Source organism: Camelus ferus, chromosome 6 (genome assembly GCF_009834535.1).
Source record: "Camelus ferus isolate YT-003-E chromosome 6, BCGSAC_Cfer_1.0, whole genome shotgun sequence".
Taxonomy (NCBI): domain Eukaryota; kingdom Metazoa; phylum Chordata; class Mammalia; order Artiodactyla; family Camelidae; genus Camelus; species Camelus ferus.
In genome coordinates this window covers 84156570-84444927 of record NC_045701.1, presented here as the reverse complement: position 1 = coordinate 84444927, position 288358 = coordinate 84156570, and the positions used below count along the sequence as shown (strand labels likewise).

Sequence of the window (288358 nt, the reverse complement as noted above, 5' to 3'; positions counted from 1 at the left end):
ATCTGTTAGATACTTGGGTTACATGCACCTTTCAGCAATTGTAAATAATGCTGTTAGGAACATTAGCACACATGTATGTGTTTGCGTGCCTGCTTTCAAATCCTTTGAGTTCATTCTTATTTTTTAAAGAAATAAAATTCTATGTTAACAGCTTTTTTTTCCCTCTGTGCTTTTAAGGTCTTATTCCATTTTCCTTTGGGTCTCTAATGTTTCTGATGAGTAGTCAGGCTTGATATGTTGTTCCCCTGTATGTGATATGTCATTTTTGCATGGCTGCTTTTAAGACTTTTGTCCTTATCTTTGGTTCTCAGAGTTTTGACTATGATGTTTCTAGGTGTGCTTTTCTAATGTTTGCTGAGCTTCTTGGGCCATTGATTGGTGATTTTCATCAAATTTGGGAATTTTTAATCATTATTTCTTCAAATACTTTTCCACCCTACTTTCTCTCTCCATGTCTTCTGGGACTTTAAATACATTTGTGGTACTCAGAGGTCACTGAGGTATTGTGCTTTTTTTTTAAATCTTTTTTTCCCCTTCTCTGTTCTTTAGATAGGATTTCTGTGAACTGTCTTCAAGTTCATAGATTCTCGTCTGATGTTAAACCCATCCAGTGAATGTTTCATTTCACTTCATATTGTATTTTCCAGTTCTAAAACATCCATATGGTTCTTTTGTTTCCATTTCTCTCTGAGATTCCTCCTCTGTTTACTCAATCAGAATATATTTTCCTTTAAGTCCTTGAAAATATTTATAGGAGCTTCTTTAATGTTCTTGTATGCTAATTCTAACATCTGGGTCATCTCTGGATCTGTTCCTACTGACTTCTTTTTTCTTAATTATTGGACGCATGAGGGTGCAAATCCTATCTCCTCTACTTTTTACCTGTGCGACTTTGGGAAGATTAACATCTCTTGAAGTATTTCCCCTTCTATCTACTAGGAATAATAGCAGTTGTTTTGCAGGATCATCAAAAGATCAAACAAGATAATGTATGTGAAGAGACTGGCACACAGTATTTAATGAAAGATGGTGATTATCGGCCTTCAAGATTAGTCTCATGAGACACCTCTCCCTCAAGAAGCTCCTTCTGATAACTCCATCTGGACTTGGTTGCCCCTTCTCTGTGCCCCTCAGTATCTTGGGTTTACCTCTCAACTGCACATTATTGTACTATCTGCTCACCCCCATCTCTTCTGCTAGACTATGATTCTTCCACAATAGGGACAGGTTGTATTCAGTCAGCTCTGTGTCCCTGGATCACAGTCGATCCCCAATGCACATTTGTTCCACCCATCCAAAGTAGCTCTTTTCTAAGAAGCCAGGAGCAGTTTCACAGGCAGCACAATTTATTACAGTCTATAACATGGTAAAGAGTTGCAGTGGTTCAGAGACTCCCCTTGGGCCAGCAAACCTGGGGTCCCCTGTGCCTTCAGCTCTGTAAAACTATAATCGAAACTCACGCTGCATTAGGCATTGCTTGTATTAGGCCTCATGGGAGTGCAGTTGCTCTTTGCTTCTAATATGCTACTGACATTTCATTTTTATAGCATCAACGTCTCATTATTACTCACTGCTTCTGCCACGAGACCATAAATGCCTGGTACATGCATTAGGCTTTTCTCCCCACGTGACACCCTCATATCTGAAATTGTTCCCAATCCTCCCCCACCCCTCTAACTCAGACACCTGATTCCTGGATCATTGTTCTTTCCAGTAAACTTGCGAGGCAGGTATCGGTGATGAGGAGGAGGATGATGAGCAGAATGATGAAGACTGAAGCTAATGAGCTGAGGGATCACCATGTTCCAGGCACTGTGCATGTTATCCCACTCAATCCTTATCAGCTCTGAGAGATGGTTGTCACTATTCTCATTTAACATAGGGGGACTCTGGAGGCTTAGGAAGATGATGACTTGCCCAAGGTCACATGAATAGTAAGAGAAAGTCCAATCTTGCTGACTCTTTGTCCAGTGCCCTTTTCTGCTGACTGTTCATGGTGCTCAGCAATTCCTGACTCCGTGGACAGGTGCATATGCCCAACCCCACCAGTCACACCAAGATGCTCATGGCCCTGAAAGGTCTAGGCAATGGTGTTTTTAAAAGGGATGTGACTATCTGTGATGAATAAGGTGCATGGGGTGCCTAGGAGATCTGGAGAGGGTGAGGGCTGGTCCGTACAACAATTGTGACGACAGATGTCACTTGCTGAGGACCCATTGGAGCCAGAGCACACACTGGGCAACTGACTTACATTCTCTCTCTTCAGTCCTCACAACAATCCTGTAGGGTAACTATTATTCCCATTTCACAGATGATGGAACTGAGGCTTGGAGAGATGCAGTAACTTGCAGTGCCCCAGTGGACCCACTCTCCCCTATCTCCAGGCCTGTGTCCATCCTCTGCCTCCTTCACCTCTGGTCACCATTTGGTTGGGCTGAGATGTCACCTTCTTGGCCTGCAGCTTCCCCAGGCTGGGTCGGGGCTCTCCTGGCCCCATAGCAACCTTGCCCTTCACCTCATCATGAAGCTTCACACGCTGCACTGTTCTTGCCCATTTTCTGCCCTGAAATCTAAACTGTGAGCAACTCATATCTTAACTTGGCTCCTTGAGTTTAAGTGAGTTACTAAACACAAAATGCCTGGCACAGCCCCTGGTGCATAGTAAGGGCTCAATAAATGCTGTTCCTTTTATTGTCCTTATTGCTCAATATAATAATGCCAGGCACATGGCAGACTAATATTAAGGAATGAATGGCTACCTACAGCTATACGTTCACAGAGCCAGGGGTATGATTCCTTCTATCCCCGACATCCACACGTGGCCTCCATCGCCCACCCATCTGGGATGCTTCCCGTACACCTGTTGCTGACATGCCTTGACCTCCAGGCAGCAGCCTTGATCCTGACCCATCAGCAGAGGCAGACGCCCACCCTGGAGCTGCGCTGTCTGCCACAGAGCTCACAGAGGCCCCGGGTCATGCAGCCACCTCTAGCGCCAGCCTGAGACCACTGCCAAAAACATCTTGGGAATAAGGGGTCCAAGATCTGTCCTTTACAGGGCTAGCAGAGGGTAAGGGAACTCTCTCCAATTTTTCTTGGCGCTCTCCAACATAAAACGCTGACCCTCCTCTTCTGAAAAGAACAGAGTTTTAAGGTTGGATTTGTTAATTGACCTTCACTGGTCATCTAAGCAAGCTCCTTCCTCTTTTTTTTTTTTTTTTCAATTTTGTTTGTTTGTTTGTTTATTTGTTTGTTTGTTTGAAAGCTCCCTCCTCTGGCTTCCTCCACTGGGAAACCTTCATTTTGGTCCAGGCCTTACTCTCTGTCCATCCTCCATGCCCACAGCCTCTACCATCCTGAGGCAGCCCTTTCTCAGATGTAAATTCCAGGCTCCTTTGTTTCTGTCTAATCCGTTCTAACGACGCATGCCCCACAGCCTACAGTGCAGCCCAAGGGCGGGCCTGCTACCACTGCCCAAACACTCACTTGTCCATAAAAGGGCGCTGCACCCACTAGATCCTCAGCCAGCCCTGACAGAGGCACACCCACCAGCAGGTGGGGGCTATGACTGCTTTTCTTGTTCGAGTTGTGAATTGTGTGCTCCAGGCCTGTGCCATGGACCTGGGGGCCCCCTGGGCTTCCTCCCTCAACCTCATTTCTTTGGTCAGGTCTCTTCTTCCTCCTCTCTTGTGTAATCATCATCATCACCACCACCACCACCACCACCATCATTGCTCACTCTTATTAAGGACTTACAATACGTCAGGCACTGTCCTGAACACTTACACAGGTAAACATCATTTCATGTGACTAGGCCCCTACACTACTCTGGACAACTAGGGTCCACTTGGTGGAGGCCTGAGACCTCCTCGTCAGGTAACCATCACGGACAGAATGCCTGGGACTTCATCCAACCAACTTCCAGAACAGAGGCTGCTGATTTGCCAGGTCCACCCACCAGACTGAATTCTCTTGGGCACTGGACTAGCCCACATCGGGTCCAGGTGCATTCTAATACGTCGATGCTGGATGTGGGTTGAGGGATATGCCGTTGGGCCCGGTGCAGCTTTGGCTTCCTCCCCTTCCCCAAGTCACGCCTGAGTTCCCAGCCTGCCTCGTGGCCAAGTCCACCAAGTTTAGGACATGAATTCTCCACTTGACCACCCACAGTGACCAAGTCCACCCAATAAATGATTAACTACCTACTTTAATTGGCTTGGTAACTGCCACCGTCCTGAGCTGCCTCCCTAATTCTTTTCCTCCCACCATCCTGTCAGCTTTTATAAAAGGCAGAACTGTATGGAAACATCATGAGTGTGACTCTTGTTGAGGTTGAAAAAGTCCACATAGTGACATGATTGTCTTGTTAAAGCCACAAGAGAGAAAACCTACCCCCTTCTGGAGCAAAGTCATCCATGGAGAGGATGGTGTTCCAGTTACTATAGCTGCAAATCGAAGCATAGTGGCATAAAACAGCACCTTGTTATGCTCATGGATTCCGTGCGCCAGGAATTTGAGTAGGGCTCAGCTGGGCATTTCTTGCTTGGAGTCTCTAATGAAGGTGCAGTCAGATGCTGATTGGGGCTGCAGTCATCTGAAGGCTCGACTGGGGCTGGAGGAGCCACTTCTAGGTGGCTGGCACCTGGATGGCAAGTCGGCACTGGCTGTTGGCTGGGAGCCTCTGTTTCTCTCCACGTTGGCCTCTCCATGATGCTGCCTGAGTGCTCTCATGGCATGGCAGCTGGCTTCCTCCAGAGTGAGATATCCAAGAGGCCAAGATGGAAGCTGCAATACCTTTTACGACCTAGTCTTAGAAGTCACACGCTTTTTTGTGTGTGTGCAATAACACCTTTTAATGCAACACTGTACAAACCACAGGCAGTTACTATCTTAATCTACACACTTTCTTTCTATGAGTTTTCCCTCCTTAGGAAAATCGAGAACACAAAAGCACTCCTTATTGCTGCTGCCAAATAACCCATTGAAGTTGTAACCATTAACTGATGGAATTAAACTGGATCCACTGGTTTACATCGCAGACTTTAAAAGGTGAATTGTTGCAGTAGATGTGATAGCTGAATTCTTCTAAAGGCGATTTGGGGTCGGCTGCAGCAAACTGGGCAATGTCCTCAATTTCTTTCCCACTTCAATGTCAATTTCCTTTAATTCTTCAACACTGGCAAGATTTCTGTTCATCATCCTAAGCTTGAGAAGCATGATAGGGTCACTCTTCTTACTTCATGCATTTCTTCTTGTGTACAACAGCTGACTCCAGGATCACTCACGCTGTGTCCTGAGTGTTTCACCAAATTCTACAGGTGACACAGGCCAGCCAGGACTCAGTGGAGAAGAAGTCTCTGCGTGTACAAATACCAGGAGGCAATAATCATTGGGACCATCTTGGAGGCTGGCTGCTATAAACGTCATTCCCAAGAAAGAAGCAGGTCCCCCAGGTGGAAATGGAATTGGGGGCCAAAGAGAAGATGCCACATTCCTCCTTGGGGTCTGCATTCAGAGGTGTCAAGCTACCTAGCCATGCTGTCCTAAAGCGTGGGGACCACAATGCTGTCCACCACATGAAATAAGACTAAGGAGGAGACTAAAAGCCCCTGGAGTGGAACCCAAACTGGAAATGAGTAAATGTCACCAACGCTTTTGGTGCCTGCCCTACATCCCCTCAGTCACCTCTGATGCCAGCTGTAGCCAAGATGGGCAGTTCTGGGCACACTGCAGAGTCCCATCTGCACAGTACCAGTCACATTTGCTCCTCTGCCTGGTGCTTGCCTGGCGCCCACACAGATCAGCCCAGAAAAGCAGAGAGGTCAACAACCCCGACCAACAGGGCTTGGGAGTCAGTGCATACAAGCCCCCATCTCCCTTCCCTTCCCAGAAACAATTCTGAGGCTCGTTTTATTGAGTTCCCTGCAGGTCCCCAGGGGAACTGAGCTCCAGTTACCCACACCAGTGCAATAGAGCACGCATTATTGCTTGTTCCTCCCCTGTTCTCTCCCCTTCAGAATAAACTCCCTTCACCCAAACCAAGGGGACCCAAACTAAGAACACTTCACCTTGTGTTCTTTGTGGGTCCCGTTTCCTAAATTCATAATATTGTCTGATGGTCCTTTTATTCAGCAGATGCTTTTTGAGCACTTGATCTACGCCAGACACTGGGATGCAAAGGTACCAGACATGATCTCAGTCCTCGAAGACCTCAGCCTCACCCAGGCAGACCTAGACGAGACATGGACTAATAGAGCACATGGATGAGGGCAAGGACCAGGATGTGGAAGGAGCCCAGGAGAGGGGTCTCTAAATCAGACAGGGGTCTGGAAGTCTTCTCAAGGTAAATGATGCTTGAGCTGAGAGGTACAAAGGATGGAAAGTTGTTAATGAGACAAAGTGTGGGGTGAGGTTGGTCTGGGCCAAGGGAAATAAAAGGAAACAACATTGTCAAGGAACTGCTGCTAAGGCTCTCTGTTGTTTTTTTAACACTTCCGGAGAGCTCTCCCAAGTGCCCAGATGGATGATGTCCTGTAATCCTCGTGACAATTTTGTGCATAATTACCCCCACTTTATAGATGACAAAACGGAGGTCAGAGTTAAATAATTTGCCCCTGGCTAGCCACCAAATATAAGTGGCAGAACCATGATTTAGACGTAGGTCAATCTGATTCCAGATGCCAAGGCCTTGGCTCTAGGAATGCACCTGCTTCTACGATCAGAGGTGTGTGTGGAGAGTGGTGGGGACGGAGCTGGCAGGGTATGCAGGGGCTAGCTCACAGAGAGTTTAATGAAGGGAGTGGCAAGGTCACGTTTGGTTATTTTCCGAAGATAATTCTGGGCATTGTTAGAACATTCTCTTCCATGTTCCAGAGGATGAGAGAAAGTTTCCTGTCCATACTGGGCCCACAGGGGTGCAGGGCCAGCAGCACCCCTGTGAGGCTAGAGTCGGGTGGCAGCAGTGATAAATCCTCCTCCCAAGCAAAGGTGACTTTCTTCCAGCAAAGCTCAGCAGTCCCTCCCCCCTCAGGAAATTGCCCTTCAATACTAACCTCCCAAAGTCTGGGATTTTATTAAGGAAAGTGGCTTTTTCTTCAGGTTTATCCCTCTTGGAAAGTGTAATAAGCATCGCCTAATGAGCAGCAAGGGCCTCCAGGGTGCAGTGCTGTACACATGACTATATTTGACTTTCCCTGCTTTTTTTCCAGAACAATCTTAATTAAGTGGAAGGTGCCAGCAGCTCTAAAAGAATTTACCAACTGCCTCTCAAAGTAACTCTGATTAATAGCAGAGGCACAAATGTGTCGCCATAACCAGGTCACATGACATAATACAAATGACTGTCTGTTGCTATTTTTAAGTAATGTTTATTAGAATCCCTTGGCGCGTAATAAATTTAATTTACAGCCGCTTGCAGCCCAACTTACACATGGCCTCCTGTGGCTTAGCTCGTTAACACACTCGGGGAAGAAATGAGTTTTCTCTTTAATTCTCCCATTCCATTTCTCCTTTCTAATGAGGCCAGATTGCAAAACTCTTCAGGAGAGAATGTCTCCACCTTCTCCAGTAAAAGTCATTCTTAAATGCTCACATTTTTAAATGATCACAGAGGCACACAGCACAAATCCATGTTAGCGAGCTTGGGGTGGAGCCAGAGGAAGAAACAGTAGATCATCCATGCTCACATGGGTGGGTGCGAGCCAGAGTGGAGGACAGAAAGGAGGAGGCCTGGGGTACCAAGAACATTCCAGTTGGAGATTTGGAGGCCTTTAAACAAATCCAACCATCGTTTATCAGCCTCTCTAGCTAACAGGTGAAGAGCTCTGGGCTACAAGACCAGAGACCTGGGCTCTTATTCTGCTTCTGAGGTAGGATGAGAAGACCTCTGAGGCCCTTTCAAGCTCTTAACAGTCTGATCCTTTCCATTTCTTGGCCTGAGGACCAAATTCAAAGACCAAACATCTCAATCAAACTATCCTATTGAACAGGAGTGGGCAAACTTGTTCTGTAAAGAGCCAGAGAGTAAGGATTTTAGGCTTTGCAGGCCAAGAGGCAAAAATCAAGGATACTTACATCATAAGAACAAATTTCCACAAGTTACTATGGACGAAATTCAAACTATAATAATTAAGTACAAAGTTTGTAATGTAAGTCTACTAACAAGAAGAATGGAATTTCTTCTTATGGGAGAGCATTTGTTTAGTTGAGGTTTGAAGTTAGTGTTCTTGATCGTCAAATAGACTGACAAGGTCCATCTGTAATAACCATTCTCAGCTCCTGCGCTGTACAAAGAGAGGCGTCGGAATGGATTTGGCCTGCAGGCCATAGTTTGCCAACAACCAGAACAGAAGAGCATCTGAGAGTGTGGGATCTGCATGGTCCGTACCTGGGTTCAACTCCTGGCTGCACCAATGATCATCTGGGAAGTGACACAATCTCCTGTGCCAGCCACTTAGTGTCACCCTAACGCTGCTCAGCCTCAGTGGTGCACAACAAGAGTACCAGCTTAGCCCCTGGATCTGGGGCCGCTCTTCACCTGGGTGGGCGCTGCTGATCTGCGTGGGTTTCCTCGTCCACCTGGAGTCACTTGCAGACTGGCTAAACGGCTTTGCTGTTCTCGGCTGGGCTCATCCACAGGTCTGAGGTTCAGTTGGCTATTGACTGATCGAGGGTGGCCTTAGCTGGGAAAAGCCTGACTCTGTTCCACGTGTCTTTCACCTTCTGGCAGGCTGGCCAGGGCGCCATGTGGCCATGGGAAGAGAAGCAAAGGAGGAAAACCTAGTTACACTGCCCCCTCCAAGCCTCCGCTTGCATCACACTCTCCAGCGTCCCGTGGGTCCAAAGCAGGTCACAGAAGCCCAGAGTCAGTGGGAGGGCAGTAATAAGTCATATGGCACGGGGGTGGATGCAGCAAGGGGCACACACTGGAACTGCTGATGCAGACTCACCAATCTTTGTCTGTTTCCTTACCTATAAAATGGTGACAAGTATAGTAGCTACTTTATAAGGTTGCCGCGAGGATGTAAGGAGTTAACACTGTAATATCTTTGGAACAGAGCCTGGCATTTAGTAAACAGCCAGGAAATGTTAGTCATTCTTACTGCCCAGTTTACCTACTCTGGTTACCAGCATCTTAATTCAAATAGCTTGGTACGATCTATGCATGCTAAGGATCGAAAGATAAAAGCACCTAGAAAGAATTATTCACTCTGGGGCTCTTTTAAAGATTTCTCTATGCTCAGTTAGGTACGGACCATGGATGCCAGCCTCCTGCTCTCAGCCTCCTGCTCCACCCATTAAGGAAGTGCACAGAGGCTGGGAGAGGGAATCTGGGCTTCCAGGGCGACAGCTCTGTGCGTTTTAGGTTGTGTGGTCCAGTGCGATCAGCATGGCCTGGCTGCCTCTCGTTTGGAGCTCTCTTTCACTCTCCCAAAGCTCAAAACTTTGCCTCCCTCTCAATGGTCCACCCAGCCAGTGCTGCCGTGGGGCCCTCAGCCCCCTGCCCCTCTGACCTGAGCTCCATGAGGATGTTCTCTGTCCTGCTCACTATGGTTGCATCAACACAACAGGCTGCTCAAGCCTCCCCTAAGCAGATAGGTGTCACTTTCTGCTTGGAGTATGACCTCCAAAAAGGGTCCCCATTACTGGGGGAAAAAGGATACCTTTGAACCTCTTATGTAACATAATTAAGCACCTTTCCTGCAACACTGCCTCTGAGGTTGCTGTTTATCATCCAATGTCCTATAGGAGATAAACATTTCATTTTTAAGAAATTCAGCATATTAAGCTCCACAATGCAAATCGTTAAAAAGATGTAAAAGAAATTGTTGGTTTTCTAGCTGTCCCCCACTATCAAAATCTCTCTTATTCACTGGTAATGGCATCTATGATTTTAAGCTGGGCACATAGCTGCTCTGAAATGTTTTTCTTAGCTTCCCTCACAGCTAGATGTTGTCATGTGATTGTGCCCAGGTCTGTAGGATGTAAGCAGAAATGTCATTTGATCTTCCAGAAAGTGCTCTTAAAGAGAGGAACACACCCTTCTTTTTCTCTTCCTTTTTCCTGCTGGTTGGAATGTGGATCTGATGTCTGGAGTTCAAGCAGCCATTTTGGACCATGAGGTGAAAAGAAACTTATGTACTAAGAATAACTGATCAACAAACTAGAAAAAGCCTGGACATTGCACTGTGGAGCACCATATTAGCACCAGGCTTCCTTTTGCCAGAAATAAATTCCTCCCATGTTTAAAGCCCCTTCTGATAACTGATCGTGTCTAATATTTGCACAATATTTTAGAGTTGATAAAACTCATTCCCATTTATGTTCTCTTATGATCTTCCCAGGCAAAGAAAGTAATATAACTATTCCCATTTTACAGATAAGACAACTGAGGCTCAGAGAGTGTAAATGATTCCCACACAGCTAAGTAAAGGCTGCTATTCAAACGTAGACTGGTGACTCTAAGTTCAGGCTCTCAGCCAGTACTACGCTTGCCCACCTTCCATCTGCCCACTCCCTCACCCAAATCCCTCTTCCCCACAATGCCAGCACAGTCTTTATAAACCACAAATGTACAATGCCGTTCTCTTGCTTAAAACTGGTCAGTGCTTCCCCACTGTTCCCCAAATGAATTCCAAATGTCTTAACATAGCTCACGAGGCCCACCATGGTCAAGTTTTTCCCTCCTGCAGCCTCATTCCTTGTGCTTTCCCACTGTCTCCTCCAGCCCTGCCCAAGAACACATAGCCAGGAAGCAGCAGTACTGAGATTCAAACCCAGCTCTGTTCGGTATCGGAGTCAATATGTTTTTCTCACAAATCGTGATCCCCTCCCCCAATCCCATCAATTACTCATTACTCACACAAGAGGGTAAAAAGAACAGCTATACAAGCTCCTAAGAGGCAGGCTACAGTCAGCACAAGACGGGATGAACTCAGTGGGGTGTTGGGGCAAGGGCGGTAATGTTTCCTGGGCAAAGTGATGTAAGCTAAGCTCTGAAGGATGACTAGGATTTTGCCAGGAAGACAGAGGGGAAGCATTGCAGGCAGAGAAAACTGTCCATGCAAAGGCAGGGAGTTGTAAACAGCAAAGGTGTGCAGAAAAATCACAATTTGGTTAATCTAAAGCAGAAAATACAACTGTGCCGAGATGCTGAAAGCACTCGGTTCTTCCCGCAAGTCTGCAGCCTGTGCTCACCTCTATCACAGCCCTTCTCACACCATATTTATAATCATTTCTTCTCTTCTCTGTCTCCCCCACCAGCTAGGAGCTCCTGGAGGGAGGGCAGGGATCCTGTCTCAGGCAATTCTGATCCCCAGGGCCCAAGTCTGGCAAGTAATCTGTATTCTATAAATGTTGAATGCCTAAATAAGCATGGATTATCTCAATTATTTCAGGGACAAACATACCAAAGTAATCCCTCTCATTATACTCCGAGAGAGGCGTGCTCTTTGAAAAGTTCTGACAAATAGCTGAGTGCTGCACTGGTCAACGCGGGTCTTAGCGGGAGATCTTCAAGCTCCTGGATGCTTCTGACATTTCTGACTAAAGTAAATGGCAAAATCCTCATTCCCTGAAAAATCTACAAAGCTCAGAGACAGATAGTTTCCCGGGCAAAAGTTATTCCATGAAAATCCTAGTGTAAACAAGAAGAAACAAGGTTTAGCAAGTTCTCCCAATGATTAAAAAAAAAAAGTCACCCAAATATTCCATCAAAAAGCAAGACACAAAATGTAAAACTCTGTAAACTGTCTCTCCTTCCATTCATTCCTTCCACAAATATTTACTGGACCATCATAGGTCAAACTCTAGGCTTGGAGTATGGTGGTCTCTTGGTTTGAGTTCTCCCAAAAGCAGAGCATGAGACTAGAACTCATGCAGGTGATCTATCTGGGAGAAGCCCAGAAGGAGGAGGGAGGAGCCAATTAAGGTTGTGTTAATGGCGACAATTACCCTAGCAGGCAAAAGGGCCTCAGTCCATTGGAGGCCCCCAAGGAACCGTAAGAATGAGCCTCAGAAGTTTTTAAAGAAAGGGAGGCTGGGGCACATGTCACAACCTCGCCCCATTGTTCAGGGCCTTCTGAAGGCCTCACTCTCTGCACTTTGGTTTTTTCCTGCTCATTGGACTTTCCTTGGCTCTCAGGCAGCAAAGCAGAGAGATGTAACTTGGTAGGGAGGTGAGGAGTGAGAGGACCCCGGGGTGCAGAGGAGCTGTCCAACACCGCTGTGCTGAAATCAGAGGTGGATTGAGGGGATGTGGTTCAGGACACAAGAAGTGTCCCTCTGGGCTATAAACAGGAGCCCAAACCTCCCACCCTCATGGAGCTTACATTCCAGTGAGAGAAGACACGTACTAACCACAGGAAGCAAGTTTTAAAAGTGTGTATTAGAAAGCAGTAAGTACTAGCGAGAAAAATAAAAGAATTCAGGAGAATGGGGAGCGCCAGCAGGCATGGATTATCATTTTAAATAGGGTGGTCACAATGGGTCTGGTTAGAAAAGCGACACTCGAGCAAAGACTTGAAAGACGTGAGGAAGTGGGCCCTGCTGATACATGGGAAGGGCGTTCCCGGCAAAGAGAACAGCCAGGCCGAGGCCCTGAGACAGTCTTGGGCCTGAGTGTTTAAACGGCAAGGAGGCTGGATGAGGGGTACTGGGAGACACTGACAGGGGACGTTGGAGAGGTGAAGGGGACCCTTTCACAGAGGTCTGGGGCACTTGGTTTGTACAGTCACCCTCACATATTTACAGAGCTCCTGTTAGATGTGGGGTGCTGCCAGGGGCCTGAACTCAAAGATGAATAAATCAGAGCCCCTGCCCCCAGGGAGAGGAGACAAACTTGCAGTTAGACAAAACGGACAGGGCTTCTTGTGGACCTGCGCGGTGAAGGCAGTGGGATCAAAGCCCTGCAGGTATTATTTCCCTATTCTTCTCCACCGCAGCCCAGCAAAGTGAGTACCAGCATCCTTGTCTTGTAGTCAGGGAAGCTGAGGCTCAGAGCGGTGAAGGGAACTTTGCAGATTCCACCCACATTCCAATGACACCAAAACCAAAGTTCTTTCCATGAAGTCCATGCCCTGCCGCATCCCTGACTGCGCACATCCTGATAATTAGAGTGCCATGATGAAGAAATGTGTGAGACCGAGAGAAGGGAGACAGGGGTGACTGTATGGGAATTAGCCGAGCTGACAAGAGGAGAAGGGATTCTCAGTGCAGGAAACGGCATGAGCAGGGCAGGGAGATGTGAAACAGTGGAGCAGCAGAAGCACCAAGTACAAAGGGGTGAATGGTGGGGAGGGCAGCACGGGTCGGGTGCCTGGGTGCTGTGGGAGAGCATCTTCTGGGGAGTTTAAAGCAGAGAAGAGAAATGGCCCTATTTGCAGCTTAGGGATCACGTGCGTTTCTCTTCCCTCAACTAGAATGTGAGATCGTGGAGAGAAGGAGCCCTCTCTTTCATCCTGTTGGCTTCTGCTTGGCTCAGCACATGGAAGTAAAGAGACGGAGCTGGCTCTCCTGGCTGGGCTCATGTTTGGAATTGACTGGCTAGGCCAGGAGGGTGGCCCACCAAGTAATTCCAATCAAATGTTCTCTTGGGTCATATCAGTTTGGACTCTCCTGTGATGTAGGAAAACGTGCCACCCAGCATGCCCAGTCCTGAAAAATTTTCCCAAAGTTTTGGTCCTTTTAGGATTTCAGAAAGGGTGACAAAGGAGGGAAGGAACAGGTGGTTTTAAATAAAAGTTTAAAATCTGGGCTTCCTCCTGGCTCTCCTCCCTATCCAAACATCTGGCTGCAAGGGATTTGGAACAAAATGTTCTTGGGGAAAGAGCTATCTCAGAGCTGGGGGCAAGGTGGATCTGCCCACACAACCCTCGTAATGGATCCTGCTCACCTCTTAGATTACCAGTCAGAGTGTAGGGCCAACTTCAGAAAGACAAGTGAGGTCTGGGACAAAGTCTAGAAGACCCTTGGGTTTCCCCTCCTCCATACGGGCTCAATCAGGAACACGTCCTTTCTGGACAGGGTCACAGCTGACCTATAAAATGTGACACTGACAATCACATATTTAATTCAAGCTGAGGTAATAGACAATTTGGATAATACCAATGTCTTTTTCGATAACTATATGTTTATTTGTGGCATTTCAAAACATAATGAGCCTGCATCATTTCATGATGCAATGTTGAGTGCTCCTTTCCTGGTTATAAAGCATTTCTGTTGTTTCCCTGTGTTTTGTTCAAAAAGATCCCTGATGCCAATTAGTACTCTTGCAAAAGAGGAGCACTTTTTCCCCTCTATCCTTCAAAATAATTAGAGATGCCTATTTTTTTTTTAAAAAAAAGCAGTTACTATGTGCCAGGCTAAGTGTTTATATATGAATGATCTCAGTTAATCCTTCTAAGATCTCTGTGATCTAACTCTATCTAAATACTCATAATTCTTGATAGACAAAGGAAAGGAGGCCAGCTTTAAAGGTTAGGAAATTCCCCAAAGATTCCACAACTCATGAGATCACGATAATTAAGCAGTTTGGCCCAAGAGTTGGTGTTCTTGACACATGAGACACTCTTCCCACCTGGAACCTGCCTGGATGCACAGGAGTGGAGGCCTGAGGAAGGACATCTGGATGCTTAAGGAACCACCCCTTTCAAATGGCTGCAGTCCTGCAGATGTTGCAGATATGAAACATCCTGGTTGCTGCGGTATCCCACTTCATTTTTCACATCTGGACACAGCCTCTAGAGCCCATGAAGCCTCCAAGAACTTGTCTAAGCCTAAATTCCCCAGGAAAGGGAACTGGAAGAAAAGCAGAAGTAATAACACATTTTTGTGTCTGGGACGGGTGCATTTCCAGGTCAGAAAGATTGAGGGGAACAGGCAGAGAGGCAGGGAAAGGAAAGCAAAAGAAATGTGGGGCTCAGGTCACTGAGCTTTGTCAGGGACCACAGCCAACAGCTCGGTCACACAAGACAGATTCCAATAGGCCTGTGGAACCACGGATGGAAAAGGGGAGAACGACCATCTACCAGATCTTTCAGACCCTTGTCTCTCCTTGATCAAAGTTCATATCATAGGGAGTTAACTCTCTACACTTTCCAGGTCGGGTTTCTTGGCCCCTGTGGACAGCTGCTGGGAGTCAGATCCCACCTACCACAGCGTGTGGCTCCATGAGTCTGGTCAGGCTGGCCTTGGCCCCATTGCCGCTGGGGCCCCTCCCGCAGTGGGCGTGATGGAACCCACACTGAAGCTCAGCTCTACCCTGGGGGAAGCTGAGGCTAAGACAGCCTCAGTGTTAGGAGATGGGATGATGGTGGTGATGGCTGCCCTCTCCATTGAGCAGAGGGAGGAGGTAGGTGGAGCCAAACAAATCTAGGTGCATAAATGGGGTCCAGCACAGTCCACCCCTTGCATTATTCAGAACTCTTCACATCCTCATATGATATTTGTATCTAACTTAAGAAAAAGCTGCCATTAACTTGAGAGTGAAGGTACGAGTCCAATTTTTGAAGTGGCCAAGTTTTGTAACTCCCTAACAAGACGCAAAAGCATTAGCAAGCCAAGCTCCATAGCCCCGCTGCCACAGCTGGTCCTGGGGCCATAAATGACATCCGTCATCTTCCCCCGCCCACACCTCCCATCCTAGGTTTCTAAGGCCAGCTCTTCAACTGGTCTGAGGTTCTTACTTGGAGGGTCTTTGGATGTCATAATTGCCCATTCATGTTACCTCTGAGCAGAGAAGCCCCAGTGAATCCCAGAGTATCAGCTTGAGCTGTCATAACCAAATACCACAGGCTGGGTGGCTTGAACAACAGAAATTCATTTCCTCCCAGTGCTGCAGGGTGGAGTCCCAGACAAAGGTCCAGCAGAGTCGGGTTCTGGTGCGAGCTCTCTTCCTGGCTTGCAGATGGCTGTCTTGTCTCACACGGCCTTTCCTCTGAGCGCACACAGAGAGGAGCACCCTCATCTCTCTTCCTCTTTTTATAAGGACACCAATCCTATTGGATTAAGGTCCTACCTTTATGACATCATTTCACCTTCATTTCCTCCTAAAGACCATTTCTCCAAATACAGTCATATTGGGGAGCTGTGGCTGCAACATATGAATGGCGTGGGGGGACACAATTCAGTCCACAGCACTAGACATGCTCTTCCCTGTGCCTACCGTCTAACAGAAAGCCCAGCTCCCCATGGTAATCAGGGACGACCACCCCACTGGCATAGCAACTCCTTCTGCCTGCTGGTCCACTGGCAAGAGAAGCCCAAGGTGCCCAGGTAGTAGTTACAGCTTCCAGCCTAGAGCAGCCCTTACTGTGTTCATTGGTGGGAGCTTCACCTTCTAGGAGCCGAGACCACTAACCCTTCAGAGTCTACATTCGCAGGAACAAGAGGCACAGAGTCTGCAGGTCTCTCACTGACAGCTGGGCTCAGTGGGGCCAATCCTACTTCACTCCTTTAAAACTATATGCCTGATACGACCTGCTTACCTTCAGTAACGGGGCTCCTATTACTTCCAAGTAGATGGGAAATCCAGCTCCAACATCCCATCCTGGAGATTTGCTTTCTCGGTCACTTGTGGTACCAATTGTCCCTGGTTCCTTAGGAGACAGAGCATAAAGAAATGCTTGCTTGTTAACACATAATTGAGGACTATAATCCTAGGGCAAGACAAATAAAGGGTAAAAGGAAGTGAAGGAAGGAAGGAGGGCAGAAATACAAGGTTGTGTGTTATCGAGCTGGTTACATCTTTGGAAGAAAACCTTGCCAGTTACTCAGTCATGCCCACTGGACATCTCCTGACAGGCTAAATGGAACAACTACAATCCATATGCTGGGTCCCTCCCATCTCCTGTCTTTCATTGGTCAAAATTTGCTCCAGGGTTTAACTCCCCACTTGTCTGAGTAGAGTTACCTGGCTCCAGTAGGCAGATCCCAGGTACCATGGTGTGGGTTGTCATATGAGTCCAGAGGGGTGAGAGGAGCCAGAGCCTCGCTGGCTGCTGCTATAGCACAAGAGGGCCTTGACAGAGCGTGGTCTTCACCCTAAAGAAGGTTGTGACATTCCATGGTGTTAGGAGGACCAGGAGGATGTGGAGCCAGGTGACACTCAAGAGGTACACAGACTGGGTCCAGTACAGGAATACTGAAGACCAGGGGGGATAATGCAGGCTTTCCAACATGCATAACCTGCCTAGGTTCTCCCGAAATATTGAACCTCTGGTTGAGGGTCAGTACTTCTGAATCGCAGGTGAACAGCTGGGTGATCCTGGGGAAGTCATGTCTCTCAAGTTGTCAAATGGACCAATTATATTTACTTCACAGAGCGGTGAGAAATGAATTAAAATGTGATTTAAGAACATTTTTAAGTAGCAATGAGCTCCATGTATAAACCTCAGGGGCTGATGTCATATCTACAGACTGAAGTCATGTACTGAACAAGATACCCTGGCTGGCTCAAGTAGAAAGGTGTCAGAATACTCGGTGTTGTTTTGACCTCAGCTGACCAATGGGGATCATTCTGGGCCTCATTCTCCTGCTTCAAACCAATAGTGAAAGAAAGTCATCTAGGAACCCCCTCCCCACCAATACCAATGTTTCCTTCCATCCCTTCTGGCTCCATGGTGAATCCATTAAGGGCAGCAACAAGATCTGATCGTTCACTGTTGTACACCCAGCATCAAATGCTCTATCTGGCGCTTAGCAGGTGTTCTCTGACACTATGTATGGAGTGAAAGAACAAATGAACAATTATCTCCACTTTTTTGCCCAAGGAGGTCCCATGCTTGAGATACTCCCCCACTCCCGGCAGGCCACCCAATTGTGGAAGCATTTACTGACGGAGGGTCCCTCCAGTCTTCATGGCTCTGTTGTCCCCTTCAGTTGAGGTCCTTTTGTCACACCACACCTGACAGTGGAATGCCAGCGGACAGTGGAATGGCTAGTTTTATTATCTGTCTCCCAGATCAGACCTCAAGCTCTTAGAGGGAAGGGACAGGGCCTCATTCATGTTGGTGTCCAAGAATCTCGCTGGTTCAGATATGGTTCTATACAGTTGATACGGAGAAAAGCCCTGGGTCAGCATTCTGCATGAAAGAGGTCACTAGGAAATCGGTCTGAAAGCTGGTTTGCAGAGCAGTTTATACTCAGAGTGTGTGTTTATATGGGGTGACTTAAGGGTGCCAAGAGAGACTAGGGAAAGGAACTGAGTGAATATTTCCTCAAAGAATGAGCTAATGTGTCTGATTCTCCGCTCTCTGTCTCGAGCTTCTGGTTCCTTCACCCAATCTAAAAATAGGATTCTCCATGCCTTGGAGGGGGGGGGGCTATGGAAGGTCACCCTATTAACCAAAGCTCTTGCCAAGCGCTTCCACCGAATTATCAGAGCAGCTGCGCATACCTGTGCTGTGGCCTGGGGCGGGGGAGCTTGCTTGAGAGAAACGTTAAGGAGCTACTTCGCCACCGACTTGTTGATAATCTCGCCTCAAACAGAGGAGTTTAGATGACTGAGGGAAAGCAGTGGTGGAGAGGTCCTTGGCAAGTCCTTCCAAGATGCAGCCCGGTGGCTGGAGAGGTACCTCCCTCCCGGACTACTGAAGGGAGAACACAGCACTCGGCTCTGGGAGGGGCGGCCTGGACCTAGAGCCGAGGCAACCGGGGCGTCTTCGCCCCCTCCGAAATGGGCGGGGGCGGGGAGAGAGTCTGCAGGGACAGGGCGCAAAGGTGGTCTCCACGAGTCAGTCCTTACCCACTTCCCGCCGCCTCGGAGAAACTTGCCGAGGGGGGAAGGCAGGCAAGGAGCAAGACCCTTAGGACCCTCGGGAGCTAGGAGTCCTTTACCTCGCGGGTGGATAAATAAATTATTAAGCGCCCAATACACAATAGCCTCGCTAGATGGAGACGAGGAATCACTGCAGCGGCGCTGGCGGCGGCGGCGGGGAGCGCGGGCGGGAGCGCAGCTCCGGGCGGGAGGCGGGCGAGGCTCTGGCTCCGCTCACGTCTGTTTTCCTTTTTCGTGCATTATTTATTTCGCCTCCGCCCGCGACCCTGAGGCCCGAGCGGGCGCTCCTGGCCAGCGACTCTAGCCGCTGCTTCCCGCGGGCCGGCGTGACGGGCGGGGAGAGCTCGGGCACCCCCGCGCCCCGGGCAGCCGCGCGGCGCCACCGGGAAGGGCGGGGACCCGGGGAGGGCACGCGCTGCCGGCTCCAGGCGGCTCGGAGGAGACTTTCCCCGCCCTCCGCCTCCGCCACGGCAGCCCGCCCCGGCCCTGGGCGCGGGGTGCCGCCCCTCCCGCCCCGCGCGCGGCCGGGTGAAGCCGGCGCCACCGTGCCCTGCGCCCCATGCTAGCGCGCCCTGCTCGGGGCCCCGGCTCAGCCGCCCCGGAGGCCCAAGCCGCGCGCAAACTTTTGCTTCAGTGCCCGGCGCTCCTCCCCGGCATGTGAAGCCCCCGGGCGCCCGCGCAGTCGCCAGGGTGAGGACCGAGGCTCCGCCTAGAGGGCGGGGGACTGGGGAGGCGGTTGGCTTTAAATGGGGGCCGTCTGGCGACTCGGGAACAGATTCTGCCGCGGGGGGAGTGAGGACCTCCCTTCCCCGCGCCGAGAATCGGCTGGGGCAGCCACTAAGCAAGGTGGCGTGAGGCACTGGAGGGGTGCGGGCGGAGATGGAGACGTAGGGAAAGCTCGCGCCCTGAGGCAGGAGGCCAGGGCTCGGCAGAGCGCGCGAGGGCAAGCGGGGTGCGCGCGAGGGCAAACGGGGTGCGCACGGAGGTGCATATGTTGCAGTGTGCGCAGTGAGGGCCGGCGGGGCAGAGAGGGTGCACGCAGCGTGTGATTTCATTGTGCTGGGCATGCAGGGTCAGCGAGTGTGGGGACAGGGGTCCGTGGGTGTGCATGGCTATTTCTGTGGGTGTGCACTTAGGGTGAGTGGTGCCCGCCGGGTTTGAAGTGTGCTCACAGTGGAATAGAGTTTGCATGGCCGTTTCCGGCGAGGTGCACGGGGCTCGGGAAGTGTGCTTGGATGTTTCTGGAGGTGTGCCTGGGGCCACGATATGCACGCAGGATTCTGGGAGTGTGCACCACGACGGAGTGTGAGTTCTAGGATGCCGGCCTCTGTGATTGTCCATGAAGAGTCAGCGAGTGTGCAAGCTGGAGTGAAGGGCCAGGCTTGGTTTGCGAGGGTACCCCAGGGTGTGAGCGGTGCCAGCCCCACCAGGACTGCTACGTGTGCGGGTGCGCGACCGGGATGATGCCAGCGGCGCCCGCCTGACCCAAGCTTTGCTCCCCTGACAGTTCGCCCCGGGAGCGGGTGCCGCGAGCCAAGATGCTCCTCCGGGACCTGGTGCTGCGCCGTGGCTGCTGCTGGCCCTCACTGCTGCTGCACTGCGCGCTCCACCCGCTCTGGGGCTTCGTGCAGGTGAGCCGTGGCGCGGGCGGCGCGGGCTGCAGGACCTCCTGGGCAGGACCGGGTACGGGGTAGGGGTAGTTGTCACTTCACTCCCAGGATCCTGACTTCTTGCAGTCGCCCCTTTAATTGGTCCAGGGAAGAGTTTAGGAGAAGAAAAGACGCTAGGTCTCCCCATACTCTGGCCCTGAAAATATAAGAAACTCCTGAAGGAGGCATCAGCCCTGGCCTGCTGAGGCCTACCGGACAGGTCCTTGGAACAGAAAGGGCTTAGGGGATGCTTTCTTCATGATGCTGTTCTATTGCAGAAATGCAGACAAAGAAACCCTAGAGCTTGTACAAACTTAAAAATTATCCCAAGACTATCCATTCTTTATATCCCACCAGAGCCGCTAGTAAACTTCATATGAGCCTTCTTAAATTGGACTTCAACACAGAAGGGGTTGTATTTCTTGTAGGTAGTGGAATTGGGGATGTGGACAGATTTTGTGCGGTGGCCACTAGTGGGGGTATGTAAGAAGGAGCTGTCCATCTGTGAGGATTACCTGGTGATGGAGTCCTCACCCTGAGCCCCCCAGCCCCCAGGCAGGGGCCAGGTAGCCACCAACTCAAGTGACCTTTGTTTGGGTGAGAGAGATGGTTAGATGGGATAGTCCCTAGTCCCTCCCAAAACATACACAGTCAGGGGTATGGTGAGTGGAATGGTAGAGAGGTGAGCTTTGAAGCCAGCTCTGAATTTTGAGCCCCAGCTCTGCCCCTTTTCAGACTGGGGAACTTTAGGCAATGCACTTAACCTCTCTGATCCCTGCTTTCTTCTTCTTAATTGTGCTATTGTAAGTACTTGATGAGATAAAGATTACTTAGCACAGTGCCTGGACCATAATAAACAGTAAATGGTAGCTGTTGCTGCCACAGTTGATATTAGTAATAGTAATGTCACTCTTCTATCTGGCTAGTCAGGTACCCTTTTGATCACTACATAGTCTGATCAACATTTTTGAATTGCTAATTGTTTGGCAGGCTCTGAAGGACATTTTTCCATTTCAGTCATTGAAATACCTACTCTGGGGTAGGTGTCACTTCATGTTCTCCTGGTGGCATTTTGGAGATTGGGGATTATTCAGATAGTTGCCCTGAGTAGGAGGTGCAGCCTGAAGAAGGGATGCTGAGGTTCATGAACTGTCCCAAGTGATGGGGCCCTGCTGGAACCAGCTAGGTCAGCCCCGCTTGGATGGTAGCCTGGGTGACCACTGGGAGAGAACCTGGGGCTCTCATGCCAGAACCAGCCAGCTGGGTGGGGAGCTTGAGTGGACAGGTCTGCTAGAGTAGGGGAGGGGTACACCCTCCACCCCCAGCATCAGGCTGTCTTCTGCTCTTTTCTCTGGCTTGCCTCAGTCTCACTCACAATTGTTTTCCGTTCGGAATTGACAGCTTTGTCTAGTGTGTGAAACAGCAGTTATTAAACTCAGCTGTGCCTCCTTGGGATTCAGAATTTTGTCACTTCTAAACACGTGGGCGGTTTGGGACCAGCTTTTCTTGTTCAACTTTGAGCTGAACCTCAGATGTTCAGCTCACTTCGTTTTTCTATTCATTTGTTTACAGTCTTCCCTCTTCTGTGAGACCTTCTCAGCTAGTACGGAGAGCAACATGGTGATGTTGTCAGTCTCCAGGAACTAGATCTGCTGTGGGAACTAGCAGGATAGAAACAGCAGACCACCCCCCCTACCCCCACCAAAAGAAGTAACTGGGTGAAGTAGCTCTGTTTTGTGTGTGTGTTTTCTTTTTTTTTTTTTTTTTTAACAGCGTCCTTCAGCCAGGCAGTATTTACACAAGCAGATGTGTGTGTTTGTGAGTGTGTGTTTGTGTAGTTCAGGTGCTGCTACTCAATACAAATCAATTTTTGTGAAAATCAATGAGAAAAGAAATGCTCCAGACAAGTAAGATGGGTAAAATCTTGGCTGAAGGTGCTGGAAAAATTAACCTACAAATGACAAGGACTGAGAAGCCAAGGAAAAGGGGGCTTTGGAATGAATGGATCTGGTTTTTGAGCAAAAGAGCTGAATCCAGAAGAGAAGAGGGGAAGAGGAAAAGTCAAAGTGCTCAAAGCTTGTGTTTTCCTTTAAGTAGAGAGATTGTGTATATAATTTGTCATGTCATAGGAGTTTCTTGAATATAGAGAAATCTATCTGTGCTTTCATGAGCTTTTTGCCAGAAGAATCCCCCTAAGTCGTAAACATTTGGGAGGGTGAAACTGACATAAAGTCCTGTACTTAATAGGATAATTGGTGAAGCAAGAGTTTTGTGGTCCCTCAAAGTACCAGGTCGCAACCTTGAGATCAGCCCCAAGCCTCCGGCTGCTGCCTAGATGATAAGAAACTTAATTATTAAAGTCAGATGATGTTTAACAGCCACAAGGTTGGTGGGGGCACTCCTTAGCCTCTTTCCTTTTTTCCTTAATGTGTCTGGAATTGAGATTTTGAGGTTTTGTGATTTAGGATTCTTCCAAGTTCACTTCCAGATGATTTTTTTTTTTTTTTTTGCAAGTGAAGAGGATGACAGGCTGGCGAATTTATTAGGTGTGACAGGAGTGTATCTCATCAAGTTACTGTGGTGCTGGCCTGTCTCCATAAAAGATACCAGAAGCCATCATCCTTGTGGGCGCCCTCCTGAAGCATTCGTCCCAGAGGCAGGCTCTGATCCAGGCCTGTGGGTCTCTGTGTGCTGGTGAGGAGCCGTCCCAGACCCCAGCGATGCTGACCCCTGCCCCGTGGTCGGTCATCACAGCTTTGTGGATTTAGTCAGCAGCACTTTTTGGACATCTGCTGTTTGCCAGGCCCTATGTTAAGTGCAAGGGACCTGGGGGGTCTCTGCTCTCGTGGCATTGACAGTCTAGCACTGGAGAGATCGCTGAGCACGTCACTATAGGCAAGAGTGCTCAGCAGGAGCGAATAGTTTGGGATGAGACCTGGTGCAGGAGCCTTAGAAGCCTTGCAGATGTAGTGCTTCAGCTGAAACACGAACAAGGAGAAGTCAGGAGTCAGGATGCAAGTGTGAGTTAAGAGTCCAGGCAAAGGGAACAGCCCCGAGGCCGGAGGAGAGGACAGAGCACTGGAGGAACCCCGGGGAGGGCACCTGCAGTTGAGGCCTCTGTGATAGGCCACTAACATCACGTCTTGCAGTTTGGACTTCATCCTGAGGCCTCTGGGGACAGTGGGAAGTTTTAACAAAGGAGTGATGCAATCTCAGACTGGCATTTTAGAAATCTCAGTCCAACTCCAGTTCAAGGTTTGGATTCAGGGAGAAGGCGAGGCAAGAGGGAAAGAGGCTGGTGGGGTGAGGTAGGGTTGCTGGATTTAGCAAATAAAAATACAGGCTGTCCAGTTAAATTTTCAGATAAGAAACTTTACAGGGTATCCCATGTTTTATCTGGCAACCCGCAGTGAGGGTCAAGGGCTACACAGGGGAGCTGTGACGGTGTCCTGGTTTAGGGCTGTAGTTGTGGGAAGGGATGGATTCAAGGACTATTTAGGAGGACCAGACCAGACCAGAGAGCTGCACCGATTGGCCAGGAGTGGGAACTGGCTGCCACGGAGCACCGTGGCCCCCAGACCATAATGACTAGAACCAAATCCAGGCCACTTCAGGACCTACCTGTGCGTCAGGATTCTGGCCCCCAGAGAATGCTACAAAGCGGGGTAGGAAGGCAGGCGACGGCCAGACTGTAATAAAAAGTGGTTACAGGCAGTCATGATACCAGCTTTAGGCAGGTCATTGACCGTTCCAGGCCTCTGCTCCTTAGTCAAGTCCAGCCAAGCTCAGGTGACTTCAGGGGCAAGTTTCTTCTCCTTGTGAGACTCCCCAGGATATAAGCCAACCAAGTCAGGTGTTGGGACCAGCTCATGGTACTGAGGTTTCCTATCTGCTGGTCTAAACACAACCTCACTGATCTGCAGAACCTCAAAGTGGACGCAATGCTGGGGAACAGGGCAGATCCCACGTTTCTCTGCTGCTGGGCATCCCCAGACATGTTTTCACTGAGCACCAACTGAATGCCAGGCCCTGTGCAACTTTGGCGCGTAACTTAGCCTTGCCGAGCCGGCCCTCCCAGCCTGTATGTGTGTAATAATAGCTACCTCTCTCCATCATCCTCGTAGTGAAGTGAGCACCTGTTTCCCATGACTGACGCACAGTAGGGCTCAGGGAGTCACACTTGGTCAGGATTTGTAAAGCACAAACCCACGTACCTTTCTGCTCCAAGATGCTCACAACTTGGTGTGCGGTGACAGACATTACGGAACAGTGAGGAAAGTGCCCCAAAAAGGAGGATTTACAAGGTGAAGAGGCAGCACTGGGCAGGTGGGTCTAATTCGGGGGGCCATGGGATGCGTTCAGGATGTCTTGCCTGGGAAGACTATGCAAGAGCTAGGTTTAAAGGATGAAGAGAAATTGGCAAGTGGATAAAGGGCCTGAGTAACCAACTGTCAGTCAAGGGAGGCTCAGTGGCCACAGTCTCGCACTGGACCAAACGCCGGTGAGGGGCCCAAGCCTCGGGGAGAAGGACAGCCAGCCCAGGCTGGGTACCTGTGTGATGATGGTTGGTTAAGCAGTGGTGCCCTCTCCCATTTCAGTGAGACTGTTATATGAGAGACCACAGATCTGTAAAATGCAGTGTGCGCCTTCTCCCCCCACCCCTTCAGCCTTGAAACTTGGCCCGATTTCCCTGCCTGTAATTTCATCACATTGAGCGCTCTTATACATCTGAGCCCTGAAATCCTCTCACAAAAATAGGTCATTGTGTTGGGCCAGGTTAAGCAAACGTGCTCCTCTTGAACTCTCTCGCATAAATTGCACTTTGGAGAGTGGGAAAGTAATTGCTTTGGCAATGGCATTGCTCGAAGTTCGCACAAACTCGGTAGAGTTCGGTGGAGAAGCGATCTCAGAGGCCAGCCGCTGGGAGAAGGGAGCTTTCGAGCATTCCCCGTGGTCTTAGAAGATCTGAAATCCAGAGGACCGTCTCGATGATGGGGATGGGAGGGCTGACAACTGCACTGGTGGAGAAGGCAGTGGATTAGCCATGACCTCTAAGGAATTACTCTTCTCTGTAAAATAATTGAGGAAAAGTTTACCATCTGAGGATAGGCTTTTCCCAGTGGGAGATAAGATTGCCTTCCAGAGTTTGAAATGCAGTCCATGGTCCTTTAAAAACACTAGAAGGTGGTGAGGCGGAGCTTCTTGGCCTCATAGATGTGAAGTCAGGGCTGTAAATCAATCCACCTCCTACTGCCATCCGGGTGGCTAGATCCCTCCTGTTCACATCTGCCAAGTGGGGAGGGAGCAAGCTGAGCCCTGCCGGCTCTCTCTGCGGGGCTGGGAGGCATGCAGCAAAGGGTCTGCATTAACCTCTGAAGGCAGCCACACGTGGCTGTTTGCGGGGAAATTGGGGTTAGGTGTCTCCTCACTGGAGTCTAGGCATCACTGAGGTAGAGGGTGACCACCAACTCTTTCCTTTCTGCCTTTAAACCAGCTGTTCCCTGGGACAGGCAGAAAATGCTAGATGCAAGGATTTATGGCACTCTGTCATAGGGAGGGATGCTGGCAGTTGGTCTAAACCAGCCATTTTCTCACTGGCTGTACATTAGAAGTTTAACCTAGGGTGTTTAGACAACATACACACGCCCAGCTCCACCTGCAGAAACTCTGACTTAACTGGCGTGGGAAAGGCTCAGCGTGAGCATTTTTTAAAGCTGCCTGGGAGATTCTGATGTGCAGTCAGGGCTGGGAACCGCTGGTTGAGCACAGCCCACTTTGCTCCCCTTGTTAGTTTACAGATGGGGAAACTAGGACTGATGTCAAAGGAACACCAGACCAGGATTCAGGAGGCATGGATTCTGGGGAACTCCAGGCACGCCCTTACGGGTTATGATGGCAAGAGAGAAAAAAATAAAAGGCCTGGCCCCTGGCCCTATGGACTTTATAGTCCAATGGTAAATAGGGGGTTGAACCAGGTAAACAGCGCAGTGGAGATTTGCTGCCCCTGATGCCAAGAGAACCTGTAAAATGGAGATGTGACCTGGTCAGGGGTGGGTTGGAGATGCTTCCCTGAGGAGGGGACAGCCAAGCTGAGTAACCGGCATCGCAGCAGGGAAAAGGTGTGGGAGAACATTCCAGGCCATTGGAGCAGCATTCGCAAAGGGAGAGAGCGTGGCCAGCGGTCAGGGATTGGAAGGAAGGCCTCGAGGGCAGAGCAGAGGATGAGAGAATGAGGGAGCTGGGGCTGGAGGCATTGCTGGGGGCCTCCTGATGGGGCCCTGTGGCCTCGTGATCCCCTGAGCTGTGAACGGGCATTTGGGGGCCATGGCAAGGTGCGGGCGGTTTTTTTCCCCACAAGACCACTCAGGGGCCTCTTGGATAATGTTGGGGAGGTTGCTCTGCTCCCCTTGGTCTCATGGGCCACCAGAGCAGAGGCCTAGCTGGGTTAGGTTGCTCCCTCAGGGTGGGGGGACCTTGGCCCAGAGTGGACACAGGCAGGCTGTCAGGAGCTGTGACCAGAGAGGAGGCAAGGGCTTGGTCTTGCCCTGCCGCAGGGAAGAGTGGAGGAGTGGTTGGGTCAGGTTACTGAGGAGGTAAAATCAGTATCCTGTCACCGGCTGAGTTTGAGAACCTGGGGCAGTCACGTCTCCGGCCTGGGCCTCAGTTTCCTCATGGGTTCGACGAGGAGATTGTAGGAGTTAACCTTCAAGTTCTCGTCGGCCTCTCACTAATGCCCAGGCCGACTGCCACGTTCCCATAGCTGGCTCCTGGCAGAGCTGGAAATAAAACTTGGTCTCTGGTCCTACCAGGCCAGCCTCCCATGACGTTGTTCCGTTTGAGCCAATCCAGCTTCTGTCTCTTCTTCCTGCCTAGGTCTAAGGGGCAGATGGGAGGGGGTCCCATTTCGGCTCCCAGGTGACTTACTGTCTTCTCTTGGGCACCTGTGCCCATTTCTGCAGGTGACGCACGGTGAGCCCCAGAAGTCCTGCTCCAAGGTGACCGACAGCTGTCAACACATCTGCCAGTGCCGGCCCCCTCCCCCGCTGCCCCCGCCACCCCCGCCCCCGCCGCCCCCCAGACTCCTCTCTGCCCCAGGTAAGTGAAGGCTGGCTCCAATCCTGGGTTTCTCTCTGTGTTTTCTGGGGCCCAGGAAGAACCTGTGAGTGTAGCAGAGGACAGCCTTGCTTCCTTTGTAATTTTCCACTGGCCGAGCAGGAGGGAAGCCAAGGCCCAACTTTTCCCTGCAGTCTGCAAAACGCCTTTCCCACAGAAGGTTTCTGGGAGATGGAGAAGGATGTTTCTCCATCGGTTAATCAGATAAAAGTCAATCTCCATTTGATAAGTGACTCGGCCTGGATTGTTCGGGCCAGGCCTTTCAGGGAGGCAGCCCTGGGCACTGGTCTGAAATACCCCTCCCCTGAGAGTGGTTTCATTTTTGCTTTTCATTCACACGTAAGGAAGCAATTAGTACAGAGCTGAAGTGGCAGCTCTGGGAGCAAAGTTACACAGATGCCTTTCAGCCATTGCAGCAAATTCTGCGAAAACCCCCTCCCTTCACTTGTTGGCTTTGATTTCATCTATGAACAATTTGATTGCAAACAAAGGAGGGTTTCTTTAGCCAGAAATAGCCTCAGTTCTGACCCATGGGGGTTAAGTTCCCTGCTTACAATTGCTAGTTGATAAGGTCGCTAACAAGAGATTCTGTATCTGGGATTGATCACTCAAATTGTGGCCTGGAGAATGCCCGAGCTTATATGTGGATCTACCTCATTAAACACATCTCCGCTGAGTTATTTGGGGCATATTTTAAATAACCTTGACGAGGCTTGTTCTCTGGGAAGCTGTGATTTCAGACTCTCAGTGTCCAGGCAAGGAATGCAGTGTTCCGGGGAAGTTTTGCAGTTTGGGGGCATTTCTGTGTTTTGTCTGCCAGGCCCCTACCTGTCTCCATTCTCACCTGACTCCTGTGGCCCAGTTCTTCTCAGAGTGTGGCCTTCAGCCTCACCTGAAGCATTCTTTTTTTTTAAAAAAAAAATTTTTTTAATTTATAGATACTTTTTTTAAAAAATGGAGGTACTGGGGATTGAGCCCAGGACCTCATGCTTGCTAAGCACACACTTTACCACTGAGCCATCCCTCACCCCCAAAAGCATTCATTTTAAAGTGCAGGTTCGCAGGCCCACTTCAAACACCGAGTCAGAGCCTTGAGCGTGGGGCTTAGGAACTGGCATCATAGCAAGTTCTGAGGTGATTCAAATGCAAGTCGAAATCAAGAACCTCAGCCTACCAGGTCCTCTGTTCCAGGCCTCTGCAGCATCCTTCCAAGCCAGGTGCTCACCCTCCTCCTCTCTCCTGAAGGAATCCCCGGGCGGTACTGTGGGGTCTGACCTTAGGCCCCTGGCCCTGGAGATCACGCCCTTCCCTTCCTTTTGAATTCCTTCTCCCTCCGCTATTTGGGCTCCAGGTGCACTTGTACTGGATGACTCCACAGGCTCTCGTTACAGTCTGTTCCATTCATCCTGTGTTCACTGAGCATCTGTGCCAGACACAGACCTGAAAGTCCATTCTGGTCTCTGGGATCTCTCAGCCTCAAGGAAGGCCCTTCTGCCAGGAACCCTCAAAAAGTGGCCCGAGAGAGCTCACTGGTTTCCCGGTGTGCTGGAAATCCTTGAGTAGCTGGGCCAAACTACAACCACAGTCAACAGTAGCATTGACCGGGGCCCTTAAATAATAAATGGAATTGTTCTCAGTTGATAAAGGGGTTGTGGGAAAAGGGCATCCAGGCAGAAGGAACAACGAGGTGAAGGCTTGGAGCTCTGACTCTGGCAGACTGATCTGGAGAGTTGCAAGAGCCTCAGTGGGTTTGAAGGATTGGTCGAGGGGCGAAGTGAGAAGGGCCTTATGTGCCTGGCTGAGTAGATCACATTTCAACCTGTGAATCGTTGTTGCCAAACATTCACCGTATCCAAATGCCTCCTGTTGTTTGCCTTATTTTTTTCTTTAAATAGACTCACTTTTGAGTTTATACAAATTAATTTTCAAAGAAAACTTTATGTAAGTGCTATTAATAAAAAAAGAGAATCACTTGCATAAATAGGTGACCCCAAAAACAAATGCCATGAAAACAAACCAATGTTTTAACATTGTAGCCTGCCGTGGAAGTTTCTGAGCAGGAGGCCTTCTCTCTGGCAAAAAGGGAGAAAGCAGGTGGCAGAGAGGCGTCAGAGCTGTGGTAGCACCGTGCAGAGGTTCTTCTCTGGAATGAAATTAGGAAGTTTGTGAGAGAATCAGAAGCGGGCTTAGTTTCTTGTTCTCTGTTTTTGTGGGTCTGAGGCCGGGTCCATGCACCATCTAGAGCCAGCTCCCTTAACTGCAGGGACAGGCGCCCCATCCTTTAGGAAACCCTGCTCTGGGCAGCGATGAGCCCATGTAGGTGTTGGGCAGGGAAGGAACACAATCCCCACATGGCCTGCTTCAGAAAGGTCAGCTTTCCTGACACCGTGGAGGGTGGATTGGGGTAAGCTGCCGGACTGGGGTCAAGTGAGGACCTTTGAGATACTTCAGGCCCCAGACCACCCGCAAGGGGCTGAAGCCAGACCAGGGGGAGGCGGGTGGGGGCTGCAGAGAAGGGGAGGTGGGTGGGGGCTGCCTGGTGTGAGGGGACAGAGGCCTCATGTTGAGCTTGGGGCCTGAAGGCACTTCTGGGTGCGAGGACAGCAGGTGTGGATTGATAATATGGCAGGACTTTTTCAGTTACAAGTGGCAGAAACCCATCTTGAAGTGGCTTAAGTGATACAAAAACTAGAGAGAGAGATGTTTGTTTTTTGGCCCAAGTATCAGGATATTCCAGCAGCAGGTCTTATGTGATGATGGTGGTGGATTTCTGCCTTCATCTCTCTCTTCTGGTTTCTCTTTGTTTGGCTTTTCTCTCAGGCTGGCCTGGTCCCTATGGCTCCAGGGTCCAGAATTCCATACACCTTAGTAATCTCCCTACAAGGAGAACTTCTCTTCCTCAATCATTCAACTGAAGTCCTGGGGCTGACTTTCACTGGACCAGCTTGGGTCACATGTCCATCCTTGGACCAATCATGGCGGTCTATGGGATGGAATGTGCTGATTGGTCAGGCCTGGGCCATGTGACCACCCTTGGCAGTTGAGGTGTATGGATGGAGGTTAAGTAGGGGTGGTGGCTTCTCAGAGGAAAATCCAGGTAGAGGGGTTACAACCCGAGGATGCGGACATGGACTCTGGGCAAGAGGACAGCAGAGTACCTCACAGCCATGGCGTGCCTGGCAGATTAGACCAGTGACAGAGAATATGTTGTGTACATTCTCTTGGTCCTCACTGAGCACAGCCCAGAATCCCACTCGTGAGTAGTGCCCAGTATGCCAGACAGAGTGTGGCCGTGGCCACTTCCACAACTTCTGCCTGTTCGGCAATCCCCAAGGAATTAGCCTCTCCCACAGAGCACAGGGCTCTGGTGCTGTGAAGCCTCTGTGGTCTCAGCAGGTGTGCACGAAGGTCCCCAGGTGCTGGCACTGTGCCAGGGGCTAGGACAGCAACAGTGAGCAAGAGAGGGGCAGCTCCTGCTCACATGGAGCTCCCGGTCCAGTGGCCCATCACCTGCAGAGGGGGTCTGTGGGAGTATCCTTTCCTGCCATCTTTCTGGGTATGCTGGCTCCAGGCACATGCCAGCCCTTGCTTCTTTGGTCATCAGATGTGTCTGCATCCCTGCCGCTCACAAGGGCCTCTCCTTCACCTGGCGAACGTTCGCCGAGCATCTGCTCTCTGTTCAGCCCTGTGATGGCCACACTGGAGGCCCACAGAGGTGCACAGGGACTTGTCCTCACTGGCAGGGCTCGGGGAATGAGAAGACTGACACAGCATAAGAGGCTGAGGCCCTGAGCCTAGGCTGGCGTGGTAGCCCTGCCTCTTCCTCTGCACAGTTTTAAGAGGCCTGGTTAACTTAATCGTGAGTTTTAGGTGTGAGGATTTCCCCTCCACCACCGGGTTGACAGGAGGATTCCCGTAAGTGGCAAGTACTTTTGAAAACTGGACAGGTATCCGTTGCTGCTAATCATTCTGTGAAAGTCATTCTGATAAAGAGCAGCCTGAGTGTTGGGCTTGAGGAATTCAAAGGTGCTTTGGGGAAGGATACTTAATTCCAAAGGGGGCAAGAAGAGAGGATCTGGGACAACATGGGAGAATTCCCAGGTAGACCTCGGGTAGGCAGGAGCAGAGGGAGGCCGGACAGTCCCTGGAGTGGCTGAAGCAATGGCCCAGAGTTAGGAGCCCGAGGGTCGGGCAGGAGTCGCCCTGCTGAAGGAATGAACTCCTGCAGGAGTGTGGGCTTCGGAGCATGTGTCTGGCGTAGAGGGAGAAAGGATACAGGGAAACCTGTGCACCTACTCACGCAGACCAGTAAAGTCTCCCGCGGCAGGAAGGGCCAGAAACGTTTGCCGGAGTTGTTGGGTGTCCTCCCGTGGCCAGGCAGGCCTCCCTCCTCAGCGAAACAGCACCTGCTGCTGCCCTGCTGCTCAGGTGACCAGTGTGTCCCAGGTTCTCCGGGACTCTCCTGGCTTTAGTCTTGAAAGCCCTGCCTTGCAGGAAACCCTTTAGTACTGGGCAAACTGTGATGGTTGGTCACCTACTGCCAGGCTGTGCTTTTGACAGCGACAGCATGGTTTTTCTATTATTTTTTGTTGTTTTTGGTGTGCTTGTTTTGTTTTGTTTTACCATGAGACTTTCAAGAGTACTGGCTCCCCCAACCCCTTTTGAGAACTTACCAATCGTGAGGACAGCTCAGCGCCACATTCCTCCATGAGGTCCCAGCTGGGTCACCCTTCCTGGCAGCCCTGGGAAGTCTACTGAGGCAGCCCTGCCCTGAGTCCTGCCTGCCGTCGAGAACGAGCATGGAAAGGATGTGGATCTTGTGATGTGGAAGATCCTCGGCCAGCCCAGCGTCTCCACCAACGCCCTTCGTTTCCTAAGCTCTGCCTGTGACGCTTCAAACTGAAGGTGGTGGCAGCCTAGGGCAGCTGCACTTTGTAAACTTCTGCAAACTGTGGGAAGCACTAGACCAGGGATTCTCAAATGTGAGTGTGGTCAGGGTTCCCCAGAGCGCTTGTTTAAACACAGGTTGTTGGAGCCCATCCGTGGAATTCCTGGGGTGGGGCCCTAGGATTTGTGTCCCTGATACATTCTCAGGCGATGCTGATGCTGCCGGCCCAGGGCGCACACTTTGAGAGCCAGCATCCCAGAGAATGGTAATCGGGTCAGGGGACTTTGGGGTCAGATGCAGCTCTTCCCCTCCTAGCTCTGGGACCCCGGACACATCACATCCCTCTCAGCTTCAGTTTCCTTATCTGTAAAATGGAGTTCATGACACTTACCTGGGGAGAGATTGCAGTGAAGACTGGAAATTATACAACCTGTACTTGGCAGAAACTACACGCTTAAAAGTGGTGTTACAGCACAGTGGTTCACAGCCTGGCTTTCCTGCCCTCAAGACCTGGGTCCACCCTTGTTCATGAGCTAAGTGATTTGGGTCATGTATCCTTAACTGCTTGGGGCCTCAGTTTCCACATCTGTAAAATGGGACTCCCCCCCCCCACATATGGGTAGTTGTGAGAATTTTTTGCTGTAAAATTGACACAATGCAGAGCCTGGAATCCAAGAAACATTCAATAAATGGCAGCTAATAAGTAGTACTAATGATAATAATATTAGTAATAATAATAATTAATAATAGTAGGGCACCAACCTTCAGGTTGGGAGTTGCTTAAACATGGTTCTGGCACCTCTCTGCTGATAAAGGAGCACCGATTGGAAACTTGAGAAGGAACTGGGTGCTTTAAGGATGTGTAGACACCCTAGTTATTGAACAGAAAAGAGAAGGTTTCCCGAGAGTTCCACCCACGCCCCGTCAGGGGCAGCCCGCGCCAGGCTTGTGATCCCAGCGTCAGCCGGAGTCCCCGGGTGAAGGTATTTCTGGAAGGCGTGGGCAGGAGTGAACCCTGGCAAAGCAAAGGGAAAGGCGTGCTCGAGGGCTTGACCGAAAATCCCACGGCAGCCACCGGGGTTCAGGACCCGGCCGACTTTGTAAATGTCAGCGATGGCCCACTCGTCCCCACATGTGACTCAGACGGCTGAGGCCGTGGAAGGAGACGTGTGCCAGCCCTCAAGGAAGAGCACGTACACCCCCTCTGCGAGACCTGCTTCTTAGGCTGATGGGGCCAAAAATAGCTATGGCAGAACAGAGGCGTGAGCCTGCATTCACATAGTGCCGATCTTTAAGGCGCTCAGAGCACTGAGATTGATTTGATTTTTTTTGCATTTATTTTATTCTTAGAAAACTCAGAGGAAAGGTTGACTCCCAAAGGTCACTCAGCAGTGGTGGAGCTGGGAATGGAGTGGCCCGGCTCCCCTCCTATGTGCCAGGGGTCACGTTTTAACAGAGAGAAACAAAGGGGACTGTGGAAGTCCTAGAATGCTTTTTTTAACTCACTCAGAACACTAGGAGGAAACCGACACTCTGTTCCCGGTGCTGAGGTGCAAGCTCTCTGTTCCTCATCCCATTTAATCCTCACACGCTCCTTTGTAGGAGGTGGTATCAGCCCCAATGTCTATGAGGAGCCTGGGGCTCAGAGAGGGTGCCTTGTCATCTGGCTGATAAGGAGGGGAAATAATTCCAGGCCATTTGATTAATGCACCTGCTGCCTAACTGTCCCCCTCCGTCACGGAGGGTCAGCTTCAGGGTCCCCCTTCCTTTCCTTGAGTGGGCTTTGCTCCTTCCTGTCTCGGAGCCTCTCGTGTAGACTAGTCCTTGTGCCCACCGGGCGTCTCCTCAAAGTAGTTCACCTCAACCCATGCAGATCTCAGCGCCAATGTCCTCCAGGAAAGCCTTCCCCGACTTCCATAAAGGTCACTCCGTTCCCTGTAAGGCTCTCTGAGGCTAGGGAATCAGTCACCCTGAAAGTTAGTGGTTTTAAAAACAACACAAATGTACTGTCCTTTTGTCTCACAGCTATGAGAGGGGACGGGGCTCCACCAGGAGGGTCTCACTTGGGGTCTTTCGCATGTTTGTAATCAGTTGTCTGGGGCTAGAGCCATCTCAAAGGCTTCCTGGCTCATGTCTGGTGGTTGGTGCTGGCTATTGGTCCTCAGCTGGTCCTGCTCACCGGGGCATCTACATGATGCCTCCTTACGACCTGGGCTTCCTCGTGCCATGGCGGCTGGGTTCCAGGCTTGAGAAGCAGGTGGTGAGAAGCAGGTGGAAGCTGTACCCCTTTTGATGACGCAGCTGAGAAAGTCATGTAGCATCGCTTTCGCCGCATTCCGTTCCTCGGAATCAAGTGGAAAAGGCTGTTCACAGTCGAGGAGCAGGGAATGAGATTCTGCCTCATGGTAGAGGAGTGTCAGAGAATTTGGGTACATTTTAAAACCACACACATATATGCACACACTCTTTGAACTTTTCTTTTTCCTTTATAGCAGTCACCCCACCCTTTAAATATCTAATTCGTTACTTGACTAATGCCTAAGGCTTTGCTGGGTATAGATCATTGCCATCAGTCTGCTATGTCCACTTGTAGCCTCAGCTCCTTAGCACATACCTGGCACATCACAGGTCCTCAGTAGCTACTAATTCATTTCTTTTGTGAAGATTTTTATGCTCTACTGTATGCCAGGCACTGTGCTAGGTTCTGGGAATGCAGTGGTGAACAGGACAGAAGGGTCCCTGTGTGTATGTGCAGGTAGGACAGGGGAGAGGTGCTAGAACACAAAATAAACAAGCCAAAAATATCACCAGAAAAATAGATGATGATTAAAATAGAAGGTAATTAAAAACCACAAGGTCTGATAGGGAGCGACTGGGCGGTCACTTAGGTTGCGTGGTCTGGGGACAGAAGATGACATTTCATTGAAGGGAAGTCGTGGGTGAGGAAGATCCGGGGCAAGCGCATTCTCAGCAGAGGGAACAGCCGTGCGTGCGAGCTCCTCACAGGCCTCGGGTGCGCGAAGGGCCGGTGTGGATGCTGGATGCTGGCTGCTGGCTTCTGGGCAAAGCAAGACTGGAGGAGGCAAGGCCCAGAGGGAGGGCCTGGATGCTGGGGGAGGGGGTGGGGTTTTGTCTTAAGTGTAACCAGAAGCTTCTAGAGGATTTTGAGCAGGGGGGTGGTGTGGCCGCATTTATACTTTACAGAGACCGGCGCCCAGCGAGGAGGCTGTCACTCGGGGCCAGGTGAGAGATAGTGGTGTGGGAGCCAGTGCGGTGGCCTGGATGCGGGCCAGGGCCGGCGCGGTGGTGTCAAGCCCTGGTCTGATTTAAGATGGTCCTGGAGGCAGGTGTGATCAGACTCCACGATGGCTGTGGTTGTCAGGAGGGAGGGGAGGCAAGGATGCTGTTAGGTTTTGAGAGATGAATGAGCGGAGGGAGCCTCAGGACGTCACTCACAGTGCTCCTGTTCTTGGTCCTGTCGTCTGTTTGTCAATCTCACCAGTGGGATAACGAAGCAGACTCGTGCGGGGCCTGGAAGGGATGAGCATATGATGAGGGACTCTGGGCACCAAACATGGGCCGTGTCACTTGAAACGTTTCTTGTTACATAAGCCGTGTTGCTGCCAAGCTGTTTTGGACCTTGGAGTGTTGGATGTTCATTCTTGGCGGGAGGCAGGGTTTCTGTTCTGTTATCTTTGAGCCACTTGCATGGTCTGCAAGTAGGAGGACCTGGAGGCTGGGCCCGACGCTGGCTCTTTCCAGCCGCGTGCCGGTGCCTCAACCTCTCTGAGCTTCCATGTCCACATCTGCAGAAGGGGGATCATGATGCCATCCTCCCAAGGGGGTTGTAGGAGTATGAATAATATGTGGGCCTCATCCAGCACCCACTACATTTCCACTCCCAGTAAATGGGCTCTCTTGTCAATATAATCCTTGCTTGAGCAACTTCCTTATCCAGTCTCACCGCTCCCACCCATAAAAAGGGCTGGCTCTGCCCTGTGTTCCCCTGGACACTGAGCACCACGCACTTGTGAGCATGATTTCTGCACCCAGGCTTGAGTGTCTCATATCCAGGACAGCTTTCATCACTGCTGGCTCTTTTTCAAAAGTACCGGGTTTTCCTTCTCCAATCCAATACGTGGAATTGTGTGTCTTTCATTTATTTACCCGTATCCAGCAAATAAAAGATTACAAGTTGAAGTGGACTTCAGTTTACTCAACAAACCTATATTTGTTGATTTATGGAACAAACGTTTGCCAAAGGCTGTGCGGTGGCAGGTCCTGGGGCTGCAGAGATGAGCTGTGCACTGCCCTGCCCTCGGGAAGCCTGCCTCTGGCTGGATGTCTGAGCTCGGCTGCCTGTTGGTATCACCTGGGAGCTTTGGAAATGACTGATGCCCCGGTCCACCCTCAAGGGAGGTGTTCTTGCCTGAGTCAAGGTTGAGACCCTCAGCTGTCACCAGAGTCACCAGACAGGAAGGGATCTGTGCCAAAAGAGAGGCAGAGGTGAGGTTTGTGATGAAACTTGGGGCGAAAAGGCTGGTGAGATGCACATAATGTGTGACCTCCACGGGCTCTGGAATGATCCCAGAATTGGGGCCAACTGGCTCCTACCCTCCAGGAATTCAGAATCTCGTGAGGAGTCTGGATTCAACCCTGAGGTGGAAATAGGGAAACACATCTCGGCCAGAGCACACATCCGTGCTGACTTGTGCCTCCTGGTGCTCTAAATTCACATGACATAAAATTCACCATTTTAACCATTTTAAAGTATTTTTTTAAGTATAAGTGGTTTTTAGTATATTCACAATATACTAAACCATTACCACCCTCTAGTTCCTGAGCATTTTTGTCACTGCAAAAAGAAACCCCATACCTCCCAGTACAGCCGTCTCCCCAAGTCCTTGGCAACCACTAATCTACTTCCCGTCTCTATGGATTTGCTGTATACCTGGGCACTATGAACCTCAGTTTCCTCACTTCCCAGTGGGGATGTGGCCTCCTTCCTCAGTGTTATTGTGAGGCGTGATTCAGGGGGCCATGGGTAGGGTCTGCCCACCACCTGACACAGGGCAGAGTGGCTGTGGTCCCCATAATGCAAGGGGATCCTGCTAGGTGAGGGGCATGATCCTGGCTAAGGGGCTCCCCTGTTGCATTGGGATCGAGGGCTGGTTCTGACACCCTGGAACTCTGACCTCGTGTGGACCTCATCTTCCTCATAAGGCTGTTGAGAGGTCCCATGAGTTTGAAGGTGACAGTGCTTAAAAAAGTGCCAGCCCAGGGTGATCACCCTGTCAGTGTTAGTGATTTCATAATTATTGCAGAATTCACCTAGGATGTCCCACCTATGTCCGGGTCAAAGCAGCCAGCCTGACCCATTAAATTTCTGATCCAATCCCTGAGACTGGGGACTGTTGACTTGTCTTTGTCCCCAGAGACAGCTCAGAGCTTGACATGGAAAGTGCACATTGAACATTTGGATATAGGAATGCATGCGTGACTAAGTGATGAAGACAGAAGATAAACTGTCCAGGAGAAGGGGGTACAGAGGGGACTGACATTTTTAAAGAGTCTGCCATTTGCCAGGGAGCATCTGGGACCATGTCTTATTTGGGACTCAATGCTGGGGGAGTGGGGGTCAGCTCCCCCAGGCAGAGATGTAGCCCTGGCAGTTGGGAGCCCAGCCAGCAAGCCTAGGAAGGACACCAGTCACATCTGATCATCTTCCACTGTGACTGCCTGAGTGACAACGCCCCTGGTCAGATCCCCCAGATGGATCTTGCCTTCTAGCTAGGAATCCAAACCTCTCTTTACCACTAAGGAAAGCATATCAGTGTTCAAGCAAGTGTTCTCAATTCATAAGGATACCTCATTTATATGTTTAAAGAGCAGTACCTCACTCATAGACATTTACTCAGTCAACAGATATGTGGAGAGCTCTCCACTGAGGTCACAGACTGAGGATGACGGAGTGGATAAGACAGGGCGAACCCAGGGCAGGTTCAGTGGGGGAAGATCAGGTTCTGTTTTTTCTCACATGGAGTTTGGGATGCCTGTGGACAGCCAAGGGAGGCAGAACACACAGGAATTGTAGGCTAAACAGAGCAGCAAGAGTCCCCAGACACGAGCTGAGAGCAGAGTCTATCTTAGAGCAGGTGTCCTGCAGGAGGCGCTGGCTGAGCTAAGAGAGGGACGATTCCCCAGGTGAGGCTTGGGAGTGGAGGTGAGGTAAGGGACGTGCTCTGGGCAGAGGGAACTGCAGGGGCAAAGGACAGGAGGCCACAGAGATCCGGTCCCACCCAGGATTGTAAGTGATGGGTGGCATGGTGAGAGAAGAGTGAGGGCGTGGCAAACCCTGACAGTGTGCAGGGAACCCTGGACTCACTTCCGGACAGTGTGGAGCCCTGGAGGGTCTAAGTGGAGAGTTACCACCTAAGCTGCCTTTATTTACTTACTTATTTACTTAATTTATTTATTTATTTAATTGAAGTACAGCCAGTTACAATGTGTACATTTCTGTTGTACAGCACAATGTCCCAGTCATGCATATACATGCATATATTCATTTTCATATTCCTTTTCATTAAGAGTTATTACAAGATATTGAATATAGTTCCTTGTGTTAAACAGAAGAAATTTATTTTTTTAAATCTATTTTTATATATAGTGGCTAACATTTGCAAATCTCAAATTCCCGAATTTATCCCTTCCCACCCCCTTTCCCTGGTAACCATTTGATTGTTTACTATGTCTGAGAGTCTGTTTCCATTTTGTAGATGAATTCATAGTGTCCTTTTTTTTTTTTTTTTTAGATTCCACATATGAATGATATCATATAGTATTTTTACTTTCCAGGCTTACTTCACTTAGAATGACAATCTCTAGGTCCATCCATGTTGCTGCAAATTGCATTGTTTTATTCTTTTTATGGCTGAGTAGTATTCCATTGTATAAATATACCACAACTTCTTTATCCAGTCATCTGTTGATGGACATTTAGGTTTCTTCCATGTCTTGGCTATTGTATATAGTGCTGCTATGAACATTAGGGTGCATGTATCTTTTTTGAATTAGAGTTCCCTCTGGATATATACGTAGGAGTGGGATTGCTGGATCATATGGTAAGTCTCTTTTTAGTTTTTTGAAGAATCTCCATACCATTTTCCACAATGGCTGCACCAAACTACATTCCACCAACAGTGTAGGAAGGTTCCCTTTTCTCCACATCCTCTCCAGCATTTATCGTTTGTGGAATTTTGAATGATGGCCATTCTGACTGGTGTGAAGTGATACCTCATTGTAGTTTTGATTTGCATTTCTCTGATAATTAATGATGTTAAGCATTTTTTCATGTGCCTATTGGCCATTTGTATGTGTTCATTGGAGATTTTCTTGTTTAAGTCTTCTGCCCATTTTTGGATTTGGTTGTTTGGGTGTTTTTGTTGTTAAGTTGTATGAGCTGTTTATATATCCTCAAAATTAAGCTTTTGTCAGTCTCAACATTTGCAAGTATTTTCTCCCATTCTGTAGGTTGTCGTTTTGTTTTGCTTATGGTTTCCTTTGTTGTGCAGAAGCTTGTAAGTTTAACTATAATTTTTGCTTTTATTTCTATTGCCTGGGTAGACTGCCCTAGGAGAACATTGCTAAGATTTATGTCAGAGGATGTTTTGCCTATGTTTTCTTCTAGGAAGTTTGTCGTGTTTTGTCTTATATTTAAGTCTTTAAGCCATTTTAAGTTTATTTTTGTGCATGGTGTGAGGGAGTGTTCTAACTTCATCGATTTACATGCTGCTGTCCAGTTTTCCCAACACCACTTGCTGAAGAGACTGTCTTTTCTCTATTGTATATTCTTGGCTCCTTTGTCGAAGATTAATTGACCATAGGTCTGTGGGTTTATTTCTGGGCTCTCTATTCTGTTCCATTGATCCATATGTCTGTTTTTATTAAGCTGCCTTTAGACAGCCCTGGCTGGGAGCAAAGTGGGAGGCTGAAGGCAGCAGGCAGGGAGGAGGTGGTGGCCTGGGCCAGGCAGTGGCTGTGGGCAAGAGGGGAAAGGAAGACTCCTTGTGATGGCGTCTGACCAGATCCCCCTTGTGAAGACAGGGCATGGCGGGAGAGGGATGGCCTCAGGAGCTCCAGGCTGTCACATGGCATTGGAGGTGGCACGGGACAGTGGGGGAGGCAGTCAGCTGGAGGTTTTGGAGTTGAGGGCAGAGGCCTGAGCTGGCCCTAAGGATGGGGTGGGAGCATCAGTGGCAGTGGGGCCAAAGCCACTGGAGACCAGTCACCCAGGGAGAGTGTGGGGAAGATGAGCCTGGGGTTCGGGAGGAAGAGGAGACTGAAAAAGGGCAGCCAGAGGGGAAGGAGAAAAACCAGGAGAGGTGAGCTGGGAGGAGATGAGGAGCTGAGGGCTGGGGAGAGCTCACAGGATTTGTAACCGGACACTGGCATCCACTCTCCTGTATCCATTTACCTGCCCCTCCAGACTGGAGAAGAATGAAGGAGGAGGAAGTTTAAGAATTGAAACAAATGCATGGCTCCCACTTAGGGACCACTGGTAGTCAGTTGGTGATAAAGCTAGTCTAATCTGGGGAGGCTTCAGGGAGGAGGTGAGCTCCTGGAAGGTGTCATTTACCTCAGGAAGGTTTAGCTGGCCTTGCAGAGTAAGAAAGGGCATAAGCAAGGTAGGGGAGCTCGTGTGGGCATATCTGGGAGCAACCAGGGGCCCCCAGTGGAAGATCTGGTCAGCGTTGTCATGGGCCTGTGCACTGAAGGGGGTTCAGGGGCAGAGTCCCGAGGATGCTGGGAGCTGAGGCCAGGGGAAGCAATGGAACAGCCAGGAGATCTTTATTCATTCAAACATTTCCTGAGTATTTCTATGTTCCAGGAGCTTGCGCTACACCTTGGAACAAAGTAGAGGCAGAGCTGACATTCTGGCAGGGGAGGGAGAGCAGAAGATGCTACACCTGACAAAACTGTGAGCGGTAGAGTGTGCTAGAAACGGGAGTGCTGAGGGGAAAAGTGAATGGGAGCGAGCTGGGGTCGGGCCACGTGGCAGCCGAAGGGAAGATGGCGTTGGAGCAAAGACTTGGCAGGGAGGGAGCAAGGCTGGCTGGTACCTGGGGAGACTGTCCCTGGTCGAGAGGACAGCCGGGCTGAGGCCTGGGGTGGCTGAGGAGCAGCCAGGGGCTAGCGTGGCTGGAGCGGAGTTAGGGGTTGGGGGTGGGGGCTGAGAATGGGGAGAGGCAGACCCATAGGGCCTGACACTCCCCCTGAGAGGGCATCACCTGTACTTGCTGTCCAGGGGGAGCCTGTGCAGCACTTAGGGCTGATGGCTCATGCCTGATAGCATCACTCTGATTGCTGTATTGAAATTAGACCAGGCCATGGGGGTCGGGGTGGAAGCAGGGAGTTAGGAGGCTGTTGCAGTAATCTAGGCAGGAGGTGAGGACCACTGGGACCAGGTGGCACCAGCAGGATGAGGAGAATGGTCAGATTCCAGATGAGACATTTCTTATTAAGCCAGTGTTCTAGGGGTCCCGGACAGGAAGCAGAGAGGGGCAGTTGGACCCTGCAGTTGCTCCAAGGTGAGGGCCCCTTGCACCAGTGGGATCTGCCCCAAAGCAGCCCTAGAGAAGGTGGGGCTGGGCTGTTCTGGAATCAGGACAGAATGAGCCATTGGTTTCAGGTCCTAGCCAGCCCCTCAGTGATGGTTCCCAATTGAACAAAGCTCAGATGAAGGGCTTTGAAAGTGGGCCAATATTGGTGTAATTAAAAGGGGGAAATGATTTATGCATCTTCCAGGGATGAAGCCAGAGTCCTTCATCACTATCCTAGCACTGGGATTGGCTGTGCATCCTGGGTCCACCCCACCAGCATCCTCCCAGGGCCCCAGGACTGGCATTCCCAAAGCTGCCTCTTGGGCCACCATCCTGGACCCCAGCCTGGCCCAGAGCAGAGGCCTATGGTAGAGGAATCATCATGGGAGGTCTTTTCTGTGGATACAGGAAGAGAGTTGAACTCAGTGCCAACAAATGAAAAATAACAGTAAAGAGGCTAAATACACTCAGAAGCAAGAAGCCACTTCTTTTTTAACTGAAGTCTAGTTGATGTACAATATTATGTAAATTACATAATTTACATACAGTATAGGGATTCACAATTTTTAAAAGTTGTACTCCATTTATAGTTACTATAAAATATTGGCTATATTCCCCATGTTGCACAATAGATCCTTGTAGCTTATTTTATATAATAATTTGTACTTCTTAATCCCAGACCCCTATCTTGCCCCTCCCCCCTTCCCTCTCCCCACTGGCAACCACTCATTTGTTCTCTATATCTGTGAGTCGGCTTTTTTGTTATATTCACTAATTTGTTATATTTTTTCGATTCCAAATATAAGTGATATACAGTATTTGTCTTTCTCTGACATATTTCACTTAGCATAATGCCCGCCAAGTTCATCCATGTTGTTGCAAATGGCAAAATTTCATTCTGTGTTATGGCTGAGTAGTAGTCCATTGTATATATAACACATCTTCTTTATCCAGTCATCTGTTGATGGACATGGGTTGTTTCCATATCTTGGCTATTGTAAACAGTGCTGCTATGAACACTGGGGTGCATGTAGCTTTTTTGATTTAATGTCTTTGTTTTTTTCAGATACATATCCAGGAGTGGGATTGCTGGGTCAAATGGTAGTTCTGTTTATAGTTTTTTGAGAAACCACCATCAAGAAGCCATTCTTGATTTGTGCTAAAAAAATGAAAAACAAACAAAAAAAACCTGACAACCCAAAACTCTTCCAACTTTATTAGTCAAAACCAAATAAAACTAAACCCAGATGCCCAGTGGGAGATCATTGCAGATATTCAAGAGGTCTGTACACTCACTCATTCAGTCATTCAGCAAACATCTGCCGAGCTCTTGCTCTGGGCTGGATACTGTGGCAGGAGCTGGGGATATAGTGGTGATTACAGGGCAGAAATGGAGGCTACAGGGAGGACCGCCTGCCTTGATGAGAGTGGCCAGGGTAGGTCTCTCCGAGCTGTCTGATATGTGAAGGAGAAGGAACTAGCCTTGTGAAGACTAGCAGAAAGCATTTCAAGCAGAGGGAACAGCATGTACAAAGGCCCTGCGGTGGGAACAACTGTCGGGGTTGTGCTGGGCATGGGGACCAAGGGGGAGAATTGTTTAAAATGACATTAGGGAGTTAGTACCAAATTACACAGGGCCTCATAAACCATAGTTTACATACTACAGAGTTGGATTTTTTTTTTTTCCAAAGTGCTATGGGAAGCCATTAAAGAAGTTTGGACCATGGAGGTGACAGTAACAGATTTACTTTTTTTTTTTTTCCTTTTTCAGTTTTATTAGGTAGAATGATTACAGTTCAACTGCACATACACATTATATTGCATGTAAATACATATATACAGTATACTGCACAGTTTTTCTAGTTTACATATATGTAGTGATCATTGTTTCTAAGAACAGATTAGAGCTTTAGCTTTTTAAACATACATAGTTATCAAAGGAATAAAGCCAACTACAAAATAAAAATCAACAGAATGCCGTAATCCAATCATAAAGGACAGTCAAATGTGCTTACACATAGTCAAGAAATCAATGATCTTAGTTATAAATAATAAGTAGTTCATTTGTGTCCTCTTTTTTTTATATAATAGATTTACTTTAGAAGACAATCATTGGCAGCCAAGGGGAGAGTGGGCCGGAGGGGCAAGGGAAGACCAGTCAGGAAGCTACGGCTGTCGTCCTGGTGATGGAAGATGGTGGCCTGGACTGGGGCAGCAGCCAAGGGGAAGGAGAGGGGGACAGATAGGTCCCAGATGCAGTGTGGAGAGAGAGCCAGCAGGATGGGGTGGAAGAGCATGGGGAAGGAAAGGAAGGAGTCTAAGGGAGGAGATTCAAAGCCAAGAAGCTGATGCCAACCAGTATCTGCCAAGAGTCTGGTGGCCCTGGGATCATCTGCTGAGTAAGGATGCTGATTCACTCAGCTAATGTGTACCGAACACCTCCTATGCACTTACTGGGTGCTGGGTCAAGCTCACCGCCTGGGGGAGGAGGAATAAAAAACTATCATCCGACACAGAGTGCAATGGATGTAGAGTGCTGCAGAGCACTGAGGCAGGTGCTCTGAGCCTCGGGTGGCTGCTTGGAGGAGGTGGCACTGAACTGCGACTCAGGAAGCAGTTAGGATTTTGAAGAGCAGGCGTGGGGAGGGGTATGAGGGTTGATGGAAGAGGGGCTCCAAGTGAAAGAAATGGCATAAGAAAGGTGGGGAATCAGGAGTCCCAGGGCCTTTTGGGAGCCTGGGTGTGGTCCCATTTGGGAGTGTTGGATACAAGGGAAGGGTGATGGGAGAGGGAGCTGTCTCAGGATGGACAGGCTGAGGAGTTTGGATGTGATTCTGGAAGAGCTAAAGCTTTTGAGTAGCTATATTAAACTAATCTGGTGGTGTTGGAAGACTGTTAATCTCACAGAGAAGGATGAAGGCCAAGTCCACTGCACATTTGTGTGTCTGCGTTCGGTTCCTGGCCGTGACAATCGTCTCTTTCTAAGATTGTGCCAAGATGTTGGCTTTGTTTTGTTCCCCTTCACAGCCCAGTTTATGGGGACTTGATTTATGCTGCCTCTCCATACCATTCCTCTCTCTAAATATGGTTAGGTTGCAAATGGGGATGGTGTCTGTTAGTCCTGCAGCGGGCCTTCCTTCAGTTTGTTGAGACTGGCTGGGAACCAGCAGTGGTCGGCCTCTGTGCTGCCCTTTGGCCCCTGGAAAAGGAACCCAGCATCGGTTCAAGGTGTCTTAGACCAGCCTGTCTGGGAAACCTCCAGACCGTGATGTTCACACTGGGGCTTCTGCTAACACCCAGAGCTGGTGGTGACAAATCCTTTTTCTTGGTCACTCCTCTTCCAGGAAGGCCTCCTGTCCTCCAGGTCTGGAAGTTGGGATTACGAATGGGTTGCTCCAGCTGGCTTGTTGGGCTGCCGAGGGCAGAGCTGTTTTTCCTTTCTCACTCTGCCAGGAGAATTGCTGGATTTAAGAGATTCTAAACTCAGATTATGCTGGAAATGCAAAGTTACCTTGAATACTCAGAGTATTTTGATTCTTTGTAACAGGCACTTTTTCTCTTTCCCCTCCCCTCCCTTTCAAACCCTTTCCCTCATACTCCAAGTTCATACTTTTTCAAGTTCAGATGAATCTCCTTCACCCAAAACACACACACACACACACACACTCAGAGGCAATGCTTTTCCTCTGTCACCTAGAGCTGACTTTGATCTTACCTCTAATTCTCAGTGGGAGGTGGAGGTAAAATCAGCCCCCTAGAGTCCATTTAGAGGACATGGAGGTCTTCAAGTTTCGGTTGCCACAGTGACTTGTGGTGGGGTGAGTGCTTACTGGCATTTGATGGTCCGGGGCCAGGAATGATAAATGTCTTGCTGGGGACAATTTACACAACAAAGCCCCTCCCCATAATACTAACGGGGACCCTGCTGAGAAACTGCTTGGCCACCAAGCCTTGTTCTGAAGCAGCCAGATTGCAAACCCTAACCCGGAGTCCCGAGGAGAGTTAATTCTTTCCATTTTTGGAAAATTCAGTGACCCGCACTGCTAGGGTGGAAGGCCGTTACTGTCTCTTTCGATGATTCTGTTCCGCTTTGTATGATAGCTCGAGGCTAGTCCACATTTATCAGCCATTTCCAAAACATCTTGCCCAGAACGGAGAGACACGGGACAGGCAAGAACATTGCTGAGTGACCCTAGTGCTCTTTGGTGACCCCACCCACAGTCCCCCGGAAGGCAGCGGATGGGTCCCCTTCACCCCTGTGTCTGCCCCACAGAGCCCGCTACACAGCGCCCTGTCACAGACACTCAGCGGCTCTGTGCATGTTGGACTGGCCCTGGGACGCCGGTCGTGGCTGGGGACTTTCTGGTTGGTGGGAGGACAGGGCTCTCGTTCTCCTCTGCGCCGTCAGTGCTGATATATGAACCTGAACTTTGACTTGATCGTGTGTGGCCAAGTGCTTGTACTAGGCTGTCTTCATGGGCATCATGTTTTTCTTGACTTTCGTTGATCATCTTGTCTTATATCAGATGCCCTAGGGGCAGAGCTCGAGTGGGGTTCCAGGGTGTGTTATCACTGAAGGAGATGCTCAGGAGGAAGCAGGACGGAACAGAGGGAAGCAGGACCAGAAAGGGAGGGAGCCGATCCAGGGCATGGTTTCAGGGGAACCCGTTGAGAGCTCGGGATGTGAACCGCTCCCACGAGGAGGCTGTGAAGTGGGCGAGGTGGGGGACAGACTTTTCTGCCTCCAAATCAGTGAGTCATTGACCACCAACTGCCACAGTGATCTGTGGGGGAGCCCAACAGCATCCCCTCCATTCCTCTTAGAAGCCAGGAGCATCTCCATCAAGCCGGGTACCGCACAACATGCCCCCAGTTTCTTGGCCCAAATCTGGCAGAATCCATTTCTATAAAGTCTTACTCAATTTTGTCTTACTACCTTTGAGATTTTTAAATGTTTCCCTCAGCATCTCCCTACTTTTGCTCCTTTCATTCCCTTTGTCCCCCATTTTCACTGGTCTTCTGTTCCCATCAAGATACAGCCCAGCGCCCTGAAGCACCCAGCTCACGTCGGAGACTTGGGGGGCCTGTGGGGCTGCACACGCGGCGGGTATCAACCCTAAACCACAGAGCCCCAGTCCCTTGGGCCCGCCCCCCGGCCAGAACCCTGCCTTCCTTCACAGTCAGAAAGACACAAAGGATTTTTGTCTCATTTCTGAGAACATTCTGGGCCTTATAGCCAGCAGAGCAGTTTATCTCCTTATTCAACTCTAAGATGCTTTCTGCGGGCCCCTTAAAGCCTTGTGGGATTATGGGCTCTGCCGTTTCCACCAAACAGCTCCTGGTTCCGAGAGAGGCCACAGAAGTGTGAGCGGGAGATGGTGGCGGCCGCTGACGGTTATTAAGTGCTGCTGTCTCTGAGGTGCAGCCATTAAGTAATACGGCTAATTCCTTTCTCGCTTGCTTGTTTTTGTTTTTTTTTTTTTTTTTTTTAATGCACATCCCACAACTTATCCATCCTCCCCACCTTGGAAGTTATCCCACTATGTGCTGGCCCTGGCGGTTCTGTCACTGCCCAGAAAGTTTCTAGATTCTTCCCTACAAGGGTTTGAACCTGTGTGGCCAAAATGGGGAGCAAAATTTAGCAAAGATGGTGATAAAAAGATGGGTTCTTATTCTACATTGGGTAGGAAAACTTAGAAGGGTATTGAACAGAAGAGTAATAGGATGTGATTTACATCTTACAAGGACAGTTCTGGCCTCAGTGTGGAGAATGGATGGGGGAAGGGAGAGACCATTAGGAGGCTCCTATAAAGGGGGCAGGTGAGGGTGGAAGGGACAGAGGCCAAACTCGAAGGAACAACTGATGAGACCTGCTGTTGGGTTGAATTGAAGGCACGGGGTGGGGGGTTCAGGAAGGAGCCCCACGTGTCTGAATTAAGCAGCTGGGTGAATGGACGATTAGGGGAGAAAGAGGTTGAGGGGTGAAAATGATGAGTTCAGTTTGGGACGTGGACAGTGTGCACTGGCCTGTGGACCATCCAAGTGGAGATACTGAGTCAGGAGCTTGCGGAAGATGCTGGGGCTAAAGTGTAAATGTAAGAGTTGCTGGCATCTGGCTGGTGTCTGAACCCTGAGGCTGGAGAGGTTTGCTGGGGAGGGAGTGTGGACAGACTGGGTAAGAAGCCCGGGTTGGCCAGGAAGAGGCTGGCCCAGCCCAAAACCGGAGAACGCTGTAGTCACTTTTCTGTCCATTTTTCAAGATGACAGCTTCCTTTCCCTCCTTTACTCCCAGACTTAGATTAAAGCTGATCTATCACTAAGACCATTGCCCGGGTCACCAGCCCCAGAAGGACGGGGATGACCGTCATAGCAGATGCCACACTCATGGGCCTCACAGGCCAAACTCAGTGTTTAAAAAGAGAAAGAAGGAAACAAGATGTAACAATCAAAGATACTCCACATTTAAAAAATCCTGATTTCTGTATTCTCTTAAAAATCAGCATTTTGGGAGGCGTGAGCCAGGCCCAGAGTGGAGTCCTTGGGGTGACAAGGGGAGTTTGAGGCAGTGCAGGGTCAGGAGGGGAGGAAAAGAGAGAGGAAGTAGCTGCAGGTGGCAGGAAGGACCTTGGGGTCGGGTGCAGGGTGGCCTGGAGGGACGGGAGTGAGCCTCTGTTCTCTGGTAAGCTTGGTGAGGCCTTCCTGCCTCTAGGAAATCTTCAGTAAGTGCTTGTTCCTCATTGCTGCCTGGGGATTGGCTCGAGGAGGGAGGCGTGGGTAGGAGAGATGCTGAGTTGGCCTCAGGGTGGATTTGGGACAGGAGTCAAGGCCACAGGAGCCCATCGCGTCTGGTTTACCAGGCCTCCATCTAACAGAAGTACTGGAAAAGCTCCATATCCCTTATCTGAAACTTGAGGCTGGGTGGGAAATCGGAATGCTTTGGATTTTAGGAAAGCAAACTGTGGGTTAAGTAACACCCCCAGGGCGCCCAGCAGCCAGGACATTTGTGCAGTGAAAGGTGAGTATTCACACTGAGATGAATCACAACCATAAAGAAACCCAGTTCCCTGCAGCTCAGGTTTTGCTACTAAATTAGTTTTGGCAACAAATGACAAGGAGTTGAGGTCCTGCATTTGAAAAGCAGCCTCTCCTGAACTGGTTGAATAAATCATGGTCCATCGAAGACTGGTGGCTTATAAACAACAGGCATTTAATTCTCACAGTTCCGGAGGCTGGAAGTCCAAGATCAAGTTGCTGGTAGATTTGGTGTTTGGTGAGAGCCCCTTTCCTGGTTCTTCAAAGATGCCCTCTTCCTCTGTCCTCACGCGGCAGAAGGCATGAGAGATCCCTCTAGGGGTTCTTTTCTAAGGGCACTAATCCCACTCGTGAGGGCTCCACCCTCATGACCTAATCACCTCTCAGAGACCCCACCGCCTAACACCAGCACCTTGGGGGTTAGGATCCCACCATGAATTTGGGAGACACGCAAACATGCTGTCCATAAAGAGTGCTCTCACTTAGAATCGATATAAATACTACAGAGCTGCTGTCTCAAGGGGTACGTAAGAAATTGGGGGTGGGGGGAACTGGATACTGGGGCTAATCCGTAGGCTGCCACGGCGTTTGTTTGTGATAACTTTGGTTTTCCAAAGCAGGCAAATGCAGCTGGTTCCTGAAGTGTCACCCTGTCTGTATGAGGCAGCCCTCACCTCGAGGCCCCATTAATGTCCCTGTCAAGGGCAGATGAAGGGACAGCGGATATGGTGACCTGTGTGGCCAGCTGTCACAAAAATTAAAGAACAGGTAGCCGTGGCTGGGTTCTTGAGATGCTCAATGTCTGTTGGATTTTGAAACAGTGTGTCCAGGGAGCTTGTGGCAGTAAGGGATTAAAGAGAGTTACTCTCTGATCTCTCCCGTGCTGAGAATTTTCTTTCTTTTTTCCATCACCCCTGGAGCCCAGGGTGGGCAAGAAGCAAACTGTGTTTCCAGTTCTGGTGCACTTTGCAGACTCCAGTTGAGTAAGTCCTGCCTTCCACCCTTAAAAGGAGTAAGTAAAGGGCTGGAGAAGGCCAGGAGCATGGCCAGCAACACTCCTCACAGAAACCCCTCGTCTCGGGTGGAGGCCTCCCCAGGCAGTGTACAGTCCATTCCTCCAGCCGGGCCAAGGTGCCCTGCTGCTAAAACCCAGTAACAATGGTCTTTGCCTGATTGGCAACAGGATGTGGTAGAAAAAAGATGGACCTTGACATCAGATTGTCTTGAAATCCTGGCTTCTCTGTTGACCTCTCCTCACAGAGCTTCTGTAATTGGAGACCATGACACTCACATCTCCTGCTGGATTGGGGACCTCAATCAGATGATAAGCACGCACACAGTATGGCTTAACAAGTACTCAGTGGGTTTGGGAGAAGGCTGCTATTATTATTATGTTTTATTAAGCTCCTTGAAGTATTTTTAAGATATAAAAGTATTCTTCCATAACATTTTCTGAAACCTTGGACATTTGTTCGTCTGCCAGCAGATGACAAATAGGAAACACCGGTGAAGGCTCTGACACAGCCTAGCAGGCGCAGTCTAGAGGTCTGGCGTTGTGTGTGGACGTAGGTGATCGTGGCCATGACTTTGTGTACATGGTGATCGTAGCACCTTTGTATAATGGGCAAGTTGTCCCTAGTCCCTTTGTGGGATTTAATGCATCCTGGGCTTTGGCCTCCCGCACTCGACTCTGAGCTGCTCTGCCTGGGACTGGACAGAGAAGCCCTGCCCCACCACGCCTTCCACTCATCAAGGGAGTCCTGTTTGAAAAGAGGGCTGCACCATCTTTCCAGTTAGGCAAGGGACGGTCTCCAGTAGCTTTTGAGAAAAACCGCTATTGTTGGGCCTCCCCGCTCCCTGCCCCTCTGGGAAAGATGACGATGTCCTGCCTGGTGGGTCAGGGAGGAACGTCCGTTAGTTTCTGTCTCCTTCCTCCACCAAAGAAACACAAGACAATATGAGCAGTGCCTACTCCCAGCTCCCGTTTCTGTGTCACCCTTGCCAGCAATCAGAGAAGGCCAAAGGCCACTGCTTCCTGGAAGAGACATTGGCCTGCCCCCTGCCCCTCCAGAGAGTGAATGGGCTCCTTGTTCTCAGATTTAGAATGAACTGGACCGTGGGTGGCAAAGGCGCATTGTCCCCTGCCTTGGCAGAGAGAATTATGGATGCTTTGGAAAAGAATGCCTTCGCCTCTTCTTGGACACTGTTACAGGCAGTTCCGCTGCGCAGCCTCTCAGTGGCTGGGGGTCATCGTGGAGGCGACTGGCTCGGAATCTTAGGTTCCAGCTGGAAGGCCATCAGGCCTAACTCCTTCCGCCGGCTGGGGCCGCGCTCTGGGAGGCGAGTCAGGGCCGTGCTGTCGGCCGTGCCCACGCCAGAGGCATGCGTCTCTGCGCCGAGTGTGGGAGCCAGGGAAGAGCGCTGGAGGCCTTCCAGTACCCTGGTTTTCAACCCAGAGATTGTGTTCCGCAGGGAACATGTGGCCGTCACAGCTGGGAGAGGGGTGCTACTGGCATCTAGTGGCTAGAGGCCAGCATCCAGGGTGCCCAGAACACAGGACAGCCCCAGAGCAAAGAAGGAGCCGGCCCAGCAGGTCAGCAGTGTTGAGGCAGAGGGACCCTGCTCTAGGCCAAGGTCACCACTCCGGTCTGGCAGATGGGAAGTGTGAAGTCCAGACTGATCACGACTTTCAAAAGTTCCAGGGGTTTCTAGGCAACGCCACCAGGTTGTGTGGCCTTGAAATTTCAAATGAGTTGCTGGTCCAGAAAGAGAACAGAGTTTGCAGGCAGGAGCCGGTTGCCAAGATGAGACCTTCCACCCAATGTCAGCATGCCCCATCCTTCAGACAGACCAGCGTCACAGAAGTAGTGCACAGATAGTGTGGTGGTGGGGTTCTCGCGGGCCTTGGGCCCGGCCCCATTTCCCTGCAGTGAAACACTGCACAGTTGCTCATCACGGAGAACAGAGCCACTGGGCAGCCTTCTGCTTTAGTATCTCAAAGACATAGTGGCCACTATTTAGGTGACAAGTGTTCCACTCACGGGGCCACGAGGCTGTGAAGAGTGTGCCTGTCAGGTGTGGTGGTGGGATATGCCCCGGCACAGTTATGGCTCACCAGAGAGCTGGATTGTGGGGCCTCCCCTGCCCTCCTTGTCCTGGAACGTCCCAGCAGCGGCTACAGAAGCGTTACAGCTCAGAAGCTCCGACTCTTGTCGCTTTACCAGGAGCTCTGTGGCTTTACCTCTTTGGTCCTTAGGAATCATTAGTTGCCTGACCTATGAAATGCTGCTCATAATTCCTGCCTTGGCCTATTTGTATGGGAGGGGACATGAGAATAAAATAAAAGAATCTAAATAAAAAGGTGTTTTGAAAATAGCACTGTCAGTATATATGTGGCTATCTTATTTTGCTTTCCATGAGGTATGAAAACTACTCTTGGCTGCCTTTTCGGAAAGCGAACCAGAGCACCTCACCTCTCATCACCCTGGACCAGAGCCACCCAATAAACTTTTTGCAATGATGTAAATGATCTGTATCTGCACTGTCTAATCTGGCAGCCATTAGCCATTAGTGTGTGGCTGTTAAGCACTTAAAATATGGCTAGCACAGGTGAGGAACTGAATTTTAAATTTAGTCTAATTATATTAAATTTAGGTAGTCACATGTGGCTAGTGGCTACTGTATCAGAGCACAACCACGGGCCATCAGTATGGGTTTCCTTTCTCCTTAATACTCTGTTTTTGTTCCAGAGTCACAGACATTGCAGGTTTCTTCCTTTTTTAGCAAAGACCAACTGAGCAGCATTGATCTTTCTCAGCTGTGTCTCTTTGTAGTCACAACCCGGACAAAAACCAACCTTAGCTTAACCTGATGAGGACCTTTTAACAGGACTTAGGCTTAGTCCAGAGAACTAGAACTTTCTCCCTTCTGGGGAGGAATCATCTAGAACAGAGTGAGCTCACATGAATCTCGCTGGGATGTAATTTCATCTATTGGAAGCGGTGGAAGGCAGGCTGGGATCTTTCAGCACCTCGGAGACCTCATGTCGGAGGTTCCTGATGTGGCCCCTGCCCTCAGGCTGGAGACAAGGGTTCTTAAGGGAGGGGTTCCCAGGGGAGACAGGAAGGTACCAGAGGAGATGGGAGAGGGGGAGAAAGCCAAGCAAGAGTCCAGAGGCCTGAGCCTGATCCCGCAGGGGGCTCTGCAGGGTTATGATGCTTTCCCATTGTCCCTTACGAGGTCCAAACTCGTTCTGCTCGCCGCACAACAGGCCAATAAATTGGGAAATGAAGTGTTGGGGCAAGGAATAGCAACTTTATTCAGAAAGCTGGCAGACTGAGAAGATGGGAGACTAATGTCCTGGAGAACCATCTTCCCCCAGTCAGAATTCAGGCTCCTTTTATACTAACAAGGGGAAGGGGTGTGGTTGGTTGTTGCAGACTTTTTGGTGTCTGAATCCTTGGTTCTTGCAGCTGTCCTCGTGGGTCAGGTCATGGTGTCCTTGTAAACTTCCAACAAGACAAATGTTCTTTTCTATTCTGCAACGTTTTCTTTTCATATGAATGGGAAAGTGTTAATACCCGTAGAGGTCAGAGCCTTGAGAATAGGCTCTTCCGTCTATTTCAGACTCTAGGCAACATTCTTTTACAAAAGATGCAGAACCAGCCCCGGAAACAAAGCACAGAAACAGATCTAATATGGAGTCAGATTTGTGCTTTTCTATTACATCCCCAGCTGGTGGCAGGGGTGGACTGTCCCACTCGACACCTGTCCCTGGTTGAGGACTCTGGGCTATGGGAGAGTAAACTCCCGGGCTCTCCGACTGTGTTCAGCACTCCAGCAGCCCTAGGGCAGTCTTCCAAGGAAGGGCTATAGGTGCCGAGGGAAGTCAGTGTAGTTGCTTGTCCCCTGCACCCCCGCGCAGGTGAGAAGCAGCTTCTGCCTTATATCACACTGAAGCACTTAAAATACGGCTAGTACAAGTCTTCAGGGCCAAGACTGGGCCAGGTGGCTGCAGCAGCTGACGTCTGCATACCCAGCAAACAAAAAGACCCCAAGATGTGCCCAGAGGGGCCAGTGGGAGGGAGGAGGGGCCAGCGGCTCTTGTGTGCTTAAAACCGTCAGATGAGAAATGGAACAGAGCTGCCTGTGCCACTGCGAAGCCGAGGCTCAGCCTTTCATCAGACTGGGAGCCAGAAGGAGCCTGACACCAACGTGGTAAGCTGTCCCAGCCTTAGGCACCAGCCTGTGCCACTAAAGGACAGTTAGTGTAGGCAGCTCCTGGAGATGTCAGTGCTAAACCTGCCCCAATCCCTCAGCTCACAATCCCTAGACCTGCTTTTGGAGAACCGCCAAACATGTTATGGTAGTTGCCCTGCCTCCCCCCCTTTCTTTGCCTCTGCAGCAGGGCCCTGGACGATACTTGGCAAATTACCATCTATCCTCCCCACCAAGCTTCCAGGGAACGTCGACACCCCAGCAGCTGGTCCCTTAGCAGGTGTGGTGTGGCCAAGCCAAGACTGCCCCTGTTAAAACTCCCAGACAGAACACAGCCCCCATGTCACAAGTCTAGACACCTCCCACCAGGACATTGGTGTGACATTTGGAACAAAGGGCTTTTCTAAAAACTAAAATGGAAGGAGTGGAATGTTTACTGGTAAAATGCAAATTTAGGGTGTAATTTCAGGGGACTCTCAGATCAGTTTTCTAAGCTTATGTAAGAATCTCAGATGGAGACCCCTCGAAGTCAGGGAGGGTAGACACGCTTTTTCTGTAAAGAGCCAGAGAATCAGTAGCGCAGGCCATGCAGTCCCTGTTGCAGCTACTCAACTCTGCTGACACAGCAAATAAGCAGCCATGAAAAGATGTAAACAAATAGGTGTGTGTGTGTTTCATTAAAGCTTTATTTACAGAAACAGGAGGTGGGCCGGATTTGGCCTTGGGGGCCAGGGTTTGTCAACCACTGGTCTGAGTTGATCCTGAACCCCTCTTCACAATGATTGCAGCTGTTTAGACAGAGCAGAGTCTGCCTGATGGAGTCATGAGACCCCATCGTCTGAGTGCCCTCTGGAAGGGGAATAAGTGAACCAGCAGGTACTGAGTATCAGCGAGGTACTGGGGCTCTGCTGCACAGTTAACATAAACCATCAGCATTTTCCTGTCCCAAAGCCATGAGCTTCTCACAGAGATGAGCTCATTGTTCTCAGTCAACCTATGTTGGCTCTTTGTGTTCAGGGAATTCTTATATTTTGTTCTGTAGTCTTCTGCTGTTTGTACCTAAGGCACACACATAGTTAAGTACCCCGGGGAGGCAGGAATCACAGTATGCCTTTAGCTGGTGATTACCGAATTAGGGTCTGTTCTCCAGCAGACTGTGTCACAAGGGCAGGGTCCCTTGTCTGTTTTAACCCACCTTCGTGTTCCCGGCGCCAAGCACACTGCAGGGCCGTAGGAGACCCTTAGCAGATAGGTGTTGAGCGGGTGAGTGGATCTGCACTCAAAGGCTGAGGAGTCAAGGCAAGGAGGTGGGCTCAAGGAGCCCCCAGCACTTCCCTCCTGTGGCAGCGTCTCCTCCCTTCTGGACAGCACTGTCCCGTTCTCAAGCTGGTGAACGCAGCCCTTCTGGGCAGCTGCGCATCTGCGGTCCTGGCTGGGAACTGAAAGCAGATCTGGGGGTGGGGGGAGGTCCCCAGGGCAGGGCACAGAGAAAGGGTGGCCTGCAGCTCCTAAAAGAGCAGTGCTGCTGAGCACAAGTCCTGGCCTTGAGGAGCCTCACAGAGAGGACTGTTTGGATGAAGAACAAGGGGGACGTGTTCTGCAGTCGCCACCAGAAGCATAATTAATTGCACCAGGCAGCGGCCTGCTGTTCTCGGCTCCCGCCCCAGCCTCCACCCAGACCTCTTCCTGGCATAGGGAAGAGCTTCGGCTGCCCCCACCATACAGACTCAAACCCAATTCATGATTTTCCTTTCCTAATTAGGCATGGGAATGCTAGAGACAATTATTAATAATGTATTGGGCTTTTTAAAGCTACCCCCTCAGGAGCTGAGGCTGAGAACTGTGTCCTTTGTGATACACAGCCACACTGCCACCACGTTGGGCTCCATGCCCGGGACGTCGGGCAGAAATAAATAAATCAGAGGAGTGAGTGTTCCGTGGAGCTCAGGCACCCGGCTGGGACTCACAGATGGAAGGGCCTGGAGCCCCTCACCAGGGCGTTAGCAGGGAGGTCCCAGCACCAGCAGGAGAAGCAGAGGCTTGAGGCGCCAGCCGCCCATTCCCCATTCCTTCCCTTGCTAGCCTAGGCCAGTCCAGATATGAGATTCCCATAGGGCTGTCTCCTTTCCCCACCCTGCAGGGCTCAGCCAGAATGTCACCTCCTCAGAGAGGCTTCCCCAAAGCCCAAGGTGACACCGATTTCCCCTTTCCGTACATGGCATTGTTCACTCTGGATTTGCTTGCTCACTTGTTTTTGGTCTGTGTAGGGGTTACAGGTGGCCCTGGAGCCAGATATCCAGGTTCAAATCCCAGCTCCACAGCCCACCCAAGTGATTTTGGGCGCCTTCCCGTGACGTCCGTGTGCCTCAGTCTCTGCCTCTGGTCCAGCACTGTCTTCACTCCCAGGTGCACCCCAGCCCCCTCACCCTGCCCTCCCCTCACCACACCCGCTGAGCAAAGTTAGCTGCCCCATGGCGGCTGAAGGCGGCTGGGCAGAATGGCCAGCCTTGAACTAGACTTTATTCCACTTCACTAGCCCTTCAGATTCCTCCCTTTCCCAGTCCAGTCACTCACCTGCCCTCCTAGAAAAGCAGCTCACACCTTTTCTGCTCCTCTCGAACGCCCCCCGCCACTCTCACCTGCTGACCTGGCTCCCTCTTCGCTGAAACACTTGGCACCATCCGAAGGCGGCTTCCACTGACCCCCACCTGTCGCCCGCCCGCATCCCTCCCCCACCTTCCCCCTCCCCCCACCCGACAGCGCAGCTCTCCCCACCTGTGCCCGAGCCGCCCCCTCTCCACCAGCACACAGCCATCTCCCATCTTAGAATCCTCCTCTCGTTTTGTCCGCCCCTTGGCCACATCATACTGGCCACATTGGCCTGCTTGCTCCTCCTCGGGCACGCCAGGCCTGCCCTGAACTCAGGGCCCGGGAGCTGACCCTGGCTGCCCCATTTCACATTGCTATCCACCCATCCTGTGCCCCGGCACCCTTAGTACTCCCCAAAGCTGCTCTGTAGGGGGGTGGGGAGAAGGACCTGGCATGTCCACCAGGAAGAGCGGCCTGCCTGTTTCCATGCCTCTCCTTTAACAGCCAGGAAGTGCCCAGCAGACAGTCGCCTCCTGTCATTGGCCAGAGCGGCATGACGTGCCCACATCTGACCCAATGGGAGGCAGAAGGGCTGGAACAACCAGGCCTGGCTGAGACCACCGAAAACCCTCCTCCTGGGCTGGACCCGCCTCCCCAAAGCCTGGGCCCTGTGTGGGTGGGGACACAGGAGGAGAACTGGGGCTCTGCTAGGGAGAAGGGGAAGGATGCGGTGGGCAGTCTGGGGTCTCTGCTGCCAACTCTGATCGTGTGTCTCATTAATCCTCGCAACAGGAGGTGCTGTTGCTTCCCCTCAAGTTTTAGCTGGAGAAACTGAGATTAAATCTAAAAGATGTAATGATTTTCCCCGGGTCAGAACCTGGAATTTAACCCCAAATCCTTCCAGGCCCTTTGAAAAGCCAATGCAGATAGCCACTGTGCTGAACTGGGGAATGTCTCCCCGGGAAGAGGGGCCAGGTGACAGTGATAACCAGGCAAGACTTCCCTGGAGTCAGGGAGAGGCAGGTGGAGAGGAGGTCAGAGGGTGCAGCTACACGGGCAGCTGATGGCCTGGCTGTGGAGCAGAGGGAGTGCTGATCACCAGGCTGGGACCTGAGCCTGGGAGGAGGGCACTGCTCCTGTGAGGAAGGCAGGGCAGGGAGGGGGTCACTCACTGATGGACACTCCCAGCACAGAAGGTGGGGATTTGGGAGGTGCTGTACCCACGTGGCAGTAGTTGAGAAGAAGCTGAAGTCAGAGAGGATGTTTCGGGGGCCACTGGTACAGCAGTTGGGGCAGGACCAGGGGCCCTGGGCAGCCCTCCCTGTGAAGCCCAGCGAGGTCACCAGCCTGGCCAGCCCTTGTGGTTCCAGCCCCTCTGGAGTTCTGGGGGCACACGGAGGTCTGTCCTCGGGCAGAACCCCTCTCTGGAGGCTGGCAGAGTCCTCCCGCACTTCCACAGACCGATAGTCTCTGTCTGCAGTGGATGGAAGTCAGGAATCCTCAGCTGCAGAGCCCACTGTAGCCCGGCCGGCAGGAGCAGGAGGGGGCTTCGGGGCTGGGTTGGGGAGGCAGTGGAGACCCACAGTAGGACGGCAGGAGAGGTGCTGGGTGAGAGATTGGTCACCCTCCAAGCAGACCAAGCACAGCACTGCTTCCCCACAACTCAAAGGAGACTTCTCCTTTCTCTCTAGAAATGAGGACTGATTTCAGAGCTTTGTGTAAATGGCCAAGGTCGGATCTTGTATTTGTGGTTTAAAGTCTGGCCACATATGCTGGCACCTTCGGGCGGGAGATGTTCGCGCGCCCCATCCCCGAGCTGGCCCACGCGGGAGGGTGGACACCCCTGGCACAGGCCTCCCCGTGGATGCCCTGAGCCCATGAATGGAGAGCAGCCTGAGGTAGTCCCTTGTGTTCTGGAGACAATGGGCTCTGTGTAGGGGCAGGGCGTGAGAGGGAGGGGCCGTGGCCCAGCCCCCAGCCCCTTCCTCCTTGGTGGACTTGGGGTCTGTATCAAGCATCCCAACAGAGGTGAAGTTGGGGACACTGAGGCAGTGAAGGGGAAGGGCCATCAGCCCATGAAGGAACTTCTGAGAACCCACGTCCTTTGCGGTCCTTGAGGGAAGCACAGAAAACGGGGCTGGGGGACCTGGGGCCCAGGTCTGCCCAACCCCTCCTCCCCGCCTCCAGCTCCTCCTTCATCCAAAGGGTCTAGGAACCTCAAACGGATTCTGCCACCACACAGCAGCTCCTTTGATAAAGCAAAACAGAGCCCATGTCGTTCTAAATTGCTCTCTGGTTGCCAGTCCCATACTCTTTACAGGCATCAGGAGTGTTTGTTGAATAGAACAGACAAAGCCTCATTGAGTCCTAGGAGAGAGGGTGTTGTGACCCCTGAGATATCATGACAGCTCCTGCCTTTGTTGTGTTTGCAGAATTGTGGCTGAGAGCAGGGGGGCGGGGTGACAGAGGAGACAGCTCTCCGATAAGCTCAGGTCCCGGACTTAACACTCTGGTAGCCTCTGTCTCCTCCGTCTGATCACTGCCTCTCACAAGACATCACCCTCCCTCTTGAACCTTGGCGCCGAGTGGCTGCCTTTCCTTGGCCACAAATGACGTTCACCTTGCACAAGAGCAATTGGTGTGTCTCTTCTCCTCTTGGAGCCTGCTGGCTCCTTGAGCGAGGTGATCACATCTTGGGCAGCTGGCACCAGACCCAGGAAGGGTGCAGTCTACATCTGATTCATCTGTGTCCTCCCAGCTCCCGGCATAATGACAGGCCCAGAGGTGCTTAGTAAATGTTTGATGGATGAGTGAGTGAGTGAGAGAATGAGAACCTTCACGATTCTCTCTTCTCAAATATGAACCACCAGTCTGCCCACATGGAAAACGGTCTTATCACATCTAGAAAGCAGTGCTGGCCACGCCCAGCGGGAAGGAAGTTCAGGCAGAGGCAGACCTGGCCTGCAGCCCCAAAATCAGGGTCCTGACCCTGGGATCTGGCGAAGCTGCTTCTTGTTCCTGAGCCTCAGTATTTATTCTCTTTCCTGACATGACACCTCCCTGGCTTCCTCCAGCTCCAACATCCCCTGATCTTTTCTAATGTAAAAAGAATGAGTCAAGCAAGGATAAATAAGGCTGCATTCTTCAAACACAATAGCCATTTTCTTGGCAAAATCCGAGATTTATGCCTTGGGCTGTTTCACAAAAATGCCTCCTTCTTTTCCTATGTGGTAGCGTTTTTCTGCCTGGGGTGGTTTCCTCACACACAGGTGGGGAGCAGTACACAGCTGAATATCAGAGGGGACCCTCTGCAGAAGGACCCTCTCAAACTGATATCCCTGCTTTCAGGATCAGTTGTGTTTGGGGAAAAAAAAAGTCAGCAAGAAGGAAATCCCCACCTCATTAACAGCGATTGTAAAGCAAAGACCATCAGGGGAGGCTCTGAAATCTAGCGTCAAATTCTGAGTGAGGTTTACCATGGAGCCTGCGGTTTCAGGTTGATGGAATTTCTCAACAGGGGCCCTGGTGGCATTTTAGGGGGACAGTTCTACCTTGTGTGGGAATATCCAGGTGGTTGTTGTTAACATTCATAGCTTGTGGCAAAGACAGATTTCCAAGTGCCCCCTGGAGATGTGCAGGCCCTGGCTGAGACCACACACCGGCACATGAGTGCCCCGGCCATGGCCATCGGAGTCTTCGGATAACCTGTGGGCCACTGGGTTACAGGCTTGGCCCTGGGGACTTGCCCACAGGTGTGACAGCCCAAGGGAGAAGTGACAAAAACCAAAATCACTTCCCTTTGCAGTGAAAATGCAAAATTCTGTCAGGGTCCTGTGTGTCTGGTTGCCCTCCCGACTCTCCCACAGTGACAACTGCTGCAGGTAAGACGTGTGCCTAAGTCACCCTGGGGGGACTCAGTCGAGCCAGGGACATACCAAGATGAACAGCTTGGGGGAAGGATCTTGTGTTTGTTATTTCTTAGAAAAAGCACCTAAGAAGTTCATCATGGGGAAAATGAGAATCCTTTCAAATGGCCTTTCCCTTATTTTAGAGTATACACTCTAAATTCTATATTCTGAATTCTATATTCTCTGTCTTTCCAGTGTTGGCATTTCTAAAGGCCTCTTCTCATCCTGGCTGAGAACAGCCATGTGGCTCGGTGACATCCTTGTCCCAACCATTTCTAAGGGAGCATTCTAATCTGCTTGGTCTCTGTGAGGATCTGAGCTCCACCTCTGGGGACCTTGCACCTGTGAAGGGGGCTTTAGTACCTCTTCCCTGGGAAGCACATGAAGGCTTCCTGGCTCTCCTAATCCAGCTGCTACAATGCCACAATCTGACAACAGTTCAGTAACGGGTAACTCCCTTCTCTCCATCTCTCCTTCTTCCGAACAGGAGTACAAGCCCTTGGGGAAAACAGTATGGCAACTGCTTATAAAGTTAATCATACACACACCATAGGACCCAGCGGTCCCACTCTTACTGTTTATCCAACAGAAAGATGACGGAATGTCTATACCAAGACAGCATGCCTATACCATGTTCACAAATGTTTACAGCAGCTTTGTTCACAAAAGTCAAAACCTGGAAACAGCCTAGGTGTCCATCAACAGGTGAACAGGATAAACTGTGGTATACACATTCAACGAATACTACTCTTATAAAAAGGAAGGAACTACTGAAATATACAGCAATGTGGGTGAATCTCAAAAACACTGCTAAATAAAAGAAGCAAAAAAAAAATCCACACTGCATGATTCCATTCATGTGAATTTCAAAAACCAGAAAAACTCTAATCTGTGACTTTAGAAAGCAGAATAGTGGTTGCCTCCAGGGTGGAGAATGACTAGAAGGAGGCACAGGGAAGCTTTCTGGGGTGGTGGAAATATTCTGTCATGATAAAGGTGTGGCTTACCCTAGTGTCACAGCTGATCCGATGGTACACTTCAGATGGGTGCATTTCATTACATGGAAATTATACCTTGATGGTTATAGCAACAGCATCATCAGTAATAGTAATACAGTAATGAAGCCATCCATGGTATCCTTTGGGAAATCATTCGCTTCTTCCCATGTGCTGTTGCACCCCTCAGGGTGCCTACTATTATGTCTGGGGCATAGTTTTGATTCTTTCAGAAGTCTCAAAGAGCTGCTCAAAACTAGTAACGTCAGTGTCTGCCCATCCGTCCATCCCTTCCCTGCTCCCTCACCACCCCCTGTCTCTTTCCCTCCATCCCTCCCCCCTCCCTTTTTCTCTCTCTTTCCGTCACTCCCGTTCCTTTTGCAAGTCCAGGCGATTCTTTCCAGTTGGGTCTGGGTCTTCTAGAGTCTGGGATAAGGCTTTTCTGCTATTCTCAGAGCAGAGCGAACCAGCTTTGCTTTGAGCCTCGTCTACACCTGTGCTTCGGGTCCACCCACCCAGCCTGGGCCAAGGGGGAGGACGGATTCACCCCAAGGACCCCATGGACTGAGTAATGACAAGGGGACCCTGCTGCACCCACGTCAGATGCTTCATCAGTGACTTTTCCAAATTGTGGCCACCCGGCACACGCTGAGACCGCTGCGGGTACCCACCGCATGGGCCAAATCCAGGGTGGGAGAAAGTTTGCCTCTTGCCAGAAATTAGCTTAAGAAACTGAGGCTGACAGGCCTCCTTTTCTCTCCTCCCCCCGCCCGCCTCCAGTGTGCCCTGTGAGCCCTGCTCCCCACCCCCACCTTCAGAGGAAGCGGATTTAATGCCCCAACTGAGAGATGAGATGCTCTGTTATTTTTCATGGGAAATTAAACCTGACCCTGCTGTCAGTTAGCTCATGCCAAGGGAGGATGGATAGCGCAGGGTGGGGCGCTGAACCCTTGTGAGGAGCACGTCATCTGGCTGGGGGCCAGCCATGATGTCACCAGCCACGGGGTGGGGGTGGGGTGGGTACAGCAGGACAGATTGGAGAGCCTTCATCTGGGTGACAGATGGCAGTGAGGCCAGCCTTGGTGTCACCCACAACAGTTCACTTTTGACGCCAACCGGGACCCACACATCCAGGGGACACTCAGGCTGCTCCTGTCTCTTTCAGCTCCCAATGCTACCTCGTGTCCCACTGAGGAAAGCTGGTGGTCAGGGCTGGTGATCATCATCGCGGTATGTTGTGCCTCCCTCGTGTTCCTCACTGTGCTTGTCATCATTTGCTACAAAGCCATAAAAAGGTGAGTTCTCATCCAGTTCTGAGCCCAGAGAGCACCCCAGCTGGGCTCAGGGCTCCTCTGCCCACCCCCATTCTGGTTTCTTTTAATTATAAAAATTGTTAAGCATCTAATAAGCAGAAAGAATGTACAATGAATGCCCATCTACCTTCACCCTGATTCAACAGTTACCAAGATTTAGCTAATATTTACTCCATCTCTTTCCTTTCCCTTGTATCTTTTTCTTTGCTGAAATATTGTAAAGTTGATCTCTATGCCCTGGTCATTTTCGGGGGTTCAACAAGCATTTGAGGAGCACCAACTATAAGTCAGGCTCAATGCAGTATAAAGCTCTCCTGTAAGTCACAGGCGCCACTGTCGGGGGCTCACTCCAGGCCTGAGAGGACAGAAATAATCCTTGCGGGGTGGGTGATGGAGCCGCTGGAGGGAGGCATCATGCCGGTTTGGAGCAGGAACTGGGGTTTGGAGTCAGATCTAAATTCAGACTCCAATTCAAGCTGTGTGATCAGGAGGAGATCACCTCTCTGGCCCTCAGTTTCCCCATTGGAAAAATGGGGGTAAAGAGTACGTCTTACTCGGGGGAGTGGTGAGATGCCTCCTGTGAAAGATATGCACAGTATGTAAACTCTGCAGAGCCTGATGTACAGTGCGTGCTCACCAGGTACCGCATCAGCTTTCAGTATTTCAACAGTCAAAGACAGAGGAAGAAGGCTGCCAGAGGAGGAAGCGATGTTCTCTTAGGAGAAGGAGAGGTACAGTTGCTTCACAGAAGGTTTTCTGTGAATGTGCCACCTAAGCTGGGTTTTGAAGGATGAATAGGAGTCTTCCAGCAGGGTCATAAATGATCCAAACATCAAATTATCTTTCAGTAACACTCGCTGTCATTTCTATTAACTACCATCTCACTTTGCCTTTCAAAAAATGTTATCAGGCACCATCCCCTTGTTGAGTTGGGGTCTGTGGCTCAGTGTGGTTACTTTGGAACTTGAGGAGGTTTGAGGTGTGTCCCTAAATATGGCAGAGTAGTCACAATGTGACATGCCCTGAAGTTACAACACAGCAGCTCTGGCTAGGTCCTTTGATTTCCAATTCTTAGCCTCCTCCAAAAAGTGGCCCCCACTAGCCTTGGGGGACACTGGGGGAAGATAGAATCAAATGACAAACAATAATGTTGCAAAACACCAGAGGGTAATGGGGATTGTTAATACATTTTTAAGAACGTTTTTAAAAATTCCATAAGGCCCAAAATTAGTGGACTGATATTGAGCAGTTATAACACCAAAATTATCTAACTTTACCCTTTTAATCAGTTGTTCTATGTGATTTCACTTTAATAATTCAAAAGCAGAACGAGTAAAATATCAAGTTAGAAGTCTTAAAACGTGTGCCCGGTCAGGCACAGAGGGTGAAGGACCAGGTCAGGCCAACAGCCTGGGAGTGTCCTGGGGACCCAGCAGAAGAGGCAGGAGTCCTGTTAACTCTGATGGGGATGAAACTGCGTTGATGTTGAGATCCTGCTGCAGCAGGAGGAGGACTTTCAGAAGTAGAGTAGGGGAGGCGTTCCAGGCCACGGCACCTGTGTGAGCAAAAGCAGCAGGCACCAGGAAGCCCCAGTGACGTGGGAGGTGAGGCTGGAGGGAGCCCTGCGCCTGCCCCAGGAGGCCTCTGTCCCACCAGGCTGAGCAGCTTGCCCATGACTCAGGAGGCACAGGGAGCTAGTGAAGGTTTTTGAAGAAGACTTTCAATGTGCAAAATCCACCTGGGTCACTGCCAGAGTGGGGCCTAGTCCCCTCAAGGACCCCCTTCCCCTCAGAGACAGGCTGCATCATCTTTTTAATAAGCTCAGGCTCTTCCAAAAGATGTAGAGTCACTTCTGCCTTCCTCCCTGCCCCAACATCTCCCAAAGAAATGGGCTACCTGCTCCAACAGCAGGGGGGCACGGTGGACTTACCAGAGGACAAGCTCACCTTCATATCTCTGCGCTGTGGCGTGTGGGCCAGGCGTGGCGTGTGGGCCAGGTGTGGCCTGCTGGGCTTTGTTTCAGCGGGGCTGGGGGCTCCCAGGAAGGGTGTAGAGGCACCACCCTCATCTCCCCTCAGACCAACCAAAGAGGCCTCCTTTGTCTCCTTATGTGGTCTCTGGGCTCTTGGTTCCTGGGTCTGGAAGGATAGAGAACTCACCTCAGATGGCTCAGTGGACCCCTTGCTTGGTGTGAATGGGACTCCTTTCCAGGAGTGTGGGCAGGGCTCCCTCCAGGGGCGTGGGCGGGGCTCCCTCCAGAGGTGTGGGTGGGGCAGGGCCGGAGCAATAAGATTGGTGAAGCACTTCTGGACTAAAGGCCGACTAAAGGCCATGGGAGTTGTTAGCTCCCCTAGGACAGGGGAAACAGTGCCATGGAAACCTGGAGAGCCCAGAGACTCAAAAGAGGGTCCAGTCAACAGGAGCTGTGGTTGGCACTGCTGGAGATGCAGCTCCAAAACAGCAAGTTGGGGGTGAAGGCTCCCCAACCTCTCTTCAAGCTCCAGATCTCCTGAAGGGGCCTCCCATTGGCTAATCCCAAGAAACAGGGGAGCCCAGGAGATACGGGCGTAGGCGTCGGCCTCCAGGGCCCACATAGGAAATGGAGCACAGACCCTTTTCTGCCCCAGCGCTGTGATCTTCATCCTCCTCAGGGCCGAGACCCAGCCCTCGCGTCCAGAGCCTCACAGTCCGGAGAGGGCGTCTCTGGTGCACGAGGACCGATAATCAAGGACAGGAGGGGGTGCTGCTCAGGGCCAAGTGGAGGCAGAAATAGAGGCCAGCTCTCCCAGAACCCTCCTGGAAGGGAAGGTTGATCAACCCCTTGCAGGCTTTGAGGGGAAGGAGGTAGTGGAGGTTACACCCGGAGCAGCAGAGCAATGCCCCCTCGCGGCTCCCCGGGCTGACCTCCACCAGGGGCTGTAAGAGATAGTCTGGAGCAAGCAGCTGTCTGTCCGCGTTTCTCTCCAGAGTGAATGGAGAATGTCTTGCTCACAGTCAATTCTTCTTGGTTAATAATTCATCTGAAACATGCCTTTTCTCTCAGGAAACAAAAGCACTGCATGTCGCTGTAAAACCATCAAAAGGAAAATTCAATGATAAATCCTGCTTTAAAACAAAACAAACAAACAAACAACAACAACAACAAAAAACCCTCTCACAGCCTGGAGTCCTAGGGGAGGATTTCCAAGAGATCTTGATGAATGGCCACAACACAGCCTTTTCGGAGCCAGATTGTTGAGAAGATGGTTTTAGAATCAGCTGGGGCGGGAAGGAGGTGATTCTGGAGATGCCAGCTTGGCTTGGCATGTGGGGTGCAGCCACGGGGATGGGAGGAGACTGGGGAGCAGATGTGGAAGGAGCACCCTGCAGTGCCCTCACTGGGCTTTGACCTTGTTGGGAGGTGGGCTCTAACCAGCACTTTCTACACACAGACTCAGTGAATGAAACTTCATCCTGTGACTCAACAAATGTTCCCAAGGTCCTAACTTTGTGCTGGGTGATAAGGTGCTCAGGAGGCATCCAGGTTGGGGGAACTCAGATGAGGGGACCTCACCCAGACCTGGGGCCCTGAGAGGTTTCTTGGAAAGGGATAGGCATTAACCAGGGGTCAGTCAGTGGGACTAACATGTACAGTGGCCCCCAGTCCCCTGTCAATAACCCAAATTCTGGGAGGTTCCCAGCCGTGGGGAGTTCACCCAGCTTGCATTTCAGTGGCTCATTGCCCTGAGCTGGCTGTGAGTATCTTCCTTATCCACAGGCCCAGGATGGTCAGGCCCCAGAGCCCTTGGGTATTCTGGACCTCATGCTCCATTCAGGCCTGGTGGGTATTCTGTCATCAGACAGCAGGACAGCCTGGAGCTGTTAAAAGAACCCAGTCAAGACCCCCACATTCCATTCCTAGCCCCAGCCCAGCTTAGTGGGTATCACTACCCTCATCTGTAAAGTGAGGGTTCCCAAGCCTCTGTCCAGCTCCCTGAGCCTTTGTTTCCCTGCCCTGGGATGGCAGGAGGACCACTACCACCAGGTCCTTCCACCTCCCAGACCTGTAAATACCGGGCCAGGTGCTGGGGCTGTGCTTGGCTGGGCCGCTTTGGTGATGGGTGGTTCCGGCACAGCCCGGCCCTCGCTGTCCACACCCCTTGTGGGGAGAAGCAGGCTTTAATCAGACAGCCTCGCTGCGGACCAGGTATTACGATGGGAGAGGAGTATCTGAAGGGAAGATACTCTGTGAGCAGGGACAGAACCTCTTAATCTAGGGCGGATAAGGACCTCAAACAAGTCAGAGTCAGTTGAGAGGCATGGAGCTCAAGCTCCAAGCCCACCACCGGGGAGGAGGTCCAGGGGGTACCCCACAGGTCTGTGGCCCCTCAAAAGTGAGGCCAGTCTAATAGGTGGGTTTGCAGGTTCTCTGAAAGCCACACCCTTCTTGCAGAAAGAGGCCTGTGTGGCGGAGAGCCACCCCAACACCCCTCGCCCTTGAGTCACGCCTTCTCCCTTGAGCTACGCCCACTCCCCGGCACAGGAAGAGCGTCCCTCCTCCTTCAGCTGTGCGTGGCATAGCCCTTCTCCCTCTGCCATTGATTTGCCATTAAGCCCCTTGACAGCCATTTCCTTCTAATTTACAGAGTATTGGCTGAAAGACCAATAAAAGGCTGCAGAACAGTTTGGCTGATCCTGCAGACCACTAATTGCAGACAGTAAGCATGCATGCTGCTCCCTGGGAGCAGCTGTGGTGTGCGCCACGTGCCTGAGTGTGCCTGGGCACGCGCATTACTGCTGGGCTCCCGTGTGCATCAGCTTTTCTTGGTTGAGTTGCTTCCAGCTGAACAGGCACTTTTGAGCTCCCAAGTCTCCTTGATAGGCGTTAGAAACAAACCATTGGCTGGCACACGCTTCTCAGTGAGTCAGTGCTGGTCCGTATGTATTTATTGAGCACCTACTGTGTGCTGGGGACTAGACTAGGCTTCCAGGATGTAGAGAGAAACAAGACTGAGTCCCTTCTCGCCCTCTTCTACTGGGGGAAGCCGATCAAACATACACACACCGGCAAATTCCTAGATGAGGTGCTTTGAAAGACTATGAGAGCTGCGAAGAGGGAAAAAGAGAACCTCAGGGTAATGAGGGAGAGGAAGAGAAGGGGGTGGGAGAGGGGTTGCATCCACCACCCAAAGAGTCAGGAGTGCTGTGCATGCCTTTGGTGGGGGCTTTATGGTGAGAAAATATGATTAGGGCTTTGAACATTCACTGCCATCTTTTATGTTAATTTTTATTTTTATTAAAGCAATACATGCACATTGCACTACGTGACTCAGCTGTGAACAATATTTACATGACCATAACAAGGTAGTTTAAAATGTAGTTTCAAAATGTCAAATGAGTCACAGCCTATTACAACCAGCAGCCCTTTGTCCCTCTTTCTCCCCAGATCTCATTCATGAGAGGCAGCCACCTTTGAGTGTTAGCGGTTTCTTCTGGTTGTTCCTCCACGTTCTAAGTGTTGTGGGTACTCTATATTTTCTTTTAACTTTAAATATTGTCAGTTGACTTTTTACTATAGAAGATACGAGGTTCAGGACCCTAACACTGCCCACATATGTACAAAATACTTCCCCTCTTCCCATCCACTTCCTTGTAGGTATCTCCTAGGAGGGGATCAATGACTAGCCCGTGTCCACCTCAGTATGATAACATAAATATTGTTGACAGCTGAGTCACATAGTGTACTATGATTTGTTTCCTTTCCTGGACTTAGCAATGCCACCGCTCAGTATGGTCATATACACCCAGTGATCAATCTGTCAGTTCCATGTTTGTCTTGGAGACTCTGTCCTCCTCTCCAGGTGGATGGTAGCTCTCTGGGCATGAAGCACCGCCGTCGGACTATGACTGTCTTATCTAACAGCCTTCCAAGCTCCTCCCGGGAACTTGCTGCACTCAGCTCTCTCCCTCGCCTTCTCCCACTCCAGTCTTTTATTTCTTTAACTTGACTCTATCATGGAATTTTTCTAAGATCTTTCCTGAATCCTAGACTCAATAGCAAATTTGTGAAGTTAGTTTTCTTTTTAGAATTGACATTCTTTTTGGAGCTTTGGGGTGACCCAGAAAAGGGTTAGCTCTTACTGAGTGGGTAGCAAGTCCACAAGACCTGGTCCCTGGGAGCTGGGGTGCCATGGAGGAGGCAAATGAGATTCCTGTGCTGTGTGAGCTGGAACATGCCTCTGTGGTCCGAGGGGGAAACTGCGGTCACAGAGATTTCCAGCCCTCCTCTCACATTCTTTGAACACTCAGGGACCTGCTATCCCATCTTCCAGCCGAGTCCTTACCGCTCACTCAAGACCCAGCTCAACACTCCTCTGACCTAGTGTCCTGGGCGGGTGTAGAGTTTTCTTCCCCGCCAAGTGCAGAGTTGTAGCTCTCCCTGGATTTATGTTTCTGCTTTCTGCTCTAGGCCGGTTAGCGCTGGTGTTTACACGCGCTTGTGCCGGAGTGTATGAGTGGCTGTCCACACACGCACACCACATGCACACTAGAGGGGAGGGAGCAGTCACCTCGTCTTACTCATCTCTCTCCCGTGGCCCCTGGCATCTAGTAACTCTTCCATGACTTTCTGTGGCTTCAGTGGAGGCTTGTTTGTATAGACTTGCCAGATTCTACCTTTAATATTAACAGACTCCATTTAGGATTCCAGTAAATTCAGTTGTTTTTTTCCTCTCCCTTTGGATGGGCGAATTAGATTCTGCATTTAGAGTGAATAATGTGCACACAATTTTAATGCCTGGCCCCACCCCTTCACCAGTGTGGGTTTCCTGACCCTCCACCATCTCTGTACCCCTCCCTCCAAGCCCCTCTTCTTCAGCCTCTTCCTGATACACAAGTTCCAGTGCACGTACTCTGACTCAGCAGCCCCCTCTCCAGGCCCGAGTGGCCCGACCCCGTCCCACCCACGTGTGACACACTCCCAGGCTGTGACTTCTTCAGAGGTGGCCCCCCACGATCTGCTGGCTCCCCTTCCTCTCAACAGGACATACCCAGCAGCCCAGCCTTCTCTTCCCTTGGCCTCTGCTGGGCTGCTGAGTCACAGTCAGGGTCAGGGTGGGAGCAGGAAGAAGACAGCTGGGCTGGGACAGGAGTGGAGCCTCTTCATCCAGCCTCAGCTCACCATGAACTTCCAGGAGCAAGAAATTCAGCTTGGATGCATCTTGGATCCCTGGATCTTGAGACTGGGGTTATTTTATGCGCCAACACCTCTTGGGCCAGGTGGGGGCCTAATGCAGTGATTGAATGCTGGAGACCCAGCCTTTCCTATACATCACTTGTATAGCAATGTCAGCCCCGACAGGCCCCCAAATTCAACCTCTCTAGCTGGAAATCAAGACCACCATATCTGGCTGTACTGTGAATTAACTCAGAGTTAGTACGCTCTGAGGAGGGACCCTTTTGGAGCACAGATACACGGGCTTGGCTGTTCAGAGACCCTCATACTTCCTTCGGTACCTGGGCTGGATTCAGGAAGCTGGTTTCTGTATTTTGCTCCAGATCCAAAACTCAGTCTTCTACCTCCTGGGCCAGCGCTCTTTTGGCTGGGCCACACTGCCATCCTCCTGGCTGTCTAGGGTTTGGTTTAGCCCAGTGGTGGAATCAATACACAGGTGTCTTCTGAGTCCCAGATGCCACAGTATCTTTCATTATTTTCATCATGACACACTCCTCCCTACAAGAAGAGACTGGGCTTAGAAGGGGCTGGGGCATGGGGTGGCCTGACCTGCCTTGGGCTGAGATATTTATTGGGGTTTATTTGTGTTCCTCCCCCTCCAAGGGGCCCATATGCTGTGGTGGATGATGACATCCCGTCCTGGCAGTAGGAGGCAGGTGACAGGGACGGATTGTTCTGTCTGTCCAGTGGCCTCGGTGCAGTGGGGCTGTGGAGCCCATGCAGGCAGATGGGAGACCGGATGGGTCCCTGCTTCTTAGGCTTTTGTTTTGTCACCAAGAAGCTCCATCCTCTCTGAACTCATCTCTCCAGACATGCTGGGTCAAGGACTTGGGGCAGGAAGAGGGGGGAAGACAGGAACACCTGATACAAGGGGTCCTCTGATGGCTCCCACTGCTCTCAGAGTGAGACCCAGATGCCTTGTCCTGCCAGCCGGGCCCCGGGGAGGAAGCGAGCCCCAGCCTCCCAGGCGCCATCCTTCGACTTGCTCGGCAGAGGTGGCTGAGCGAGGACGCGCCAGGGAGCCGGTCAGACAGGGAGCCTGGCTGGAGCGTGAGGCTTTCATCAGCTGCGTGCCGGACCCGCCCTCCCCGGGTGATGGGAGAGGCGATGGGTGGACGTGGGGCCGCCGCTTCTTGCCGTCGGACACACCCTCCATGGCCCAGAAAGGCTTTTTTGGCTTCTTGGCCCAGGTTCGGAGAAGTCTGCCATCTACAGAGGCGTCTCATTGTGGAATCGTGTGTGTTGTATGTTGTGTGTGTGTTTGTGTGTGTGTGTGTGTGGTGTGTGTGTATCGGGGTGGGCAGTGGGAGGGATGGATGCCTTTGGAAGAGGGAGTCTAAGGCCTTTAACCTCACTTCACTGAGAACAGACCCTCACGGGGTGTGTGAGATGAGAAATGGGCCCGCAGCCCCCCTCCTCAGGCCACAGAGCAGCTTTGCCTCCAGCTCCCCCAGCAGAGCAGCGGGCTGAGGGTGGGACCTGTCACATCGTTGCCGGCAGGAACCGAGAGGGACGCCTGGGTCCTGGCCCTCCCTGCCCAGGCCGGACCAGCTGGCAGCGAGCTGTCAGCCCCTCACTCCAAGCAGAGAACGTGGGTACCTGCTGCACACCAGGCCCGGGCCGGGGGTGGGGTGGGCTGGGGGGAGGGGTCTCGGGGTGGGAGAGCCTGCCCTCCGACAAGCGGGCACATGGCCAAGGAAAAGCTCACTTCCCTTTCTCTTGGTTTTAGGAACCAGGCCATGTAGGCAGCCGTTTGCGCCCATCTCCTCCTGCGCCAGGGTGGAAAGGCCTTTCTTTGATTTAGCAGAACCTCGCTGGCTGGCTCAGAGCAGGGCCAGGCTGGGTCCCCTCAAACCTCCCTAGCATTTCTGGAGCCCCGCGTGATACACATTAGGTGGGAAGTCTGTGCGGACTGAGAACACTGGCTGCTGCTGACAGGAGCAGCTCCCCGCTGACACCTTTCCAGCAGCAGTACTGAGAGCTAACGAACACTTACAGAGCACTTACTGTATGCCAGATGCTCATCTAGGGGCTTAACACAAATTAACATATTTAATCCTCCCAACAAACTTATGAAATGGATAGCATTATTGCGCCCATTTTATAGACCAGGAAACTGAGGCATAGCGAGGATAACTGGCTTGCCCAAAGTCACACAGCCGGAAAGTGGTGCAGCCGGGGATTACTGAGTTTGACATCTGCCTCCTGGCACATTCGCAGCCTCACCCTCAAGAGCCGGGCATAGAGGAAGGATGGAGAAGGGGTTCAAGGCAGAGCCATCTCTTGCTGTAGGTAAAACTCCAGCTTCCACTGGGCTCCAGTGATCCCCAGAAGGGTTTTGGGAGTGGGCTGGGGGAGTAGCCCAGGGAGCAGGATGGTTGGGGGCTCAGCTCCAGGGAAGATGGGGGCAGACCAAGTTTACTTCTCAGGAGAGCCCTTGGGACAGCCACTGTCTCCCCTCACCATGCCCGGGCTCTTGGAAGGCTCCCGAGGCAATGCAGTGCCAGCCAAAAGCTGCCTTCTTTGCTGGGTGGAGGCCCTGCCCAGACGCCCCTTTCCTGCCTGGGAAGCTGTCTGAGCTGTGGCGAAGGCCCTGGAGCCGTCTCCCTGCCCTGACCCCATGTCCCTCCAGCCAGCCGCTCTGAGCCACCGCTTCCCCTCAGGCCCCGGGAAGGCAAAGGAGTCTCCAGCCAGCGGCCTGGCTTTAGAGATCTCATCTCTTCTCCTGGCAGAAGGAATCCTTCTCATTTCCTCCCCTCTCCCTAAAAAGGGCAGGAACTCTGTGCCCTCCAGGTTTTGCCCTTCCATGTGAATTCCAGACCCCTTCCATCTCTTCATTATCCACCCTTGAAGGCCTTAAGCCTCATCTCCTCTGACCTGGACCCACTGCAGTTAATTTTTCAGGCCTAGCCCAAGACTGAATATTTTTTAGGGAGAAAAGCAGTGTGGGTTTGGGCCCAGAGATTTTTGCCTCTGAAAATTTTCTGGAATCCTGATTCCAATGTCCATTCTCCCCCTCCCCCTGTATACTGATGATAAATTTGGGAATCTCACTGAAGTCCATTGTGGCCTCATGTTAGGGGCGACATAGGAACTCACTGTAAGAAGATGCACCCCCACCCCCAATTTTCCAGGCCAGGCGACCTCAGTGTGCCAGAAATCAAGCCCACTCAGCAAGGTCAGAGCTGCTTGAAGCCCCTGGAAAGGGGTGGGTGGGACAGGAGGAAGGGTAAGGGAGACAGAGGGAGAAGGGGCCAAGGCAGAGGTCCACTCGGAGTCTGTCTGTCATTTCCACGAGCCCTTCACAAGGCAACTCATCTGAGCCCTTTCTGAGTTCCAGGAAGTGTCTATAAGCACCTGCATAAAGGGGGTTTTGGACCATAGAACATGGCAGGTGCTGGGTGAATGCAAAATGAAACAGGCTTCTTGGAGGACTTCTGAGAATTGGGAATCTCCAGGAGGAGGTGGGAGGAGGGCCCTCCCAAGCTGACTGGACCGCAGAGCCCATTTTGGGGTGTGGGGAATGCCTGCTTTATCACCGGCAGTGGCAGAATTCTGATTTAGCAGAAAGATGTCTGGACCAGGGTATGATAGTAGTGGTTGGTGATCTAGGCCCCAGCACAAACTAGCTGGGGGTCTTTGGGCAAGCCACAGCTCTCTAAGCCTCAGTTTCCCCATGATCTGACTCTCATAACTTCAGGCCTAGATTCTTCAGGGGACCATTGTGCGACGGGAAGAGAGAACGTGTGGCTGATGGTAGTGTTGTCTCTGAACACCCATGAAATTACTGATAACCACCTCCCAGACCCTCTCTCCCCCTAAACTAATCACATTGGGCTTTATTCCATAGGCATCAAACTAGTCACCATGGACCAGTCCTTATGCTGGGTTTGGGGAGGCTCCAGGGACATTTGAGAAGGCAGAAGCAATCAATCCCTGGGTTTTCAATGATGACCATAAATATTCAGTTTAGACAACACACTATAAAGGCCAATTCAGGCTCAGCCCCAGCATTACTGGGGATACAGGAGGTGTCTGAGCCACCACCTCAGGGGCCTGAGATCCCCCCGAGAGACAGCAGTGTTGTGACACGGGATCGGGCTACACAGCATGTGCGGCGCGGACCTGTCAGGAGGCTGTGGCCGCTCAGGCCTGGAGCTGGGGGTGGAAGCCCTCCTCAACCACTCAAAAGAGAAAGTGGGCTTTGAGCCAGGCCAGAAAATAGCACTGTGAATTCAGGGTCTTAGCAAGTGGGCAAGAGCCTTCTCAAAGCCTCCCTCCCAGCTTCCCTGATGCCCTGTGTGCATAGGAGGAATGGCTCTTGGGGTTAAAGGGCCTCTGGAATGAGCTTCAAATGGCTCAACATGAAGGATTTGAGATCCACTAGTGTGCACTAAGCTAGTTTGGACATACACCATCATCATCACCACCAATACTACCATTTCTGCCACCATCATCATTGGCCTACCATCAACGGCTCCACCATCACTACCTCCACCACCATCGCTATTCCCACCGTCATCACCGCCACCTACACCACCATCACTATTACCACTATCACCATCATCACCACCACCACCATCACCACTACCATTACCATCTCCACCACCACTTCCACCCCTATTACTATTACCACCACCTCCACCCACCATCACCACCTCCTGTACCATCCATGGCAGCACTACTGTCATCACCCCGATTACCACCTCCACTGCCATGATCACCATCCACTTCATCACATTTTCCACTTGCCTTTGACCACACAGATAAGACTGCAGAATCCAGCCATGAACACCTCCGCGTTTAACTGTCTGCACTCTAAATACTCATCTTCATGTCTCTTTGCTCATCATCAAAGAGATAAAGCCTGACCGTACATCATACTGGGCTGAGTGTGCATCCTGGTGTGTGCAGAACAGTTCCAAATCATGCCCGTTGCCCCTGCTGCATTATTCATAGCTCCCTCTTTCACTCAACTCTGCCCTGGTTTGCTTGACACATTACATGGTCACCCTAGTTAAGGCTATGGTCCAGCTTCTGATGGACCCCCAAGGAAGCTAACCCAAAACAAAGCCCGGTGGGGTAACTGGGAGGACATGAGACTCCCTGCCAGTTATTGAAAACTAATGGATGTCCCTGCCTCCCCATCCCCTGCCTTCCCCGCCCCTCCACCCGCTCCCAGGAAACCCCTGAGAAAGGAGGAGAACGGCACCGGTGTCGCTGAGTATCCCATGACCTCCTCACAGAGCAGCAAAGGGGTGGACGTGAACAGCGCCGTGGTGTGAGGCTGCAGGCCCAGGACCCGCTGGCCAGAGGGGCACCTTGGTGGCACTAGTGGATGCGGGAGAGCAGGTGGACAGGAGCTGACCCTGGGCTTGTCCGGGACCTCATTGCCTTGCAGGCCTCGAACCTCCCGAAGGAGAAACCATCCTCTTCCCAGCCTTGTCCCTGGTCAGCCCGTGGGCAGGGGCAGCGGACTCCAGGCTGAGCCCGGCTCACCTGCACGCAGCACCCGGGCAGCACCATGCCCGAGCCTCCCCACGTCTCATCCACGTCCTGTGTTTGGGCCGCTGACTGTCTCCCAGCTGCTGTCTAAAGCACACACTCTGAGAAGGCAGGGAGCCTGTCTGCTGGGGCAGGGAGGCATCCCCCTTTAACGAAAAGCGGTCCAGAAAACTTCTCCTCTTCCCCAGGAAGCCCACCTGCTTCTTCCTTGACCACGCTGTTTCCAACTGAAGCCATGGGCACAGCCATCAGAAGTCCCCTTTCAAAGGTGCTTCCCATACATCTATCCACTGCCCCGTCTGCAATTGTCTTCAGTCTGCAGAGCCCGCCTTCTCCCTCCTGTCCCCACCAACACCTGGGGCCCTGGCTCTGGACTCCCTGCCCCTGTAGGCTGTGAAGCCCAGCCTGCAGAGACCCCTCCTGACTGAGCTAGGGGGCCCATTCACACTCCGGGTCATGTCTGGCCTTCCAGGGTGGAACCACTCACTGAATCCTAGGCCAATGGCCTGGGAAGGACAGGAGCCACCACATCTGTTCTCAGACTCGTTCTCTCACCTGACCCTTGTAGGGACCGACACTTCCTTGTGAGCCAGGCCCTGCCTTCCCCTGGCAGAGGCCACCACTTGTGCCAAACCCACCACAGTCGCTCTGGGCTGGGCCCACCCGGCCTGGTGCTGGGTCTCCCTGACACTCCTCTGAGGCCTGACCAGGTAATCTGACCCTCTCCTGAGAGCCCCCTGGACTCCCTTTATCCAGAAGGAGGCAGTGTCCTTCGTGTGGCTCCCTTTGAATGTCTCTTTCTGAGGTCTTATGTTCTAAAAGTGCCGAACCCTCTGGAGTGGTTGGTGGATGAAGGGGAGGAAAGAAGATGGGAGGAGAGGGACCCTTCAGGCCTGGTAACTCCCATCTACCGGCCTGTTTCCCAGGCGGCCGCCCTGTCTCTCATCCCCTTGCGGTCCTGTGGTCTTGCATCCCCTGGGGGATGGGGAGAGCACTCCCAGCCCCGTGGTTCTCTCACCGCCCACACACTTGCTCAGAAGGAACCAGACACAGCCAGCAGTTCCACTGTCTGGCTTTGTAGGGACTAGGTGGACCCCGTCTGCCTCTTAAACCACCAGTGTCATTCCCCAGAGGGTGTTTAGGCCACAGGTGAGACCGACAGACAGAAAACCAGTCCCCATTGGGCTGAACCTTAAATCATCCATCGTCCCGGAGCCCTAGTGCCCATGGACTTGTCTGTGTGCCGAGAGCAGGGGGAGAAGGTGAGTGCGCTGTGACCCTAACCCAGGTCCTGCCCCCAGGTCGGTGGGTACAGGCTGAGGGCAGGCCCAGGGCAGACCCTTCCGGAAAAGGTTTTTCGTTCTTTTCAGTTTCCCTCCTGTGTGAGGACTTGGTTTTGCTTTGGACTGGATTTTGCTGTCCCTGTGCACCTTAGCACGGGGCCACCTGTGGCCTTCATCCCCCTCCGCCGCCGGTGAGCACTGTACAGTATTCTTGGTTGACGCCCTCCATTTCCCAAGGGAGGCAGGGCTGGGGGACAAGTAGGCCAGAGGCTGTGAGTCCCTAACAGGGCAGACCCCCGCCTCCCACTGCAGTACACTTTCCCCCAGTGCCCACAGCCACCTGTTGTGTCCCCCACCTGTTCCCTGAGCAGACACCCAGCCCTAAGCACAGCCATCCTGGGCTCAAAAGTGATGAGAGTGCACCTTGGCCAGAGGGAAGGATTCTGGCTAAGGGGTCATGGAGTGCTGGGCAGCCAGTCTAGGGGGACATTGATGGAGGCAGGGCACAGCCCAGCTTTGCACAAACCCACTGGTCCCACCTTCTCCAACCCAGGCTTAAATTTAGGAGGCCCAGATTTTGCAATTAGCCTAATCCTCCAACCCTGGCGAAGCTCCGCATGAGGCACCCCAGTGAACCATCCATCCCTCACACACTGGGGCCGGTATCTCCTTCCCTGGAAACACACAGCCAGGGCTCTGGGAAAAGCTAACGTTTGCTCGTGAATTCCCCCAAATTGGGTGTGTCAAATCTCTTCTCACCCTGTTAGTGAAAACCAAGCGAACAGCCCAGCTTTGCGAAGAAGATTCACTTGGGAACTAACCCAGAACCATCCAATTAGAAGCCAGTTCTCACGGGTGCAGTGAAGGAGCCCTGCTGGATTTTCAGCTTAAGCCACAGAAGCATCCATAAGGCTGCTCCAGCCTGGTATCTGAGCTTAGAGCTTATTTAAGGAATGTATCTATTTGCAGCCCCTAAACGAGTACCAATCCTCAGACTAGTCTGAACTCCCAGGTCCAGAACAAAATGCACATTCCTTCTCTGCATTTCCTCAAATAGACATTTTTCAGCCGTCTCCTAGTCAAGCCCAACTTTAGAATGGCGTATAGGATCTCGCAGAGTTTTCAGGTGTTCCTTAGACGCTTCCAAAGTGAGTTTTGAAAGAAAGACTAATAGCTGTAAAAATATAGACATATATATTATATATAGTTATATATATTTAAAGAGATCTCTATATATATACATAAACTGTACTCTCTGAATCTGTACAAAGTATGATTTAAACAGCCCAGGTAGTGTGAGGCACCTAATGCATGAACGTGAATATCCTGAGACCTGCCTTCCTGACAGTGTGCTGAGCGCACACGGGAAGATGGCTCACGCTCCCAGGAGCTCCATCTCAACAGACAAATAGACACTTCGGTGCCGTCTTGCCCACCAACAAGCCACTGATGTCAACTTCGTGCTGAGATGTTGCACAGGAAGCAGGACCTGCAACGTTGGGGGTGGGCTATATGCTAATTACTGGGAAGAAAGCACCATGCCTTTTTTATTTTCAATAAAAATATACTTATAAAGATGGCTGTTAGTTGTCCTTTGTGGCGGGGCCTGGCCTGGCCTGGGCCAGGTGGGAAGGAGAGAGCAGACTGAGTGTGTGCTGGGGGGATGGTGTAGGCTGGGGGTCCTTACTTGAGGCCCTGCGATAAACCCAGTATCTAGGTGTGCCTTGTTTCTGTATGTTTTTGCAATAAACCCCTGAGGCCAGCATGGGTGAAGATTCTAAGGTACCAATCTTTTCCCTCATCCCCAAGCTGGCCATCTTGATCTTTGACTCAATTGAGAAGAAGGTGGCCAACCATCTTAGCTCGCCTGGGACTAGGGTGTTTTCCTAAAACATGGAACGTTCAGACTTAAAACTGGAAAAGACCTGGCAGGCTGGACAAGCCAGTCACCCTAATTTGACAAGTGTTCATAGGAATCAAGGGGGCAGAATCAGCGGGCCACGCTCCAGAGGGGACAGGTCAGGCTGTGGCCAGTGACAGGCTCCTACTATGTCCACCCGCAGGTCTAGACCTCGGCCCCCCAGTGTCAGTCGGCAGTGCCTCCTCCATCACTGCTCAGAGCAGGCAGAGTGGCCTGTCCTGCGCCCCCGAGCACAGGAGTCCCAGAGAGCACAGCCCGCTCCAGTCCCACCAGGAGCAACCCTCCCTACCAGTGCTTTTGGAGGAAAGAGGTTCCCACTGATGGGCTGGGAGGGATGGAGAAAGAGGAAATAGTGGCTCCTGCAGCACCATCATTTTTATCCGAGGAGTGAGGAAACGGTTTGGAGACAAGTGTGACCGCCAAGGTCACACAGACATCAGGAAACAGGTGGGGCTGGGGTTTGCACCTAGACTTGGGTGTCTTCAGCATGCAGCCACTGGACACGATGGACGGGGACCCCAACCCATGCTGTCTCCCCAAGGTTGGGGCGCTGCTGGGCTGTCACCCCTACCTGGGCTCCCCATGGCTTCAGAGTCAGTGGAGGCAATCGGGAGGGCTCTGCGTGCCCGGACCAGGCATCTGGCGTCAGGGCAGCGGAGGGGAGCTGTGCAAGCCTCCCCGAGAGCCAGGAGGCATTCATCTCAATAGCAGCCCTGCCACCACCTGGGATCCCACGAGCTGCCATGTGCCGGAACTTGACACGTGTTCCAGCTACAGTAGGCACAGCGTGAGTGGTGGCCGTCAGTGCTGTCATTGTCACTGCTGTCATTAATAAAAGGCTGCCATCCAGGCCAGAGTGAGAGCTCCCCCACCCATCGGCCGCCTATGCGGATCCTCCCTTGGAGGCTGGGGAGACTCCGTCACCTCAGGCCTTGTACTTGCTCCGTGCACCCCGAGCTGGCCGCACTCCCAGTAGCAAACCCCAAGGCCAGCAGGGCATGAGGCAGGGAGCACCAGGCATGTGGGGGAGGCTCTGCGACTCCTGCAGGTGCCCCAGGGGTGGGAACCAGGGCCGTCCTGGGAGGAAAGGGGTCGAGGGAGGACAGGTGCTGGGGAGCCTACAGCACAGCTGCAGACCCCTCCCAGGGCCTTTGTCATCTCTACCTGGCAACTCTGGGGCTTTTGGCCACTTGTTCGAGCTCTGGAGACCAACCCAGCAAACAACAGCGTGTGTTCCAGCCGCCTGCCAGCCTTGTGCCCACCCAGTGAGCCTCCCACCTCCGGCTCTGGGTCCTGCTACCACCGCGCAGGTGTGAGACACAGGGGGACCCACAGGGGTCCCTGAGGGGCGACACGGGCGTGCGGGGATTACTGCCCCGACCAGTGGGCAGCGGCAGAGAGGCGGCCCCGCCTTCCTTCCCTGAAACACTGCGCTGAGACACCACTGCGGGGCAGCACGGGAGGTGGGCCTGGAAGGTGGAGTGAGCAGTGGCACTTGATTCCAAGTGGTGGCCTCGCTGTGGCTTCATCTGTAAGCACACTCACCCATCGCCTGGCTAGTGACCGGCCTACTGGGCACCCACTTCCCCTCCAGCACCTTCCCCTGCCCACCCCACCCTGCCCAGGGACTAAGTGCCTTTAAGCTCCCTCCTCCCTCTTCCGAAGTTAGCTCTCAGGAAAGCATCTGACAAATTCCTTGATGTCGCTTTTGTTTTGTTTTGTTTTTTTAAACATTTTTTATTGAGTAATAGTCATTTTACAATTTTGTGTCAAATTCCAGTGTAGAGCACAATTTTTCAGTTGTACATGAACATACATATATTCATTGTCACATTTTTTTTTCCAGTGTGAGCTACCACAAGACCTTGTACATATTTCGCTGTGCTATACAGTAAAATCTTGTTTATCTGTTCTACATATGCCTGTCAGTATCTACAAATTTTGAACTCCCAGTCTGTCCCTTCCCTCCTCCCTCCCCCTTGGCAACCACAAGTTTGTATTCTATGCCTATGAGTCTGTTTCTGTTTTGTATTTATGTTTTTGGTTTTTTTTAGATTCCACATATGAGCGATCTCATATGATATTTTTCTTTCTCTTTCTGGCTTACTTCATTTAGAATGACATTCTCCAGGGACATTCATGTTGCTGCAGACGGCAGTTATGTTGTCATTTTTTTATGGCTGAGCAGTATTCCATTGTATAAATATACCACATCTTCTTTATCCAGTCATCTGTTGGTGGACATTTAGGCTGTTTCCATGTCTTGGCTATTGTAAATAGTGCTGCTATGAACATTGGAGTGCAGGTGTCATCCTGAAGTAGGGTTCCTTCCGGATATATGCCCAGGAGCGAGATTCCTGGGTCATATGGTAGATCTATTCCTAGTCTTTTGAGGAATCTCCATCCTGTTTTCCACAGTGGCTGCACCAAACTGCATTCCCACGAGCTGTGTAGGAGGGTTCCCTTTTCTCCACAGCCTCTCCAGCACTTGTCCTTAACATCGTTTTGATGCTCTGTCTCCTCTTTCCGTCCCTGGCACAATCAGTGCCACCAGCCCAGCATCACTGTAACTGCCCTGATCCGGCACATCCAACCCCTCAGGCCACCTCTCCTCCCCATCCTCTACTGGAGAGCAGCTCTCCTGATTGTGCATCCTTGGTCTCCTGACATCAGCTGTTAATCATGTGTTCGTTCATTCATTCATTCTCCAAATACTTAACAGAGCATTTCCTACACGCCGGGCAGCACACTGAACACTGGGGTTCAGCTTTCCCGACATTTGAGGTCCCAGCTGGAGACCTCAGAGGTCCCAGTTCCTCCCTATCCTCAAATCTGGTGGGTCCTGCCTTGGCCCTGCAATCCTCTCTCCAGTCCCACCTCCACTCTCCCAACCTTCTGGTCTCTCTCCACCTCCCCTAAGCTCTCCCTCATTCCATCCAACCTCCGTCTGCCCACAGGCGCTTCCTCAATCCCACCCCATCGGTCACTATGGACCCCTCCTTGGCTACAGTCTTTGACCTGGTTACCCTTTCCCACGCCATTCCACACGGCTCCTCCCCACCCACCCCAGTGCACCCCGACTGTCCAGCAAACAGGACTGTCCGCAGGCCTCAAGCTCCCCACTCCCACCCCTTGGCTTGGATTCTCTGTGCTCACCTGGCCTGCCTCTCCCTCCTGCTTCTACGTGGCCACATCTTATCCTCTGTGTGGATCCTTTCAGAGGCTGCCTCCTCCGTGACCACACGGACCATAATCCCAGTCGTGCACAAGCCTGGGCGACTTTCGCCTTCTCTGGATGGTGCAGACGGCTCTACAGGGGAACTTTCATGTCTGCCGTCTCTCAGGAATACTTCTCCTCTCTTGTCTGAACCTGTTAGCCCCTGGAGAGCCTGTGTCCGCTCCTACCCTAGGTGTCGACCATGCTGTGTCCTGGGGATTCAGAGACACGGGATGGGGCCTGGCCCAGGAGTGGTTTGGCAGCGGTGATGCACAGGGATGGTGACACCGGTGTGGAGATGGAGAGATACCTGGGGTCGACTTCCCAGCACTTCACATACATTATCTCTTTCAACGCTTCCTGTAAGGCTAGGAGGCAAGAAGATCGTCCCCATTTCACAGAAGAGTAAACTGAGGTTCAGAGAGGTTAAGTGGCTTAGCAAGGGGCAAAAAAGTAGTAAGTGGCAGAGCTGAAATTCAGACCTAGTTCTGTGTGGCTGCAAGTTCTAGGCCCTTCCAACGCAGACAGGCCTTTGGATTTCAAATGGTCCATCCCAGCTAGATTTATACCCAATTATCTTCCCAGCCGTGGGAAGCAAACAAGACACTCAGCCTCCTCAGCCCCCAGAAGCTGGAGTCAGGGATTCGTGGATCTAACATGAATCAATTAATATGTGACTTCTGGCAAGCCCCCCTTCCTCTCAGAGCCTCAGTTTTCTCATCTGTAATATAAGAGGAATAACCGCTGGCCAACTGCTTTCCCAGAATGCGCACACGGATGGGACTGGAACGGTCCCAGCATCACCAGATTGCGGCTAGAACACTTGGGTCCTCACACCCAGCCTGCAGGAGCCTGAAGCTCTCCTGTCTTCTCTTCGCACCCCTTGGGGGCTTACATCTGGCTCCAGACTTCAGACCCCTCAGGCTGTCCCCGCTCTGCACCAAGCCAGTCATCACAAGAATACAGCCCCTGCTTCCTGGGTCTCCACAGAAGATCCTCCAAGTCCTATGAGACATCCTCATGTGGGACAAGTTAAGGGGAGCTTTGTGCAGGTGGGCAAGGGGGAAATTGACTTCTCATTCAACACTGGCACCTGTGTTCTGAGGCTAGTCCAGCCCCAGGGATGGAACCAGAGATGGGCCTGAGACACAGGCAGCCCCTCCTCTCACACTTCAAGGAGGCCTCACCACAGCCATGCTGACCACAGACCTGGGGAGCCCCTCCACCCAAAGTGAGGAGCCCTCATCAGGCCCCAGAGGGGCAGTAGGGTTCCCTGAAAACAGAGGGGCCTGCAGGGCTGCCCCAGAACAATGCGGAGCCCTGGACCTCTCGCCTCCCGTTGCCCTGATGCACACGGCCTGCTCCCCTCTGGCCCTGTCCACTGCCCGTTGTTGGGCATGGTGGCCTGAAGCACCCTCGGGGCCCAAGTGCCTGACTGGGGGCCTCACACTTGATGTGTCTCTGTGGGTGGGCATGTGGCATCAAGAAAGTCTTCCTGGGATGGCTTCCTAGGGAACAGGAAGCAGAATCCTGCCCCCACAGGGCTGTGCTCTCATCATCACAGCCCCCAGATGGGCATTGTTGCCACTGACTCGGTTGCAAGGCTGGCCATTCTCTCAACACAGTCCTTGGTCTTTGGCCTCAGCCCTGTGCTCCTGGCCCCTTGCCACATCCCTATTTCTTTCAGCACGTTTTCTCAGGGGGATGGGGTTCCCTTCCTGTAGGCTAACCTCAGCCAAGAGTCATTTTGAGCAAACAGAGTTCTTCTCATGGTGAATCCAGAAGGGGTGGGGTCCAGGCTTAATCTCTCTTCTCCCAGGAGCTTCTTGAGTGAAACCACCCTCCTTTTTTTTTTTTTTTTTTTGCCAAGGCGAACACAAGCCACCCTTTCCCAAAGGCAGTGAGTATCTGCTGACTCCCAGTTAAGAGGGGCCCTCCCGCACTCCTCCCGGAGCAAAGATCTGCTCTGAGGTGACTTCTGTCTCCACCAACAGAACGAGAAGCAGCCAGGAACTTCTGCTGGTTTTCCCTCGTGTCCCCACCTTACTTACACCCGTTCATTTTTTTCAAATGCCCTCCTTTCCAGACTCACAGATACTGGGGGTAATGCAGTTATGAAAAGGGCGTCGTGGAGGTGCCCTGCCCTCAAGAAACAGGCGCCCTGATGATGGGCCTGCAGGTTGGGGGAAATCGGGCACCACGTCCCTGATGTGAGCCCAGCCCGAGGAAGTCCAATCACTGCCCAGGAAGACAGAGGGGCCCACAGGGCGGTGACAACGCAGCCAGCCAGGTGAACAGTCATCAGTGAGGCCACTCTGAACCTGTCCTGGAAGAGCAGGGCTGAGGAAGTTCTGGTGGACGGGGCCCTTGTTCTGGGGGATCCCAGGAGATGCTGACTGACTTTTTTTTACCTGGAGGTTTGCCATTAACATTTCAAATGGGATGTATTCTCAGGGGTTTGTATGTTCTCTGTGAGAACTTAATTTTCTATTTCATTTTTATGTCAAACTTAAAAAAAGAATATAATAAGGATGTCTGGATCATAGGAACACACGCTGAGATTTCACACCCGCATTTGTGTGCACTGCCCAGGGCTGACAAACAGCACCATTTTAATCACTGTGGGTGATGCAGAAGGAAACCTGCCACCCCGCTCCTGGCATCCGTGCCCAGGCCCTGCCTTGAGCAGTCTTTCTCCTCTGTCTGCCACACTCTCCCAGGAAGCTCATCCAGTCCCAGGGCTTCACTTCCCATCAAAGGTGCACGACTCCCAAGTTCGTACCTCCAGTCCCAACATTCCCGCCACCTCCGGACTTGAGTGTATCCAACGGCACACTCACTGTAAACAGGCAGGTCGTCACAGCCCGGAAAGAGTCTCAGCTCTCCCCCATGCCCTCTCGTCACCCCGTCCTCTTCATCTCCACGCATGGCCTCTTCCACCACCACTGTTTCTCAGCCCAAACCCTAATAGTCATCCTTTATTTCTCTTTGTCTTTCAGGTGGGACATATTCTTAGGAGTGAATATTTGCTGTGGCCAATAAACCAGCAAGTACTGTCAATTCGGTCTCTAAAATACTTAAATCCATCAGCTTCACTTGGCCCCCACCCCTACCCCAATCCCAGCCACCATCACTTCCCGCCTGTCGCAATGACAGTCCCTGCCTAAGCTCTCTGCTCCCATCTCTGCCGCCCTCATGGTTGTTCCCGCAAAAGCCAGAGGGATCTTTATAAAACATGTCAGATCATATATGAGATAAAAACCTACCCACGACTTTTTTCAAACTTAAAATAAAAGCCACACTCCTTGCCCCTGCTCACAGAGCCCTTCTGACCTGGCCCCTGCTTCCCCCAGCACCCCTTCCCCTGGTCTTCCTGGCCACCCCAGCTCCTCGCATATGCAGCCCCTCCCGTGTTAGGTCTTCGCAGCCACTCTTTCCCTGGTTATTACCTGTGGCTTTCTTCAAACACCCCTAGGCATTCTTTGGTCTATTGCCTTAGGTTGATTTCAGCGCAGTATTTCTTGCCACTAAGAACACTTGTCGACCGTGTATGCATTTACTGTCTTTCTCCTCCCACATCAACATACAGTGCGTGAGAACAGGGGTCTCGTCTGCTTTGGGTCTTACTCATTGCCAAATCTCCAGCCCCCTAACCTGACTGGGGCCAGAAATATTTGTAGAATTAATTAACTGATTAATTGATTGTGGGTTACAAACTCAACACCATATACACAGCATAAAGAAAAGGATATAGTATTTTATTTCACATACTATTCAGGGTCCCCACCTCACTGGGTGTAGAGGGTTGAGAGGGTAGAAAAACCTAATTTGCAAATTGATGGGGTTTGGGCCCCTTCCATTTTCACTAGTCTCTTCTGGATGACTGTGTCTCTTGGATAGATGCTCAAACTGTGAGCTGTCTCCCCAGGCCTGTTCCCCTCTGGGAGGCACCCAGGTGTGCCCCTGAGCAGGTGCCTGTGGTCTCTGGTGCAGGCAGAGCCAGCTGCAGACCACGTGGTTGGTGTCTTCCAGGTCCTGGCAGGCCTCGTGGCCCGCCTGGGCTGCTTCCCGGACAGGTGACTGCAGGGCTATGCCTGGGCCCTTCCAGTCCCTGAGAGTGGCCAGCTGGCCTCCATGCCTCCAGATGCAAATGTCCTCCCTGTGGCAGTTACTGTCTGCTGACTACAGGCCCTGCTCATCTTCCTGCTCTCTCAGCACCAGCCATGGGGACTCGGGAATCTGCACACTCATGCAAGCCGGGAGAGGGCCGCTGGGGCCATGTGCAAGTTCCTATCCACAGTGCCCAGGGCTGCAGGCTTTTCTCCTGGAGGTTTGTGTGCCACGCTGTGGGGCTCCCAGGTGCGTTTCCATCTAGGCATTTCTACAGCCTTCTCACCCACCGCCCCACCTCAAGAGGGAAGGCGCAGACATGCCCACCTGGCCTCTTGGCCCTGCCTTACATTTATCTCTTTTTCTTTGGCCTGCAGCCCACTCGGGCCCAGAAGAGGTGGGCTCTCTGTTCCCTCGTCCTGTATGACTAGAACTTTCCCTACATCTGAACCTCTTCCTGTCCCATGCCATCCATGGACCTATGCTGGGGAATGTGTTTTCCTGGAGAAGAACAAAAAACATATTCATTTATTATTTTCAAAATATTATCCCCGTTACAAACACAAGGATGTGTTCACACGTATGAAGTCCAAATGATGACAGACGCGCCATATGGAGGAGGATTTCCCAGTTGCTCATTCAAACAGAAACGCGAGGGAGCCTTGAGTCACCACACGAAGCACAGCAGCGTGGGAACGCCGCACTCCAAAGAATGGGAGCCAGATTCCCACTGCGAGCTGTGATTTCATTTCAGCAAAACACCAGCTGTCACATAGCAGTATAGTTTGGGAAGAAATGGCTGCATGAATGTCAGGTGCTTAGCGCAGAGCCCAGCATGCCTAGGAGTAGTGAGTGCTCCTTAAAGGTTAGCTGTTAGGCCTGTTTAGGACTTTTCTTTCTGTGCTAAGTACCTGACAGGTACCATTTCACATACTCTCTGCAAAAACGTTGGGAGAGAGGAATTACTGTCTCCATTTTGCGGTTGATGAAACTGAGCCTTAGTGAGATGAAGGGACTTGCTGGTGGTCAGAGAGCAGGTGGCCGGGAGCGTCCCCAGCTGACCCGGCTGCAGAGCCCGTGTCTGTGTCCCTGCCATCTGCCCACCCCCACCCCCCCAGCCCTCAGCCCAGCACTGGGCTCTCTGGGCTGAAGGCTGTGGGCACACCCTGCTGTCTGAAACTGGCCCAGTCCCGGTCTCCGGCGCCCTCCCGCCCGCCATCCCCCCCCAACCCCGACCTGGGCGGCCTGATTGTCCTCACCTGGAGTGTCTCTGTCCTTCATGCCTGATTACTTGCTGGTTCTTTTCTTTTCCGAGTGGCCACTTGAAGGAGCGAAATCAGGGCGTCTGCCAGGCAGCCCCGGGAGGCTCCCCTCTCCACCGGCCTGCAGGCGGGTGCCTGTCTGCACTGCACGATTAAAAAGCCTGTTCTTTGTTTTGACCAAATCCATGGCTTCTGCCAATGTCCTGTGCACCCTGCAGGGAAGAGCTGCTACCAGGTGTGTCCCCTCCTCTGCTCCCCTACCCGCTATCTCCCCTGCCAGAAGTAGGAGGAAGCAAGATACTGGTAGGCTGGAGAGAACAGCTCTGACCTGAAATGAGGTCAGACTGATGGGTGGGGGTGCGGAGGGACAGGGCCACTGCCCACGGCCATGCAGATGGGGGAGGAGAGACACCAGGGAGAGGTGGGCCACTCTAGGGCTGAGAGCATGGCCCCAAGTCCTGCTTGGCTGTTGACTTGCTGAGTGACACTGGGTAAATCCCACCCCCTCCCAGGCCCATAAAGGGAGAGGGTCAGTCTAAACCTGGACAGCAAACTCACAGGCCTGCAGGGCCAGGCAGGGGAATGAGGGAAACCCCAATTTCTGCCCAGAGGCTGTGGGGTTTTCCTGCTTGGGAGGCAGAGGTCAGTGGAGTGGGAACTGTACGAAACTGGAGGCTGCGTGCTCTACTGGAAGTATTCAAACCAAGCAAAAGGAGAACTGAAAGTTGAAGCTCACCAAACAAAATATGCTGTGGGCCAAGCTGAGCCGGCAGGCTGCCGGTTGGCGACTTCCGGTCTACATGATTCTAGGTTACCTTGTTGGCCAGGTGAGTAACAAAGGACTCCACCTATCATCCAACGACCAGAATTATGTCCTAGAAAGAGCCAAGGCTGCGGAGGCAGACATGTCTACATTCAAATTTTGCTCTGCATCTTACTGAGTGACTCCTGTAAATACTGTCTGTCTGTGCCTGTTTCCTCATCTGTAATACGGGGTTAATAACAGAAGTGCCTACCTCATTACTGTTGAGAAGACTAACTGAGGTTACTGTATCTAAAGTGCCTGGCATGCAGTAAGCCCTCACGCAGAGTAACTATGCTTATCATGAATTAGGGGCACATCTCAATAGGTCTAAGTGAACCCTTAACAGACCCCTAATCTAATAGAGTTCAGCATCACAATCTTTAGTTCATAAAATTTTATTCTTCACCATAAAACTATTAAGTGGGAAACTAAATGTGATTTAATTTGTGAGTTATTTTTTTTTCAAATAAATGAATTCCCAAAGTAAAGCAGAAAATGCCTTTGTCAGATAAAGTGACACTGGCTTGATGGAAATTTATTATAGATGATTAATAAACAGAGACACCAACAAGACGGAGCTGCCTCAAAAAGAGCCCTCAGGTTTTTTATCCCATGCTCTTGGCACATTTTAGCCAAAAGAGCCCAGAGCCAAAATAGGGGGGAAGAGAAATGGACATTTACGGGGTGAAGCTCTGACTTGCAGTCAGATGGCCTTCTGCTACTACTGCTAGCTGCATGGCCTTGGATAAATCATTTATCTTCTGGGTCTCAGCTGCCTCACCTGCCAACTGGGAACAACAATACACCTATCTTGCGGGGAAGAGAAGGCTGAGAGGAGTAAAGATGATGTATGTGAAGTGTTTAGTACCAAGTAGATGCTCAATAAACGGTGGCTCGTGTGGTTTCTCATGAATCCCCTTCACAAGAGGCTCACTGCTTGCTGCTCCCGTCAGTGGAAGGAACTGGCCAGACTCTTACTAATAACATGTCCTCTCCCAAAGAGTTCAACTCTCCTAGAAACATAGTTCAGTTCTATTCCATTGAGTTCCAACCACTCCCTTCATTCTTCTTAAGACCATTACTGTCAAAACACCCAATGTGCCCAAAATACATATTTGCAAATTAATTCTATTAAAGAGGTATATAAAATGATCTGCATTGTCCAGTTAATGCCAGAAGCCCTTGAGTCCCAGCTCACGAAAGAGTCTTGGTGGATAACCCATCTTCTCTGATCCAATCCAATCTGATCTGGCCTGCTGTAGCTTTTAATGGAGATAAAGTTGCTTCAACCACTTGGCCTCAGATGAGACTCTTAGGGAAGAGAGCTGCTGAAAATAGTCCACTGTCAGTCAGAATGACATGCTTGTAGAAATTGCATACAATGAAGACTGGACACCCTTGGTTAATGACTGCATTTCAGCTCCCATGTGTCTTGCAAGTCTTGCTTCTGAGGGACTGGTTGAAGGAAAAACCAAGTGAGCCTGCAGCTGTGAGCTGTCCCCTTGTGCAGTCTTCGTAAGGTGGCGCAGGTCTTCCTGGAGGTCTGTAGAGTCTGATACAGTCTCCCAAGCACACCTCAGTCCTCCACTCATTTGCATTTTCCATCACCCTAGGGAGATGGGTAGATTGCTCCACTTTACAGATAAGGCAAAACAGAGGTCCAGAGAGGTTTAATAACTTGTCTAAGGTCATTCAACTAGTAAGAGGCAAACAATCACGGAATCTATGCATTTGCAGATTTTGGCCCATTCCACCCTTGGGAATCTCAGAACGTTCTGTTTACACTCTGGAACCAGTAGGATTCCAAGAGAAGGAAAACTGAATCTATTCCTGGCCCTTCTCCAAGTCAATAATCAGTACTGGCCAAATGTGGGTGAGATAAAATTTGTTGGAGTCGCTCTGCCCTCTGTGCTGCTGTACGAGCCATCGCCTGGGGCTGGAATGTGGTGTGGCAAGGTCAGTGTGGGCAGTGGTTGAGGGCACAGGCCTTGGGGTCAGACAACCTGGAGTCAAGTTCTCACTCTGCCTCTTACTAGCTGGAAGACCTTGGGCAAGTAGCTTTAATTCTCTAGGCTTTAACATGAGAATAAAAACAATAATCAAATATGAATGTTTACCATGTACCAGGCATTGCTCTAAGCTCCTTCCTTGCATTCCTTATTTTATCATCTCAACAACCCTATGAGGTAGAATGTGTATCATTGTCCACATTTTACAGATGAGGAAACACTAATAATGAAATTTCAAAAACCCTGAGGTGGTAGGGAAAATACACCCATGCAAGGGTTCAACTCAGTGCTCCTCAGCTGCCTTTGCCTAGGCCAGGAGTCAGCAGACTTCTGTAAAGGGCCAGGGGGTGAATATTTTAGACTTTCTGGACCATATGGTCTCTTTCACAGCTCTTCAGCTCTGCCACTGTAGCACACACACAGGTATAGACAAAATGAAAATGGTGGGCGTGGTTGTGTTCTAACAGATTTTTTACAAAAACAGGTCATGGACTGTAGCTGTCTGACTCCTGACCTAGGCAAATGTCTTCTCCTCCTGCTTGTAAGGGCCAGTCCTGCTAAACTGCCACCTGTCTCTTCTTTTCCTGGCTTTTTCCTTCTAAGTGCCCCAGCTCCGCTTGCTGGGGAGGCTAACACAAGGACGTAACAAAAGAAGATGAGGACACTGGGTAATGAAGTGGAGAGGTGGGGAGTGTAAGCCAGAGAAGCCTGCTGGTCTCTACCAGCCAGTGAAGTGGCAGGCTCCTAGCAGAGACAGTATTTGGGTCAGGCTGATAGGAAAACCGGTTAACAGTTCAGAGGGGCAAGGAAGGAGACCTGCCTGGATGGGACCAAGACCTCAGGTGGTGACGGATAAAGGAAAGAGCTCCAGACAGCAGGAAGCATTAGATGGGTCCCAGTCAAGGGGCTGAGTTAAGGGCTCATCTCCAGCCCTTGGTGGGATGCAAATACAAATGGAAGTTGAGGAAGTTCACTCAAGGAACTGGCAAAGAAGATGGCGTTGGAGAATAAGCTGTGGATGACTCTGGACCTTGTCTCTCGGTAAAACAGAGCCACCAAGATGCTGGCCTCCTGCAGCAGGGCGGCCTCAGGACCAGCGAAGAGCTGGGCCTACAGCTGAGCCTGGATGGGGAAGTCAGTTAAACCCCTACAGGGAAAGTAGCCAGGGCCTCCTGCTCCAGCTTGTTTCTGTAACCCCCTCTAGGAATCCCTGCACAAAGAAAGAATGTCACAATTTAGCCCCTGCTGAGCCCACTGGGTAGCTCAAGGAAGCCCTGCTGCTTAATCAAATCCATTCAATTCAATAGACATTAATTAGACATGTACTACGTGCCAGACTCTGGGGATACAGAGACAGGACATATCCTCAAAGCGGTCACAGTTTACAAGTGAGATAAATACAAGCACGACTTTTTACAATACAAGACAAAATGTGCACAGAAGCATAACCAAGCACGACTGGAACAGAGGGGAACTGACTAGGGGGGTCCTTTCCAAAGAGCTCGTTAGCAAAATATGAAGAATGATCATTTCTGTACTATTACTATAGGGACCTACTGGTTCCCCACAAGTTGTCATAAGAACGGAGATCAGCCACCCTGTCTTTCTAGAATCACATGAAATACTTAAACATTGGAGGACTTTGTTTTCCCCTGAGAAGCATTAAGATATCAGACTTCCCAGAAGAAAAGAGAAGCCTCTTAATAACCAACATTAAAAAAAAAAAAAAGTCTCATGCCCTCAAATCCCCTTCCGGGGAACGGACTTCAAATAAACCGAGTATTTCTCTCACTAAGTGATCTGAAAGAAAGCCTTTTCCTCTTAAATCTGCACTTTAGTTTTAAGAGAATTTAGAAGTTTTAAAAGTTTAGGAGAAATGGTTGTCAGGAACTAAACTCTAGCTCTATAAACTGGTTTTAAAAAACCCCAGGCTCACAAAGATAATAAAAAATGCATTTAATGGCATGTCAATATACAGCTTAAATGTATATTAAGTCTTTTTTTAGTCAGTGCATTACAGGGATAGAGAAGAGAAATACCATTTGTGAATGCACAGTCAAATGCTAGGTATAAGTGCTGATAAATCTTGGTGCTCTTCCGCTATTAAAATTCTGTTTTATGAAACATAGCTCCAGGTGCAGTGCTCTGTGCCAGCGTGGGGAATCGTCTGGTCCAGTATGCAATCTACAGTTTTAAATTGAATTGTATACAAGTATTAACAAAAGAATAAAATTTATTATTCACAAAACTAAAGTGGTTATCATAAAGCTTACAAGAAAGTACAGCCTAGAACTAATGAGTTGAAAAACTAGTTTTAAAAATAATAAAACTTACTGGACAGTTCTGGAAAATGATATTATAAAACAAAGAAAACAATTGGCACAGTTTAACCACCTAATTTCTAAGTGCACTTTGTAATGGTCCTTGCAAGCTGCCACTTTTCCCAGGATAATGACAAAAAGCTTCAGTCAAGTGTCACTGGCTTATGGTGACGGGTTTTTTTTTGTTGTTGTTGTTGTTTTTGTTTGTTTTTTGTTTTTTATTGCATTGCCAAGAGTGGATTTTAAGAAAAAACACTACAAAGGTTTCAAAAACCCTATTTATTCTCTATCATCAAAAATAGCAACAGGGGGACTTATACAACTTTTCTGTGAGTACCCACCAGTCTATTTTTTTTTTCTTAAAAAAAATAGAAGTTAGTTAAAGAAAAATGATTTGGTTTTTAAAAAATAATGTAAGGAAACACTTAATCAGATAGCCCAAGGAGTCATCAGAAATATGTGTAGCAAGAAAGCTTCATTTTGGCCCTCTCCGGCCTTTGCACGTCGTTTACTAAACTAGAAAGAGAATGTACAGTACCAATATGTTCCCCAACCTGCTTGGATCAAATTGTTTTGTTTTTAAACCCATTATTGCTAAACCAGAGTGTTGACACTGAGAGCCGAGGAGTCCGCTCATAGAGGATAAAATTGAGAGGCTGCCTCTGAGGACTGGATCTCCACCTGCGCCATTTTGAATTGGGTGCACTGCAGCCACTTGCGCAGGGCCGCCAGGCCGGCGCTGCTCTGGGCTGAGCCCGGCAGCGTCCTGAGGCTGTGGTGGTTCACGTTGTTCTGAATGGCCTGGAGGCGAAGCTGGAGTCCCGCCGATAAGTGCTGTCAAGAAAGGGCGAGACGAGAGGGCAGTTTAGTTTCTTCCCTCCCAACGTTCACCATCATCCCAGGGAGCGCCAGCCTGGACTTCTGCAGGCACAGCTTAACACGTGGCAAGGGGGCTGTCTGGCCTGAAGAAGGCTGACTCTCAAATTCGGCAGTGCGTGGGCCGGCAGAATGTCTCTAGAGCCAACCTGGCCCAAATCCATCCAAATAACGTCCTTCCCGTCTTGACTCATTCATTGCAATACCCGTGTGGCACACGTACTAGTCCCCCAGGAGCTGGTCACCATGTGGGCCTAGTTTGGCAGTGGAGCATCGTGCAGCCCTGTGAATGTGACGAGCTTCTCTGGAGGGAACTGAGCTTCCAGTCCGCCCAGGGGTGACTTACCTTGATATTTGACTGAATCATTGGCAACCACATGGGTATGAGCTGCATGGAGAAACACAGAAGCCTCGTTATTCCTGTTCTCCATTCTCCCCCACAAGCTTCGCCTACAGCGAGGCAAAGCAGGACACACTGAATCCCTTTAACATCACAAAAGGATGTGGCCCCTGCTGCAGAGTTACCGCTATCAGGAAAAGTCTCTCTGAAGCCAAACCCTGCTGAGCTGGTGGCATTTGGAGGTTAATAAGCGCCCCATGAGTGCCTGAAACACACACTTTAAAGTAAATGACTGATTGTCTCTTGAAAGCTACCAAGCATGGGAAATTAAATGTGTATTTATTTAATTAAATCCTGACTTTCTTGAAATAGAGTTTCCTCCATGGGATCTTTAGAATTGAGTCTCCAAGGAGCATGGTGACTCTATCTGCCTGCAGTCGTTCAGAAAATATCACTGGGAGGAGGTTAAAATGCTTAAGTGATAGAAAAAGACGAGCCCTGAAGTTGCCTGGCTGTAACTTGGAAGGTGAGACACAGCAAGAGTGAGTCGGGGTAGGGGCTTGGGTACACACGCAGGAGAGCAGCGGGTCCCTGCGTTGGCCGAGGGTAAGGCTCTCAAATCCCAGGCACCTGGGCTGCCCTGCCCCTCTGCCGCCTGATTCCCCCTGAGCCCCTCTGCTCCGGGCACAGGTGCCCCACCCGAGGGCCCCAGCGGCAGCTCTCTTCTGTCTGCTTTGGTCTCTCGCCACACTCCAGCCCTTCCCAACACAAGTGAACATGCATGGCCTCAAAAATCCAGAAGTCAGGGACAGAATACAAGGTCTCCCAAAATGGGTTCCACAGAACTCTAGTTTGGTGGAATCTGAATGGGGAAGGAGGGCTAGGATCTGAAAAGTTTGGACATGCTAGTTCCTTTCAGGGCTGCTCAGATCTTTAATTTGCTCATATGCATAACATCATTTCACTCCCTGCTCCTTCTCACCCTCCACTCCGATAGAAGAGTTGTTACAGACTGAATGTGTCCCCTCATATAGATGTTCTAGTCTTTGCCCACACAGCCTCAGATATGACCTTATTTGGAAATGGGGTCATTGAAGATGTAATGAGTTAAGATGAGGTCATTCTGGAGTAGGGTAGACCCCTGATCCAATATGACTGGTGCTCTTATAAAAAGGGGGAAATTTCGACACAGATACACACACAGGGTGAATGTCACGTGAAGATGAAGCAGAGATGTACAGCCAAGGAGCACCAAATAAGGCCAGCAAACCCCCAGAAGCTAGGGGAGAGGCCTGGGACAGAGCCCCCTCACAGCCTCCGAAGGAAGCAACTCCGCCACCACCTTTATCTCATAACCTCTCACCTCCAGAACCATGAGACAATAAATTTCTGTTGTTTAAGCCACCCAATGGGTAGTACTGAGCAGCCTAGTAAACTAATACAAGGGCACTCAAGGAAGCAAAGCCTGGAGGCCGAATGTGCAGAGAGGTGAGGAAGCAGTAGGGGTTCGTGTGATGCTGAAAGGTGAGGTTCTTAGGAGAGGGTCGTGAAGAACAAGTTTAGAGAAGCAGAGTGAGGCCTCTCATCGTTCACCTACAGATGATCTGGGGTGCCTATGGCACCGGATTTTACTCCCAATATGATACAATTTCTGAAGATGGATGCCCCCTTCACCATGAGGAAAGATCACTGTGGCAGCAGCGTGGAGACGAGGATGAGGAAGGACATGGAGAAGGGAGGCAGGGGCCCAGTGTGGAGGCTGCCTCCATGGCCCAGGTAAGACCAGGGAGAACACCTGCGATGGAGAGGGGTGCTGCCTTGTGGAGACAACCTGTGGGCTCTGAGGACCAGTTTGCTCTTTGGAGGGAGGAAAAGGTTCACAGTTAGCCTGGGCCAACTGGAGGACAGCAATGCGACGAATAAAATGAGAAAATAGGGAAGAGAGCCTGCTGGGATGGAGGACAGCACATAAATGACCTCTCTGTTCACTAGTCACGGCCATAGGCTGCTGGTCTCATTTAATTCATCTAGTCATTAAAAAAAAAAAAAGATCTTGGTAAAGTGATCAATTATATTTCTTCTCTATGCTTTTGCTCCCAAGGCTAAATCTGGCTGTTGTTCTGCTTTCAACAATCTGTTGGTACATAACAATTTGCTAATTTGACTCCATTGATGTGTATTCCTAAACATGGTGTTTATATTGCAGCCACTGAATACTCTGTCTCTAACATAAGCATTGTGTTTAGAAATGGAGTATGGCGTGTCCCGTAAGACGTCGTTGGACTTAAACTCAAACTACCAGAAAATGACGCCCTCTCCTGCCTCTCCTGCCACCAACTCTCATAACAAAACTGTGGGATTACAAAGGTTGGTGCCAGGTAAAGCTGCACTCTCTGGCTTTTAGGATGGCATTCTGAACAAGGGGATGGGGGCGGGGGGGGTGTGTGGAAGCAAACTAGTCTAAAACAAGCCTTGGGGGTCCTAATCGACTGTCTACAGATTTTGTTGACTTTCATCCTTTTAATATGGAAGCAGGCCCATATGCCTCTTGATATTTGGGAAATACCTGAACTAACCTCTTGTTAGGAATCCTGAGAAACTAAGGAGGGTGGGAACCAGGGAACGCTGAGTACTCTGCCCCTGGATGGACACCTTTCCCAGGGCTGCCCCTGGGGCTAAGGGCCTGTGTGTGGCAATCAAGGGAAATACTGAGGCTGATATTAGAAGTGTTTTTGTTATTTCCCCATTGATGTAACATGTAACCATAAGACTCTAAATATACCTGCAAGGCGCCCTCAGGTTTGTGATTTACGGACCACACAACTGAAGGCATCAGGTTAAATTTACTGTTATGGACAGCACTGTATAATCCAGCAGTCATCCTATTTCAGGAATGCCAATTTGACTTACACAATAGTGTTCATTTCAGTATCCATTTGTTAGTGGCTCCTACAAAGCTGTCAGTAAGAATTAGATGTAATTTATTTTGGGCTCTGTAATGTTATAATAAAATCAGTTGCGATTTTTTTTTTCTTCTCCTGAAACAATATCCAGAAAACTGAAGGACATTTAAAAAAATAGGTTGTTTTTCACCAAAATCAAAGTGATACTTTTCCTCTTATTTCGGTTTATGCTACAGGATAAACTGAAGACTTCCTACTTGGTTAGACTATATTCATTTCACTCCATGCTTGTTCCAGCCCTCAAAATAAAATTAGTTGTGAAACTTTCTCTTTCAGCCAAGATAGAGGAACACAGACCAGATTCACCCTCCTGCCTAAAACAAAACAAAATTCCAGATGAAATATATGAAACAATGGTTTTCAGACATTAAGCATCAGCAGTGCAGAACAGTGATCACTGAGGGAGAGGAAACAAACAGGGTGGGCCATACAGTTATCCTAGCTCACTGCCTAGAAGGAGTTTTCAGGCAGTAACACAGGGAGGAGGGACCCAGGAAAAGTCTGGCAGTTTCCCTGAGGTGAAGAGATGGAGCTGGGAGTCTAGGGAGGCCACACTAACTAGAGTTTGTAAGGCAGAATAGTGGAAAGGAGAGAGCCGTACAGAGACAGAGACAGAAATAGACAACTAACTCTCGGAAGATCTGTAAAGGGTTCTCCATGATTCTTCAGTTGAATACTGACCAGTACACACGTGTGAGAAAACTATCCAAGGCTGAAGAAAAAATAACCTAAAAAGATTAGAGGGAAAAATCCCTGGTGATCACACACCAATAGTATTTGTTTCCACTAGTAAGACTGGAAAAATCTTGCAAATCATAGAACACCAGGTAGAGTGCTCAGAAAGGTATTGCCTTGGTATTGAAGAAATAGCAGCCCTAGACAAAATGTTGCTTTGATCCCACCTAACAAAGCTTAACATCAAGTCTCAAAGGCATAAAACTGTGTCGAATTTAACTAAGCCATAGAATACAGTTCAAGAATATTTATAGGAATTAAAAATATCTAGCACCCAAAAAAGTCAAATTCATAATGTCAAGAATCCAATAAAAAAATCACCAGAAAGGAAAAACAGATAAGAATGACAAAGACTTCTTGTCAGAAACAATGGAAGCAAGAAGACAGTGAGTGAATAACATCTTTAAAATACTAGGAGGAAAAAAAACTTTGAATCTAGAATTCAATAACCATGAAAATATCTTTCAAAAATGAAGGCAAATTAAAGACTTTCTGAGTCATACAAAAGCTAAAGGAATTAAGCTTCAGCAGACCTACATAAGAAATAGTAAAGAAAGTCCTTTGGGCAGAAGGAAGATGGGAGTTTAGATCTATAGAGAGGAATGAAGAATATTGGAAAATGTAAATAAGAGCAAATATAAATAAATGGAAAACAAATTTTAAATTGCTTTCAGAGGTAATTGGCTATTTGAAGCAAAAAAAAAAAGTATGGTTTGGTTTATAACAGATGTAGGAGTAAAATGGATGACAATAATAGCACAAAGCTTGGAAATGGAAGTATTCTGCTGTACATTCTTATACCATACATGAAGTAGTATATTATTACTTGAAGGTAGACTGTGTTAAGTTAAAAATGCAGACTATAAACTCTAAGTCAACCACTAAACCAACAACTAAGACACATAGCTAATAAGATAACTAAAAAACACACTTAAATAACCCATGGGTCAAGGAAGTCAAAAGAGAAATTAGAAAGTATTTTGAACTGAATGGAAATGAGAACATAACAAAATTCAGAGGAATACAGCTTAAGCAGTACTTAGGAGGAATTTTAGCACACTAAACACTGATGACTGAACAGAAAAAGATTCTCAAATTAATGACTTCTGCTTACATCTTAAGAAACTAGACCAAAAAGAAATTATATCCAAAATTTAATCATTAAAAAATTCGATTAGTCAAAAAGAACATAGAAAAAAAAGAGAGAATAAAGGACAAAGAACAGATGGGAAATACAGAAAACAAATAGCAAGATAATATTTTGAGCCCAATAATATCACAAAACACATTAAATGAAAATAGTTTAAAAAACATAATTAAAAGGGATGGTCAGATTGAACTTTTTTAAAAAGAGCATCATCCAATTATATGCTGCCTATAAGAAATACACTTTAAATATAAATGCACAAATAGGTTGAATGTAAAAGTATAAAAAACATATACCATCTTAACACTAGTCAAAAGAAAGCTGGACTGTCTTTATTAATATCAAATTAACTTTTGAACCAAAGAATATTATTGAAGATAAAAAGGAACCATTTCATAATTTCAATTCATTAAGAAGATATAACAATCCTAAACATTTATGCACCCAATAACAGCTTCATAATATGTGAAACAAAAACTGGTAGACCTGAAAAGATAAATTAGGAAAATATTTCAATACCACTTTCTCAACAATTGATAGACTAAGTGGACAGAAAAAGAAGGAAGGACATGAAATATTTGAGCAACACTATCAATAAGCTTGAACCAACGGACTTGGAAAGCTATACTCAACAAAAGCAGAAGACATATTCTTTTCTAGTACACACAGATCATTTACCATGATAGACAATATTCTGGGCCATAAAACAAGCCTCAATACATTTCAAATAAGTCAAATAATTCAGGGTATGTTCTCTGACTACAATGGAATTAAATTAAAAATCCATATCAGAAAATCTCTAGAAAATCCTCAAATATTTGGAAACTACTTATTTGGAAACAAATGATATACTTCTAAATAACCGATTGGTCAAAAAGGAAAGCAAAAGGGAATACAGAAAGTATTTTGAACTGAATGAAAATGAGAAGACAACCACCAAATTGTAGGATATAGCTAAACCAGTGCTTAGATGGAAATTTATAGCACTAATCACTTATGTTACAAAAGAAAAAATATGAAATCAGTAAATTCCACTTCCACCTTAAGAAATGAGGAAGGAAGAGCAAATTACATTTAAAATCAACAGAAGAAAGAAAATAATGAAAACAGACACCAGTGAAACAAAAACTATAGAGAAAATTGATAACAATCAACCAAAAGCTGATTGCTTCTGTTGTCATTTTAGATCAAAAGCTCACTAAAACTGATAAACCTTTATCCAGACTGAACAGAAGAAAAAAAGTGAGATCACAAATCACCAATATTAGGGATAAAAGAGGTGGCATAACTACTGATCCTACAGATATTAATAATAAGGGATTATTATGAATAATTTCATGCCACTAACATCAACTTCTTTGATGAAATGGATAAAGTCTTTGAAAGACACACAGTACCAAAAATCACTCAAGAATAAACAGATGATTTAAACACCCCTATATCTATTCAAGACATTGAATCTGTAGTTTAACACTCTCCTGCAAAGAAAATTCTAAGTCCATGCAGTTCCACTGGTGAATTCAACCAAATATTTAAGGAATAAAATAATACCAAGCCTACACAGACGTCTCCAGAAAACAAAAGAGAAAGGAATACTTCCTAACCCACTCTATAAGGCCATCCTTATCCTGATACCAAAACCAAAAATAATTATTATAAGAAAATTACAGTCTAACAGTCCTCATAAACATTGATGCAAAAATTATTTTTTTTAATGTTAGCAAACAGAATTCAGCAATGTATTTAAAAGAATAATATATCAAGACCAAATGTGGTTTGTCCCAGAAATATAAGGTTGGTTTAATACTCAAAAATCAGTCCATGAAATTCACTCTGTTAACAGTCAAAAAAGAAAAACCAAATGACCATCTCAATAAATGTAGAAAAAGCATTTGAAAAATCCTACATCTATTTCTGACAAAAAATTCTTAGCAGATTGGGACTAAAAGAAACCCTCACTCAACCTGACAAAGGGTATCTATGAAAAACTAACAGCTAAAATTCATATTTAATGAATGCTTTCTTCCTAAGATCAGAAACAAGACAATGTTTCCCACTCTTACAACTTCTATTCAACTTGTACTAGAGGATCTAGCCAGAGCAACAAGACAAGAAAAAGAAAAACGTATACAAATCAATAGAAAGAAAACTGCTCCTATTAGCAAATTACATAATTGTCTATACGGAAAATCTAGTAAAACCCCTAAGAAAGATACTAGAACTAACAAGTGAGTTTAACAGGTTGCAGGGTATAAGGTCAATAAAACCAGTTATATTTCTAAATATCAGGAATGAAATACCAAAAATAAAAATGTAAAAATTGTACTATTTATAAAATTATAAAATTATTATATACTTAGGGATAAATTTGACAAAGTATGTTATCCCTGTATATGGAAAACTACAAAATATTGCTGAGAAAAGTTAACAAAGACATAAAAAATGGAGTGATATACTGTGTTCACAGAATGGAAGACTCAATACTGTTGAGTCCAATGCCCAATTCTCCTTGAAGTGATCTATACACTCAATGCAACCCAAATTCCCAGCAGGGTTTTTACAGTAATTGACAAGTTGATTTTAAGATGTATCTAGAATGCAAAGGAACTAGAATAGTCAAAACAACTTTGAAACCGATGTAGAAATTTAGAGGACTAACACCACATGATCTCTAGGCATATTAGAAAGTTATAGTAATCTAGACAGTGTGATAAAAAGATAGACAAACATCAATAGAATAGAATTGAGTATCCAGAAATAGAACCATATATAAATGGTCAATTGAGTTTTGACAAAAGTACAAAAGCAATTCAATGGATAGAATTTTTAACAACTGATCCTAGAATAATTGGATATCCATACACATAAAAAGTGCCTCAATCCATACCACACACATATGGATCATACTTCAAAATGGATCATAGATATAAGCTAATATCTCGAAGAAAACTCTTTGTGATTTTGGACCAGGCAAAGATTTTCTTAAATATAACACCAGAAGCATGATTCATAAAAGAAAAAAAATTGATAAATAGTACTTCATCAAAATTAAGACCTTCTGCTTATTTCAAGATACTACTAAGACAATGAAAAGACAAACCACAGAAAAAATCTTTGCAAATCACATTATCTGATAAGTGACTTGTATCTCAAAATTCAATAATAAGGAAAAACCCCAACTTGATTTTAAAAATGGGCAAATAATTTTAACAGACTCTTCACCATGCAGATATATGGATAGCAAATAAGCATATGAAAAGATGTGGAAATCATTTGTCAACAGGAAAATGCAATCTAAAACTATAATGAGACAACAGTACACAATTCTTAGACAGACTAAAATCAAAGATTAACTGCACTGTGTAGATGAAGATGTGTAGGCACTGGAATGCATATGGCTGGTGTGAATGTAACAGGGTATAATCACTTTGGGACTGATGAACTACTGACGGATTAATTGATGAATGGATAAACAAAATGTGGTGTAGCCATACAATGGATACTACTCAGAAATAAGAAGAAATAATCTACTGACACATGTAACATGGATTAATCACAATATAATTCTTCTGAGTGAAGAAAGGCAGAAAGAAGCATAACTACTATGTAAGTCTATTTATATGAAATCCTAGAAAATGCAAATTACCCTATTATGACAGAAAGCAGATCAGTAGGTACCTGGAGATGGGGAGTGGGTACAGGAAGAGGTGGAATAGAGACTAATAAATGTGTATGAGAAAACTTTAGAGGGGCGAGGACTACATTCATTATCTTGATTGTGGTGATGGTTTCATGGGTATAAGTGAAGACATTAAATTGTACTTTTTACATATGCATAGTTTACTGTACATAAATTACACTTCAATAAAGCTGTAAAGAATAAAATCAGATATGATCATACAAGCATCAGTCATATAGTTTCTCTCATAGTGTTGACTTTTGCTATTGACTATTGGGCTAGATAAGCTGTATCTATCCCATTTGAACCAACTACTTTGCAGTTTTCTCATAACAGTCAAGTTATCCCTGAAAATACACTGCTTTTCTTCAGCACTGTGAATTAACTTGACAAGTGTCCTTTATTGAAGGGAATTAACCAAGGAGTGAAAAATCAAGTTACAAGGTTCTAAACTGATGTACTCTGTGGTGGTGGTGGTGGTGATGGTGATGGTGGCTGAGAAGGAAGTGGTACAAGATAAGGAAGGACAAAGAATTAGTGAGACAAAGAGGTAGAATGATGGGAAGGAAAGGGAAAAGAAGGGAAATAAAAGGAGAAAATGAGTGAGAAACCAAGTTTTCCCTTATTCTTTTATCTTTTTATCACACTACTTTGTTTCTGATGTGCCTGGATAGATAACAAATGCTTAAATTACTTTCATACACTGCACAATGATTTAGAATAGTAATATTAGAAGCTAAATTAATTTATCTTAGAGAAAAGTACCAGCTACCAAGCCAAACAATTACAGACTATTTTCCTTGGTTTTCTGGATATCTTGCAAGGTAAGGCACCACCAATCTATTTATATTACTACAGAGTCATTTTCTGATCAATGTTCTGTAGCAATATTTTAATTACTCTGTTTCCATGCAATCATGGTGCTACATATTTATCCCAGCTAGAGTTGGTCACAGCGGTGAGGCAAGACCAAAAATTACATATTAACTATTTGGTGAAGGGTTGTTACACAGTAAGTCTAAATCCTCTAGCCCCAGCTCTGAATGTTAAAATTAAATCAGTTTTATTTTCCTCTTCAGAAGGTACATTCACAATAAATTCACATTTGATTTTAGAAGCACAAAAAGGTCTATAAAAATCATAAGACTTTCCTACCTTGACAAAAATTGTTGAATTGCATTCTTGCAATGCCTCCATTAAACTAATCACATGGAGACACACCATTTCTACCATCTGAAACAACAAACATGAAAATCAATTCCACTCCCAGTGATACAGAAACAGTCTGCAGCCCCAGAGAACCCATGCCCTGTGCCCATGAAGACATTCTGCACAATGACCACAGGGGACCACAAGGCGTGGTATTTATTCACCTGTAAAACTTCAACCAGAAACTGAATTTTATAAGCTGCAGAGGTTTTGCAAATGTCATGCCTTCTTCCTCTAACTTGGGGCTGCCAGTGGAATTCAGGTATTGATCTCACTAATCCGCGCTGCACTGTGATTCACACCAGAGGATAAATGGCTTCTGCGTCCTTCATTTCCCAACGCAGAACTCTTGGGCTTAGGTCCTTTTCTCCATCTTGATCTTTCTCCACAATTTCTTCACTTCGAGAGGCTGTTTAATATATTGCACATCTGTGTTTGAGGCTTTGTTCTCCATGGAACAAGGCAGCCATATTCACGGGAGTTCAAAAATACAATAGAGATGATATCCCTCATCAGAAATTCCTACGGCTGGGTTTTAAACACTCAGGGGGATTATACCAGACTGGCTTATACAGCTTAACAAAATTTTCAGAATAAAATTAACTCAAATTCATTTGTAGCATTATTTGTATACAATTCATTTGTAACAAATTCTTTTCTAACATTTGAATATTGAGAAATTTGGAGGAGAGGCATTAATGGTATTCAAAAAGTTGCAACAATAGAAGGAAACTTTGAATCTCTAGTTTAAATTTAAGGTCTCAGTTTCATTGTCAGTAAAAGAACAGAATGGAATACTTGGTCTTCAAGTGCTTCTTCAGTCCCAGACTCTATGATCTAATAAATGTAATTATCTATGAGGTGGTCACAACAGTTTGCACACCCTAAAGTTTTCACATAAATTTCCTTTAAGCTGAATTAAAACACCTCTCTCCATACAGAACTGTCTTATACCATCTGCTTCTCTAAAGAAAGTGCTACCCTAAAGGAAAAATATAATCCCCTTTCCAATTATGAAATGTTTCTTAGACTAAAAGAAAATGTTTCTTAGACTAATATCCAATCAATCAAAAATCATTCCAGAATGCCTTTTGTAGCCAGTGCATGCTGGGTCTCTGGGCACGTTGGAATCACCATTACGGTGTTCCTCCAGGTCCCTTGCCCCTCTCAGATAAGAATTCTACTGATGAATCCCTACCACCAAGACACTGGATGCCGCTTTCCTAGCTGAGAATCTTCCTCCAAAGCAGCAGACAGAACCGAAGGACTCTCTTGTAAATTCCTTCCATGCACCTTCCAATCTTGACTCCACAGGAGCAATCCAAGCTTGTTCAATGAAGTGGCCTCGTGCTAATCACAACTCACATATTTTCCAACAAGGTGAGCCAGCCACATTAAAAAAGAACTGAATTTGAAGACCGAGGAGCCTAGGTCCTCAGAGGGCAACTCAAAAAGGTGAGACTCTTTTAAGGTTTTGAGCCCTAAGTGTAATTAACAGGTATGGTCAGTCTGCTTGTAAACACCACAAAAAGATGACCTGATTGTGGTTTTTCCAAATTGCTGTAGAATCCAAAAATAATATAAATCTCCCTCCTAACTCTCTGACTTACAGCACAAAACAACTCTTAAAGGTAGACGTTTCATATAAATTTCCTTTGGTACTAGGCAGAGAAAACAAATCGTTTTTACTGAATTTATTTGTTTGCTTTGTTTTTCATCAAAATTACTATGCAAGTAGAACATCTCGTTTATAATGTAAACATTCACCAATCCATTTATATACTGTTACAACTGAGGTCTTTGAAAAACAGGTAACATGAGGACTGAGAACCATTTACACACATTTTGAGATTCTCAGAGGGGAAACCCGTTCGTGAACTCACCACTTTGTTATGGGCCATCAGCTGAAGGATGCTGGGTGTCACCCTACTCCAAAACTCTAGTGCCGTCAGTATCGCTGTGAAGCTGAACTCATTCTGACTTTGGACATTTGTAGCTACGGCACTTTGTTCGCAATATACGGTCCAGAGCTGAGCAAAGATAAACGCGTGGAAAAGGGAACACATGTGCAGCACGGAGGTCTGAAAAGGCAGAAAACGGGGAACCATTACATTCTAGCAGGCTGTGGTGCTCCAAGGAGCCCTCCCTGCACGGCTTCAGCCTTCCAAGGAGTACAGCCAAAGTACATGTAATTCAAGTGATGCGAGGCTGGAGGAGTTACCTCCAAGTTACAAATTCATGATTCATCACCTTCAGACAACCTGCTCTTTACTCAGTCAGTGGGAGTGCGCTTAGAGACCAAGCATCTTATCAGAGAGCAGGCACCTTAGTTTGCAGAATAAATCTATCCACCCCCTTGCCCTTTAATGAAACTGACATTCCCATCCCTAAACTAGATTAGGAAGAACAATCATTCGACCCCTGTAGGATGTTTCATCATCTGTAACATGGGGATAATAGTACCCTCCTCAAAGAGTTGTGGTTAGGAGTAAACGAATGCACTGCCCAGCACTTACTAATTATACTACTACTAGTAGTAGTGACAGCAGCAGCAGCAAAGATGGTGTCCCTAACTAGCAGTAAGCACTGATCGAGTGAGCATCTACAATGTCCTCGACACTGTGCTAAAGACTTTTCATAGATCACTTCCGTAATTCTCAAACATCTCATCTAATTCACAGAAGGAAAACTGGAGCTCAGAGAGGCTGAGCAACTTTTTCGATGTCACAGAATTACAAAGTGCTGTCCTTAGGAATCAAACACAGAGTGGATTGAAATATTAGGAACTGACTGCCTAATTCCTTCTGCAAACATCATTCAGGTCACTTGGATGGCTACTCTATTTTATTGCAGGTCAGCATGCCCCTGCCTAAGCCTCAGCCGTTCCCAAATGCTCCATGACCTCTCAGAATTTGCCTCAGTTCTGTGAAAGGACCTTGGTTCCTCATAGCTGATTGGTACCAATGTGTCTAGTTTGCTTGTATAGGCTCATGACTGACGCCTGCTTTGGGTTTACTTTATTTCCTTAAGCACATCATCTGTCTCTACAGTTTATAAATTCCTCTGTGTAGGTGATTCCAACATGTATTTTAGTGAGTTCCCAACTGGCCTTCTTATTTTCATTTCATATCTTCATATATCTCTAGAGATTTGAGTTGAAAAGATACTGCATGAAGAATTAGAGTATAAATTTTCCTTCACTTCATATTTGGTTCTAAAAACTGATCACAGAATTTTTATTATATTTCTAGGCTTTTATTTCTCATCATTATTTTGAGGCAGAAGTGCCTAAGAAGCTAACTCTCTCTTGCCTCCATAGTTTATCTTCGTAAAAGTAAATTGAAAAACAATTTAGGGGGAAGGAAAGATAGTCTGGGAATTTAAACAACGTTAAATAAGGCATTAGCTCAAAGTTGCTCTCCTAACATCCACAGGAGGGCAAGTGATAAGATGCATTTTCTTCTCAGAAGAAACATAATTGGCTGATAAGGGTTTCCATTAGCAATTTTGATGCATATGGTTTTAATCTTGCAGAAATCACTTACCTTTGATTGCTCTGGGAATCCAATCAGGATAACAATAAGATGGTCGGCAATGTGGGAACCTGCATCCAGAGGTATGGGCAGGCATGGAGAGGAGGCGTTTGGACACACTGCATTATGAGTGAGGGAACCCAGAAGCAGCCAGGACAACAGACGGATGTGGGAGACACACTCGATGAATTCTTTCGGTCTGTTAGGGAGAAAGGCTGTGTTAGAGACGTTTCTGTGTTTTCTGTTTCGTTGGGTGCTTAAAAAAAAGAATATTGATGGAAGGGCTTAAAAATGTCATCTTGTAGGCAATTACATAAAATAAAACACCAAAGCAACAAAGTGCCAACAAAACGATAAGTCTGCTTTTCTGGTTTCCCCACTCTAATCCTGGATCTTAGTGTCTTGAGCAAAGAGCAGCCTTTGGTGACTCAGGATTAAACATTTTTCTTCCACAAACCTGGCTGCCTTTCTAACTTCTCTTTCTAAACACTTTCTTTTCTTCTCATTAGAAAGTTCTTGGACATCCCCATCAGAAGGGAAGGAATAGAAGAGGAGAAAAAATACACAGTCACTGATTTTCCTATTCTCCAATAATTTTCTCCCTCTGTCTCCCTCACCCCTCTGCTCCAAATCCTTTCTCTAGTCAGGAAGCTGATCATGCAAGGTGGCAGGTCAGGCCTGCACCGAGTTCCCAAATAAACCCATGGGCACCTCTCTTCTCGGCCCTCCTTACGTGCGGGATCAGAGGCTCGCACCTCCTTGCACTCTGTTTCACCTCTGCTGTTTCAGCTACAGTCTAACCTCCTTGAAGGCAGAAGCTAAGTGCTCAATAAACACCTATCGATTTACTTAACTAATTGAAATTAAGAGTTAAAGTGGTAGTTCTAAGCTCCAAGTTTTCATCATCCATTAGGATGACTGAGGTTTTTGTATGAGGGCAAGTTTCTTTAATTGGCAGCATGTCGTGGAAATACTTGTGTTTCAAAATGCTGCCGGGTCAGCAAATAAGTATGGAGATTGGTCTCAATTCCCACCTTTCCAACCAATCACATTCCACTCCAAAGATCTTCAGTGCATTCACTAGCTGGTACTGGGCCCCAGAAACTTTAAGGGTGTTTTCTACCTCACTGCAGGAATAATAAGGGTCTTACCCTTGTTGCATTGCAGAAGGGGGATGGTAGAGCCAAGGCAGATAGCGAATCACAGCTTTGTTATCTCTGTGGTTGCCCCGTGAGATTTCCATGGCTGCAATCTGAGCCAGTCCCACTTTGAGATGTCCACCAAAGGTGTCCTCATGCAGAGGCTGGGAACATGTCTTCATGTGGCTCTACAAAACCAAGTGGTATTTTGTGACTTTGGCAGAGTATCTAGGGACATTCCAGGCCACTCTTTTAAAAGATCAGACTGTCATTTCCACACCTTCTATCACCACTGCCAAGCATGTAACCTATTTAAACTTCTTCAGTGGTCCCCATTGTTCTTAGGATAAAGGGAGACAAAAGTCCCTCAGCATGGCCTGAACAACCTGGGATGATCTGGATACTGTAGACCTCTGCATTTACCCCTTCTGCCTTGTGGTCCCAGCTAAACTGTCTCTGCGTGTTCCCTCCCATTACTGGCCTTTGCTCATGTGGTTTTCTCTGACTGAGATACTGTTTCTGCCTCTCTTCACCTAACTAACCCTATTCAGTGTTCAGATTTTAGCTCAAGTGTCACCTCCTCCAGAAAGCCTTCCCTGGCCATCTCCAGGAGACTTCCTAACCTTCCTGGCTAGATCACAGCACCCTATGAGAAGCTTTTATGCCACTGTCTACCTCTTATTCATAGCATTTGTGAAAGTCACAATTTTACTTTAGTTTGTATGAACTTTTTATTAAAATTGGTCGCTACTGCCAAACTATCAATTAAATGAGGGCAGTCTGTTTTTGTTCATTACTGATTCCCTAAATGCCTAGAACCGTGTCAGGCATGCTACTGGTTCTCAATGCATATTGGTAGAATTAATTCAGAAAAATTTCTTTGCTTAGTGTGCTTAGTAGAAAGAGCACTGAACCGGGAGTGGAGACCTAGGTTCTAGACCCAGTTCTGTCCCAATCAGTCACATGCCCATGGGGCCCTGTCTTGATCCTCTTCTGCCCTTTGTCCTGGGTCTTTCTCAAACCCCTCAGACTATCAATCTTTTAGCTCCCTAGTTGACTTACCATAGGGAAGTTGACCTGCATCAGCGATTCATTCTACCCTGCAAAACAATCAGGAGCCTCAAAAGCCTCACTGGGACTATGTCCCTGTGCAAACTAAATGTCGTTTTGTCTTGAATTATTGTCATTTAGGAGATAGCTTCAAAGCAAATAAAAACCACAAACAGCTTATGTTTGTATAATATGTACACTTTCCATACAAACTAAAGTTTACAAAAGCCTCTTCACATGCATTACTTCACACCAAACCTCGTGATGGTCGGCAAAGATAGGTTTATTTAGGTAGGTTCATTAGACTTGTTTTGCAAATGGGGAAACTGAGGCTTAAGGCAGCGCTGGGTGGCCTAGTGAAAAGAGAATGGATCGAGGGTCACTACAGTCTTGGGTCACCCCTGACCCCACCACTTGTCAGTAGTGTGACCTTGAGCAAATGACTGCACCACCTCAGACCTCAGTGTCTACATTTGTAAAATGGGAATAATTTTACAATAGGGACATTGTGAGAATTGAATAAATGGCAAAAGTCAAGGTAGGCACAGAGCTGACAGCGCATAAATATCCTTTCCTTTCTCCTTTCCCTCTTTGCAGAGGCAGAATTCAGTTCTTCAGAAGCCCAGGACATGGGCTCATCCAACAGTGCCACAGCTGCCTCTCCAGGTAATGATAAATTCCCGTGCGGTCTGCATAATTCCCTAAAAATGTCTCTCTTGTCTTGCTAAACTGAGAGATGCGTGGACGGAGGCCCTCTTACCTTCAGCTTGGTCAGCGTGTGCATGTCTGCCATGAAATCTAGCACTTCGCTGATGTACTGTCGCACACACTCCATCGCCGCCGTCCCGCACTGAAACACAAGGACACGGTGGGGTGCGCCCTGTGAGTCACAGCTGGCATTTCTGCCCCGACTGTGGGGATTGTCTTGCTCTGATTGCATCCTGTTTACTAAGGAGTTGTTGCGTTTTCGGGATTTCCGACTCACTCTGTTACTCTCAGCGTAGTCTGTGATTGTCTGCCCACAGTTTGGACAAAAATTGATAAAAGGTTTGCGGTAGAGAGCAAAGAAACAGGGACAGCCTACAGGAGACAGTGTTTACATGCTTTTTTTTTTCCCACTGGCTGATTTAACTGATTTTTGTTTGCTGGTATATAAAGATTTAGCCTATATAAAGCCATTAGTATCAGTCTTTATGGCATGAATAGCCCTAAACTGCAGTAACATTTGCCCACTCTAGGGGGTCTTAGATACACATAAATATGTGCCGCCAGATTTTTACCACCATAATCTTTTTTGTCAATTTTTTACTTTCTTTCTATTTTTTAAATTATTTCTCCTCTATTTTTTTTTTTTTATAACAGAGGTACTGGGGATTAAACCCAGGACCTTGTGCATGCTAAGCATGAGCTCTATCACTGAGCCATACCCACCCCCTACCACCTTAAATCTTTATCAGAAAAAAAAGTACATAAACAAATACCATGTTTGGCAAAAGAGGAAAAAATTCCAATACTCAAGCTCTTAACAACTTAACTTCTCATACACAGTAGGTACACTATCAAATAGATAAATGTATTATTGTTGAATTCTTGCTAGGGATAATTAAAGAAAGAAACGAAACAGTCATCTTCCCCACATGCTAGCAGCGTGTTTGAGAAGTTTAAAGAAAAAAAATATATATAGTTGTGTTTCAGGTTATCAAATGGCATAAATCTGCTCTCTCTGGCCATGCAATGAATTTAGGACTATCAGCAAAGCAAAGGAGAATGGACAGACAGGCTGCTACATCAAAGCTGTATGAGAGAACCCACACATGAGACGGGGTATAATGTGGATGAAAAGCAAGCCCTCTTTGAAGCATCTGAATACTACGCTTAAGGCCTTTCTTAGCTTTCTTTAGGAAAATCTGGAACATTATATACTTAACTAACTCACCCAGTGGCTCCCCTTTTCCCATATTCATGTAAATCTGCACAGCACTGAACTACAGCACCTTTTATCTCTTCTAGAATGTTATGCCTGTCAGTTCCTCTGACAGGATAACAAACAGTAAGATAAGGTCACTGGCAGCTCTGTCAGAGTATTTTCCAAGCATTTCATACGTTTTAAGGTTTTCTTCTTTTAATTTAAATCAACTGAAGGAATTATAAAAGGTTATTGTGTTTCTGCTTTGGGAATATTAATCCTTTAGTGCAAGAAAGGATTTCCCCCCAATTTATTCCATTTTCTCTGACCTTTCACATGTCATGCAAATAAGAGCATATACTCTGCTCCTGAATTTCTTGAAAGGGATTTGCTTCTTTCATAGGCAATATTTCATACCATTTCAACTAGGCAAATGTCACAGAAGATAATTACTTGGAGCATTATTCACTATTTGCCTTTTAAGCTTGAATTTCAAAAAATGAGAGGAAAAAAATTACTATTAACAGTTACTTTTGCTCCAGAGATAGCAACCACATCTAACAAAAGCCTTAAAAAACACTTTATAGTCGGGGTAGAACCTCAGAGCCATTTAATTTCCAATTCTCGCCACACCCCCTTTTTTTTTTCACTTTGCAAAATGTAAGTATAACCTTAGGTGTGTTATTTTTGAAAACCCTGAAAAACATAAAGAGTCAAGCTCAACTTGTTTCAGAAAAACCTATATTTATTTCAGTGGGAAAACTGATGGTAAAAGAGTTGAAGACATACTCTAACCTCAAAAACATGAATTGAAGTGAATCGTATCCGGTTCTTCCTCAAAACTTGTATCTGATTTTAAAGTTTTGTTTCTTAGATTATAAAGGTATCACATGTTTAACACAAAAAACTTGTGGAAAATACAAATTAAAATAAAAAGAAAAATCACCATAATCCTAATTTCTGCTCTCCACCTCTGAGACAGCCACTGTTAATATTTCCTTGCAAAATTTTTGAATGCATATAACATACACACCTACATAATTTTTATAAGATTGTGATCATTTTTTCATAAACTGAATTTAAATTAAATCCATAATAAGCATTTTCCAATTATTTAAATATTCTTTGAAAATTTGATTTGGTCCACATAATAGTCTATCTTAGAGATGTACCTTATTTTATTTAAATAATACCGTGAGCTGCACATTAATTTTGCTTCCATATTTTTGCTGTCTTAAATGCTGCTTTGATAAACATACTTGTAGATAATCTTAATGTGCATATTTATTTTTTCAAATACATTCCTAGAAGTGTTCTTCAGCAAGACTGACTAACACCAGCAGCTTATAAGAATTCATTTCATTTCATCATGAGTAAGTTTCATGGTTAATTGTTAAGAAAAATCTGCTGCTTTGCAAGCTGATTTGTAATTTTTGTATTTTTAAATATTTTTATATTTTATATTGATTTATAGTTAATTGACAGTGAGAGTAAAAGGCTTATTTTGAATGGCTTATTGGTCATTGGAAAGAGTTCTTATGTAGATCCTGTAACTGTTGCTTTTTTGTTGTTATTGGAATATTTGTCTTTTACTTGTTGATTTCAAGAAATCTTTATATATATATAAAGATACTAATTTTTAGCTATCACATAGGTAGCAAATATTGAGTTTTAAAGAATTAAATAAGGAAACCAGTGAGTGTTGGGCAGAGACTGGTTAACTACTCACAGAACCATTTCTCTTCTTCCCTCGCATGCGACTAGACCACATTTCTCATCACCTTTTGCAGTTAGGTGAGGCCATGTGACTGAGTTCTTGACAACTGAATGTGAGAAGAAATATGCACTACTTTTAAACCTGGTTCACGAAGACCTTCCACGTACCGTATCCTTGTCTCTTTCGCCAACCACCAGCTGATTGCAGAGGACTGCACATAATGGAAGAAACCTGATCCCTAACCTCATGGGGAAGTCCTCCCCCCTTTGCTAATCAGGACACCCATTTAAACTTTACACGAGCAAACAATAAATTTTTTGAGCTAAGTCACTGAGAACGGGGATTTTATCTCACAGCATCTTCCATTACCCCAACTATTATCAAGAACCTTTAAAAAAAAAAAAGTTTAGTAATTTTACTCCCAGAAATAATAAGGAAATAGTCTAAAATATGAATAGAGATTTAAGCACAGAGATGTTTATCACATATTAGTTATAACTCCAGAATATTGAAAATAACTAAAATATTCAACAATAAGTAGTGTTTGTTAACAGTATTTTAAATTTCTAGTTGCATTTTATTTTTTATTGACATATATTTGACATAAAACTGTAATTTTAAGGTGTACAACATGCTAATTTGATACATTTATGTATAGTAATATGATTGGCATTGTAGTGATAATTAGCACCTGTTTCACATTACATAATTAACCTTTATAGTAGTTGGAATAATTTTTAGTCTCTTAGCAAGTTTGATGATCATAGCACAATACTGTTGTCTATATTCACTGTACTGCATTACATCTCTAGGGCTTATTTACTGCTCATTGTAAGTTTGTATCCTTAAACATCACCTGTCCTGTCCCCCACCTCTCCCCGTTAATGTTTTTACTAGTTAGTGTTTACTCTGCACTTACTATATGTTTAGCACCACGCTAATGTGCTTTACACACATTATCTCATTCAATCCTCAGCCTAGACCTTAGGCCCTGTTACATCCCATTCTACAGATAATACAAATCAGAAAACCTTGGGTTAAGTAACTTTCCTGATCACACAGCTAGTAAATGTCAGGCTTCAAACTCTGGTGTGAATCTAAAACCCACATTGTTAACCACTATTATATGGTGCATTCACATGAAGTAATGTCACTTTGGGGAAAATGTTTATGACACATGAAGCCAAAGCTGCATCTATATTATGGTTTCAGCTATGTTTAAACAAATACACATAGAAAAACAAGAAAGAAAATACATTAATACGTTAGCAGTAAAATTATGTCTGGGCTGAATGATTGTTAGTTTTCCTCTCTCATAATATTTCTCCACATCAGAAATAATTGCAATAATGTTTAGTGTGCTGTGGGTAAAACTGGTATACTTCTAAATGTAAATTAGTAAAACCTTCTTGGAAAACAACATGGGAATACATACTGTGAAGATATTCCTACTTATTCACGAAGGAACTTATCCCAAGGATATCATTCAAAATAAGCATGAAGAGAACCTCTGTATATATGTTATATACTACGCCATTCTATTCTAGCAAAGAAGCTACATAAATTTCCAACAACATGGGAATAAGCAAATTGGGATACTGAATAGATCAAAACATGGAAAAATTTTCTAAAACACAGAGTTCTTATTTTAGGGCAGAATGATTACAAGAGGCATTTTTCCTTGTTAAAATTTTTCTCTACCGAATATATAAATAACTTTTTTCTATTAATAACTTATATTTCTGAAGTTTCTCAGTTTGTTGCAATCAATAAGTTATTGCTATCAATAAGTTATTGTGATTTCTCATATTCAAACCTATCTATGAGAATCTTAACTTATTTTACCAAATAGTTCACTAGTTGATGACAATAGAAGGTTTTTAAATTTTCAGAGGAAATATTATAAAGGAAAACGAGGTATCACAATGCTTATTTCTTTCTGGCAGTAGTTAAATCAAATTGGCTAACGGGAGCCAGTATAAGAAAAATTGACTCTGGAAAAATTGAACTTTAATCAAATCTGTTCTGTATGTCTGGTAATTTCTTTCCTCTCCTCAACTGGCTGCTTCAATTTTATTCATGCTTCCTGGAATTAAAAGTTTCCAGGGGCAGAGATTAATTTCACTCATGTTCTTTTAAACAAGATGCTAATATGTTTTCAATTTTACAGTGTTCGTTCCAGCAAAACTGAGCCAGGACACAGGCCAAAGATACCTTTTTGCTAAATGAGGAAATAAGAAGAAATAGAAAATGCAGGTAATTAATTCGGTCAGGACTTACTCCAGGTACAGAGGCAATCATCTGCTTGCTCAGGATCGTTGACTCAGCTAGTTTGGTTCCAGCATCTGCACAAATAAACTAATAAGAAATTGAAAGGATAATTATTCTTAAGAGCACTTGGACAGTAATAAGTAATTTGTAATTTTATTAACTTGGCTTAAATTCATTAGTGTTTACTTTGGTGACAATCTGCCCTGGATATATGGGACTTGCTAGTCATGAAAGTTCATTGTTATCTGAAATTCAGAATCATAATACTGGGCTTAACACAGAGATTCTTACTTTACCCAGACTGCTAAGTGGCACTGAAATGGTACGTTCAATCAAGGAAGAAAGGAAAGATGTCAGCATTTTGTCAGATTTATTCTGAAGTCATGCTATTTATTCTTTAGCATTTTGGACAGTTACTGAATTTTGAGTTATCTCTATTATTATATCATACATTTAGAATGAAAATAGAAAAACAATCAACCTCAGAGTGAGTACTGTACTTGTGTCTTCCCCTCCAAGGCCCCTGAGTCTCTGGTCTTTCTCCTCCCACTCCATTCACTCGTATCCTCTGTGCTGATAATGACCACCACTCCTGCTCTGTGTCCCCACAGGACTTTCCACACACGTCCAGCATAACAGTCATCATATCAAGTTGCAGTGATCTACAAATCTAGTTCTTAGCCTGTTATAAGCTCCTCGAGACCACAGACCTGATGCACCTCACCCCCAGCCTGACATCGTGGAGGGGCTCAGCAAGAGTCTGTGAAATGAAATGATTAATCAAGTGTGACTCAAGATTACAGTGAGGATGGATTTTCCAGATTACAATTTAATTTGCTTCATTACAGATTTTTACAGGTGTTTCCTACTTACTGCAGTACTCAACCACTTATTAATGGTTTGGGGAGGAAAAGTTAAACATGAATTCTTTAGAGTTTGCTATCAGCAATTAGTTCCTGGCTAGTTTCTCTTTACTGCTCTCTGGCCAGTGGCCCCAACGACGTTGAGATCCCAAGCTGCTGCTATGCAGAGCTCAGGGACTCTGAGAGAAGCTCTGGCACTGACAGCTCTTCCTTCTAACTCACTTCACTCTCACACTGAAAGAGCACAGAAAAGTTAGGTAGGTCAGCCAGGCAGGTGTGGTCCCTGTCGAACTTGGGAGAAGCAACATGAGTTGAAGTAGCAGAGAAAATCTCAAGGAGGCTTGATGAGGAACACAACTCAGCATACTGTCAGGCTGGCCAGAGATTGGAATCTAAATGTTATTAATAAGCAGCAGATTTTGGCCAATAAGGCAGAGCTCTAAGCCAGAGACTTTCTGAGTTAGGAGCCTGTAGGCTTCTTGTTCAGGACCACAAGCCGGTCTTCACAGGAGGGAGAGGTGGTCCTCCACGAAAGGTATTTCAGGACAGGTGGCTGAGCTGGGGGTGAGCGGACAGTAAGCAAATCTGTCCCTGAAAGCCGCATGGCAGCGGTGGACACCTATCTCCATGCTCATTTCCATTTGCCTCGCACACAGTTACAGAAAGCTGAGCAATCGCTTGTCTAGTAACTCTGAAAGTACCAGCTAGTAACATCCAGGGAATGCCTGAACTTTTCTATTATTTTACTCAGGAGTGCTTGTGTCTGCTCTCCTAACTTGAATTCATTTCTAATAGAAGAAAAGTAAATAAATCAGGATTAAAAAATAATAATGAAGCCTATAACCTTGGCCAAAACCTCCAAGTACAAAAGTTAAATGTTCGACAGAAGCACATGGTGAAAAGAAGGAACGCTCTCCCTCACCTCATCCTGGCGTATACTGCATGTTCCATAAAATGTATTTTCAAAAGCAATCCAAGTCTGCAATCTAAGACAAACTACTTACAACTAAGTTCCAAAACTTCTGTCAGGACTCCAACATTTTAATTAATTTCTTTACAACAGAACTGAAAGACTGCACAGCTAAGAGAGGCCAGAAGAAGAGAGCCAGCCGCATCTAAGTGTGAGGGAAGGGAGGAGGAGTCCCCTGCAGTATCCTGTGTAAGGAAGATGCAAACCCCGACACCTAAAGGATGCTCGCAAGCCTGGCCGTGCCCCTGAAGGCAAGGTCAGATTTGTGAAGAAGTGAAACTTTCAAGTGTTTGCATCTCCCTCAGCAGAAGCCTTTCTCATCTACCATACTCAGCAAAGTGAAATGAGCAGCATAATGTAAGTGGGTTCTCAGCCATGTGATTTGAGACCAAATTCAAATAGCTGATTTGTGAGAGCTAATAGATAACTTCAGAAGTCAGAATTAATTTTTAAAAATCACTCTAAAAGTTATGGAGGTGTCTCAGAGGGTCTGATGTACTAAAGGGCATAAAAGTGCATAAGCCTCTATAATCATCTATTATTTTTCTTATCAATGCCTTTTAATCCAGTGTAATTTTGCATAATATGTACAGCTAAGACCTTAATAAACACTTTTGTCTTCATTTTACATAGTTGCCAACCGTGAGCCGAAAAACTCCATTATAATTTTATAGAGTTGCTCAAAATATAAAGATATAACTAAAAGCAGAGAGGGAAAGGATGATGGCTATAGAAGGAAGAATTCTACACTTTCAGATAGAACTATGCTACTGAAATATGCACTCCCGCATGCATACAAAAGAATACAAAAGAAATGAAATACCCAGTAAGCGTCATTACTAAATATCCATCATCAAAATGATACTCAAAATAGTATCTCCACCTCTCCCATCCCAGAGAGTGATCAGACTATTACTAACTCAACTAGTATTAATAACCTCACATCAATAGTAATGGAGTTGACAACAGCCGTACCTCTGCCATTTCTTTGTCCTCCAGCCCACAACTAACCTATCTTTAAAAGAAAACTTTTCACCCACATGATTTCTCACAGCTTGAACATGCAGGTATATCCCACACAGTGGGAGTGTTACATGCAAATCAGCAGAATGTCTACTCTTGACACATCACAGGAGCTGAGGAAATTCTTTCTGATTTGAGCCTATATAGATTTTATGGTTATCATAAAATGAGTTATCACTCTATTAAGAAAACTCTATTTTAATCCATCTTGAGAACAATGATAATAACCTGTTACACATAAAGTACCTGCAGCCCACCAGCAGAAGAGAAAATGTTACACGTGAGAGCAAAAATGTCAATAGATCTGAACTAAAACAAGACAGGGCATCCGTCCAAAGTGTGAAAGGAGAACTATACCTTGGCGGTCAGCATTATTAGCTTCTGAAGAACACATGTATTTTTTTCTATTTGGAAAATGCTTTCCTCTCCGTGCCTCTTTTGCTATTTAAAAAAAACCACTTGAACATTTAAGGCCATCTGATTTTATATGCAAGTTATAGTGAATACTAGGAGTCATGGCAGGACAACCATTATATAGAAGGCTGGGAGATGTCCCATGGTACCAGGCCCCTAGGAGGAAGTTCTAGAAATTGAAAAACAGATTGGTACCTGTCACTGCCTTGAAATGTTTAGAACTTGAATGACTGTGCATCCCTTGGGTAAGGGTTCCATTGTCCTTTAAAGGGACTCTCTTACTGCCAGAGTATTTGGTAAGCAGCAAAAGTATGGTTTACCCATGAAAAGAATTATAAACAGCCCCATCTCTGTGAACACATCTATCTACTAAGTTATCAGAGAAGTGGTAGAAGAAATGCCCCAGTGGTTCCCTGTGGGATGAAAGAATGAATGATAAATCCAAACTTTGAGCAATTGCCTCCCTCCTCACTAACGGGGCCAGTGTCACTCGGGATGGGTCCCCAGGGCAGTTCTTCTTTCTAATTGTTACTTTCTTTTTTTTTCCTCCCGTGTTGCATTTTCAGTTAAACAAAGACACCTCCAGTGCCCTGAAATGATGGTCGTGATATCCAAGAAAGAAGTCACTGTTTTCCACAGACACATTATCTGTCCATACTGTGAGTCCGGTCTTCCAGGTCGAACTGACACTGACCATCAGTGAAGGGGACAGCGCCTCTCTGACTCCCCACTAGATTCTCTGACTTAAGAGAAGCTACCAGAGAGCAGGCTATCACCTCTGCTATCCTCTTGAACATTTGTCAAGGGCAAGAGAAAAAGGAACTGGGAAACCCTACAGAAAGATGCACCACTTTCTACCGAAAGACAGAAGGTGCTTCTCCTTCATCCCATAAGTGGTGCCGTGGAGAACTTTTCTCCATGACTTAGCCAGGAACCACAGGGGTAAAAGGGAACTACTTTTGTTTTGGTTTTTTTTTAAGGTATGCCTCACTTTTATTTCTCTCAGGAACGAGAATGGCTCATCCTAGGAGTTTATAGGACAAAGATATGTTACTTCAAAATGACATGACATTTCACACTTTTTTGTTGGAGAAGGCTAAAATATTATTCATAAGGTTGTTCTCTATGGGCAGATCTCAAAATGCCCTCCAAAATATCTCTCTGACCTAAATAATTTTACAACTTGATTTTTAAATTTAACTTAATGACTCAAAGACAAGTTCCTAATTGTTTCTAAGGATGAAAATATTACACATCTGAAATGGCATAAGAGAATCCAAAATACAAAAAGAATTTACATTTTGCCTTCTTTTTCCCTAAAGCTAATTTGTTTTGTTATTTATTCACCTAGCTGTGATGCAATAATCACTGTTTTCATGATTTCCTTAAGCACTGAGCAATTTAAACTGTCAGTGTTCTTTCGCTGTATTGTGACAAGTGCTTATTATGGTTGGCTAGTGCACTTCGTAGAAAACCAGACCCCAGCTGCAGTCACAGAGTAGGATGCTGGAACCCAAGATCAGCCACACAGATCTGCTCTGCTCAAGATTGAGGGCAGTCAAGGGAATGGCCTCTGATGCCCGCAGGCAAGCACCTTCATGGCCTGGTCCCCAACCTAAACACTATCAGAAGCCAGTAACTGCCAGACAGTGTCACCCTGCTAGCCTTAAACCTCTTGTGGGCTATTTCACTAGGCTGGTTCACCTGCCCTCTCCTCCAAATCAGTGTTGGTTCTGTTAATCTTTATGGTCAGTTTGTGTCAAAGTTGCTTGTACTCAAAAGTGGTGGTGCCACTGCTGCGTGGCCAGGCAGGAATGGCCAACGGCAGTCCACTGGAAGAGATTCAGTATCTGTCTCTGCTTAGGAACACAGATGTTTCCTGGCCGTGATCTGTTTCTGTCTTCCTCCTGGGCTGTCTAGCAGCTTGGTACAATGGGAGCCATTTCATTCTGACTGTATCATGCCCAACACCCACTGCTGCCATTTTCTAGCCATCACTCTTCTCAGAAAGCATCACTGTTCCTGGGAAAGCTCTTTAAAAATGACATTTTTTTTTCACTGAAAATACACCAACTTCTTATTAAATCTCAAGCCTCTGATTAAAAACTACTAATCCTAAGGATTATAAGGTAGGGGAGGAAGGAGACCAGGTAGTGGACATTAAATGGTTAACAACACGGTTGTTCCTCCTCTTCTCCTGGGTAAACCCCCAGACTCTGGTACATCCTTCAAAGTCCATTTGGTCCCTTTTCTACACTACCTTCTCCCTTCGTACATGCTTCTGCTACTGTACCCATTACACTGTGGTGGAAATTTCTGTTTAGATGTCATCTTCACCTACCAGACAGTAAACGCCTGGGAGGAAGGGGCCATGGCTTATTCATCTCTGTTTCCCCAGCATCTGCCAGGTCAGGGCTCATATGGCTTAGTGAGCCTTCCTCCATCTCTACTGGACTATAAATTTCTTGAGGACAGACATTATTGTTTCATTCTTCTTTTTTGTCTTTCACAGAACTAGTTCCACAGTAGGAACAAATTCCCCCTTTTTTGGGTCTATTTTAGCCAGTGAAAGTGTCAAGTGTATAATAAGAGCTCATATAAGATATATTATTTCTCTTTCCTGAGTAGAGACATTTAATTTACTCATATGCCCCACACCTTCCTTAATTTTTCCAAACATAGGTGAATTTCATGAAAAGTATTATAAATGAGGCATAAGCCTACCTGGACAAGCAGAAGGAGGTTTGTATCCGGTAAAGGAGATTTGAGCTTCAGTGCCTGAAGGAGTTCTAGAACAACACTACGAGACAGGTAGAATTTATCCCGCTCCTAAATAAAACAAAAAAAGAAAAAGGTAAGTGATTTCTAAAAACTCAATTAGAATAAATCTATGTCAAAAGAGCTTCCAAAAGATTCACAGATCTGAAATTAAAAAAAAAAAAACCCAGTATTTAAAACTGCATAATGAACTGTCCTTAAGAAATAAGCCCAAAAAGAAAAAAGGAAAATGGGAGTTTGTGTTTGTAATGAGTTTAGTGAAGCACTAAGAACACATAATTTAATGGATAAGACAGGCTATCTCTTAAATACTGAAACCATGGAATTTGATTCTTATTTATAGGAGATAGGTTCCAAGAACTGCAGAAACTAAACAAATCTAATATGATTTTTTTTAATAGAAATGAGTTAGAGAGAAAACATGTAACACTGTTTAAAGGGTCTTATATTCTCTCTAAACGAACTTACTTTTTAAGTGGACTATTTCAAGCGTACAGAAAAAGAGAGATGGAATGTATTATGTATCTGTCACGCATCTTTGTCAAATTACAGCATCTCGCTTTATTTGATTTAATAATTTTTATCATAAATCAAACATCACAGAAATAGTTGAAGCTACCTACACGGTGCTCTTTTCTTTCTCCCTCCCTTAAAATAGCCACTATTTTGAATGTGGTGCTTATTATTTCATGTATGTTTTTATATTTTTACCACACACGTATGCCTCCATTATAATGCTTAATACTATTTTTGCATGTTTTTAATTTTCTATAATGGTTTCTTACAGTGCATATCTCACTGCAACTTATAATTTTTCACTACATTATATTTTTTAAATTAATCCCTATGATACATATAGTTCTCATTCTTTCAGCTGAACAGCTTAATGATATTTTATTGAAGGAACATACCAAAATGCATTGATCTGTCCTCATTAATGGAATGCTAGATTATTTTCAATTTTGTAGGCCTTTCTTATTGTCAAGTATAGCAGATATGCAGAAAAGTACATAAAATATAAGTGAACAGATTAATGGATTAGTATAGATTGAACATTTATGTAATCAGCACCCAGGTCAACAGCACATCGCAAGCACCTTAAAAGATCCCTGAGTGTCCTTCCTTGATCATAACCAAGTTACCAGAGACCTTATGAGTCTAAATCCACTGTGTTTTCTTTCCATACTTATTTGCTCATGGTGTCTTGCCTCCTCATATGCCTGGATATCTTTGCATGTAGGATGCTTTATTTTTAACTTTTTTTAGAAATAATTTGAGGTCTGAAATGTTACCCTCCTCCAAAGAGCTTTCTGTTTGTTTTTTTTACCAGGTACCAGAGGCCAGTGGTCCAGGTTTGCTTTCATACACATACAGGCCTTAAATATCTTACTTGGGCCACCAAAGGTCTTGACACTGATCTGTGTCCATGTGGGGGACAAGTTTACTTCTGGGTTATCTTTACTTTGTGGTCCTTGCCAAAAGGTAGGGTAGGTGCAGTGTTAGAGTCCTCACTCTTGGTAGGTCCTGGATTCTGACTTTTCCCCTCAGCCTCCTGGATCTTCCAGAATTGTCACATCTTTCAAGGGGGGAGGGTATAGCTCAAGTGGTAGAGAGCATATTTAGCATGCATGAGGTCCTGGGTTCAATCCCCAGTACCTCCTCTAAGAATAAATAAATAAATAAATCCTAATTACCTCCATCCACCAAAAAATAACAAAAAGAATTGTCATATCTTTCAGATGGGCAAACACCCCCAGGGCCAAAAAGGCCTTCAGTGTTAGGCCCACATCTCTGCATTTTTGTGAATCTCAAATTTTAGCCTGATACAGCATTTGGATTATTTTTTAAAGTATTCAGAAAATACTTTGTTTGCTTCTTTTTAATCTTTTTAAATTAAGTGAGAGGATAGGTTCAAAATATCTAGTCCATCATTATCAGGAGAGAAAGTCTGGGATTTTTACTGGAATTATACTAAATTTATAGGTTATTTTGTGAGAATTAGCTGTCCTTATTATGCTGGGACCTCATCCATGAACAGGAGATCTGTCTCCATTTATTTAATGTTGTTTAATACAATTTTCTGGTTATCTCCATAAAGTTCTTGCATAATTTGTGTTGGATTTATTTTTCATTGCCACAAAAAATGACATTTTTAAAGTATATTTTATAATCATTCATAGCTGAATATTAAAGGTAGAGTATTTCTGGGTATTCACTTGTATCCAGCATCCTTGCTGAACTCTCTTATAAGTTATAAAAAGGTGTCTATAGATAAATTCTCTTCAATTCATTTGTAATCACATCATTTATGAAAAGTGAGTTTTTATTTTTCCTTTCCAATTCTTATACTTTGATTTATTCTTCCTGTCTTACTGAACTTGGTAGGCCCTCCAAGAGCAGAACAAATAGAAGCACTGATAATGGACATTCTTGTCTTATTTACGATTTTAAAGGCACTATTTTTGGCATTTCACCATTAAGTATAACGTTTCCTAGAGATTTCTAGTAGATATCTTTTATCAAGTGAAGGAAGTTCCCTCCTACTCTTACTTTCATAAGATTTATCATAAAAGGATGTTGAATTATATAGAATTTCCTGAGGTATCTCCTGAGATAATGATAAAAGTTTTTCCTCCTTTAATCTGGTAACATGGTTACATAAATAGATGTTCTAATATTTAAACCAATTTTATATTTCAGAAAGTCTTTACTTTCACTCTTTCATACACACTCTCAGTGACACACAGGTACACACTCTATACACATCTTGTCCCTGCAGATAAAGCGACTGTGTCAGGGTCAGAATCTGGACCCTTAGATGTCAGGACTTAGATGCTGGAGAAGATGCAACAGTCAAGAGAAAAATCTCATAGACTCCTGGAGAGCATGTATTCTTGTAGGTTACCAGTGGGGACGGGGAGGGGGAGGGGCAACACAGAGTTAGAGGATTAAGAGGTACAAACTACTATATAAAAAATAAGCTACTAGGATATATTATACAAGACAGGGAACAGAGCCAATTTTTATAATAACTATAAATGAAATATAACATTTAAAAATTGTGAATCACTATATCGTACACCTGTAACATATATTATACATCAACTATACTTCAATTAAAAAAAAACTCAAGCCACTAAGTTACCAAAACAATCAATTCCCCCACCTCAAGACTGGTACAGTATCAGTTTATATGCTTATCACTCTGGTTCTCAAGTTTCTCTTCATTTTTGCCCATTTCATTCTTATAAAATTATCTATACATTTAAAATCATGTGTATTACATTTCATCCAGCACCTCTAGCATTTTAAATGGGATACTTTTCAAGTTATCTGGACTGCCCAGTTGCCAAGAAGTCTCCAAAGCTCTTTCCTTTCCATGCCTTTTCTTTTGATCAAATAAGGAAGAAGGCTCAATTAGATACTGCTATTTCTTTAAAAATTTCTCATAGTTTCTCACTAGTTACAAAGAATGTGGGAACACCCTAGATCAAAGTTTTCTATGAGTAATAGTCATTCTGAGCTGCAGAATGAGGAAGGGTAGATGACTACAGGGAGTGAGAGGTCACTAAAGTTATGATAGGTTATGAGGAGGTATAATGTATAATGAATATTCAAAACCAAGAATATCTTCAATTCAAAATAGTGGAAGGTCCCCTGTAATCAATACTTACAGTACACAATATAGAAAGTACAAACTCCTTATGGTTCTTCTTCTAAAAAATGTGTAATTTAAACAAATCAAACATAAAGAATATTAAGAAACAAAACGACTTCTAAAAATGGAATATCTTTTCATCCTATTGGGGGCTGTGTCTCACAGATCTATGTTTTTAAATGAAAAAAAAAAAAAAGAAAAAGAAAAAGAAGTTATTTCCAGGAAAGATTTTAAAGAAGAAAAAAAAATTGGTTATTTGGTAGTTAGAAAATATATTGTTTCAGGCAGAGTAATAAATAGTTTATAAGCAGAAAGATTAAAGAGAAGATTATCATGGAACATTTAACATGGCAGGATGACACAGATGGTAAGAAAGGGGACAAGAGTGTTTTAAATAGAATGAAAGCTTTGATATAAAATTAGATTTCTATGAGAAAATAAAGAGCTTGTAGAAGTGGACAACATGAATAGAGAACTATTCTGAATGTTTAAGAAAGAACAACAGAAACAGAAACTCCATTGAAAGTAAACTTGGAAAACTTGGAAACTGGAAAAGGAATAGTTGCACATTCTTCTTAAGGACAGAAATGCTCTCAATTTGCCCTGCCTTCTGCTTTCCTGTGAGGACAGTGTCTACCAGCACCAGCAAGGCTGCTATATGCGCCGGGCAAGCAGTACTTTTCCACTTCCTCAGCAGTGGGGCAGGGGATACTAAAGATAATGCAATAGAGGAACCATTATCAAAGCAAGATGACAAAAGATGAGATTACAATCTCAGAGGCCGAGAATCCAGAACTGGGGAGACAGACAAATGATGAGAATTAAGGAGCTCTCCACAGGCTTTCACAAATGACAATGTGAAATTTTTCCACTTTGAGTATAAAACTGATATGTACTGATGGCTTGCCCACGAATCATGGGGTGGTGAACTTGAAAAGGCAGTTAGAGGTCTTTCAGACCATTATCTCATTTCGTTCAAAGTATCTCTTCTCTTCTAAACCATTTGACCCTCAATTCTCTAAATTTGCATATTTAACACATACGTTATATATCTGTGCGTGCAAAGTGTCTCCTTCTAATGATTTTTATTAGACCTCAGTAGAAGTATTCATTTTTAACTATACTGAGGCAGTTAACAGGGATTTGACACTGATTTGAAAGAATATATTTCTCCCAGTTTTCAGTGTCCGGGAAACACACACATGTGCAACCTTACCTTAGTGAAAGCTCGGTAACACAAGCCACACACCTCCACCAGGTAGGCCAAAGTGAAGACGGCATTCTGAATTACAAAGCTGAGCAGTTTTGAAAACGGTTCCAACAAACTCTGCAATGAGATTGGGGCCAAATAAAATCAACTGCTGATTTTTTCATTAAAAAAAAGTATTAAAGTCTTATGATATTTTAACTAATAGGATCATTCCTTTTTTATTTAAAATTTGTCGACAGGTGCTTACTGTAGCAACCCTGTTGGTCTAACAAGAACAGAAATGTCTCAAAGAGCACTCATTTTGTTGCTCAAAAATAAATATATGAATATATATCCATTTTTCCAGGTGGCATTATTTATAAAGCTACCTAACTCCAATCTCATCCTCATGTCCACCCCCAGCAATCAAGACTCTGCAAGGTTTGCATTAGGATCTCCCACTCTATTTCTCTGAATCTTTAGGCACGTATGAGTTCATCAGATCCAGCTCCTCTAGAAGCCTGTCACCTCTGTTAAATAGCACAAACCACCCTTGCATGTAAGTACCAAAGCACTGTTAGCTTAGATAAAACTCGTCAGGACCCAGCCTCCTGCCAGTGTTATCAGGAAGGCATTGTCAGTTTGGGTTTCTCCATCTGAAACCCATCACAAGAGGTCAGTTTTAGATTCATATACTTTCTTAAGTCATTTAGAAACATTTATTGAGCACGTACTAAGTATCAGGCAGAGTTAGATGCTTTTATATTGTTTATCTCATTGAAATTTCTTATAACAAGCCTGGGGAGACAATATGTTATAATAGTTAATACATAATCTCTAGAATTTCACACCAGTGTCTTCAAATTTAGCTCTCTGTGACCCTGAATAAGTGATTTAACCTCTCTGGACTTAATTCTCTCCTCTGTACAATCAGGATAATAAAGGCCTCCATCTCATTATTGTTGTGGAGAGAATGAAAGAAGACAAGCACTTGGCGACACAAAGCTTTCAATCACTATTAGTATGATCTGCGTCATAACTCTCTGAAGCTTTCATATCCTCATTCTGCAGCTGAGGCAGTTAAGTAGGCAGGTAACTTGCCTAAGGCCATACAGCTATTGAATGGAACTCAAACTCAAATTCCAGGGCAATTTTCCAGAGGCAGAATTGCTCTGAAGGGGAGGCAGGGCTCCAAAAGACCTCCACGCGGTGATTTCCACTATTTCTCAAATTCTACGGTTCTAACTGTCTGGATTATAAAAGTAATACATGCTCAGTGTGCAAGTGCAGGGTCTGTAGAAAAGCACAGATATGGAAATAAAAGTCACCCACAATCCCACCACCCAGTGATAACTTTTTGATATATTTCTCTTCTTCCTCGCAGTTTACTTAGTTGAAATCTTACACACATACAATACTGCATTTTGTTAATATAATAACATTAGAAATTCCCAGTGCTACTTAATTCTTCATAATCATCTATTTCAATCTGACAAAACTCAGGTTTATTGTAACACCTCAATAAATTTGTTTTTGCATGAAGCTGGCATTTGCGTTTTTTTCCTTAGAATAGATTCCCAGAAAAGGAATAACTAAATCAAAGGATACGTGCATTTTTGAGATCCTCTATCCTTACTGATACAAAAATGAATCCATTACATGTTAGCTGCCCCTAAGGATAGGAATTCTGTCTGCTGTTTGTTTATATTTCCCACAGAAACCATGCACTGCTCTCCATACAGAAAATCTTAAAGACACTCTTTCAAAGTGATGTTGAGCCAGTATTCTTCGCTCTTTATAAATGTTGTTGCCTTGAAACACTGATGATGGATGAAGGGGAACAGGAATATGTCTCTAGTTGATATATAACACATCCTTATTGATAAAAAAAAAAGGAAAAAAAGAAATCTGAATTCAAATCTATATAGAAATTTGCTCTTTTATCTAGCAAAGCAGCATGGTGATGGGGCAATATGGCATAAACAGACAAATCAAAACATGAAGGCAGAGGACCTGGCTTCAGGTCTCAGATCTTCCACTAACCAGCTGTGTGACCTTGGCCAAGACACTGCATCTCTCTGCGCCTGTTTCCTTATCTGTAAATGAGCAGACTAGACCATATGATCTCTTTGCAATTTTTCAGCATAAACCATGCGTTTATGAAAGCACAGTCAAGGTAAAAAGTTACAAAGGATGTGCTTTCTTGTTATATTAACTAGGAGTTACAAGCCATTGCAATACAATACAAACCACTGCGTATAATGCAGCCCAAACAAAAGTGAATGAGACATAAGGCTGGACTTCAAAAAGACTCACTGGGGAGACTTCACTATAATATAACTGCTAATACACAGAGCTCTACCAAGTATTGTGGGACCTGATGTAGGAGGAAGTTGCTACAGAGAATATGAGCCTTTTAAAAATTTGAATGGAATTCAAATTCTCATCTGGAAGAATAAGACGGAATTCACTCACCAACAAGGATAGAAAGCATTTCAGGCAACGGAAACTGGTCTAAGCAAAGGCAAGGAAGTGTGAAATTAAATAAGATTATACATGTATAGCACTTAGCGCAACGCCTGCCATATGGTAAGTGCTCAAAAAATAGGAGTTGTTGCTTTGATGATGATAATGATGATGATTCTGAAAGTGTGCAGGAAGCATGAGGAAGCAGCAAGCAGCCACGGACTAAATTGGAAAAGCAGGCTGGCCAGTTAATGAGGTATTTTCTTGTATGCTCTATTAAGGAATTTGGATATTATCTTAAAACAAATGAGAAATTATCAAAGATTTTTAAGCAAGGCAGCGATGCAATGAGATCTGTGTTTGGAAGGATCACCGAGTTCATAGTACTGAGGATGGACTAGCAGAATGGCTCAGGACTATGAGCACCTATGCTAAAAAAAATTTGTGATTTATTAGAGCTCTTCCTATCAGGCACTTTCAAGGAGGCTGAAAGTGAAGCATTCAGTATGTGGTAACTATTTCTTCATTAGTGCTACATGCCTGTCTTTTTAGGTTAAAAAATTTACTGAATAACCAATTGGTTATGTTTTTCTGAAACATACATACCCTTGTGGCATTGGTAGAGGGTATCTTCAAGAGGCAAATCATAATTCTCAAACTGGAATCTAAAGAACACTGTGAACAACAACAAAAAAAGTAAAAGTCAGTACTCGTCTTAATGTATCCTGTGCTTGATATATTTCCTATATAAGCATTTATTTTAGGGAAAAAAAAATCTTCAATACAGCTGCCTCCATAGTTTTCCATGCCATATATTCATGTTGAAAAAAAATTCTCAGCTTTAGAAAATTTAATTAAGCCATTAATTAAACAACGTTAAACAATTAAATAATATTAACTGATATTAAATGTGTTCAACTCTAAAGAGGTACACTAATTTGTGAAAGGCCATGTTGGGATAAGGAAACCTACTTAGATCAATTTAAAACCAATAGGCTTATTAGTTCAGTTAAGAATGAGTTTCATCTGCCCTTTCTCTGCTACAAAAAGACATACCAAAAACCTGGGGAAAAGCAGTAAAATTTCTACAAGAGAAAATCATGCCTCACGAATCAAGTAGGTTGTATTTTGGCAAGATGCCGCATCAAAATGTACTTTTTAAATAATGTGTACTGGGATTGGGGGAAAATATTACAGCAAGACTGAGCAATGCTATTATTTAACATTGTTAAATACATCACAATAGCAGGCTACAGCAAAATGTCTGCAGCTATATACAATATTCAGCTGTTTAAGACAGTACAGACTTCAATATCTTATAGTAACCTACAATGGAAAAGAAAACAAAATACATATGGATAACTGAATCACTATGCTGTACACTGGAGACTAACACAACATTGTAAATCGACTATACTTCAATTAGAAAAAAAAAGATAGTACAAACTAAGCCAGTGGTTCTCCAAGTATGACCCTTGGACCAGCAGTACTTCGATTTCCTGGAAACTTATTGGAAGGCAAATCCTTAGGTCGCCCCCTACTGAACCAGAAATTCTCAAAATAAGGCCCAGGAATCAGTTTTTAGTAAGTCCTTCAGGGACACTGCTGTACACTGAAGTTTGAAATCTACTTCTCTAAACTGATGAAAACAAACAGCAGAAGGCCTTTCAGTGGCTTAATATTTTCCCCAGGGACTAAAACCAAAGCATAGGATGATCAGAGGCAGTGCCAGATAGGATCCAGCAGGGCAAGTTTTCAGACAAATTCTGAAAGCATTTCACAAGTACTTTCTAAGGGAACCACTGGTCTATTTAATCTGCTCAAAACCCAGAGGAGTTGATGTGACGTTTATATTACTTTAAACCAGGGGCTGAAAACCAGCTGTTCATCAGGTCCCAATAGTGTTTTTAAAGTCAGGAAATATTATCTTGGAAAATATGGAACGATCAACAACATGAGATTGCATTCCCAGAGAACAGGTGGTCAGAGTGGAGCAGAAGGGACCAGTGCTTTCCAGTTCTCAAGGGTCTCAGTTCTCATCATCTTGTCTCTCTCCGCTCCACTCATTAACCTCGTAGTCAGGGTCCCTTTGGGCAGGGCTGATTAGACAAACTAGGCTTACCAATTGTCTGCAGCTGGTGATACTTCCAACTAATCTGTGTTCAAGTTGAATATTTTGAGTATCACATTAACCTATAGGCATTTGAATTTTCCATGCCTGCCCCACTCCTCTTATTAAAATGTGTGGCTCTTAAGTAATGAATGGCCCTGACTGGCTCTCTGGCCCTAGGGAGGGTCCATGTGGTCGTGTTAACATGCATGCACTTGATTTCCGAAGTGTGTGTGTACAATAGCTATATACATACGTGGTTTCAAAGTACTAATCCTCTTTGCTTGGATTTATTCAACTACTATCCAGATTGGTGGATAGACAAGGATCAGAGGATGTGAGAGATATAAAGTTCTCAGTACTGCTTTTCACAGTAATTTGAAACTCAAAAAGCACATACCAAGCTAAGGGTCCCTGAACTCTCATCCTTACAGAACTTATTTAGGGGTCATATTTTCCAAATCTGCCAATTTGAAAAAAGGTATTAGCAGAGGTGGCTGGTCTTTTAAAGACATTTTACATATGTGTAATATTCATGTCAGAAGTGATGCTGCCAATATGTAACCTTCACTTGTCAGATCAACAAGTGACTCATTTTATTGCAGGTTGAATATTTTTATCTGTGATCTGGATAAAGCACAAATAGCTTGTGGAACCAATGCAGTTCAAAGACAGCAATGGCCACTACCAGCTACGTCCTTTCTCCCTGCCACAGAGACCTGAATGCCTTCAATTCACCCTTGCTCTAGAAGGACGCTAGGAGTCTGTTAGTGGAGAGGACACTGAATTAGGAGTCAGAAGACTTGAGTTCTAATCCTTACGCTGCCACTATCTCTCTGAATTTATAGTTCTCTATCTGGAAAATAGGGGCATTGAAAAGAATGCTTTTTACAGGTCTCTTCCAGTTTTAACAGCATAGGATTTCGTTTTTGCATTTAATGGCTCATGTTGAAAATATTCTGTAGGCTATCAGATTTACAGCCAGGTAATTGTGTGTGCATTCTTGGAGGGTGATATGGTGTTTGGGTTGAGGGTGGCGGACAGGGTGGTGGTGGTAAAGCAGTCAAAATAGAAATACCACCTTGGCCTTGCAAATACTTTATTCACGAACACAAAAGCATTCACTTCCCTTTAGATAATTCTCTAAAATTGAAGCCTTACATTATATGTCTGGCCTCCTTTTAGATGAAACTATTCATTTACTTATGCATTTATTTAATATCCACTTGAGGAAAATTTCTAGATAAACACAATCTACTTATGTCTTCCTGACCTTTTTTATTTCTTAATCAACTGGAAACTTGAAAGCACTAACTCAAAATGCCCACTGCATCTTACTGTCCTTCTGAAACATTTGAAGACAAACCCTAAAATAGCACTCTCCACTCCATAGCTAACAGATTCCTTTTCGCCCTTTATGCAACATTAAATCACGAAAGACCCAGATGGTCTGCAAGTGGTAGGAAAGTAATTTAAAACAAAATCCTGGGTGCAGCTTACCTTCAGAGGCAAAACACAAGGCAGCTTGGCAAAAAACGTCTGAAATTGGTTGCTGATTGTGGTCCAGAGGCTACTAGGAGAATCCATGGGCAAAGCTTCCATGAAGGTAGCAATGTTTTCCAAACAGCGTATCATAGCACCCCCTGCTGGTAAATTCTTTTTGTTATTTAGACCCTAAAAACACAAAAGCATAGGCAATCAACTGCTGAAGCAAGCGTGGGAATTCATACAGCTACTTGGTGAAGGTCAGTTCTTGAAAAAAATCACATGTTCACACTATATTCGTGTGCACCTGCAAGATACAGGCTAATCACTGTAATTGGCAGGAACACAGAGAAAAATGGACAAACCCACACAAACTTAGGAGGGGAAAATTGTGATCTTCGATTCAGGGAGTAAAAGCGAAATGTGAGCAGGAAATTAGAAACATCTTTTAAGGATCTACAATTGGTATGGTTCGGTGTTAAAAAAAAGAGACAGTGAATGATGCTTGTTGGAAACTCCACTGGCCAAAGACTGAAGTGACTACACAGAACAGCAAAGTCCCTGAGACAATCTGCCAATCCCCCAAGTTAACTAAAAGAGCTAATAAGCAGAAGACGGGAGACAGGACTCCAAGTATCGTGATACAACGAACAAGCCTTGGAGGTAAGAACTGACTTCAAGTCTCGAGATACAACAAACCAGCTGTGAAGCTGAAATCTGAATCCAAATCTGTAATACAGTGCACACTGCTCTACCTACCAAACATTCTGAAAGCTGGAGAGTTCTGCGGAAGTGAGTGCTCAATGGCTGGCATCCACGCCTTAGCAGAGGGGGTCCAGAAGCTTTAAGTAAGTAATAAATCACCACAAAATAGCAGCACCCAACTGACAATATTCTATGCATTGGCAATTTTTATTTTTCAAATTAACTTTTAAATTTTAAGTTATTTAACATTTAATTTGGCATTTTAAATTTAATATTTAAATTAAAGGACTTTGAATTTCTTCCTCAGCAGCGATTTTGGCAGGGGCTTGGAGTGTCGACAAAGCAAACCTACCTCCAAGAGCTGACTGAGAGCAGCAATAGAGCTCAGCTCATTGAAGTCCATCAGAGACGTGGCCAAGGTCCGTAAAAAAGTCCCATCTGGAAAGTCAACAATCAGGTTTAGTAGAGCTTGGGTTCCAGCGCCTCGCCACGCATGTGGTGTTTGGATGCCCCATGGATGAGTTACCTTTGATAGTGCTCTGGAACAGCTGCGGGAGGATGCCGTTGGGAGCCAGCTGGTGGAAGATACAGCGCAGGAACTGCTTGGCCACCCCTGCTGCGTTGCCGGGGACCATCATGCTGGGGTTGAACGGGGAGAGGAAAGACAAGGAAATCTTGGAGCAACCAGCATGAGTTTAGGTATTTATTTACTTCTGTATTCAGAGTTCACGTACACATCTGTCCTCTTATGGAATATCCCACTGTCACTTTTGTTAGTAAGATGAAATTGTCTAGCCATAGGGAATCCCTGTTAACAATAAGTTTCTAGAAAGAGGGAACCAGGTAATGCTGGAGTTGGTCTCAGACTGATTCCAGCCACCTCATTGTACCCACGAGGGTTCCAAGGCTCAGAGAGAAAGGGCGACCTGGCCACAAAGTCTAGCGAATGGCAGTGTCAAGACTAGAACCCAGGTCAGGACTAGAACCCAGGATGGGGACTGTCAGCCAGATCCTCCCAGAAAGTGTCACTGGCTAAGAGAGAGAGCACCTCTGAGGGAAAATGCAGGGAGGGAGTTGCTCATTCCTCTTGGAAATTTTCTTGGGGCATCTGAGCTGGTACTTGTAACAAGGTTGGGACTTTGATATGTGCAGTCTCCCCCTTTACCCTCTGCACCACCTCTGCATGTCAAGACCGTGAGCCAAGAGATGATTATGTGGCCTTTCCCCTTAGACCAAAGTATCAGAGAGGATGTTCCCAGAGGTGACTGTGTTACCTCCACATTCATTCTGCCCCAGCATCCTTAGCTTTGTTCCCCAAACAGACTAGGCATCTTCCTGACTTAAGGCTTTTGCATTTGCTACTTCCTCTGCCTGAACATCCTTTCTACAAATTACTGTGTGGATCACTCTTTCCTCCTTTTCAGGGTTTGTTCAAAAATCACTTCCTCAGAGAGGCTATTATATCTAAAATGCCACTTCCAGTTGCTCTCTATCTTCTGGGCTTTCTTGATTACTTTTCATAGCATTTAGCACTAAGTGATATTAAACTATCAGTTTTCATTTTTTGTTAATTAGCTTGCTGTCACCCCCTCAACTAGAATGTAAGTTCCATGAGAGCCAGGATTTGCTGTTTTGTTAACTGCCGAGGTATCCTTAGTCCCTGGTCACTGCATAAACACTTGTTGAATAACTGAACGTAATGCAAGTCTTACTGTATTTTTCATTCATAGCACTTAGCACTGTTTACAATTATAAACACGTGCAAATATTTTATTCATGCTTGCCTCCCAGAAAGACTTTAAGCCCCTCAAAGGGCAGGAATCCTGTCAGCTTTGCCCCCAGTTGGAACAAAAGTGTCTAGCACAGTGCCTGATACAGAGTGGGCTTACAAATATTTGTTGACTGAAACGAATGAATGCATGAGTGAATCAATGAAGGCGTGAACAGAAAATGAACAGGTGCTCTCTGCAGCTGCAACTGAACCTAACAACATTCCTCCCATGGTAGACGCACTAGTGTCTTAGAAATGGATGAACATGCATGGTGAACAAAAAGAAGGTGAGATTTGGGCTCACTTCAAGACCTTACCTTTCTGCTTGGTTAGAAAAAGTTGTGCTGGATGCCAATCTAGGAAATAAAGTGAAAAGAGTCACATGAGTATCTTAGGTTTTCATGATAGAATGCATGAGTACTTCGGTAGGACCCATTACAGCTCCCATTTAGTTGGGAAATGTAAAATGTTGAGAATTCCCTTGATCAGGGACAGAGGAGCCACTCAGTGGTCAGTCTTCAGGGTTCAGCTTAACCAAGTTTCTGAAATCTACTTTCTGCATCAAAGCAGGTATTTCCAGATATAGCGAAGATGCATACAGTTGAATTAGTTGAATATCACCCAGCCAATCTACAAAAACATCCTTTACAACCAAGTTAAACAGATATCAGAATAGCATTTGACCCAGTCTATTCCCATATTAATTCAACTCAAAATTCATTTCTTTGTGTACAACCTCTGAAACCTAACCACAAACTGTGAAAGCCTCTATAAGATAGTAAAAATAGGTAATAAGGGTAATTGTCAGAAAATATCATATTGAAAAGAGCAATGTATTAGACTAAGTAATCAATATATAACATGTAAATTTTGAAAAGTATAATTACATGGTCCTATATGCGTGGAAATATTCTGTATGTATAGAAAGAAAAAGAATGTACTAAATTGATGAGTTTAGAAAAACATGTCTTGATCAGTAAGATATTGAAGAACAAATAAGGAGAATGTTAAAAATGTATTTACTTAACACCACAAGAGTGAACTGAGCCAAGAATGCATTTGGAAAGGAATAGAAGGTCCAGCAACCAGTAACACCAGAGACCATTCCCAGTTGCTTTGGTTATGGGCCCTCTCATGCTAATGACACTACCATGAATAGATAACATTGGCCAATGAAATAAACAGTAATTAAGGGTGCATCAGATGTGATCTTGAAGGCTGTATCTAGATAAAGGGGGGTGGGTAAATTTTAAGAGGGACCCAAGCAGAGAGCAGAAGTACATAATCATATGGAAAGGCTCAGGTGACAAATGACACAGATGTGCTGAACTTACACACTCTCCGAACATGCTGGAAATAGTTCCTGTGGGACCAGGATAAACTAAGTGTTCATAAATCCACATTGCCTCCTCTGAAATTGAGGCATGCTAGGAAACCCTGAATTAGGTGACCACTGAATCTGCTTTCTTGGTAGGTTTGGTTGCTAAGAATTGTGGCAGCTTGCTTTAATGCTCTCCCTGTCTCTTGCTAGTCTGCCCAAAAGAGGCAGAGATTTAAAGATTTATATATGTTAAGTATGCAAAAATGTATGCACTACTGTTTTTCCTTTGCTTTTCTTCAAAGCTTATGTGTTTCCATCTTAAGAGCTGGCAATACTTGAACATGGTTTATTCTCCCTTATGTTAAAACAAAAACAAAATAAAACCCCTCTATGTATATCATCTATTTCAAGGAGGTGGTAACAGACCAGAACAATAATTCTGTCTGTTCTAAAACTGAAAAGTATTGATAGTAGGAATTGTGACCTTGCATTACTAAAATTTTTTAGTTTCACAAGGATTGCTGATAATTGGTATAACATTTATTCTACATTTATTATGACTAGGTTAAAATCAAGAGCATAAGTGAAATAATTCATCTTTTCTTCTCTCTCCACCTCCCTGTGTCCATCACTTACTTTGCACATCAGCTGTGTCTGAGTATTAGAGGTGGAATAGTCACAGCATCTCTGACTACATACTCCTAAGGATTTACACTCCTAAGGATACTACAGAAAAATCTGGGGACAGGGGATAAGAGAGTCACATACTTTTGGGGTTGAGAGGTTTTTAATGCTTCCCTGTTTGTCTTTAACTTGAAATCATCTTTTTTTTTTTTTTCATTAAAAAGATTAAGTTTTAGCTCCATTAAGAGTCATTCTCTCTCCTCCATTAAATACCAGGAATTTGCAGAATCCACTTTTTCCCCCAACCTCCTCCATAGAGACCTTCCCTAAGAAATCATTTCCATCCTGAACTTCCACAGCACTTACCACATATACCACTCGTTACAGCTCTTAATCATGTCCCAGCTTGCATAACTGAGTATAGTTATTCCACACATTACTGTCCTCCTCAACAACTAAGCCACAAAGCACTTGAGGGCGGAGCTAGGTCTAATGCCTGCAGCCTTAAGCACCTAGCTCTGTGCTAGCACAGACTGGAAACTTAATACATTCCTGGGGCATTTAATTCAGATCTCTCCTGTAAATTGTGTATGCTAGGACTATAATTTGTGACTGAATTTGAACTTTACTTATACCCACGAAATACATCACTTTTCTTCTAATGTCCTATCTACTAAATGGAATTTTCTTAACAGGAAATTCTCAAGGCAGCTAAGTTTAATCTTCCCTCAATCAGGCTGAAGGCTTTGTTCCTAAATGTGTGCATCCTTCCTTTTTCTGAGCAGGAAGTGTGAAACTGCTATACTTCCATGTAACCCTTCACGTGATAAGGCGCCAAGCTGCAAAATTAAGTGAGCCACCCCAAGATTACAAAATGCCTAGAGAATCCACTTTAAAACAGACGAAAAGATATAATAATGATGATAATAATATCTAAAACTTACCAACTGTTTAGTGTGAACTATGCACAGTTCTATGCACTGTAACATACATTAGCTCACATAGTAACAGAAAACACCAAACAGAAGAATTTTCTTCGTGCACTTTCCTCCAGCTCCACTGCGACACTGTGACTTACAACACTACACAGCTGCAGAATTTAACCAAAAGTTTGGTCCAGTAAGTTTGTAAAGTTAGTCTGAGTTGATCCCACAGGTATCAAGCATTGTAAAGGCTGCTAGGTGTTTCACTTTTGAACTGGCAGCTTTTATTTCAGGATTTAGATCGAGTAGGGCTCTTCCCTACCAAACAAAACAGAAGCTGACCCTCACCTTCCCACGGACTGCATGATATCCAGCAACAGCGGGGCTGCCAAGTCTGGGCTTAGGTGAATGAATGTGGAGAGGACCACAATGGCCAGCCCAAGGGTTTCCTCATCGTATTCCTCAAGAATGGCCCCACAGTCATGGCATCTGCAAAGGAAACAGAAGAATGCTTCCCATGAAAGCCAACAATGGTTTCAAGATATAAGTACATACAGGCAGTTTTGGTGAGTCTCGGAAAAGTCCCCAAAAGGAGGTCAGTGGTCCCACCCCAACAATAAGTAGGAATCTCCTGTGCCACCCTTACCTTAGACACAGACACAGCACAGACAGCAGAGAGCAGGAAGGTTCCTCCGATCACTGAAAATGTTCGTTCAACTCTTATCTGGACTAGACACGAGTTATTGGTTCCTTTTACAATGAGCGCCACCTGGACTAACAGTTTGAAGCTTCTGGTTGAGGGATTTTATGCACATGAATTTATTGCTAGGGACAGTCCATAACTCAATTTTTTTTTCATTTGCTGAAATTAAGAGTGAAAAATGTCTTGACACAAATGGAAGCTCTCCTAAGCTTTTAGATTTTAAAATGTCCCATTTGTGGGCGAGAGACAGAAGCGCCCCGTCACTAAAACACTATGGAAAGCCTGTGGAGCCTGGACTGCAGTCTCTGCTCTACCCGTCACTCAGAACAGCTTTATGAACTCTCCACACCTGCAGAGTGTAGTATGTAAAAACACAATGGCCCCTGCTCTTAAGCAACTTCCAGCTTACTGCTCTCTGTAGTATCTTTTGCAGCTTCAATCCCCTTCCTCTCGACCAAAGCCAGAGCTCTTCTTTTCAGCCACAGCTGGGCAGCCTTATAAAGTGAAGGGAGGGTCTACTGGGAAAAGCAAGGGAGACAGAGCTAACATTGCTCCTGTGACCTTTCCATCAGAAAACTTCCTAATAGATAAATTATGCATATATACTGTATATCGTTCCTTACAGATTGACTTTAAAAAAAAATAGGATTCACATTTGCAACTAAAAAAAGATAAATGGAGTGCACACAAAGGCAACCAGGAAGTTGTTACTAGGAAAGACTGAGACATGGAGGGGACACAAAATGAGGAATTAAACCAAAGAAGAAGCTGAGAAGAGCCCTCCACAGGCCACTAGGTGCTCCCCACGTGGACAGTCTAAGGCAGCTGTTCAAGACGGGCCCTTCATTTCTTCAGTAATGATGGCCAGCTGTGGCCAGCTGCATGGATCCTCACACCAGCCCCTTTCACCTCACCTTCTTTTCCTTTTATGACAAGCCTACTCAATTTGTCACTTAGGTCACCTTTACCAGGAAGCTTCCCTGGCCCAAGAATATCTCCTAACTTGAAACCCTGCAAGTCTCATTCTTAATCATACTCACTGAACAGCATTTATGTGCCAGGCAATGTGTAGGGAGTTGAGTATAAAACACAGAAGAAAGGATCCCAGTTCCTAAGGAACTCACAATCTATTACAGAACATGTATGTATAAACAACTAAATAATTAAAATACAACACGATAAGAGATAGAACAGAGAGGTGGATCAAACGCTATGGAAACTTGGAGGATGGCATGATGTATTCTGCCTTGCAAACTCAGGGAAACTTTGCCTTAAGCTGGGTCTTGATGCATGAATAGGAGTTCACCAGGTAGAGAAAGTATAGAGAGAAGGGCACCTATGAAGTTACAGAGAAGAAAACATATCAGGCATACTCTGGAGAAGATGAGGGGGCCAGGGAAGAAGCTTCTGGTGAGGAGTGGTAAATCCGTATGCCTTCATAATCAAAAGGGCCGTTTATAATAAGTTAAAGCATTTGGACTTTACTCCATAAGAAATCTGGGGATATTGAAGGCTGACAAACCTGAAGGCAACATAACCAATTCGACATTCAGAGAATGGATTCTGCTGGCAGGATGGGACTAAGAATCAAGTCTTCAATTTAGTCCCACCTTAACAATCTGAAGCTTCTGCTTGAGGGACTTTATTTGTGTGAAATTATTGCTAGGAATAATCAGTAGTAGACACTATTTGCAGTCATCCAAATTAAAAAAGAGAAATGCCTTGGCATAAACAGAAATTGCCCATACAATACTTCATTTCTAAAATAACAAATGCACACCAACACCTATGGCTACAACCATTTGAAGAACAAATTATGACTTAAAAGCATAGCATGCTTCCTCGGATATTTTTCCACAACCATGGTGAGCAAACTCTCAAATTCTGTAAATGCAGTGAAGAAAACCATGTGCTTACTTGTCTGTCATCACCGTCGGCTGCTCGTCTGTGAATTCTTCGGGCGCTGGCACAAACATACTCACGATGCTGGGTGCTGACAGCAGGCTGGATTTAGTGGCGCCTGGGTAAGCAGCAGAGAGACAACTGGTGAATAAATATCTGTTTCTGGGGGCCAGGAAAAGCCCCGTTCTCCTCTTATAAATCCTCCGGAGAGCACATTCACAGGGATGTGACGGAGACAGCCCAAGTGCCTTGTGAAAAACCGTCACGAGTGAAATGAGTTCAAGAAAGACTGTGATGTGTTTCTGCTTGTGTCATTTTAAGAACTAGACTCCTATGGTTTCCTTTGCTTCCTGACTTTGAAAAAAATCAGGGAGACTTCAGATGTGCCAGCAGGGCACTAAGAGAGAAGAAAAGAAGGTAGAGGGACTCTATCCAAGAGTACCCTTAAGTGAGTTACAATCTTCAGTGGCTGGGTGCAGAGGGGAGCGGCTCATATAATACTGTATTTCTAAAATCACCAATGCACTCTAGCACTAAAACGCTGCTAATACGGAAAAGGAGTAAGATCCCAGCTCTCTACGTACCTAAGCAAGGGGAGAAGTTTGAGCTAAGAAACATCAGGGCAGTTTTCTGCTCAGGAAATTAATACCATAAGCTGCAAAGCAAAAGACTTCATTTTTCAAACTTCATGAATGAAAAATGAAGCATTTTGAATGAACCAACCAGCGACTTCAGTCAATCAATATCACAGAGTTTAAAACTTTGGGTTTTGATGACTTCAAAGAAATCTGAGGCAGGAATCTAGTGCTCTAGTGATGAGTAATTCTGGAGATCCAGGAGATTGTTCTCCATTAAGAAAACCACCAGTGCTGAACAGATTCTCCAGGAAATATGAAAATAAGACATTCCAAGAAGAAACTCAAAGTGACAATTCAGAATAATGCCATGTTCTACAAAGCAGTAACTGAGACTCTGATTTCTTCAAACAGGAAGCCAGAAAAACCAGAAGCCAGAAGCCAGAAAAACCCAGTGGTCATTAAAGAATTTGTTTTTTATCAAGGAATTGGTAGCTTTGTGCTGAAAAACAAAACAAAACTGCATGATCTTTCCTTAAATAGGGGAAAGAAAATGAGTCAGAGAATTGGTTTCTAAAATAATCAATGTAAAAATTTTAGAAATCTAGCCAAGTGGGCAATGTGTTTCCATCTGAGGGAGAAAAAAAATGGTATTGAATGAAGCCTTTGAAGAGTCAAGATGCTTCCACACTATACAGACTCCCCTGTCTGATCAAAAGCTACAGAACCTGTTTATAAGGAGACCTTCAGACCCAAGTGACAAAGAAAATTATCTGAAAATATCTTATGTCACTGCCAAAGATCCCAAATGGGAATACAAATTTTACTACTGTATTTATCAGCAGTCTCTGTGATAACACTCTTTCCGAAGTGTACCCAAGTGTATCATTAACAAAGATCTCCAGTTGTTTCATAAAAATGGTGCTTTAAATGGAAGCAGCATATTTATGACAAGCAAAAGTATGAATCAATTGATAACAGAAAGTGCAAGAACTGGGCCAAGATAAAAGCCAGCATGACTGATTACTAAATAGTAAAGTAAACAACATGACATTGCTTCAAGAAACCAAAACACAGAAAGTTTAAATCCAATACTCCACACCACATCTACCAGATGCCAAAATTCCTGTGCTAAGGGAAAAAAATTCAGCCCATAAGATACATGGTGGTATATATATATATATATATACCTATACATACATGAATATATATATAGAAACATAATAGAAACATAAGAAACATAATAAACTGATTTTTTTAAAAACCAACAACTCTGAGTCAAGGCTTTCAGAAGATTCTCACCAATTACTACTATGTACATAGAAATCACAATTCAAGTCAAGAAAAGAGAGGGAATCAAAGTCATTTGGGTGGTTTCAAGCCAATCATTACCCAGTACAAATGCCAAGGAACAGGTATTTTTGACAACAGCATCATGAATTTGCTTTTCCATATGATAACACAGAATGTGAAATGCAGTATTTATAGCTGTCATGTATAAAAGCAGATGGGTTAAGTTATGGGGCATTGGCCGCCAAATGGCAACATTAGTTGAATCAATGCGTTCTTAAATAATGCTTAAAATATGTGAGCAAAGAGTAATGTATAAGGTGAAGGTTGGCAATGCAAAAAGGAAGCCATAGAGCTCAGTTGCCTTCTATTAGAGTTGAGTCACAGCTAAGTGTGCAATATTAAAGGCGGTCCCATTAACCTCCAGTTCTTGGCAACACTTCTGATGCCGCCACTACTAGTTCCCCTACTGAAAACCCAAAGTGCACTCTATATGGAGCTGAGAACAGAAACAGAAGGTTCTTAGAAACTTGAATAAAGGGGACCTCCTCCAAAGCCCAACTTCAAAGCTGGAGAAGTTGACAAAAGCCACACTGGGATTCTTGGAGAAAGTATAAAGGTGTTGGTTTTTTTCAAAGCACACATGCAAACATCAGTCCTCTAGCTGTATCAATGGACTCTTCAGTTTACCATGAAAGAGACTTTCTGTCTCTGTTCCCATCATTTCCTTCCACTTTTGCTTCTGCTGCCAGAGTCACTAGGTCACAGACAAGCACCAGAGTTTGTTTCCTGACTTCTGCTCATAAAAGCTTTCCCTAGGCCAGTAAATGAGAAGAGTCTCATCTCATTGTATATAGGGGCTAAAACTGCTGCTCATTGCCAAATAAATGTTAGCAAAAGCTGGAGGTAAATATCTCCTCATTCCTAAGAGAGATTAGAAGTGATAGGGTCTAGAATAATAAGTCTGCTTAATTTACGAGACTAGCTAAGAGATGTGGTCACAATTCATTTGGGGGTTTTTACAAATGATGAGTTAATCTGCTTTCTAAATGAAAACAAGAACAAAAGTAATGATCAGCTAGCCATAAGATGAATTTTGAAAATACATATTCTGATGACCTTAGCACAGATTTATTCTCAGCTTGCTCCTATGATCAGCATAAAGTCAAGTGTATATTTTGTTCAACTTCAGGTAGCTGAAAGGAAGCTATTCATCTATGATCTCAATAATCCAGAAGGAACACAGATAAACTGGACCATGTTCAGAGTAGATACAGGGTGATATGGAAAACAGATATGTCTCAGGGGGAATACCAAAGGACCCAGGAATGTGTGGTCTAGAAAAGACTGAGGAAGTAAGCAATGGGTGGCATTTTCCAAATGTTTAAAAAATAACGTGAGAGTCTAGACTTGCTTTATGTGGCTCCAAGGGTTAAAAATTCACCATAAGGAAGAAATTTTTGACAGTTATTTTCAAAGATGAGATGTCATACATTCACAGTTCCTGGAGGTGTCTGAGCAAAGGTTGAATCCACCTCATGGAGCTGCTGAAGAAGAGATTTCGGCACCTTCTGGGTGACTAGATGATTGGACATAGGATTCGGATTCCTTCACTGTTACAGTCTGGGATTCTGCAACTCAGCTCACCTCTCATTCTCAACGGCTGTCCCTCCAGGTCAGGGTTTAGGCACACTGGCACATTACACTGGCGTTTCCCCGGCTGTATCTGTTCTGTGGATAAACAGAGCATTTCAGTCTTCAATGTGGTCAATTGTGTACAATTCACAATACAAAGAATTTAACCAATAATCTCTTGGGGACGTTTTTGGTGACTGTTATTGTTGATTATTAACCTTTACAGGAAGCATCCTAGATTTTAGGGTAGAGTTGCTTGGGGTTTCACTACAAACCTGCCATTCAGGTATATGAAATGCAACTGAAAGCAGGAGAGCATCTAAAACCATCCCCCCGAAGTCCAGATTCTCTAATCCCCCCTCAGAAAGCTCAAATCCCATATCTCTTGATATGAAATGAAAAAAAAATGAAAGGCTAATGTCACAGCCATGAAAGAAATGTTTTATGCAAATCAGTAAATGTGTAAGTGATCACTTGGGGCAATGGCCACATAGATCATACAGAAAACACACGGAACTGGTAGCAAGGAAATGACAGGCATTTGACTGAGGGCTGAGGAACAGGAATACGGGGACAGGGGCAGAAATGGAGGAGGAGTGCTTCAGGAACATTTATTTCCTATGAAAGATGAGGCAAAGAAGCAAGCCATTTGATGTGCATGGGTGGAGAAGAGGCAGGTATTTGGTGAGCGAGCAGGTGCATGCTGAGATGAGTTGATCATGACCTATGCTTTAGGCTGCCTTTGTCATTGTATCTATATGACCAGATTTGTTCTTTTGGAGACTAGTGAGTTACTGAGTCAACAGATGTGGTATAAAGTGACATGCCACCTAACATTAAACTACACATTCATCGACTCTCCTCTGGCCTTGAATTTGGGGAGAACTTTTTATGGCACTAATAAGAACAAGAATATTAAGATGAAGCTCTAGTAGGACTTGGTGACTAGAGAAGCAACTTGGAGGATGGAAAACAAGCCTGGGAAAACTCAGATGAAAAAAATTCAGACAGCGTGTAAATGGCAAGTATTAAATGAGAAACCAGAGTGACATGAACAAGGCTGAAGTTTGGTTGAAAAGTGAAAAACTCAGTTAAAAGGGTTATTTGGCATCATGTAGATTTTTTTAGATTAAAATTTGCATTCGAAAATGAGATCTATTTGCCTTTTTACAACTCCACAGAGTCAATCAAACTAGGTTGTAATTGTAGTCAGAATCCAAAATGGTTAGCTTAGGCTGTGGAAAAATAATCTGCAGAGCCCCCAGGTCAAATTAACAAAAGACGGGCAGTTAATTATCAGAGAACAAACCTAGCAAAAGCTTCCGTTCTTGGTTCTGTACATAGCATCATTTCAGTAAAGAAACAAAGTCCTCTTTGCTGTGAACAAAAATGCTTCACCCAAACCCAGTAAACTCTCAAGGCTGGTTATCCAAGGTCTTTCTCCTGGTCTCTCTTGCCTATTGGCTATTGGCCATTTCATTATTCAGTATCACTTGTCACTAAAAGGAAGGTAAAACATTAAACCTTTAAAACGTTAAGAACCTTTATAAAGGCCAAGAGAGTTGAAAGTATCAGCTAAATGTAGGATTGGACATGGTATGTGGGATTTAGTTATCTAGACTAGCTCCCTTTTTTTTTTTTTTTAAGAACAGTGGGGGAAAATAAGATGAAATAGATGCAAATATCACGGTTATGAAAAATTAACAGTAGCTCAATATTTTGGTTTTGTGGACATTATAATTCCTGGTCATAAGGAAGGCTACTAAAATAATTTCATATAACTGTAGCCATAAAGTACTAACCAAGATTTGAAAACAGTCTTAACCAAGTGTTGGCCCCCAGAGCATCTCACAGTAATAAACTCTGACATTTTCATAGTTCACGCATCTTGCAAAAAAGCTTTCACGTGTATAATCTTGTAACACAAATGACCCATTTAATTAAAAAAGAAAAAAAGGAAAGGCAGGCACTCAAAAGAGCAGAATTGCGGCAGTACTACTGGCTTCAGAAAGTAGTACGTGTGCAAAACGTGGTAACAAGGTTTAGAAAATGCAGAGTGATCATGTTTAAAATAGACATGTCACGGCAGTCGATTCTTACTTTAAAATTGAGGTTAGATGCAGTTCCATCGAATGAGCATGAGGGTGTGCGGCTGCAACCTGGTGACCCTGCTGACTAAAACACAGAGCTCATATTCCCAAACCTACCGGCAGATCACGACGTCACTAAGCTGACATTTGTTATTACTGTTATTATTACTAATAATAGTCCCTTATTTTTGGTACTTCATAGTTTATAAAACAGAGAATATTGATAATCCGGTGTTTTGTTTTGTTTTTTAACTTGCATCATGAAATCATAGTTCCAGTCCCTCCTTTACGCATTTACATCATTTAATCCCCAAATAGATAACCTAACATCTGGAATCTGGGTCTTAGAGTGAAAAAAAAAAAAAATTGGACCAGCCTAGATGGAAAAAGAAGTGGCTCCAGAGCTGGAAAGTTTAAATAGACTTAACTAATTACTTTAGGCTTTTAAAAAATTGTTTGAACCACAGAATACAAGAGAAAATCTATTCCTTAACAAGGAAGCAGAGGGGACACAGAGAAAGGGGCATTAGCTAATCTGAGAGGTAAAACAAGAAGAAAAAGCTTGACCCACCAGTGTCCCAGTTGCTGATGTTATGGGGGGCGCTAGACTGATGTTCCAGCTGTCGCTTCATTAACTGGCTCATTGTCAGAGCTCCCAGGGATCCCCTTTTCATCTGCCTATACTGAGCTATATGGAGGAAATTAGGAGATGATTACTAGGGGGAATAAATTTGCACAGCATACAAAGGCTCTACACATCCATATAGACTCTTAATTGAACTTTCATTGGCTATTAATAATTGTTTAGTAAGCTGTATGCTCCTGTCTGGATGAAAGACTAAGGCACTATGCTATTCCTGGTACCTTTCTTCACTCAATAAAGAAACAGTGCCTGTGAGCACTTATCTGTAGCCTGTAAATAGTTACCTCAGTTACAACAACAAGACATTTTTATTTACTGTTTAATTTGTGTACTCTGCCTTATTCCAAAAAGGATTCAAGACAGATACTCCTGCTTTGAATTTACAGCTTAACTTTCTTTAATAGAGTTTGTGCATATATTTTTTCGGTCTCCATTATAACCCCCTGAGGACCCATGCATGTGTGCATGTCTGTGTATGTACATATTTATTTTGGAATAGGATGACACATATCAACCCCAATTTTTAGAGAGAAACTGAAGCAAATGAAATTATGTTACTTGGAACCAACCAGCAGATGACGTGGTCGTAAAACCAAAACATGCTGACTCCGAAGTCAACGCGGTTTTCAATCTCTATGTGAGCCTCTGCTACTGTTTGAAAAATGTGAATAACATTCCACAGGTATATTCTAGTACACATCTTTGTCTTTAAAAAATTAGTGGTAACATTTTAATCTTGCAGTTAGGCACTGACAAATATCCCACGATTGACATGTCAAATTACAAGCATTTCCAAACCCGAAAAACAGTAAAAAGCACTTCTGTCAATAGTGAGAAAGCAACCTGCCTCCGAGTGGTCCCACCAATTCCCGCCACCAACCCAGAGAGGACGGAAGAGCATCGCTGACAGGCCTTTTCTACATGATCCCAAACAACTGAATATTTGAAAACTTGTGGTTATTCGCTCTCTTACAAGGACAATTTCAGAAACTGAAGCTCTAAAATAGTCTAGAAGGGGATGGTACAAACAGAGATGTCTGAATGGCCCTAGAAAGCCTTAAATGTTACACACAAGCTTTGCAATCATGGTACCAAGGCAGCAACTTGATGTGATGTAAAATCAATTAAAACATTATTTTTAATGGAAATTAGCATGCTGTTTGATTCATGGTGGTCATGGCATGTTCCACTACAAAACAATCAGAGCAAAAGAGAGGGGTATGATCGGAATTCTTGTGTCTTGGAGTCCATGTTAACTGAATTCATGGAAATGACTATGCAAACTAATAAGAAGAATCTGATTCTTGCGGCTGATTGGTAAATTTTATTAATTTTATGGTTCACATGAAAGTGCAGCTTCAGGTAAAATTCAAAACCAGAAAATTTTCGGCAAATTTAACAAATTTCAAGTAAAATTCAAAAGCAGAAATCTTTTAGAAATTAACAAATTTAAAATTTGCAGCATCTATCAGACAAAATCAAAAAAAGGATTTAAAATTTTTGGTGATCGAATAATCTCTCAGTTGGTTTTAAAGATAGAAGAATTCCTTGAGAGTCAAAACCCTTAGTGTGTAGCTCAGTGTGTAAAGCACCTGGCGTTATGCCTCCAAGAACACACCACCAAGAGCTAGTCAATACATGCTTTTAATGGAGAGGAGGAGGAAGGTGGAAATCTAATGATGCACTATGCTAAATACAAATTCAGTCATGACACTGAGACCTTGATTCACTTGATACATTTATTTTATGATACATTTAACTAGCAATGAAGTCATCCTATCTCAAATTATACCCAACTTGGAATTCTAACTATAATTATTATCTTTTTTTTTTAAATGACTCATGCGTATTAATAGGAGAAGGTACACTTTCGTGATTTTGGTATGTGGACTTAAAAGTGGGCATTTTATCATGTTGTAAAACAGATTTTTTTGCAGTAAAAGAAGAACAATTAGATACAGAACCAGCCATTCTTCTTTGCTACCAAAAGGGCAAGTAACTGTTACTTGGAAATATTTTCTTAGAATTTCTATAATTGCTATTGTAACTGAATGTGAATTATGCTAAGGCAGTGTGGTATACTAAAAAAAATCACGGGCTTGAAAGTCAAACAGACCTAGCATCAATTCCTGTCTCTATTGCCTAATGGCTGTGTGACCTTAGGCAGGTCACTCAGCCTCTCTGAACCTGTTTCCTAATCTATAAGACTAGGTCAATAATACCTGCCGTGTAATGCAAAGTTGAGGATTTAATAAGATAACAAGATGTATAAACCATTTATCACTGTGCCTGGAGCACGGTAAGTGTCAAACACTTGGTAGATACTATCACTATTATGTCTATAAATGCCTACAGAACAAGGGGTGCCTTTTTTATTCACCTTTGATCCCCAGTGCCAAGCACAGTTCCCGGCACCCAGCAGATATGTAATAAATAGTTGCTGAATGAATAAATGCATGAATAAATGAATGATGAAGATGATGATGCTGTTCCATACTACCAGTCCACCATTTAAGATCTTTATCTGGTTTTCAGGATCATCTTCATTTCAAAAGATGGTCAAATGAAAATTCACTAGCTCTTGAGGCAGCGTCCACATGGAACACAAAATATACCAGCACATATGACAGTGGTCTGCAGAAGCTGCACCTCTGTTTATATTTCTGATTCCTGCTTAGAATTTCCCATGCTAAAGTCTCTTAATTGACTCCACTGAGCCAGGTGGACACCCTTATTTTCACCTCCATGGAACTCATGCTCCTCATGGGCAAAATCTGAAACCCAATAACAGAAGGCAGTTTCAAAACAGCTGCCTCTTGGACATTCAGTAAAATTTCATGCCATTGTAATTTTCTCATCCAAAGGGGCTAGATTCAGTCATGCCTTTGGGATCATGATATATTTGATACATTTATTTGATGATAACCCAGATAAAAACTTTGTTAATGATGGAGGTGATTCAAATTAAACAAAGGTGTTTCATGTAAAATTCTGTCACAGACAGTGTTTTTCACTTATCCCAAAATCAGTTCCATGTTGAGTGTTTAGGCTAGTTGTATATAATTCTTATTTTATTGAATTATGAAATACAGTGATTATTCCTTAACAAATTAATAAGATTCTTGGCCTATCAGTAACCACACCGATTTATCAAATACTTGAGATGCTGACAAAAATGGGCCTATGCCTCAGGGTCTCTGAGAACATACAACATAGTATCACCTAGGAAGTTAACACAACGTGATAAAAAGAAGAAAACAATACCAAGAGTGTGAAAATTGAAAACAATGCAGCAGATAATGTTCCACAATCAATGAACAGGTGACATGATCACCAAAGGGTATCTTACTTGATATTGAGGAATGGCTACTTGTTTCTGGCACACCTGCTTCTAACGTAGGGGCAGATGAGGATTCCCGTGGCATTTCCAATGTCGAAAGTCCTTTAGTAGCGGGATCTACAAATGGAAATATTATTTAAAACTCAGGACATCGATTAAAAGCAAGTTCAAGAACCTTTTCCATACATTTTCCTCTCTTGCCCAATACTCCCATTCAAATCATTATATACTTTCCAGCCCTATTAATTACTTTAATGGAACTGCATACACATTGGTTTCAAAGTTCCACGGAAAGCTGCTTCCACATTATACTCTGCATGTGTAGCTGTGCCTCTCAGACACCAATGACAGCACGATTGCAATGCTAGAGCTCGGCATGCTCACATCACACGTCCTTGCACCTTTCCAGAACTGAATTTCTTTTCATCTCATACTTAAAGACACTTACAGTTGACCCACCTATATCACCCCTCCAATCCATCTTTGTCTGGCAACTTCCTACTCATCATTTACATCACAAATTATATATACAATTCATCTTCCAGAAAGGCATCCAGGACCCCCACCCCCAAATTTAAACAAAAAACTGGATCGCGTGACCCTCTTATGTAATCCCAGAGCACCCTGTCTTAACTTTTACCAAAATTAACACACTATAATGTAACGGTCTATTTACTTGTCTATAACCTCAGCTAAATCGTAAGTAATTTAAGAGCAGGGACTGTATCTAACCTGGAATAATTACATACTAATAACTCAGACTTTCTATTTTATTAGTTGAGCAAGAAACAGACTGTATCATTTGCTTCCACTTCTTCAAATGTATCTAAGGTGAAATATTTTCTGCATATATTGTCTTATTAATCTATCAATAATGGGAAACAAGCTGCCCCGCATTATCCTAGATAAAGACTACCTTTTGAAGCTCTTTGAAAAATTTAATGGTTTATCATGGCAAACCCCTAAAACTCTTTACAGACCTCCCCGCCGTCTTACGCAGTGCTTTATATTGAACCCACTGAGCAGCCTGGAATTACCACTATGGGCTTCCATGATTATAACATGCCCACCCTAAACGGCCTCAAATTCTTAAGCTTCGTATTTCCGTCTGCTCCTTTTCATGTTACCAATTGTTTTTCCTTGCCACAGAGCAAGTCACCATACATTCGTACATACATACAATGTAAGTATACAGATGCTATTCTATCATTGGTGATCACTAAACTTACTAAACTGTCAGAAATAAGAGTAAAATAGATCCTAGGTGAGGACCTGGGAGAAAAGCCTTTAAGCATCAATCCTGCAACATCTGTTTTTGATTCTCAGATTCTCAGAGGTCTTTCTGAATAGGTACAGCTGCCAGATTAATAATTTCTTGATAACAAAAAATATATAACTGTTAGAATATTTCCTAAACTCTCCTAATAAAGCATGAAATAACTACCCATTTTAACTTACCTTAGTCATTAAGATATTACACACTAAATTATTTTTTTCTCTTAGGCATTTTCCCCAAACCACTAGTTAAAAATACGCACAATTACTTCTCTTACCCTTATCTGCCTCTGTTTTACGTTTGCTGCTACTATGGCATAATAATCCCATCAATAATGTAGAAAGAGAAAGCTTAAAACTAATTTTGAAGAGTTCTTTGAAAGATTATTGAGACTTTTAGAGTTTGGATTTGCTTATTAAAATCCTTGGTATCTTTAATTTTAAAGAAATGTCATTACTATAAGACAGTTATTAATAATCATTAATGTACAAGATTCTTTAAGCCAGGCAATTTTTGCTCAGTCCTAAATAATTTCATGAAATCTTCCATTTGTATATTGTTTAAGACGACAAATACTTGAATTGAGCTATACACAAATTTTTTCTATTCAATTTTTTATACTAATGTGAAGAAAATGTCATATTATTGATTCATTCATTCCTTAAATATTTGCCAACAATCTACTAGGCACGTGGAATACAATCAGAGAACAAACCAGAGAAAATTCCTTGCATTTAGGAACTTTCATTTTAATGAGGACCAACAAACAATAATTAACATACACAAGAGTAAATAAATTATTGTATGTTAGTAGAGTAATACTTTGTAGAAGAGAAACAGAAGAGAAAGTGATTCTAAGAAGCCAGGTGGTGTGGAAGGGTGGGGTGTGGTCCAGGCCTCATTGGAAAATTGATGTCTGATCTGATGTCTGGAAAAGAAATGAGAAAGTGAGCTAGGCAGATAACTGGGGAAGACAGTTTCAGGCTGAGGAACCAGCTGGTAGAGGCCCTAAGGTAGGAAAATGTAAGGAGTGTTCAAGAAATGGCAGAAGGCCACTGTGGCTGAATAGAAGAAAGGTGGAGAGAACTGTGCAAAATGTAGCCAGAGAACTAGTGGGAATCAGGACCATGGAAAAGCATTTCAGGAATTTAAAGGACTTGAGCTTTTACTAAGTAAGAAATGGGAGCCAATAGAGGGTTTTAAGCAGAGTAATGGTATAATCTCATGTTTTAAAGTATCACTCTGGCTACTGTGCTGGGGAAATACAGAGGCAATAAGGGTAGAAGGTAGAATGTGACTTAAAAGTTCCTCCCACTAAAGAAGGAGAGTGTATTTCTCCTCTTGACTTTGAGTTTAGCAGGTGATTTGCTTTGGCTCATGGAATATTTGCAGGCATAGCATGACCAAAGGCTTGAAAAGCTCCTGTGCAATTGGGCTTGCTCTCCTGTTCCTCTTTCACCACCATAGGAGAAATATTTCCAGGCTTCATTAGTCCCAGGATGAGGCTGGCCACCCAGCCCAGCCTAGATTAGCTGATCTGCAGATAAATAATAAACCTTGAGTTAAATAAATGCTTATCGTTGTATGCTGCTGAGATTTTTGTGCTTATTTGTTACACAGTATTATTCCAGCAATAGGTACCTGTTACCTGCCCCTTTTCCATCTGATCACTATTTGGTGGGACAATTAGATGCCTGAAGGCTTTTCCTCATAATGATGGCATGCTCAAGCCAAAGATACATTAGAAAGAAAACAACTAAGAGAGGAGCAAAAGGGGAGAACTTCTGGGTCTTACACCCTTAAGTAAGAGAAATGGAGTCATGTCTCATGTGGAAAGACTGGCTTCAGATAGGAACACAGCTTACTTGTAGCCCTAGCCAAGAAAGCCAGGTGTACAAGTGCAGACAAAGGAAGGGAGGCAGATGACGGGGTTGGGGGATGTGGAATTCTGATTATGTCAAATAGGAAGTTTTTTTATTGAAAGTTTGGAAAGAAAAGTAGCTATGAAATAGTCACTTAGGAGAATGGAAATGTGAATGGATCAGGGAAATATGGTATGACTGGCAGGTAAGGACCCAGCTGAGGTCCACAGTCATGAATTTAGAATAAGACCAGTCAGTACTGTTATGTGTTTTTCTCCAGTCACATTCATCTCATAGGTACAGGTGTTGGGGTAGATGGTAAGGTAAATTTGATGATAGTTGTGTGTAGCCATGCAAACCTGAAAAGGCAAAGGTCAAGGGTGATGTAGGCAGGGAGGGATTACAATGATTGACTTGAGTAAGGAAAAGAAGGGAAGACATGAAGTAGAGGAGGGATATTGAAGGCAACAGGATCAATACAGTGCTATCAAGAGGGAGAAGAAATGGTGATCAGAGAAGGGGAGACATGGACTGACATCATGGAAAGGTTGCAGTTATTGATAACAACAAGGTCTGTGATATGATCATGGGAATGAGTAACTGAGCTAGGGTGGAAGATTTAACAAAAAGTCTCTGGAGAAGATGAATTCAAGGAAGCCAGAGTGTCAGAAAAGTCCTCTGTACTAATATTGAAATCAGTAAGAATTAAAAGCAGAAATAATTTAGGAAAGAGTAAAAAGAACCAGGAATCAAAACTGTCAATAAATGAGGAAGTTAGAGATAAGCAACATGAGATTCAGAGGTGGGTGTTTTTAGAGACAAGGTGGGAACAGGCTGAAGGTGGCAATGACGGGCCAGGAAGATGCCCACACCCCAGCCCTAGCCCAAGGACACAGTGTCCTCGGGGAAGAGCTGGGTTTCCGTTAGACTAAGAAGGTAAAGGAAACAGTCAGAGGAGAGAGCATACAATGTTCCATGAAGGACCATGAATTTCTGACCAAGGAAAAGTTTCAGGCGTTTGAACAAAATGGAAGAAAGGTTTTGGACAGGAGATGTGCAAGGCTTATGGAAATTAGAGTGAGGGAGATGAAGAGTGATCTGGGGCTTCTTGCAGGGACTGACATGAACAGAAGGAAAGTACACAATGCCATTAGACCTGGTAGACACAAGGCAATGTGCAGTGGCAAGGCTGTGAGTTTGGAAGGATTAGGAAGTGCAGATGTCTGGGCCTCCCTTGACTCCAACTGATAGAGGCAAGAAGGTCTAGGGAAGCCTTACTCTGAGCACGTGGGCCTCAATTCCAACAGCCAGCAAGGAAGGGTAGATCTGTATGTCTGTGGCAGGACACTGTACAGATATAAAATTATTACAACAGCATAACATGTATTATAAAGATTTTAAAATACATGTCATCATAATTGTCAGATACCTTCCTTTTCATTCTGGTAACAAATGTATTAATATATAACCAGTCTCCTCCCTAGTAGCCAGGGGAACAATCTGACATAAGGATGAATAAAGAAGGCAACACACAGACACACACAGACACACATACTACAACCTATGTACCATATATAGCCACCCTATAGACCTCATAAAGTTTCTTATATACACATCTATAGATCTCTGTAGTTTCTAGGTCAATGCTTTCCTCCATCTTTTTTCAAAAATTTTCTTGGCTCCAAATAATAAAAAGGTGTCCCACTTTTCCCTAGAAAACTTCTTAAACTTTCTTGTTATTACCAGGATCTTTTTCTTCCCTCTGCCTGGCTGGAGGATGACCCTTTCCAAATAAATTAATGTTCATTCAACAGATTTTTACAGAGCACCTTTGAGATACACAGCTCTGTCCTGTGAGGTAGAGAACAGCCGGATACCTCAGGAAATGCCCAGGGCAAACAAAAGAGCTGAGGCTGTCCTCTTAGGAGCTTCTCTTGTTGTGGAGTAGGGGGAGAAGTGATACCGGGACTGCTCCTGCCTGGCTGTCTGACCTGGGGAGAGGCACATCATCCCCTCAGAGTGTCAGTATCCTCTCACAGAAAATGAGAGGTTATACTAGAGATCCCCAAGAATCAGCTGTAGACCACAAATGATTACACAGTCAATTCTTAATCATTCCAAGCATCCTTTGCTTTATTTTATTTAGCCCTTTCTGTTCTGTTCCTCCATCATCTGTAGTCTATGAATCTACTGAAATAATCATCCCTGACCAATCCCGTTTTTTTTTCCTGAAGATTCACATTCTTTTTTACGATATGAGCTGAGAGACGAGGAAACATTCTGATCAGTGTAACAATAATATAGCAGAAGACTGTGTTTAAGGATGAGATGGACTATTGGCTTGTCACTTTTTCAAGTTAATCTTTCTTAGAAACAGTGCCTCCAGGGAACTATAAGAAATGGCATGTGAGGCAGGAAATACTTGTGCTATGACAACATCATCATCAGTGGTGTCCACAGACTAGAGGCTAGGTTGTAACTGGGCTCTTTTTGGTTCCTGAGGGCACACAACGTCTGCCGGACTCCTGATATTTGGTCGGAATATGTAATCAGCTGTAGACCCTAAATGATTACACAGTCAATTCTTAATCAGTCTAAGCACTCTGCTTTATTTCAGCCCTTCATGCTTGTTCCTCCTTTGAACTGTATCATAATTCACTAAAATAGAGTAGGGGAAAAAAAAAGAAAGTAAAAAGGGTTTAATTAATGACTTTTGTTGTTGGAGGAAAGCGAAAATGATATTTGGAATATTCTGATATGAAATAACTATTGCCTTCTATTGCCAAAGATGATCAAAAATTGACTGTAGAGTTTAGAAACAACCAATGCAGAAACATTTACGGAGCCAACAGAACCACATCTGAATCCAACCCACTCCAGTAAGCAGGAAGGGTTCAGAGTGATTATGAAGCAATTATGTCACTCCTTGACATTATAAGATTGAAAGTTTGATGCATACCCAGTGCCAAGACCCTAAACAAGTAAGATGCACAAACTTGAATGTGAGGCTGGGAGGAAGAAGAGAGACGCGCTCACCTGGGTCTTTCTGATCTCCCAGTTTGTCTAGAATGTTGAAGGAAATGTCGAGGTACTCTCTCTGGATGGCACTGACAGCGATCTTCCTCTGCTTCCGCTGCCTGGGAACAATCTGAATCTTAAATTCGGATCCCTCAGCTCCCTCCTCTTCTGCCTTCTTCTCGGGGTTCTGTTCCGCGTCTGAGTCAGCACTGGTGTCAGGCTTCTCACTTTCCATTGGATTCTCAGAATCTTCAGGGACTTTGAGGAGGACAGTTTTTGCCCCTGAACTTGGTATTAGCCCATCTGACTTCTCTTCCTCGATGCTGGGCTCGGGGTTATCATCCAGTGACATGTCGGGGAGAGCAAACGACTTCTGAAGGAGGTCTCGTTTCTGTTTAAGCGTGAGCGGGCTGCCATAGGAAAGCTCTTGCAGCAACTCCGGCTTGGACAGTTCTTCAGAGTCTGTGGGGTCTTCCAGGGCTATGAGAGAGGAGTCCTTGTCACCTGCTGACTGGTTATTTCCTGAGTCCTTAGAAGAAAAGTCTTTGGAACAATCCTCCACACTTACTTGCACAAGGGGAGTGGTACTTAGGCTGAGGACAGAGGGGTGGCTGGGGATGGAGGGAGAGGAGGCAGCGTTTTTACCAGAGGCATCATCGTTTCCTTGGTCCATGGTCTCCTCTTCATCACTCTCTACTATTCGGAGAGGAGGAAGAGGTTCGAACACAAGAGAGTCGCTGTCCGATGTTGAGAGCATGGAGTGTTTCTCAGGCCCAGATGTTGAATCTGAGGACAAATCTATCAGATCTAAATCCTCTTTGGGAGCAGGCTTTATTGGAGAATCAACTTTCACCTCAAATGTCTCCATGCAGTTTAACCTGACTTCTGGTATGACAGGCCTTCGAGTTTCTTGAAAGCTTTCCATCGCTGGGTTCTCAGGGATTTCAGCATTGTCAGGCCTCGTAGCAGAGTTCTGTCTAGAACGTCCATGATCATGCTGTCTTTGCATGATGTGAGCAGCCTGGACAGCAGGCTTATCTAGGTCACACCGGTCTATGCAGGACTTCCTGCGATGCTCGTCTAGCGTAAACAAGAGGGAGTCTGCATTCCCTATATCAAGAGATTTTTGTTTTAAAGAGCGCAGCTTTTTTTTCTGAATGCTTTCTTCTCTCACACAGTGTAGAATGCTGTCTTGTAATGCACCCGTTTCTCTATATTCAGCCAGTTCTATTTCACCTGATTAAAACAAAAAAAGCTAGCACTATTTTACTTGGAGATTTCACCTTTTTCCCCCCTCATACTTGGGCATACAACTGGCACAAATCATAATCACAATCCCAGCTCCACCAGAAGGTAAAACTCACTTTCTGGCCAAGTTTTCATAAGGTTCATTCTAATTTCAAAAACTAGAAAACTTTGGAGTGAAAGAACCCAAAATGGCAATTTAAGATCTTATTTCCAAAATCAGGTTTGGGTTAATTCCTCAGCTCTATTCGTTTGTGGACAGGAGAGGGGATCGCTTTTGGCTGAGGCAGATCTGGGGAACTCTATTCAAATTGTGTGGAAGAGAAGCAAACATTTTGCAACAAATCAAATCAAGCAATGGCCCTCTAAGACAATCATGACGTTAATGATGTATCTGTCAATTCACGTATATATATAAGTGTGTATATATATATACTGGTTGTGCATACATATATATATAAAATCAACAGTATTAAAATGTGTAGTAACATAATAAAATTAAGATTTCACCCCAAACAAACAGTAGAGTACAACATTTCTGCATAAAATTACTAAGAGGAAAAAGTTCATACTTCTCTGAACATTCATCTCAACCGGCTGATATTTCACCATTTTGCTGCCGCCTATCCTTTTCAATCTTGCAAAAAAAGTTTGAGACTCTTTATTGCAGGGTCCAGTAGGTGTATCATGAATATCAGATTCATCAAAAACACTATCTTCTTCTAATTGGGGAGAGAAAGTCAAAATTACACTTAAGAGGTTATTCTCTCTTAGGCTGTGTCTACACAAGCATTTCAGGGAAAGCATTGTGGAACACGACGTCTAGGGCGGTTTCTACACCAGCCCAAGTCTAGCCGTGGCTTGGCATTTCATTCAGGTGTCAAATTATTCATATGTTGTACAGAGCAACCGGTTACAAGGTCGCCCCTCATTTTCTATGTCACAATTGGCAGCATTTTCAAGAGAGGTATCTCAGTATTCCAAAAGGTCCTTTAAACAGGGGAAACTTTCCCAAAGCACTTAAAACTGGATAACATGTACACGTCAGGAATCTGGGACACACCTGTGTCTGCTTTTGGTGAATTTTCAGGCTATTTTGGCAAAAGAATATTAAGCAAAATGAGTGGACCTTGCCCTTCCTAGGATTTGAGAACTGGCATAGACACAGCCTAACAGTACATGCACCTTATACTTTGTGAATGCAAAATACTGTACTCTACATTTGGTAATGAAGCACACAACACACAGAAAAAGCTTAGAAAAGCCACCAGTCATCTCGAAAGCTCCACAAATGATTATGGACTGAAAGAGTAAAGAAAGGAAAAAAAAAAAAACCAGAAAATAACACTTCTCCTATTAAAGTAAGACTCCCCTGAAGAGCTCGCCATGGGTGGCTATTACGAATCCCAGAAGGAATCTTTGACTCTTATGATCCTGAGGCTCATAAACAACCTGGTCGCTTAGAGTCCTATCAAGCTTGTGAGGGCCTTGTTACGTCTAAGTCCTCTTACATTCCCATTTGGCCACTTTTAAATCGAAGATAAGCCCAGAAACGCATTAGTGAGGAAAGGGTTGCTATGTTGCAACCCATGATGTTCACTTCTTCTTTCATCCTTTGGCAAAGCCAAAGCCATGGTACAAAGCAGCAAGAGAAAATGCTACAAAAATGCACTTAATACCACAGTAAATGGAATTAATCTCTATTCAAGTTGAACATCACTGAAATCATAGTGTTTGGCCTATATTTATATCTACCTAGATGACCAAATGGGGTTCAGGTGTGATTATGATTATTTAAGATTTCTTGCATATAAGAGGAGTAAGGGCATAAAATTAACTTTTAAGGACCAATCCTATCCTAAAACACAAGATTCTACAAGTGAATGAAATCTGAAGCAGTAGATGTTAGATAAAATAATCACACTAATCTTTTTGGTCAAATAAAAGAAGTAAGTGTTAATGATCAAAATGGATACAAAACTCTCAGTGAACTTCTACAATGCTGGGGATACCTATCAACACAGTGATCTGTTTTATTTATTTCCTTTTTACAAAGTCTCCTTTGAAAAATACAATTTTTTGAAGAAATAGATATGTAACTTCCAATACATAACTTTGAAATAATTCTCAAAATGTACTGAATGAGAAAGACTTCAGGATGGCTCCTCTCATCCAGAAAGGTTCGCCAGGGATTAGCCCAAATGCTAAGCCCACGTTGAGGACATCTACAGTTTAACTGAGTCTGTCCAATTTCCCAGAAACTAGGACCTACGCTGGTAAGCAAGATATTCTTCAGGAGGCATCTGAATGGCAGCAGAACTTACATAACTTAGTTCTCACAGTTTCATCTGTGGCCAACCTAGACTCTTGGACCTTTTGGTAATAAAGGAAACACTGGCTCCAATCTGTCCTACTCAGATATTTCCAGAACAGTCCTACCAAAAACTATCTATTAACACCACAAAGCGTCATGGGGCACTTGGCTTTCTCTCAGGACTAGATGAGACGATGTCACCTTTTACAAGTCCAATCACCCTGTGACATGCACTAAAGATACACCTTGTCTCTTCAACTCTCACCTGAAAACACCCAGGCTGAAATTTGACTCTAAAGTTTCCTTCTACTGCCTCCTCTGCAGAAAGCTATCAGTATTAGAAGTGTCGATACTGGAAATAATTTAAATCTTTGTAGCAAAAATGTTTCATTTCAGTTGCCTTCAATTAATTGTTATTGAATAAGGAGGCAAAAAGCACTTCAGCAAATTTAGACTCCATTCAAATCTATGAGTGCAAGGTCAGGAGCAAACTAGAGATAGACAAGGTTATGGCTCCACGGAGCACCAACCACGGAGCACCAACCAAGATTTATGAGACGGCCCAAAGCAACATGTTTCTAACATGTAGGAAAAGGTTTACAGAGGCTCCTTAACCAAAAAGCAGACATTTTTTTACAAAGCATTATTTCTTCTGAAAGGGGCTTTAGAAGCATATCAATTACTTCCCTTGGGTGCCCATTTAAAAATTTAAAGCAGCAACAATGATGGGAAAGTTGGAAAATTAATGAAACAGTCAGTAATGTTTTGACTCCAGAATGATATCTGGGGATGCTCCTCTATTATCTAAGAAAAACATCGTCCAGAAATGTATTACGTATTCAAGCTAAGTTTGGGATAGAATTGAGATATGTAAAGTACCTTTTTCTTTTTCGCTGTATCTGCTTATGTTACTGTTGTCACTGTACAAAGGTCCTGCCGTGGCATGGGGCTTGCAGCTATGATACTGTGCATTGAGTGTATTGACTGTTATGTGAATCAGATGCAGCAGGACCTTGCTGATATCACAGTCTCGGTAGGGATACTGCTCAATAAAATGGAGGGAGAAAAATATAAATGGTTATTTTGAAGGGTAAGTTTTCCACTTGATCTTGCTAGATATTTTTCTCAGTCTCTTTTGGGTATAATACAAAGAAAAACACAGAAAAGCAGAAACGTAAATTCTTATCATGGCCTTATTTTGACAAGGAACTGTATTCCCCTCTTCTTGCACCAAATCATGGATGGCAATGCATTCTGGTTTGTAGGTATAATTCCTTTCAAGAAAATTATCTGGCATAAACATTTGGTGTACGAGTACAATCTTAAATAGTTTTCTTGTTTTTCCTACATAATAATTAATACACAGATAAAATATGAGATTCTGAGCATAAACAGAGGTTGTTAATCAATATCCTACAATTCATCATATTTTGTTTTAAACATTTCAGCATGTACACTGGCATGGTCTACATTGCTGTTTTCATTCCAATGGCTCTTTACTTCTAATTGTACATCATGAATCTTCCTCTGAAGGTCGACTTACTATCCTACAAAATTTTCAACTTAGGTCTCTTAAATGTTCTAAGAGAATCATTCCACCCAAGAGAAGGAGCGACTACAGCAACTCACCTTGTAAAGGATGACAAGCAAGGCCTTCAACCACATCTGCCGAATGTGAGGTTTTAGGGACCAGAGGGAACAACGAGGTGGCTGTTGGAAATAATGCCGTAGTTGAGGGCAAGAGCAGTATTTGAGCACCTGAACCACCAAGGGGAGAAGGTGTTTTCCCAAATTAATGTTATAGTCCATAACCTGAAATAGGAAAAAAAAATAATAACTGAAGGAAAACTATAAAGAACCACTTATAAGCCAAAAGGAAAATTCTGAACAATCAAAACCCCGCAAAATATTTAACAGGTATCTCACAAAACATTAATAGTAATGGCCTGTGCCCATAAAAGGAGGAAAAGCCCTCTCACAAGAAATTTTAAAACTTGTAACTTAAATAGTTTTAGTCTACTTAATTATCTCATTATTTAATATACTTATCTGTTGAAAATAAATTTTACCTTTTATTAAAACGTCCTATTAAACAATTAGGTAGAATTAAGCTAGAGCCAATGAAAACACCAAGGATTGGTAATCATGTGGGGAAACGGGCATTCTTAGACTCTGCTGGCAAGAGGATTTCTCAATACGTTGTTTTAGGAGAGCAGTTTAGCAACACATATTCAGGAGCAGGAAAAAGCACACAGCCTCTAATACATCTTAAGGAAATAATAAGACAGGTGTTCCACGATGTATGCATAAAGATATCCAGCATTATGGCCACCTCAAATCGAAAACAATCTCCATGTTCAACAATATGAAATAAGTTAAATAAAAGATGATTTGTATGACAACAGAATACTGTACAGCTATTAAATGGGTATGGTACAAATTTATTTACATGATACAAACTTCATAATAAAGTTTAGGCTTAAAAAGGTACATATATATTTACATCAGGTGGTACACATTATCAGTATGTATGTATAAATGATCCCATTATTGTAAAAAATGTGCACATACACACACATATGTATGAATACATGCATATATGAATGTTACGTATATTTGGGGTCAGTAATAAACGCCAAAATGTTAGTAAGTTATTTTTGTCACGAGTTTCCTGGAGATTTGCATTTTATTTTTTTGCTTATATTTCTAAAATAAATATGCATAACATGAATATAGAAAGAGAAGCGTGAGGGAGGAAGGGAGGGGAAATCTGGCACTGAAATGGTGTGTTCTCTCTTCATCACAGACAGCTGAGTATTAGTGATGTATTAGTAATTAGTATTAGTAATCATTCTAGTTTTCAGCACCAGCAAGAGACAATTGCATACATATTGCTCCACCTTTGTTTATCTGGGTTCATTTATGATAATCTACTTGAACTAACTGATAACAGCTACCATCATTGAGTTCCTACCATAGATAGGCAGTGATAAAGATGCTTTGCAATATGTTGTCTCTCACCATTCCAAAACAAAACAAAAAAAATCTGTTACCAATGAGCAAACAAGCAGGGATGCCTCTGAGGCCATAAGAGTTAATAACAGGGCAGAGCTGAAATTCATATCCATGTCTCTCTAGTCCCAAGTTCTACACCCTTTGCAGATTGGGGCAGTCATTCCAGAGAGTGAGATTTGCAGCTCTGGTCAAATTAGACACATAGATAGACCCAAAGATCTGCTAATTCTGCTCCTGGATCCATATTCCAAAGGAGTTCTTCACCTTCTTGGTGAATAAGGTGTATGTACAGAATGTTCAGTGCTGATCTGTACGTGGTAGTGAGGAGCTGGAAGCAACATGAGTGTCCATCACTGGGGAAATGGATAGTTAAATCACGGGAAATGCACACCATGGTGTACAATATAACAGTCAGGAGTCGCAGAGAAACATGGAAAAAGCCAATGATGATAATGTGACATGAAGTTGGATGATTAACTCAACTCTCCACTTCAAGGCAAAAAAGAAAAAGGATTAAAAAAAAAACCTACAAACAAAAACTCCACACTCTATTATTGTTTAATGGATAGAGTTTCAGTTTAGGGTGATGAAAACGTTCTAGAGATGCACAGCGCTGATGGTTGCATAACAATCTGAATATACGTGTTGCCACTGAATTGTACACTTAGAAAGGATTAAAACACTAAGTTTTATGTTATGTGTATTTTACTGAAAAAAAAAAACCAAACTCTAACTCCCTTTATGATATCAGGCTGCTGCTGTCCTCTGCACACCCCTGCCTAATAAAGTAACTTGCGCAAAGCTTCACACTTGACCAATGTTGGCTAAGTGGAATTTAATGACTTGTTTCTACTAAAAGCCTAATGGTGTGACTCCTGGAAAGCTTACACTTACTTGGGCAATTCCTGCAATAAACGCATTAAAGCAAGTTGACAGGCGCATTTTTTGAGGCGCGATCATGAAGCAACCTTCCTGCTGGTCGTAGCCGAGTAAGACGTACAGGTGCCGCTTGACCGTGTTGAAGGCCTTGGCGCTGCTGATGTCTGACTCGGCGCTGCTCTCATCCTTGGCCATGAACTTCATGAGCACTGTAATCAGCTGGTGCACCGTCTGGTGGTCGATCCCAGCATCTTCTGGGAGGAGGTCCTTGATGGTGTTGTCATTCTCAGGGGATTGTTGTCCTGTCAGTGTAAGAAAGGTCCTCAGTGGGTGGCTCCCCCACAAGGAAGTTTACACTAAAATCTCACTTACTGATAAAGCACCATTCTTTCTACCGCCTCTAAATATTTAAAGGTCTGCTCTAGACAAACTTAAAGGCACAAGTTGGCCTACTATGCAAAGCACTGGTCCACTGGGTGGAAGTTACTGTGTTCATTAACAATCAAGTAATTTGGGAATAATAAGAGACTAGAAATACAAATAGGAGACTATTAAGCAAGGTTACCTTCAAACAGCAAGACAAACACCTATGTAAACTTTGCATTTAGTGAATTTTTTAATATCTTGGCAAAGTTTTATCCTCATTAATAAAGAGAAGTTTCCCTTTCAGCTTTGTAAAATGAGTATGTAAGAATAACCACAAAAATAATATTCCTAAAATCCACTGAGCAACTAAAACATTCACTGGGTTATTTTGTTTAAATTATTATTTCAATTCAGCTATGTTCAAAAATCAGCTGATGCCAAAAAAAAAAAAAAGTTTTCTTCTCCATATCCTGAAATACTAGCAGCGTGTACTCTTTGAATGATAGGCAAAATTAGAAATAGCAAATTGTAAGACCTGCTGTGTGTAATGAGAAACATACAAGGGGTGGGGGGCAGGCACAGACAGAAAGAAGCAGGAACTTTTAAAACACAGAGAAAAACACGACATGAAGGTGAACTGAAAGTTCACGTGGAAAGAAAAAAAAATCCTTAGCTCTTGACTACTCTTAACCTAACAAATAATTACCTCTGAGCAGGTCCCTTCATTGACTTTGCTGATATTTCTTAAAATCCGAAACTATGCCCTGCCTCCCCTTGTTCTCTGCCTTTTCTGATTTGGTTTAGTTTAGGACTTTGAGGGAAGGTAGAATGAGATTTGTTCTTCTGTATTTATGTTCTGGGCCTTGTTCAAAATACTCTCTGCATTCTCGTCCTTCCTTTGACAAGCAATATCAGAATTTCTAAACTGGACACAAAGTTTTTGCCTGGTGGGTTAGATCAGCACACCAGCATTCTTATCTAGGAGACGTTCTAAATGATGACAAGCTTTGGTTACAAACCTTTGTAAACCAAACTTTGTACCCATCCAGTACAGTATACCGGATACAACAAAGTGCTAGGTAGTAATTTATATCCACTAACTCCTCAACTAATTTGGCAAAATCTCAATCTTCCAGGACACAGCCAAGGGAAGCAAGATAGGAGAAATGTTTTTTCTCAGGACTACGGAAATGAGCTGTCTCAAGCCAAAGGACCTTCTCTGAAGCAGTGGCCTGAAGGTAATGCCAAATTCAGAATTGGTTAGTTTAGAAATGCACAGAAGGTGACATGCTTGGTTGTCTAGTTTTCCCCAAACAATCAGAAGAATGTTGGTCTGTTCAAAAGTGATACACTGAGATGGGATAGTTGACAGCGAGGGAAGAGGCAGCAGAATCAACCAAGTCTAAGCTTCAACACGACTCTCAGGCATTAACATTTTCTGTCATAGAGTCTGTTCATGAAGGAATAAATGTGTGCAATGTATTTTAAAGATGTTTTTACCAAAAATTATTCAAATAAAACCTAAGGATTTGTTGCACTATGATGTTTCACATGCAGGGAGCGATCAATAAGTTGTTAATATTATCATTATTTATTAGGCACATGTGAGCTATCAGAAAAAAAAAACTTACGTGGAACATCCTATTTCACTGAAAGGTCAGAAATGTGAAGCCTTGCTGTGTATTATAATTAAATTAAATGTTTGAAATAGAAGATCAGGCCAAAAGCAATAGCTCTGTAAATCCTCATTAAAAAAGAAAGTTTAGAGAACTATTTTTTCAGCACTGAAAAATATTTAATCTTGATTTTTTTTTTTCCTTCAGAGTATTACCTTACACCTAGAAGGAGGTTATTGCTTTGGGCAAGCTTGGGCCAAGCATGTGACAAGTGTGAGAATCTGGGTTCCCTGCAGGGTTCAGTGTTATCGTAGCAGCAAGTGATGGCTGTTATGATGGTATAGCTTCATTCCTCAATTCGTTTTAGCTCTGGGGGGCAAGGTTTAAGAGAGCATTATCACTCAGTCCTGCTCGGCCACCTCCAAGTCCAGACAGGCTTGACTCCAAAGTCCCAAAGTTAAAAATGGAACTGGGGAGTGTTTGAGAAAGATAGGCACCTTTGTTTGACAGCCCTGACAGTCTAGGAAACACAAACAGAAGAAAGGGAGCTCCCGATAAGGCCCAGCTAGGTCACCGGCTCCCACATTTCCTTCCATCTCAGTTGAAGTCTAGACAATAAACTATCAGACTTCACCTTTAAATATGTCAAGTCTCTTCTCTCTATTGCAAGTAGATTTTTTTTTTAAATTGTGTAACTTTAACTTTTCCCATCATATTTTCCTAATGACTAATTATCACTTCACAAATGCCCTGTCCTCATTTTGGGTTCATTTTTATTGATCTTCAGTGCTGAGCTTTGAGCCTGCTGCTCTTTGCTTTCCCTGAATAGCCAGTAACGAGTGATCTTTTAACAAGCCACTAAATGTACTGAAAAAAAGAGCTAGTTAATGGAGCACTTCGCATAAAGCAAAAAAACAAAACAAAACAAAAAAAAACCTCTGGTGTGGACTTTGCAAGTCTGTGCTTTGTGTATTGCCTGTCTTTAAAAATAGTAAAAGCATATGACTGGCACCACTCTTCATTAAGTAAAATTACCTTAATCAAATCCCTGTGAAAAATGTACCTAGGAAAGCTGAAATTTTCTTTATTGATAAAGACAGTATTACTATCTTTGTTATATATAAAGGATATAAAATTTCCATTTTAAAAGTAAGTGCCTTTAATATTTTCTAAGGTGCGGCAATTAAAACTTACTTTTGAATTCTAGTCTTGAATTCTATGAAATTCAAGTAAGTCTATGAAATTCCTATATCTGTTTTAGCTACAGAGACTTAACATGTTAAGAGATTTGATTTTATCATTTTTCTAAAGAAAAATGTAAAGATTGTTATCATCATGGAGGCAGAGCTATTACTACCATAACTATAACACGGATTGGGTCCACCCCAATCTGTCCAGAGTGGCACAACTGATTGAAGCTCCATAGTACAATATAATTTTATTTATTCAGACAATTTGAAACCAGGCAGGATCAGAAGCTGCTTTTCCAGACTTATCTCCTATTGCTCCCACCCCAAATGCTCAGCATTCTTAGACCCTGGGCTACTCCTGGATCTCAGAATGGAGCCACCATTTTCCCAGCTTGGAGTCTTTGCTCTTGGTGCTCTCTTCACCTTGCAAGGTGGTCCTCCACCCCCACCCCCAATTTTATCCTATGGATCTGTCCCCAGAAGCCATTCTTATTAATATGTCCACCTTCCTCTCAGCAATTGTGACCTCTAAATTCTGTAAATCTCCAAAAGCAACAAAGGAGGGAAGGTGGGTGGGAGAAAGGGAAGAATGCAGGAAGATTTTCTTCAGCATTTCCCAACTCTCATGTGGCAAATAGCTATTAGGCAAGGCAGGACTTTTCATCTATTCATTTGCTGTATTTCTGCTGTAAGAACAAAGACTCTTTGAGGGCAAGTGCTATGTCTTATCCAATCTTACATCCCTCACAGAATATGGGGCGTACAATAGATGCTTACCATCTTTAAATGTTTAAGTGCACTGAATTCAAATAAATATTTCTTATCTTGTCTTCTACATGGGAGAAAAATGAAGTTCCCAAACAACAAGGAAGTGGGTAGGGAAACAAGGAACATTCATCTGTGTAAGTCTGACCTCCCTGGCAGGTTGACAAGTGATAATTAGGTAGTGGAAAGAAGTCTCCATGAGTTTACTCTGCATTTGGTCCAGAGAAGCCAGTGATCAAGCACTATAAACGAGGCTGCATTATGCTGGTAGTTCTAATTCCACTGCCTCATAGATCTCCCTAACTGATTGACTCAACTCAAAGCTTCGTTTACAGCAATTCTCTTGTGTATGCACACAGCCACAAAAGGGCTATAAACCTGGGGTCTTTTACTAACTGCATAGCCCCCTACCTTTGCCTCTTCCTGTCCCACATCCTATTGCCATGTGTTTACATCCTACCCACTCTGTTTAGGTCTGGCTGAGAAGTCACCTGTCCACAAGACCTCCCTGCCGCCTCCAGCTCTCCTCCCAATGCATCTGACATGTACGATCCTGTAGTACTTGTCACTTTCACTCTAGATGAAAGTTTACTATGTTCATACTTTATCTCCCTTACTTGACTATAAGCAAGTTGAGAGTGTAAACATTTCTGAAGTATCTTTATATTCTTCGTATTTCTTAGTACAGCAGGTGCCCAAAAAGTGCTCAACGGAAACTGTCATTTCCCAAACCTATCGTTCCAGATAAAAGCATTCCTATAAAAACAACTGAACTCTTTGATTTATTGGGTCTTAATGACCAATAGGCATTCTGCATGAATTGTAAGACATGACAAGACATGACTTGTCAACCACCTCTAGAAAGAAAGAGAGACCCCAAAGAGAAATATTTTGGAATTCCAGGCTGGACACTAAGAGGGAGGCAGGAAATACAAGAGTTTTACCAATGCCACCCAGTATTGAGCCACCTTCTCTTGTTGATACAAAATCAGATCTCAAGGTTTCGCTGCAGGCTGGAGTATAACTGAAAGTATCCACTGTCCCTTTAGGGATTAGGATAGCTCTAGACCAATCTGTGAGTCCTAATTGGGAAAGTCCTTTGGTCTGGATACTCATGGACTTAAGTCACACTGTAGCAGGTCTGACTGCCCAGGTCAGCTCCCTAACAAGACTGGTGTCCTCAAGTCCCCCAGGGCAGGAATACCCTGAGACCAATTCACTGAGAAGTAGCTGTAGTGGAAAGAAAGCAAACCAAGTCTCCTGGACTCAAGTATCTCTAATGAGTTATGTGTGATATTGAGCAAATCATGTAAGCAGAATTACTTAGTCCCTCAGGACGTCAGTTTCCCTGTCTATATATGAAGTAGGAAAAAAATACTACTCTATGTATGTGCAAAATTGTTCTGAAATTGAAATTAGATGATTTGCATTAAAAACACTCTTTATAAAGAGGTATTATACATATATAAGGTTTTTATTGTTATTATTATAATTATATACATACTATTATTTAATTATTCATTCCAGGGGATGAGAAACAAGATATAGGTAAGTGTCCCATGATCACATGGGGTTGATACCAATTTTTCAGTATTGTGCTATTATAACCTAACCATAACTGCTGTATTATATTCAATTAATATTCAGCAAGTATTCTGAATCACCAGAAAAAAAAAAAAAGAATTCCTGGTTCTCATGGCATCAGTGAAAAAACAGCTTATATCCAATTATATCAACTTCAGATTAAGCAGATGAAATTATGTATTTCATCAATTAGGATTAAATGAAGGTTCTGAGCTCCTGCTAGCTTTACCACACATGCCTTGCAAGAGATCAAGACATCTGGGCTTGAGACCCAGATATGTCACCAACAAGCTTGTGAAACTTATTACTTTCTGGGAGCCTCCGTTTCCTCTTCCGTAAAATGAGAATGTTAACATATCTCTAATGTTTCAGTGGTGATAGCTTATGAATTTTACTCATATGCACAAAGGCCTTTGATCTGACTGATATAAGGCACAGAGGAACGGAAATTCAGTGGCCTTGCAGAGTTTACCTTCTATATAAGTGTGTTTCTGTTGCTAAATTTGCTGTGGGAAATATGTAAAAGCTAAGATCAGAGAGCCATAAATTGTAAATCTAATGTCAAAAAGTTCAGCCTAAACAGCAACTAAAATTGTCTTGCTGCATAATTAAAGGACATCTGCTTTATTTCAGGCCTGTTCAATAAGAGGTCTTGCACAGAGGAGCTCATTACTGCACCAAACAAAAGCATGGTCGTTAAGTAGCAAGTTCTTCAGTTTCCACTTAATTACTATTCTTAAACAACCCTGTACAATCTTACGATTACCTTGGTGTGTCTTTGCTTCCAAGTTAAAACAGTGTCCAGCAAATAATAATGCAAAATGAAAAACTAGTTTGAAGTTGCCTTATAAGTTGAGCCATCTGTTTCCAAAGCTAAGCAAGTTTTGCTTATGGTAGTGTCATGTAATTATCTTTCCAGAAGCTTTAGCTTTATATTTAATTTCAGCAGGGCTGTTATCCGCCCTTTTTCCATCTGATCACTTTTGGTGGGACAATTAGATGCCTGAAGGCTTTTCTTAATGTCAAGAAACATATGTACATATTTTTCCAAAGAGATGTGAGAGGACTCCTGTGGTTGGAGTGCTAAAATGAATAATAATTAAAGACTAGCTTTCCAACTAAGCCTTGAGACAAAAAGAAAAGATAGGGTAAGATAAAGAGAATTTATGAAATTGCATAAGACCAATCTCAGAAAGACATAACTGAAGGGGAAATGGATGCTTTTCACATTTTTAATGAAGCTCAGGATCAGAAGTTCTTATTTTTATCCTTTATTAAAAAAAATCTCAGCACAGTTGAGGCCTGAGTGATACTCAAAACAAGGTAGAAGGACTCTGCCAAGTGTTTACTGTTTCTATTTTCTCATGAATTTTAAAAGAGAGAATACACTTTGACCAACATCTGACATCTGCATTCATAACATTTGGGGCTCTCTCTCTTCTCCTCCTCTCCCACCACTAACTGCTTCTCTTTCTAGCATCCTTTTTTTTGGGAGAGGGAGAGGAGAGGAGGTAATTAGGTGTATTTACTTATTTATTTTAATGGAGGTTCTGGGGATTGAACCCAGGACCTCATGCATGCTAAGCACATGCTCTACCACTGAGTTATACCCTCCCCCCGTCAAGCACCCTTTTCATAACACATAACACAGACATTCTTGAAAGTCTCCTTACTTGAAATTTTCCTTCTAAAAGTGTCGGTACCATTCTGAAAAGTTTATTTTAAAACTATTCTTAGATGAAAAAGCAAATGTTTTGTAGCATAACACACAGGTAGTAGTTACCAGGTTTGTTCTGGACATATAAGCAGGTATTTGGAAACTTCACAATTTTCCCAGCAAGTTATGGCATCTTTTGTGTAGATAACATTTAGTCTGTAATAACCTTGCCAGTGTTCCTTCAATCCTTAAGATACTTCAAGATGAACTGTAATCTATCATGAACATCAAAGGATAGTTACACTGTACCAAGCTGAATATGATCCTATGGTCCTCTAAACAATGGAAATCCTCCTTTCTCTGAGAGACAGAAATGCAGGTAAGAGTTGCAAAGAATCAGTAATGGCTAAGGGATGAGTGAATGATGGTGGTTCAAATCTACATTTTAAAATGTAAATGAAATGTTTTTCCTAAAGCGGAGATATATCAATATAATATTTCTATGTGTAAATACACACACCAATGTAAGTACTACGTATAGTTCTAGTCATATTGGCTCTCAGGGGAAAAGTGCATACTCGGGTAACATGATGCTTCTTACTGGACCATAAGTTAACAGGATTAAAAGTCATCTACCAATTTTAAGATGGAAAGAGTTGCTATGTGAGGGGCTCAAACACTTGAGCATCTGGGGTAAGACCCTTCAAGCTTTCAAATAGTAAGTATATCACTCTGGTCCAGTTAGAGACACCGCATTCTTTACCTTGTCTACCTGTGATAGACACTTGCACACGGCCCTTCAACGTCAGAAGTACCCACCTGGTGTCTGTTCGGGTGTCCCACCGAGAGCTGGAGCAGACTGCTCATGCCTGGTCAACCTCACAGCTTAAAAATCAACAACAACTCTATTTAAATAAACATTAAAAACAACTTGAGCCTAGAAAATATACTCAGTGCTAACTGCACTGGATAGCAGGAGCAAGTTTAGTTTTCTTATTTGCAATTAACATCACATATAAGATGTTCACATTACAAAAGTTTTGTGGTTTTATTTGAATCTAAAGAACATCCTTTAATGTTACTTCAATTCTTATTCTTCAAAATTGTCATGTGAACCAATTAACAAGAAATTATGATAAATAAAATTTATATCCCAAGCTGATTGGTTAGGTTATAAAAGAGCTAGGAAATTCATATAGAAACAGTAACTTATTTTAAATCTAGGTATTGGTTTCTAGGGTCTACTTCAGTTTTCACCTGGCCTAGCACTGCTAGAGGTTATTCTTAAATGGCCATCTGTTATTATCTTTGCTCCCTGAAAAACTGGTTATTAATTGCTTAAAGGGCTTTCATTGACTCTTCCAAAGTTCAAAATACCACATTTCCATAGCTTGTCATTAAATAGAGAAAAATGCAATAAATAAAATGAAATCATATTTATGATTAAAAGTGGTTATGTTACAGAAAGCTGTCTTCCAAGAAATGCCAATGAAAAAGCAAACATTTCAGCTTCTGACATAAAAAATATGTTTTATGGTGTTGTTAACTTCACAGCAGTTCTTTAAAAATTAAATCATTTAAAAAATCTTACAAGTTAGTAATATATTTAATGTACTCATTCACTAATACAGTGACTTAGTTATGAATTTTTAATTATTTGTCGTTCATAAGCCATTGCTAATCATTAGAATTCATCTAGTCATTTGGTAGTTTTTTTGTTTTCTTTAAACTTGCAATATAAAGAAAGACCTTTAGAAAACAAGTATGTGCGGTCTTTTTTTTTAGTTGGCAATGACGTTTGTTCTTATTTATAAATTATCTGGTGAAGCTGGGCAGAAATTTAACTTCTCAGTCTGACTTTTCTTTTTTGAAAACATCATTATCATTGGTTTGTCTGGGAGCTTCTTGGCTGCCTCTGTCATGCATGAAAAGACAACGTATTCCAAAATTTCCACTCTGCTCTCTTAGTTGCCATGGCTCTTGTCAAAGTCTCATCCAGGAAGCTCTTAGGTTATAATACTGGTGGTGGAAACCTTCATAGTCTAGGACTTAGGAGCAAACGCCCCTCTGAGTTCCATGCCGAGCATCAGTGGATTTGCTGCTTCTACATTTCCAAACAATCTACTGCTGGATCAGGGCTTTGCTTCACCAGCAACGGGGAAAAGCCACCCAGGGCCCTGACACACCTGGGGTGACCCTCCAGGGAATGGAGCAGAAGGCACTCAGTTTACTAAATACACTACTCTCTGTGAACATTCAACAAGACATGTCAGCCTCAGAAAGACATCAAACAGATTTAAAGGAAGGACAGAAGAAGATACTCAACGGATTTTGGAGGTTAGGGTCTCAGGGAGGGAGAGCGCCCTCTTGGATTCTGCGGGCCCCTTCACGCTGTCTCTTAGGGAACGCACACTCTTCTGGCGGTTCCTTGCAAAACGAGCCCTCTTGATCTTCCACAGTGCTGCATCACTGAGGTTAGCGACATTGGTCCTCACAGCAGTGATAGCTTTGCAAAAGGAAATCAGAGGCTGTCATTTTCCTTAACTAGCTATGTTATATAACTAGTTTGTATCTCTGTATATATTCAATACTACAAACCATCTTCCAGGGATACATTCCTCATTCATCTATCTCCCTCTATGATAAGCCTTATATTAAAAATCCATGGCTATTATCTATTTTAACTATCACTTATCATTTTTCTGTTTAGACTATAAGATTAAATTATCTAATGTTGTTATCACTGGATAAATGGTTGAGTGACCACAGTCTTTCCCCCATCTATTTAGAGCTGCAGTTAACTGATTAATAAGCATAGCTGAGTAAATTTACAAAAGGGCAAAAATATCTAACAAAATTGCTCATGAACATCGTAAACAATGATGATTGAAAAATATTTAAGGAACACAGAGTCACAAATGGTTCTCATCCAACCTCAAATAAACGAGAAGAATTTTGATTTTGGAATGCCAGAAAATAGTTAATCTGCAGATTACCACAGTAGATACTCAATAAACATTTGATGAATTATGTACATGAAGTCAAGATATCCTCCATAATGGGAAATTAAACTACATGCAGAGTATCTTCTGTTTATCTAGCAAGCACAAGAATAGGAACTGTGACTGTTTAAAGCAAGATTTTCATTTTGCTTACTTGTAGGAAAAGGAAATTCTTTGTTACAATCCAAATGTAGCTGCGCTTCCAAAGAAAGTGTTTCAAATCTGTTGACAAAAAACTCCCAGCTCAAAGCAGGAATGTCTTGCTTAAGAAAATGCAAGAGTAAAAGCTTGCTCAGTATCGTGGGTCGATCTTTAACCACAGTATCAAACTGGAAGTCAAGACAAAGACACAGACCCTGGGAAAAAGGTTAAAAAAAAAAAAAAAAAGAAAGAAAGAAAAAGAAAAGAGAAAATAAAGAAAAATCAGTTGTAAATACACTAAGCAAAGTCAATGAAACAAGGCAACCTCCTCAATTCATAATGTAGAATGAACCAATTTAAATCTTCTTCAATTGTATCTTTGGTAGGGGAAAAAAAAAAGCAGAAGAGAAGTTTCTCCTAATTGTTGACTGTCTCTTAAATTTTGACTCAGAAACCTGAACTAAACGTTTATTACTGATTTTTCTGATGCATTAAATAACTTAATCCAAATACCCGCAAACCAATGTTTACTTTTTTAATATCTGTAGTTTCTATTAAAAGAAGCATACTTCCAAAACTACATTTTAGAATACATAAGAAGACAGTCTTTAAATTCCCTTTCAATGCTAAATTCCATGATTCTAAAAGAAAGTAATGTCACCTCATCTTCTTCAAATGTGAGTAGAACACAGAATCTTAAGACATCAAAGTTAGAATGGACTGAGCATCCATTTCTCTAGTGCATGAGTGTACCATTCCCCCTTTTTTTAGCTAAATGAAATTTAAAAACTGTAATTCCTCCAACCATTCTATTAATTTTTTCAACTCTTATTTAATGAGTGCCTCCTATGTTTCAGGCCCTGAGCAGGAGTTAGACATACAACCACTTTATCTTATTAAGACCAACATAGAAGGACTATCCAGAAGACAACGAAGAATTTCTACATGGGGAGGTGTGGGTCCACAAGGTGCGTAACTCTGTAATTTTTTAGATCCTGTATAATTTGCCCTTTCTTCTTAGTTTTTTTTTTAACAGGAAGAACTCTTACACTGGTTTAGGAGAAACTGTACACACACACACACACACACACACACACAATTAAGAACATGGATATTATGAGAGTCAGACCTCAGTTTGCTCTGCAGCTTACTAGCCGTGTGACTGAAAAAAGTTACCTAACCTTCCTAACCCTCTGCTTCTCTATCTGTAAAATGGTTATTGTGAGGATTAAAAGAGGTAATGCATGATGGGACATTCTTAATACACTGTCTCAGAAACACAATACCTATTTAACAAATGTTAGCTCTTGCCATTACTATTACTTTTAATAATAACAATACAATAATAAATCAGGTGCCAATGTGGAAAAACAGCAGATCAGGACTTTGGAGGTTCTAGTCTTGGTTCTCCCATGAATTCACTCTGTGTCCTTTGATAAGTCACATTATTTCTCCAAGACTCAGTTTCTTCAAGTACAAAATGAAGGTGCCAAATAAGATAAACAACTCTCTCCAGGTCTCATATTTCCTGTATCTTTGGTTTTAATTTGTGCTGTTTCATTTTGGTAGCATATTTACCTTCTCTTGTTTGGCTATGATTTGTATTATAATTCATCTGATTTCTTTTAGCATCTAGCTTCAGTGACAAAGGCTTCCAGCCCAGAAGCCATCCGCATGGTTTAAGACAAACCAGCCTACTTTAAAAAATCTGTCACACACAAAAAATTATATAATAATGACATCTGTCAGAAGTAATATTAGCAACAGGGACAAAGACTGAAAAGAATCAACAAATGAAAATAAAGGGTCTGTTAATATGGTGTGGTTCTGTGATGTTTTTCCCAATTAAAAAATTTCCATTGCTGTCACCAATACCAGTATTACATGTGTTTATGTGACAAATAACTAATGAATTAGTAGAGCAGAGAAGGTAATGCACATTTGATGTCACCTGCAACGCTGGCCTCTTTATGGTGTCAAGCAGGAGGCCGGCCCTCGTAGCCACTGCTGGGTTGACGTCCTCCACAGCCGTCAGAAAGCAGCAGAAGGCATGTGCCAGGGAGTACTTCAGCAGGTGGTTTTTGGTCACTGAGTGGATATCCAGAAACCTACAAATGACAGCCACTTTTTCCACTGCAGTGTAAAAAGCAGAGGACAAAAAAAAAATTGACATTTATTTAGACAGTCTGAGAACTGAGCCCCCAGAGAAAAAGTTAACTCTGGACCCCCTCACACTGATTTTTAATACCAAAAGGAAACTCTAACGGCGCCTTCTCAAGTGTTCCATTTTATCTGTGCAGCACTGCATATTTCTACTCAGTGCAGTATTTTTCTGCCAGGCAGTCTTGATTTAGTTCTGGGTTTTCTTTCCTTTTTTTTTTTTTTTTTTATGGTCTTTCCTTTTGTTTAACACCCAGCCACATTTCAAACTCTTCAAAATGCCTCCATGCTAGTTTCTCTGTCCGTTCTATAAAGGTTCTACAGATCACACAGGGAGGTGGGGAGGTGCCCCCCAAGGCCTGGCTCGAGGTCCTTAGTGTGTTATGAAGTGACACGACAATCAGTCTTCCTAGGGATATAGAAGCCACATATTCCTTCCACGAAATACATGCACCCTTACTTGATAGATATCTAATTATTCTGCAAATCTATGTTAAATTATTCCAGCCACTTTTAAAACATAGTTTTATAAACAGTTACAGTAGCTAGTGAAGCAATATCGTTTCATGCAAAGACATTTCAGTACTTTACTGCCTTTCCAGCAGCCTAGAACATTCTTTCTTTTTCTGCTTACTGACACTTTACCACCCTTAAAGAATCTGCTGCTGAAATTCCACTATTCTGGAAAGTCCACTCTGACTTCCTAGAGGGCCCTTTCCATCCCATGAACTCCTGCAAAAATACTATTCATCTACATTTGGCATTTGTGTGTTCATATATATAGCTTTTTGACATAGCTTCTTTTGTGATCTTGAATTATATTTATATCTTTATAGTTTCCTAACCTCGTACATGGTTGTATTTGGTCTCACCAATTAAATTAGGAGCTTCTTGAGAGCAGGAGTCTGCTCTTACACTCTTTTTATTGCTCCCATCATATCTAGCACATATGTATTTATTCAATAAAGTCACTGATTCACTTATTTTAAAAATATATATTAAGCACATTATATATAACCAAGAAATCATCCTAGGTACTTGGGGGTTATGGAAGTAAATGGAGAAACGAATTGTTACGGGCTGAACGTTTGTGACCTCTTCCAAAATTGATATGTTGAAGACTTAACCTTCAATGTGATGACATTTGGAGGTGGGACCTTGGGAGGTAATTAGGCTTAGAAGAGGTTATAAGTGTAGGGTCTCCATTATGGGATTCAAGTCCTTATAATAACAGGGAGGGAGATCAGAGCTGTCTCCCTCTCCACCACGTAAGGATACAGGTGAGAACACAAGCATCTACAAGCCGGGAGGAGAGCCCTCAGCGAGGAGCCAAACAGGCTGCAGCCTTGGTCTTGGACTTCCCAGCCTCCAGAACCATGAGAAATAAATTCCTGTTGTTTAAGAGTCCAAGCAGGCTAACATGTGAACCATTCACAGGTCTTGACTTCAAAGTCAAGTCAACCAAAACAGATAAGACAGGTATGACTACAACTGAAATGTAATATAAAAGGCTAAATGCCACAACTGAGGTAAAAGCAAAATGCTACGGGAGATCAGGGGATAAAGAAATGACCTTCCACCGAGGGAGCCGAGAAAGTGGAACTCAGTGGGGGCATCTGAAGGTGGATCATATGGAGGTGGCATTTGAATGGGACCTTATAGGGAGGAGGATTTCAGATGGAGAACACAGAATGGCCAGTACGTGGATGAAGAGAAGTAGGTAGCAGTGGAGAAACAGCAATGGTACGCATAGGAAGAAGAGCTGGATATGAGGCTGCGAACACATGCAGTCAGACCCTGGGAAGCTTTGATTGGCAGTTTAAAGAGTCTGAACTTTACTCTTTAGGCATTAAAAACCCATCAAAAATTTTTGAGTAGAAAAAACAAATGTGCAGTATACTGTGTGTATGTATTTACGTGCAATATAAAGTGTATGTGCAGTTGAACTGTAATCATTCTACCTAATAAAACTGAAAAAGGAGAAAAAAATTTTTTGAGTAGAAAAGCAACATAATCAGAGCTATGATTCAGAAGATTAATTTGGCAATAATCTAATCCCTAAATTGTAATGAAAGAGCAATGTTAAATACTTAATATGCTTTATTTGTATTCAAATGCCTGTTAAATGTTGCCAATACCATTTTGGTTTTTGCTAGAAAATTTTACTCTAATTTCCTACAACATCATGTGTTATCATATAAATGAACCAGCCCCTTGGATTCATAGGATATTAAAAGTAAGGACTCTTTGAGGTAATCAGATATTAGGGATCTGAAATCAAAGTATAATAGTTAACTCATCTGATGGAACTTCTATTTCTTTGCCAAATTTTTGACACACTAAAATATGTAGGACCATTCTGATAAGGCACACTGTGGTATGCCAACCCTGCCTGCTGCCCCCTGAGGATGGGAGTACCGGTAGGTAGATAACCAGCAGTGACAGCGAGGCCCACAGAGGTAAGGCTAAGAGAACACATCCAGGCTCCTGCCTTCCCATGTCCTCTAAGCAGTAGGAATTATACCCATCACTGCAGCAGACTTGGTCCCTGATACTTCAATGGTAAGAGTAAAACAGTTTCTCAAACTTCCTTGAATTACCTGAAGAACTTGTTAGACATGTAGATTCCTGGCCTCACCTCCTGAGATTCTGACTCAGTAGGTCTAGGATAGGGCCCGATAATCTGCATTTCCAACAAACATTCCCAACGCATGTACTCCAATGCAAGGAACCTATTAGGCTGATTATATGATTTATCATTCAAGCCTGGACCTATCTGAGAGCAAACAAGGGCGAAAATAATAAGTACACCTGGACAACAGGCATAAACCGGGACTGCCCCAGAAAAACCTGGTCAGGGTCAACCTACCAAACTGCAAAAGTCTATTATCAAAGAAACTGTACTAAGTAGAGTCACCAGAAAACACTAGCAAGCAGGACAGTGCCTTCTAGAAAGAAGGGAGGAAAAATGAGGGCCAGAAAGAGATGTCGTGACTAGACATCTGGTTTACCTTGAGACCCAGAGAGAATTTTTAAGCTAAGGCAGAGGTACCTGCTTCAAACCTCATCTTCCAGTCTTTGCTGTTGAAATTGCCATTTATGATTGTCCAAAAGATGTCAGCACCATGAGGAAGTGACAGAGCATGAAGGAGGAGAGGAACTGCCAATGAAGATAGCTGAGAGAATTCAGATTTAACGACTCTCCACAGGCTGGGGAATCAAGAAGAGGCAGACCGGTTACAGTTATTATAAACTTTCTAGAGAAAAAAAAATCCTATTATCTTAATTTATGGGAAATGTAGTTAACAGATGGCTAGTAGGAATGCTTTTGGTGAAATTCCACTCATTCACAAGACTATAATCCTCTGATAAACTGCTCCTATGCTCTTTTTCTATGTCAATTTTTTAAAGAAATTACTTCTATGTAGTAACATAGGAAAATACTACCAATTAGCATTACATTTTTAACATAAAATTTTTAAACTGAATATTATAAATTCAGGTATATAAATGAATAATGACTGTTAAATAATAACTGATACTAGTTATGTTAAGATGATGAGGTAATAAGTGATTTTTTAAAATCTTCTTATAGTGAATATCTGGAGAATTTTGTTGCTTTTGTCTACCCAGCAGCCTTTTCCTCTTATCCTAGCAAAGAACAACTCTTTTTCTGTTAAGAACAGCCTCTCTACTAATTGGCAAGGCTGTCAATCAAGTTCCCCCACCTTCCCTATCATAAAAGTGAACACAAAACTCAAGCTGATCAAAATACTTCAATGCCATTAACAGAGTGATTAGTCCAGGGGTGGGCATGTGACCCAAGCATGGGAATGCTAGCATCCTTTTTCCAGGTTTTGATATGTACTCTGAAATCTCAAGAACAAAGTGTAACGTCCGCCTAGAGCTGCCAGCAACCCTCTCTCTTTCCCACCTCACAGGGACAGCCTGCTGAGAAGAAGCAAACACAGCTGGAGCTAGGCCAAGTGATGGGGAGCAAGGGAGAAAGGGTAGGGGGAAGAGAGAGAGGAAAAAAAAAACAGATATAGAGAGAGAGATCTCTGGTAACATATTATGAGCACTTGCCATTCCTAAAACCAGATCACTACTGGTCAAAAACATACCTTAGCAAGTTTAAGCTAAGTCCGTATCAATTTATACCAGAATTATTCTGAATATATATTTTTAGTAATAATGTTTTCAGAATGTTTATTCAATTATTTGAAGTATGACTTTTGCTTGTTTTTGTTTTGTTTTGTTTTGTTTTCTTATTTGAGTCCAGAGTTAATATGAGAATCAAAACTACATTCAACTTTAAAAAATTCGTAATACAGCACTAAGAGATGGGAGGAGTTACACACATTATCTCTGTCTTACAGAGAACATATTGAGGTAGATGTCACTAGAGAGCCTTGTTTCTGAGAAGACATATGACAGCTATGGAATGAAAAGGAGTAATTTTCAAAACACTGTGTGCTTCATCTTAATAGTAGAAATCAGACAAACATGGACCTAATCCCAACCCTGCCACTGATTAGCTGTGTTATCAAGTGTAAATTTCCTAACTTCTCTGAACTTTTGTTTCCTCCAAAGTTGACTGTATTAAATGAGATAATGCATAGCACTTGACACATAGTAGGTACTCAAAAGGCTCGAGCTTCTGTTATCACTGCAACATGAAGGATGATGGTGCTTCCTGAGCACAGTAGGTCCTATGAAGAACGCAAAGGAGGCCCTCATGGAACTTGCAATTTAGTTGGAGGCAAACCATACATATACAGGACTAGTAGAAAGCTATCTCAGTGACAAAAAAATCCTATATTTGGTCAGTACCATATGTCTTTCCCACTCCTCTAAGGCAGCCTTGTTTGAAAAAAGGAAGAGTGTCCCCTCCCCAGGTCCCTTCAGTGTCCATCATGGCTTTTGTGTCATGCCGGGGTGGTACTTTGAGGAAAAAACCTGGGCTATGGAGCCCAAAGACTGAGGCAGATACCCCATGGCATCAATAATCCAAATGGCCTTGGTACACATCTGGGAGAGGTTGCTCTAACAACAAAAGATGGCCCACCTAGCACTCCCCCTCCCTTGAATAAATGGAGCCCCTGCCTAACTCTGGACCTGCTTCCTTCACTGCTTTTGCCTGGACTTGCTGCTCATCTCATCCATCACACTGATCCTTCCAGATCATCCCTACTCTTCCTTGACATCTAGGTCAGCCACACCTACCCTTGCACTGACTTTTCCCATTGCACTTGTAGAATTTCCATTTAACAATAAGGAAACTTCTTTAGACCCTCTGCCTTTCCTATAGTGTGCTTCTGCCCTGGGCTGAATATTCTGTCACCAAGTTAACTTGAACCAAACTTTTTTTAATCATCTCATTTTCTTAAATACAAATGAGGATAATATTTTTCTTACTTATTTCCAGGAAGTAACAGTTATTTTAATATTCTCAGGAAGAAAAACGCTATGTAAATCCAGGGCAATATTTTATTATTTTTCTCAAAATACTTCAGCAGTCTCTAAAAAAACACCTTCTCAGAGATTTTATGGAGAGATTTTAGATGTCTATTAACAATTCTAGTTCAAGTAAGATATTGAGTTAAATCTTACTCAGTTATACTAGGTAAACATTAACTTAGCACCTGTTGTTATTTTTCTAGTGTACACTATATTCTTAAGCCATCTAACAACTGAAAGGCATCAAATAATCCTTATTTTGCCTTCTTCTATTTCTACAGTATCTAGCAAAGAAAATTACTATTCCACACATTGACATAGTTAAAAATCAGACTACATAAAAGAAATAAAAGTAGTTCCCATAGGCAATTAGTCTGTCTTGGCTGAGAGAAATAACCCAATGAGTTGGTAAGTCTTGTACGAACATCGACTTTTCACAGCTAAAGTCTAAAATATAAGCAAACAAACAAACAATCAAAATATTAGGAAGACATACCTTGCAATCAACATATGATCCTGAATGTAGGCTAAAAATTGAGGATGATCCTTCCTAGCAATGTATAAACACTCTCCATGTAGACAGAGGATCTTCAGACAATTGAGCATATTAAAAAGAATGTCTGGCTCTTCAAACTTAGCCATTTCCTATGCAAAAAACCACGCGTTTACTGAGTTATCTAAAATAGCAATACTACCAAATCAAATATGCAAATATTCTTTAAAAATATACCTGGAAAATGGTGTATATTAGTCTCAAAGTAACTGGAAGCTGTTGGTAGCAAAATTTTCTTTCAGTATCATTCTTTATTGCTGAGAAGAAATAATTACACAAAGGTTAGCATCATTCCTTTCCTCCACTGCTCAAGAATTTATCAAGACCACAAAAGAGGAGTAAGAATAGAATATATTAAAAAGTATTCATGTAATGTTTTTATTTGCTCTCTAAGTTAGCACATATCCTTTCCAAGATGCAAGTGCAGGAAACCTCTTAGATTTAGGGTCCTCGGCTTCCTCTTCTCGCTGTATATTCAGACATCTTTGATTCCCTGAAGCAACTGTGCTCCTATGGGAAGCTAGTTCTGCTGCTACCTGGAGGGGCCTGGGGCCTGGCTAGGTGTGCCTTCCTAACTGAAAGGGAGATAAGCAGGTATGAAAGAGAGGTATTCAAGTTGTATTAGCACCTAAGACAGGATTTATCCCAGGACTCACATGTACAATACTCCCATGTGCACAGGACTCATGTGTGCAAAAAGGGAGCATTTTAAAGAAGCTGGGGTTATTCAAATCAGAACTATTCATGGTTTTATCTTCTTGTGAGGATCTCTAAAAAGATCTTTGCCTCTCCAGTGGAGGGGGGCGGTGACATATACTGTACATGAGGCATGCTAGAGAAAAGAACTCACAAGTTAACCAAATGTAGAAACTAGTGTAAAATGTTTTCAAATCACCAATATAAGTTTTGGCCATTTCTAGGATCAGAGACAGTGGGAGTCAAACCCTCTTGCCATATATACTAGTTTATTGGAGATCTTCTACCTCAATGTATTTTACATACTTGTTATCAGCACTTGATTCTATTGTCTAGTATGAAAAATTTTTAAATATGTTTAGTGGCGGCCATATCAGACTGCTATAAGAAAGAGGTGCCAGGCCATAAAATGCAAAAAATAGGAAATACTCTAGAAAGAGGGGGAAACCAGTGAACATATATCAATAGAGTGTCTTCTCTGACAGAGGCGCTCAAGACCACCGCCTGAAGACCCACAAAGCAGAAGCAGGATCAGGGCGCTTAGCAGCAGGGAAGGCTGGTCTTGGAAGAAAATTAATGGAGGCTTCCCTGAGAAGACAAGTTATAACTGTGTCCTGCAAAACAACAGAGGGTAAAAGAAGGAAAAGAGACCAGAAGCTGTGATCAGAGCCTGAAGTAGTATTTGGGGAAGATGTACAAATGTTTAAACAAGTGGAGTACATAACAATTAAGCAAGGGAAAAAGTAATTTATAAAAACATATTGCTTAATTTTAACCATTAGTCAAAAAAAAGTTACATATGAATTAAAATGGCAGTTAACTGATTTGTGTGCTATGTCAGGTTTAAAAGATACATTTACATAAAAAGAGTACCAAAAAAAAGAGTACAGGTTATTGGATTGTAAATTAAATCCTTGCTTCCCTTAGGCATTAATGCGGGATAGAAACACAACCTTGGGCTTGGGCCTCAGCAAATAATTAATAGATTTAACTAAACCAGGAGACTTGGGTTCTAGTCTCAATTTTGCCACTAACTAGTTGTATAATATTTGGATTTCCAATTCCCAGTCCTCGACCCCAGATACACCCAGAATTGGGGGTGAGTGGGTAGAGCTCAGTCATTTTGTTTGTGTTTCAAGTCCTCAGATGGTCCTGATGCCCCATTACAGTTTTGGAAGCATGTTAAGCATAAGATATAAATCGGGGGTGGGGAGGGTTAGCTCAGTGGCAGAGCGCGTGCTTAGCATGCACAAGGTCCTGAGTTCAATCCCCAGTACCTGCGTGAAAAATAATAAATAAACAAATGAATAAATCTAATTACCTCCCCCTCAAAAAATAAAAAATAAAAATAAAAAAGATTTTTAAATATATATATATAAATCAGGAATGAATGATACGAGCTGCATGGCAGTGGGAAAGCTGTTTAACACATCTGGGATGTATTTTCCTCATCTACAAAGTGAGAAGGCTGAACTAGGTCAGCAGCTTTCAAACTTCTTTCTATGAAACACGTTGTTGAAAGAAAATCTCACTTAGAACTCCAACACAGGAAACAGTTCAAGTCAGAGCACTTCGCTGAAGCAGCCCCTGCTCTTTATCATTTGTCCACATCTTCTCACCAACTGCCACCCAAATTAAGGGCGGTCAAAAGGAAACAACAGAGATTCACAACCCCAAGTACATGCTGAAAACCAGTGAAGTGAGTTATCCCAGGGGTTCCCTCAAATTCTAAGTTTCAATGGTTCTAAATAGTGTGAACCAACATATTCATCCTCAACTGACCATTTATACGATTCATGCTGAAGCAGTTAGTTCCAGCCAAGCATTTTGTGCTAATGATGGAGTTACCTTGGTCTAATAAGACACCCCATAAGCTGCAATGAGCCCCACCAAACAGTCACTTAATAATGTCTGCTGCTCACTGAAGGAGTGATGGAAAGCCCGTGCTTCCCAAACTTCGGCTCTGGGGAGTAATGTCTCCCAGGGGCCAGCTAGTCTGACAGTTCAGGATAGCGAATGATAAAAGGCTACTCAAATTTGCTACAGGTCCTGTACAAATTCCAAGAGTGCCATACGGTAGATCCAGAAATCAGGCTTTCCCTGTGGCACATGGCGTGACATTCTAAATTCCTGAAACTCTTTCAGAGTTTGAGGAGCTGGGGATGACTCCAGGCCTGCCTACCATCTTACTATTCTCACTTAGCCCAGGCAGAGCCTTTAAACCAACTAGAAAGAGGTCATCCTTCCTCCCAGCTCTGAGCAGAGCCCACTAACCTTAGAATATGGCTTGTACAGCTATTCACAGTGAGCCCAACCACGGTCCCAGCCAAGCCCTTGGGGCTCAGAAGCTACATGACCTCAATTCGGCCAACTCTACCCAAGAACTGTGCCTTGGCCAAGCGCCCTCAGGGGCTATCAAGAGTGCTGACACTCTCCACTTGGGCCTTTCACAGCTGGTTCACAGCTACCTCTCCATGGGGACCATGATTCACTGTCCTTAGAGGTGACACTTTCACTGGAAAGGCAGGTCTTTGCTGATAACAAGCTCCTGCTGCCAGAAATATGCTCAGTGACCTCTGCTCTACTGGAAGCACATCCTGGATCCGTTCACTTCATAACTTCATTTGCACAGGTTTGTACTGAGGAGTCTGAACTTGCCCAAGGCGATGGTAATCTAAGAAACCAGAGTTTTGAATGGTAGACCTGTGCAAAGTGGGATGTGCACATGGCTCTCCCCATCAGCCAGAGTCCACCTACCAGCATGTTCCATGGGCTCAGTGTGATTGCCTGGGTTCTCCTCATGCTTGGTTGCTGGATTCTCCTCCTCTTCACCTTCAGGGCCTATAATAAATTCTGGTCTGGAAGAAAGGAGGCTATCCTCAAGGCTGTCTGTGGGCTCCTGAAACAAATATGACAAGCAGCCAGATGAGCAGCCCTTCGGGGATATAAAGAACGGCTTAGTCCGACATAGACGGCTGAACGTCTGCTGTGTCCCAGGCCCTGTGCTGAGCCCTGGAGGGCAAAGGCACCTGCCTCTGGAGAGACTTGAGCTTATTGCCATAATGGTTAAAGGAAATTTGGATCAGCTGTTTTCTGAAACGACTTCATTCTCTTAAAATAAAAATGGGGGGAAATATCTCAAAAACATTGTTTAAGCTTCCTACGCCTGCTTTCCCATCTCTGCTTTAATCCCTGTGAGCATGTCTCACTCACCAAGTGATTCCAATCCATGCTCGTTTTGTTCAGTAATAGCACTTAATCAGCAGAGAATAATAAGGTCTTAACAGCAACATACTTAGATGCAAATGCCGGCTGTCAAGGGAGTCAAAATTTTAGGAGCAAGAATTTTCTGTAATACATGCATTAAAGAGAGCGAGGCACGGCAACCCAAGTGTCCATCAACAGGTAACAGACAGACAAAATGTAATGAATGCATATAATGGAGTATCATTCAACCTTGAAAAGGAAGGAAATTCTGACACATGCTACAATATGAATGAACCTTGAGGATATTATGCTAAGTGAATAATCCAGGCACAAAAGGACAAATATGGTATGATTCCACTTACACGAGGTATCTACAGCAGTCAAACTCACAGAAACAGAAAGTAACGTGGTGGTTTCCAGGGGTTAAGGAGCGGGAGAAATGGATCATTATTATTTAATGGGTATAGAGTTTCCATTTTGCAATGTGAAAATATTCTAAAGATTGGTTGTACAACAATGTGAATATACTTAACACCATATATATACATATATATGAAATAAGCTGCAAAATGGGTGAAAAAGAGAAGATTAAAGAGAGAGAATGAGAGAGAGACAGAGAGAATTAGGTATGACTACCACTTAAAATATCCATCTCTAGAGGGGAGCGTGTAACTCAGTGGTAGAGTGACTACTTAGCATGCATGAGGTCCTGGGTTCAATCTCCATTAAAATAAACAGATAAAAAAATTAAACCTAATTACCCCCCCAAAATAAAATATCCATCTCTAGCTAGCCTCCTATTCTAGCTTTATTCTTCCTTTCAAGTTCTACCTTCAAATATCCTCTTCCAAAATCATCCTCTTTTAGTTAATACTTTAGCCAGTTATTACTTCAACCAGTAATCTCAAGAATTATTTGACAGCCAGCCCAAAGCAAGAAGGAGGTAAAGACTGATGGGATACACAAAAGACACCAAGAAGAAAGAACCCAGTGCTAAAACAGTGTCTGAAAAGGTTCTGAAGAATATCTTTGCCCACTTCACAGTTTTGCTGAGGCTGGCCCTGTTCCTAGGTCACCCATGAGCAAGACACTAAATCAAGTTATAAACTGAGTTTCATAAAATTTGATATGGTGGCAAGTTTCCTGCTGCATATTGACTCTTCTGCAGACACCCAGTAACTCACATTTCTGATATCCTCCAAGAAGCAGGGACTGTCTTCCATATTAGCCCAAGCTGCCTGCCAGCCCATCCTTCACCTGTCCTAGGGGGAGAATTAAAGAGCTAAGGTGGCTGATGCCTGCAGTGGAGACCACGTGTTCAAAGGCATATTGATGGGCATCTCTCCCCTAAAACTTCGAGAGAGGAAAACGTATGCACATGGGGGACTGTTTTGATGGCTCAGTTCCCCCACATTTACGCTTACTTCTCCTTGTTTCATGGGATAGTGTTGTAAAAACTGATGCAATACATAAAGCCTGCAGGCCCAAACTATTATACATAAAATAAATAAGCAACAAAGATATCTTGTACAGCACAGGGAAATACAGCCATTATTTTGTTATAACTTTGAGTTTAACCTATAAAAATACCGAATCACTGTTGTACACCTGAGCTAATATAATACAGTAAATCAATTATACATCAATAAAGAAATACATAATTTTAAAAAAATACAGAAAATCTGCTAGGGACAGGGTAGGAGCTCAGGACATCTGCCTCCTTCCTCTTCACTCTCTCCTTCCTTTCCTGAAGGAGAGGTCTGTACCTCAAGTAGCCACTTCCTCAGCTGATTCTGTTCTTACACCACGAACTACTGCCATCCTTAAGAGCACAAAGGACTCCTAATTTCAGAATCCCCTGGAGACACATTATTTTTCCTTTCTTGAAAATTTGACCTGATCGACTATACCCTCCTTTTCTAAACTATCTCCTACTGTGGTTTTAGAGTTCTTGCTCTCCCTCCATTTTCCTCTTGTACCTCTAGTCTCTTCTCAATTTATTTCTGGTCTTTTCTTCCCTTTTTTTCCTCTCTAAAGGGTTGATACTTCCCAGACTTCTACCCTCAGCTCTTCTCCCGTTCCATTCCACACATCCTACCACAATATGCTGGTGATGCAAACTCCTATCTACTTCTGATTTTCTCTTAAGAACCAGATCCACATATCTGATGGTGAGCGACATCCCACCTGGATGCCTAAAAGGCATCTCAATCCACTCTGTCTGAATGTGGCTGCATCTTAGCCCACTCCTGTCAGAAAAATTACTTCTGCCATTATCACAGCAACAATTTTCTGTAAATGGCAACATCATCAGCTCCCAAGCCAGAAAATATGGATTTGTCCTCAGCTCTTCCATCCCTAAATGTCAACTGAACACCAAATGCTGTTGGTTCTCTTTCCTAAAAAGCTGTCAAGCCCACCCTTCTCTTCACCACCACCATCCCTGCATTGGTTCAGGCTCCCCTCTTTCTTCCCTGAGAGGCTGCATTACGCTTCTGACTAGATTCCCGTCCCCAGTGTCCAAATCCTCTAATCTCTCTCCTCCACTGGCAGAATTTCTTGAATTCATCAAATTGTATCACCATCCTGATTAAAATTCTTCAGTATTCACCCACTGTCGCCAAAACAAAATCCATACTTCTTAGTTTGGCAGACAGAGCCCTTAATAAATGTGACTATAAAACTGAGTCTGTCTTTCTCGACTCAACTTTCACTACTTTGCCATCCTCACTGCTGTAGCAACAATGAACTATTCATAGTTTCCTGAATGTGTCTTCACCCCCTTTCCTCTGCATCATTTCAACAGAGAGTTTTCTGGGTCTCAACAGTCCTCCTCTCCTACCATCTTCATTTCATTAACTCCACTCTTCCTTCAAATATAAGCTCAGCAGCCATCTCCTTGGGGAAGACCCTCCAGATCCCTATCTCACCTCTAAGCTAGACTGGTCCCTCTCTGCCCTCCCACAGCTATCTTGCTAATACTTCTCTCATTATGCTCATCACTGTCTTACAGCTTTTCATTTACTTAAATAGCTTCCTAATTAGACTCTAGCTAGACACTGTTTTCAAATCATCCATTACTGTGATTGTTTTAGAGTGTATACCCAATGACAATGTAAAAGACCACACTACAGGGATATTATATTGTGGCAGGTAGAATAACGAGTTAAGTGGACTGAAAGGTGTTTTAAAACTGAAGAAACACTTTACTGCATGTATGCTATACCTCAAAAAATTTTTTTTATTAAGAAGTCACTTTCTACCTAGACAAACACTTGGGGAAAGAAAAAGAGAAGATGGTGGACACTGGCTCAAATGATTCAGGTTCAGCTGCCTATGATGGTATGAGGGCATTTTGGTGATGTGTGTATCTTAGACAGAAAACAGGCTAAACAGGGAATAACTAATATATGGAGTAGCTAATTTATGGCATATATTAGCTGTTTCCTATTTAAACAATTTTCTTAGGAAGCAGAAAATGAAATGAAAGCTTTACTGGCTGTTGGTAAAGTCAATGGGTTTTATAAACTGAGGTTATCCAGAAATTTTCAGTGTCCATAGCCAATCTACTTACTCAATATTTGATATGTATATTGTAGTACTCACTGTTATCTAAGCTTTGTAACATAACTTGATGATAAAAGTCATTTCAAGAACACCAGTAATCCTTTGTATTTATGGAAATTGTATGGATGGATATACTGCAATCTTAGCGCAAGAGTCAAGAATTCTAACTCAAGAATTCTGTGTAATGTAGTTCCATCTCGTATCTCTTTCTAGGAGCCTGAGTTGGTGGAAAGAACAGGGAAACTTTCTTTTAAGGTAATCTCACATGTAACCCAGCATGGAGCAAAAGGTAATACTGGAGTAAGACTCCGTTACACCATCTACTGCAGTCTTTATTACTGTTAGACACAGGTCATCCTGTTTCTTCAACTGCTTACCACCAGCCGGCTTTCTTCTTTGGGAGCCAGTCTCTCCAGGAGTTCACAAGCAAGCTGATAGCAGAGAATACTAGACTGACATAAGTTACACTCAATTGCTTTTTCATCCTTCTGGCAGGTGTGAGAGCCCCCCCAGGGGGCTTGGAAGACATTGTTTATAATGGAAATAATGTCCTTTGATAAGCTGTGCTCTAAACCCATTGTGATTCCATCATCTTGTAACTCCATCTGAAAGACACCAATAAAAGGCCGAAAAAAAAAAAAAAAGGAAGAAGAAGAAGAAGAAGGAGTTTGGTCCTTTTGTCCAATATTCTATTGGCACACTAATTGAGGATAATTTTCACTAACTCATGACAATATTAAATTATTTAAAGATGATAAGGCTTATAGACCATGAATATACACTGCTTTCCATGGACTCTTCTTAAAGGAATATAAACACAAGACAAAGTAATGGGAATTATTTTTTAAATCATGTGGGATATTTAAAAGAGAGTTATTCTTTATTTTTTAAACCCATCACTTTGTGAGATTTCACACATTTAAAAAAATGCTGTTTCTCATCTAGTGTCCAGATCTTGGTTTCTAAATATCATTATCAACTAAAGGAACCAGGACTCCTTGGAGAAATGGCTGATTTCAAGGTTGGGGCTAAGAAAATATAAAATGAGCCTGGAACACCTTGTCACACAAGCAGTTAGGAAGTATTCAAAAAATGATGGGAATGTGTCAAAAGAACACAGACGCCATCTTGGAGGGATTCCCATTGGCCAAATATGGGATGATATGAACATCAAAATAAGTAATCATAGTAACAGATTTTAATCCACTGGATAAAATAAGAATCCATGAGTACATTCGGTTATAAGTAAATTAAACCAGTAAATATATAAATGGGAGAGAAAGGGAAACTGTTCCTTCAGTAGAAAGCCAGCTAATAAATTAGAAGAAATAATGGAATTAGAAAATTGTCATTTGGTAACCATCAAAATAGTAACTGATTCAGGCATGACTCATTCATGGATGCTAAAACTAGAAAGTGAAAGTTTGATGAGGAACAGGGAATTTGTCTTAAACTAGCTCCCTGCAAGTTACTTATTAACTACAAAGAGGACAATAATAACTTTGTAGTAGAGAAATCTGGCAGAAATCACCTTAGCCAAGTTACCACCACCAGCAATGGGACATTATCATGTCATGTGCCTCCTGATATCAATGCACTGGAAAGAACATAACATCACATCTGTGGTATGACTGCCAAAAATGCTTAACCCATATTGATTCATAAGGAAACATCAAACTCAAATTGAGAAATTTCCATAAAATAACTGGACTGTACTCTTCAGAAATGTCAAAAACATGAAAGATAAACAAAGACTGAGAACTGTCCTGAATTGAAGAATGCTCATGGGACAGGACAAATAATTGCAGTAAGTGATGCTGCATTGTGTCCTTGATCAAAAATAACTTTTTTTCTTTTGCTATAAAGATGGTATTATTACATCAATTTAAAAAATGAATAATTTCTGTAAGTTAGATCAATGTATTATAAAAGTATCAATTTCTTGATTTTGATAACTATATTTGGTTATGTAAAAGAATGCCATTTTTTAGAAAATACACTAAAGTGTTTAAGGATAACGGGACATCCTGTTTTTAACTTACTCTCAAATGGTTCTTTTAAAAATTCTACAATTCATATATCTGCACACAGGTTGAGGGGAGGGCGGGGGAAATACTTGGGAATTCTTTGTACTATTCTTGTAATTTATCTGTGAGTCTGAAATTATTTCAAAATAAAAAGTTAAGAAGAAATGTTCTCCTGACCAAAGCCTTTTTTAAACTTCTCTTTTAAAATTAACCTCAAAAATCAATCTATCAAATATATTAAAATCAGCCCATCACTATAGAGTTGTACCTTGTTTTTCCAAACAATAGCCATTACCCAGTTTGTTTGCCAAATTTGTTGAACAGAATCAATTTTAATGATGCTAAGGTGTTTCTAAAACTCATATCAATTCTCATATGTCAACATCATTGCAGATATACAAGTATTTTTCAGGACCTTTAGGAAATACCCATAGTAGTTTGTGAAATGTCTTGAGTGACACTGCATCATTTAAGTAAGTGTGAAGATGCCCAGCACATAGAAAGAACCACTATACAGTACTTTCCCTCATTCTTCACCTCTGAACTAAAGGAAGTTCATGCTTCAGCTACCTGCTTCAGGAGAAGATCAAACATGAGGATGAAACAATTTAGATTCATTTCATCATCTTCACAATCAAAGTCAATAGTCCTTCCTCCTTGGTGTCCAAAATTCTTGAAAGGACTACGAAATGGACTACGCATAGGACTCCGAAATGGACTCTGAAAAGGACTATGAAATGGACTCAGCATATTGTGCTGAACTCGTCGGCCAGGATCAGAGGCAACACTCACCTAGAAAAAAGAGCATTAACACACATAAGTGAACTTACTTACAGAAGCTCAAGTGACTGTATAAAATATTTGAGGACAAGGTAGAAGGTATTTCTAGCTGTCACACTGATTTCCTTCCTTAGCCAATGGCATCAGTATCTCCGAATCCAATGAATCTTCTCAAAATATAAAGTAAGAAATAAAATCACCCAAACTTTCTGACTAATCATCAGGTGAATGAAACTTCAGCACCCTGAAGAATGAAGGCAGCTGTCTTTGCCATTTTCCATCCCATCAAACACTTCTAATTAAGTTGAATTGTCTACATCTACCTAAAACCATAACCTGAAAAATGACAACTTACAGAAGTAAAGCATTGCGAGATCAGTTTCATAATCATTAGTACAGAATCTCAGATTGAAATGACTGGTTAAGAGAAGAATGGTCTCTGGGTAATAAAATTATTAAACTATCCTGGGAAAACAATATATGTCAAGTCTGTTGTACTGGCTATTCTGTTTGCCAGCCCATGCTTTTCCTGCAAAAGACCCTCACTGGCCTTTCCTGCCCTGTTCTATGCCTAACAATGCCAGAGACTGAGACTCTCCTGGCCCTCTTGCTGGCTGGCTTCCAGCTAGGTTCAGTCAATGAGAGGCACCAGCAGAAGACCTGAAGCTGGAGGAGAGAGAGGAGTATTTCTCCCCACCCCCTGCCTCCTTTGATGCTATATCTCTGGCAGTATCTCCATCCTCTAAAGTTCCTCCAGCCAGCCCTTCCTTATAACTTCATCTCCCAAAAGGCCCAGGAATATTTTCCCTCGTTCCCTCAGCCTTAGGGGTATAAAGTCTTCCTACTGAACTACTTCTGGTCCTTGGGTGCCTCACCAATCCCGTTGCTCCCTTAACCTTCCCCATAACTCTGCAGGCAGAGAATCCATTAAAGTCTCTTCATTTGAACCATCTGGGATAAATTCTATAGCAGGGCTGTGACTGACACACCTGCACATCATTCTCAAATCATACTTTTTCTCTTTAAGATCCCTCTAATAACCAGGAAGCCCCCTGAACACCATACTTAAAGTAAAGGAGAAGAACACCCTGTTAAGAATCAGAATACCTGGATAGTGACAGTGTTATCTATGGCAAATCACTTCAGTTCACTGAACCTCAGGTTAAGTAATTGTAAAATGAGGATAATGAGTTCTTCCCAACTACCTCACAATTCAGGGATGTTGTTAACTGTGAACACATTGCACAGTATAAAGTGCTAAAAACATATTATAATATTAAAGGTTACTGAAGAAAGAAATAAAATATAAATGTTTGGAAGTTGGTTCCTACGAGGCGGATGAGAAGAAAAGTAATGATTTACAAGAAAAAAAAAAAGCATTGAATACAAACTATTATCTCATGATTGTATTCTATTTTCTAATCCCTAGAGAGCAGGTAGAATGACTGGGGGCCCGTGATGTCCAACAAGGAAATGCTATGGAGAAGCTTGACAAGGAGAGAGTGGAGAAGCTTGACAAGGAGAGATTGGAGAACCAGTCCTTGCCTACCATCAGAGGAGAGTCAACATTTTCAAAACTAATAATGGTCTGGGCATGCCAGTACAATAGCAGAAACTTTATCAGGTCCACCATAGAAAAAGTATCACAAATTTCCAACAGGTTTCATACACTTTAGCCCAGACTATATTGACTTTTCTCATCCTCAAAGGTACAAAGGGGTCAATAAAATGGGCTCAGTTAGTTCACAGTGACAGCATCACTCACAGTGTACACAATAGTTGATCATATTTTCCCCAAACACAATAAAAAAAAATATCCAAACTCTTCATTCCCAGAGTGAAGCACTGATCTGCCCAGTAGTTGGTAGAGAATTTTTATTCACCAGAAAAAAAAAATGGAATAGCATCCAAAAAGCTAGTTTTGGGTTAGCAAAGGTGAGAGATGGCTAACAGAGAAGTGTAGGAGAAAAAACTCAAAGGAAAATGAAAACTCGATAACTTACTGATAACAGACGATACCAAACATAGCTTAGATCAATGTTTTCTGTTTTTAATGTGCTTAAAAGATTAACAGAGATAGGATGAAAAAGCATTTTCAGAGAAGTTTATTATGATGCTACTTTAAGGCCAACATAATTGACGAGAATTTTCAAAATGTTAACAATTTAAGACAAAAACAATTGTGGCAATAATTACCCTTCGAGCTGCAAGGTTCCCTGCCAGTTCACTGACTCTTGATTTTCTCTGATTTGCCAGTTCTTTGACAGAATTAACTCCATCAGAAAACATACTTATTAATAGTTGAAGTGGAACCATGATGTCTAACTCCGATAATACCTGGGGAAAAAAGGCATATATCCCCCCAAAATATAAACTTTAAAACTCAAAAAAAGCTACATTTAACATTTTTTTTCTAAAGTGAACTATTAAACATAAGGATATTTCCCCTTACACATAGTCTATCAGCAGTCATCCTCAATTTTCAATACTAAGAAATTCAAAGTTATCATTGAACCCTGTCTTCTACTCCCCAAATCCAATAAATAACCATGTTCTTTCTATAAAAACTTTCTAAGTGTCTCCTGACGCTGTCCCCTCCTTTCCAAACCACTGCTGTTGCCTTGGGTCATCACCTTTCTCCTGGACTAGTATAATCTGCAAGCAATCTTCCCCCAGTGCATCCCCACTCTGGCCTGAAGGCCCCCTCCACTCTTGCTCTCTGGTACAAGTTCAGGTACTCTTCTGCCAAAATCAAGTTACTTTCTCTGCAATGAATTTCCTGGAAATAGATGCCTCCTTCCTTCAGACAGGATGAATCCATCCCTCTTTTCTGCATTCTTAAAACTTTGTACATATCTTTATTACAGCAATTATCATTTTTAATTACATTATTTTGATTTGATTATTTGATACTACCTTCCCCACTGTGAGCTCCTTGAAGAAAGGGCATACGAGGAAAGGATCACTTCTTATCCCGTTTTTATCCTAGTGCCTGTGACTGTGCCTGGCACTGAGGGGCTCTATAAAGGTTGCTATAATGAATGTCAACTCCAATCACTGTATTGTTTACTCTATTCCCTAAATGGTTAGACCAATGGTTTAAAACCTCCTTCAACTGCAGCACTCTGTCTTCAAACTGAAACTATGTCAAAGCCCAGTCCATAAAACATGCAAGCTGTGATTGCTCTAGCTATGGAGAACCTTATGTTCCAGAGGTTTACAGTCCTGTCTGCTCACCCCCAGATGGCACAGCTACAGGGTGTGTAACTGGATAACTGAGGCAACATCTAGCCATCTACAGAAGGACTGGCTTTCCCAAGATGGAAATTATCTTACGGAGATCTATTTGGGGATGAAAAGTTAAAATTCTGGGTCCCAAAGATGACTTTTTTTTTTAAGGCAGTTATGAAAAATATTGTTCCTTAGTTTAGAACTCAGAAAAGCATCTCCACAACTTGAAAAGCCTTTGGGATCACATCCTTCCATGATACGTGAATGTATCTGCACCTATAGCTAATCCAAACATTGATTCTGTCCTTTTTTGAAACTGCCCAAATTTTATATCAGGTATTCAACTCAATTTAATAAATTTTTAAGAACATCCACGAAATACAACGCATGTACCAGATGCTGAGAGGAAAGGATGAGGGAGTTATAAATTCAAAAATGAAAAAGACTTGGTCCCTGGCACTTGCAATCAGGGGAAGAGACAAAAATTAACTATAATGTTAAAAAGAAATAGAGTTTACACCTGTATGAATACTTGGGGAAGGAATAATGAATTCTAATGAGAAGATAGGGGTAGGATGTAGCAGAAAAGTCAATAAATAATTTTGGAGCTGAATTTTAAAGGATAGGCTGAAGTTCACATATGGAGACAGGAAAGAAAGTCATTCCAGGCTGAGAGAATAGCATGAACTACTCCCTAAATCCGTAGCTCTCAACCTTTCCAAGTAAAGGACCTATTTAACATCAAAACATTTATCAGAATCCCACAAGACTGCTATTATACTTTAGTAACTATTGATAAAAAATACATATAAGAACCAAAAGCTATTATAAATTCAGTAGTAGTACTGCACAAATTTGTATTTTATTAACCACAATTATAGCTAATATATTTGAAATACAATTATTTGTCTATGCATATGAGCTATTAGTCTACAATCCTCAGCAAAATACAGATTTATGGATTTTTTACAATAACTCCCTGCCCTTCTACCAGAGGATCGAAAGTTCACAGGTAAGAACTATTGCCCAAAATGATCAAAAATATCATTTACTTACATGAAGCCACAGTAAAGCTTGTTCCTGCACAGAGGAAGGGTATCCTGTGAACCGACAACTAATAAAGCCAAACATTTCTTCCATTGAAAAAGGTAGAGGACAAAGTTCAATGTCAAACATTTTGCTGGAAAGCAGAGCAACAAAAGTAAATGACCAATGGGCATATATTAGGGTTTGCTGTTGCATTTTCAACTACATCTTATTTGGGGAGCCAAACACTTTAGTCTGTGTTCTGAACTGTTACTAGCATGCTTCATTTTACTGTAATAGCTTACATCATTGGAATAGATATAAATAATTCATATGGTTGTTAATAACATTAGTGCTCATACTCATATTAGGTTTAACAGAAGGAACTGCATTTCTAAGGAATTAAAGATGCTCCCCAGCATCTAAACACATTGTCCCGTTGTACTCTTCCGACTTTACTCAAATCATAATTATATTTGAAAATAAACAAATAATACGATATATCCATTTATTATTCTGTAAGAACAAAATCCTTTCTGAACAATTCCAAATCATTTTAGCACAATTTATAGCAGCTATTTCATTCTGGACCTTCAGATTTCTCTACAGAATCATTAGAAAGTAAATAAGATTACAGAAAATACTTAACACAGTGCCTGGCACACAGTATATGCTCAATAAATGTTAGATATCATTATAATTACAGTGACTTCATTAAACTACTTACCCACCTTAATACTTCCCTGAATTCTTTTAACTGATTATCTGGGACCTCTGTTCTGATGGCTTCCAGCCACTCTGGCATGATACACTCCCACACGGACTGACTGATCACGTTGTAGGGGATCAGGCAGAGGATTCGGTTAAGACCTTCCTTCAACTGAGTCACTGTGCTACAGGACTTATCCCAGTACCCGCCAACCTGATGGCGTTTCCACAGCCACAGGGGAAAAGAACAAAATGCACATGTTACAATTATAATCAAGGATTTCCTAAAGGAAATGGATACAGAGAAAAACCAAATCCATTACATCTGAATCCTGGGCCAAATATCTTCAGAGTGAGATTTGTTAAAAAAAACAAACAAACAAACAAACAAAAAAACCCAACAACTACAAATAACCAGGATCCCTTAGTTATAAGAAAAGAAACCATAGTTACAGGCACATACAAATATTAGTCATAGACTGAATTTGAATTACTCTACTGCAGACTTTGCAGATCACACATGAATTAAAATTCCAAAGATTTATTCCTAATAGCATAAACATGCTATTGAAGCACTATTTCTAAGATTTGACAAACCCATTATGAAGATGTGCAGTTATACCTGTGCTTCAAAGGAACATAGATTTCTACTGCTGCACACTTCATATTGAAGATTTTTCACTACAGAAAATGAAGCGGCAGACAGTACTCTTTTTCCCTATGCTGTATATTCTGCCACAATTTTTTTCTCTAAGAATGCACTAAGGCTGGTTGAACCCATGAATTTTTTACCAATTAAGATAGTATATTAATGTTCTAATGCAGACAAACTTAAAGTCACAAATTGAGGTTCTGTTTACAATTCTGATTTTAGATAAAGATCCTATAGTCTTATTATATTTATCAAAGTAACAAAACGTTGACTGGTCCTAAATCTTTACCATGTAACACAAGATTTGTGGAAAACTACAATATTTTTTTCTTCTAGTTTTATTGAGTTATAATTGACATACAGCATTGTATAAGTTTAAAGTGTACAGCAAAATGATTTGACTTTCATACATCATGAAACAATTGCCAAAATAAGTTCAGTGAACATCCTTCACCTCATATAGATACAATATTAAAGAAACAGAAAGATATTTTTCCCTTGTGATGAGCACTCTTAAAATTTACTCTCTTAACAACTTTCATACATAACATACAGCAATGTCAATTATATTTATCATGTTTTACATTATATTCCTGGTATTTATTTATCTTATAACCGGAAGTTTGTATCTTTTGACCACCTTCATCTAATTCTTTCTCCCACCCCCTTACCTCTGGTAACCACAAATCTGATCTATTTTGCTATAAGTTTATTTGTTTGTTAATTTTTGAAGTATAATTACCTATAGCACTATGTTAGCTCCTGTTATATAACATAGTGATTTGATATTTCTATACATTTCAAAATGATCACCACAGTATGTCTAGTTACCATCTGTCACCATATAAAGATATTACATAATTATTGATTAGATTCCTCACATGGTACATTTCATAGCTGTGACTTATTTATTTTGCAACTGGAATTTTGTACCTCTTAATATCCCTCACCTATTTCTCTCCTCCCCCACCCCTACCCCTGGGAACCACTTGTTTGTTCTTCATATCTACAACTCTGTTTTGTTATGTTTATTCATTTGTTTTTTAGATTCCACATATAAGTGAAATCACATGGTATTTATCTTTGTCTGACATTTCATCTAGCATAATATCCTCTAGGTTCACCCACGCTGTTGCAAATGGCAAGATTTCACCTTTTTATGGCTGAGTAATAGTCCATATATTCCATATATATACCACATCTTCTGTATCCATTTGCCTATTGATGGGCACCTAGGTTGCTTCCATATCTTGGCTATTATAAACAATGCTGCAATGAACATAGGAAGGCATATATCTTTTCAAATTAGTGTTTTTGTTTTCTTTGGATAAATACCCAAGAGGGGAGTTGCTGGATCATATGGTAGTTATATTTTTAACTTTTCTGAAGACTCTCCATACTGTTTTCCATTGTGGCTGTATCAATTTACACTTCCACCAACAATACATGAGGGTTCCCTTCTCTCCATATCCTCATCAACACTTGCTATTTGTTTTCTTTTTGATAATAGCCATTCTGACAGGTGTGAAGTGATATCTCATAGTGGTTTTGATTTGCATGTCCCTGATGATTAGTGGTACTGAGTACTTTTTGACTGCCTTCATTTAATGCGCTTTTCATGTGCTTGTTGGCCATCTGTATGTCTTCCTTGGAAAAATGTTCAGGTCCTCTGACCAATTCTAATTGGATTGTTTGTTTGTTTTGATATTGAGTTGTATGTGTTCTTTCTATATTTTTGTTATTAACCCTTTATAAGCTATATCATTTGTAAATATCTTCTCCCATTCAGTAGGTGGCCTTTGCCCTTTGTTGAAAGTTTCTTTCACTGTACTAAAGTTTTAGTTTGATGTGGCCCCATTTGTTCATTTTTGCTATTGTCTCCCTTGCTTGATGGGGATATATCAAAAAAATATTGCTTAGACTGATGTCAAAGAGCATATTGCCTATGTCTTCTTCTAGAAATTTTATGGTTTCGGGTCTTTCATTTAAGTCTTTAATCCATTTTGAATTTTTTTTTATATAGTATGGAGCAAGTAGCCCAGTTTGATTCTCTTGTATGTAGCTGTCCAGTTTTCTCAACACCATTTATTGAAGAGGCTGTCTTTATCCCACTGTATATTCTTGCCTCCTCTGTCATAGATTAATTGTCCAAAGTATCTTATTTTAAATAAGTCCTATTTTAAATGTTTAATTATTATATCTACAATTTCACATTATTCAAAACAAGTCAACTCTACTTAAAGTTCAAGTATCTATTTGGTATCATATCAGCCAACATCCTAAATGACTGACTAGATATTTTCAGAAAGTGACTGTATTTCTGGGATTGTTGTTGCTGTTAGTTATACAGACTCAGCAGAGCTAACACTGATAATGTCAAGATTGTTGAATGGATCATTACTGAGGTCCCTCTGGCTATTTAATTTATGGTTAAGCCATATAAAGACTTACTGGTTTTGAGTCACATTTTGGAATAGGTATCCCTATGGGGATACCAAATTGTCAGTGGCCAGAGAAGGGATCTTTTGATTTGGAGAAGTTTTTATATTTAAAGGGATTTTTTAGAGAGTTCTCACCCTAAATTAATGTCCTTTTATCAATATGGAAGGATCAAGTTGACAGAAGCACACATAAAAAAGGATCACAACTAGCCTAAAAGATTCCCTTAACAAAATTCAAGAACAGAAAACAGATTAAAAAAAATTAAAATCCACATCCACCGTAAATCCCCCTCCACCATCTCCCTCCTACAAATAACTCAGTTGGAGGCTGACATTCAGAGCCTGCTAAGAGCCATTGTAGAGGCCTTCCCTCAGAAGTTTATTAGAGCTAAAATGAAATGATATACTCAGAGGAAAGGAATACATCCTAAAACCTTTGTCATACAATTTATAAAAAACATTGCAAAGGCACACAGCTCTAAATCTACAAGTTTCAGATCATAGGAGTCTTTTGTTTTCCACTTTATTTGGAAATCTCTCTGATATAAAGAAGTTAACTTGAAGTAATGTCGTCAGATGGCCAGGCCAGCTCCTTAATATTATTGAGGCTGCCATCTAATTCTTTGAAGAATTAAAAATATGTGTCCTTGCCTTATTCATTGAGTGTTTACAAAAACATAACTGTGACTATAGAAGAATCGCAAAGCCCACTCATCTTTCTTATCAGTCCCAAAGCCTCCTCTATTCATCTCATGATGCTTGCAGATACTATAAAAATTCAGGACATTGGAAAAGGGGCTGTCTTGCAGTTAAGAAGAAGAAACATTTAAATAGTAATTGCCTTAGGCTTCAGCCTCCTCAGTCAGGCTCTTTCGAGCCCTCTTCTCAAATACAGCCTCAATCTGAACTTATTAAAAACTTCAACAACCTATGGAGTGGAAGAAAATATTTGCACAAGATGAGACTGACAAGGGCTTAATTTCCAGAATATATAAACAGCTCATACAACTTAATAGGAAAAAACAAACAACCAAATCCAAAAATGGGCAGAAGACCTAAACAAGCAATTCTCCGATGAAGACATACAAATGGCCAATAGGCACTTGAAAAAATGCTCAATATCGCTAATTATCAGAGAACTGCAAATCAAAACTACAATGAGGTATCACCTTACACAAGTCAGAATGGCCATCATTAAAAAGTTCACAATATTGTAAATGACTATAACTCAGTTAAAAAAATCTAAAAAAAAAAAGTTCACAAATAATAAATGCTGGAGAGGGTGTGGAGAAAAGGAAGCCCCTCTACACTGTTGTGTAGGGAATGTAGTTTTGTGCAGCCATTAAGGAAAACAGTATGGAGATGCCTCAAAAGACTAAAAATAGACTTACCATACGATTCAGCAATCCCATTCCTGGGTATATCTCCAGAGGGAACTTTAATTCAAAAAGATACATGCACCCAATGTTCATAGCAGCACTATTTACAATAGCCAAGACATGGAAACAACCTAAATGTCCATCGATAGATGACTGGATAAAGAAGCTGTGGTATATTTATACAATGGACTACTACTCAGCCATTAAAAATAATACAATAATGTCATTTGCAGCAACATAGATGGACCTGGAGATAGTCATTCTTAGTGAAGTAAGCCAGAAAGAGAAAGAAAAATATCATATGATATCACATATGTGGAGTCTAAAAAAAAAAGACAAATGAATTTATTTACAAAACAGAAACAGACTCACAGAGATAGAAAACAAACTTACAGTTACCAATTTGGAAGGGGGTGGAAAGGGATAAACTTGGAGTTCGAGATTTGCAGATACTAACTACTAGATATAAAATAGATAAACAACAAGTTTATACTGTATAGCACAGGGAATGATATTCAATATCTTGTAGAAATCTATAATGAAAAAGAATATGAAAATGAACATATGTATGTATTATATGACTGAAACATTATGCACACCAGAAATTGACACAACATTGTATGCTGACTACACTTCAATTTAAAAAATAAATACAAAATAAGTTAAAACATTTTTTTAGAAACTTCAGACTATCAACACAAATAATTCCGTCCACCTCCCATGTTCCTTCTCCCTTAAAATCCCTGCTTGTAAAAACCTCAATGCTACCAGAAGAATTTATTGTTTGTCCCAGCCAAAACCTATTAATAGATGAATATGTCACTGAAAATTCTCCTAGTTACTTTAAGTCTTTCATCCTTTCTCTTCCTCTTTGAGATTTAAATCTTCTACCCCCAGCATTATCTTCTCAAGGACTTGAGAACCATCTCTTTTGTTTGTTTGTTTTGTTTTGTTTTAAACTCCATCTTTTTTTGTAAGTTTTTTAAAATTTTATTTATTTATTATTTTTTACTTACTTAATTTTTTAATGGAGGTACTGAGGATTGAACCCAGGATCTTGTGCATGCTAAGCATGTGTTCTACCACTGAGCTATTATCCTGACCCTAAGAACCATCTCTTTAAAATGCAAACATTCAAGGAAATACACGTGGCTCTCAGCCTAAGGGGTGCCTTGCTTTTACTTGTACTATTGCCTCTGGTCATAAAATAGGAGAAATTTATTTCTCCTCCTGATAAGCACCAGTTAATACTCCCCTTAACAAACCTCCAATGTTTTCTTCCTTAGCACACCCCAGCCTTTAAAAAGTAACTTCTTAGTCAACTAAAACAACTATCTGAGGCTGAACCACAGCCTCCATGAGATTACCTATCAAGGCAAATAAAAAGCTCTTAAGTGTCTCTCCAACAAATATTGATTAAAAGCTTTAGTCCTCATATTGAACAGATTAACAACTTGTTCCTAGGAACATAATTTGAATAAAAGTGAGGCAAAGATGAAAACCAACTCTTATATAAACTAGTGATTTTGTATTACAATGCCAGTCTCTGCTGTAAGGTCTGTATTTGCGTCTGCCTCTATGTTTATATATGTATGGTATGTATATGTGGTATTTTCTTACTTCTGGATGGTTTTGCCAAACTAATTTACAAAGTCCTTTAAAAAAAAATCTCTATTCTAAATGAGCTTTTAAAAAATAAGAGCTTATAGAAATTAAATATTCCTAAAACTCTCAAAAATATATAGGAAGTAACCCAAATGTTTCAAGTTCATGTGACTTATGCTCTCCTGAATTCACACTGTGCCTTGCCTAACCTGTTGTTTGTTTTCCTAGATGAAAAGAAGCAACAATGAAGAATTAAGCAGTTAAAGAATGATTAGCTCTTTACCCCCAACACCCCCTTAGCAATCTTGCCGGCAGATCATGTGGGCAAGATAACATCTGAAGGGTCAGCCAGTCTGCATGCAATGGAGAATGATGCAGAACTCAACTTCCTGCCTCAGTGATTCACTAAAATTCCTCATCTCCCTATTTTTCCCTTTAAAAACTGTCACGGCTGAGCAGAATCTTCAGATTGGTCTCTGGACATGAGTCCACCTTCTTACCAGATTGCCAGCTTCTCTAATTAAATCAACTTTCCTTTCTACTGACACTTGCCTCTCAAATTATTGGCTTTTGAGTGGGAAGCAGCTGAATCTGAGTTCAGTAACAATGGCATTGCTTAAGTAACTTTGAGACCATTATCACTGGACTGAGTAAGGATTCCATAACTCTAGTAGAGAAGCCAATGGGCTCATAAAACTGCTAACCAAAGATCAAGCAGAATAAAAATTAATTACAAAAAAGTAATTACATGGGACTGAGTGAACTGATGAAGGAAGATGATTTTTATGGGCTTTTTGTTTTAAAGATTGCTGGTTCATTAATGGTCTATTTTCTGGATATAAGGTTTCTCTTAAGCTATCTATAACTCACAACAATTTAGTGGATTATACCTTTGTAAACAAAAACATTTGTCTCTTTCTCCCTTCCAGAATTCAGAAATTCTTACTGAATAATCTTATTTACAAGGCAATACTGTCATTTACAAGGCAATACTGTCATTTACACAAATCCAAAAAGAATCTATTCTCCTTGTAGCAGGACATATTGGAAAAAATGGTTCTATTACCAAGGCTTTGACTGGGATGTCGTATTTGAGAGAGATACACATGGAATCAAATAGGACCAAACAGCTTTAAGGAAATAAGATTAACATTATGGAGCTCACGTCTATAAAGCCCTCTTGAAAAAACCAGCCTGGTAGCAGGCGTATGGTGCTCCCAGCCTAGAGGCAAATAAGAAAAGTCACTTCCTGGCAGGCCCAGGAGCCTTAGAGTATTCTGGGGACCTCAAGAAGAAATAAATTCACCCAAGTCTGTAAGTACTGCAGATAAGTATGATGAGAAGACCTTGGCTTGGCTTTCTAGCCTCAAGAGGCTCTTAAAGTCCAACTTGAGATTCTTTATAAAAACTTTCAGCAAAGCAAACCTTTATAGGTCCGTGTGGTCAAATACCATTTTTTTGCTGCACGTATGTAAATAATCAGGCCAAATAATTAGACTAGACATTTTGCGAACAAGAGTAATCTTACTTTGATTATCTTTGATCAAAACTAAGGTAACTGAAAGAGAAATTATATGTTTCAAAGGAAAACTATAACCCACTCCGCGTCTGGTCCTGTTCTTTGAGTTATTTTTCACCTCTGTATAAACTGGAGCCTGATGTCTTACACACTTCGTCAGTAATTATTGTTTCCGTACTTTCTCCTACCCTCCTGACTTGGTGTCACTAAGAACTAAAATCTGACTGCCTAGATCCTTATTGAGACCCTAGGTTGTCTTGTCCCCAAAGCCCTGCAAACTGAAGCAGGACAACTTAATATAAACTTCAAAGGACTTCTTGCTGCAACAGTTTAGGCCACTCAGGAAGTTCACCAAACATCTGCGTCTTCCATGCTCTGCTCTAGGAGATAACCACAACTGTGACACTGATGGTCTCACTCATCATCTAAAGATGCTTCGAGCCCAACATCCAGAAATCTTATTGACTGGCTGCCCCCTGGACTCATGAAAGAGTGGGAAACTAACAAGACTGCTACTGAGGTGTTCATGCTTGTGCTTTTAGCTTAACTGACCCTATGACTAACAGGCTCCCCTCTCTGCGCACTCTCTTCTTAGAATAACTTAATTCTTTTTCACCCTAGAGGTCTTGAAAGAAGGCCATGAACTGAACCTCAAGAAAATGGGCAGTCCCTCCTAAATTCCTCCATAACAACAGCAAGTTCTTAGCAAGATGAAAAGAATGTAACACCTTGTAAAACGCCCTGATTGTTATCACCTGTTCTGTTCCATCCAGTGTTTCTTTAAAACCTCAAGTCCCCACCCCCAAGATGGATTCAGTCTCTAAAGCATTAGCTTTCTGTGACTCCCCTTTGCTCAGCAGAGCAATAAAACTGCTCTTCCCTTTGCTCCCAAAACTCTGCCTCCGAGTTTGAATCTGCTTTTCGGGGTGCAGAGGTCGATTTTTCAGTAACACTCAGAAACTACTTTTATCATCTATCCTAACCACTAATCTTCGTTTTCTTTTTATTTCATTGTTCTAATCTATGCTCTTTTCCCCCTCAGCAGATGGCTCACCCAGCAGTTTCTAACCCAAATCATCTCTTCAAGGCAGTCAACCTAGCTTCCATCTTGTGTGAAACTTTAAGGGAAGTTTCAGATGGGTGAAATGTGGGGACTCACTCACACCCCCTGAGTTGGTATAAAGATTATTTTTAAACACAAAAATTTGAACTAAAAAAGATGCAGAGAGAAATCTTACCTGAAATTCCCTATCTGACTAAAGCAGAGCCTCCAGAAAATATGGCTGCCATTAACCCTCTCCAAAGGGAGTTTCCTGTGAATTTAGCTGCCTTGGAGACAAAGCTGCCCTTTCCATAAGCATCAAAACACCCAAAAGAACTTTCCATATTTTCCCTTTCAAGCTCCTTCCATACCCCTCTCTCAAATTTGGTATATAATCTTTTTATCTCTGGCTATTGAAGGAATTACCTGTCACTGATTACTTCTGTAATGTCAGTAAACTTTGTGTAAATGTAAATAAACTTTGTCTCTTGCTAATTTGTCTCTTGGCAATTAATATGCAGGCTCCTGCTGGACTCAAGTGGGAAAAGGAAAAGTCTTCCTTCAAACATAATCATTTCTTCTTAAATTCCAGAATCAGATCACACCAATCCTTTACTATTCCAAAAGAAAGAATAATAGAAAACATATCAACATAGTCAAAGAATGCCAGGAAATAGGGAATTTCCATTATGCAAAAATCCAATTTTATATGTGAGTCAGTAGGTGGCACCAAAGAAGAAAGAAGTGTTGTCTTGATAAATGCACAGAATGTTCTCAATCTTGGAAATCTAATAAAACCTACACTTTAGAAGGTCTGTTTTGTTTTATCTTTAAATGTCTTACTGAAACTGAAAACTGCCTCAACACTTCACTGAAAGTAAATAAAAATAAATCACAAAAATCACAAATAAAAATAAAACTTAGAAAATACCTTGAAAGAAATTTCATGTATTGCTGCCAGAAACTGGTATCTTGCTGAGTTAGACACAACTTATACTGTATTCGACAAAAATGAGATCTTACCAACTGTATATCTGAAGCCTGTGATCCACTCAGGCAGAAGCAAAAAGATAAGCACAGAGAAACTTCACCTATAAGCCAGAGGAAAGGGAGCATTTTGGCAGTTCCTAAATCTCTTGGGCATTCCAAATGAGAGGGCAGGGACCATTCATCTCTAGAAATATATGTGAAACCACAGAAATTTCCCCTAGTCAAATATTAGCCTTTCCACAGACTACAGACCATAAAAGGACTGAACTCCAGTAACCTCATGGAAAGATTTTTTTTTCCTCCTGTTTCTTAATAAAACTATTCATGCATTTCAGGAAAGAATATTCCCTTAAATTCTTTACAGATACCTCACACATTCATCTTGCCATTTGTCCCCATCCCAAACCAACATCAAAGCAGCACATCACCTAAAATGTAGTTAGTAAGCTAAGTTCACTCAGCTATATGGACTAAGTGAACAGAGATGTTCATCTTCTACACACTCTAATGGCTAAAGAAGTGTATGCAGATAGGATAGGGGGTCCCCAGAGAAAGAGAATCAGGCATGGCTTTCTTAACATAAGAGAAGCCATTTTGGCCAGAGTCATTTTTGTAGTCTAAGCTTGACCACAATGCTTGCCTTTGAACAAGGCTCAGGAATTAATGACTTTTAAGGGCAGGAACAAAGGAGAAGCAATCATGAAACAATAGTTCAGCAATAAAACAGAATCCTAGTTCCTCTTCAAGGAATATATCTCACAGTCTGATACATATTTTTGAGTTCTGCAGGAACGAAGGCCCCCACCCAGGTGGTGGGTGGTAACTACATCCTGAGACCCCCAGACTGGTTAGAACCCAAGGAATGATGAAACTGACATTTTCTGACCCTCATGACTTCAATCAACTGGACTCTGTCTACCTCTGCCTCAGTTCTCTGCTGCATTCTCCTCTACTCAAGCCCCTTCATGAATATGCATACACCACCCAAGCCCCTTCACGGATATGCATGTACCCTTAGCTTAAAACTTCCCCAATTCTGCTGTTTGGAGAGACGCTGCTTTGGGAAAGGTCCCTGGTGTTCTCTTTACTTGCTGCAAGTAATAAATCCTTCCTTCTTCTGCTCTTTGCCTTGGGAGTGGCTTTTGGCTCAACACCCATCAAGAGGCAAACCTAGTTTTTCAGGTGACAGTAGGGCTTCTCCACAAATCCTCCTCTCCAATAAGGTCCAAGCTGTAAGCCTTGATGAAATAAAATTCATATCATATATAGCAAGAAAGAAAAAATTTAAACAAAAAAATTTTCTCTGCCCATTTGAGCGTCCTCCCCCCCTTTTAGTGTGTGTTGTGCAACTGCATTGACCAGACCTCCTTAGGAGATAACCTTCCTTCTTAATCTCCTAAAGGGTCACAACACCTTAGGAAACAACCTTCCTTCTTGATCTTGTACAGGGTCATCATGACCCACAACTCGCTTTGTATTGCAGATCTGGATTGTGTAAACTGTCAATAATATGTCATTAATAACCCTTTGTCTCAAAAACTTACATAACTGTGCTTTGACCTCTAACTGGCAGAACAGTCCTCAAATCTTTCTAAAAGACTGTGTCCGGGGTTACAATCCTCAGGTTGGCTTGAATAAAATTTTCCACTTCTTTTTTAGATTAATTATTGATTAATTTTTTTCCTCGACAGCCTCTACTTACCCTGGCAAATTCCATTGGTTTGGGAAGAAGGCACATGACCATGACATCAAAGCGAACATCACATACTGTCTTCAACCACTTGGTGACAAACTGAGGCTTCAGTTTTTCTACCAAACTTCCGACTTCATCATCCATCATATATGCTGTGGAGTGAAACCACTGAAACACCATGGCCACCAGCCTGGCCAAGCTTTCCGTAGGCGTGTTCTCACTGGGTGTGCAGAGGCTCACCTGGAAATAGGCAGATTAGACTCTCCTTCAGCCTCCTTACATAATTATTACATGTTTGTTTAAAGGCAAAAAACGTCCCAAATAATCTGAAATAGGCAGTTTTATAAATAATGGAGGACCACTTTTCCTGAAAACTGTGTTATTCTCTACAGGGAGAGATGGATTGCAACAATTTCCCCTCAAGATTGCACCTCCCAGTAAGATTTTTTCCCCATAAGAAATCTATTATATAATCTATACTAGATAAGCATTTTTAAAAAGTTAAGTCTACAAAGTGGAACTTTATAAATATCTTTAGTGAAAAAATAATCTATATACATTTCAGTTCTAAAATAATCAGATTTAGCTAAGAATTTCCTATCAGTAATAATTCTAAAAATGTAGAGCTCCTCCCCAATTTAGCACATTATAAACAGACTTTTTAAAACTGCTCATCATCCATTCATTCATTCATCCTGAAATAATCTTTTTTTGAGCATTGAAGTAGGGTTCAGGAATATAAAAAATAAATAAAACACTATCTTTGCCTTAAAGAGTTCACAATACTAGTCAGTAGGTCATAAGATAGTAAGTTCTAGGAGCAAGATGTGAAATCAACAATGAAATCCCAATTTGGTGTAAAACAAAAACAAAAACATGTGAAAGCATAAAAGAGATGTATCACTATGGAGACTTTTATCCATGTCTCCAACGGACAAAATAAAAGTCTGCTTCTCTGCAGAACCGGCAAATTCAGCATGCTCAGAACTTTGGATCTGTATGTTTGATCTTATTGAATGAATGTTCAGTTGAATTAGTCAACAGTCATCAAATTCCTTGTGTTGGTTGGCTATAATCTTTCTGGCTGTATGCAGACTTGCAATAAATACACAAAAAATCCACAGAGGCTGAACTTTCAAGAAAAATTTCACATCAATGGGATGTGAATGATGTAAATTATATTGAATCCAATATTTCACAATATACCCTAGCAACTTTCCCATTTGTTTCTGGTCAAAATGTGCATTTCCAACAGTTTAGGGCCTAGCGCCTGGCTATTCATTAGAATCAACTAGGGAGATTTTTACAAGTCCCCAAGATTCTGGGGTGCAATCTGGGCAATGATGTTTTTTAAAAGCCTTCCCAGGTAAATGCAATATGCAGTCCAGGGTTGAAAGCCACTGTCCTAGAGTATAGAGTCCCAGTGCTAAGGTTCACTTTTCACTATATACTATTTACTTCTTTTAAAAAGAACAGAAGAAATTCCTCATCAGTGCAATGTTACAAAGAAAAATAAGAAAGCAGAGAACAGTTAACTTCTTTTCTTACTAAGAACCATATTCCAAATTGACTGAGTAGCCGCTGGTCATGTTTATCATCATCCTTGTTATCAAAGTCAGCATTATCCAGGGAATGGTGGGAAGAGGAGAGGCCCAGCTGTCGCCGGCGATTCAGCTCGTATTCCCGCTGCTCAGCATGGAACTCCGCTTCTTTCAATAAGCTGCCAGAGAGGAGAGATTTCAAGTTCAACTGTCGAAATACACATTCTAGATCATGACCTATTCAGAACAATTACTTCATGGGTACCCAAGCATCACTGATTGCTCTCCTTTAGGTAGGAGCCTAATTTCCTTACTATATTTTACTCCATCCCAATTTCAAAGATGAACAAATTGAGGCACAAAGAGGCTACTTCCTCCAATTAATTAAAATCGAGCAGAACTGATGCCTTCAGTAGCCATCCCACTAGAAGCCAAAGCTTCTCCTATGAATAATTTCCAGCTATGCAGACATCAAATACATGATACAAGGAGAGACTGAGGAGCTGGTACTCAAATAGAAAAATATTTAATATATAGTATTCTAAGACCTGACAGTGAGCAACAAAGATTTCTTTTTCAATTTGCCAAGCAAGTAATTTTTTTTAAATAATACCCAGTGTTGGCAAGGGTGTAGAAAACCCAGCAATTTCATATAGTGCTGTATGAAATTCATATACACATTTTGCAAATCAGTTTGGTAATGTATCAAGCATGATTTAAATATTCATACCCTTTCTCCCAGTCTACATCTGCTCATCTACCCTAAGAAAATAAAAAATATAGGAACGGCACTATATACAAAAATAGTTATCAGAGCTATTTACAACAGTAAAAAAAAATATGGAAGAGACAGAAATACCCAACGGTGAAGGAAAATAATCTAGGTAAATATTATGTACCCACTAAAAATGATAAATGTGCAAAATACACAACAACATGGAAAAGAGCTAATGGTATAATGTTATATCAAAAAGAATGTGGATACATGTGGAGTCTAAAAAAATAAAATAAAATAAAATAAAAATAAATAAATAAATAAATAAATAAAAAAGAAGACAAATGAACTTAAATATAAAACAGAAACAGACTCATAGACATAGAATACAAACTTGTGGTTGCCGGGGGAAGGGGGTGGGAAGGGACAGACTGGGAGTTCAAAATTTGTAGATACTGACAGGTATATATAGAATAGATAAACAACTTTATACTGTATAGCACAGGGAATATATACAAGATCTTGTGGTAGCTCATGGTGAAAAAGAATGTGACAATAAATAAATGTATGTTCATGTATGACTGAACAATTGTGCTCTACACTGGAAATTGACACAACATTGTAAACTGACTGACTTTAACTCAACAAAATGAAATTTTAAAAAAATCAAATGGGGTAAGAAAAAAAAGAATATGGATACACTGTGATTACAGTTATATAAATAAAACGTGCACTTGCATAAAACTAGAAGAACGGGTGTAAAACTGATGATGATTACAACAGCAGTGTGGTCGATTTTTTATTTCCAAACCTTTTGTAATGTTTTATTTAGCACTGTACTTCTACATGCATCAGCCTCTGGGATAAGAGAAACAGAAAGACCTGGTCCCTAGCCTTAAAACTTACATTCTAATATTATTCCTAATTTCTAAAGACATTGCCTCAGGGAACATTATACAAAAAGAGAACAAGCCTAGGGGTCATCACTTCTAAAGCTCCTTTTTGTGTGTGTGACAGAAGGAGAAAAAGCCAGCAGCCCACAGGATCAGGCCCCGGTCTTATTCCACAGCCCTTGGATTTGCTCCAGTACTGAATTACCTAGAGCTCACCCACCCTCTGCTGCTATCAGTCAAGCCTTGGACACCCCTCTCCCCACCCCTCACTCTGCTTGGTGCCTCCACTTCATTCCCCTAGAACTCCCTGCTCTGTGCTGTCACACTCACCATACTGGACTACAATTTCGTGCTTCTGTTTTTACAGTCCCTACGTGGGTGGCTTGAGGGCAGACGCTACACATTACTCTCTTCTGTCTTCCAAGTGCCTAACACATCCCTGGCACATAACTAGCATTCTATAAAGTACTTGTTGAATAAATGAATTGAAACATCATCACTGCCACATCATGGAAGGTGAGCTGTTTGGGTGAGGGCACTTGAAAGTGAACTGAATTTGCACATTGCAATGTGAAAAAGGTGGCCCAAAGCAAAGGCCATGTTTTCAGGATAAGCCTCCAGTGAAGCTGTTACCTAATCACGGCCTCCACGGCACAGACAAGCTCCTCGGCGCCACACTCCCGAGTGTTGATGGGTGGAGGGGAGGTCTGATAGAGGTGGGTCTCCGCGGAGGCCCCCACTTCGTTACTGTGATGATTTGAGTGGCATCTTTTGCAGTACCGAACAGGCCTGTTTCCGTGACGACCACAGCACCCCGCTGAAAAGCAGGTGACAACAGCCCTTCTAACGTGGGAACTGCAATTCTAGAAGCAAAGGAGTGAAATCAGTTAAAATTCATCGCTGAGGTATATTTGGCTAATAGTTGGAACAAATGGAAACTGAAAGGGGCACCGGAAGTGACAGTGCTTTTCAGAGGTGCCACTAGTTTCCAAAATGCGGGCCCTCTCTAACCAGTTAGACACCAGAGAGGACCTGAAATCTGGTCCTCTTAAAAAGTTAAAAATAAAGGTGAGAAGTGGTTTCTACTAGTATGAGTGGTAGAAATGTTCTAAATATGAGTGAAACTGTGTTGAAATTGCCCTATAAAGTGACCTCACTCATGGGGCATGGGGTGTTTCAAGACTTCTCTGCAGAAATATGAAAAAAAATTAAAACTGTGGTCCAGACAGAGTGCATCACAACACATCAGAGTAGGAGAGGAACAATTTTAACCCCTAAAATAAACTTTCAAAATTATTTCATCCACCACCCAGAGCAGACTTCCATAGCAACTCATCTGTCCCTAGTGCATTCAAGGTCAGACAGGGAGCTGTGCTGCGCTGAGCTGATGGCCCAAAAGCAGGCCTGTCCACCCCTACCAGCACTCTTTCTACCAAGACCTAAAGAATATGTCAGCTGACACCAAGGGAACATCAAAACCCAGCAAGAACCATTCACAGAATCAGCCGTTGAAGGAATCAACAGATGAAGGGATGGAAGTGAGGAAAGTGGTGCAGCATGAGAGAGATTCTAAAGTTCAGGGGGGGCCTATTGTCAGAGCTGCCCTGAGAAGCAGAGCAGCAAGCAGCAACCCCAGGAAGCAGTTTGAGAAGCAATCAGGAAATATCTGTGACCTCTGCAAAACTCTGCACCCCAAGCCTGTTAGAGATGCCACCACCACATTCTCCGTCTCTTGCGTTAGGAGAGCTCTTCAGTCTTTCGCTAGCACTTATCAAAATGGAATATAATAGGGCAAATGATACCCTAAGCCACCATGAACTCAGGGCCTAGGGAAGATCTGAGAACCCTCCATGACAGATGCCCTGGGGAGACAGAAGGTGGAAGACGGCAAACACAGAACCTGTATCCAGACATTAACAATGTGTTGAATTGCCTGTCAGAGCAACCACTTCAAAGTAAGGTTTGTTCCACTTTGATTTTAGCACAAGCCTTTGGATACTAGTGCCAGGAAATTTCATTTTCTGAACAGGACTAAGACCAATAAATCATAAAGCAAGTTTAAATTTTTTATAATCATTTTCCCTTTTATTAATACATTTAAAAAAATTATTTGTTAATGTAAAATGTGTTTTCTTCTGCGTCCAAAGCCCAAGTCTTCTTCAACATCCAAGTTAGCCCTGACTTCCCCAAGTGAGGTATTTTTCCTGCTTTGTGCCCTTTCTTTCTCTTTCACATACAAAATTTCATTCTGGAAGCACACGAATCCTTGCTGGTTTGGAGCTTCTCCTGCTCACTCACAAAACCAAACCAAACCACATCACTAGCAGTGTGGTATATATCGGGGTATATTGTTAGTGTTTATTTCTTCTTTTCGGTTATAATTAGTCTTTGTTCCTCTGAGATTCCCACTGTTACGTAAACAATAGGATGTGAATATGGGATTAGTGGGTAGTTATTAACTATAATAAAGTCCTGACATTTAAGGCCTGCAATTTCCCATCCTATTTTCTGGTCACAAATTACTTACATTCTTCCCACATGCAAATTCCTGGCTGGAGGTCCAAGGTCTTTTCATCTAAATTAAGTCCAGCTGTGGGTGAGGCTCTTTGGGTTTGATTCCTCAGATATGCTTCCAATTGCTTTGAATTTAGATGGGTTTGTGGCTGCTTCAACCAAAAGAGCATGGCAGAAGGGAAATGCATATGACTCCCAAGGCAGGTTCTAAAAAGACATGTAGCTCCCACCTTGCTGTCTTGGAACATTCTCTCTTCAGAAACCTGGGCATCAGGATGCTTTTGTCAGGGCTCTGCCATGGCCAAGGCACGTGGAGAGGCAATGTGTAAGTCTCTACTCAACAGTGCTGGCTAAACCCTGCCTTCAAGTCACGCCATCCCAGAGCCCAAACCTATGATCTGGATAATTCCAGCCCCTAGCTATTCAAGTCTTCCCAGATGAAGCCCCAACCATCATCAAGCAGAGATGTTTTGTGGACAGGCTGTGGACTGTGCCCTGTCCAAACCCCTGACCCACAGAATCTGTCAGCATAATTCAACAGTTGCTGTTTTATACTGCTATGTTTTGAGTGCTTTCTTAGGCAGTATCTGATATGCTGCATACATTAGCATCTGGAATATCAACTAAAAATCAACCTGCTTTATCATCATGTGCCATCAATTCTAAATAACACAACAATAAAATACTTTGCCCCAAAATAAACTTGGTTGGCCAAAGTTCTAAACAATTGCTGTGGTTCCTGCTAAGATTCAATCATATATTTCCAAGCCACAGTCAGTCCTCAACCCTGTGGACTCAGCTACACACATTCATTTCAAAAATAAACTAGAGAGATTTCCCTTAGATTCAGATTCAACTAGGAATGTTTTCAAATGTTCACTCCAGCCACTCTGTTTCACTGTTTTGAATTTTAAACATAAATAAATAATCGCATGTGGTCTCACAGAATGACAGAATTGAAATACAGCAAGGTCTGCCTCCTGATGCTTATTTCATACAATCTTGATGCTTATTTCAAACCTATTATTCAAATGTAGAAATACATAGTACTGAAAGAGGTAAAGATATAACTGCCCAAAGCAAGCTCAAACAGTTCTGATCTATTATGAATTTAACAGTTCTCCAAATTAACTTTTCCTATAAAACACAACATTTATTAAAGTGTAAGTAATAAAAACATGCTAATTTGAAGCTTATTACTAAAAATAATTTTATCATATAAAGGAGAAGAGTATTAAAAAGTGATCCACCCTAGGTGTCAGTATGTTGGATATACCACCAGAGCCAGGACATGCCGATTTAGAAAATTAAACTGCTTCTCATCTTAGTCTCTCCAGCTTGTAAAAGATTTTCAAAGTAGGAAATAGCCTCAGAATAAAAATCAAATCAAAAGGATGCTGAATTACTTTGTCAAAACTTCAGAAAGATATAAGGTGATGCCCAGTTGAGCCTCTCAGCTAGAAGAGGGCTTCTAATAATTTTAAGGGCAGACTAAAATGCTCAAAGTATAGAAGGAACTGTCTCAAAGAAAAATTATAGATGTGGCTTTGAGGGCACTGAACTCCAATGAGATTCACTGAAAACCCACAACGTTTTTCATACTATAAAAGCACCATCAGCAGACTAGATGGGACAGACATAGTTCAGCATGAAAAGAGGTTTCTAGAACCCCAACTTCTACATAGAAAGAAGCAGACTGAGAGAGTTACTCAGCTGCAACATGGGCCGTTTCTTATAGAAAGGAAAGATTTTTCAGAGAGTGGAGCAAAGAGCCCAGGACATAAATGAATTGGGACACTACTCTCAGAGAGCAAAATCAGATCCTAACCGAGGCACATTCACTATCCTTGGTGACAGAGAACTGTTGACACGTTCACGGCTGGATCTGCTACAGACCAGTAACAGCTATCTGATTCCCCGTCCTCTTTCTTAACAGAGGTCTACTGCTGTTATCTTATCCCTGTCTCACCATTTTGTGTTGGGTGTGTAGGGGGCAAATCACTTGCCTTTTTAGTTCAAGAGAATTTGTACCCTAGAGTTTCATCAGTGACCAAACCAGATGCAGATCACAAGACAATGGACTTCAAGCCTGAAGCCATAGGTGGGTAAGACTTTTGGAGGTCTTATAAGGTGGTGAGAGTATTCTGCACATGGAAAGAATGTAAGTAATTATATCCAGCGGGTGGATTGTGGTAGATTAAATATGACCACAAAACTCTTGCTGCTCCTTCTATGAAGAGTTCATTTTCCCACTCCTTGAAACGGGGCTGTCCTTTGGACTTGCTTTGACCAGTGGAATCAGCAGAAGTGATGCTGTGTGACTTCGGAGCTTCTGTCTCAAAAGCATTACAACCTCTTCTCCCATTTTCTCAGAACATTGCTACCTTGTGAACAAACCCAATCTAGCATCCTGGAAAATGAGATACCTAATGAAAAGAGGGAGGGCCGGACACCCCAGTCGTCCCAACCATTTCAGCCGTTACAGCTGAGGCCCCGGACATGGGAGTAAAGTTATCTGGGACCAGCCAACTGCCAGCCTACCTACTAGCTGACTACAAATACATGAGTTAGCCTAGAGGAGTTTATCAAGAGAACTATCTAGGTGAGCACAGGCAAAATTGCCAATCCACAGAATTGTGGTTAAATAAACGTTTACTGTTCTAAGCCAATACATTTTAAGATGGTTTCTTAACTGGCAATAAATAACTGAAACAGCCTTCCAAAGGTAGCCACTCATAACCAACTCCCAAAAAGTTTAAATGACTTGTAAGTGGTCTCCAGTAGATAGGTGGGAATAGAGCTGGCTAGTACCCAAGGATCTCAAACAACTAGCCCAAAGTTCTTAGTATATGACACCATACTACCTTCTCTTGTACTTTTCAATAACTAGAACAAGAAAAGAAGATGGAAATAGCTTAAGGAAACTGTCACAAACAGTGGCTATTTGAAGGTAGAATCTTTTACTAGAGATACTTAACTTAGATATAAATGAATATTTTCCATATATAACTGGTCTGGGTATGTTTTATGACATACGTATACTGGATTTTTGCATGCCACTTCCAAACAGTAAAGATTTTTAACAAATGAGATCATCCTTTACCAAAGCTCAGTTGCACGTATTGCATCGTCATTCAAACCTTTTTGTATTTAGACTTCTATCCCATAGTTACACAAATGATTTTATTTCAAAAACACTGTACATACAATGGGTGAGCAAAAGCAGAAATGGAAATAGAGACCATTCAGACGTAGCAATCTTGCATGCTGAATTATTTCCTTTCCCCCTTCATGAATACAGTAGCATGTACATACTGGGAAACCATGGTGCAGAAATGAGACAGATGTCAATGAATGAATTTACATACAAACACAGCAAATCATGCCCCACCACACAGATGGTTTGCTCTTACCTTCTTCTGACATATAGCAGATATTTCAGCTGTAAGGGGAAGGTACACAAAATATCAACAAAGAAAGAAAGCCCATTTGAAATAAGGGCAGCCACCAAGGGGAGTAAAAACAAGCTTAGTAACATAACCTCCAGACTTGGCCAAAACGGCTTCTCACTTGACTCATAAACTGTCATCTACTTATGTATAATGAGGTTAAAAATACCTGTATGCTCCAAATACTTCACCTATTCTTAGAAGTAATTCAATCTTCTCAGATATGACTTAGAATTCAAATCAAATAACTTTATTTTTTAATTAAAAACAAAATTTTTAATGGTGGTACTGGAGATTGAACCCAGGACCTCATGGGAGGATAACAACACTTTACCACTGAGCTATTTACACCCCCTCCCCTCAGATAAAATAACTGTAATCTCACCACCAGCACCCCTCCCCCATTTAACAGAGAACAAAACTGAGGGTTACATGACTTCTTCAGGATCACACAGGCTGTCAATGGTGGAGGCCTATCTAAAGCGAACATCTCTGGATTCCCTATTTGCTGCTCTTCCATTATGCTATGACACTGAGTTGATGTGATATACTTAAGAGTTTCACCATAGACAATCTGCTATATCAGAACTGTAGAAAAAGCTTCCTAACTTGGATGAATTAGACCTGAACTATCAATTCACATCAGTCCTTAACTAGTGCAAAACCAGCTGCAGGCTTATTTAAGAGAAAGCAATTTTCAAACCCGTGGATTGGCCAGTTGGAGTAAGACTGTCTAACTAATTTCTACTTCAGGATTGACTTTAATAAGTGGATAAAAACTCTTTTTAGTGGGCATGCCAATTATGTCCATGAAAATTGATGTTTGAGAGTACTTGAAAATAATTTTTCCAAGAATCTGTTAACATTTCCCCTGAAATAGTAAGTGTTCAAAAATAAGTTAAATCATTACTAGTAGTTTATGCTACAATTTATTTAAAAGATCAAAGGTAAATATCTCCCAAACTCTGTCTGGAAATTATGAATTAGTGGATGCCAAATCAATGAAATTAACAACTCAGTTTTAAAAACTGATTTTGTATAACTAGTATCTTGGAGTTTATCTTAACTTGAGGTTAGTGACACATCTCTGGATAAATAATGAAATCAATTTTCTTCCACAGATGATTATCATCTGGAGATGAGGGCCAGAATCTAGCAACATATCTGATATTTAAAATGTAGTTTAGAATCTGACTATGGGTTTCACCTCAGAGCACTGGAAGTTCACCAATAAGGTAGCCTAATTTAAGGGGGGGGAGTTATTTTTACCCATACAAACCCAAAACTTTTTACAGATATTCTTATATAAATATTTTAAATGTCTCTCTGAAGGATATAGAGGTTGATATTACTAATCTATTTTACGGACAGAGAGCACTCACTAAACAATTTCTTAAGGCTGAGATACCTAATAGTAAAAGTTAGACTACAGCAGGGAGAGTATAGCTCAGTGGTATAGAGTGCATGCTTGGCGTGCACAAGGTCCTGGGTTCAATCCCCAGTACCTCTGTTAAAAAATAAATAAATAAATAAAATAATTCTAATTATCTCCCCAGCTAAAAAAAAAGTTAGGCTACAAAGAAATTGCATAATTATCATCAAGCAAAGGTCTTAAGTTTTTTAAAAATGCTCACTGAATTTAGTTAGCATCAGGTTTTTACATTTACATTTTAAAATTTCTTTTTAAATGAGGCCTTTCATATAAACTCTTCCATTATCTACCTCTACCTCTGAAGTTATATATCAAGTTCCTCCTGTGTGCCTCAGTATGCTCCCAGCTTTTTCCCACCTGTCATCTTTCCTCTGCTTTCCTGAGTACTTTTCCTGAGTACATTTCAGCCTCCAATTAGGTGGCTGGAATACCTCCTTCCCCATGTGTAGAGGAATGTTCTATCTGCCACCTGCCAACTTACCAGGCATAGCTTTCAGAACGCTAACAAACTGCAAGCATTACAATCTTGTCTCTTCATTGAGATGGGTCAGATATACTTTATCCCCCTTTTACTGAAGGGGAAACTGACTCTCAGAGCAATTAAGTGATTTTCCCTAAAAACAAAGAGCTAGTAATAGTGGCAAGAGAAAGACTTGTTATTCAGTGCTCTTCTCACTGATGTTCCTTATTCCTTTTCTGACCTGGTACAGCAAACATAACATTGGCAACACCTGTTACATTCACAGAAAATCCCTTAATGCAGAATCCAGCTTTGGTCATACAGCATTCCAACATCTACCCTTAGAGGTGATACCTCTTCCTGCATTAATAAATGTGTGTATGTTATAAGCAAGACATTGACACAATGCTTCATATCAATGAGTATTCACAGAAAATAATACTTCGGTTACTGTCTTTGTAAAATAAAACAGTACAAAAGGAGACAAATCAACTGTGCCATTAGTCATGATTACTCATTATTCATCCTTTCTGAAGTAAACCATACCTTGAGGCAGAAGAACATCAATCAACCATTCACTGTGGTCCCTATAAAGAAAAGCAAAATTCACTTTTGAGCTTTTTTGCAATGTTACTCTTCCACATGAATGTTTATAAGCTGCACGCCATTGCTGAGGCTTTTAATAGAAAGGAAGTGTAATTAAAGAGCACTATCATAATAAACTTTTTAAACGTCAATGCGTTCCAGCTAAATTATAAATTATAGGCATTTAATCATATTCAGTTATCTTTAAATGATACTTTCCAGATGCTAATTAAGCCAACCAAAATACAGCATCATTTGTACAAAGCTGAGTGTGAGCCTATGAAACTAACAAGCACAGAAAACCCATATGAATTACACGTCCTGTTTGAAACCACGGTTTTCTTTTTTTTTCCTCTGTAGCCTTTTTAACAGGGTCACTTGAAAATTGGAGCTGCTTTATTAAGTGGAATTGCTTTCTCTTGTCACATAGAGAGAAATACCACAATTTTTCAAAGCTGATTTTTTTTCAAATGAAAGTTTGCTATATTTTAAATATCTGACAAACTAACCTTTAAAAAACAGAGAGGCTAGCAGGAAACGTGGGTAACGTAATCAATTTAAGTCGAAGTGATTGTTCTTCGCTTGTCATTGTCACCCTGTTTCCTTTTCTAATACCTACCCTGCGATCCTCTGGCTGCATTCTTCACAGAGATACAATGGGGGTGGTTTATCACCCAAAGCTACTGACAGGGAGGGGTCTATACACATCTGAAACACAAGAAAAGATAGAATGAACTCTCCTGTCCTAATTATCATGTTCCCTGTATCAAGAGCACAAACGTTTCAGTAATAGATTTTTGAAAGCAAAGTAGAAGAAATACTTTTAGTAAAATCCATTCAACCTATAACTGTTTTTCCACACTGGAGATTTAAATGTGGCAACTGTGGTTTTTCATTTCTCCTGTTATTTGCAATTCAAGTAACAAATAGTGTCAAGAAATCCACCTTCATTCTACACAGATAAAAAAATCATCTTGTTCAGTAGCTGCTCATATTGTTTCTACATTACTCGTACAGTAATTCCTTCTTTAATGTAGTAAACACAGTAATCTCTCTTTAGGAAAAAGAAAATATATCATTAAGATTAACAGTTGGAGGAATAAGAGTTAGAATTCCTGAATTTAAATAATTATATCATCAAAATCTGTAAATTGTATATTCCCCGATGCTAAAAGGTCCAGTGTGAAAAGTTTCCTTAGGTAAGATTCATGCTTCCTTTGATGCAATGAATAACTACTTTTTGATGTGTTAAATCAGGGATTGGCAAACTTTCTGTAAATGGCCAGAGAGCAAATATTTCAGGCTTTGTGGGTCATAAGTTCTCTTCACAACTACTCAACCCTGCTGTTGCAGCATAAAAGCAGCCAGAAACACTATGTAAGCAAATGAGTATAGCTGTGTCCCAATAAAACTTTATTTGCAAAAACAGGCAGCAGGCCAGATATGCCTGCGGGCCACAGTTTGCTGACTCTTGTGTTAGATAATCACCTGAGCTTCAAAGTATTTCATAAACCGATTTTCAAATAGAACCAAGTAAAACTAAAAAGCAGAGTGTGATATAATGAACTATAAGTTGCAACATACTGTCATTTTGAATCCTATCATAACTTTCGGCTTTAGCCTAAAAAGTAATTTTTGTGAAGATAAATCCATTTTCCCTGAGTTTTTCCCATGCACCCCATGTAGACCTCTTCTTCAATATAGTTACTTTATTCTCACTTCTAACGAGTCATTGATATCTCTGTCAGATAAACATATTTTTTCATTTCACTCCAAAGGAAAAACTCCTAGGATGTTAGAACTATAAGGAGTCCTTAGAGATTAGCTAGCTGACCTCTGACATGTTAAATGCATCAATTAACATGACCTATCAGAATTGTGGCTAATGGTGTCAATCCCATTCTACTCTGAACAGGTCAGTTTACATCCATATTAATATGTCTATATTTGAATGTTATATTTAAAAATAGTTATTTTCTGTTCATAAATATAATACATGCCCAAGATAGAGGCTTCAGAAAATGAAGACAAGGAAAGAAGAAAATTTAAATAATTTGTTGATCTTCCATCTCAATGCAATCACTGGTAACATTCAGGTGAGCATTACTGGTTGTTTTTCACTATGAATATCAATATAAAATACATATATGTAATTTTTAAACTAAATTTGCATCATACTGTACAATTTCATAATTTCCTTTTCATTTAACATTATTCTGTAAGTATTTGGATGTTGGATACCCTTGCTCTGTATGTCATGTGATCATATTTACATGAGTTTGGGGAGTGCTTATATTGTAAAGAAAGAACAACCCTGAGTCAGACTTATTGTCACGCAGAAATAGCCCCAGCACAGGAAGTATTAACAAGAATATCTTTCTGGGAAGTGTAGCGTGAAAATGCAAAAAGGAAGCTCTTTTGGAAAACTGGGGTTCAGAAAGTAAAATTTGGGGGGCAATAAAAATATTGCAGAACTGGATAGAGGTGGTGGTTGCATGACATTATGAATGTGGTAAACGCCACTGAATTGCTCACTTTCAAATTGTTAGTTTTATGTCATGTGAATTTTACCTCAATTAAAAAGTAACAGCAAAAAAAAAAAAAAAAGTAACAGCGGGGAGGGTATAGCTCAAGCAGTAGAGTGCATGCTTAGTATGCATGAGGTCCTGAGTTCAATCCCCACTACCTCCTCCAGATATAAATAAATAAAACTAATTACTTCCCCCTCATTAAATAAAAAAATGTAACAGAAAGTAGGATGGTTTGGCTTATTTTGGAGGACTGGCTATAGGGAACAACCTGTGAGAAAAGTGAGTCTGGGCCAGAAGAGTAAACTGGGCTGTTTGCCTGAAAGAGAGGGAGAAAATCTAATTCATGATGATTTCTGTGGGTAGGAAGCCAGAAATCATTACTAATCAGGAACTCTGAGGGTTCCTGAGAAAGCAGTCTGACATGAAATCAAGGAAAAAACAACTGGAAAAATTGGAGACATTTTCAGCACGTCCTTTCTGTTGATGTCTTGGTGAACTAAAAGAAGGCACTGTACCTTGGGCAGGAAGAAGAAAGGACAGATATAGAAACAAGGGCAACCCTGAAAGTCTCACCACTGGGAAGGATTAAGCTGAACTCCATGAATAATATCTGTGTTTAGCTCAAAATGTCGTCACACCGAAGAAAAGTAACTTTGAACCCAAATGTCTATGGAAATTCAGAGGAAGGGTGCACATAGTAGAATGGGAGAGGACTATGCTTCCATTGGTGGATTACCCTCATCTGCTCTTTCTCAGCACAAATTCATTCAATTTGCTTTCATCCAAAACAGAGATCAAGCAAAATAATACAAGGATGTCCTTTGTTGGTAAGATAAATCTAGATGACAATTCTATAACTGGCACTTCTCTGCCACTTTTGGTATATGAAACACATGTTTTATTCCATTTATATTTCTTTTTGGTTCCATTTATATTTATATTTTTTAATCTTATTTTACCTCTTCTATTTATTTCTATGAAATGGCAGTATTATTTTTCTATTATTTTGTAATCTTTACAGTCTACTTATCTGTAGAACAAGAGAGGCAAACTCCCATGACAATAGGTTCTAAAAAGTAACTTGAATTCTAATCACTTGACCTAGGTCCTATTCCTCATAATATAAAAATTAACCTTTGCAAATCCATACCCAGATCTCTCCAGCCAAGTGCTGTACTCAACAAATATAACACAAGTAATTTTGTTAAGGGGTGTGATTATTTTTAATATTCAACCTCAAAGATTCAGGGTTATAACAGTACAGAACCAATTTGATGTGGTAGAAAATTAATAAGGCTGAGAGTCAAGGTGCCTGGTGCTGGCTGTGTGACCTTAGGAGAGTGACTTGACCTCTCTAAACCACTGTTTCCTTACTGCTAATGTAATTTTCCATATGTTTGCTGTCCAACTACCTCTCAGTCATTTCTTAAGTCACATCCGTGATCTGAGCTACGACTTAACAATTTTATCCATTTTTGTCCTATGACTCTTGAATTCAGATAGTCACACATTAGACCACTCATAATTTGTAGCACACACATGAAAACAGGGGCAAAGGACATTTCCCTGAATTTTTTAACCCAGATAGAAATCAGTCAAGGACTATGTAAGTGCTTCACCAGAATTATTCTCATAACTAGCCCATGGTGCCACGGTACTTGACTATGAACTCACAGCCAAATCTGCAAGCACAACTGTTCCTTGTTCTGTGTTGAACCAATCCACCAAAGTACAGTCAGGTCAAAGTATAGCAAAGTATACTCCGAGTATTTCAAAGTATAATTGCAGATTACCAAAGAGTACAGGCTTCTGCTTTACAGAGAGGGATGAAATCTCCATTTAATACAGCAATTTGTTTCTGAAAATTTGACCACTGACAATACAATATGGCATTAGGTGTAATAAAATACCTTCACAGCTGGTTTGTTAATTGCGTTGTGGCATTCAATGTGCTGGCAGTGGATGGGATTCCAAGCTGTAAAGCAAAGCATAAGCAGATAAATACTTCTCATGGAAATGATTTGTGCCCTAGCAAAAACACAGCAGATAACTTCATTAGTTGTTTTGTTTGCTTGTTTTTTGCTGGAGGTACTGGGGATTGAACCCAGGACCTCATGTGTGCTAAGCACATTCTCTACCACTGAGCTATACCCTTCCCCCTAGTTTTCTTTCTCCTAAATAGAACCATCATCAGAAGGCTTCCTAAAATAATTATTTTTTAAAAATCTATGAATATTTTTAAGTTAAGCAAAGATATCACAACCCCATCTATTTACCCATAAGGAGAGACAAGCTACTATAAGGTGGCATACCCAATACCATAATATTACTTCACAGTGATATACCATTAGTAAGTTCTTAAAAGTTTTTACATCTATGGTTTCACTTGATCCTCCCAACAACTCTGTGGGATAGGTGCAGCAGATTATTAACCTCATTTTATATGTGAGTAAGTTAAAATTTAAAAGGTTAAGTAGCTTGCTATGGTCACAGAGTAAGTAAATGACAAGCTGGGACTAGAAAATGTATCTCTTGGTTCTAAACACCCTGCTTTTCTCACTGTGGTATACTATGCTAAACATCCTAGATTTCTGGCACCAGGAAGTGTTTCAAATTAATAATAACTGAAATGAATGGTAAGGCAACCTCCACTATTCCATTTACCACTCCATCCCCATCAACTGTGGAGACTGGAAAGATGAGTTTCTTGTCCAAATTTCTTGTATCTCTCTCTCATATATTACCCATAGTCTAAACCTCTGCTAGTTTGCTAATATCTAACTCCTTAATACAGTATACACACAGAATATGAGGACAAGAACCAAGTGATCTGAGACAGATTAGAATGAGAATTACAACAGTTAATTATCATCATCCAGATGAACCTGTAGCCCAAAGCACTTAGCTAATATTTCATCAGAAAAAAATATAACAGGATCATATGTTTGAAAGTAGGTCATTTTTCTAAATTGCCATATTCTAATTTTGTAAGACCATGGTTGGCCCAATATATAAAAATTTGCAGATGAGAAAATATTCTTAGTAACATGTCCAATTATAATTTTAAAATATTTGTTATTGTTACTAATGATTTAACCATAATTTATGCTCTAAAAATTTTATAAAATTTTCTAAGAATGTTCCAATTTGAATTCTTCTATCCTACTCTTAGACCAGGTATAAGATTATGTGTCTGATTTGGAATTCAGGAGAATATGGTCAACAGAATCAATGACCTTAAAAAGTACACAATGGGCCTATTTATTTAAAAAGAAGGCAAGAAGTGCAGACTAGAAGCCACTATTCTAATAACACAATATCATATTGATTATATCTCTGGTGAGAAAGAGGAAATTAATGAGTAAGGAATGGATGAATGAATAAATTATTTCAATATAGGCATTCCATAACTGTAAGATTTGTTTCCTACATGTGGAAAAGTCAAGATAAAAAGTCAAGAGAAAGCAGCAACAAGTTTTCTTGAGTAATCAGAGAAATCTAGAGGAAAAGACTGCCTTTACCCAGTAGACAAGTTACAAATACATGGGACATGTGCACCATTCCTCCAATCCCAAGCTCATGACAGATACCACTAATCCATAAGAGCATTCCTTCCTGCTGAGTCCAGAACTGGCATTACAATCTTTCTCAACAGTGAGCTCCAGGAAGTCACCACTAATCAAAACAGAGTTGGCACACAAGATGAAATCTGCTAACCATCTCTGAATTTGTGTATTATGAGAATAGTTGCAGGTCAGTTTATAAATATTAAGAAAAAGTTCTTCTTATTTTTAGATAGAACATTCAAAATATATAATAACTTTAAGGGCACAGGTATAAACAAATCAGAATGTGAAATAGCCTCAGCACTTGATCAGACCTCCAAAGACTCATGCTCTTCCAGAAATTAATGCTTTATATATGGATGATGGGGATATCCAGGAGCTCTTATTCCTCTAATTTTTTGTTCTATTTTTACAAGATGTCACTGACTTAAGCACAGGTTGCAGGATACCTCCTTTAAGTTCACCAAAGTCATACTACATTTAAGCTTACTAGAACAGTGATTATTGATTGGCCTTTGTTATGTATCAAAAATTATCAGTCAAGGTTTTTAAAATATGATGCTTGGAACCCACGTTAGATCTACTGAATCAAAATCTCAGAGCATAGGTATTTGTAATTGGAAAAAAACAAAACAATCCATTCTGATATTAGGACTATCTACATACCTTACCATATGGCAAAACAGTCATGAAAATAAAAATGAAAAATATAGCATAAAAACATGGCAGACAAGAATTCTGCTTCCAACCATGACAGAGTAACTGGTATTAGATTTGCCCTTCCACCATAAACAACTAGAAAACTGGAAAAATATATGAAACAGCTGTTTTAAGAAATTGGGCTACAGGTAGTACAAGACAATGACCCTTGAGAGAAGACATAATGACATTGAGTCCTGCAATCACCCTTGATTTCTTCCTGGAAGCAATTTCCAGGTGCTGGCCCAGAGGTGGGAAGATAACACACAGTAGGGTGGTTTCTTTGAGTTGAGGGGACAAAAAACAGAGTTTAGAGAGGCAAAGTTGCTTAAATTTGCTAGGTAGAGTACCAAAGAACAAGGGCTAGACAAGAAACAGCTCCAGATATCTGACTGGAAGTCCTTTTGGGTCTTTGAATTTACATAAAAGCTGAGCATATATAAAGCAAAACTCCATTAAGCTGCATAGAAAACAACTATGGGGGATTTGTAAACTAAGTAATTCCTACATCTCATACAGGGCTGGGTGATATTTGAGTTCCAACCAGCCAGAGTGGAAGGAACTCATGAAAACCTGGGACATTCAATTAAGACTCTGGAGGTCATACCTTAGTAGTAGGGTTAACCTAACGTTAGGGAAATGGCTACCCCAGGTTTCACCCTAAGAAAGAATATGAACAAGGCTTGAAAGGGTCAAGCTGATCCACCAGTAAGTTGGCTGCCAAAACAAACTTCAACACACTGTAATGGAAGAAAACAAAATCCAGGCACTCAATAATGTAATATTCATGAAGTCCAACAACCAGTCAAAAATTACCTGATATGTGAAAAGGGAGGAAAATGTTACCCACAATTAGAAGAAAAAAATTGCCAACAGAAACAAACCCAGAAATTACAGAATTGAGGTAGTCAGCAAACAAAGACTTTAAAACAGCTATTATAAATATATTCAAAGTAAAACATTAATACAATGACAACAGAGATAAAAGATATAATACAAGAACCAAATGGAATTTCTAACAATTAAAAATACAATATCAGAAATTAAAATTCACTGAATGGGCTTAATAGAAGATCAGATAATTCAGAAAAAAAGATCAGTGAATTAGAAGATATAACAATAGAAACTATCCAAACTGAAGACTGGAAGGAAAATAAATAGAGCTTCAGTGAGCTGTGGGGAAATATCAGGCAATATAAAGCACATGTGGCTTAAAGTCCAAAAGTCCTGGAGGGAGGGATGAATACTTGAACAATGGCCAAATTTTTTCAAGTTTGATGAAAACTATAAACCCACAGATCCAAGAAGCTCAGTGAATCTTAGAGAAATAAAAGTAAAGAAAATCACACCAAAGCTCATTATAATCAAATTGATGAAAACCAACAATAAAGAGAAAACTCTTAAAAGCAGCCAGGAAAAAAAAGACACATTACTTACAGAGGAACAAAGACAAGAATGATCGCTGATTTCTCGTCAGAAATAATGCAAGCCAGAAGACAATGGAACGACACCTTTAACAGGCTGAAAGAAAAAAACTGTCAACCTAGAATTCTACACCCAGTGAAAATACCCTTCAAAAATGAATATGAAATAAAGACTCCCTGAAGACAAACACAAGATAAGAGAATTCATTGCCACCTGAGCTCCACTATAAGAAAAGCTAAAGGAAGGTCTTTAGGCTAAAGGAAAATGATCCCAGATGGAAGCCAGGGCCTACACAAAGGCATAAAGAGTTCTGGACATGATAAATATGGTGAATAGCTACAAAAGACTTTCTACTCGTATTAACATGTTAAAAGGTAATTTACTATTTAAAATAAAATAATAGCCATATATTGTGAAACCAACAATATATAGAGAATTAAAATATTTGATAACAAGAATAAAAAGGATGTGAAGGATAAAATGAAAGTGCACAGGGTTCTTCCATTATATGTAAACTAGTATATTATTTGAAAGTATACTATAAAGTTAAAGGTGCATATTATAATTGTAGAATTGTAGAGCAATTCTTTTTTTTTTTTGAAAACAGGTATAGCTAACAATTCAAACAGAGAAAAAATGGAATACTAAAAATTAACACAAAAGAAGGCAAGATATTAAAAAGAAAAGGAACAAGAATTGATGGGACAAAAAGAAAACAAGGACAAGATGGTAGGCTTAAGCCCAACCATATCTGCAATTACATCAAGTGTAAATAACCTAAATAATGAATACATCACATGTAAATGGTCTGAAAGACAAAGACTGACAAATACGATTAAAGTTTTTCAAAAAGCATGACCCAAATATATGCTGCCTGAGAGAAATATACTTGAAATATAAAGATAGATAAGTTAATAGGTAGAAAAACTTATATCATGCAAATGGTAATCATAAGAAGGCTGGAGTGTCTTTATAAATATCAGATAAGTAGACTCCAAGACAAAGAATATCTCTGGTAATAAAGAGGGATATTTCACAACGATGAAAATGTCAGTTCATCAAGATAACATAACATCATAAATATGTGTATATATAATGTACATGAAGCTATAATATTCATTTATATATTATGATATATAAATATTGTAAAATAATGACAGAGTTTCAAATTATATGAAGCAAAACTGACAGAACTAAAAGGAGAAATAAATCCATAATTAGTGTTGTAAATTTCAACAGTCCTTTCTCACTAATTGATAAAACAAGCAGACAAAAAACCAGTAAAAATAGAATGCTGAACAACATTTCAACAACTTGACTTCATTGATAATAACAGAATTCTCCACTCAATCACTGTGGAATATGCAATGTCTAGGCAACATTTACTAAGGACACAGGCAAAATTGACTAAGATAGATAGTATTCTGGTCCATAAAATAAGCCTTAAAAATTAAGATGGCCTGATAGCAGAATGTATGTTTTCCAACCACAATAGAATTAAAACAGAAGCAAACAAAAAAAAAGATATCTAGAAAATCACCAAATATTTGTACACTAAAAATATACTTCTAGTCAGTCCATAAATCAAAAAAGAAATTACAAGAAATATTAGAAAATATCCTGTTCTGAAATTCAGTGAAACCACAGAATACCAAATTTGTAGAACACAACTAAAACAATGCTTTAAAAGAAATTTATACTTTAATTTCTTATTTTGGAAAATATGAAAGGTACAAAATAAATGATTCATGCTTCTACTTAATAAGATAGAAAAAGAATAAATTAAATTCAACATTAGTAGAAGGAAGAAAATAATCAGGAGAGAAGCAGAAATCAATAAAATTGAAAACATCAAACCAACAGAGAAAATCATAAAATCAAATACTGGGTTTTGTTTTTTTTTTGAAAATTCAACAAGGTCAATAAGCCCCCTAGCTAGCCTGATGAATAAAAAAATCGAGAAGAAATAAATTATCAGTATCAGTACTGAAAGGTAAGACATTACTGCAGATACTACAGACATGTCAATAAACTGGACAAGTTGGAAGAAATGCCCACATTCTTTAAAAAAATAATTACAAAATTATATAATTCAACTCAATAAAAGTAGAAAGTTTAATGTCCCATAACTATTAAATTGAGTTCATAATGTAAAATCTTCCTACACATAAAACTCCAAGTCCAGGTGGATTTACCAGATGGATTCACTATTAACTAATAAAAGAATAAATAATATAACTCCTGCATAAGCTCTTTCAGAAAACAGAAGAGGAGGAAACACTTGTCAACCCATTTTATGAGGTCAGCATTACTCTCTAAACAAAACCAGATAAAAATATTACAATAAAAAAACTAGATCAATATTCCTCATAAACGCAGGAGCAAGAGCACTTAAAAATTAGCAAACTGAATCTGGCAATATAATACAGCTGACCATGTGGAATTTATCCCATGAATGGAATGCTGGTTTAATATTGCAAGGTAAATCAATGTAATTCGCCTTATTAATGAAATTAGGTGGAGAATTCATATAATCATCTCAATAGGAGAAAACACATTTGACCAAAATTGGCATTCACTCATGATAAAAACTCTCAAGCAAGCGAAGAATAGACACGGACTTCCTCAGTATGATTAAAAGCATCTGTGAAAAACCTACAGCTAACATCATGTTTAATGGTGAAAGCCTGCATACTTTCCCCCCACAGACAAAGGAGGGAAAAAAGATATCAACTCTTAGCACTTCTACTTAACAATTAACTGGAGCTATGAGCCAGTGCAATGAGAAAAAGAAAAGGAGAAAGGAAGGAGGGAAGGAGGGAAGGGAGGGAGGAAGACAGAGAGAGAGGAGAAGAGGCAGGCAGGAAGACAGGTAAACAGGCAGACAAACATACAAATTAGAAGAAAAAAGTTTTAATTACTTTTATTTGCTAGAGAGCATAATTATGTATACAGAAAATCTCAGGAAACAAATAAGCTCCAAAAATTAATAAATGAACTTAACAAGGTTGCAAGACATAAAGTCAATATACAAAATCAATTATATTTCTACATAATGGCAAAAACTAAGTAGAATATTAAACTTTAAAACACTATTTACAATAGCATCCCAAACCATAAAATATTTAGGAATACCTTTAACTGAAAATTAGCAAATATTGTTGAGAGATATTAAAGAAGACAAATAAATGGCTAGACATGCCACATTTATGGATCAGATGGCTCAATATTGAGTCTTTTCTCAGGATGTCAGTTCTTCCCCAAATTAAATCATATATTCAATGTAATCACAATCAAAATGCAAGCAGACTGTTTTCATAAATTGATAAGCTAATAGTAAAATTTCTATGAAAATGCAAAGGTCTTAAAATAGTCAAAACAATTTTGAAAAAGAACGAATCTGGAGGATTTACATTACATAACTTCAAGATTCACTATAAAACTCAGTAACCAGGATAGTCTGATGTTGGTGTGAGGATAGACAACGAAATAAAATATAGAGTCTAGAAGTAGATCCATACATGTGGTCAACCAATTTTCAATAAAATAGTCAAGGTAATTCAATGTGGAAAGAGTAATTTTTTCAACAAGTTGAACTGGAACAACTGGATACCCTTATGGGAAAAAGTCAACCCGTACCTCCCACCATATACAAAAATTAATTCTAAATGGATAATATACTTAAATGTAAAAATTTAAACTATAAAACTTCTAGAATAAAACATAGGAGAATTTCCTTAAAATCTTAGGGGAGATGAAGAACTATAAAAGAAAAAAATTGATACTTTGAAATTTATCAAAATTTGAAACTTCTGCTCTTTGGAATACCTTAAAAGGAAATCCCCTGACTGAAAGAACACATATAATATATACCTATCTGATAAAAGTCTTCCATTTTGAAAATGTAATAGACAAACAACCCAATTTTAAAATGAACAAAAAGTTCATTGATAACTTTACCAAAAAAAAGTATAAAAATAGCCAATAAGCACCTGTAAAGATGTTCATTATCACTAGTCATCAGAGAGATGCAAACTAAACAACAGTGTGATATTATTACTTGGCTATCAGAATGTCTAATATTAAAAAAGCCGACAATCCCAAGTGTTGATAGTAATAAAGAACTGGAACTCATATACCTCTGGAGGGAGTATAAAATGGTACAACCACTTTTGAAGAACTCTTTGGACATTTCTTATAAAGTTAAACATATATTTACGATATGATCCAGCATTTTCACTGCCAGGAATTTATTAAGAGACATAAATGTATATCTTCCTAAAAACATGTTTATATAAATGTTTATAGCTTTATTCATAATAGGTAAAAATGTTCATCAAGAAGTGAATGAATAAACTAATTGTGATATATCCGTACAATGTGCACTACTCAATATTTTAAAAAATGAACTACTGATATACCAACATGGATAGATCTAAAAAACATTATGTTGAGTGAAATAAACAGACACAAAAATGGTACATACCATATGATTCTATTCATATGAAATCCTAGGATAGGCAAAACAAGTCTATAATGACAAAAAGCAGATCAGAAGTTGTCTATGGTGAAGGGGTGGATTGACTAAAAAAGAACTAAGATATCTGAAGGGTGATGGAAATGTTCACTATGGTGACTACAGCTTTGGTTACATTATTGTATACATGTATCAAAAATCATCAAACTATGTTTTAAATGGGTCATTTTACTGCATGAAAATTATACCTCAACAAAATTGATTTTACAAAGGAAAAAAAAAGTGAAGGACCAACCAAATATATACTTCAAAGGAGAGGATATATCACATTGAAACCTAAGAGAAAACATTTGCCTGAAAATTATCTAGTCAATGAATCAACAGATTTTAGGAACAGATTTTAGGAAAGTGTGTGGCATCTGCAACGTGATGCAAGAACACATGGCATCTATAAAAACAGGAGTAGAAAGTCACAGAAATTTAAGGTGACACAGGACACTAACAGAATGAGATAAACAAGAAAATAGAAATAACAATAGAATCAGAATCTTGAGAGATCCACAATATTATCAGAAAAAAGACTTTAAAATAACTATGCTTAGTATATTCTATAAAGTAAAAGACAAGTTAGAAAACATCATCAGATAATTGGGATATTTTTTAAAGCACCAAATGGAAATTCTAGAACTTAAAAATATAATTAACAAAATTAAGAATACCTTTTGGGAGGCTAAACAATTAATGAAAAGGAAGACAAGTCACACAAAAAGATTTAGCATGAAGCATAGAAATATTAAATGGGAGAGAAGAATACAAAAAAAATTGTAAGAGATATGGGGGAAAAGGTTTAACATATGTGTCACTGGAATTCTAGAAAGAAGGATGAGATATGGTATAAGCCATTGTTGAAGAAATAAGGGAACTTCAAGTTACAGCCATGATATTTTAAGGATGGATTGGACTTATCTTGCAACTGGACAAAATGTATGGAGCAACTCATTTCTGACATTAGGCACAGATTTTTTTTAAAGGCATAGATTTTAACACAAGGTTGTAATCCTTTGAAAAAGGCGGAGCATACAAATTAAGTTCTACATTTACCTTGGCTTTCTGCCTGGGAACACTTCCAAACTTAGACAAAGAGGTGGGGACCAATAAGTAATTAGTATTTTCAGTGGTTAGAGGGAAAATCAGAATGAAGAATTGCTAGAGCAGCTGAAATTAGTGAGCCAAGGTACCGAACAGCAGGAAGTGGCAGAGAAGAGGTTCCACAAATCTGCCTAATCCTAAACTGCATGTGCTGTGTCACAGCAAAACTCTCCAAAGAAAAAAGAGATCATATGCTTCACGGCTGAAAGCTGAACAGAGATTTTAGAGGTCACATAAATGCTAGAGATGGATTCTACTTCCAATGTGGCCAAAGTAAGAAACTTTGGTGAACACTCCAGAAATTCAGGAGACAACAGACAGGTCACACCTTAGCAATGAACACCATGTTCCAGGCCTCATAAAATGAATCAGGAGAGAAATGAAAACTAAAAAATAAACAAAAGAAAATTCTAGAACTAAATATATATACATATGAAATTAACAGATCATTGGATATACCTTTTTTTAAATATTGGACAAAGCAGAAGAAAGGATTAGTAAACTTGAGACAGGTTAATATAAATTCAAACTAAAGCATAGATAATTTTTTTCAAAAAAAAAAAAAGGAATGGTGTACAAGAGACTTCTGGAACAATACCAAATAGTTTTTAAAGTCCCAAAATGAGAGGGCAAAAATAAAAAGTTAGAATAATTATCTAGAGAGGGTAACACCTAACATTTTTCCAAACTGATAAAGAACACGAAACCGGAGTCAAGAAGCTCAGCAAACCTCAACCAGATAAATACAAAGACCACTACACTTAAGCAGACCATAATGAAATTACTAAATACTAAGAATAAGGAGCAAATCTTTACATTATGATATTACAATCATAAAAGCGGTGTCTAATTTCTTATCAGGAACAATAAAATGACATCTTTGAAGCACTGAATAAGAAAAATAGTCACTGATTACAATGGAATTATAGTAGAAATCAAAACAAAGGTTACTAGAACCCAAAAATTTGGAAATTAAACAACTTCTCCTAAATAACACATAGGCCTAGGAACATCTAGCAATGAAAATTTTAAAATGTTTTTAAATGAATGATAGTAAAATCACAACATATCAAAATTTGTCGGATACAGCTAATATAAAACTTAAGAGGGAAATTGGTAACTCTAGACGAATAATTAGAAAATATTTTAATGCTGAAATCAACAATCTAAGCTTTCACTCAAGAAATTAGGAAATAAAGAAGAGAAAATTAAAAAGAAAGTAGTAAAAACAAAAGGCAGAAAGCAATGAAATACATAAAGAAGAATATGACTTTTATCATTTTCTTCTCTGTTGTTGTTTCAATTTAAGTATTTGATAAAATTTAACATCTATTCAGGATAAAAGCTCTCAGTCAACTGGAAATAAAATGAAACTTCCTCAAACTGACATAAAAGATATCTGCAAACCCTACAGTTGACACAATACTTAATGGCGAAGTATTCCCCAAAGTTTAAGAACAAAGCAATGGCACCCATTCTTACCACTTCATTCAACATTTACCTGAAAGTTGTAGGCAGTGGAACAAAGAAAAAGTACAGCAATAAATGGCATAAAAATTGGAAAGAAAATAGCAAATGTCTTTATTTACAGATGACATCATTGTCTATATAGAAAATCCAACAAACTGTTAGAACTAATCATTGAATTTAACAAAACCATAGGATAAAAGATGAATATAGAAAAATCAAATAAATTTCTTAATACTGTCAATATACAAATAGAAATTAAATTTTATAATAATGCTATTTACAACAGCATCAAAAATCAAATACCTAGAAATTAATTTAACAAAAGAAATGCAAGAATTCTATACTGAAAACTACAGACCACTATTGAGAGAAATTTTGAAAGACCTAAATAATGTAATTTTTTTTGGTGGGAGAGGTAATTAAGTTTATTTATTTATTTTAACAGAATTTCTTGGGATTGAACCCTGGACCTCATGCATGCTAAGCATGCACTCTACCACTGGGCCATATCCTCCCCTTAAATAATGTAAAGTTACATTATGTCCATGGATTAAAAAACTCAACATTTTTACAACCCTAATTCTTTCCAAATGGAACTCTAGATATAAGACAATTAAGATCAAAATCCCAGCAGGATTATTTTTGTGGAAATGAAAGCTGATACTAAAATGCATATGGAAATGCAAAAGACCTTAAATAACCAAGATGATCAAAGAAGAAGAACAAAGTTAGAAACTTTCACTGTCTGATTTCAAGACTACAAAAACAAAGTATTTAAGACAGTTTGTATTGGTACAATTAATGAAACAGAATGGAGTCCAGAAATATACCTACATGTATATGACCAAGGGGTTAATACAATTCAAAGGAGGAAGGAAAGTATTTTTTTCAACAAAGGGTGCTAGAACAATCTTTAAGGAAATAAACCATACCCATCACATGCAAAAATTAAACTTAAATGCATCATAGACCTAAATGAGCAAACTAAACTATAACATTTCTGGAAGAAAATATGGGAGACTCTCCTTACAACCTTAGAAAAGGCAAAGATTTCCTGGGCATGAATGGCACTTACCATAAATTTTAAAATGATATATTTTAGTTTTTAAACATTAAAAACACATGCTCATCAAAAGATACTGTTAGGAAAGTTAAAATAGCACTCCCATACTGGAAGAAAATATTTGCAATATATAAATCCAATAAATTACTCACACCAGACTACATTAAAAAACTATATAACAATAATGAAAGAGACAAACAACCCAATTAATGATTATGCAAAAGACTTTATCAGGTACTTCATAAAATATCTAGATGCCTAATAAGCCTATTAAAAGGTATTCAACATTAGTCATCAAGAAAACACAAAATAACAATGAGATATACACCCACCAGAATGGCTAATATTCAAAACACTGATAGTTTCGAGGGTTAGCAAGGGTGTATAACAACTGAAACTTTTATACATTGTTAGATGAAATGTAAAATGGCAAAAGCCCTTTACACTGTTGTTTAGAGTTGTCTGATAAATTCTATGACCCAGCAATTCCACTTCAAAGTATAAACCCAAGAGAAATGAATGAACAATCCCACAAAAGGCTTGAATCAGAAGATGTTCATAGCAGCTTCATGTATATTAGCCAAAAACTTGAAACAACCCAAATGTACATCAATGGCAGGGTTGAAAATCAAACTGTGGTAAATTCATGCAATGGAATACTTACTTAGCAATAAAAAAAAAAAAACCTACTAATAGCCTCAACAACAGAGATTAATCTCAGTAACATACTGAGTGAATGAAGACAGACACAAAGGAATACATACTGTTTGACCCCCATTCATATGAATCCCTCAATTATATGAATGTATGAATTATATAGATTATATATATACTATATATAGTAGTGACTGCCTCAGTTAGAAGGAAGAAGGGGCACTACTGGAAAGGAGCATGACAGTACTTTCTGGGGTGACTGAAACATTCTATTGTCTTTATCTGGGTGAAGGTTAAATGAGCATTATATATTTGTCAAAACTGATATGGCCATACACTTGATAATTGTGTATCTTACTGTATATAAAATATGCCTTAATAAAGTACTGTTTTCACTAATAAAAGAGAGATATGCCTAAAAATTTTCCAAAACTGGCAAGAGACATCAAGCCAAGAATTCCTATGAATTCCCCCAAAACAAATATAAATAATATCATAACTAGATATATCATAGTAATGCTGCTGAAAAGGAAAAAAAGAAAACCCACTCTTAATAATGGATAGATTATTCAGACAGAGAATCAATAAGAAAACAGAAGATTTGACCAACATTATAGGCTAAATGGACTTATCAGACATATACAGAACATTCTATCCACCAACAGGAGAATACACATTCTTTTCAAGAGCACATGGGACATTTTTTAAGATAGATCACGTCAGGTCAAAAAACAAGTCTTAGCAAATTCAAGAAGATTCAGATCACACCAAGTACCTTCTCTGACCACAACAGCGTGAAATTAGACATCAATAACAAAAGGAAAACTGAAAAATTCATGAACGCATGGAAATTAAACAACACTCTCCTGAACAACCAACAAATCAAAGAAGAGTTACAAAGAAAAATTTAAAACTTTCTTCAGACAAAGAAAAATGGAAACACAGCATATCAGAACTATGGGATGCAGCAAAAGCAGTTCTAAGAAGAGTTCATAGCAATAAATGCTTACATTAAGAAACAAGAAGGATCTCAAATATACAACTGAATTCTATGCCTTGAGGAACTAAAGAAAGAAGAACAAACTAAGTCCAAAGTTGGGACAAGAAAGGAAATAATAAAGATTAGAGCAGAAGTAAATGGAATAGAAAACAGAGAAACAATAGAAAAGATTAATCAAACTAAGAATTGATTCTTTGAAGAGATAAACAAAATTGACAAACTCTTAGCTAAACAAAGAAGAGAGAGAGAGAAAATTAAAAATGAAAGAGGAGACATTTCACCTGATACCACAGAAATACAAAGGATCATAAGAGGACACTATGCACAACTATACACTAACAAACTGGACAACCTAGAAGAAGCGAAAAATTTCTCAGAAACATCCTCTTACCAAGACTGATTAGGAAGAAATAGAAAGTCTGAATTACCAGTAAAGAGACTGAATCAGTATGCAAAAATTTCCCACTGAAGAAAAGCCCAGGACCAGCTGGCTTCACTGGTGAATTTTATCAAACATTTAAAGAAAAATTAATACCAATCCTTCTCATACTCTTCTAAAAAGTTGAAGAGGAAGGAACATTCTCAAATCCATTTTATAAAGCCAGCATTATTCCGAAACCAAAACCAGAAAAGGACTCTACTAGAAACCTACAGGCCAATATTCCTGATGAATATAGATTTTAAAATTCTCAATAAAATACCAGCAAACTGAATTCAGCAGCACATGAATGAAAAGGATCATTCATCATGATCAAGCGGGATTTATCCCTAGGATGCAAAAATGATTCAAATGCAAATCAATATGATACATCACATTAGCAGAATGAAAGAAAAGAATCATATGACTACTTCAACAGGAGCCAAAAAAACCCTCTGACAAAATTCAATATCTATTTATGATAAAAGCTCTTAACAAATTAGGCACAGAAGGAAAATATTTCAACATGATAATAATATATAACAAGTCCAGAGATAACACCACACTTGATGGTAAAAGGTTGAAAGCTTTTCCTCTAAGATCAGGAACAAGACAAGGGTGCCCATTCTCACCACTACTCAACATAGTACTGAAAGTCCCAGTTGGAGCAATCAAGCAAGAAAAAGAAACAAAAGGTATGAGAATTGGAAAATAAGAAGTAAAGTTGTCTATTTGCAGACGACTTTATTTCATATATAGAAAACCCTAAGACTCAACAAGAAAACTGTTAGATGTAATCAATGAATTCAGTAAACCTGCAGGATACAAAATTAAGATACACAAATCGGTAGTGTTTCTATACACTAACAAAGCATTTTATGAAAAAGAAATAAATAAGCCAATTGCATTTACAATAGCACTGAAAACAATAAAATACTTAGGAATAAACTTAACCAAGGAGGTGAAAATAAACTACAAGGCATTGATGAGAGAAATTAAAGATGACACAGATAAACAGAAGGGTATCCCATGTTGATGAATCAGAAGAATTAATATTGCTAAAATTGTTAAAATTTCAATACTACCAAAAGCCATCTATAGATTCAATAATTACTATCAATATTACAATGACATCTTTTACAAATGTGAAAAACATGCCTAAAATTTATATGAAACCACAAAAGACCCCAAATAGCCAAAGAAATCCTGAGAAAGAACAAAGCAGGAGGCATCACATTCCCTGATTTCAAGTTATACTATAAAGCAACAGTAATCAAGACAGTATGGTACTGGCATAGAAACAGACACACAGACTAATGGAACAGACCTGAGAGCCCAGAATAAATCCAAGCATATACAGTCAACTAATATTTGACAAGAAACCTAAAAACACTCAATGGAGAAAAGATCGTTTCATCAATAAACAGTGCTGGGATAAGTGGATATTCACATGTAAAAGAATGAAACTGGACCCCTATCTTACACTATTCATACAAGCTAACTCAAAATGGATTAAAAACTTAAATGTAAGGCCTGAAATCATGGAACTCCTAGAAGAAAACACAGGAATAAAGCCCCTTAACATGGGTCTTGGTAATCATTTTTGGGTTATAACATCTAAACACAAACAACAAAATAAAAAATGAACATGTAGAACTACACCAAAGAAGCTTAAAAGGCTCTGTACAACATAAGAAACCTTCAACAAAGTGAAAAACAACTTAAGGAATGAATATTTGTAAACCATATATCCAATAAGGACTTAATATCCAAAATATATTTTTAAAATCTTATACAACTCAATAGCAAAAATGAAAAAAAAAAAACCTAAAAATGGGCAAAGGACCTAAATAAAGATTTTTCCAAAGGAGATATACAAAAGGTCGACATGTACATGAAAAGATGCTCAACATCACTAGTCATTGGGGAAATGCAAACTAAAATCATAATGAGATACTATCTCACACCTGTTAGAATGACCATCATCAAAAAGACAAGAGATGACAAATGCTGGCATGGACATAGAGAAAAGGGAACCCTTGTGCACTGTAAATGGTACAGCCATTATGGAAAACAGCAAGAAGGACCCTCAAAAATTTAAAAATAGAACTACCATATGATCCATCAATTCCACTACTGGAAATATATCCAAAGGAAATGAAAATACTAACTCAAAAAGATATCCGTGCCCCTGTGTTCACAGCAGCATTATTTACAATAGCAAAAGCATGGAAGCAACCAAAGTATTCATCAATGGATGAATGGATACAGGGTTGTGAATACAAATTTCCAGTTATAAGATAAATAAATACTAGGAATGTAATGTACAACATGATGACTATAGTTAACACCATAATAATTATATTTTGTGTAATAATAAAAAATAGAGATAGCATAAAGGTATAGCATGGAGGTAGGGAGAGGGCAAAAAAAGTTAAAATATTCTGACATTTTACAGGAGAAGATAAAAGTACTATTTTTTACTTGACGCTGATAAGACAAGAATGCATGGTATACAGTAGTCCTCCCTGAACCCCATCCATGGGGGATATGTTCTAAGAGCCCCAGTGGATGCCTGAAACCATGGATACTGCCAAACTCTATACATAATATGACTTTTCCTATACATACATGTCTGTGACAAAGTTTAATTTATAAAATAAGCACAGTAAGAGATTAACAATAATAACTAGTAATAAAATAAAACAATCATAACAATATACTCTAATAAAATTTATATGAATGTGATCTCTCTCTCAAAATATCTTACTATATTGTACTCACCCTTTTTCTTAAGATAATGTGAGACAATAAAATGTCTACACGATGAGATGGAGTGGGGTGAATGATGAAGGCATTGTGTGTAGCATTAGACCACTATTGACCTTCTGACAATAGGTCAGAAGATGGATCTTCTGCTTGGAGTGATCCTGGATCATTAAGCCATGATGACGTCGATGATCAGATATCAGGAGCGTATGATGTCGATGTTTGAAGAACCCAGGTGGCACATTGCATGATGGCATGAGATTTCCTCACACCATTTAGCACAGCCCACAATTTAAAACTTAGGAATTATTTCTGAAATTTTCTATTTAATATATTCAGACTATTGTTGACCATGGGTAACTGAAACCATGGAAAGCAAAACCATGGATAAGAAGGGACTATTGTAATCTCTAGGGTAATGTTTAAAAGAACACGAAAGACCAAATAACTCACTAAGATAAAGATGCAGTATTTAAATATACTTAATCAATGCAAAAGAGGCAAAAGGAGAGAAAAAAAGAGAATACAGAAAAGGCAGGAGAAATAGAAAAATGGTGGATTTTAAATCAAATATACTAGTAATTACACTACATATATGTGGACTAAGTGCTTCAATTAAAAGGCAAAGGTCATGAAAACTGAGTTTAAAAAACAGAACCATATGCTACTTACAAGACACACATGAAATATAAAAATATTAAAAAGCTGAAAACAAAAGTGTGGGAAAAGTCATACTGCACACACACTCATGAAAGGGGTGCAGCTATATTATAATAAGACAAAGCAGATTTTGACCCCAAAAAGCATTACTAGAAATAAAGATATGCATTTCATAATGGTAAAATTTTTAATTCACCAGGAAGATGTTGCATTTTAAATTTATAGAATAATAATAATGTAGCCTCCAAATTTACACAGCAAATACTGACAGAACTACAGGGAGGAATACACAAATCCATACTCATCAGTGGGAGATTTTGACATTCTACTCTTGGTAACTGATAAAAGAAATAGACAAAAATGCAATAAGGATATAGAATATTTGAACTACACAATTAACGAATTTTATTTAATTTACATATATAGAACGCAGTATCAAACAACTGCCAAATACAAGTTATTTTTAAGTACATAGGCATGTTTACCAAAATGACCATAAGCTCAGCCCTAAAGAAAGTTTTTAAATTGTCAAAAGACTAAAATAATACAAAGTATGTTGGGTCAAAGAAGAAATCTTGAAGAAACTTAGAATTCAGCATGTCACAGGAAGTTTTAGCCAGTACAATAAGACAAGAGACATAAGAGGCTTAAGGACTGAAAAGGAGACATTAACCTATTATCATTCAACAATAATATAATTGTGCACATGAATTTTTTTTAAAAAAACAAAACTACAAATACATTATTAGAATCAAAAAGTAATTTAGCAAGGTTGCTGGATATAAGATCAATATACTAGAATTAATTGCATGTCTGCATACTAGCAAATAGCTAGAAAATTTCTAAAAGATCTATCAGTGACAATAACATCAAAAATTACATAAATATCTAGGGACACACTGCATGAGATATAGGCAAGACATCTACACAGAAAACTACAAAACAGCATTAAGGGAAACTAAAAGCCTGAGTAAATGAGGGTAGATACTATGTAAGTGGATTTTAAGATTCAATATTACAAAGATGCAGTTCCCCAAATTGATCCATAGATTCAAGGCAATTATCAGTCAAAATCCTAATTGTTCATTTATGTGTTTATGTGTGTTTAGCTTGACAAACTCTTCAACTTAGGAAATAGCTAGGAATAACCTTGAAGGAGGAAGAAAATAAGGAAGAAAGAACAGGAAGAGAAATCAAGTGGAGACAAGGAAGAGATCAACAATTACAACAAGGTAGAATGACTTGCACTGAAAGACATAAAATATTATTACTAATCTACATTAATTCAGACAGTATAGTATTGGGAAAAGGAAAAATACACAAATAGAACTAAATAAAGAATCCACAATCTGAGCCATCCTTAAATAGACACTTGATTTATGCCAAAGAGCAGTAAGAAAAGGATAATATTTTTGATAAATGATGTTGAGTCAAGTGGCTATCCATGAGGGGAAAAAAAAGCTGACCCTTACCTCATACCATACAGGCAAGTTAATCCCAGATACATCTAAATGTATAATGTGAAAAACAAATATTCTAGAAGATTACAAAGAATACTGTCATAATTTTGAAGTAGGGAAAGATTTTCTTAGGATATAAAAAACACTTTATATAAGGAAAAAGACTGCTAATTTGTTACATTAAAAGTAAGAACCTCAGTTAATCAAAAGTCATCATTAAATGAGAGAAAAAACAAGAAAAAAGATATTCACAATATATATAACTGTCAAAGATTATATAAAGAGGCTATCCAAATGGCCAATAAATACATGAAAAAGTGTTCAACTTCACTGGTAATCAGGGAAATGCAAATTACAACTACAGTAAGATACTTACATGAACCCTCAAAAATGACTAAAATTCAAAAAACAAAATTAAGTATTGTTCAAGATGTGAAATATGGACAAAAGAACTCTCATACACTACTAATGGTAGTACAAATTAGTATAACCCTTTTGGAAAACTGCCATTATCCATTAAAATTGAATAGATTCACATCTTTTATTGATCCAGTAATTCCACCCAAGGCATATATCTAACAGAAATTTGTGCATATGTACCAAAAGATATGTACAAGGATATTCATATTTTTGTGCATCATTTTAATAGCCAAAAAGTAGGAACAACCTAAAAATCCATTAATAGTAAAATGGATACATAAACTGTGATATATACATTTGGTTAAAAAAAAAATATATATATATATAGCAATAAAAAGGAACAAAGCACAGTTATGCTCAACCCATGGACAAACCTCACACACACACAAACGCAAATAAATAATGTGTGATTCCATTTATATAAAACTCAAAAATAGGCAAAAATAATCTCTGATGTTGGAAGTCAGGCTAGTGGTACCCACAGGACAGGAAGAGAAGTAATCACGGTAGTAAACATGGTGGGAGGTGTTCCACATACAGTTAAAATTTGTGTTTTTTTACACGTGTGTGATGCACCAATAAAAAAGGTTTAAAACACTTTTTAATTACGTGGAGATGAAGTCAAGATAATAAAAAGATAAATAAGAACTAATGAAGGGGGGAGTTATGACATAAAAAGACTGGTAGACCTTCTTGTACTTTTAATTTGTGTACAACTCAAGAATCCAACTGTCTAATGTAGGGTTAGATACGTGGTAGGCTAGACCAAAGTTTAACCTTGTAGTGCTATCTTTAGTTATTTTCTGCTTTTGCCACAATCTCGGTCTTAGAAATGTGTTACACCTTGTGCCACATTTTTGTCCCATAATTCAGATGGAAACAACACAAGAACTTGTACTCATCTTTGCAAACAAAGGCTAAATATGTACTAGTTGGGACACCGTAGCAAGAAAATTGCTAAATAATTTCTTTCTCCCCAACAAGAGAGCTTTATTTAACACTATAGTGGCTATTTTATTGCCAAGAAACTTGTAAATTTTGCATCTTTAAGACTTATATTTAATGACCAAAATGACTGGGGTAGTTTTTGCTGTTGATAAGTACTAATAAAGCCAAAAGAAGCAAACATTGTAGATTACCAAATGCTCACTATTCGATCTTCTTCATATGAGCTGTAAATACTCCCGTTACTATGCTTAAAAGCAATAAATACATTATATACATGTATATGTGTACTTAAAATTCTTGCGAATCACTAACAATTATTAAATCTAGGTGGATTTAATGTGTGTTTATAGTGTTATTCCTTAAATTTTTCTGTATTTGAAAAATGTCATAATGAAATGTGGGAGCAGGCAACTTTGTATAATTATATATAATATGATCTCTATTTTATTTTAAAATGTGCATCAGAAAAACTGGAGAGAAATATACCAAAATGTCAACACTGGTCATTTCTGGGTGGTGGTGTTTTTTTTTCATATTTCTATAATTTTTTTAGGCAAATTTTCCTTTTCTTAAAAAATAATTGACTCTTTAAAAAGGAAATAAATCACTGGAAAAACATACAAAGTCCCTAAGAAAGTATTTCATCTTTGAGCTTACAGGCCCATAAAATTCTATCTCTATTCTATTTATTCTAATAAAATAATGTTTATTATTGCAAATATTTAGGGTTGTAGTGCCATCTAAATACTGATTATACCCTTTAATGCATCTTTCATTGCAGGAAGCATTACAGAAAATTTCGAATGCTCCAGGTAAAGTTTAATTACAGAACTGAGTTGACAGAAGTGATGTCACACTGTTAGAACAGAGAAATGTAGATTTTCAAGTAAGATGACCCAGGATCAAATTCAAGTTGTGCTTCTTTATTATTTGTGTGAATTTAGGGATGTTACTTAAATTCTGTGTCCCACTCTTCAGCTGTAACACTGAAATAAGAAAACCTTCTCAAGATTTTTGTGAGGATTAACTGAGAAAATGTGCATAAAACCCAATATGGTTCTTGTCCATAAAATATGTTCAATTAAGAGAAGGCTAAAATATTAAATGAGATATTAAGCAGCTAGAACAATGCCCAACAGCCAGTGCTGGATAAATAGTAATACATTGACCAGAATGATTAATTTTTTTCCATGATCTCTTGTTTCCTGCACAGAATACCATGGTCCACTAGCATGGGAGTTCCAAGAGAGCTGTTTCCCAGGGCCTTGGACAGGGCTAGGCAGGCAGCAGGCACAAAATGACACTGCAAGGATGGGAGTGTGTGGAGGTATAATTACAAGAAAGGAATGATGAATGAATGCCTGCAGACAGAGACATCTTGTTCAGATAGGCCAAGAGAAGATGAGAGAGTCACTCTGACCTTAGTAAGCTGAGCTATTCTGGGGAGACAGGTTTGGCTGGCTCTTCCAAAGGGTATGGTCTCTCGAGTAAATGGAAGCGGCTGTCAGTTTGCCAGGCTTCTCGGGTGCTCTGAATAGGCAAATCTCATCATGCGGCTTCTCCATTTAAAACCTGCCCATGGTTTCTCTTTGCTGTCAGGATAAAACCCAAACTTCTTCATAGGCCCTGTCAGGCTTTCTGCCTCCTTCTGGCTATTCTCCCCCTGACTGTCCACTGTCTGTCTACATACGACTTTTTCCAGTTCCTAAATACAATCATGCTGTCTTTAGCCTCCAAGTCTGACTTGCAGTCCCTTAGGCCTCAAACTCACATTTTATCCATTCATGATTCTCTCCCCTTATGACTCTATCATGTGCATATTTTTCAGGTTTCCATTTACATGTCACTCACTCAAGACCCTTCCTTAACAACTTAACCCTCCCCAAATTTGGCCACCATAAGAGTGAGGTCAGAGGCCCCTCCTATGTGCTCTACCTTAGTGCTTATTATACTGTAAGGTGGTTTCCCAGTCTTTCCCCCAGAACTGGAATGTTCAAGCCAAGATATTAGTGATTTTAGTCTGCTTTTTAATCACTGTGCCACCAATAACTAGAATAATGTCTGGCTAATAGTAGATGCTTCATAAAAACTTGTTGAATAAAGGAATGGCTTTCCATATAGACTGCATGAGGCTCCATGAGGTCTTGTTTTATGTGGGTTCTTGCATCATCAACAAAAATTATAGTGCCTGGCACACACTTGCTCTTTCACATAGCAATTCTTCAAATATTTCTCAAATAAACTTCATCTGATACTAGTTACCCATTCAGACATCACATAAATGCTTGTTTCAGGGATCTACTGAGAAGGGATTGGTGTCAAATATTTCAGTTATTTCACTTTTTATTTTATTAATGCTTCTAACTGTTTTCTTCCTTTTATGATCATGTTATCCACTCAGCAATACTTAACATTCTCTACTATCAGTGACATAAAACAGCAATGATATCAATTTCCATTTTTTAAATTTACTTACTATCTACTTTCATCATTTTAATTAGTACTATTGTTACCATTAAGACCAATATTATTTGTTCAGAGTTTCGAATAAGTTCACCAAGGGCCATCAATATCTCTAGCACTCGGCTTTAATCAGGAACATAAAACAGACACTGGAATTAAGTTAAATCCCTTTTGAACCACCTCAAATCACCTTTGGAAAGATGAGTAATGCCAGTAAAGTAGTACATTCTCAGAACATCAGTATACAATCCCACAATAACTTGAAAAAAAAAAAAACTATGCCAAAATAACCACTTCTTCCATTTCCAGAAAAAAATGTATACAGTTAAGTAGGGGGAGAGAGTAGTCAGGGGCATCAGAAATGCCATTAGCCATGGGTTACTTCTTTGATTTTATAATATGTAAACAACATACAGGCTAGTTTGTTTGTTTTCTGGTAAATACATGTCTTTATAATAAACTCAATGTTTACTGTTGGTTATTAATTACACCAATATTCATCAGTGTTGACTCTTCATGTCCAACTAGGATATCAGGGTCATTTAATTTTTATTTAGTGCATGAACTGGTAATGTTGAAAGCATCCCAAGTCTTCTTACCAGAGCAGAAATAGCCACTTGGGATTTTGCTAAATATGAGCAAATCTGCAGCATTATTAACTGCTCACACTTTCGAGTGATTAATGTTAGCAATATTAAGACCACAGGCCAGGTATATAGCAAGTGGGACTGGGACTTAACGCAGTTTGCTATGATGTCATAAATGTTTTTGAAATTCATTTAATTCATTTTTATACCACCTCATTTCAGAAAGGATTTATGACAATGTCTAAAGGCACAGTAAATATAATTCAGCAAGATAAAAAAAAAATACAAGTAGGTGTGGGAGACATGGCACAGGAGAAATAAAGACAGGGCATCACAGAAGCTAGTCTCCCCTTACCTGTGTACTGCAAGCCCCTGTACTCGCTTATTGCCCCAGGAGGTTTTAAATTGGGCCAGTAATGGAACAGCATTTGCACAGCTGGAGGCTTTACTTGTGAAGGCCCATAGGCTATCACATACAAAAGATCCTAAAGGAAACAGGAAGCATATGTTCACTTAGCACCATCAAATAAAAAATAAAGGCAGCACATTCAATATTACCAAAGCAGTGAAAGTTCCAGTGAAGGGGCTGAGGTGGTTAACTGCCCTGGAATCTCATCATCCAGGTAAGCTTTGCAGATTAGATCATATTATAACATTATTTTTTATTATTTATTTATGGGTTCTGTAAATAAGCCCCCCAGATGGTATTCAAATATACACTATCTTCTCTACTTAAAATAACATGAAAGAAAGATTTTAGAATAGCATAAAGTCAGTTTGCCAAACACTGCATTTTTAAAAACAATTTCCTAAAACATTTAACAGTTCATATCTCCTATATGAAAGAAGACAGGTTCCTAAGCAATCTTTCAAATTAATTAAAACTGTCATATAATTTGGTATTTGCTAAATTCCAAGAATAAGATATAGCCAATGAATTTTTCTGTCAAGCACTACGTTCTTAAAGTATCTTTTCGGCTCTAAATGATAAATAATTAACCAGAAAGGAAAGAATTATAAGTTTTGCCATACCAAAATAATAAGACATCAATAAATTTGACCTAAACAATAGTTTTAATATGCAAACAATTTTTATTATATTATATAAATTAAGTTTGTAACTAAGAGTCTAATGTGGCCCAAAACTTACTTTCCAAACTTCTTGTTTATATTTCATGAGGCATTCCAATAATTGACAATGATACACTGTAAGGAAGAAAATATAATTTGAACAAGAAATGTAAATATCAGACAAAAAAATCATTTGAAATATATAAAGTATATTAATATGACTTTTCACTCTAATCATTAAGTTAGAAATTACTTACTTTCATATATTCACAGCTTTCAAAAATCAAATAAGCCCTTGACTTTATCAAGCTTTATTCCGAGATCCTTGGGAAGTATTTCATTTATCTTATTAACAAAGGAAATATTAAGAAAATTCCCTAGTAATTATGCTTTTATAACATAAACTTGTATCAGTGTAATCAAGAACTATATAGGGAAAAAAATCACCTAATAGGATCATAATAAAAGCTCACATTTACTGAGCATTCATTACATGCCAGGTTATTATGCTAAGACCTTTATATATTATATATGTCATAACCATCATGTTGCAATTAGGAAAGTGAGATTTAGTTTCCTGTTTTGCCCAAGATTGGACAGATAGCAAGTGAGAGGCTGAGGGATTAGTCTTTAACACCAACTCCATCTTGAGGAATTCTTAAAAGCTACAGAACAGCAAGCTTCTTTGATTTGACTATGTTTACTTGAGGAAAAAAGATACTTTCACCCTAGTTAGATACCCATTTTATTCTTTCTCTAATCTATCTTCCAACCCTATCATAGCAATGAAGCAGGTCTCCCTTTAGTCACCAGTGACCTCTGTGTCATTCAATTCAAGGGACGTTTTTCAGTCTGCCTCTCACTTGACCTTCAGCAGCCTCCAGTACTCCTGATCACTCCTTGACTTCATGACTTACCCTCTCCTGTTACCAGTGGCAGACACTGCTGCTGCTAATCCACTGCTGTCAATAACCTTTTCTTCCTTGTTCGTCTCCCAGTACACAGACTACAAAGCAAGACAATTCCCAGATTCCATCGCAGCTGGGGATGGATGCCCATGCAACTCAGTTCTGGCCAGCAAGACCAAAAAGAGAATCTGCTGGGAGCTTCTGAGACTCATTTTTCCTCTTTGACAAAAGGAAAGAGGCTCACCAGGAGAACTTTCCCTAATTACTCTGACTGACCCTATTTTTAATAGGACTTTAATAGGACTTCTTTTTTCTTTTTTCTTTTTCTCTTTTTTTGCGAGGGGAGGTAATTAGGTTTATTTATTTATTTATTTATTTTTAGACGACATACTGGGGATTGAACCCAGGACCTCATGCAGGCTAAGCATGTACTCTACCACATGAGCTATAACATTCCCCGGATGTACTTTTTTTGTTTTGTTTTGTTTTGGGTTTTTTCGAAACCTCTTCTTAGATGTGTCTGTGTAAGAATATAATGCTCTCCACTGTGGCATATCTTGCAAACATGAGGAGACGTTTAAGAGAAACACAGAGATGGCATCTCAGGCTCCTGATACTGAGGAACTATCACTGAGATCTCCTAGTAAGTATACAACACAAATTTTTATAGTTTAAAGCCTTTGTTAGTCAGCCAAACATCTCTCTGTCTCCTTGGCAAGCTCATCCTCTCCCACTGGGCCATTATCTGTTGGAGTTTCTGAAGGCCTGGTCATAAACCAAACCTACTTTTCACTCTGTGCTCTCCAGTAAGCAATGTCACACTTAGATACAGTAATACCTCAGAAATATTGCAGGTTCCATCCCAGACCACAGTAACAAAGCAAATATTGCAATAATGTGAAAATAATGTGAATCACATAATTTTTTTGGTTTCCCAATGCATACAAAAGTTATGTTTGCACTACAGTGTAGTCTATTATGTGTCTAGTAGCATTATGTCTAAAAAAATACATATTTCAATTAAAAAACACTTCATTACTAAAAAATGCTAACCATCATCATCTGACAATGCAGTGTTGCCACAAAACTTCAATTTGTTAAAAAAAAAAAAAAAAACCAGTGTCTGTGAAGCGCAATAAAGCAAAACGCAGTAAAAGGAGGTGTGCCTATACAACTTGTTACCATTTATAAGCAATTCAATGAATATCACTGGACATGGAACACGTAGGCTCAAAGTTCATTACTTCTAGCCCAGAACTCAGTTCTGAGTTCAAGATTCTTAATACAACTTCCTAATTACTATTACTTCTTTTTTTTCTGAAGGAAAATGATTCATTTGCATTTTTCTATTTTAGACATATAAGAATTATTACTGAGGTTATGTATGGGTTCTTTCCCCAGTTTTATTGAGATATAATTGACATATAACATTGTATTAGTCTAAGATGCATCATCTCCTCTCAAATGTCTCAAAGACACCTTGAACATACCGTGTCCAAAATAGATCTCACGATCTGCCCTTAGAAGCCTGGTCATTTTCTTCTAATATCTTCTTTCTCAATGAATAGAACCACCATGCACCTAGTTATGAAGCTAAAACCCCACCATATCCAATATGTCACCAAGTCCTATCAATTTTACTTCCTACATAGCTCTCAGATATATCCACTTTTCTCAATCTCAATGCAACAGCCTCCTCATAGGTCAATCTACATCCACTCTGTCTCCTTTTTAATCCATTCTCAACTGCAACTAGCGTTACACAGACACAACCATTCAAAGCCCTTCAGTGCCTTTCCATTGGACTTGGGATAAACACAAGACTCCCAAACAGAGCCTACAACATCCTGCTTGTGCCGGCCCACAGAAGTCTACAGTTTTATCTCACAGCAGGCTGCCCTCACTCTGAGCTCCACCTACACTGATCTTTCAGTCCCACCTGCTTGCCAGGATCCTTTCTGACACATGATATTCCTCTGCCTGGAAACCTCCACCCCCTTACAGGCCTTGTTAAAGCTACTCATCCATCAGTCCTAAGACCAAATATTACGTTCCCAGAAGAGCCCTCCCCGACCTCTTGAAATAAAGAAAAATCCCCTTTTATAGGGTCTCATCATACACAATGTACATCTTTCACAGCACTTACCACACTGAAACTTTATACTGCTTTTATAATTATATGATTAACGTCTTCTCCCTTCCTCCCTTTTTTTAGGTTTGCTTTGTTTTGTTTTGTTTTAACGGCTGCATTTCAAAGAACCGTTTCTTAACTAAGATAAGCTTCGTGAAGAGAGAGAAGGGGTCAGTTCTATTTTGCTAACCACAGTGTGCCCAGTGTCTGGCACACAGCGGATAGTCAGTACCTGTTTGCTGAGTACATAGACGATCCTCTAGAATTGGAATTTTGTTAAGCTGCGACTGAGTTCTCAGGTACAGATGCTCCAGGCTGCTTTCTTTTGCACGGTGTCTGCTATTTTCCATGTGTCTGCTACACGAATGTTTGTTCAGAGAAGTCCTCTGACTACCCGTGAACAGACCTAGAGACTCCCTTTATTTAAATTGCTTCCCCTACCAGAACACCCCACTTGCTCTATCAAAATTCTAGCCACATTTTAAGACCCATACTTTGCTCAAGTGGCACAAAGCCTTTTCTGATCATTTCAACCCATAGAGTTCTCTCCTATGATGAGTTAATATTGTCTATAGTATTTATTTGACACTTTTCATGTATTACTTTACACTGTAAGTTAATGATTTATGTGAATATGCCTAATCTTTCCAATTAGACATAAACTCCATAGCACCATATCTTACATTTCAGGGCGGTTTTCACAATGCCAAGCACAGAGCAATGCACACAGGAGTTACTCAATGAATTCCTGTTACCTGAGTAAGTACCTGTGCTCTATTCTTATAAACAATCAGCTACAAGGACCAAGCTGCCGCTTGCTATCTCCCCCAATAAAAGTTTAAAGGATAATGATGCCCTACCACTTGGTCTCAGAGAGCCCCCTGGTGGATAGCACCTCACTTCTTAACAGTTTCCCCCATCACAAGACTAATTTTGGGTCCCAAATGGAATTCTTAGTGTAGAATAGCTGGCTATAAACATTCCCCCGTGGGCAGATGAAGATACAGATTTAGAAATAACAAGCATAACTCTATCTGATCACAGTGGTCTCCCCAGTGAACCGTTCAACCCCAAGAAGACAATGGCAGATTATAGAGATATGACGTGCCAAGTCACTATGCTAAGTAAGCACTTAACACATACTTAACTCATTAAATCCCCACAACAACATTTTAAGGTATGGCAGGAAAAATTATTCCCATTTTATAGATAAGTTCAAACTTCGGGAAGTTAAAGAACTTGCTCAAGGTTATACTAATTGGCAATGTGTGCTAAGCTCAGATGTGAACCCACATACCCCTAACCTCAAAGCACATAATTCTACCTGACCTGTGACTGCCTCCTAACTTAGAAATTAGAACCAAAGCCAAAGATGAGACTTTAGTTAACTAACTAGATTCTAAATGAAGGTTTTTTTTTTTCAGAATATAACATATAATAAATATAAATGATATTATGAGGATCTTTTAAGTCAGAGTGAGATATGAGATATAGCTTCCCCTAAAATATACATTTTAATTAAACTCATATAATAATCATAAGAGATCTCATATTTAAAGGATGATACTCTAGACTAAGGAACATTAAGATTTGGAAATTTTAAAAACTGTTTTCCTCATCCTGCATCAAAAACTCAAGTATTATTCATTATATAATTAAATAAAAGACTGAACACAGTGCCACTAAATTTGTTCACTTTCCAAGTGAATACTAAATAAATGTAAAAACTGAGTTCATATCTTAGCATATGACTCCAACAGTCAGCCCACTTTTAGGTCAGTTTCCCAAAGTTCATCTGCAATTGCACTGATGAATGGAAATCAAACAGAGTATATCAGATTAAACCTGTCTGACATTACTAGTAATTGAAGAAACACAAATCAAAATAAGATGTTATTTTTCATCTGTCCATTTGTATAGAAATGCTACAATATTCAATGACAGGTTATAACGTACTTTCATATATAATTAGTGGGAATATTGACTTTTCTTCAAGCTCTTAACTCATTAATCCCTCTTTTATGAATTTATTCTAAGGAAACAGAAATGTAGTAAAAGATGTATGTGCAAGGATATTCATGTGGCATTAGAGTATGAAATTCACAAACTATTCACAGTGGTTATCTTTAGTTGATAGAACTGCAGGTGATTTTTGTATTTCTAATTTAATTATTTCTATATAGCTATATTCAAGCAATTTCTAGTCAGTGTTCTAAAATTGTGTTCTCAAATATTCTAAAAGTATAACTAGCCAGCAAAATTACTGCTGATATAATAGCAAGAGGGAAGGAAAATTTATTTCAATTTGAAAGTCTGTTTTCTAACACATCTCCAGTTGTCAATTCATCAAGAGAAGTTCTTCTCACATGAGAACTTATAGCTTGCTTATTTGATGTCTTGTTTAATTATTGGTTTTGGAATTAGCGAAGCCACCCAAATTTCCACTTACCTGGATTGGATGTGTACTGCATTGCAATCATTAGCATGGATGATGCAGAGAGATTAACATGGGCAGGAACGCCTTCTCTCCTTGAGGAACCCACTGAAACCAAAAATTTTTTGATTAGACACAGTTTATTTATTTATATACCTTTAGCTGCTACTTTGCATAGAGCATAAGAGCTAAGAAAAAACTTGAAAAAAACAATCCCAACCAAACCAATGGAAGTTTTGCATAAATAAAACCGTAACATTTGTCCTAGCATACAAACGCTACAGTAGTCGTAATCAATAGCCAGCATTTAGTGAGAATCTTCAAGGAGTAGAAATAATGCCAGAATGTAATGGAATGGTTTTGTCAGAATTGCACCTAAATGTGACCTCTGTTTCCAAGCTTATTATATCTCAGGGAAAAAGAAAAAACAATCTTCCACATACCCAAATACAAAGGCATGTTGAAGTTTATCCAATAAGAAGGTTAAAAAAAAAAAAAGGTTTTTGAACACAACTTCAATGTATTAATGTTAAGAGATGTAAATGAAATAGTCTACTGATACTGGATACCATATTCATTTAGTTACAAATACAAATTCTAAATCATGTATTATAAAAAATAGTATATTAATTTTAAATTATTTTCACCTTCCACCTATCATTAAACAATTTTACTCAAACCTTCACGTGTAACTTCATCATCAGCATCTTCATCACCATGACAACCACTTTTTTAGTTTTCCAGAGCTTTACCATCTTCATATCCATCTGAGTTGTTTGAAATAAACAACTTTTTGAATCTGTGAATAATGCTGTTGCTGGACATTTTATCCTATCCCGCAGTATTTAATCATACAGCCAGTTGGTTTCTTCCAAATTCACCTTATAGCAGCATAATCATTCTCTCCATGTGATAACAACTCACATACTGCTTTTAGGACATCTTTAAGTGGCTTGTTTACAATGACATCCAACACTGTATTAAATTTCTTTCTCTCTCTTTTTTTCACAGAGTGTTATCAGGTAACCTCTATAAGCATTCAAAACTAGCACTGAGGGAGGTCATTCGGGGTAATATGTTATCTCCAGAGTACTTTATTATTCTAAACACAGTAATTGAGAGAGGGCCCACAATAGCAGAAACTTTATAAGGACTCTGATATAAAGTGAGTTTCTTTTCTCAGGATAATTGCAGAAATAGCAGAAACCTCCCCTTATAGTTGGGCTTCTGTGGCAAATTATCAAGAAAGCATGAACAGAACAGTATACAGTGAAGAGAGCACCCTCAAAAAGTCAACTCTCAATTTCTGACACGTAATGCAGAAGACCATCAACATGGACAACAAGAAGAGAGCAGTTAACCTTAAAATCTGCTTTACTTTAAAGCATTAAAGTGCAGTGTATGGGAATAATATCTCACCTACAACCAAAAAGAATAAGGCAAGTCATAATAAAACATATGTATAAAAGAAGCACTGAGACACTAATAAAAGGTCTGTCATATAATAAAGTAGAGAAGACAAAGAAAATCTAACATGATTTTTTTAACATAAAAAACTCTGAGCACCACAATGGATGGTGGCCTTTACAACAGCTTTACAGAAATAAATAAAACAGATCTATAATCAAGTCCTGTTTACCTGAGTTTGCCTTTATTAAACATTTGCTGCTGGGCTGCTGTTAAAGTACCAAGCAGGTGATATTCAGGTATATTCATTAATTTGGCTATACAATATAAATAAATATTAATATTTATGTAAAGATGTGGGGGTCAGTACACTGCTCTTAGATGTTAAAGTTGATTAAACAAGGGGAAAAAATCTTTGAGGCAAATCCTAAAGAACAAGATTGAGTTGCTGTCAGACTTTAGCCAGGGAGCTTTTTCAAATTCAGCTTCTGGGGGCCTGTATCTAGAGGGTCTAACTCAGTCGGTTTGGAAGCAGTGAAGTCACACGTTTAATAAGGACATCAATTGATTCTGATGCAAGCAGGCCTTGGAGCTGTATTTACGTACTATTAGAGGGATGAGAACAAGAGAGAAAATACTTAGTAAAGGGTCCAGGTGTGGGAGGAACAATTGCATGCCCCTGTGCCCTTTGTATAAGGGTGAAAAAAAAAAGAAAGTGTAATCTTCAATATAATCAATATACTCTATCCTTTCTTTTTTGGGACAAATGTTTTCACCTTTGTTTAAATTCATTTCAAACTTTTAAATTATAATTGCTTTTTAAAAAAATGAAAACTGCTATTAAGGGAGGCTGAGAATCACTGTGCCTGGAGGCCTTTAAAAATGGGAGAGATGCCCAAATGTCTAGGACGATTTAGATGAAGTTTATTTGGAGAACAGCCCAAATAGCTCAGTGACCTTTGAGCGTCCTCTCTACCCCTACAAATCTATGCTTTCCCCCAAGAATAGTCCACCGCAAAGCCAAGAGTGCTCCCCTGGCTCAAGTCCTCAGAAATTGGCTCCAGTACAGTAAACAGACGGTGCCTTGCAATTTCTTAGCCATCTAACAGACTGCACGAAATCACCACAATTCTAATTTAATAAACATGCAGAGGTACACATCATTTATTGAATCTTGTTAAAAAGGCATGATGTAAACAGATGTGCAGCTTGTCCCCATGAGGGCGTATAAAGCCAAAGCTACATACGATGAAAGAAAGCAGAGAATTAATCAAAATAAGAAAATTTTACATTTAATATTGTGCTCAGGAAATACAATTAAGCTTTAAGACCTATTCCCTGATCCTCCTAGCACCACCTAAACAGCTATGACCACCATCCCCTCCCTCTATAAACAATAACAATTCCTGCATCTGTTCCTGCACCTTATAGTTCTTAATATGCTATCATATACAGCTTTTATATGATTCTCATCCCAAAAAAAGTATACAGGAAAAGCCATTTTTATAAAAGAGAAATCATATTTTGCATGAGAACACCAGCTTAATTATTAGGACTACAGCCTAAGTCACTTGACTTCATAGCTAATGCTCTAGTCACTTACTCATTCACAGAGTATTTTTTCAGTATCTCCTATGTATCAGGCATTGTTCTAGGCCCTGGAGACAGAGTCATAAGCAAGATAGACAGTCTTTGTCCTTACGGAGCTTAAATGCTAGAGCTGTGCTGTCCAATATGGTAGCCACATGTGGCTATTTAAATTTAAATTAATTAAAAGTAAACTAAATTAAAAATTCAGTTCCTCTTTCTCACTAGATATACTTCAAGTGCTTAGTTGCCACATGTGGCTACTGGACAGCACAGAATTTTATATAACATTTCCATCATTGCAGAAAGTTCTATGGACAGCACTATTCTAGAGGAACAGGCAGATACCTGTGAAGAAATACAAAGCAGATCAAGGGAATAGGTAGAAAGTGATGGAAGGTCTTATTTTATCTTGAGGTTAAGGAAGAGGCTCTGGGAAGATGTGATAATTGAGCTGAGACCTAAAGAGAATGAGAAAGCAAATGACGTGACCATTTGCAAGAAAAGCTTTTGGGACAGAGGAAAAAGCCTGGAGCAAAAGCAAACGTTTGGTGCCTTTATGAAACTGTAGAAAGGCCAATGTGGACATAGCAGAGGCAGTGATGAAGTAGCAAGAGAGGCAGGGACCAGATCACACGGCAGAAGGCCCTGTGGGCCACAGAAGGATGCCGAATTTGATCTGTAGGAGTGACTGGAAGCTACTGGATGGTTCTGAGGAGACGTGATCTGATTCACGTTTGGAGGATAGCTCTGGCTTTTTGGTGGAGAGCAGGCTGTCGGAAGGCTAAGCGTAGAAGCACACAGACCAGCTCAGAAGCTACTGAACTGGTCCAGATGAGAAACAGTGGTTAAGAAGTGGTCTGAATTGAAATATATTTAAATAAACCCCTCTAGCCTTATACTTGTTTAAGGGGTAAAGGTAAGGGAATCATCTGGGGAGAAGAAAAACCAGTTCTGCCATATGACAGAACCATTTCCTGTGCTTTGCCAAATTGTACTGCCTGGATTAAGACCTCTGTTTGTGGAGGCAGAGGTAACTGCGTTCCATGAGATAGGGTTTACGTATAAGACATCTGTGCTGTCAGAAGGTCATATCAGTTCAACATAAAGGGAGGACTAAGACACCATGGCTCTGAAGTCTATGCAGCATTAAAATATGTACAGATTGGTAGATGAATAAAAAGTCATAGAGACAGAATTGCCCATCACTACTGCAGGAGTGTTCTGTCAGGTTCTATGAGATCAAAACCTGTTGTAACAATTACTGTTACTATACAACCTACCTAACGGAAAAAAATCCCAAGCCCCAGCATATGGCCCCTTATTTCAAGCAATATTTAAGATGACAAAATTTCAGGACAACATGTGATTTTGAGCGGAATATTCGAATTAGTTGCAGTAGTTGGGATTTGACACGTCTGTCACTTGACTGTGTGTTGGGTCTGCTATCCACTGATACAACAACAGACAATATTCAAAGCTCATTCTCGTGTGTTGTCCCATGGTCTTCACAACAATGTGGGATAAAGACAAGGGAGGTTGTGATTATTCAGAAATTTACAGCTAAAGGAAGTAAAGCTTGATAAGATTAAGAGATTTGCCAGCAGTCAAAGATTACAATCTAGCCCTCTGGAGTCCTATTCTAAAACATTTCCCACAATTCAACAATAAGGCTCTTAAAGTACAGTAAGATCTACTTTACCAAAACAATTGTTAGCTGGTGGTGGGAGGATATAGCTCACTGGTAGAGTGTACACTTAGCATGCATGAGGTCCTGGGTTCAATCCCCTGTACCACCATCAAATAAATAAATAAATAAACCTAATTACCTCCCCTCCTCCAAAAAAAACCAATTGTTAGCTAATAAAATAGACATTACATATAAAATATTATTTAAATATCATCAACATTGTACTGTCTTTTTTCTATTGTATTTATTTATTAGCTTTTGAAAGATCATAGAACATTACACACATCCTCTATAGTAGCAGTAGAACAAAAAGTATACAGGGCCAACAGTTTGGAAGTAGATATTCAATTAAATTATATAATTGCTTTTAATTCAATGCAAAGATCTAAATGAACCTTTTTTTTTCCTGAGGATAAGTGACTTTTGAGGAAATTGAAGTCAGAAAAGAAACTAGGTGAGACTGCAGAGTTCAGGATACCAAGATACCACTAGAAGGGTCTTTCATTGATATAATTGTTCAGCTTTATTATTATCTTTAAAATAATGTAGCCTACATCAATTAATGTTCATTTGGAACTTGCTTTTTCTCTTCTCTGCCAAAGTATCATATTCTCAATATGCGTATTTCAATTTGGTCCACACATCATAGAACCTTTGTGGGGAAAACAAGAGGTTTCCATGGTGAAATTCAAATGACCCTTTCAATTCTCAGTAATTCCTTTAAATATATATATACATATATAAACAAAGCCTATTGCACACATTTGGAATAAAAACAAATGTGTCTATATATGGAAGGAGTTAAGAAGAAAAGGTTATGTCAAAGGAAACTTTTATAATAAATTGCAGTTTGCTCTGTAGCACCTCAAAGGAGTTTTTAAAATAAGAGCACAGTACTTGGTTTATTGACAAAAATGACATAAAGGACAAAACTGATATATATGCAGGGCTCTTAAAGTGAAGGAGCTGCAATATCTCTTTAGGTCCACTTGAGAGCTCAGAACTTCATCTTCTAGATCCTTAATGATATAATCATTTAACACTTGAAAAACTATTCATGTTTTACATTTGACCTTGTGAACACCATACCAAAGAGAAAAAAGCCTTTTGGTCTTAAAGGTTTTATCAAATACTCAGAAAATGCAACATCCTTATTTCAGGCCTGAAATAAAGATATTGTAGAAGAAGTTAAATGCTCCCCTCTTATTTTGGTCAGAATTTCTAGACACTGAAACAACTTCCAAAAATAAAACCAATGTGCATGCAAGCAACAGACACATTCTCACGTCAACTCAGTTTGATGTGATTAATCTGGAACCCAATTCCCACCATCTTTGGATCTGTGTCTATCTATTTTATGAAGGAATAAGTACAAAAGAAACACTTGGATTGCTTAGAATTTGGCTTTAAGGGTTAGTACCACAATTTATTTTCAAAGATTCAAAGATGACAGATTGGCTACTACTGAAGCACAGGAATGGTGATGGGAGACGAAAGTCAGAACCAAGAGACTAAAACCAGAGCAACAAAATAAATGAACCAGATCAACAATGGAGGAAGATATGTGCCTCTTACATAAAATATGATTGATGTTCTTTAACCTAGAATTATTAAGAGAGAAATAATCTGAGAGATGGACTTTTTTCCCAAACCCCTCCTTTACAGTAAAAAAAAAAAAAAAAAAAGGGAGTCTTGGGACTTATAAGAGACTTGCCCATACTTTTAAACAAACACCAAGTTACTCTACTAATAAGCACTAAAATTCATACAAATTTTGTAAACTCAACTATTTTGTTCTCCTCAGTTCCCAAAATTCATACATTTAAATAAGCAAAGATTCCAATGTGACTACAAGGCATGTTTTGAGGTCTGTTTCTAATTAAGTAGAAATTAATAATCAAGGGTGAAGAGACAAATTGCCAGCTGTCACATGCTTGTTTGATTTTAAGTATAATTTAAAATGCCTGATACATGCACTACCTTTTCCAAAATTATTGACTTACTTCTAAGAAAGGATATGGTGAATTAAACTCATTATTTAAAAGATGCAGCCTCACCTGCTATTCTTGAAAAATTTTTCTATGCCTAAGTTTAACAGTTAACATACTTACAAAAAAAATACAACTATATAGTTCTAAGGCTGTATCCATAAACAAGCACTAGTCAGTAAGATTACACAGAACCAAGAAAGAAAATGATCAGATATTCTATTACTTGAACAATATAATCAGTGTGCTAATTTTTTTAATCATTACACAATTTAGGTAGAAGTCAGACTCTTTGGTTAAAAGACATGAAAATTATAATTCCATAGCTAAAATTAAACTCAATTGTAAAATAAGTAAATGTGGCTCACATGTAAATCAGTGAAGTTAGAACACACCCTCACACCATACACAAAAATAAACTCAGAATGGCTTAAAGACATAAACAAGACAAGACACTATACAAGACACTATAAACTTCTTAGACGAAAACATAGGCAAAACATACTCTGGCATAAATTGTAGCAATGTTTTCTTAGGCCAATCTCTGAAAGCAATAGAAATAAAAGCAAAAATAAATAAATGGGACCTAATCAAACTTATAAGCTTTTGCACAGCAAAGGAAACCATAAACAAAATGAAAAGACAACCTATAGAATGGGAGAAAATACCTGCAAATGATGTGACTGACAAGGGCCTAATTTCCAAAATGTACAGACAGTTTATACAACTCAATAACAAAAAAAACCCAAACAACCTAATCAAAAAACAGCCAGAAGACCTCAATAGACATTTCTCTAAAGAAGACATACATATGGCCAATAGGCACATGAAAAGATACTCAACTTTGCTAATTATCAGAGAAATGCAAATGTAAACTACAGTGAGGTGTCACCTCACACAGGTCAGAATGGCCATCATTAAAAAGTCCACAAACAATAAATGTTGGTAAGGGTGTGGAGAAAGGGGAACCCTCCTACACTGCTGGTGGGAATGTAAACTGGTGCAGATTCTATGGAAAACAGCATGGAAAGTCTTGGAAAGTCCTCAAAAAACTAAAAATACACTTACCATATGATCCAGCAATCCCACTCCTGGGCATATATCCAGAAAAAAACTCTTAATTCCAAAAGATACATGCACCCAATGTTCACAGCAGCACTATTTACAATAGCCAAGACATGGAAGCAACCTAAATGTTCATCAACAGACAACTGTATAAAGAAGATGTGGCATATATATATGCAATGGAATACTACTCAGCCATAAAAAGAGAATGAAATAATGCCATTTGCAGCAACATGGATGGACCTAGAGATTATCATACTAAATGAAGTAAATCAGACAGAGAAAGTAAGTTAGAGCAAGGCAAATATCATTTGATATCACTTATATGTGGAATCTAAAATATGATACAAATTAACTTATTTACAAAACAGAAACACTCACATAGACAGAAAACAAACTGATGGTTGCCAAAGGGAGGGATAAATTAGGAGTTTGGGATCAGCAGATACAAACTACTACGTATAAGATAGATAAGCCACAAGGTGCTACTGTATAGCACAGGGAACTATATTCAGTATCTTGTAATAACCTACAATGAAAAGGAATATGAGAAAGAATATATATATATATAACTATATATATATATAACTGACTTACTTTGCTGTACACCAAAAACTAACACAACATTGTAAATTAACTGTAGTTCAATGAAAAAAGAAAACTAATACAATAAAAAAATTAATGTGGCTCAAAAATATGTATGTTTACCAATTGTTATTACAGAGCAACAACTTTAATAAGATCATTAGTACATACCATTAAAATGGTGAAAAATGATCTCTACGAGTTGAATACAGGTGTTATAAAATGGGAGTTGAGGGAAGGAGAGAAGTAAACTAACACTTATTGAACACTAGGCATTGTGCTGGCACCCTACCAATGTTCCAGTTAATCTTCTCAATTATAACAACTTTATGAGGCAGCTATTATCATTCTTCTCATTTTACAAGTAAGAAACAGAAAGGTTAGGTAACTTGCCTAAGGTCCCACAGTTAGTTGGTAGCAGAGCTATGATTTGAATCTAGATCTGATTGACTCCTAAACCCATAATCTTTTCAGATTATCCACTGAAATATAGATGAATTAATAATCTGTATCTTTAAAAATACTTTAGAGGGATTTTGATCATAAAAAAACACAATCCAACATTTTCCTCTCTGTTATCATGTCTGGAAAGCCTGCAGTAGTAAGTTCATAAAAGTGACATAGAATTCAAATCAGCTCCATGTTTATAACAGTTCCTTGCACGTGAGTCGCAAGCTTTAACTTTTTTCAAAGTGTTGTCATAAATTTTGACTCACTCTATCATCCTAACACCCCTGTGAGGGAAAGCTGATACTATCATCACTCTGGAGATGAGGTTTCAGCTGTGTGAGCCGCCCAACATCACACAGCAGATGACAGACAGAACTGAGACCAAGGACAGCTGCATATCCTGACTCCAGCCATTGGTTCTCTCGTCACACCCTACTGCCTTCACATGCAGAATGTAAGAATTTATACGTCTGAAGCAACACTTCTCTCCACCTTTTTTTCTAAAGTAGCAAAAAAAAAAAAACCCATAATTTATATGTAGGAAATATAACCATATATTTTTGGCCTTGACATGTTCTTTCTTTCTATCCTATAAGATCAAGCTATGTGAATAAAACAATTCTAAGGTGTAACTGTCTTTCATTTCCTTTATTTTCACCATAATATTCATGCAGAAATGACTGAATTTAAATCAAAGCATATGTATATAGCAAATGATTCCATTATAATCTTGAAAATCTACAGCAGAAAACAGCAAAAGCAATTGCCATTCATACAACACATAAAAATAATCTAGTGTTAGGTAAGACTGAACTTACGTATAGCCATTGGTAGAAAAGATGTGCTAAGATATTCAATAATATCCTTGTGCAGAAACGGAGGAAAGGTAGCTAAGGTTGATATCATCGTGTAGGGCAAAGTACTCAGAATATCATCGTTGAGAAAAGGGAGCAAACACGTGGTTGTATAAAATATTGACTGTCCAAGATCTGCAAAACAAAATCAAGCAATTAGTCACTGAGTATTTTGCCATTTAACAAAAAATGCTAATTTTACATTTTAAGTTTTTATGAACTGGTTTAAATTGTAAGTGACCACTACACCCTTCCTATTAAGAGTCCTGAAACATACTGCTCAGTATAGTGCGGACACAGTATTTGATGACTGCATTAAGAAATGTAAATACAGTTGACTCTTGAACAACACAGGTTTGAACCGCATGGGTCCACTCATCTATGAGATTTTTTCAATAAATATAATCCCTGTATCTTCATTTTACTCATTTTATTCATCTAATTCTTTGAATTAACTAAGTGTGAGGAAAAATTTGTGTCTGGTTGGAGATAACAGTATATAGAATCAAAAGAATGAGGGTTTGAATCCTGATTTTGTCCAAACTGTTTCAGCTCTCTGCCCCTGGGTAAGTCATCTATCAATCCTTTGTTTTTGAGGCAGAGACATAAGAAGAGACTGCAGATTTTCAACTGTATGGCGGAGGGGGTCGGAGACCCACCGAGTTGTTCAAGGGTCAAATGTATCTATTATGTGAGCTTTTCCTCAACACTTTATTCATCTTCAGTAATAGTTGTTATTTACATTCGTCCTTGATTTCATAAATTAAAAGCACTTTCCGTGTAATAATAAATCCTGAAATCCCTCCAGCATTCTTACCTCCATGACATTTTACACAAATGTGGCACAAAGATGTGAAATTATTTTCCCATGGGAAGTTTTTGAAAATTCAAGGGCAGGACTGAAAATAAAACCAGGTTATTTCTGCTCCCCCAACCAAACCACAGTCTTCCTACATCTGGAGTCTTGGGCAAAGAGGTAATTTGCACCTTCCAACACAGAAGCAGATTCGGCATGAACCAAAGAAAGGAAGTCATAAACTGATACCGTATGACCCTGTGAGTTTAGTTATCAGTTATCACGGAAGGAAGTGCTACCTAGTAATAATCTTTCTATCAAGATCTTTTAAATGGTGACAGGAACAGTACCTACCTGACTTCATTAGGTACCATTGTTAGGAGGTTTAAATGAGGAAAAAGTAAAGTGCTTAACATAGCACATAATGTGTGCTCCACAAATATTAGCCATTATGATGAATGTTAATATTGTTACTATTATTATTACCTGCACAAGGAGTAAAAGTAGAGGACATTCAAAAAACTATAACTATGCACGGAAGCCAAATCCCATCACACTGCATGCATATTTTGATATTTCTGAACCTCCCAAAATACAGGTCATCAGCCAAGACTTGACAATGAAGACTTTGATCATTCTCATATTCATCATAAAAGAAAATTATTAGACTTGTTTGTTTTGTAGCAGATTTACCTCAGTGCCATTTGTATGCCTAATGTTATTTCTGATTATCATTAGAATTATGCCAATTCAACAAGCATATCAACTGACAGCAGAGAGGATGTAACCACATTGCACACTGGGGAGTGAAGGTCAAAATGATGGAGCAGAAAATTCACAGGTGTTTTACTAAGAACCAAGAACTGGCTGAACACGAAAGACACCTCAGCTGCATTTTAGCCTGGTTACAAAATATTAGCACTGAAAGGAGCTTGAAGCCCATCTGGAATACACTTCACATGAGGAAACTGAGGCCTGGAGAAGGAAAGTGACTGCCCAAGATCACCTGAGAGTTAGTAGCTGAACTACCACAAGAATGCTGCTCTCCTGGGTGCACCACACTGCCCCACATGAAGACACAGATCTAGCCCTAGTGCAGTAATTCTCAAACTCTGTATACTGAAGAATCACCCAGAGAGTTGGTTAAAAATTCAGATTCTCAGGACCTACACCTCAGTCTTTCTTATTCAGAAGTTCTGGCTTGGGAGGCAGAATTCCATGTTCCAAGCTCCCTCAGAAATTCTGATGTTGACCAGATCACACTTAGAGAAGCAGTGTTGGATTGTTTTTTAACCTCTAAGGGATGGTCTGGTGAGGTTTTTTTCCTATCTTCTAAGCTCTGTTATGCAGAACAAGAACACAGGATAGATAATAGCAAAAAAAGAAAGCCACAAAATAGCTTTGGCTATAAAAGTAAAAATACAAATCATCCCCCCCACCAAATTGTCACAATTTACACATTAATTGCAGTTACGTGGGTCGTGAGTTACCAAACTGAATGTTTTTTATCTTAATCAAAGGCTGTTACACAGTGACCCATCCCAGGACCAGGAAAGCAGTCACAAAGTAGTCACAGTGCACTAAGAAGTTCACCACCATGGTAAGTAAGCTCCAGCAATCTTATATTCAGAGTCATCTTCTTTAAGTTCTGAGCTAGGATAGGATGACAATGAAAGTAACTAGGCTACAAAACTATACAATAAGCAAACTCACAAATTCCCACATTTTTTATATTCACTGTAATACAGAATTGTAAATATAAGAAAAAACAAAATAATCATCATTATTTCATCATCTCTATGAAAGTAGGTTTTTTAAGTTAGGAACACATCTTACTAAATAAACCATTAAGCATTCTCTTAGGAGAGTTAGCCATAACAAAAAAGCAAAATAACCCCCACTACCCACCCATGTCTCAAATTCCAATTTTTCTGTACAGTGAAACTTTGGTTATCATATCTCCATGAACCAAATTATCAGTGCTTTAAAGTTAAGACAACTGATGCATTAAAAGCTCATTTTCTGCAAAAATCCCTTTTCTTACTGTATGGTTTTTCATTTTATTTTCCCAAATATAATATTGAATACTTAAGCAATAGACATTATCATTCTCCCTTTTATAGGTTAGAACAGTGCTGGATTGTTTTTTAACCTCTAAGGTTATTTGGTAAGGAAGCAAGATAATGAACTCGACTAAAGACATAGTAGAAAAAGGAAGAGTTAAAAAAAAGAAGCATGCCTTTAGGCTTCTGTCCTAAAGCACCACTAACATTGTCTAGTATACACCATACACAGCATACATATACTACACACGGCATATAGCTCCCCCATACACTATTCCACTTGGCCAACATTTTAATTGTTAGTTAAATTTGGAAGAGTTCTTAGAGATTTCTTCTTGTCTAACCTCCTGGGTTTAAAGACAGATAAAAATGAGTCCCAGAGAAATTCTGTGATATGCTCCCCCAAAAAGTCAGTAGATTCAACCTGCCCTCCAAGCTCCACCTCCTACAGTTTCTTGGAGGCGGGGAGAGTTCTTAAAATTTTGCCCCCAAATCATAATTTCAACCAGAGTCTCCATGATAAGCAGATCAGAGGAGAATAGGTGAGTTCCTTTTATAGTCTTCCTCCTCTCTCAAGCTCATTCTTCCCAATGCAGGCTTGGATAACACCCCTCTGGCCATAAAACAGCAAAAAATGATAGGAAGGGAAACACCATAATTAAGTTTCAGTGTAAGAAAGGCAATGGCCACACAAAGACCTTTCAAGCAATTTATTACAATAACAATAACAGTTTCTAGCATCCATAAACATACATATACATTTTCAAAGGTTTCGATTAAATGCTCACCATGTTGGCCATGCTGTAGTAAAGGAACTAGATCCAGGAGAGTCACCAAAGTCACGTAGAGGCCTTGATAGTCCAAAGAAGGGTAGTCTGACAAGTGAGCATCACGACTTTGCAGGCCACGTTCAGAGGGAGCATCTCGCAGGACGCTGTAAAGGAGGGAGCGAGTAACAGTAGGGTTGATGGAACTGACCTGCGGTCTTAGAGATGGGGTGAGTGGGAATGGCACAGGAAAAAGACACATGGTCATGGGCACTGTCAAATTGGAGGCATCTTGGTTTTCCTTCTTCCCTGTGCGGGACAAAATGCTGTTGGGGGGACAAAGAAAAAAAAGAGACAACAAAGACACAAAGAACAGCACATTACATTGAAATGACACTCTAAAACAAATAATAAAACACCAGATACATCCCACATAAGATGCAATTGCCACACCAGCAACATCTACAAATCTACTACGGATCGCATGGCTTCATGCTCAGAGCTACCAATAACATAAGGTTTATTTTGTGGAAGTTGCATTGCATCTCATGTGTTATCTGGTTAGTAAGGAGCAAAAATATAAAAATGCATGTTTCAGTGCCAAACCCATGTTTTACAGTTTATCAACTTGGTGAAGGAAAGGTTTCCTGGAAGGAAAAATGTTGACTTTTCTAATGAGTTGGGGCTTTTATTCCTAATTAAAATGAACTTTCAAAGCAAAGGAATTTTGCAGCAAGACTGTCTTAATCAGCTAAATAAAAACTTGCAAAATATAGGTATGGCACTTGCAGAAACATGTTTTAGCAAAGAATAAACATGTGTGTTTATTAAGAAGGTCTTAAAAATCACATGTTTATTGCATCAAAATAATGTCTATATGTATATTATGATACTGTTTCATGACATTCTGTCAGTATCATTTGAGATAATGAAGTTTAAACAGGCATATGAATTTAGAAATAATACATATTTCTAAAATGTTAGCTAAACTACATTGGAAAAGCTATAAAATAATATAGAGTAGATGGTCCGTAGCATATGTTTGTGAACTAATGATAATGGTTATTTATGTGTGTTTTTAAAATTTTGCATGTTGGGGAGGAGACATTTTATTTTATGAATACAAACAGTGGTTTATTAAATAGTCATCTTCAAAATTCTAAAGACTAAGCAAGCAGTATCTGTCATATAGCTGCACGTCATACAATAAGATCTCATATATTACTGCTGCTACTTACGTTATTATTCAACAAAACTCACTAAAGGAAAGATAATTTACAAAGTTAAAAGAAGTTTAATGGGAATAAAAATAAATTCTTAAAAATAAATTGGCTTTCTTCTAGCATTAATTTTTAAATAAAAACCTTTTAGTAAAAGCGATAAAGCAGAAAAGTTGTTAATTTAAAAACAGAAGAAATGACTGCTTAGCCAAATGTTTAGGTTTTTAAAAATTAGGTTATACTATTTAATCATCAAAGACAATAGCTCTACATTATAATAATATCCGCTGCACTTACAAAGTGCTTTTATATAGTACACTTCTGTGTTAAGTAAAATAGATAACAATTTATAAATGTTTCATTACATAAAAATAATCTTATTTTACACTTATTCTATGTGCATCAAACATTACTAAGTTCTTAGTTAATGATATTACATTTACAATTTTACAGTGGTGTGAAGAATCGGTTAGTGTCAAGCATGCTCGCTATTTCAAATTTACATTTATTTTTATTTACTCTTAGTGCAAAATATGTTACAATGTAAGAAAAAAAACTACATGCTTTTTATTTTCCATGTGCCTAATTTACCTCGATTTCCTTTGTCTTCTGTTACCCAATGTCCAGGGAAAAACAATTAATAATAATAAAAATAATTTCAGAATAGTTATGTAATACTTCTTAGCAATAAATAACTTAAGATTTAGTGTAATTTTTTTTTACTTTTAAAGGGATTTAATTTACTTTTTTGTGTGTAATGTATTTAACTTTGTAAGTTTATACTTTACCATGGGATAATATCAACATTTCAGTTACCCCTGCCTGCCTACATCTATTAAAAATACCATCAGATTTTCCATCAGACTTTATACTTTCCTCATATAACTCAATTACTCCTAAAAGTACCACCTTTAAATGTTATATTCTTGATATGCCCACTCACCAAAAATCTGTTTTAATCCTGTAGGATTTTATCCCACTGAAAATTCCTTTAGAATCACAATGGATATAAGTCAGAAATATTACTTCCCAAACTTCAGCCCTAAATTAGCCTACAACCAGCATCCTTCCAAAATTACAAGATGTGGCTCTTATACAAGTGGCACAGAAAGATAACAGTTTGCCTTAGAGAATAAAATTGGTTGTACAGCACACATTTCTCTTTTCCTTTAGATTAAGTACATTGTTCTCATCGAACCTTTCCTTGGTGGGGGAAATAGAGCACATTATTTTTTTCAAATATACGTTAGTATTTTTCCAAAGTTTGACAGAATTTAGCAAATACTAGTCAGATCATCTTTGGAGGCTCTACATTGATATTTTTCCCTTCCTGCATATGCATGGTTCCCAAACGAAAGCAACCACAACTCCAAATATGCAGGGAGGGAAGAATGTCCTCATTGAAACAGTAAACTTCTCTCTCACTGCCTTTAGGTTTAGCAAGTAGGTGAAGTTGAGAAAAAATGGCTGAAGATGAGTTATCCATGATACCAGTTTTAAATTACCATTCATGTTTCAATGTAAGGAAATGTTTTCATTTGTGGAAAAACTTAAGAAGGGCTCATGAATAAATGTACAATGCATTGTGATTTCATGATGTTTTGTGAAGTTTATTCAGAAAAAAAAAACTTATTTCCCCAACCAAACTGTCTAACTTGGGCATGATAAAAACATCTTCCCCATCTGAGATTCTTTCCCAGAGGTCTGTACACCCAACCAAAAAGAATATTAAGAATGCCCTGCTCAGAAGAGTTTGACCCAGCAGACAACTTTTCACCTTTCCTCTTCACTCCTGAGATCCTCTTTATCAAGCATTTACTTCCAATATCAAGAAAAACCAAGAGAAGAACTCTGTGGGTGTAGGGAAAGATGAGAAGTTGCCCTGAGGTATTTATAGCACAGAAAATTAATATGTCAAGTAAACTTTCCATAAGATTACGAATTTTGACATTTGAATAGGATCTATCCACTACACAAAATTCACCTGCTCTGAAGCTACTCTGTGGGCTACAAATCAATCATTTGAAGGTCTGTATGTTCTTCGTAAGCAATTAGAAATTATGATTCAGTTAGGATTATTGAACTGAGACTAGAATCCCTTTTAAAAACATATTAAACATTTTCTAAAGAGTTAACAGCAAGGAGCTTCCCCCAAACTTGATGATTTTTAAAAAGATTGTACGTGCTAGAGTTTGAATGGCACCAGAAGAGTGATCTGGGGGAAGGAATTCCAAAAGAATGTTTGAAGTAGGAAGACTAGAAGGAAGCCTTTAAAAATGTTCTGCCAGGTAAAAGGCAAGATCCCTAAAGAAGACCTTAGATGTTTGAAATACAGTCCCAGAATGCTTTTAATACAAAATGGACAGATTCCTCTGTAGCCATGAGGCAGGGTTAAATTAGATGGTCTTCATAGTCGCTTCTAATGCTAAAAGCAAACAAAAAACTAAACTCTGAAGTTGTGTATAAACTCTGTGTGCATTGCCACACTTAGATCCCTACTAAGTTACAGCTAAGCACTCAAACAAAAATTCTGCTGAGGACCCCAGGTCACTGCTAGATTAAGTAAACGTTCTAGAAGAGTTCCTGTGATAGATGAAATTTGGACTGAAGTCAATTCGATTTAACAAATACTTATTGATCTCTTTCTAAGGATTGAATATTGCTCTAAACTCAAGGGCTAGCAAGCTGAGTAACACAGAAGACTTGCTTTTTACTAACCTGGTGTATGGGGAACCTCTATGAACCCCAGTGTGAGTCCAATTAGTCATGAAGTAAATAGACCTATGTGGGCTATTCAACTGCTGATATAGACAATTATGGTCTCTACATTTCTCTGCACATCATCTCTCCTCTCCTATGGATTAAATTAATTGAAGTTGAATGCCTCGCCTAATCTCTGCCTTTGAAAATATGTACTAAAGTCAAATCAGTGAGAGTTGTGTGTATGCATGAGTACCAACAGACTATCACTCTAAAACTGCAATTCTGGCTTAAATGATGTTGCTAGAATGTCAAGTTGCACATTTTAACCAAAATAATAATTTTAACTTCATTGAGAATACCAAAAAGGAAAGACAGAGGGTTACTCTGTGAGTATTCATCTTAAATGCTTTCTTCTCATTTCTCTCCAAGAACTTGAATTCTGAAAGCAAGAAATGCTTCTGAATATATGTAATAAATGATATGAAATGCAAAGGAAACCATCTTATTTGTAAGTAGAAAACATTACTGTCAATAATATTGGACACCAACTACTTAGACCATCTTATTTGTCTTGAACTTCCTAATAGCATAAATAAAATGAAGGCTTATAAATATGATTATTATGGATGAATAAAACCAACACTGAAAATGATCATAACTTGGTCTAATACATAGGAAAATAGTTGTTAGTTCTGTATCACTGGAATTATTGGAAAGTAAACAAAAGAAGTGAAAAAAGTGTTTAATTGAGGTAGGCAAAGAGAAGAAAGAAAACGCAGTGGGTTCAGCCCAAGAGTTGAACCTGTAAGTATTAATGCCCAACCAGTGGTATGTTACATTATTCAGTGTCTTCTTTCTTCTTCCCATTTAATGTGTGTCTTATAGGCTGTCAACTCTGCTCTAGCCTACAAGCCTCGATTATTTGCTGAGTGGGAGACAGAGCGAAGACAGTAAGGAGAAGCAGCATAGTCTAATTGCTCAGAGCATGTACTGTGGATTAGGACTGCCAGGGTCAAATCCTGGTTCTAACACTTACCAGATATGTAACTTTGAGCAATTTATTTAACCACTCTGTGCTGTAATTTCATTATATGTAAAATGAGTATAATAGTATACTTATTTCATAGAATTATTATGAGGGATTACATGAGATGACACATGTAAAGTGCTTAGAACAGTGCTTGACATATAATTACTATTATGCATTATAATAATATTACTATGATAATGACAGCTTTGTTAGTATTACCATTAGTAGTAGCTGTTGATGTTGTCTCCCTTTGAAAATGGACTCAACTCAATTGCATCGAATCTTTTCCAACAGCCACTTCAATAAACTACTTTAACACTAGCTACACCATTAAAATGCTATCACCCATGATCATATTCTAATGATCCACTGCTCAAGAAAATAGAATCTTCATGTCTTGCAAGCATGACTTCAGTACCCTAAATTTCTTAACTTTCTGGCACCATCTCTAAGACATAAGCAGCAAGCTTCCAAGTGCCAACTAGGATGTAACAGCTTCCTTGCAAATGGAATTCTGAATTTGCTTCCTGCTGAAAAGTGTCTCTCACTTAGAGAGCATTCGGAATTTGTGATAAAGGAAAGTGTCTCCTGTTGAGAACCCTGATCTCAAAGACAAAAGGAGCATTGAAGAGGACAGATTTAGATGTCTTGGTGTGTAACCTTATCTGATTATTACTGTGAAAACTGAGCTAATTACTCTCCTGACATTAGAAAAGAAGAGAAATGTCCTATGACAAGGTCCTAAACTTACTATGCAAGTATGAAATCCATGAAGCTGAAAAACAGAATCCCTTTAACATAGAACAGGGCCACTAAGGGTTCTAAAGAAAAGATATTCCAAAGAATAAGAACATAGAGGCAAAAGGACTAAAGACTAGTAGCTGACTTGACCTGGTGAAGAGGCTTGTTTCTACAAAGCATTCAGTCTGCTCAGGGCAAAGCCTTAGACCGCTGGGAACTCCAGTGCCACTGCTGTTATTCTGAGCTGATGTTCTTTCCCTAATGCCTATCTCGCAAAACATTTGTTGTTATAGAGGCAAAAGAAACAGGTTTCTAAACTCAGACTTGAAGCAAGAAGATCATGATAACGGAAGAGAACAAGCCTTAAAATTTAATGGAAAGTGAAGTGTACTCTCATTTCTTCGATGTTATTTCCCCAACAGTTGAGTCTCTACCTGAAAGGCTCACCTCTGTCTGCCTATTTTTCCTAATGAAAACTGTGAGGCAGAGAGGTCCCTCTTGTCTGCACCTTATCATGAAAGTAGACAGCGTAAAAAGTGCTGCCATGTTTTTGTCCATTGTCCTCCATAGAATTTCCTTATCAACTATAAAGTATATTGAACACTTCAAGCTCAAGATTAAAAATAATTATTATCATAAATTATACTTTGAGAAATAGGAAACACTACCGATGAACCTAAAATGCTGCATAATTCTGATTTTCTTTAAGACCATAAATGTTTCCTGTTCTTAATTTTAAGCAATGTAGGTTCTCGTTTTAATTTCGCTCTACGTGAGTGTCAAACATAAAACTTTTATCACTACATAAATCTCTTGAAAACACATTCAACTGAGGAAAGCAGGCAGTAGCCACACAAAATTTTTATCAGTTAGGCCTCTGACCTCATCTGCTATATACACCCAGAAAGCTTGAGTCCAGACCCTTCTGGCAGAGCACTAGAAAACATAAGGCCCTTCAAAACTTTCAGTTCAATAAAAATTTAGGTCCCAATCTTCAGCAGAACTACCTAATAATTCTTTCAAAGTAGAGGCTATTTTAAAGCTTACCTTAACAAGGTCTGAGAAAAGTATTTCAGGGTGTTTGCAATATCTGTTCCTGAAGGTACAGGATAAATGTTGTGGAGAACCCGGTTATGATATTCCTGTAAGTACCGGATCTTGGAAGCAACTAGATAAAAGCAAAACAAACAAACAAAAAAGAACAAGAAGAAGAAGAATCATCTTGTAATATGTATTAGGCATACAGTTTTGTTTTTGAATGACTAGATACAGGAATTTAAACAGTATTTTAAAGAACATATGTAAACTTTTACTGGAATTCCCTGATGGAAACAATTACAAAAGGCCATTAATTACTTATAATTGTATTCAACACACAAAATTATTTTTAGTTATCTGGCTTAATATCCTATTCACAAATTATCCATTACCTTTTATCACTAAGAAAGGCAGTACCCCACATCATCTTATAATCACCCCAAGTTAGCTTATTATTAGCAAAATAATAATAGATACATATCTCTGCCTTAGGGAATTATACTTAATACTGCTTAACTAAAACTAGAGAAAATTCAAAGGTCTTACAAGGACACTAAAAAATCCTAAAATATAGGGAGTCCGTTGCACAGTAGCATCAATCAAAACCAGTTTTTTAACTCTATAAGTGGTCATGAAAGTGTGTTTAGCCAATGTTTGAACTGTGAGACTATGTTAAACCAGATTAACTTGGTGTGTATTAAGTAAGAATACAATGACTAGGCCGTAATAAAATACAAAAACTGAACGTCACATTTTTCTTCCAAGGAATTTCATAAAATAGGAGACTTCCTAATTGCTTTCTGAGCTTGGCTGCCCAGATCTTCTCAAGATTCAGGAGGGACTAAATAGATTTATTTACCCTCCTAGACCTACCTGGAGTCACCAGCATTGTCCACATTCCTGACCTGACCTTTGACCTGGCTGCAGGGAATGGCCCAGTGCTAGTCATTCCTCTTTGCAAATCCCAAGGGGCCATGATGATCAACGTCTCTCAGGTCTCCTCTTCCACAGAGCTCTCAACACTGTCCATTTGTCCTTTCAATCTTTAAGGCTACCAAAGGAGCCTTTTACGTGGTGTGGCTCACTGTCAGCAGTTAACAGAAGACATATCAAGTCCTGGAGAAGCAAGGCCTTGCTGTTCCCAACAGCCCATGGAAATAAGCTCCTGGATGCACTCTAACTGAAATGCTGGCTTAAGCAACTTGAAGAAAGTCAAAATGCTTTTGATAGGCATGGCATGTAGAATCACAGAATGATGAAATACCAGAACTAGAAGGACTTTAGAAACCCTTTTGCATAACTGACTCATTTTAAAGACGGGGAAAATGAGGCAAATATGTAGTCACTGGCAGAGCTAGAGTAGAACTTAGAAACCCTGACTCCCGTTCAGTGCTCTTTCCACTATGAGACACTCTATTACACGATCTGAAATGAAGTCAATATGCAGATAGTGGGTGTTCATTGCATAACATCAAAGCAATCTTCAGCTATTAGGTTAATCATTGATTCTAAAGCCCACATATACCATTTATCAGATTTGCCTTTTCTCCCTCCTACTACCTACACTATTTCCATAATATGGTTAGCATTTTCCTACAAAAATAAGGCTACAGATAATAACACCTTGAGTTTACACAGCATATCACCTTTGAAAAAAAGCAACAAGTTTAAATCCATTGTCTCAATTAACCCTGTAAGTATTTGGTTATAAATAACTTTTTTCCAGAGATAAGGTAAAGATAGAGGATAGTTGAAAATGTTTTAATTACATAATCTACATTTTGTCATCTTCATACAAAATCCATTTCCTTCTCAGTGTTGTTGATCCACTGTTCATCATATTTTTTAAAATTACGTTACAGGGAATCCCTACATTAATACACAGCTCTGAGTTCCAAGAATCTGAGATATGTGCTAGGCCAGCATGTGCTTTCTGGGAAACCAGCATCACAGTAACGTCTTGTTACTGTGACACTTCTCAAGCTTTAACATTCAGCAGGTTTCTGTATTTCAGGAATACCATTAATCATTCCACTACCTTGAAAAGGTGTTGACAGTGCAGGTTTTGGACAATAAGCTCAAATAGTGACAAAAGTCATTGATCCCCTGACTTGAAGCTCCCTCATGATTCAAGAACTACAAAACTCACTACACAATGATGGCAAGCATTCAGAAATGTTTATGAAATGAATGAATGTGCCTTTTATAACTCTTCTCACTAAAATGCAGCAATGACTCCTTTCAATGGGTATCCAAACATGCAAGGGAAAGCGGAGACCAGAGTCACTGCCTTTTTTGCGATATTTTAACATTTTACAAACGTTACTTGTATTGTCTTTGTTTACTTACCTGTTTATTTTTTTATGCCAGGTTTTTAATTTCTTGAAGGAAGAAACTGTATCTTACTTACATCTATATCCCAAGCCTAACACATTGCCTGGCACTCAGGCACTTAGTATATTTGCAGGATAAGTGAACAAATGAATTATTACTTTAATAATAGCACTATAACTTGGGAGAAGTTTTTTTTGCATATATACCTGTCTCCTACACTACATCGTGGACTCTTTTTATCCCTAGTGCCAGACATCTAGTAGGTGCTCAATAAATAACTGATGAGTGAAGATGGGGGAAAAAAAGAAAGAAATGGGGAGAGAAAGAACAAAAATAGTGATGAGTAACCATGAAAGACAATTTATAGAACCAGTTGGAAAAATGTTCAATCTGATTTGCGCATTGGTGAATGCAACGAAATTCTAATAAACCATAGATTTATTTAACTTTCATGTTTTCAAGTATTTGAGAACAGCCAGAAAGGTCCCTAACATACAGTAATTTGTAATTGTGCCAAGGTTGTGAATGAAACTCATTTACACTTCAACTTTGCACATAAGAGATGGTCATTTGGCTGAGCACCCAGCAGCTTTGCAGCAGTACAGATTTCACATACTTTAATCTACCCATATACATGAATAGTGCTGCAGAAACTCAGATAATTGAATTGGTAGGAGGAAAACAAATCATCTCCAAACTCAGCTGACTGTAAGGCTACTCTTTCCACCCTCTTCAATTGCTGTTTCATCCCACTCCACTGTTTTCAAAATGACCCCCATGGCCATTCTTTTCCTTGTACTTTAAGAAAATAGAAGCCATCTGTTATAGACTGAATTCTTCCCAAAAAATTCATATGTTGAAGTCCTAATCTCAAAATGTGGCTTTATTTGAAGACAAGGCCTTTAAAGAGGTGATTAGGTTAAAATGAGGCCCTTAGAGTGGGCTCTCATCCAGTCTGACTGATGTCCTTTTAAGTAGAGGAGATTAGAGCTCAGTAGAGACACCAGGGATGCGAGTGCACAGAGAAAAGGCCATATGAGGACATGGCGAAAAGGCAGCCATCTGCAAGACAAGGAGACGGTCCTCAGGAGAAACTAAACCTGCCGACACCTTGATCTTGGACTTCCGGCCTCCAGGACAGCAAGAAAATTAATTTCTGTTGTGTATGCCATCCTGTCTGTGATAGTGTGTCATGGCAGCACTGGCAAAGTGACCAAAACACAATGTTAGAGTAAATCTTAAATCCTTTAAGAGTATATACTAAGTAAAAGCTAAGAGTCTGAACTCCGAAATAAAACAGTTCTGGATTAAGAATTTGGCTCTAACATGGAGCTATATTCAATTTCTTACAATAGCATACAATGGAAAAGAATCTGAGAAGAAAAGATATATATGCATGTATATGTATAGCTGAATTGCTTTGCTGTACACCTGAAACACTGTAAATCAACAACAGTTCAATAAAAAATAAAATTAAAAAAAAAAAAGAACCTGGTTCTATCTCTTCTCAATCCCAGTTTCCTCATCTGTAAAATGGGGATAATCATACCAACTTCATGGGGCTACTGTGAGTAATAAATCATTTACTGTGCCAATAACTTAGCATAGTACCTAGTAATCAACATACAGTAAACATCAAACATCAGTCCCATTGTGAGTGCCCTCCATCCATCAGTTGTCTCTCCTACATCACTAATTTCTCCTTCCCTACTAAATCATTTCCATAAGCATCCATATAAACTCTAGAATCTCCCTTGTCAAGGGAAAACAAAAAATTCTCCCTTGACTTGACACTTCCTTCCAGCTATTGACCTTCAGAGCCAAGATTTTAAAGAGCTGTGTACACTCTCTCATCTCTCTATCACTTCCTACTCTTACTTCCACTCCAGCCTGGCTTCCAACTCTACCACTGCACTGAATCTGCTTTTTCCACCATCGTCTAGAGCCTCCATACTGCCAAATCCAATGGGCACTTTCGAGTCCTTTTACTAGACCTTTCACCACATTCCATAAGGCCAATCCCTTCTTCCTTGAAACTCTCTCGTTGCTTCCCTGACACCACATTCTCGTAGTCTTTCTCCTGCCTCTCTAATGTATCCCTCTCAACACACTTTGTTATCTCCCCTATTACTTGGTGTTTAAATGTTGGAAATGCTCAGGACTCAGCCTTTGATTCTCTGTTCCTCTCTCAATATTCTCTCTACAATTTCATCCATCTACGGGGCTTGAAGCACTATCTGTAACAACTACTCTTAAATGTATACCTCCATCCCATATGGGTTGCTCTTCTGAGTAGCAGATCTCATCTATTCAAATTCTCTTACAGGTATCACACAGTAAACACACAGCCCAACACTGAACCCTCATCTCTTCCCTCACCTCCACCCATGTAATCTGCCAACTCACCCCAGCAAAGTATCCTTGACAGCTCCTATTCCCTCTCCCAAACTCCCTAAACCGATCTGTCACTAAGTCCTCTCAATGTTACCACCAAAATATGCCTCCAACTGTCTTCTGTTCTTTATCTTCACCATCATTACTGGGCACCAGCATCTCCCAATCAATTCTAAAAGCCTCCTTACTCAACTTCCTGTGTCTTTCTTGCCTCTCTCTAGTTCTTTCTCCCAAGAGCAACCAGAGATTTTTTTAAAAATATAAACTGTTTCATGCAAATCTCTCAGTGGCTGCCCACTGCTCTGAGAATAAAATCCAAAATCCTTAACATATATAGCACACCAGGTCCCTGCCTACCTTCCAAACTCATGTCTTACCACTGAAGGTCAGACATTGGCTCTTGCCCCAGTTTTTTGAACACACGAAGCTATTTTTTTGCCTAAAACCCTTTATATGTGCTTGCCTCTCTTCCTGGTATGCTTTTCCTTCCACATTTTGTGTGGCTAACCCTTTTCATGCTTCAAGGCTGACTTTAAATGTCATTCCACATGGAAGTTTTGTGTCTAAATTGATTCCCTCTCCTCCACTGCCATTTTCCTCTCTCACAACACTCCATTCTTTTTTTTTCAGAGTAGTTATCACAATTCTTAATTATATATTTATTTGGGTGATTATTGACTGTCTCTCCCAAGAGGACAGAAGGCTTCAAGAACTATGTCCCTTGTTCACCACTGCATATACACAGTGACCAGTGACCAGTGAGTGCTGAATTTGCCAGGCCCTAATAAGAATGGAAGGAAGAGTAGGAGGAAAGTGACTTTTTGCAGTGTTAAACGGGTTAAACTTCATTTCTTTATGAAAACAGCCAAGGAAGTCAGTCAATAGTTAAAGCTATAATGAAAATGAAAATATGAAAGGGAGAGTCTAAGAAAGTGATGATTTTTATCCAGGCAAACACCAGCCTAATCTCTGCTTTCAGCTTCTTCACTATTTACCCTATCCCCACCATTTCTTGGAAACTTTGCTACATTTTGAGAGAAAGAGACACAAAAGCAAAATTCAGTCATTCATTTTAGGCATAGATATAAATACATAAGAATACTTTAACAAAAATAAAGTAATAAATTGTTTTTCTTTCCATCTTAAGCATTTTCCCATGTCACTAAATACTTAAACAGCAACCCATTCCTAATTTAAAATTTTTAATTATCTATGTTTATTACCATGAAAGTGAAAAATTGGGGTAAATGCAACAGAGAAAATAAAAAGTACCTGAAGGCTCACTATTCAGAGACAACCACAGGTAACATTTTGGTGTATTATCCTTGCAGAAAATTTTCTCTGCATAAATATACATTTACAAAAATGGAATTACACTGTAAATGGTCTTAGAACCTGCTTTCCTCACTTTCCATATCAGAAATAAACTTCTATATCATCATTTTAGTAGCTTTATAACTTCTTTTATGTAAGTAAAATCATAATTTATTTCACCAATCATCTACCTGTGAAATCTGGGGTTATGAATTTTCACTATTATATTCAATGCTGCAAAGAAAATCTTTTTAAATATATGCATACGTCATTATTCCTTAGAATAAAATTTTAATTGTGGAATTGCTGAGTCAAACAGGAAATACTCACTTAAAAACTTTTGGTAAGAATTGAGACGTTTCCCTTCTGAAAGACAGTATCTTTTTACATACCAGTAGTATACGTATGACAAATAATGAATAAAAATGTTTCTTAAACGTCTTACTATTTATCTCTATATACATTATGTTTAATCCTCACAATAACTTCAAAATGGTTATTATCACTTCCATTTAAGTTGAATAAACCAAACCTCAAAAAGAGTGACTTGCCCAAAAGCACAAAGCTAGTAAGCGGTAGAATGGATAGTTTAACCGATTACAAGCCAGGCTTGTATTGTTCCTTAATTATTTTTACTAGTTTAATAATATTTAATTGTATGATATAGCGTGAAATATTGACACTTCCCCTATTCTATTGTTTGACATTTAGGTTGTTTCCCATATTTCATTAAGTAACATTGTGGTGAAGAGATGAAATATTCAACTAAATCTGTTTACTTTTTTAGAAAATACAAAATGAAACACCTTTACTTCACTAGTCCCACACTTTTCTTCTTGAAAAATGAAATCTCTTTGATCCTTGAAGACCCGTCTTAAGAGTCACACCATTCATAGAGCCTTCTGACTCTAGACACTGATCACTATCTCCCTTTTCTGACTCATCAAAGCACTTACTATCTGCCTCAAAAATTTTGTCACTTCATTACATAAATTTATCACTGATAATAAACTGGTGTGGATGGTTCTAAATTTGTTTTTTTATGTCTGAAAATCTAGTATCCTTTACAACATTTTAAGATCTTTGAGGACAGATCTCTCTTATATATTATTTCTAACTCCCTTAGAACTTGTCACAGTGTTAGGTACATAACAGATGGTCATCTTAACACAGTGGTTGAAATGAATTGAATGTTTAAACATCAGCTTATATTTTTTATTAATGTTTTCTAAATAAATTGTTTAAAATTCTAATATCATTCACACAAAAAAGTAATTTCCAGATAAAATTTGTTTGCATAACATGTAAATAATACAGAACTCTTTTTCATCTCTCATTCAATAAAACTCCAAATAATCATTTCACTTTATATATTCTGAAGATTTTTTATAGGTTCTTCATTAGTTTTAGCAGTATTTACTCTTTTTTTTTTTTCTTTATATAGGCCACTTATTTTCCTTTTCATGACTTAGACCCTAAACATGCTGGGTAAAAGTCATCATAATGTCCTGCAGAGAGCTCTGGGATGCAGTGAGTTTCCACCTACAGCTATGTGTGACCTCAAGCAAATCATTTAATATCTCTGAGCCTCAGGGGTTCTTATTTGTTTGCTTGTTTTGCTGTGTTCTATTTTTTGCCGAATAAGAAGCTAAAATAATACTTCCTCCACAGTTTTTGCAAATGTTGATTATTAATGTTGTAGATTTGAAAGTACATATCTTAATTCCGTCTTATTTTTTGTTAAATTTCTCTTCCACTATACAGTCTAAGACTTTATGGATTTCTGTCATTGCCTCCTTTTAAACCATTCATCTTCTTTTCAGTCTAACATTTCATTGAGATAAATAAAGAGTATCTGGACATACTTCAAAAATTTGAATTGTGACAAATATTCACCTCAATGGTTAAAGCAGAAACTATGCCTGGTTCCTTTTCCATTTTTTGCTTGGTTAGAAGATCAATAAGGAATCAGACACCTTCCTTAATCATCCTTCATATCTGTCTTAACTCACTATTTTTGTGTCTCTCAAAGTGTTTCTCATGTCCAATAGATTCTACTTCTTGGCCCAATTGGTTCTATCTAGAAACAATCTCTAAAATCCACTCTTTTCCATCTGTACTTACATCACCTTAATTCAAGCCTGCATGTTCTTTCCTAGATTATTGCTGTCATATCCAGACCAATTCCCTTCTGATCCCTTTTTTATATGACACCAATATGTGCAATCGTCCTCATTTCCTGCTAGTTGAAATCCAAATAATTAACTTAGCCTATAGAGTCCAGCATGAACAGATCCTGCTCATCTGTCAAGCTTCATCCTGTATCACACTTCAGCCACACTGACTTGCAAAAACCTCAACTCATGATGCCCTCACCCTTCCATGGTTTTGCATGCCCTGTTCTGTCTACAGGAATGCAACCCATACTTCTCTGCCTGGCCACTTCATAAGAATTTTTCAAAGTTCAGCTATCACCCTTTGCACTGTAGATAACTAATCCTCCCTACATTAAATGCAATAAACACTGCATTAAATGCATCTCATTAGCACTTTCACAGCACACGGGGCTTCCCTCTCTCATAGCACTTATCACTATATGCTATAATTATTAAGTCACCCACTGCCTCCTCCACTAGCTATTAGATCCTTGAAATCAGAAACTGTCTCTTTTATTTTTGTATATCCAGAATTTAATAAGCTTCTGGTCCTAAATGTTAGATGAATTCATTCATTCATTCACTCATCAGTCACATGATTCTTGGTACAACAAAGAAGTTTGGAATTTGTATTTCTTTCATGGACCAGTTTTGGATCTTGAATATGACACTAAAGTTACCTCTACCTTTTCTTCCTACTACGTGTAGGAAGAACAATTTGTATCACAAGAATTACTTGCATCACTTTCTTCCAAAGTCACACTTCCAAGGGGGAGGGTATAGCTCAAATGGTAGGGCACGTGCTTAGCATGCGTGAGGTCCTAGGTTCAATCCCCACTACCTCCTCTAAACATAATCACCTCACCCCCAAAACAAAAAACAAAATAAAACAAAAGTCAACCTAGAATTCTATATCAAGTGAAAAAATATCTTCAAAAAAACAAAAATCAAAGTCCCACTTCCACCACTAGCCATTTTGGGGTGTGGAGTTGATTTGACTGAAAGCTGACTGAAGGGCTGAAGATGGGTTTGTGTCTGCAAGGATGGAAAGAGAGCAAAGAATACCTATTCCAAGAGTCAGAGGGTCAGACAAAGAGCCCCACTCTGAGGAACTAACTACAAGAGAAGCCAGGCATGGCCTTATGATCATAGGATGACATGTGTCCCACTCTTACCTGACCAGCTCAGGGAACAGACTCAGAGAAAAGATTATAAATAGTCCTCACCCTCTGAGTCAGTGTTGACTGAGGATTAGAGTTACGTGCCTCTAGGTGTAGGAAAGTGAAACACTCTTCATGGAGGCATACCTCTTGAAGGACATTTTGTGAAAAACAATTATAGGAGAAGCAGGACCACAGAGAAGAACCTCTGAGGGCAGAAGGTGCCCAGACTACCCCATTTGAGGACATAAAATGAACCCCTGATACTGTTAAAGAAATCAAGCTGAGGGAACTTTAGTGGAGGGATAATGTTATAGAAACAGACCAGAAACTGGAGTCCTGCCTGATACCCATTGAGCCTTAAATTCAAGTTGTTCATATCCTTTTAGCCTCTTGCATTTGAAAGTCCTCATTAGTACAACTACCTCTTTTTTGCTTATCCTATATTTTCATATGGAACATTTAGGGGCAGGGGAGATGGTTTTGATTTATTTGTTTACTTCTTATTATGGAAATTTTAAACACATACAAGTAGAGAGAAAATTAAAATGAAGCCCGTGTACTCAACTTCTCTACTCACCATCTATTCTCTTTCAAAAATTTCTTTTTGTTTGAGTATCAAAGCAAATCCTATTCACCAAGATCAATCCACTCATAAATACTTTAGTATTATTTCTAATACAGACATTTAGAACATAGTCACAATACCACTCTCACACCCAATAAAATTAATAAATCACTTAATATCAGTAGCCGACCAGGTCTGGAAAGGGGCATTTTACAAATTCCATATGCACCCCTTCCTAATTCTCTTCCAAAGTCACAACCATAGCTTGCACTCACCAGGCTCCTAGGGCAAGCCATGAGAACACGAGGAGTATGAGCCTGTGGTCTCTTTATTTCCACTCTGCCCCCTCATTCCAGGTTCTCCAAGCCTTTTACCATTTATTTCATTATACATCTATAATTTTCTGCACCTACAGCAAGAGTCGCCTCAATCCCCCTTCTCACTCCACCCCCCAACAACTGGAGCTTTCCACACACATACAGATTCTATTCTACAGATGGTAAAATAAAGGAACCAGGAGTTCAAAGCATATACAAAATTAGAGTCAACTAAAACTAAAATCTGTGTGTCATTTAAAATCAGACTCTTCTACTTACTAGTTATGAGAACTTGGGTAAAGTAATGAACGGCTCTAAGTGTTAATTTCCTATCCTATTAAAATGAGGATAATGATATCTATCTCATAGGGTTGCTGTAGGATTAAATTGCTACTAAAATTAGCAGTTAGATGTGAGACCCTTCTCCTTCCCCCTTCCCAGTCCAATACTCTGTCCCTCAAAATGGAATAACTTGTAGAGTAAGGAAAGCACAACAGTGACCTTTCATCAACAAAACCAAACATAATCCCCTACATACACACACACACACACACACACACACACACACACACACACAAACACACACACACACACACACACGATAATATTGCATTTGGTACTGAAATCCAGTTGTATTTTCAGTGGCGTCTTTTTTAAAGAATAAAAAATAAGTATAGCTAATAATAAAGATGTTCAGAAGTGGAGGCGTAGGGAGAACAATGCATTGCTTGGGAGTTCTAACGAGGAACCAGAGTTCTTTGCAAACTCTTGATCCAAGAATGATCCTCCTTCTTTGAGGAAGATCATCCTCTTTAACCGAAAGCAAAGCCTCATAAAGGAAACAAATGAAGGGTGACAGGAAAGGATATACAAATTTAGAGAGCTAAAACAATCAAATCTCCCCTCAAAAGCAAAAGGATGTCACATGTCACAAATTTCATCATTAATTCTTCCAAATAGTCTTATACTTACGTATATATTCTTCAGTCAGTTTTAGTTCCAGGTGGCAAACTTTATCTGGCACGTGCAGCAGACAGGAGAGGTCAGCGAACACTCCCATTCTTGGGCATGTGATTTCAACACCATCATCATCAATCACATTTGCATAGCCATTTACATTTTTCAAAGCATTTCCACATACATTATTCATCACATTTTTGAGCAGTTAACTTGTGAAAACAATACGTTAGGAGTTCTGGGGAATTTTAGACATTAAGCAAAAGTTAAACAGCAAAGGTGAAGGGAAAGATGTTAGTGTTCTTATTCATTCATCAGATATTGTTGACTGAACACTCACTGTGTGCTAGGAACTCTGAAAAATGTGTAATTCAACAATAAAAAAGACATAATCCTCATCCTCTGGGTCACAATCACAATAATAATTCTAACTCCTGAATATTTACTTTGTGCCAGTAAACATAAAGATAATAGTTCTTTTGTTACTATTATTATTCCTTAAGACCAACGAGAAAAATAAGGCTTAGAGAGGTTAAGTAACTTGCCCAAGGTCACGTAAGAGATAAATGATAGAGCACTTTCTGACATGTCACCTATAAAGAGAAACAACTGAATAAGTTGTGGCCCACCATAGATTTTTAGCACATTAAAAAACACACACACACATAGATACATAAAACCATCCAATGCTTTCAAGCATGAATAGTGCCACTTGCCAACTGGAAACCTTCTTAACATGGAAACATCTCATTTGCCAGAGATGGGGCACTTACAATAAAGAAAGGGGGGAAAAGCAATTTATTCAAGTACAAAAGAGTAGACTGCTGTTTGGTTCCTACTGCACTGTTGGTTGGTCAGGAGAGCTTGTGCTAGGAACTGTGAAAGTCAGATTCATTTCACATTGCGATACAGAGGGATGAAGGTGGTGAACCTTCTTCAAATTGAGGGTTTGTTGGATATTAGTAATAATTTGAAATGGAATATGTATCTCTATTTTATTTTAATACAATTAGGTTACAGAAGCTTGTTTTTAAAAGTTTACTGGGCAGCTTCCTCAGATCAAGATTTTGAAATTGAAAAATCTAAGAGGCCACATTTTAAGTACCTCCCACCCCATCCAAAGAGTAACTCACAAGCTAGTACTTTCTAATGTGATGAGACATCTGAATACTGTACTTGAAACTGCAAGGATGCGGGGGAACAAGAGTATTACTGATTTGTTCAAGGAAGTATTAATCTAGACCTATGGATTTAATAAATAAAAACTAGAGAATATTTTAACTCTCATTGCTAAACTGTACTGAGCTCTCTAAATTCACAGATTTTTGAGGAACTGAGAAGCTATTTGATGGAAATTAAAGAATTTCAGAGATATGCAAAGGCTGATAACTATGAATCATTCTTTAAGTGTCTACATCTAAGTGCAATACCCAAGACATACCTGACTATCAACCATCTAGCTAATCAATGTGGCTCCATTTCAAAAGAAAATGATTGTACTGAAAATAAATTGTACTCCTTAAGATGAAGATATCCCAGAATTGACTAAAGGAGCATGAATTATAGATAACACTGTCTTGAAATTTAAGTGTTTGGTTACATGGAAAAACTCAAAAATATTTGGGATCCTATTTTCCCATTAAAGTACATTCTCTTCCATGACAGTGCTACAGTCCAAATTGAGATTCATGATCAACCTGGAGTTAAAATTCAGATGTGCTGTGACTCAGAACATATTACACAATACTCAAGAATAATTCAGTCCATCATACAACAACATTTTTTCTAACTTGATCAAAATTGAACAACAATATAAAATTATAACTCCGTGGAGACTCTTTTTAAGACTTTTAAAGATACAACATTCCCTTAGTATTTACTATGTGCAAAGCACTGCTCCAAGCACTTCATCCATTTAATTCTTGTAAGCTTCACAACAATCCAATGAGCTATATTATTCCCCTGCCTTTCTTTTTTTACATTTGAAAAAACTGAGGACATTGCTATCAAGTTTAAAAATGCATGGCTACATATAAATTGTTCTTTTTACTCATCCAGCAAATATTTACTGAAGGTCAACTGTATGCCAAACACTGGAAATATAACAGTGCGTGAGATAGCTGCCTGCCCTATTGAGATCATGTTGCTTGTGGTAAAGTGTAAAAGATGAGTAGAAAGGACAAAAAAATTGTTTTAAAGGTACATAAGGAAACCTACAGAGAGCTAAAATAGAGAATAAAGAAGGGGATAGGGAATGCCTCCTTTACACAGGGTGGTTTGGGAAGGCCTCCCAGAAAAGGTCATATTTAAGACATGAAGAATGAGCACACGCTAGACATGAAAAAGTGGGAGAAAGTTTCTGGGGTAAGACTACAAAAATGAACACGCCTGAAATGCTACCAAATTACAGTAAAGTAAGTTTTTAAGACAAGAGGAAAGGGACAGTAGGCAAGAAGACACACAGCAACATAATTTTGGAAGCTTGAGAGCCAATAGACAAGTAGCAACTGACTTGGCAGATCAGAGAAAGTTGAATCCCAGGCCAGCAGTGAGGAAAGCTGAGAAACAATGATGTGTATCTTGGAATTCTCAAAAGGCATGGAACTGGCAGCACTGGATAGCTCTGGAACTAAAGGTATGGAGCAAGAATAGAAACTTTAAAAAAGAAAGGTTGATTGAAAGTTGTCTAAGAAGCAACTGGATCCCTAAATTCTTTCCCTACCTCATATCTGTAAAGGAGTACCTCTCCCCAACTCAGCAGATCTGAAGTTTATTGTCTAAATAAGAATGTACACCAGAGGGTCTCTAGGATGTAAGAAACCAAACACAGTTGACGACCAGGGTAACCT

At 41.6% G+C, this 288358-nt stretch overlaps 3 protein-coding genes across 6 annotated transcripts; 1 reads left to right on the top strand and 2 right to left on the bottom strand.

Moving 5' to 3' along the window:
* Positions 1 to 19045: 19045 nt before the first annotated feature.
* On the top strand, positions 19046 to 78656 carry PRIMA1 (proline rich membrane anchor 1). 4 transcript variants are annotated; one of them, XM_032482553.1, is made up of 5 exons: positions 19046 to 19465; positions 20283 to 20406; positions 27384 to 27519; positions 62931 to 63060; positions 75474 to 78656. In XM_032482553.1, the coding sequence occupies exons 2-5, from the start codon at positions 20314 to 20316 to the stop codon at positions 75574 to 75576; spliced, it is 462 nt and encodes a 153-aa protein (XP_032338444.1). In that variant the 5' UTR covers positions 19046 to 19465; positions 20283 to 20313; the 3' UTR covers positions 75577 to 78656. The 4 variants fall into 4 exon arrangements, with proteins under 4 accessions (XP_032338444.1, XP_032338443.1, XP_032338446.1 ...); XM_032482552.1 differs by lacking the exon at positions 19046 to 19465 and adding an exon at positions 19526 to 19621; XM_032482555.1 differs by lacking the exon at positions 19046 to 19465 and adding an exon at positions 19526 to 19621 and having other exon boundaries at positions 72021 to 78656.
* Positions 78657 to 92988: 14332 nt separating this feature from the next.
* Positions 92989 to 264159, bottom strand: LOC102507782 (unc-79 homolog, NALCN channel complex subunit). The gene is made up of 49 exons (XM_032482551.1): positions 263916 to 264159; positions 254341 to 254433; positions 248932 to 248987; positions 248137 to 248266; positions 224464 to 224528; positions 220642 to 220730; positions 219984 to 220024; positions 217510 to 217538; positions 212216 to 212445; positions 209982 to 210153; positions 208443 to 208673; positions 197136 to 197326; positions 196435 to 196558; positions 194344 to 194484; positions 191938 to 192159; positions 189718 to 189945; positions 185324 to 185465; positions 182048 to 182127; positions 181814 to 181962; positions 178910 to 179067; positions 175649 to 175830; positions 173711 to 173912; positions 172881 to 173060; positions 171374 to 171439; positions 163392 to 163678; positions 161112 to 161294; positions 160362 to 160524; positions 157741 to 157890; positions 155942 to 157159; positions 149777 to 149884; positions 146356 to 146472; positions 143707 to 143790; positions 140210 to 140312; positions 137938 to 138078; positions 135039 to 135077; positions 133477 to 133589; positions 133303 to 133388; positions 132261 to 132434; positions 129257 to 129325; positions 126212 to 126322; positions 121284 to 121388; positions 115299 to 115376; positions 110156 to 110245; positions 108358 to 108533; positions 107219 to 107405; positions 105557 to 105754; positions 103620 to 103697; positions 93947 to 93988; positions 92989 to 93558 (listed from the first exon to the last, which is right to left on the bottom strand). The coding sequence occupies exons 1-49, from the start codon at positions 264001 to 264003 to the stop codon at positions 93358 to 93360; spliced, it is 7590 nt and encodes a 2529-aa protein (XP_032338442.1). The 5' UTR covers positions 264004 to 264159; the 3' UTR covers positions 92989 to 93357.
* Positions 264160 to 267338: 3179 nt separating this feature from the next.
* On the bottom strand, positions 267339 to 276853 carry LOC116664028 (protein unc-79 homolog). The gene is made up of 3 exons (XM_032480860.1): positions 275183 to 276853; positions 274319 to 274439; positions 267339 to 267903 (listed from the first exon to the last, which is right to left on the bottom strand). The coding sequence occupies exons 1-3, from the start codon at positions 275283 to 275285 to the stop codon at positions 267339 to 267341; spliced, it is 789 nt and encodes a 262-aa protein (XP_032336751.1). The 5' UTR covers positions 275286 to 276853.
* Between the last annotated feature and the right edge of the window lie 11505 nt (positions 276854 to 288358).

What these genes read in the sequence shown, in the direction of transcription:
- LOC116664028 (XM_032480860.1), bottom strand. Translation starts at nt 275,285, where the DNA reads ATGGCCCCTTGGGATTTGCAAAGAGGAATGACTAGCACTGGGCCATTC. An exon ending in GACAATGCTGGTGACTCCAG is followed by an intron (nt 274,440 to 275,182) that starts GTAGGTCTAGGA and finishes GCTTTTATCTAG; the next exon opens with TTGCTTCCAAGATCCGGTAC. An exon ending in TTTTCTCAGACCTTGTTAAG is followed by an intron (nt 267,904 to 274,318) that starts GTAAGCTTTAAA and finishes TCCCCCCAACAG; the next exon opens with CATTTTGTCCCGCACAGGGA.
- PRIMA1 (XM_032482553.1), top strand. Translation starts at nt 20,314, where the DNA reads ATGCTCCTCCGGGACCTGGTGCTGCGCCGTGGCTGCTGCTGGCCCTCA. An exon ending in CGCTCTGGGGCTTCGTGCAG is followed by an intron (nt 20,407 to 27,383) that starts GTGAGCCGTGGC and finishes CCATTTCTGCAG; the next exon opens with GTGACGCACGGTGAGCCCCA. An exon ending in TGCTACAAAGCCATAAAAAG is followed by an intron (nt 63,061 to 75,473) that starts GTGAGTTCTCAT and finishes ACCCGCTCCCAG; the next exon opens with GAAACCCCTGAGAAAGGAGG.
- LOC102507782 (XM_032482551.1), bottom strand. Translation starts at nt 264,003, where the DNA reads ATGATATCAACCTTAGCTACCTTTCCTCCGTTTCTGCACAAGGATATT. An exon ending in CCTCTACCAATGCCACAAGG is followed by an intron (nt 126,323 to 129,256) that starts GTATGTATGTTT and finishes ATCTCATTGCAG; the next exon opens with AGTTTGTTGGAACCGTTTTC. An exon ending in GTTACCGAGCTTTCACTAAG is followed by an intron (nt 121,389 to 126,211) that starts GTAAGGTTGCAC and finishes TGTTTTATTTAG; the next exon opens with GAGCGGGATAAATTCTACCT.